The sequence below is a fragment of the Lepus europaeus genome, chromosome 18, assembly GCF_033115175.1.
Source record: "Lepus europaeus isolate LE1 chromosome 18, mLepTim1.pri, whole genome shotgun sequence".
Classification (NCBI taxonomy): Eukaryota; Metazoa; Chordata; class Mammalia; order Lagomorpha; family Leporidae; genus Lepus; species Lepus europaeus.
In genome coordinates this window covers 50608432-50823790 of record NC_084844.1, presented here as the reverse complement: position 1 = coordinate 50823790, position 215359 = coordinate 50608432, and the positions used below count along the sequence as shown (strand labels likewise).

Genomic DNA, 215359 nt, shown 5'->3' with positions numbered 1-215359 from the left:
CTTACCCACTTCTACGTATTTAGTTTTCAAAACAACTGCCATGAGTCCATTCTCACTGCTCCAACTGCAAGTTCACTATGTCCTCCCCAGCAGTCTCACTCCTAAAAGCCACTGTGGCAGGAGCCCTTCCAAAAACTCAACCCAGAGGCCGGGCCCCCTGGTTCAAGAACAGTCTCACCTGGGTGACTTGCATCCGTCCTCCAAATGAGTCACGTGCAAGGTCATGTTTAAAACTATATGGTAAACAAGCGTAAAAGCAAGTTTACTCTATGGGCCGGCACTGTGGCGTAACAGGTAAAGCCACTGCCTCCAGTGCCAGCATTCCACAGGGGCACCAGTTGGAGTCCCAGCTGCTCCACTTCCGATCCAGCTCTCCACTATGGCCTGGGAAAGCAGTAGAAGATGGCCCAAGTCCTTGGGTCCCTGCACCCACGTGGGAGATCTGGAAGAAGCTCCTGGCTTTGGATCAGCCTGGCTCCAACCATTGTGGTTAATTGAGGAGTGAACCAGTGGATGGAAGTCCTCCCTCTCTCTCTCAGACTTTCAAATAAAATAAATATTTTAAAAACATGTATTAAAAAAGAAAACATGTGACTAGCTCTTTATATTATTTTTTTCAGCTAATCAAACACATAAAAATAAGTTTATTCTGATACAAAACACTTTGACGTCCACCTGAGGGTCAGGCGATTGGCCTGGTGGTTAGGGTTAAGGTGCTCGGGTTCCAGCTCCAGCTCCAGCTCCCGGCTCCAGCTTCCTGCTAACGCAGACCCCGGGGAGCAGTGGTGATGGCTCAAGTACTGGATTCCCGCCACCCACCTGGGGGACCTGGACTGTGTTCTAGAACCACAGCTTCAGCCCCTAGGCGAGAACCGTTGTGGACATTCGGGGAGTGAACCAGCAGATGGGAGCTTGTTCTACCCACCTATTATGAAAATAATGTCTTATGAGTTCATGGAGTACACACACATTATATGCATGGATTTCATAATTATGCATGGATTTCAAAAATGTCTCACACCAAGATTTTTTTTTCTTCTTTTTTTTTTTTTTTTTTTTTTTTTGACAGGCAGAGTTAGATAGTGAGGGAGAGAGAGAGACAGAGAGAAAGGTCTTCCTTCCGTTGGTTCACCCCCCAAATGGCCGCTATGGCTGGCGCTGCACTGATCCGAAGCCAGGAACCAGGTGCTTCCTCCTGGTCTCCCATGCGGGTGCAGGGCCCAAGGACTTGGGCCATCCTCCACTGCCTTCCCGGACCACAGCAGAGAGCTGGACTGGAAGAGGAGCAACCGGGACAGAACCGGCGCCCCAGCTGGGACTAGAACCCGGGGTGCCGGCGCCACAGGCAGAGGATTAGCCCAGTGAGCCACGGCGCCGGCCACACCAAGATCTTTTAATTGCATTTTTCTATGGCTACGCTTCTCATCCCCGCCACACACATACCACGCACAACACAACAGTGGGCAGCACTATCTTCGCACCAACGGCCTGCACGCAGGAGAGCTTTTCGGGGTTGGGAGGAAGGAACGCAAGTCCTCACCCCTGGATCCCCAGCCCCACGAGTGCAGGCTGGGCCACGGTTCTGGCAGGGGTCACATTCAACAAGAGGGCCCTGACTGGGACTGCAGGTCGTGGGCGAAGGTCTCACTCAGACCCCTGACTCCCACAGGCCTCCACCTCGCTTCTCCCATGAGTCAGCTCATCAGAAATCCTTCTGCCGGGCTGGGGCAGGGGCAGGGGCTGGGGTGGGGCTGGGGCAGGGGCTGGGGCGGCCACCAGTGCCGCACTGGGTTAATCTTGTGCTCATGATGCCCGCATCCACTCGGAGCCCTGCTTCAAGTCCTAGCTGCTCTGTTTCCAGTCCAGTTCCCTGCTAATGTGCGCGGGTGGTGGGTGACGGCTCCAGTGCCTGGGTCCCTGCCATCCGCGTGGGGGACCTGGATGGAGTCTCTTCTCTCTGCACGCGCCTCTCTGACAGGGCTTCTCCCGGCACACAGCTGAGCCTGGAGGACCCTCACCTGGGGTCTTCCTGCCGTGCAGGCACAGGAACCCGGGGTTCCTCGGCCTTCTTTGTTTCTTAGATTTATTCGGAAGGCAGAATGACCAAGAGAGAAGGGGAGGCAGAGAGAGAGGTCTTCCACCGCTAGTTCACTCCCCAAATCCCCACCACAGCCAGGGCTGGGCCAGGCTGAAGCCAGGAGCCTGGAACTGCCTGCCGCTCTCCCACATGAGTGGTGGGGTCCCCAGCACCTGGGCCATCCTCCGCTGCTTCCCCAGGGAGCTGGATCGGAAGTCAACCAGCCGGACTCTAACTGGTGCCGATGGGGGATGCGGGCGCCACGCGCAGGCGGCAGCTTACCCCGCTGCGCCACACGGCCAGCCCTCGGCCCTCCTACTCGGGTCAGCAGGGACAGTCATTTGGCTAAGCAATCATCAGAGGCCCAAGCAGACGCTAATTTCTAGACTGCCTCCCTCAGTAGTACCAGACCTGGTCGTCAGACACCTCCCTTGCTGGCTCAGCGCCTACGAAATGCTTGCTAAACAAGTGACTAAGAGAATAAGGAAGGGGCGAGGGCTTTGTCTCCCCAAACTCTGCCTCCTTGAGAACCTGCCTTCTCCAAGCCCCTGACCCTCTAGGGTCTTCCGCTCCCCACCCCCCACCCCAGCCATGAGCCCAGGCAGGCCAGAATCCATCCCTCCCTGAGAATTTCATCAGACAGAACTCCGCAGAGGGGTGGGGGTGGGGGGAGGCAGTCTCTTGGGCAGCACCTGAGTTTTTAATTAAAAAAAAATTTTTTTAAAGAGACAGATCTCTCAGCCACTGGCCTCCCCCCCCCCCCGCCCCCCCGCAAAGCCCACAACAGCCAGAGCGGGGCCAGGCTGGGAACACGTCTCCCACACGCAAGGCAGGTTTCATCCTCTGCTGCCTCCCAGTGTGTGCGTTAGCAGGAGGCTGGAATTGGGGGCAGTCAGGACTTGAACCCGGGCAGTCTGACACGGGTTGTGAGCCAAACATGCGGCGTCTTAACCACCGCGCCAAGTGCCTGCCCCAAGACACGGATTTCAGACGCAGATAGCTGTGTTCATTATCATCTCTTCCATAGACGGCAGGGGACCAGCACACAGACAAGCAGAGACAAGAACAGCCTACAGCACTCCAGCTCCTGGAGCCAGACTGCCTCCTCCCACAGGCAGGCTGCCCGGCACTTCCGGTGGTTGAACAAGATGCCTCAGCAACTTTCCAATAAATCCCCCTTTTCTTGGCTTAAAGATATCAGCATTTAAAAAAAAAAAAAAAGATAGTGATAAGAAGGAGCCAGTGGTGCAGCGTAGCTGGTAGTTGCCACCTGCAGTGCCAGCCTCCCATACAGGCGCTAGTTCAAGTCCTGGCTGCTCTACTTCTGATCCAGCTCCTTGCCAATGGCCTGGGAAAGCAGTGGAAGGTGGCCCAAGTGCTTGGGATCCTGCACCCACGTGGGAGACCGGGAAGAAGTTCCTGGCTTCAGCCTGGACCAGCTTCCGTCACGGCAGCCATTTGGGGAGTGAACCGGCAGATGGAAGATCTAATCACTCTCTTTCTGCCTTTCAAGTAAAATAATCTGTAATAATAAAAAGACACAAAGGCTCTCCTCTTCCCACCTAGTCACTCCCTCCAAAACCGAGCAGCCTCTTGTAAATCCTCCTGCACCCACATCCAGCGCGCGCGCGCATGTGTGTGTGTGTGTGTCTGTGTGCGCGCACGTGCCCGTCAGACTGTTGACTCTTCTCCACCTTGCTGTCACAGTTCTCGTAGAGACCAGGCCCTACCGGTGCAGCACGGGCTCTCAGCCTGTAACGGGTGCACGGGTTCCCACGCAGCCAAGGACCACAGACACTCTCGCCGCTTCCCCGGGAACAGACGCAGAGGACGTAAGCCCCGCGGCGTGTGCAGTGCCCTGTGGGGCGGCCTGAGTGCCATTTGTCCCACTTGGGTATGTATATCTACAGGGTAAATGCCGGCAGCCAGCGGCTGGGGCACAGAGGTCATGCACTGCTGTGAAGCTGCTGATACCTTTGGCCTCACTGTTGCGCAAGAAACACGCCCTACTTTAGATCCACACCAGCCAGCTGTGAGGTTTGTCTGCTCATGCCTGCCCCCGACACCGCATTGTCAATACGTTTGCCAAAGGAGAGGTGACAACTGCTACTTTTTTTAACTGTTGAATCCATTTTTCTTTTAAAGATTTTTTAAAATCTAACCACAAAGGTTAACATTTGGTACAACGATTAAGACACCACTTGGGACACCCACATCCAACATCAGAGTGTCTGGGTTCAAGTCCCAGCTCCACTTCTGACTCCAGCTTCCTGCTAATACAGGGATAATCACCTAGGAGACAGCAGGTGCCTGTCACCCACGTGGGAGACCCACAGTGAGTTCTGGGCTCCTGGCTTTGGCCTGGCCTAGCCTTGGCTGCTGTGGGCTTTGGGGAGTAGGCCAGCGGATGGAAGATCTCTGTCTGTATATTGGACTTAAAATATAGTGGGGGCTGCGCTGTGGCCTAGCAGGTAAAGCTGAAGTGCCAGCGCCCTATATGGACACTGGCTCAAGATCCAGCTGTTTTAGCCTGGGAAAGCAAAAGAAGATGTGCCCACAGGGAAGACATGGAAGAAGCTCCTGGCTCCTGGCTTCAGATTGGCCCAGTTCCCACCATTGCGACCGTTTGTGAAGTGAACCAGCGGATGAAGGACCTCTCTCTGCCTAACTCCGCCTTTCAAATAAACATTAAAAATATATATATAATGGCCATTTACGTGCATTTATAATTTCTGAAAACTGTTCATATCAATAAAACAAAATATTTGTTCTAGTATATCAATGTTTGCTATTCAACGAAGATGAAATATTAATGCAGAAAGATTAAGTTTAAGGGGTGGGTGTCTGGGACAGTGGTTAAAATATGCTCCCTGGGATCGGTGCTGTGGCATAGTGGGTAAAGCCGCCACCTGCAGTGCCAGCATCCCTTATGGGCACCGTTTCGAGTCCTGGCTGTCCCACTTCCAATCCAGCTCTCTGCTATGGCCTGGGAAAGCAGTGGAGGATGGCCCAAGTGCTTGGGCTCCTGCACCCATGTGGGAGACCCAGAGGAGGCTCCTGGCTCCTGGGTTGGATGGGCTCAGCTCTGGCCACTGCAGCCAATTGGGGAGTGAACCAGCGGATGGAGGATCTCTCTTTTCCTTTCCCCCTCTCTTCCTCTCCCTCCCTCTCCCTCCTGTTCCTCCCCCCTTTCTGTGTAACTCTGACCTTCAAATAAATAAATCTTTTAAAAAAAAAAAAAAAGGCCAGCGCCGTGGCTTAACAGGCTAATCCTCCGCCTTGCGGCACCAGCACACCGGGTTCTAGTTCCGGTTGGGGCGCCGGATTCTATCCCGGTTGCCCCTCTTCCAGGCCAGCTCTCTGCTACGGCCCGGGAAGGCAGTGGAGGATGGCCCAAGTGCTTGGGCCCTGCACCCGCATGGGAGACCAGGAGAAGCACCTGGCTCCTGGCTTCGGATCAGCAAGATGCGCCGGCCGCAGCAGCCATTGGAGGGTGAACCAACGGCAAAAAGGAAGAGCTTCCTCTTTGACTCTCTCTCTCTCTATCCACTCTGCCTGTCAAAAAAAAAAAAAAAAAGACACACTGCCTGGGGGCGACGAGCAATGGCTCAGTAGTTGGGTCCCTCCCACCCACACAGGAGTTCCCACGTGGAGTTCCAGCTCCTGGCCGCAGCCTGGTCTAGCTGTGAGCGTTCGCAGAGTGAACCAGAGGATGGAAGAGAACACTGCCTTTCAAATAACTAAAAAAAAAAAAAAAAAAAAAAAAATTAATGTATGGAAAATTAATAAAGTCTTTAATAAAAAGATCTCAAGTCAGCTTCTTGGGTCAGAACAAGTAAGAACACAAGAAAACTAACCGGGCAGAGGAGCCTGCCAATCAGCAGGCACTCACCAACAGCTCTATGCCATGGGGCCTCGGCCTCAGCCAATGAGAAGTTGAAGCAACTGGAGACGACCCCGGAGGATTCAGCCCGTGCTTCAAGTCCAGGAGGAAGGCGGGGGTCACAGTCAGAAGCTGCTGGGAGCGGTCAGTTCCTACACGCTTGATGGGCATCCCCACGCACAGGACGCAAGCAGCAATCTAACTCTGTAAGAGCCCATCGCAGGGCACAATCTTCACGGCTCTCCCTGGCTTCAACGCTCACCAAGCCCATTGTTTTTAAGTACAGGAATTATAAAGTGATAACCATTTTGGAAAACCTGGTTACTGACAGGGTTAAACACGCATTTCCGCCATGACCCAGGAATTATTTAAAGTGTTTTCATGTACTTGAACGAACTGAATCCAAGTCTCCTGTGTGGGTGCCAGGAGCCCAGTTACTGGAGGCATCACCACTGCCTCCCAGGGTGAGCGTTAGCAGGAAGCTGGAGTTGGGAGCCTAAGTCACACAGGCTCTCCTAGGTGGGCTGTGGGCCCCACAACCAGTGCCTCAGCCTCCAGCTGACCACCTGCTCCACCTGTCTCCCACCCTTCCATTTCTCTTTGTAAGATTTTACCCCATACTGTGATGAGTTCAGGAGAAAGAACTCTTCCTTTAAGTGTTTCTTAAAGTGCAACTATTTATCACGAATATTTCTCCTGCCAATACCATTTTTCATGGTTCACTTATTTATTTGAAAGACAGAGTGACAGAAGGAGATCTTCCATCTGCTAGTTCATTCCCCAAATGCCAGCAACAGCCAAGACTGGGCAAGGCTGAAGCCAAGAGCCGGGAACTCAGCCCAAGTGGCAGGGATTCTGGTATTGGAGTCAGCATCCGGGGCCTCTCAGGTGTGACTTAGCAGAAGTCGGAATCAGGAGCGGAGCTGGGGCTGGAACCCGGGTGCTCCAGGCAGCGCCTTAACCACTTGGTCAAACACCCAGCCCCATAACATATCCTAAACAAATGATGACAAAGCGTCGAGGACTCAGTTAACTGTTACTAATTCTGATCTAGGGGGCTGACGTTGTGGTGCAGTGGGTGAAAGCCCTGGCCGTCAGCGCTGGCATCCCATATGGGTGTGGGTTCGAGTCCCGGCTATTTCACTGCTGATCCAGCTCCCTGCTGTGGCCTGGGTAAGCAGCAGAAGAGGAAGTGCTTGGGCCCCTGCACCCACGTGGGAGACCCAGAAGAAGCTCCTGGCTCCTGATCAGTTCAGCTCTGGCCTTTGTAGCCATTTGGGGAGTGAACCAGCAGATGGAAGACCTCTCTCTGTCTCTCCCCCTCTGTACCTCTTTCAAATAAAAATAAATCTTTCAAAAATCGTAATTCTGTTCTATTCTTTTGCATGCAACACCTGTTAAGGTTGAGAACACTCTCACACCTTGGGACAGTGGTCTATACAAGGGTACTTCAAAAAGCTCGTGAAAAAAATGGAATTAAAAGGTAGGTTCATTTGGTACAAGAAACAAATCCAGGCATTTTTTTTCCCATAATATTCATTTTCCATGAGCTTTGTGAAGGCCCCAGGAATGATGGGCGGCCCCACATTCCTCCTCCCCACAGAGTTCAGAGCAGCATGGGTCCACCCCAGGGGATGAGTCATGATTGGCCACAGCATCCCTTCCCGCCTGCCAAGCACTTGCAACGCCAGCCTGGCCTGCAGGCCGTGGATGCCGTTCCCGACCAGCGACCCTGGGCTAAGTCGGCCGGGCAGGGGGCTCCTGGGAAAGCCGACTCTGCTGATGGAAGCAGAATTCCTTCAGGTAAACGGCTCCTGAAGCTGCGTCTGAACGTGGCAGCCATCTTGCAACCATGAGGCCACCAGCATGAGGACAAAGAGCCAGTGTGCTGAGGGCGGCAAGCTAGCAGGCCAGGCTCCATGTGCCGGCTGACGCCAGTGAGCCACCAGACCCGCCCGTGGGACCTGGCTCCAGAGCTCTTGATAATCTCCACAATGCTCCTGCGACGTGCAACTGAGACATTTGTGCCCATTCAAATGGCTCTCATCAGCAAATCCACCAACAGTATTAGCTGTATTCGCGGACAACAGAAAAATCGAGATTGTATGATTAGAAGTAGAAGAAAAAAAAAAACCTCACAGAAAACAACGCCTAACTTTAACTTTTAAAATCTGAGAACCACAAATGGAAACAAACTCTTTAAAAGAACACGTATAAAAAACCTACCGTTGTGGGGGTTGGTGCTAAGCCTGTAGTGCCGCCATCCCATATGGGTGCTGGTTCTAGTCCCGGCTGCTCCTCTTCCAGGCCAGCTCTCTGCTGTGGCCTGGGAAAGCAGTAGAAGATGACCCAAGTTCTTGGGCCCCTGCACCTATGTGGGAGACCTGGAAGAAGCTCCTGGCTCCAGACTGGCTTAGCTCCAGCCCTTGTGGCCATCTGGGGAGTGAACCACCAGATGGAACACCTCTCTGTCTATAACTCTGCCTCTCAAATAAATAATAATCTTTAAAAAAACAAAAACAAAACCCCTACAGTTGGAGGAAGATGTTAAGCCTAGCATTTACAATGTCCATGACCCACATCAGAGCACCTGGGTTCAATCCATCACCTCCCAGCTAATGCAGACCCTGGGAGGCAGCAGTGTAGGCCCCGGTACTTGGTTCCTGTCACCCATGTGGGAGACCTGGGTTGTGTTCCTGGTTCCCAGCTTTGCTCCTGTCCCAGTCCCAGCCAGGATGGGAGTGAGCTGATGAATGGGAGCTTGTTCTCTCTCCCCTTCTCAAATTAGAAAGATAATAATAAATCTACAGTTAGCATCTTTAACAATGCTCTCCCTGTAAGGAGGGCGATAAGGCAGGATCGCCAGTACGGCAGTGCCTGGGGTCTCGGCCGATGGACTGAGACAATGCAATACACAGTCTGGTGACCGGAAGGCAAAGATAAACCTGTGTTATCTGCAGATCATATGACCACCTGCACGGAAAATCTGCAGCAACAGGCAAACTATCAGAACCACCCAACAGTCAGGAACTTTGCTGGTCGCCAGAAAAACAGATACTGATAACATCCCTTGCCCTGAAATAATCTAGAAACTATAGAAGATTAACTTTATAATAGTAACACATCTATAAAGTATTCAGAAGTTCAATTAACAAAGAAATGTCCTAAACTTTTACGGAGGAAAATTCGAAACGGTTCACATAGAAGTTCAGTATAAAGAGAGAGATTCTTTCAGATGAGTCAACTTATTATGTCGTTTCTTCCCGGAGTGATCATTACATTTTGAGGGACTTGATGAGCTTATTCTAAAATGCATAAAACAGGGGCTGGCCCTGTGGCTCACTGCTTGCAACACTAGCATCCCATATCAAAGTGCTGGTTCGAGTCCAGGCTGCTCTGCTTCTGATCCAGCTTGCTGTAAATGTACCTGAGAAGGTAGCAGGTGATGGCCCAAGAACTTGGGCGCCTACTACCCATGTTGTAGATTCAGATGGACTCTCTGGCTCCTGACTTCAGCCTGACCCAGCCCTGGCCATTGCAGCCATTTGAACCCGTGGATGGAGATCTCCCTTCCTCTCTTACTCCGCCTTTCAAATTAAGTAGATGATAAGATGTGTCTAACAGAGTAAGGGTCTGTGAAGAGCCATGTCAGCTCTGTAAAGCCAAAAGAGGGAAGAACCACACCTCCAGATCTTACAGTGACCAAAGCCAAACAACAAACAGCAGGCACAACAAGTGCCGTTTCGTAACTGACCAAACAAGGAACAGAGGAGGACACAGGAACAGCCACGTGTCCGTGGCAGCTTCATGTAGGATAAAGGTGGCAATGACATCAGTGGGAAAAGGTCAGCTCAGCAGGTGGAGTAATGCCTCACTGTGGGGAAAAGAAACAAAGCCTTGGCCAACGCGCTCTCGTGTCAGCACCACTCCCCAGATAGCCTCAATGCCTAAGGGCTGGTTCATGTCAAACCTGGGAGCTTCCTCTGGGTCTCCTATGTGGGTGCACAGGCCTAAGGACTTGGGCCGTCTTCCACTACCTTCCCAGGAGCATTAGCAGGGAGCTGGATTGGAAGTGGAGCAGCCAGGACTCAAACCAGTGTCCATATAGGATGCTGGCATTACTGGTAGCAGCTTAACCCATTACGCCACAACACCGGTCCAACAAATCAATATTAATAAGAGCAGGCATTCAACGGAGTGGTCAAATGTCAATCAGGCTGTCCAAATCGCACTTCAGAATTCCTGGGTTTGCTCCCAACTCTGGCTCCTGACTCCAGCTTCCTGCTGACGCAGGCCCTCTCTCTCCCTTGCCCTCCCCCTCCCCGTTCTCTGTTACTCTACCTTGCAAATAAATAAATCTTGGGGCCCACGCTGTGGCGCAGTGGGTTAAAGCCCCAGCCTGGAGGGCCGGCATCCCATATGGGCACCGGTTTGAGTCCTGGCTGCTCCACTTCCAATCCAGTTCTCTGCCATGGCCTGGGAAAGCAGTAGAAGATGGCCCAAGGCTTTGGGCCCCTGCACCCGCATGGGAGACCCAGAGGAAGCTCCTGGCTCCGGATCAGCTCAGCTCCAGCCATTGAAGCCATGGAGAGTAAACCATCGGAAGGAAGACCTCTCTCTCTCTCTCTCTCTCTCTCTCTCTCTGTGCCTCTCCTCTCTCTGGGTAACTCTTTCAAATAAATAAATCTTTAAAAAATGTAATCACAATTAGCATACAGAGCATACAACTTCCACTTAGGAAAAAAAAAAAAAGAAAAATATAATCAACTCAGTAAAAAGCAAAAGAGAAAAAAAAAAATCAGCTGACAGGAATAAACCAAAGACACCCAAGAAGGCGTCTCATGTTGGGCTGAATCCACGTGTTAAAGAGACACACACTCAGACTGCACCTCAAGATCGTCCCGCTATCTGCTATTTTAAGACATCAAGGCCGGCGCTGTGGCTCATGTGGCTAATCCTCCGCCTACGGTGCCGGCACCCCGGGTTCTAGTCCTAGTTGGGGCACCAGGTACTAGTCTCGGCTGTTCCTCTTCCAGTCCAGCTCTCTGCTGTGGCCCAGGAAGGCAGTGGAGGATGGCCCAAGTGCTTGGGCCCCTGCACCCCATGGGAGACCAGGAGGAAGCACCTGGCTCCTGGCTTCGGATTGGCACAGCACCAGACGTAGCAGCCATTAGGGGAGTGAACCAACAGAAGGAAGACCTTTCTCTCTGTCTCTCTCTCTCTCTCACTGTCTAACTCTGCCTGTCAAAAAATTTAAAAAATGAAAAATAAAAATAAAAATAAAGACACCAAAACCAATCTGGTAGAAATCTGGCAAACAGGAGACCACCATGACTGTGGCATCAAACTTTTAACATACAGCAACACGAATGCCAGACAAAATAGAATTCAACACTGAAATAATTAAAAGGCAGAGGAGAGACAGCTCATCATTATAAAGGTTATAATCCACCCAGAGGCTGTAATACTTGTAGTAGGCTGACGATGCCTCCCCAAAAGATACGTCCATATCCTAATCTCCGAAACTCGGGAACGCTATTTGGAAAAGCTGTCTCTGAGATGGGATTCAGTTAAGGATTTTTTTTTTTTTTTTAACAGGCAGAGTGGATAGTGAGAGAGACAGAGAGAAAGGTCTTCCTTTTTGCCGTTGGTTCAACCTCCAATGGCCGCTGCGGCCAGCGCATCTCGCTGATCCGAAGCCAGGAGCCAGGTGCTTCTCCTGGTCTCCCATGGGGTGCAGGGCCCAAGGACTTGGGCCATCCTCCACTGCCTTCCCGGGCCATAGCAGAGAGCTGGCCTGGAAGAGGGGCAACCGGGACAGAATCCGGCGCCCCGACCGGGACTAGAACCCGGTGTGCCGGTGCGGTGGCTTAATAGGCTAATCCTCTGCCTTGCTGCGCCGGCACACCAGGTTCTAGTCCCGGTTGGGGCACCAGATTCTATCCCAGTTGCCCCTCTTCCAGGCCAGCTCTCTGCTATGGCCCGGGAAGGCAGTGGAGGATGGCCCAAGTCCTTGGGCCCTGCACCCTCATGGGAGACCAGGAGAAGCACCTGGCTCCTGGCTTTGGATTAGCACGATGCGCCGGCCACAGCGGCCATTGGAGGGTGAACCAACGGCAAAAAGGAAGACCTTTCTCTCTGTCTCTCTCTCTCACTATCCACTCTGCCTGTCAAAAAAGAAAAAGAAAAAAAAAAAAGACAATATAAGATGTCCACAAGAAACTCATTTTAAATGCTTATATAAAAGTATAGACAGATTGAAAGTGAAATGATGGGGAAAAGGTATCAGGCAAACATGAACCAAAGGAAAGCAAACATTAACCAAAGAAAGAAACAGAGGGCCCATCCACTGGTTCACTCCCTAGATGCCCGCAACAGCCAGGACTGAGTCTGGCTAAATTGCTGAGAGAAAGAGAGACAAAGAGAAACACTCAGATGTAAACCTAGCAAAATACATACAAGGTCTGTACGCTGAAAACTACACAACACACATGAAAGAAGCCCAAGACCTAAATAGAGAAGGAAGTAGACCACGTTCAAGGATTATACACTTAACATATTGGCTGGTGCTGTGCCAATCCTGTGGTGCTGGCATCCCACATGGGCGCTGGTTTGAGTCCCGGCTACTCCTCTTCCAACCCAGCTCTCTGCTATGGCCTGGGAAAGCAGTAGAAGATGGCCCAAGTCCTTGGGCCCCTGCACTCACATGGGAGATCCAGAAGAAGCTCCTGGCTCCTGGCTTCTGATTGGCACAGCTCTGGCTGTTGCAGCCATCTGGGGAGTGAACCAGCAGATGGAAGACCTCTCTTTCTGTCTCTACCTCTCTCTGCAACTCTTTCAAATAAATAAAATAAATCCTTAAAAAAAAATAAAAAAAAAAACAGAAAAGGTGTCAACTCTCTCCAAACTGAGACATAGGCTTAACATAATTCTTATCAAAATCCTAATAAGATTGTTTTAAAACTTATATGAAAATGGGCCAGCACTGTGGTATAATAGGTTAAGCCTCCGCCTGCAGTGCTGGCATCCCATATGGGTGCTGGTTCATGTCTCAGCTGTTCCTCTTCTGATCCAGCTCTCTGCTTATGGCCTGGGAAAGTAACAGAAGAGGACCCAAGAGCCATGGGCCCCAACACCCATGTGGGAGACCTGGAGGAAGCTCCTGGCTTCGGATAGGACCAGATCCAGTCGTTGTGGCCATCTGAAGAGTAAACTAGTGGATGGAGGACTTCTGTCTATCAAATATTTTTAAAAATATTTTTTCCTTTGTTCAAAATGTTTATTAAATCATTGCTTCACTATGAATTATTTGATTCGCGTCAAAGGACAAATTCTTACTTCTTATTCACAGCTTATTCTTCCAATGGGTTCTTTTTACACTTAACTTAGTGCTTATCTGAATGGTTGTTTATAGTGTTTCCAAACCCAGGAGATCTCCTAAGTGATATTTACCCATGCCAATTATCATCACTTACAAATTAAATTGCCACTCACATGGGTCATAAATCTTGGGATTCTCCCCTGTGCAAGTCTACTAATGTGTGTAGATTTGTAAAAACTTTTTTTAAAAAGATTTTATTTGAAAGAATTACAGAGAGGTAGAGACAGAAGGAAGTCGTCCATCCGCTGGTTTACTCTCCAAATAGCTGCAACAGCCAGAGCTGGGCTGATCCAAAGCCAGGAGCCAGGAACTTCTTCCAGGTCTCCCACGTGGGTGCAGGGGCACAAGCACTTGAGCCATCCTCTACTGCTTTCCCAGGTGTGTTAGCAGACAGCTGGATCAGAAGAGGAGCAGCCGGGACTAGAACCAGTGCCCATATGGGATGCCGGATCTGCAGGCCAGGAGGTAACCCACTGCACCACAGCGCCAGCCCCCCAAAAAAAATTTATATGGAGAGACAGAAACTCTACAATAGACAATTTTCTAAAAGAATAGAGTGTGAGAAACCAATTTACTTGATTTCAACACTCACTATACAGCTAGGGCATTGAGATTGTGGTATTTGTGGAGGGACAGACACTTGGATCAATGAAACAGAATGGAGAACCCAGAAACAGAACCACACAGTTAGAGCCAACTGATTTTAATTTGCAAAAGCAATTTACTGGGGGCCAGGTCTGTGGTATAGTAGACTAAGCCTCACTGGCATCCTTTATGGGCACTGGTTCAAGTCCCAGCTGCTCTTCTTCCAATCCAGCTCTCAGCTTATGGCCTAGGAAGGCAGTGGAGGATGGCCCAAGCGCTTGGGCCCCTGCACCCACGTGCGAGACCCAGAAGAAGCTCCTGGCTTCAGATCAGCTCAGCTCTGGCCTTTCTCTCGCTGCCTCTCAAATAAATAAATAAATAAATGGAGGGAAGACAGACTTTACAAAAAGCAGTGCTAGAGCAAGTGAACTCTTCAAAAAAATAAAAAGATTTATTTATTTATTTGAGAGGCAGAGTTACAGAGAGAGAGAGAGAGAGATCGGTCTTCCGTTCACTGCTTCACCCCCCCATATGGCCGCAATGGTCAGGGCTGGGCGGATCCAAAGCCAGGAGCTTCTTCCTGGTCTCCTTTGTGGGTACAGAGGCCCCATACGAGATGCCAGCACCTCGGGCAGAAACTTAACCTACTAGGACACAGTGCTGGCCCCACAACTGAACATTTATAAGCAAAGAAAGAAAAAAGAAGGTTGGGGCAGGCATTTGGTGAGGTGGCTAAGTTGCCGGTCAGAACAATCACATCCTATATGGGAGGACCTAACTCCACTCCTAATTCCAGTTTCCTGCTAATGTCCATCCTGGGAAGCAGCTCAAGGGTTTGCCACCCATGCGGAAAACCTGGATTGAATTCCCACCTCCTGGGCTTCAGGTGCTCACCCTGTGTGTGTGGGAGGCCCCAGCCCAGAGGCCACCCCCAAGGCATAAAATTCTCCTTTATATTTGTACCTTCTTCCCTACAGAAGCTCCACCTCCTGCTAACACCCACTGGGCCCCGAGAGTTGAGTGGAATCAGTCCGGGTCTCCCACAGGAAACCTCTGCATCCCAGGGGCTGCATTAGCAGGAGGCTGGAGAGAGGGGTCAGAGCCAGGCGTGGGACCCGGAGACCCCTAAACGAGCCGCAGGCTTCCTAACTGACATCGTGGCATCAGGTTCAGTGCCTGCCCCTCATCATTTTTAGTCAAAGTAGCGCTGGAAATTCTAGTCAGTGCAATATGAGAAAAGGAAAACAAGAGCATACAGATTGGAAAGGAAAAAATAAAACCCTTCTTATTTACAAAAATCACGAGCCTCTCCACGGATAATCCCAAAGAATCTGCCAGAAAAACTAACAAAAAAAACTTCAGAATAAGTGAGTTCAGTTAGAATGCAAGGTACAAGGTTAAGCCACGGCTTGGGACCCCCACATCTGATACTAGAACGCCTGGATTCCGGTCCAATTCCAGCTTCCTGCTCACAGCCTGGGAGGGAGCAGCTGCTGGCTCCAGTTCCCGCCGCCCACACCAAAGACCCGGATTAATTTCCCAGCTCCTGGCTTCGGCCTGGCCCAATCCTGGCTATTGTAGGCTTTTGGGGAGTGAACCAACAGACAGTAGCTCTTTGTCTGTGCCTTCCTCTCTCCCTCTCCTTCTCTGTCTCTCCAATGAATTAACATTAAAAAAAGAAATTAAAATTGGACTTTTTCAAAATTAAAAACTTTTGCTCTTTCAAAAAACCCTTAAGAGGATGAAAAGGTAAGGCACAGAGTGGGAGACTCCACCTGCAAGCCACATATCTAATAAAGAAGTAGTGGCTAGAATACATAAGGAAATCCCCCAATTAACACAAAAAATAAACGCTCCTAATATAACATGGGCAACAGGCATGAAGAGACCCTTCATCATTGAAGAAGATACATAGAAGACAAACACATGAGGGGAGGGGAGGAGGGGGAGGAGAGGGGAGGAGAGGGGAGGAGAGGGGAGGAGAGGAGAGAGCTTCCATCTAGGGGTTCACTCCCCAGATGGCCACAACAGCTGGACCTGAGCCAGACTGAAGCCAGGAGCCAGGCGCTTCTTCCAGGTCTCCCATGTGGATGCAGGCTGCCCAAGCATATGGGCCATCTTCTACTCTTTCCCAGGCACATTAGCAAGGAGCTGGATCAGAAGTGGAGCAGCAACTGGGACTCGAACTGGCGCCCATATGAGATGCTGACGTTGCAGGTGGAGGCTTAACCCTCTGTGCCACAGTGCTGACCCTCCACCTGGCATCTTACCCCCTAGGTCACACATCTGCCCCAGTGCTGGGTCTTAGTCCACCCGTACAAGGATGGACTGGGTCCGAGGAAAGGTAAGTGCGCCGCTCGCCCGTTCCCCAGCCTCCCGATCCCGGAGACAATCAGACGCAGCGAGGAGCCAAGTCTAGCAAGGACTCATTTACTTCCTGAGAAACAGAACCTTTTATAGCACAAAACTGCAGAGTCATTGGGGCAGGGCTAAGGACCAACCAATCACTTAAAAATTCACCTTACGGGGGGGCTTTCTATAGGACTAGCCCTATGTCTATACACTTGTTACTAGTTTTGTTACCGCCCCTGATGTTGCGCAGCCAATCAGTTTTAGTGGTAAACAACTTTGGATTCCGCCCACCTTACTTCCCCTGGGCTCCATCATGTAACTAATTTCCCCACACCCCAGTTTGTCTATTTCTTAAATTAAATATGCAAGTACCAAACGACCCAGAACTATCGGCCAGCCAGGTGGAAGGGATTGGTGTTCAGCAGAATCTGATGGGGCTGCTCGGGGCCTGGCAGCACCTACAACCATGCTCCACCTGGGCGCAAAGCCCCTGGCCACCTTCTCCCCAGCGCCCCTCGCTCAGCTGTATCTGAGTGAGGTAACCGGTTGGCAGGTAGGAGGGGTGGGAGGTGTGCCTCAGCCAGAGAAGCTGGAGGGGAGGATGGGGAGCAGGGAGAAACAGAGTTGGGGAGAGGAATTTAACAAAAAATAATATTGGGGACTATAACTATACATGCGGAGTTTTTTTTTTTTTTTTTTTTTTTTTTTTTTTTTTTTTTTTGGACAGGCAGAGTGGATAGTGAGAGAGAGACAGAGAGAAAGGTCTTCCTTTTTGCCGTTGGTTCACCCTCCAATGGCCTCTGCGGCTGGCACATCTCGCTGATCCGAAGCCAGGAGCCAGGTGCTTCTCCTGGTCTCCCATGCGGGTGCAGGGCCCAAGCACTTGGGCCATCCTCCACTGCCTTCCCGGGCCATAGCAGAGAGCTGGCCTGGAAGAGGGGCAACCGGGACAGAATCTGGCACCCCAACCGGGACTAGAACCCAGTGTGCCGGCACTGCAAGGCGGAGGATTAGCCTGTTAAGCCACGGCACCGGCTGTGGAGCTTTCTTTTTAAGCTTTATATATTTATTTGAAAGGCAGAGTTACAGAGAACGAGGGAGGGACAGAAAGAAAGATCTTCCATTCAGTGGTTCACTCCCTTGTTGGCCACAACGGTGAGGTCAGAGCCAGGCCGAAACCACAGCCAGGAGCTCCACCCAGGTCTGCCATGTGGGTGGCAGGGGCCCACGCACTCAGGCCACCCCTGCTGCTGCTTTCCCAGGCACATCACTCGGATATACTACAAACAGCAGCTTAAAAGAAAATAAAAAATAAACCCAGTGGCTTAACCTGCTGCACTACAATGCTGCTCCCTTATAAGCAATGTATTTTTTCCTTAAGATTCTATTTATTTATTTGAGAGGTAGAGTTACAGATAGAGAGAGGGAGAGACAGCAAGAAAAGTCTTTCATCTGCTGGTTCACTCCCCAAATGGCCATAACAACCAGAGCTATGCTGATCTGAAACCAAGAACCAGGAGCTTCTTCCAGGTCTCCCACATGGGTGCAGGGGCCCAAGCACTTGGGCCATCTTCTACTGCTTTCTCGGGCCCTAATAAAGAGCTGGATCAGAAGAAGAGCAGCTGGGACTTGAACTGGCATCCATATGGGATGCCAGCGCCACAGGCAGAGGCTTAGCCTACTATGCCAGTGCTACAATGTTTTTTTTTTTTTTTTCAATTTGCATTATTCTTTTACTATCATTCTAGGTTGATGTGCTCAGTTCTATTAAGAACTTCTGCATCTGAACCAGAAAACAGGAGTGGGCTATGGAGTTGGGGGGTGTCTTTGTTTTCTTTGGTGATCAGTATGATGCCAGCCGTGTTCTCTGAGACAGAGGTCACAGTCATTGTCTGGCCCACGTTGGTTAATGGAATTCACCGGATGCCATTTGGGAGAGAACTCTTCAAATGCTTTTCTAATTGCTACATTGGAGGTTTCCACTTCTTGAGTCAGTGTCTATAATTTATTTTTTTCTAGTAAAATCATCTATTTCATGTAGAAGTCAAAATTTGTTATTAGAAGGTTATTTATATTTTTATCACTTGTTTAAAATCTCTGTGTCTCGGGCCAGTGTTGTGGCATAGCAGGTTAAGCTGCCAACTGCAACACCAGTGTCCCAGATGAGTGCCGATTCAAGTTCCAGCTGCTCCACTTCCAATCCAGCTCCCTGCTAATGCACCTGGAAAAGCAGTAGACAATGGCCTGAGTGTTTGGGCCTCTGCACCCACCTGGGAGACCTGGGTGGACTTCTGGGTTTCTGGCTTTCGCCTGGCCCGGCTCCAGCCATTGCTGTCATTTGAGGAGTGCACTTTTTCTGCCTTTCAAATAAATAAATCAATATTTAAAGAAAATTTTTAAAAGATTAATGCACAATGCCCACGGAGTGTTAATTCCAAGGACTCAAAGGTCTTCAGTTTGAAATGTGTTAACATAATTCAGAACATTAACATTTGAAGAGAGTAGGATCACTCAGTGGGTGCCGGGGGTGAGTCTCTCATCTGTGTGTGGAAAACTCTCCCTCAGGAATCTTTGGAGAGGCTGAACACACTTCCTGTTACAGAAACTGCAAATGCCAGACACTCACTTTCCCAGACTCCCTTGTGGCTTGGTCGTAGGCTCAGGACCGATGAGACTGACGCAGGGCCTTAGGAGCCGGCAGCACCAAGGGCTAGGGCTGGGCAGGATTCCCGCTCCGTGCACCGGAGGTGGTGGTGACTGGGCTGCTGGCTCTGCAGCTGGAGGCGGGCAAGCCTCAGTGAGCTGGCACGGCACAAGAACAGTGCTGCTACCAGACTGGTTCTGCAGCCTGGGTCCGGGCACTGCTCCTGGCTGCGCAGCTCATGTCTGCTTCTCTAGCCCCCAGCGAGAGGCCCGAGACGCAACCAATGTATTTTTATTTATTTATTTGAAAGGCAGAGTGACAAAGAAGGAGAGACAGAGACAGACAACGATCTTCCAGCTGCTGGCTCATTCTCTGGCTGAAGCTAGGAGCCAAAGACTTCATCCAGGTCTCCCATATGGGTTGTAGGGGCCCAAGGACTTGGGCCATCTTCTGCTGCTTTCCCTGGTTGATTAGCAGGGAGCTGGGTCAGAAGCAGAACAGTCAGGACTCGAACCAGCGCTCCATGCGTGCAGCATGGGAAGCAGAGACTTAACCCAAGGTGCCATAATGCCAGCCCCATTTTGTTTAAAAAAAAAGTATTTATTTCTTTATTTCAAAGGCAGAGTGACAGAGAGGGAGAGACAGAGAAAATGTATTTGTAATAAATTCCTCTTTAGCCTAAACTAGCCGGAACATTTTCTGTTGCTTACAAGTGGAAACTCTGGCAGCAATACAATAAAAACCAACCCTCGCTCAACAGTGTGGCTTCTCTCTATGCTGTCTCCCTGTCACTGCCACATTTTCTCCACGTCTTCCAATGCCCCTGGCAGCCGGCAACTTAAGTAAAAGGTGGGCCTGTGGGGCCGACGCCGCGGCTCACTAGGCTAATCCTCCGCCTGCAGCACTGGCACACCGGGTTCTAGTCCCGGTCAGGGCGCCGGATTCTGTCCCGGTTGCTCCTCTTCCAGGCCAGCTCTCTGCTGTGGCCAGGGAGTGCAGTGGAGGATGGCCCAAGTGCTTGGGCCCTGCACCTGCATGGGAGACCAGGAGAAGCACCTGGCTCCTGGCTTCAGATCAGCGCGGTGCGCCGGCCACAGCGCAGTGGCCATTTGGGGAGTGAACCAACGGAAGGAAGACCTTTCTCTCTGTCTCTCTCTCTCACTGTCCACTCTCCCTGCCAAAAGAAAAAAAAGGTGGGCCTATGGCTTCCCTGCCTCTGACTAGGGCGTCTGCCCCTTGCCGGTCGCAAGTGGGAAGGAGGCAGAGGTGGGCTCACGTGCTTGCGTGGTGCCCCTCCTGGAGAGCAGAGGGCGGTGTTTTCATCATTGGACGAGGCAGGGTGGCTGGCTCTCTGGAACAAGCACCTGGCCTGCTCTTTGGAAGTCATAAAAGGCTTTCCAGTGGGACAAACTCTGAGCTGCAACCTGCCAGGCACCCATGAGTTAGACAGAAACGGGCAAGGGCTGAAGAGAGAGTTCAGGCACAGGAGAGAAAATGACAACCTGGGGGCCAGCGCTGTGGCATGGTAGGTTAAGCCTCTGCCTGTGATGCCAGCATCCCATAAGGGTGCCGGTTCAAGACCCAGCTGCTCCTCTTCTGATCCAGTTCCTTGCTAATGTGCCTGGGAAAGCAGTGGAAGATGGCCCCAGTGCTTAGAACTCTGCACCCATGTGGGAGACCAGGAAGAAGCTCTGGGCTTCTGCCTTCAAATCAACCCAGGCCTAGTCATTGCAGCTAGCTGGGGCACGAACCAGCAGATGCAAGATCTGTCTCTCCCTCTCTGTTGTTATAACTCTGCCTTTCAAATAAATAAAAAAATAATCCTTAAAAAAATTTTTGACGGGGCTGGCATTGTGGCATAGATGGGTTAAGCATCTGCCTGCAGTGCCGGCATCCCATATGAGAACTGGTTCGAGTCCCAGCTGCTCCACTTCCGATCTAGCTGATGGCCTGGGAAAGCAGTGGAAGATGGCCCAAGTGTTTGGACCCCTGCACCAGCACAGGAGACCCAGAAGAAGCTCCTGGTTCCTGACTTCAGATTGGCCCAGCTCTGGCCGTGGCGGCCATTTGGGGAGTGAACCAGCAGATGGATGACCTCTGTCTCTCCTGTCTCTATCTCTAACTCTGATTTGCAAGTAAATAAATAAATCTTTTTTAAAAAAAAATAGACAAGCTGACCATGTCCCGTTTCAGAGTGCCTGGGGTCAGATCCTGGCTCTGGCTCTGACTCCAGCTTCCTGCTAATGCAGACCCTTGGAGGCAGTGGTGATGGCTCAAGCCCTTGGGTTCCCACCACCCGCATGTGAGACCTGGACTGAATTTCCAGCTGACAGCTCTGGCCCCAGCCAGGGACTATCACAGGCAATTGGAATGAACCACTGGTGAGTCTCGGGCAGTTCAAGGAGATAAGGAGGCCTGCAGCTCTGAAAGCTCTGTGGGGAACGGAGAGCAGAGGGCGGATGGGCAGGTCGGGCAGCGGCAGCACGCGGCTGCATGGAAGCGGTGGAGAGGACCGTGCTGCAGCTGGGGTCGGGTGGTGCTGGACGAGAGTCAGTGTGAGAGGCAGGGACGAGATCAGTGGCACTCGCAGACACGCTGGATGTGGGCATGACAGAGAGGAGCCAGGGCTGCCTGTCAGGTGGGTGCCCGATGGTGGGGACACAGGAGAGAGATGATGAGCCCGGTTTGAGACTTTTTAAAATATATTTATTTATTTGAAAGTCAGAGTTACACACACATACACACACACACACAGAGGGAGAGAGGTCTTTCATCTGCTGGTACACTCCCCAGATGGCCGCAATGGCCGGAGCTGCGCCGATCCGAAGCCAGGAGCCAGGAGCTTCTTCCAGGTCTCCCACGAGGGTGCAGGGGCCCAAGGGCTTGGGCCATCTTCTGCTGCTTTCCCAGGCCATAGCAGAGAGCTGGATTGGAAGTGGAGCAGCCGGGTCTTGAACCGGCGCCCATATGGGATGCTGGTGCTTCAGGCCAGGGCATTAACCCACTGTGCCACAGCACTGGCCCTGAGACATTTGTTTTAGTGCCTGTGGGACCTCCACATCGGCAGTTGGCCAAAAGGGTTCGAGTCTTGGAAGATAGATCTGGATTACAGATAAGGATTTGAGGGGCATGGTGCTGGCCAGTGAATGCTCAGGAAGCAAGGAAAAGGGGCCCAGACAGGTAAGAGGAAAACCTGGAAAATCACTGGCAGGTGGCACCTGGGCCGAAGGGACGCCCACAGCAGGGCGCGGCCATGCGTGTGCAGGTGCAGGGCCGCAGAGGAGGGGCGCGGGCAGCCCTAGCAAGAGTGAAGTCAGTGGGGTGGCACAGGGAAGGCAACAGCCCAGAGTGAGGCAAGAGGGTAGTGGGGGGATGAGGCGGGAGAATTCAATCAGGCAGCGTAGCTGGGGGAGGGGTGGCAAGTGGAGAGATGCGGTGTAACAGGTGGCCAGGGTGGGGTTGTAGGAGTCCACCCTGGGCTCCCTGGTGGGTGTGGAAGGAAGGCGGGGGGGGGGGTAGACGGAGAGGGGGGCTGGAGGAAAGTGGTGGAGGGAGGTGATAAGTGCCTGTGTCCGCTCTCCGGGACACAGGGGTCCCTATCGGGCTGGGGTTTCCTCCCAATCCCCACCCTCTTCCTGCCTCTGCCCAGCCTTCCCTGGAGATGCAAGAGAGAAGGACCAAGTCACACTGTGGGTCGCACCCTGGACGTCGCCCTGTGCCTGAGGAGGGCTCTCTGCTTGTCTGTAAGCTGGGGTTGGCTGGGGGAGCACTGGGCTCTGGGGGTGGGAGTGGGGTTGCTAAGGGTCTGGGCCGAAGAGTAGGCTTGGAGGGAAGCGGCCTGGGAGTCGTGGAAGGGACCCTGGGAGCTGCAGGAGCAGGGCTAGGGCCTGTAGGCTGGCGGCGCGGCCACTCAAGCCCCCTTGCCCACAGGTCCCCATGCTGCTCCTTCTCTTGCTGCTCCTGCTGCCCTGCCCCTCACACCCCCAGAACAACTGTGAGGTCTCCGAGGTGGCCAGCCAGGTGGAAGTGAACTGTGATCAGCGGAAGCTGAAGGCGCTGCCCCCAGGCCTGCCAGCAAACATGACCATCCTCCGGCTGGGGGAGAACCCCCTGGTCACCTTCTCCATGGACGCCCTGGTGTCCTTCTCTCGCCTCGTTCAGCTCCACCTGCATCAAAGCGAGCTGACCAGCTTGCAGGTGAAGGGGACGCTGCCCCTGCTGGACCAGCTGATTCTCTCCCACAATAAGCTCAAAACGCTGCCCCCGCTGGGGCCTGCGCTGCCTGTTCTCACCACGCTGGACGTCTCTTACAACCAGCTGGACTCGCTGTCTGCCGGAGCCCTGGACGGCCTGGGCCAACTCCAGGAGCTCTGCTTGCAAGGCAATAAGCTGAAAGCTCTGCCCCAAGGGCTCCTGGCGTCCACGCGCCAGCTGCAGAAGCTCAATCTGGCTGAGAACCAGCTGAAGGACCTGCCCCCCGGGCTCCTGGACGGGCTGGAGAGTCTCAGCACCCTCTACCTTTACCGGAACTGGCTGCACACCATACCCAACGGCTTCTTTGGGGACCTCCCTCTGCCTTATGTTTTCCTCCACGACAACCCCTGGATGTGTAACTGTGAAATCCTTTATTTGCGTCACTGGCTGGAGGAAAGTGGCAACGTCTACCTGTGGAAGGCGGGTGTGGGTGTCGAGGGCATGACCCGCGACCTGAACAGCGTGCGCTGTGGCAATCTGCACGACACACCGGTCTACGCCTACCCGGGCAAGGGCTGCACTCCTATCACCGTCGCAGACGACTATGATGATTTCTACCCAGAGGAAAAGAAATCTGCGGGTGACACGCTTCCTGCCATGAGAGTAGTGACCAAGTTCTCTACCGACACCACCGAAGCCCACACAGACCAGGGGGTCCTCCTCCACTCACAGTCTCCGGCTGCTATGTGGGGGCAAATGTCCGCCTTGCCGCCCACCCAAGCGTCCACCAAGAAACAGGTCACGTTCACAGTGAGGCGGATCTTCCACTCCACCACAGCCCCAGGCACTGAAGAACCCACCCCATTCTCCACAGTTCCAACATCCATGGCTGACCCCACCCGAGCCCTGACCATCCCTAAGCCCACATCAGCCCCAACCACCCCTGAGCCCACCACAGCTCCCAAAACCCCTGAGCCCACCTCAGCCCCGACCACCCCTGAGCCTACCACAGCCCCCAACACCCCTGAGCCCACCACAGCTCCCAAAACCCCTGAGCCCACCTCAGCCCCGACCACCCCTGAGCCCACCACAGCTCCCAAAACCCCTGAGCCTACCTCAGCCCCGACCACCCCTGAGCCCACCTTAGCCCCCAACACCCCTGAGCCCACTTCAGCCCCGACCACCCCTGAACCCACCACAGCTCCCAAAACCCCTGAGCCCACCTCAGCCCCCAACACCCCTGAGCCCACCTCACCCCCGACCACCCCTGAACCCACCACAGCTCCCAAAACCCCTGAGCCCACCTCAGCCTCGACCAGCCCAGGGCCCACCTCACCCCCAACCACCCCTGAGCCCACCTCAGCCTCGACCACCCCTGAGCCCACCACCTTGGAGCCCACCACAGTCCTGATGGCCTCGCTCCCTACTGGCTTAGAATTCTCAGCTTTCCCAGTGGTCCGTGAGGTGTCTGAAGGGAATTTCGAAAGCTCCAGAAGTGACCCTTTTCTCAACTCTGACTTCTGCTGTCTCCTATCCCTGGGCTTCTACATCTTGGGTCTCCTCTGGCTCCTGCTTGCCTCTCTGGTCCTTATCCTGCTGCTGACCTGGGTCTGGCACGGGAAACCACAGGCCCTGGACGCTGGCCAGGCTGCTGCTCCAGCCACAGCCACACAAGTCACTCATCTGGAGCTGCAGAGGGGAAGGCAAGTGACCGTGCCCCGAGCTTGGCTGCTCTTCCTTCAAGGCTCACTCCCCACTTTCCGTTCCAGCCTCTTCCTGTGGATACGGCCTAATGGCCGCGTGGGGCCCTTGGTAGCAGGCCGACGGCCCTCAGCCCGGAGTCAGGGGCGTGGTGAGGACCTGCTGGGCACGGTGGGCATCAGGTATGCTGGCCACAGTCTCTGAGGGTGGGTAGTTTGGGGACCTTGAGAGAAGCTCCAAGGGGCTTTCCTGTCGGGGTCTAGCTGGGGTGGGTGGGTAAGGAGCATACGTTCCGGGGAAGTCATATTTCATCCGAAGCCCCCTTTCCACACCCAGGCACACTCGGCCCCCAGGTATCAGAAGGGAATGTGGGATGGTGAGCTTGAGCCAGGGCACGGAACAAACACCCGATGCTTGGGGGTGGGGGGTAGACTAAGTGGTTATTCCCAACATGCCGGGGAAGTTCATAGACAAAAGCAAATAAACAGAGCATGGCTCCTACCTGCCTCTGTTCCTAATTCAGACAGCAATTTTATCACGATGTGGGCCCTGATTGTCTGAGTATTAGAAATAAGGGTGGTTTTCTCTTACTGTGTTTAGCATTTTCTAGTTTTAATACACAATGCCATCATTGTATATTATTTATAAAAGAAAAAATGATTTTAAAAAGAAAATTGGCTGAGTACCTGTCATGAGATGCTTCAAGGTCCCAACGGCCCCCCACTCTGGTCACAATGACTCAGAGCCAAAGCCTGCACTGCCCCAGGGTGACCATCCACCTGGCTGCCCCAAGCCAAGAACCCTAGCTCAAGAACCCCAAGTCTCTCTGGAGTCTGGTGAGGCTGCTGAGGCCCACCTGCCTGCAGCACTAGGGGCCGAGGTGTGTACCGGCTGCACCTGCACCTCTCCCCACTGCCCACAGAAGGGTGGGCCCAGGTATTATGGGGCCACGCTGGGGGTTTGAGTGAATTATTTGGGTTTCCCTGCCTTCCACCCAGGAGGTAGGCCCCCTTGGTTCCACATGCTCTGCTATTCCCTAAGCCACGAAGGTGAGGCTCGCTCTCCTGCTGTCTCCAGCCCAAGAGTACCGGACGTCAGGCGCTGCCTAGCCGGCTCCATGGTGCCTCCACCCCTAGACGGCTTTGGAAAGACCTTCCCAAACTGAAACTCTGCCTGCATCTCTCTCTTCTGTAAACCTCTATTTATGTTCATTTCTATCTGAAAGCCAAAGAGGGGAAGATGTTCCAACCCCTGGTTTACTCCCCAAATACCTACAAGCAGCTAGGGCTGGGTCATGCTGAAGCCAGGAGCCTGGGACCCAAGTCCTCGAACCATCAACTGCTACTTCCCAGGGTGTGGATTAGCAGGAAGCCAGAAACCAGAGGGGCCCCAAGCAGTGTCAACTATTGCAGCAAAGGCCCACCCCTCGTGCTTTGTATTCATCCCTAGGCCAGCCAGGGGAGCAAGTTCACACCAGCTTCCTCCCTCGTGACAGGTGCTTCGATCTGTGCTGCAGTGACCGTGAACATCCCATAGATCTGTCTCCCTGCTTCTCCTGCAGGCCGGAGTGCCGCACCCACTCCCCTTGCCAACAGTCCAACTTCTGCTGGGCACAGGTCCTTTCCTCCCAGGCTAAGCCAGGTGCCCCAAGCTCCCCTGCACGTCTATTGCTGCACCCCATCTCCCACTGCTCCTGGGTCATCCAAGTAGCTAAGACAGCCCAGGGTACCGTGTGCATGGAGGGGGAGTGAGGCAGCGGCAGGGGAGCGAGGATGCGGGGCTTTCCACAAGGCTCTGCCCAGGGCCCAGCTCTCACCTGCTGCCTGCCTGTCCCCTGCCTGGCACCCGGCCCTCAGGCCTTTGGCTGCTCAGCGCTCCTCCCGGTTTGACCTTCCCATATCCTTTTATGCCTAAGGAGGTTTTCAGGCTCCTTCAGAGCAGGGCCTGGGAACCACACAGCTCCTCAAGGGACAAGGCCATCACTCCCCCAGCCTGCTGCCAGGCCAGGTCTCTGGAACCCTCCACCCCTCACTGGCCCCAGCCCACAAAGGCCACACTCAAGAATTTCTTTAGTACCCCCACCACACCAGGCTGCAGAAGCAGTGACCCCAGAAGCTTTTCCTGGGGATTATGGGAGATGACTTGTGCACCTGGCACTTTGGGTCAGCAGCAGGGAAACATCCCTCAAAGCTTGGAAGCTTAGTGGCAGGAATGATTTACATAGTATTTGCATAAACCAGCAGGGGCTTTTTCTTTAATAATCTGTTAAAAACTCCAGTTCCTGTCCCCAGGGGCATCAGCCTCTTTGTCCAGTCTCCTCCCCCTCTTCCCCTCCACAGCTCTCTAGATTTGGGGGTGGTGAGATCAATCCAATTTATTAAGTCCTCAGAGGACCATGTCAGCCCAGCGCAGACCCTTGGCTATCTGGATGGCTTCTGCTGTCTCCTGATCCCCCCCAACTCTGCCTGGAAGGCCCCCCACTGGGAAGGGGCTCTTCCGCTGAAGCTAACACCCAAGAGGAGCCCAGAAATCGTCAGGGAGTTCCCCAGATCCTCTCGAGGAAAGGGGTGGGTCACACGGAGCAGGGCAAGCTGGAGCAGGGGACAGAGCAGCCCAAAGTCCTTTACCACAAAGGGGAAGACCACTCTGTGGAGGGGAAATAAATAGAGGGGCCCCGGGTGGCAGAGTCCAGGCCCTCCACCTCGCCGGGGCGCAGCCACTGCAGGGGCCGCCGGCTCCAGCCCCCGGCCACCTCAGCCACTAAGGAAGAGGCGCTTGTAGGCCTTGTTCATCTGCTCCAAGAAGATGAAGGTGAGGACCGTGTGGGGACCCAGGCGGGCGTAGTACGGCGTGAAGCCCTTCCACAGGCTGAAGAAGCCCTCGTAGCGCACGACCTTCACCAGCACGTCCTAGGGAGACAAGCAGGAGGGGCGCTGGGGCCAGGACCTGGCCTGTAGGGCCCTATGCCCCTTACCCACGGTCCTCCCGGGGCATCCGAACACCCCAGCCCAAGCCCCCAGTCCTGCTCCTCACCAGCCCATTTTTGTATTCTGGCTTCCCATCGATCATGCGCATGTTCTGGATCCTAAAAGAGAAGCGGCAGGGGCATGAGCCACAGAGAGGGGGTCCTCCAGCCCCTCACCAGGTCCAGGCCTGCACGCACCGGGTCTTGACAATGTCCACGGGCATGGAGGCGGCAGTGGTGACGAGGCCACTGATCATGCTGGCGCAGAAGTGGCACAGGATGTTGTCAGAGAAGTAGCCTGGAGGGAGAGAGCCGGGGGAGGGGGGTGACTGTCAGCCTGGACGTGGCTTGGGTCAGGCTGGCAGCCGAGGGTCCGGCTCTGGGTCTCACCTGAGTCCAGCAAAAACTGCTTGGATTGGGAGTAGGAGGCAAGCTGGGCAGCATTGACGACGACCGCCCGGGCCATGGTGGGGATACAGCCCTGGAGGTGGGGAGTGTGGACAGTCAGGAAGGCTGGAGGCCTGATCCCACATCTGCGAGCTCTCCAGCCCCTTCACTCACCCGCCACAGAGTGAGGACCCCCTCTTCCCGGACGATTCGAACCAAGGCATTAAACACATTTTTGTAGCCACGGCGCTGGTCAGCCGGAAGCCTGGTGGGAAGGCAAAGAGAGGCCAGGATCAGCAAGGCCCACCTGGCCCCGTGGGAGCACTGGACTGGGAGCCTGAACAGGTGAGCGCTCTGTTCCAGATCTGGGATTAAAAAGTGGTCATTTTGGGGCAGGTGTCAAGGCACAACAGGTTAAGCCACCACCTGCAACTCCTCTATCAGCGCCGGTTCAAGTCGCAGCTGCTCCACTTCTGATGCACCTAGGAAAAGCAGTGGAAGATGGCCCAAGCCCTGGGGCCCCTGCACCCACGTGGGATACCCGGTGAAGCTCCCGGCTCTGGCCTGGCCCAGCCCTGGCCATTGCAGCCATCCGGGGAGTGAACCAACAGATGGAAGATCTTGCTCTCCCTATCTTTCTGTCTCTCTCTGTAACTAACTCTGCCTTTCAAATAAATAAGTCTTAAAAAGAAAAAGAAAAGCGGTCATTTCATTCTAGATCCCAGGGATTGGGGCTGAGGTCAGGCTCCAACTTGGAACTCACCGGCCATCGGCAGTCATGCGGATCAGAGCCACCTCCGCTGGTGTTCCCACAAAAGCACCAGTTGCACCGGCGGTCATGCCAATCACGGCCTTCAGCAGAAAGCCAGGGGGTGTCCCATCAGCCCCAGTCAGGCGCTCAAACAGCACGGTATAGATGCCAAGACGAGTAGTGGTGTAGGTGGCCTGGCGCAGCAGGCCAGCTGACAGCCTGGAGAGCAGAGGGGTCAGTGCGTGGGGCCAAGGTTTGCATCTGCCAAACCCACACCCTCCCCCCAACCTTGGAGGCCCCAGTACCCGGTGTAAATGCCCCTTATCCCTTCTGCCCTCAGGATGCTGGTAAGGGCATGGAAGCTGGTTTTGTACTCTTTGGTCTTGGCGCCTTCCCCGCTCAGCTGCATCCGGTTCTTCACCAGGTCCAGGGGCTGTACAAAAACCGTAGCTCCCATCCTGGAGGAAGGTGGGAGCAGGGTCAGGGCCACGTGTGCCAGATCTCCCGCTGCCCACTGCAGCCTAGCACAAGGGGTTACTAAGGTCCGGGCCTGCCTCGGATTAGGGATTAAGGAGGGCTGGCAGGCATGTGTGTGACAGTCTCTGTGTGTACCAAGAGCAGCGGGTTCTGAAAAGTCCATTGTCCAGTAGGAGTCATGCAATGAAACTGCTCCCAGCAGACCCACGGGAGTCCATCAGTGCTGCCCGGTGGGCCGGGACCGCATGCAGTGCGACCCAGGGAGCCGGCCAAGGGCGTATCCACGACCTGGGGCACTAAGTAGTCCCCTAGAGTCACCGAACCCTAAACAGCCCTGCAGAGCCAAGCAACGGACTGGGGAGGTGCGGGGTGGGGGGGTCGTGCCAAGACCCTGCATGCAGTCAGGAGCAGCCCATCAGGAACCTCCCAACACGCTGGGGATCGCGCTGACCCTCAAGCAGGCTCAGTTCACTGAAACAGACCCAGAGATGAACCGGGCCCAGTCCGTCCCTTCCTCCTCCTTTCCCATCCCTGGGGCCTGAGCTTACCCGGCCAGGCCCCCAAACAGGAACTTGACGGACTTAGGGGAGGTACGGGGCTTCCCGTCCATCCCGCCGGCCCCGGGACTCGCCGTCGCCGCCATCGCCACTCAATGGCCCTGGCTCCGGGTCCCGTGAGCGCGCGGCCCCGCTCGCGCCCAAGGTGACACCGCGCGCGCAACAGGGCGAGGGCGCGCGCGCACGCCCCTCCAGCTCTCAGGTCCAGCACCAGCTGCAAGCCGGCGCCCGCGCAGGCGCAAAGCGCAAAGGCCGCCGGGAGTAAGGCGACCCTGAAGGAGGAGCTTCAAGGCTGCGTGCGGGAAGGGGCGTGGCTTGCTTGGAAACTGGCGTATAGGCGCAGTCTTCACCGAATTGGAATCGCGGGAAACTAGACAAGCTGTTCGAGGTCTCGCGAGATCTAGCCAGTCCGAATCCCAGAGTTGGGAGGGCTCTCGCGATATGTAGGGCAAGCTTTCGGCAGCCGTGGGGGCGGGGGAGTGGGCTGGTACGCCTTCTCGCGAGACTTGCAGGTGCGGCGGCAGCGGCGGCCACAGGGAGCGGAGAGGTTTGTAAACAGGGAAGCCCCAGGTTCCTGGGCGCTAAGGGGGAAATGATTAGATCTTTTCCTGGGGGGCAGCCGTGCGCCCTCCGTTTCCACAGACAATCCCTCCATCTCTAATTTTTCTCTTAACCGGCCTTTTAGGACCGGAAGTCCTTCATCTTGAGCGGCCAATGCTGGAAGCGGCCTGACTCTTTGTCGGAAACCTATTTCCCAGGGATAGGAAGACGGCCCACCTGGCCGGAAGTCCCACCTCCCGGGGCTCCCCCACCCTTCCCGAAGTTTTTCTGTCACCTGTGTTTCCTTCCGTCCCCTCGCCCCGTTTTGTCCCCAATCCAGAAGAGGGTCCACCTAGAGTCTCCGACCCAGCTCCGCTGAACGGGCTTGGGGCCTCGCTCCCCGGGCCGGGGTTCCTTCCCCGGCGCCCCCATGTAGCTGGGAAGCGGGACCTGGGGGTGGTTGGACCCCTGGGATCCTGAGGGAGGGGCGGGGAGGGCGCAGAGCCCCGCTTCTGCTTCTGCTCCCGGGCCGCGGCCTCCGCGGCCTCTCCCCGCCCGCTGCCATGCACCGTGCGGCCTTCCCGCTTCCTGTGGTTGTGGCCGCCGTGCTGTGGGGAGCAGCCCCCACCCGGGGCCTCATCCGAGCGGTGAGTCTGAGGGGCGGGTGGAGGAAGGGCGCCGGAGGGGGGCGTTGCGGGCCGGAGGGGAACGTGGCCGTTTTGTGCCCGCAGACCTCGGAGCACAATGCCAGCATGGACTTTGCAGACCTGCCAGCTCTGTTTGGGGCCTCCCTGAGCCAGGAGGGACTCCAGGTGATTTTTTTTTCCCCTCGCCTCTTTCTCCAAATCCTCCATCCTGGGCGGGGTTGAGGAGCCATGCCCCGGGTCAGGCTGGGGATAGTTAGAGTCAGGTTAGGATCTAAGTGTGTGAACATGCGTGGAATCCAGAATCTAGGGGGAGAAGACAGTGCCCGCTCTTAACTTGGACTTACCCGGGCCGGGAGGCTGCAAAGGGGATGACTGGCGCTCAGCAGTAGGGTCCCCAGCCAGCTATTGGTCGCATGACCTTGGACGTCGTCTCTCTGAGCCTTTGGGGTGATCATGGAAGTTACTTCAGAGTTACTGTGAGGATTCAATTAGATAAGCAACGTTGCAGGACTTTTATTACCAGGGCTGCCACATGGCTCTCGGTGGGCTGCAGATCTGGGTGTAGATGGAGAATTGGGAAATTGACTGAAGGGAGGGCAGTGTGGACTGGAGCTGAGAAAGTAAAACAATTTAGGAAAGCGTGGCTGCGTAGAGAATGGAATTACAATCGGTGGGGAAGCTGAACCTGCAGGACTGAATCAGCGTAGGTATGGCGTGCAGGCAGGCTCACCTGGACCGGGAGAGGGCAGCTGTTTGAGGTGGCTGCACTTTCAGGAGGCTGAGGGAGGAGACAGACTCTGGTTTGGGTGGGGTGCTGAGACCCAGGAGTGAGGAGGAAGTGAGGACAGAGGCTGTGTGGTATGTGGGGCCAGAACCTAGAGAGGAGAAGCCTAATTGTCCTCTGCCTCTGTCCCACAGGGGTTCCTTGTGGAGGCTCACCCAGACAATGCCTGCAGCCCCATTGCCCCGCCGCCCCCAGCCCCGGTCAATGGGTCAGTCTTTATTGCACTGCTTCGAAGATTCGACTGCAACTTTGACCTCAAGGTTGCTGAACACGGAGTGGGAGCTGGGAAGCTAAGGGTAAAACAGAGTGGACCAGAAATGAAGCAAGGCAAGGCCCATGATGGCTCCCTACCCCCTGCCTTGTCTCGCTAGGTCCTAAATGCACAGAAGGCCGGGTACGGGGCAGCCGTGGTGCACAACGTGAATTCCAACGAACTACTGAACATGGTGTGGAACAGTGGTAAGTGGGCGGCTCTGTGTGGCCGGGTTTGTCGGAGAGCTGACAGAGCTGGTGGGAGGGCTGACGGCTCAGGACACAGCAGCCAGTATTTTGGGTGGGAGGGGACAGACGCGTCAGCCGGCAGGGCTCCCCGAGGGCCTGAGTAGTGGAAGGGGAGCCCCCCAACAGCGTGCTCCTTGTAGAGGAAATCCAGCAGCAGATCTGGATCCCGTCGGTGTTCATCGGGGAGAGGAGCTCCGAGTACCTGCGCGCCCTCTTTGTCTATGAGAAGGGGTAGGACACGCGCCTCCCTCTCCTCCTCGCCCCCAGCACTCAGCCCAGGTCACTCCCGCCCCGCCCCGCGGCCACAGCCCCAGCACCAGTTACTCTGTCCTGTGTGCTTTGCCCTCTGGCCTTTCTTGCCCCTGTGACACTGCTGTCCCTTCCCTAGGGCTCGGGTGCTTCTGGTTCCAGACAACAGCTTCCCTCTGGGCTATTACCTCATCCCATTCACCGGGATTGTGGGACTGCTGGTTTTGGCCATGGGAGCAGTGATGGTGAGTAGCTCAGGGAACGTGATGGGAAGAGCTGGACTTAGGAACCCAGATTGGAACTGGAGGCAGAGTTCACACTTGTTCAGTTATCTTCTGAGTCTGATCCGTCCACCTCCCTTCCCCCAGATAGTTCGTTGTATCCAGCACCGGAAACGGCTCCAGCGAAATCGACTCACCAAAGAGCAACTGAGACAGATTCCAACACATGATTATCAGAAGGGTAAGGGCCAAGGGGAGAGGAGAGCCATTGTCAGAGCTTACCTGGTTCTGAGTTTGACCTGGGCAATGAGGAGTGAAAAGATGGCAGTGAGAGGGCCTCAACTGGAGGTGCCACCTTTCTCTTTACCCAGAAAATCAGTGAGGACAGGAGATGGGACGAAAAGGTGCTGGAGTGAGGTAGCTGGGGAGATAATGCAGGGATGGACTTTGCTTACAAGGGAGGAGGTGCAGAGGGCAGCAATATGGGAGTGGAGAAGATTGTCAGGGAAGGAAGAACCAGGTAAGGAGAGGCCGGGTCTCCTGGCCCTGGAGCCTCCAGTGCCCATATAAGGCCATAACAGAAGCCCGGCCCCATTTCCGCTCCTCCTACTCCTTCCCCCCACCCCACACCTCCTCCCCCCAAACCCACTTCCCTTACCTCTGCTTCTCTGTGCTTGTCCTAACCCCGACTGGCCTCCCCCTGCCTGAGCTGCCTGCTCTGGGCTCAGCTCTGCCAGACCTCCCAGACCTCCCAGCGTGTTCCTGTGAGCCATGGTTCAGAATCACTCAGTTAAGCACTTGGTGTCTCTCCCTCCAGGAGACCAGTATGATGTGTGTGCCATCTGTCTGGATGAATATGAGGACGGGGACAAGCTGCGGGTCCTCCCCTGTGCTCATGGTAAGGCCATCACTGCCCGCGTCCACACGGTCAGCCCATAGGCACCAGGCACCAGGCACTTCACCTCGTTTCCCCTCTACAGCCTATCACAGCCGCTGTGTGGACCCCTGGCTCACTCAGACGCGCAAGACGTGCCCCATCTGCAAGCAGCCTGTCCATCGGGGTCCTGGAGATGAAGAGCAGGAGGAAGAAACTCAAGGGCAAGAGGAGGGCGATGAGGAAGGGGAGCCAAGAGATCACCCTGCCTCAGAGCGGACCCCGCTCCTGGGCTCCAGCCCCACTCTGCCCACCTCCTTTGGTTCCCTAGCTCCAGCTCCCCTCATCTTTCCTGGGCCCTCAACAGAGGCCCCACCGTCTCCCTCCTCCTCTTCCTCCTTGCCCGGCATCCTGGTCTAGTCTTCTTTCCCCCTCCCAAACCTCTGGCGACCTATTTGCACAGGCCCTCTTCCCTCTGCTCTTCTAAATTGAGGGACAGAGGACATCTCCATTCCGGGTTTCTCCCTTACCCAGCCTCATCCTTTGAGGGGGTAGGGGCGAGGGGACTGGATCTTCACTTCTTGGGTTAATAAAATTGTTTTTGTGGACCAAGGACAGATTATTGTCAGAGGTGAGCTGTGAAGGGGGCAGGGAGCCTGGGAGGAGTAACCTGTAGTCACAGGGACAGCCCCAGCAGGCATCTGCTGTGACTCAGAGGGGGAGCCCCACCCACATGAGGATGACTCAACTGGCCCTGCCTCACCCGCAGGCTTGGACCCATTCTCTCTCGTCTGGACGGCTCTGTTCTGTCACCCACCAGTTCCACTAGTGTGTGAGAACCCAGGCCTGGAACGGCCACCATGGAAGGGCTAGGCAGGCAGGCCCGAGGCAGAGTCTCGTCCCAGGCCTGGGGTTCCGGTGCTTCACCCTCCTCCTGACACCCACGCTCAAAATCACACAGCACCTTGTTAGTAGAATCTTTTTTTATTCAGAAAAAAAAAAAAAAAAAACCCCAAAAAACAAAAATGTTTTCCAATCACACACAGGAGGGGTATGGGTAGGGGGAGGTATCTGTCCATCCAGCCCCGGCCCCCAGCCCATGTGGTTTTGGCAGCAATAAGGGATGTGGGATAATGGCCCAAAAAATAAAAATGGTGTATGTGTGTATTTGGGAAGGAGAGGGGTGCGAAAGCTGTGGGGAGCGGTGGAGGGGAGGGGCAGACGAGGTCAGTACTGGGAACGCCGCAGGTGGGAGGCCATTTCATAGCATTTCTTGTTGATCAAACCGCCATGGACACCTTCTTTGCCCATCAGTAGGACTAGCGCTGGAGAAGAGAGAGAGGAGGCTAGGACCCAGGTGTCAGCCCACCCTGCCAGCTGTTCAGCAGCTGTCCAGCCCCGGAGGCTGTAACCCAACCTCACCCTCCCAACCCCCCACACACAGGCAGGCTGTCAGTCACCCTGAAACAATAGGGCTTTTCAAAGGGGGGGGGTGTGCTTAAATGTTGGAGAGGAACAGACCCAAATTTAGGGGTCTGAGGCTCAGGCTGCAGGCTGTGTTCAAGCTACAAATGGCGTGCGTGAGCCTGCCACTTCATAAACTTTTTTAATGAAAGAACCCAAAAGATGAAAGCTAAGTGCTGGCTGAAGACGACCAACAATCTACACACTCTTACACGCGGTTCCAGTGTGAACAGCTCAAGAGAGGGAGGAACCTAAGAGGTACTGCAGTTCAACTTTGTATCAGAAGATGGGGAACGGGCGGGGACTAACCAGTGTCCCAGCACACTGGGAGAACCCCGGCCTGACCCTTTCACACAGGGGAACCACACAGAGAACCCACAGGACTAGCAGAAGGGGGGTACACTAAGGATCTCAGAGCTAAAAGAGGAGTAAGACTCCACTCACTCTTGGCAGTCATGGTGACGGTGACGTTGAAGGTGGGTGCTCCGCCGGTGCTCTTGGTGCGAAGATCCATGGTGAATTCCCCGTCCTGTAGCAGCGAGTCCCGGATCACAGAACATTTCTGGCCCCCAAGTGTCAGCCCGTTCACGAAAAAACTTGACCGGTCTTTGCCAACCAGGACACCAACCTCAGCCGGCTGGAAGGGGGAACCAAGCACCCATCAAGTCAGTGCACCAAGGTTCCCACCCTATTGTGAGAGCCCACCTGCCCTCGACCTCTCTGGGAGCTGGAACCCGCGCGGGGGAAAGGTTGATGTGTTCTGTGCTTCCATCCCATCAGGGAGACTCTCAGGAGCAACTCAAGCTGGTGCAGGCAGATGGCCCTCAGACCCCGTCACCGGGACCAGGAGGAAGGGATGCCACGGTCCCCTGGAGGCTCAGAGCGCATGGCTGAGTGCGGAGAGCAAACCCAGGAAATAAAAAGGGCCAGAAGGCGGCGAGCAGAGCGGGGAGCCTTTGGATGCTCAGAGCTCTCCGTCAGGAAAAGCAGAAGCGGAGAGGGGAAGGGAGGGGGCGGGCGAGGCAGGAGAGGCAACTTTGCCCTTATTTGGTCAAAGGTTCTGCAGGAGTTGTTAGGGGCCCGGACGCCAGGGTCTCCCAGGAACCTAGAGTTGAGGCCCGGGTATCTCTGCCCTGAGAGCCGGGAGCAGCCCCCGGGGGCTTCCTGGGGGAAAGTTGGGAAAGTTTTGAAGGGGGTTGGGGGCCAGACCCGCCAAGCGGCTCACGGTTCCACATACCCCAGGGAACCTTTCTCCCCCTCCCCCTTTACACCCCAAACCCCCATATCCGGTCCCCTCCCGCCCGGAAATCCCCTTCCCCCCCTTCCGAACTTCCGCTCCCCCTCCCCACTTCCGGGCAGTGTGGCCAGGGAGGTGGCGGCGGAGTGGCCATCCCTCCTTCCCTCACTTACACTGTCTGCGAAGTTCTCACAAAGTTCCCTCGCTCTAGGCCCAGCCGGATGGCGGGAAGGGCGGGCGAGGGGACTTCCGGGATTGGCCTCCCAGGAATGTGGAGCCCAGCGTGCCGAGCTGGGGGGGGGCGTGTGGCGGCCTCGCCCTCTCTAACGGAGTCGGGAGGGGCAGGGAGCCCACGGAGGACGGGCACGGGACCACGGCCACGCGCCGGGGGCTCCCTGCCGCAGGAGGGGGAACAATGGCGGGGGGGGCGCGAGCCGGCGGCCGGAAGGGGCCCGGGGGGGGGTCCCCGAGTCCCTCCTCAATACAATCCTGGGTGAAAACTGCAGCGCGTGCCCGCCCCGCCCTGGACGAGGCGGAAGTGGGCCGCCGCGCCCCTCCCCGCCCTGTGCCCCGGATGTAACGCCCCGTCGCGGAGAGCGGGGCGGCGGGCGCAATGGTCGCCGCCGCCCGGGGGGTAGGACTTGGGCGGCCACGGAGGGGCCGGCTCACGTGCAGCCGCCATTCGCGCCGGTCGCGGCCTCTCGCTGCCCTCCCTAGACCGCGCCCGCCCCCACCCAAGCCCCTGCCGCGGGATCCACGCCCGGCCGGTGCCCCGGATCGCGCAGGCCTCTCGGTACCGTGATGTTGACGAAGGTTTTCCCGGGGACGGCGGCCCAGACGGAGGGCGAGTCCTTGTAGCCTACGATGGCCGCGTCCTGACAGGTCCCGTCCGCCATGAGGTTGTCGATGTAGGCGTTCCACCCGGCCATGGCGCTGCTGCTGGGGCTGCTCTCGGCGCTGCTGCTGGGGCCGCGGGCTGGGCTCGGGCTGCCTCGGGCTGGCGGGCGGGGGGAGGCGGAGAGCTCGGGGCACGCGCTGCCGTCCGGACCGCGGCTCTGCTAGCTGTGCAGCAGCCCTCGCACCGCCACTTCCTGCTCCTCCCCCCCCTAGATTTTTATTTGCAAAGGGCGGTAGGGGCGGGGCCTGCTCCCCATTCCCTCCCAGCCCGCCCCCCCCTCCCCACGCCTGGCCTGCCCAGATACCGAACTTTGCAAATGCAATTTTAAAAATCCCTCCCCCTACTGCAAAATGTGCGGAGTTCGGTGGAAAGCTATGTAAAAGGATGGGGCGGGGGGGGGGGGGGGAGGGAGGCCGGTGTGTGATGGGGAGAGGCTAAGGTTAGGGCTCGCTCCGCGCTCGCGTTTGCTGGAAGCCAACACTTCGGTACCGGCCGAGGGAGGGAGGAGAAGAGAGGAGCGAGCGTCAGCAGGCCAGAAGCTGGGCGCAGCAAAGCGAGTGCGGGGAACCCGGGGTTAAACGGAACGACTCCTCCCTCCCCCACCTCCGCCGGAGGGAAGGGGCGGCGGCGGCGGCGGCGGCGGCGGGTGCGTCCGCGCCTGCGCCGGGCCGGGCGCGGGAGCGCGTGCGGCGGTTGGGGCCGGCGGCCGGCCTGCGCGGGCGCGCGCCCGGCCGCACAGCCTCGGACCCTTGCGGGGCGGCAGGCGCGCCGGGGCCGTGGTCCCCCGCCCCGCGGCGTGCGGGCGGCCGCCGCTCCCCTCCTGATTTTACTTTTTTTCAAGCAATTAAGGAGGCATTTTGATGAGACGTCCCGGTCGTGGTCAGCGCCGCGGGCACCCACCGGGGGGCACTTTTGTCCCCAGCGTCTTGGCCGGGCCGGGCCGCGCCCCGCCTTAGCGCGCCTCCCTCCCCCGGGCATCGTCGCTTCGCTGGGTCCGCCCCGGCCGGCCCAGGGCCTCACCCCGCGGCCTAGCCCCGGCCGGCCCCGCGCCAGCAGTGTGCCCCTGGTGCCGCTGTGGGGGCCCTCTCGGCGCGTTCCCCGCTCCCCCCATCACTTAGGTCGGCCAGCTCTGTCCGGGACGGGCCGCTGCTGACTTCAGCACCAGAGCAAACAGTTTCCGGACCAGGTTTAGCTTGGGTTGCTCTTGTGAAACGCGGCCGCGAGCCCGAGTTATCTGAACGCTCGCGTGCTGCGTGGACTGCCTTGTAACTTCTAACTTCCTGGTTTAAACATGTGCAAAAGCAAAGTAGAGCTGAAAATCGGGGCTCGACACGTGGGGCGGGAGTCCAGTCCGCATGCGTAATACCCTGTGTGCCTCTCCTCCCCCAAGTCCGAGTGCCGCTTGGTTTTTCCCGGTCTCCCGGCGGTCACATTTGGCGCGTTGGCCCTTTGAGCCATGGGCTCCGGGTCCAGACGCGGCCGCGGTGACCACAGCCGGCTGGGAGGCCAGGCGCCACCCCCTAGGCTTTGAGGGCGGAAGAGTCCGCCCTACGGCGGTGGCGAAGGTGGCCGCTGCCGCCCACGCGGGCTCACGGAGACCCGGGACATCAGAGCAGGTAAGAGTGCCCGGGGACTGAAGTCTGAGCGGCCGGCCCCTGCGGGCAGGCGGGGGACCCCCTTCCGCCCCGGGAAATCCTTTATTGGATTTCAGGCTAGGTCTGACCCTCCGAGGGAGGGAATGTTTTAGACTCTGCAAAAGGTGTGTGACCGTGCAGTGGCTCCTGCGTGCACTAGTGGTCTGAGTGTGTTTACCCCGGGGCAAGCCAGGGTCTCGAGTGGGCCTGAAACCGAGGTTCTGTGGTGCTCCTCGCGCGGCTCTAAGGCGCCGAGAGGGAGTTAAGGACGCAGAGGCCCCTAAATTCCTGTGAGGGAGGTGGCGGGACAGGTCTGAGTGGTCTGAGTGGTCTTCCGTTGGAGGCACCGCCCCTCATTTGTCCTGCAGCCCTGCTCCCAGGCAGGTCATAAGATGGGCGGGTCCTCTTCTAAGGCCACTGTGCTGGACGGCGTGCTTAAAAACGGATTATCCCTGTTTTTTAAGATTTATTTATTCACTTGAAAGGCAGAGTTACAGACAGAAATTTTCCATCTGCTGGCTCACTCCCCAAATGTCTCCAATAACCAAGGCTGGGTCAAGCCAAAGCCAGGAGCTTCTTCCAGGTCTCCCACCTGGGTGCAGGGGCCCAGGGACTTGGGCTGTCCTCTGCTGCCTTCCCAGGCACAACAGTAGGGAGGTGGATCGGAAGTGGAGCAGCTGGGACCTGAACTGGCACCCACATGGGGTGCTAGCACTGCTGGAGATGGCTTAACCTGCTGCACCACAGTGCCAGCCCCCTTCAAAACTTCAAAAAGGGGCCAGCAACCGCGGCTCACTAGGCTAATCCTCCACCTTGCGGCGCCGGCACACTGGGTTCTAGTCCCGGTCGGGGAACCGATCCTGTCCCAGTTGCCCCTCTTCCAGGCCAGCTCTCTGCTGTGGCCAGGGAGTGCAGTGGAGGATGGCCCAAGTGCTTGGGCCCTGCACCCGCATGGGAGACCAGGAGAAGCACCTGGCTCCTGGCTTCGGATCAGCGTGATGCGCCGGCCACAGCGGCCATTGGAGGGTGAACCAATGGCAAAAGGAAGACCTTTCTCTCTGTCTCTCTCTCACTGTCCACTCTGCCTGTAAAAAAAAAAAAAAAAACTTCAAAAAGGGTTTTAGCGAGGATGACGCTAACCCGTGGTAGACTAGACTCTGGACAGTTGAATGTCCTTCTTTTAATGTTGGCTGGTGAGGCCAATGCTGTGGTGTAGTGGGTTAAGCCTGTGGTGCGGGGGCATTCCATGTGGGCGCCAGTTTGAATCCTTGCTGTTCCTCTTCCAGTCCAGCTCCTAGCTGATGGCCTGATAAAGCAGTGGAAGATGGCCCAAGTGCTTGGACCCCTGCCACGTGGGAGACCCAGAAGAAGCTCCTGGCTTTGGGTCCGCCCAGCTCCAGCCATTACAGCCATTTGGGGAGTGAACCAGTGGATGAAAGATCTCTATCTCTTCCTCTGTCTGTAACTCTACCTCTCAATTAAATAAATAAATCTTTAAAAAAAAAAATCATGTTGGCTGGCCCCCCAAAGGATCAGCGGATGTTACCTTGATCCAGGCAGTTTGGCGGTCCATGACGGACACCACAGACACTGGAGCTGAACACTCGGTGGGAACTCACTGGGAGAGAAGACGGCCATTGTCGTGGGTGTCAGGAAGAGGGGCCCCAGCATGAAGCCCCCAGAGCAGGTTTACTCAGAACAAAGCCTGGGAGGGGAGCACAGCAGAGAGCAAGCCCCTCCCTCACAGACCAGTGGTTTACACAGTACAGAGTGGCAGGAAGGGGTTGGGGAGAGAGAGGAAGAGCTTGGGCTAGCGCTAAAGGTCCTTTGAGATGCTGAGCTGGGGGGAGAGCGCTCAGGCTGACAGCTGGACTCCTAGACAGAGGCAGAGCAGGGCTGGTCAGGGCAGGCTGGGGCTGGGTTAGCAGAGCAGAGAACTGGGGGCCTGCTTGTTGTGCAGGTGACAGGTCAACATGGATCTAAGACTTTTTGGTCCTTGCTTCATCCATGAGGGTGACCAGCGCCCAACCTGAGAAGCCATTCTTTTTTTTTTTTCTTGACAGGCAGAGTGGACAGTGAGAGAGATACAGAGAGAAAGGTCTTCCTTTTGCCGTTGGTTCACCCTCCAATGGCCGCCACGGTAGGCATGCTGCGGCCGGCGCACCGTGCTGATCCGATGGCAGGAGCCAGGTGCTTCTCCTGGTCTCCCATGGGGTGCAGAGCCCAAACACTTGGGCCATCCTCCACTGCACTCCCGGGCCACAGCAGAGAGCTGGCCTGGAAGAGGGGCAACCAGGACAGGATCGGTGCCCCGACCGGGACTAGAACCCGGTATGCCGGCGCCGCAAAGCGGAGGATTAGCCTAGTGAGCCGCGGCGCCGGCCGAGAAGCCATTCTTGAAAGCACGACATGTATCCTGGGTGGCCATCAAATAAATCATGAGTTCCTCCACATCCCCGGGTGCCCTAGGACATTCTCCAAGGACAGGATGTCTTCAGAAAACTCGGGGCCCAGGTCGCCTTCTGGCCCACGGGGCCAGACCCCCTGACTCTCCTGAGCAGCCTACCTGGAGACCCTGCCCTCCCTCTCATTCATGCCAGGAGGATGAATATAAGACCTGGGAGAAAAAAGGCCCTGAAGCCAATCCAGGGGCCTTCCAGAGGGAAAATCCCGGGTCTGGGCGAGGACAACCCGCCTGGTCTAACTAGAAACCATGCACTTCTCATGGCTGACCTTGAGCTGGGAGCAGCGCACACCCAGAGAGGCCAGGGTGGGATCAAAGAACACATCACCCGCCTGTGAGTCTTGATTGAGCGTGTGCCTCAATGGCACATTCCGTTGTCCCCAGTTGAGCAGCCAGGAGGTGCGGGGTACCAGGCAGCCCGGGACCTATGAGCCATAAACAGCCGTGGTCACGCCACACCGGCAGTTCCCAACCCGTACACCCTTTGGGGATTGGTTCCCTGGAAGGCCCCTTGGTTCACCTGCCTAGATTCAGAGGATGCTTTCTTCTCTACGAGTGGCCCCCGTCCACCAGCCACTGTTCGTTTTTGAATGGGAGGACGCTGCCATGGGCAGGAAAACAGCTCATCTGGACAGGGCGGCCACAGGGATTCAAAAATTCTCCCTCTCTGTGGAAGCCCTGGCGACAGACCTTGAGAAACTTCCTGCAGGCTCGCTGAGCTGCAGTTCCACAGTCTGCTGACGGCATTCGCTGGCCGCACAGGCCGCTTGCAACCAGGAAGCACGGGCCCTCCCAGCGCTGCGACAGGAGGCGGGCTCCAAAGTGTCCTGGAAAAAGGCCCAGGTAACTAGTCAAACTGTTCAATACTGGGATTTGAGAGCTCTCCAGGAACACGAGCCCCGGGCAGTGTGCAGCATCCCCAAGGCCAAAGGCTGCACACACGGCCTTGAGCCCCTCGGGACAGCAGGCGACGGCGGCATCTGGGTCCCTGGGTTGTCGCTGGTTGCAAGGCCTCTCTACCAGCTCCTCGTGGGACTGCAGTCTTCCCTTTCTGTCTTAACAGAGGAACATCGCCAGGCCTTCCTTCAACACCCGTAAGGCTGCCATGTAGACAGCCCCCACCCTCGGCCTCCCAGATGTGACCAGGACCTTCAACATTTCTGTACACGGGAAAGGTAAACAAGCACTAAGGGTTCTGACACAACACTGGGACCGTGGCAAAGACGGTGGCCTACCTGTCCAGGCAGAGCGACCCAGTCGCCAGCGGCTGGCCATCTTGCCTCCGGTCTCCGGCTGCCTCTGTCCTCCCTGTGCTAGACTCTGGGACAGAGTCCACCTACACATTCCCCGTGCGGTGATGACCACCCTGAACCGTAAGGGCTGAACTCTGGGCTCTAGTACAGGCCCTCCACTGAGCAAGGACAAGAGCCAGCATCCACACAGACTTTTCCACCTTACACGTCGGTGGGGTCATTTAAATAAAAAACAAAGAAGAAATTTTAAAGTTCCTTAAGGCCATGTGGGATCCCACGCAAGTAGCAGTTATGCACTGCTGGGGCCACCAAGCTGGGACTGACCACATTTCTAAGGGCAATGCTGTGGCTGACCAGGAAGCAAGACAAGCTGCCACGACCCCGTGTGGTTCTGCAGCCTTAGAGCTCCCTGTACATGCAAAAGATCTAGAACATTTGGGCACTCCAGAAGAAAAGTGGGCCTGGTCAGAAGGTGGCACAAAAGAACCCCATGGATGTTGGGGGCTGGCCGAGGCACGCTGGGTCATGCCCCAACATTGAGCCCAAGCTTTAGGGCAACCGTGTCACCAGTGAACACACCCGGGGAACACTGCACTCATGCCGCTCCGACCAAAGACTTCTTTGTGTGCTGCTTATCTGCCTTAGGTGCGGCTGTAAGCGGCCGATGCCACACTTGTGCCAAGTTCAGCCCTAAAAACTCTAGGACTCCGACCCCAGGAGTCCAGAGGACACGGACATCCCCTTCGAGGATGCAGGCATTGATTTCACAGAGATTAAGCCCTGTCAAGGGCTCAGGTATCTCCTGGGAATGGTCTGTGCCTTCTCTGGGTGGGTCAAGGCTTCCCCCACTCACACTGGACGAGCCTGTCCTACGTGATACCCTTCCCCGACATAGGCTTCTCCTGACAACCGGAAGCGACAACGGCCCTGCCTGCCTTGGCCACTGCAGTTGGAACCAAACAGAAACTTCCCATGGCCTGGAGACAGCAGAGCTCGAGAAAGGCCGAGAATGAACCAGACTCTCAAAGACATGTTAGGCAAATTATGTTTTGAAACCAATTTGTCCTGGGTCAGCCTGCTTCCATTAGCGTTGCTCAGGGTCAGGTGGACCCCAGGGCCTGCAGGGTACTCACCTTTTCAGATTATGGCTGGCCTCCACTCCTGCCCTGCCTCTGCAAGGCCTGGGTGATAGCCATCCAGAAAAATCCTGCAGTCCCTGGGGAGGATTGTCCCACACACTCGCAAAACCGTCTTAGAACGAGCCGCAGTCGCCCTAGGCAGCACACTCACCCATACCAACCAGGTCCCCTTGCTTTGGTCAAAGATTGGGAAAAGGAACCCCTTAAGCCCTTACGGCATGGACCATATTCTGTTGCGCTCGTTACTCCCACTGCTCTTAAAATTGCAGGTTTGACCCTACACGCCACCTCGACATCGAACCCCACCTGTCCAGGGACCCCGACAGCCAACCACAAAAGCCAGCCCCTCCAGAGGACCCGCCCACCGACACCCTGCTCTGTCCATACACCAGAGGCTGGTCAGTCTACACACATGGAAGCTTGAGGACTGCAGCCCTGCTCCAGGCGCAAACCCGAGGGCTGCTGGTCAACACCCGGCGGAAGCCTGGAGAACTCAACAAGGGACACCTGGGACCAGGGTCCCACTGTCGCCCTGCTCTGTTAGTACTAACAGTAGTATTGACCTTGCTGTTGTCCAGATTCGGCCAAGGCAGCCCCAGAGATGTGGGGCAGGCCACAAAGAGTTGCTGTAGCCATGTCCTGCGTGGGAACGCTGAGTCCATTAGGAGGCGTCTTTGGTTTCTTACAATAGAGTGCAGAGTCAGGTTACTCTCCAGGCACGTGGGCTTTGAGCTGTTCCCCTACAACGTGATAAACCCCATTGCCTCAGCCACCTGGTCTCAGGGTTAAGCATCCATTAGCCTCACTTTCAATGGGTGTGAACTAGACCTCGCCAAAGATAGCAGCCCCCACTGCTCCTACTGGGGGGGGGGGGGGCCTGATACCAGTTACCGCCTGGCTGACAGCTACCTCTGCGGTGGGCCCACCCCCGCTCAGGCCAATACATGCACCCCATATTGCACAGCCGGGTGGGGTTGCGAGTCCTGGGTTGTTAAGGCCCTCAGTACTCGTGGGTTCCTGCGTTGAACCCCAGAACCTCGGCCCGACACCCCTATTTCCTTGTGGTGGAATGGCGGGAGGCCAGCAGAACAAATGTGTCAATCTCACCCTCACTGTCCTCCGGCCCAGCCTGACCTGTGGGCCTCTGGAGTCACCCGCCAGTTGGGCCAGCACCACCCCAGGCCTAATAAGAACCCCGTGGTTCTTTTCAGAGTGAAATCGCGATTCCTCCTGCATGTTGTGGTCCAGGACATGAAGTTGCAGGCCACCCATGAGGGGCCCAGTAACCAGAGAGAGACCACGGCTCAGCTCAGACTCCCAAGTGGTTAACTTTACCCATGCCGCCCTAAACCAGCCCAAGCCAACCTGGGGTAGGGACTGCTGGGCCTGCATGGCCCCAGGACCCTCACGGTACCTCGGGTTAGCTGTCAGTTTATCCACAGCGGTCTCCTCGGGACAGGGCTCCACCGACAGGATCCTGACTGCCCAGGTCCCTATCTTTGGTAAGTCCCCTATTCTATCCAGGTCTACCAGGGTCATCCCCAGCCGCACTGCCCTGGCCTCCTTGCACAGTCTTTCCTGTGCCTTGCCAGCTAGTTAGGCTCCTGTCCGAGCTCTCTCTGACCCCAGGGTCTCAGGCCCCCTCCTATCCACATGGACCTAAATGCATTCCGGTTACTACAATTCCCCTGGTCTTGGGGCTTCCGGCCGCTGCCAAGGCTGCTGAGGGGGCTGCCAGCACGGGGCTGTCCCAGGCTCAACACTAGTCTCTGAGGGAACAGATCACCACCGACTCCGCCCCCACCCCCCACCCCCGGCCCCAAGACAGATTCCTTGGCCGCCGTGGTTCTGCAGACCCGCTGCCCACGGGGGCCTCTGCCTAAGAATGCCGTTTCCATTGCGGAGACTAGAACAACCTCAGGCCAGGCGGGAGGCTGTCCCCACCTTCCTGAGTTCCCCGGTAGACCGACTCCCCTGGACATCACCTTTCCCCGGAGTAGGGCTAGCTTAGGTTGCTCTTGCAAAACGCAGCTGCGCGCCTAAGAGTTCTGCAGGAACTGCCTTGTTAACTAACTTCCTGGTTTGAAATGTACAAATGCAAAGGAGACCGAAACGTCGGGGTCGACGCCCGTCAAGTCCGCATACGCAATAAACTGTGCCTTTCCTCTCGCCTCTGTCCCCGTCCGTCACCCCGTGTCCGCCGAGGGCGCCGGCCGCGCGAGCCGGGCCGAGCTACTTTTTCAGGGCGGAAGAACACCGAAGCTCCAAGGCTGGAAACTTTTCTCGGGTGGGTGGGTGGGGGGAGTCCCTTCCACTCGGGCCGGTGGAGGCTCTGAGCTTTTTTCAGCAGAAACCGAGGCGAAGCACAGCGGACGCCGGGCGGGCGCGCCGGCAGCCGGGGTCCGCGCGCGGGCGCGGGCCGGCGGGCGCCCCCAGGCCGCGTTCCTCGACAGCCGCGTGGCGGAGTCGCGGGCCCGCCCTGGGCACGTGGCGGCGCCGCTCGCCCGACCTCTGGCCCGCCGCACCCCCACCCCGGGCTGGAAAAATCCCGGAGGGAGCGGCCGGCGATAAGGGAGGCGGGCTCGCGCTGCCGGCCGCGATGAGTCACCCGGCGCCGGCGGCCGGGGCTGCGGCCGAGCCGACCCGGAGACCCCGTTCCCTCCCGAGCTGGAACGGGCCGCCCATCCATTCATGCGTTCGCCTGCGGACCCAGCACCGTTCATTGAGGCACCGCGGCCGCGCGGACCCGCGGCTTCCATGGGCGACGTGGGCCGGCCCGGCGCTGCTGGCCGGCGCCGCGCCAGCGCACGGGGCGCTGCTAAATTCGTCCTCGGTCCCCTCCCTCGCCGGTCGGGGGAGGGCGGGAGGAGGTGGTGGCGCGAGGGGCCGCTATGAGGATCCTGAGAGGTGAGACCCTCTCGCCCTCTGGGTGGATGGGGCTTCAGTGTTCGACCTCCCCCACCCAGGGCAGAGCCCGGCCGAGCGAGCGGAGCACGTGTGGATGTCAATCCCGCAGCCCCTCTTCCAGGCCCCCTCCTCAGCCCTGCAGGGCTCAGGTTTCCCCTGGCCTTTTCTAAAGGGCACTGGTTCCTCTTTAACCTTTGCAAAAGGGGAGCAGGATCCCGGAAAGGGGAAAGACCCCCCAATGTGAAGTCCCTCCCCGGCTCCTCCCAAAGGGGTGGAATTAAAAAGTAGGGAGTTTTATTGGGGGACAGAGAGAAAGGGGGTGTGTTAATCCCTGACCTTTGTGAGGGGGGCAGGTGCCCTGGGCCAAAAGGCTTCTGCTTTAGGCTATAGTGGGCACCTGGCTGCCAGCCTGGTGTGCAGGGGGGAGGATGGAGAGAGGGCGGGGCTGGCTTGGCCGGGGGCAGGATGGCCCGGGGATAAATGCCCAGGCTGAGAGGGGGGTCATCTGACACTGTCCCAGCTGCCACCTAGACTCAGAGCTCCATCCAAACTCCAGCGAAGACATCTCAGGTCTGGTGAACCTTGCAGCCCCCAGCCCGAGGGTGGTGCTGGCTTGGAGAGAGTGGGGGGAGATCTCAGCATGTTTTTTTTTCCCCCTTGGGGAGCTGGCGGGGCTGGAGAGTGTGCAGGGGACAGCAGGGATGGGTAGCCAAGGGGAGTTAGGTGCAGAGTCTGGAGCCCGCGGAGATGTGGGAGTAGGGGAATGAGAGCCAGAAAGTGTTTGAGGTCTAGAAAGCGGCTGGGGCGTGGATCAGCCACAAGTGGGGAGGAAGAAGGCACAAGGGCCGCTTAGGGGAAGGCCAGGGTGCGCGGAGTGGTGCAGTGGAATCCAAGAAGTTATAAAGGAGAGGTGCCTGGTTCCTTAAGGGCCCGAGGGTGGAACAGGAGCTGTCCTGAGTGGGGGAGGGGGCTGCGCCAGCCTCTTCATCTGTGACCTTTTTGAGGGGTATTTTTAGCTCCACCACCTGCCTTCTTGGGGTGGGTTAGACTCTTAAAGGGCAAGGGATTTCTGGTTCCTCGAGGGATCAACTGTCCACACTCGCACCTCTGGTCCTGCAGCCATGGCCATGCAGAAGATCTTTGCCCGGGAAATCCTGGACTCTAGGGGCAACCCCACGGTGGAGGTGGACCTGCACACAGCCAAGGGTAACATGGGCCCGTGAACCGGTGTGCCTCACAAGACCCCAACCCCACCTGGCCACCGCCCCCCCACTCCTGGGCCACATCCTCTCCTGTCTCTGCTCCCCCCACCCCCACAGACTTCCTCCAGCTTGGCTTGGGGGAGCTGGGAGAGGCCGAGTCCTCTCTGCATTGTCTCCTGTCCTTGGGCACGGAGAGCGGACTGCAGCCCTTTGCGGGTGGGTGGGACTCCCGTGACCTTCCAACGCCTCCTGCCCAGGCCGATTCCGAGCAGCTGTGCCCAGCGGAGCTTCCACGGGGATCTATGAAGCTCTGGAGCTGAGAGATGGAGACAAATCCCGCTACCTGGGGAAAGGTGAGGACAGAGCAGTACAGCAGGAGGCTGTGGGCATGGGCAGAGGCCTGGCACCCAAACTTGGGGAGAGCTACGGTCCTTGGCCTGAGGCCTGACTGGGCTGGGTTCTAGGTGTGCTGAAGGCTGTGGAACACATCAACAAGACCCTAGGCCCGGCTCTGCTGGAAAAGGCAAGTGGGGGAGCCTGGCCCTCCCGCACCCCCGGCGCCCCTGCTGCCTCCCTCCGGCAGCCCCTCTCTGCCTTCCCACACGTGCTCTGACCCCTGCCCCACCCCCTGCCAATCTGCCCTTCCAGAAACTAAGCGTCGTGGATCAAGAAAAAGTGGACAAGTTTATGATTGAGCTGGATGGGACCGAGAATAAGTGTGAGTGCAGGGCCGGAGGCCGGGAGGGGAGGCACTGGTATGGGGGGCGGGAGCCAGGCCTGGCCAGTGTGATTTCTGTGTCCCACTTTTCGGGGCACACCGTAGCTGGGTGGATTTGTATTCATCCCACAGGCATTTCCTGAGGCCTGCCTTCTGCCAGGCTTGCGTGGGGCTGTGGACGCAAATATGCAACAGACACAGTCCCCGGGGCGGGGGGCCCCTGCAGCCAGGTCTCCGGGGAGAGATCTGTTAGAGCTGGGGACTCTTCCCGGGGTGGCTGGAGATCACCCCAATCCCTGCCAGAGACGTGCTCACCCTTTCTTCCCCACTCGCCTCCTTCCAGCCAAGTTTGGGGCCAATGCCATCCTGGGCGTGTCCTTGGCCGTGTGTAAGGCCGGAGCGGCCGAGAAGGGGGTCCCGCTCTACCGACACATCGCAGACCTCGCTGGGAACCCTGACCTCGTGCTGCCAGTGCCTGTGAGTGCAGCTCCCCACTCCCAAGACCGAGCCCCCCCCCCCCCCCCCCCAGTGAGTGGTGCTTAGGCACCACCTTTCAGACTCAGCTCCAAAGAAGTGGTTTCCTGAAACCGAATCTCCTGCTGTGCCCCACCCCTCCCTCTTTCCCACAATCCAAACCTTCCCTTCCCTGGCCATGCAACCCGGTTCCTTCACATTCCAATCCCAGCCTTGCTAACTCTGACCTCATTCCACCCCTGCACCCCATCCCCCAAGTGAGTGCGCCAGCTTCTTTGACATGGATCTTGACATTTCTCTGTATCTCCTTTAAGAAGAAATTGTTTTTATTTATTTGAAAGGCAGAGTGTCAGAGAGAGAGAGTTTCCATTCACTTGTTCACTCCCCTAATGGCTGCAACAGCCAAGGCTGGGCCAGGCTGAAGCCATGAGCCAAGAACTCCATCCAGGTCTCCCATGCACAGGTCAGGGGCCCACACACTTGGGCCGTCTTCCGATGCCTTCCCAGGCCCATTAGCAGGGAACTGGATGGGAAGTGGAGCAGCCAGGACTCGAACCCACACCTTCCCATGTGTGTCTTGAGTCCTTATTAAACTAATGACCTTAGTGGGGACCCCTTGAACCTGGCTTACTAGGAGGACTGTACCAGAGCATGGATGCCAGAGACAGGCTGCCGGGTTCCAAGAGCCGTCTCAGGAAGGTTATGTAACTTCTCTCTGTCTCAGTTTCCTTGTGGGAAAATGGAGAGTAGGAACAGTACCCGGTTGAGTGACGTTTTGAGACGGAAATGAGCCAATGGATGTAAAGCACTTAAAACACTGCCATAAGGTGTTGGCTGTCTCACTCACCAGGCGCATGCTAGGAACTTCATATTCTGTTTCACTAATGCTATTATTTTACCATTTTTAAAAACATCTTTGTCACTTTTTTCCCACTAATTTTCAGCGAAAGATTCTGCAGGGAGGTTATTTACTTTCTCCTTTTTTCTAGAAGTGAGGGAAGAGGCTCTGGGGAGTAAAGTTACTCACGGTAGACCACTTAGCTGGCAAGCCGGAGGCTGCGATTCCACCTCCGCCCCTCCCCCAGCCCCGGCTCAGGCCTCCGCCCCTCCCCTCCTCAGGCCTTCAACGTGATCAACGGGGGCTCCCACGCAGGCAACAAGCTGGCCATGCAGGAGTTCATGATCCTGCCCGTGGGGGCCAGCTCCTTCAGGGAGGCCATGCGCATCGGCGCCGAGGTCTACCACCACCTCAAGGGGGTCATCAAGGCCAAGTACGGGAAGGACGCCACCAACGTGGGGGACGAGGGTGGCTTCGCGCCCAACATCCTGGAGAACAATGAGGGTCAGTGCCGAGCACCCTGGGCCAGACCTCTGGGTCCCCACGGGGAGGAGCCTGCAGTCTCAGGTGCTCTCGTGCCCCTCCCACAGCCCTGGAGCTGCTGAAGACCGCCATCCAGGCGGCCGGCTACCCAGACAAGGTGGTGATCGGCATGGACGTGGCGGCCTCCGAGTTCCACCGCAACGGAAAGTACGACCTGGACTTCAAGTCGCCGGATGATCCTGCGCGGCACATCACTGGGCAGAAGCTTGGGGAGCTGTACAAGAGCTTCATCAAGGACTACCCTGGTGAGGCTCCCAGGTGTTGCAGCATCACGCCCCCACCCTCTGCCAGTCCCGGCTGTGCCACCTCTTCCGGTCCTTCCCTTCCTCAGCCCCACGGCCATCCCCACCCGAACGCTTCTGACCTGACCCTGAGTCCGCTCCCAACCCCAACCAGTGGTCTCCATCGAGGACCCCTTTGACCAGGATGACTGGGCCACCTGGACTTCATTCCTTTCGGGGGTGGACATCCAGATCGTGGGGGATGATCTCACAGTCACCAACCCCAAGAGGATCGCCCAGGCCGTGGAGAAGAAGGCCTGCAACTGCCTGCTGCTGAAGGTCAACCAGATTGGCTCAGTGACGGAATCGATCCAGGCGTGAGTGCTGCTGCCCCGGGCCAGCTCCCCACGCCTCCCGACGCCCCAGGCCGGCTCCCCGCACCTCCAGCCACCCAGGGCCAGCTCCCCACACCTCCCAACGCCCTGGGCCGGCTCCCCGCACCTCCCAATGCCCCACCCACTGCAGCTCTGCCTCGCTCCTGGCACCTGACCTGGCTTTCACTAGTCCCTTGGCCGGACTCAGGCCGTCCAGAGCCCATGCCTTCTCTCTGCCATTCTTCCCACCAGCATCTCAGAGGCCCAAATTGAAGATAAAAAAGTCTCATCTCCCACTTCCCAAAGAACTGCCTTCCCTGAAAAGTACCCCCTTATCCAGAAGAGAAAGGAGAAGACCACCCAGCCCTTGGTTTGCCCACTAAGGAGGTCCCACAAAGCCTTATCAAACGTTCTCTCCCTAGCTGCAAACTGGCCCAGTCTAACGGCTGGGGGGTGATGGTGAGCCACCGCTCTGGGGAGACAGAGGACACCTTCATCGCCGACCTTGTGGTGGGGCTCTGCACGGGACAGGTACTGCGCCATTCCTCTCCTGGGGGGATGTCGGTTTGGGATCCCAGCGTTTGCCCCAAGTGGAATTTTAGTGACAGGCCGCCCCTGGGGCCAAGCCTAACCCTCCAAATCTCTTCCCTTCTTAGATCAAGACTGGCGCCCCCTGCCGCTCAGAGCGGCTGGCCAAGTACAACCAACTCATGAGGTACATGGGAGCAGGGGGACTTGGGTACTGGGGAGCTGAGTGCCCCGGGCTGGAAGACGGCAGCTCTGACTTCGTCCACGTTCTAGGATCGAGGAGGCTCTTGGGGACAAGGCTGTCTTTGCTGGACGCAAGTTCCGTAACCCGAAGGCCAAGTGAGAAGCAGGAGGCCCTGGGACTCCACTGGACACACCCTGGCCTTTGAGCCTTTTTCCCTGAATAAACACTGGTGCCAATCACGACAGTGGTGTGCTCCTTCGTGGGAGGGAGGGAAGAGATGCTGGTCTCTGGGCTGTGACAGACAGAAGGTGGCGAGGTGGGGGCAGGCACAGTCGGCAGAGAGCAGACATGTAACCTGCTGGGCTGAGGAAGCTGCGTGGGACCACAACAGAGGAGTTCACATTTCGGAAGGAGACTGGGGGAAGCAGGTGCCACATGTGAAATGAAGCTGAAGAGGTGCAGGGTGGGGGTCTGAGGGTCCCGTCATGACCAGAAGCTGGGGCACTGTGTGTGCTCAGGGCCAGTGCGTGCCGAGTGCTCTGCGAGTGATGAGGAGGGCAGTGACCCCTCCAGGGAGCTCGCGAGGGGCTGGAGCTGCTCTAAGTACCTGCCGTCCATGACCTGTGGAATCACACAGTTGCAGCTCTTTTCATTTTGCAGGCGAGGGAACTAAGGCATAGAAGGTGAAAAAATGTCTTACCCAAGGTAGCAGAGTTAGCAACTGGCAGAGCCAGGACCCAAAGCCAAGTCATTTGGCTCTAGCAACTGTGCTCTTAAAATACCTATCTGAGGCAGCTGCTTGGCCTGGCAGTGAGACGCTGCTCGGAACGCCTGCATCGCGCACTGGAGGGCCTGGGTTCCAGCCCAGCTTCCTGCTGAGGTGCACTCTGGGAGCCAGCAGGTGGTGGCTCAAGTCCTTGGGTCCCCGCCACACACACTGGAGACATGGATTGGGTTTCAGGCTCCTGGCTTCAGCCCTGGCTACCTTAGGCATTTTGGGAAATGAACCAGCAGATGGGAGATGTCTCTCTGCCTTTCAAATAAAATAAATGGAAAGAAATGTTTAAATGCTGTTTCTTATAAATCCCTATGATAAGGGCTAATAACTAGCCACCCCTGGCCTACTCTAACAATGTCACACTCTTCTACCTTAAAACGACTCCTTTTCCTTTCTGCCAGGAGCTCTAGGACCCACCTTTCTGAGCACAAAAAAATTAGGACGTTGGGTCAAACAGTGTTTATTGAATGTAAAGTAACCCCAGCCCCATGGGGTAGAAAATTCTAGGGAGAACAGAGAATAATACAGATTAAATACCCACCTGTGCATTCACTCACTCACTCACACACACACACACACACACACACCACAGACGTGCACACTCCAACAGTGACAGATTAAACACCTGCTCCCCCAAGTCCGAGCGGCAGCTGGTAGGGGGTGGTTCAGAGATGGGGCTCTAGGATGGATTCTAATAGCAGCAGCCTTGTCCTTCCCTGTCCCCCGTCCTCCCTGGGGGGTCAAAGGGAGCCGGGTGGGGTGCCTAGGAGGTGGGTGGCAACTCTTCCCCGCTCTGCCGCAGGCGCTTCTTGGCTCGGATCTCATTCATGGCCTCTTCGATGGAGCGCGTGTCCCTCTTGTTGGCCACGGGCACTGGGGGCAGAGGGAAGGGTGGGAGAGCCTAGGAGCCCTGTGCCTCAGCCCCCTCGCCGCCCCCCACACCGCAGCGCTTCTCCTCGCCCTCCCCAGCCCAGCCCAGCCCAGCCCAGCGGGGTCTCACCACAGCCGTAGGTCTTGTTGGCCTGTAGCATGTGCGCTGCATCCTTGGCTGCTCCCTTGCCAATGAGGTGGCTGTACTTGTCCTTGTAGTCACTGGCAGGGTTCACCACCACGGGTCCCCGCTGAGCTGCCTCCTCCTCCTCCCGCTGGGCCAGCTCCTAGGGGTGCAGAAGTGGAGCCCTGGTGCTCAGGGGCCGGAGCCCAGACCTGGGCAGGAGGCTGCAGGCCTCTGGTGACCCAGGCACGGCTCACCTTCAGCCTCCGCTTCTCCTCAGCTTTCTGGGGATCCCATTCCTCCCCGCGGCGGTAGGAGTCCAGCTCTTCATCCGAGGGTGCAAACTCCTGGGGAGGAACGGACAGAGGTCAGAGGTCACGAAAGCATTTCATCTCCTTGGCCTCCCAGGGTGCGGCGGGCTGCACCAGGAGACGGGAGCGAGGAACCCAGGCCTTTCACCTTTTTGAAGATCATGACATAGCGACAGTCATCATCCTCCCCAAAGGAGAAGGAGGTCAGGCCGGCCACTTCCACCACGTCGTGTCTGCGAGAGGGTGGCAGAGGGGCGAGCGTCTGTTGGGGCCGTGGCCTCCTTCCCAGGAGCCCCTGTGGCCCTCCCGTGCCCCCCAGAGACCCCACTTCCTGCCTCCCCACCCCAGTGACACTCACAGTATGCTCCTCTCTATCTTGTTCATTGGCTGAAACTTCTTCTTGATCTGCCCACTGTCCTGGATGAAATCTGATACCTCCTTCTCCATCTTGGGAGAGGGAAAGGGAAAGAGATATGAGACGACGGCCCTGCCCCAGGATCCCTGTCCCTTCCCCCGCCTCCAGGCCGCCCGCTTCCGGCCTTCATCTTCAGATGCGTTCAGGACAGTGGGCCCCAGCCCTCCCATCCTCACTCCCCTCCGGCTGTTCTCACCCTTCTGCGGAACTCCAGTTTCTGCTGTTTGTCTTGCTCCTGCAGTTTCTTCAGGCGGGCAGCCTGCTCTGGGGGTGAGAAATGGCAGTGTGAGGCCAGGCCTGGGAGCACGGGGGGCGGGGGGAGCAGACGCCTGATATCCTGCGGGAGGGGTCAGGCTGGGAAGGCAGGATCACCGTTGACTCGCCACGCACTTACTGATGGTTACTATGCACCAGGCGCTGCGCGAGGCCCAGGTGCACCAAGATGACTAAGACACAGCTTTGTCCTTCAAGAGCTCCCAGCTGGGGCCAGCTCATGGCGCGGTGGGTGAGCTGCCACTTGTGACGCCAGCATCCAGTATCGGAGTCATGGCTGCCCTGCTCCCAATTCGGCTCCCTACTAGTCTGCCTGGGAAGGCAGTGGAAGATGGCCCAAAGTACTAGGGCTCCTGCCATCCAAGTGGTAGAACGGGATGGAGCTCAGCCTGGCCCAGCCCTGACCACTGTGGCCATCTGAGGAATGAGCCAGCAGATGGAAGATCTCTCTCTTTCTCCCTCTCCCTCTGCCTTTCAAATAAGTAAATCTAAAAAATAAAAATAAGATCTCATAGTTTAGTGCGAGGGACAGATATTAGATTCATGCTTGACCTATTTCTGAACCCCACCAAAGAGCATCTAACACCTACAACATGGAAGGAACTCTGAGGCACGGAGACAGGGAAGGCAAACGGATGAAGCCCTGGCCTCAAAGACTTTCATCATCTCGCTGTGTACGTAAGAAAGGAGGAAATATTTAACTTCCTGTATTTTCCAACACCCACCCCCTACTTCTGCAGACAGGACAAAGACGAGATGGCTAAGGTGACACCCTTCTCCTGGGGGGGTGTAGGGAGCCTCCCCCCTTGGGCCTCTTAACTCTCCTCTCACCCTCCACAGGGGCCTTGGCCTCTGCGGGAGGGGGCACGTCCACCCCTCCCATCCTCCCCCAGGTGACTTCACTGCCTCCTGGGGCGTTGGCACAGGCCCCTTCCTCCTCCTCCTCGGCCCCTCGGGTCTTCCTCCACAGGATCTGACTGCACCTGGCTGCACTGACCCACTTCCTGTTTTCCCAGTCACCCCGTGCCTCCTCACTGCTTCCTCTGGGCACCAAGCACCTGCTAAGAACTAACTGGCACTTTATGTCTGTCTCCCTTGCCTGGAAGGCGGGGGCCCTGGTCATCTCCTGTCCCTTATCCTCTGTGCCCCAAGGCCTGCTGGCCTCTGACCTCGTGACTCCCAGAGCAGCCCATCCCAGCCAGCGACTGGTCTCTGACTAGTTTTCAAGTCTTTTGTGCATCTCGAGAGGTGGCAGATTATGGTTAAGAATGAAGATGTGGGCCGGCGCTGCGGCTCACTAGGCTAATCCTCCGCCTTGCGGCGCCGGCACACCGGGTTCTAGTCCCGGTCGGGGCGCCGGATTCTATCCCAGTTGCCCCTCTTCCAGACCAGCTCTCTGCTGTGGCCCGGGAAGGCAGTGGAGGATGGCCCAAGTCCCTGGGCCCTGCACCCACATGGGAGACCAGGAAATGCACCTGGCTCCTGGCTTCGGATCAGCGCGGTGCGCCGGCCGCAGTGGGCTGGCCGCGGGGGCCATTGGAGGGTGAACCAACGGCAAAGGAAGACCTTTCTCTCTGTCTCTCTCACTGTCCACTCTGCCTGTCAAAAATTTAAAAAAAAAAAAAAAGAACGAAGATGTGCCGGCCACACCTGGGCTTGAAACTCCGCCTCTTCCTAGCCATGTGACCTCTGGCAAGTGAGTGACTAAACTCTGACACGGGCACTGTCAGCTGCCTCCAGTCATCCCACCTGAAGGGTCACCTGAGCGCTCGTTTCGGCACGCCCCTCCCTCCTTCAGAGCTCCCGAACTCCTGTCTTCTCTGCCTGCAACACGGCCCCCCTGAATCGCCTATTCGGCTTTCGTCTCCCAGTAGACCAGATCAGGGCCCCCAAGGACGCCCCTAGTTCGCTTTCAGAGCACATACTAAGCTTCTGCGTGGTCACTTCATCGAGGAGCGTCTCGGCCCCGACTGTGGGCGCCCTGAGGGCACCCCTCGCCGCCTAGCAGGCGTTCGGCGAAGAAGGCAGGAGCCAGGGGTCCCTGTGAAGGCAGCCGGCCTGCCCTGGGCCCCCTTGGGGCTCGTGCACGGTCACGCCAAGGCAGTCGTTCCGCCAGGTTCATTAGCCCGCAGAGAGGCCTCCACCGCCCGCCGGGCCGGGGACACTGCGGCCAATCAGACCCGGCAGAGCAGTCCCACCCCCCAGTCGGCACCCAGTTCCGCCCGGGCAGCTAGGGAACCTAAAGCTACGGACGGGAGAGGCGCCGCAGGAGAGGGGTCCGGGGGGGAAGAAGGGACGGGGTTACAGCAAGCGGGAGGGGCGGGAAGGCAGGCGACCCAGCAGCCAATGGGAGGTGCTGAGGGCGGGCCCAAAAGGGGCAGAGTCTTGGGTCGAAAAAGCCAATAGAAGTAAAAGGATCGTGGTTGGGCGTATCCTACATCCAATCGGAATACAGATGGAGGTGGGCGGGACGGGGACGCCGCCGAGTACAACATTCTCCAATCCAAAGAAGGGACGAGAGGGCGAGGGGGGTTGGAGTCGCGCAACCAATCAGAGAACGCCATCAGCAGACAGGCGGGGCCATCTGCTAATTAGAAACAAGGACTGAAGAAGGCCTTCGCAGGGAGAAGAGGCGGGAGGCCGGAGCTAGATGTCAGACAGCCAATCATCGTCCGCTAAGGACAGTGGGCGGGTCGCAGCCCTTTTAGGGACTCTGAGGGTCTCCGAAGGGGCCTGTGAGGGGTCTTTTAAGGGTCAGCAAGCGGCGTTGTCTAAAGAGGGAAGAGTGCAGCCCTGCGAGCCGGGCGAAGAAAGGCGGTTGTGAATGTGGGGGCCTCACCTCTGGCCTTGCGCCGAGTCTCCTGGTCTCCGAGGCTGGGTGGCTTCTCCATGGAGCTCAGGATGGAGCCCAGTAGGTCCGCCATCTTGGGAGTGACTGAGAAGGGGCGGTGCGCCTTAAAGGGGAGGGCGCAATGCCTTTAAGGCCGGAAACGCGTCGGCGGCGGAAAACCCGGCGCCCGCCCCGCCCCCCGCAGACAGACGCCGGAGGCTGGCTGGTGCAGCGATGTTTAATGGCAATTCGTAGAAACCAAGCCCATGCACAAGTAGAAAGTGCTCGTGGAGCCGGCAGGAGGCCCCCACCGCGCAGCCCTCCCCGCGGCGCCTTAAATAGATTCTTCACTATACTCTGTATGTTACAGTATGTACAGGCCCCCTCCCCTCGGGGGCGGGGGCGGGACTCCGCCGCGCGTTCCTGGGTGCGCCCCCTCCCCTCCGGCCCCGGGCGGCCGGAGTCGGGGTGGTGGAGGGAGACGGGGGCCGCCGGGGGAGGGCACGGACGCAGACATGCGGAGTTGGGGTCGGGGTGGTCGGGATCGGGGCCGGGGCCGGAGTCGGGGTCAGGGTCGGGGCGCGCGCAGCCAGGGCGGAGGCGGGGGCCGAGGCGGATACATTCAGAGACGCGTCGAACAAATAAATAAGGCAAGTCGGGAGGGGGCCGAGTCGGGCGCAGGCAGGAGGGCGTGGAGGTCACAGCGGAGGATGCAGGCGTGTGGGGCGAGGTGGAGGCTGGGGGCCCACGGGGGCTCCGGGAGCCGGGGAGCGGGCGAGGTGGAGGCTGGGGGCCCACGGGGGCTCCGGGAGCCGGGGAGCGGGCGAGGTGGAGGCTGGGGGCCCACGGGGCTCCGGGAGCCGGGGAGCGGGCGAGGTGGAGGCTGGGGGCCCACGGGGGCTCCGGGAGCCGGGGAGCGGGCGAGGTGGAGGCTGGGGGCCCACGGGGCTCCGGGAGCCGGGGAGCGGGCGAGGTGGAGGCTGGGGGCCCACGGGGGCTCCGGGGCCGGTGGCGGGGAGAGCTGCCGACGGGGGGGAGGGGGCTGCCCCGCTCTGGGAAGCCTCGTCCCCGCGGGGTGGTCAGGTGGCCAGTCCCGGCTGCGGAAGCCCTTCCAGCTCCTGGTTCTGCTTCAGTTCCCGCATCCTGCGGAAACACAAGGAGTCAGAGGGGTGCAGCGGGCCCGGGGAGGCGCAGGGCCGAACCCAGCGGGGGGCGGAGGGGCACCTGTGTCGGCAGCGCCGCAGGAACCTCATAATCTTCCGGGCTGCCTGGTCCTGCTTCTTGGTGAGGAAAGAACCTCTGGGGGAGGGAGAGAAGAAAGAAAGATGGAGACACGCAGAGCACGCGGGCAGCCCGGGCCCCGGCCCCCCGGGAGCCCGGCCGTACTTGCTGCGGGCAGGCAGGGCGCCCGCGGGCCGGTGGCGGTAGGAGCGGTAGTGCTGTTGGATGAGCACAGCCGCCCGGCGGCTCTGCTGAAAGCGCTTCTGCTCGTAGTAGCTGCGGAACTTGCTCTGGATCAGGATGGCGGCCTGGGTCATCTTCTTATAGAGCGCGAACTGCAGGGGTGGGGAGGAGGAAGAGGGGCTGACAAGGAGGGAGGAGGCCGAGGACCACCCCCAGGTCAGGCTGATGCAAGTCTGGACAACCTCACACCCAGACCTCTGGCCTGATACCTTAAGTGCAATCCAGGTCAGCTTGTGGAGAGAGAAGGGGAGTTAGGGCCCGGCAGCCGTCGGGGTGCTCTGGGCCGGGATGGCGTGTGAGGGGTGGTTGCCCACCAGCCTTGCGAGAGAAGGGTCTCACCTGCTTGTACTTGCGGTAACAGCGCTGGATCACAGCCGCTGCCACCTCCTGCTGCTCCTTCAGCCGCCGGCCCTGCGGGGAGCGAGGGAAGCTCAGCACCTCGCCGTCCACCTGGTGGACATCTGATCTGTGCAGCCTTCCTCCCTGGGTGACTGACTGCTCTGTCCAAAGGCCCTGGAAGCCCACTTCTCCCCTCGCCCAAGGCTGTGTGAGTCACTGTAAGGACCCTGGCCCCGACCTTGTACTTCCGGAAGGCCGTCTGGATGACTCTGGCTGCCTCGTACAGTTCCCGCTGCTCGTGATCCGACAGCGTCAGCAGAGCAAAGTCACTTTCCATCTTGCCACTGGTAGATGCCGAGAGAAATTCTGCCCAGGAAGGTGCCGGAGGGACAGCCAGGCGCCCTCGCTCGAAGGGCAGGTCACTGCAGGGAGAGGGAGAGGGAGGTCAGGGGGCTTCCAGAGCCCCTCTTCTCCCACCCAGGATGGCCGTGAAGCAGCAGCCATCAGCCAGTCAGTTCCCTTCTCACAGGCCCTGGGCCTCAGCCAAAATGGAGCCTTGGCTGTGGGGAAGTCTGTTCCCTCCCCTTCCTCCTCCCTTTGTAGAAGACTCCAGGGGCTCCGTCTGAGCTGGTCACCTGGGAGGGGCTGAGCTGGGGAAGTGGTCCACGTTCTCCAGGTAGCTGGCCAGCCAGGACATGGTCTCGCTGAGCCCCACAGCCCCTGTCCGCTCCCGCATGGAGGCTCCCGCGTCAGGCAGCCCCACGAAGTCCTCGCGTTTAATCCGCTCTGGTGTGGCTTCAATGATCTGCTTGGCCAGTGAGATCATGTCCACCTGGATGAAGGGACAGGCTGGATGAGCCCTGAGGGTCACTCACTGCCAGATGTTCCTGTCCTGCCAAAGCTCTGAGTTCTGTTGGCTCCCCATCTGCCTGCTCCTCTCACCACCAGACGCTGAGGCCTCTGGGACTGTGCCTCTGTTGACCCTGTCCTTGGCCACTGTCCCAGACTCATTCATACATACTTACGGGGCTCCCACTTGGGGGTCCTGCCCTGAGAACCTAGGATAGGAAGGGCGTGTTCCAGATGGGGTTTCGGGAGCTGAGCAGGTGAAGAATTTGCTGCCCTTCCATGCCAGTCACCCAGTGCCCTACCTGGGCCTGCCCCTGGTCAGCTGACCAGCACCTCCTACGTCACAACCCCACCCCCTTCAGCTCTCCAAGAACCAGCCTAGTGCTTGCCAACCACATGACAGCCCAGTGACCGGCTCCTGCCAGGCCTTTGTTCCTGCAGCCTTGCTCCTGGAGTTCTTTCTGCTACCCAAATACCACTCCGTTAGCCTCTCAAAAGCAGGTGTGTCCCCAGATACTAGCAGAAAGGTACATGGCTACACGTGAGGGCTCGCTTTTTCTTAGCCTGTATCATATGCACACCTCTGCTGCCCAGGTCACTGCCAGACACTTCTAACCACCCCTGTCACTCCACACATCTCCAAGGGCCTTATCCCTCATGGACTGACCAGTGACCCCTATAACATCTCTCCCTGAAGATATTCCCAGAATTTGTATACTCTTTGCTCATGACTTTTGAGTCAGAGTAAAAGGAGCTAAAACATAGGGTTGCCTGGCCTGTCCAGAATGAGAGGAAATGGCTTGTTCTTCCCAAACCGAAGCCAGACTCTGATTCTGCTTCCTGGGACAGTCTGCCTCCCCCCACCCCACGTGCAGCTCCCAAATCCCACCACCACAAGCAGTACCGGGATCACGTCCACAGCCCGAGTGCTGTCGGCGTCCTCTGGAGCGGCCCCGTCGTCTGCAGCTGGCTGCAGGGCAGGAGGGGAGGCTGGAGGCCCTTTGGGGTTGGTGGCCTCGTAGTCCATGAGGAGCAGGGGGGCCTCTGGGCCTCCAGAGGAGAGCTGGCCTGGGACCATCTCCACCATTGCAGTCTCAGAGGCTGGCAGAGGACTGCCATCGGGGGCACTAGAATAGGCTGACGTGACGGAGAACGTGCCATCCGACAGCTCCGAGGGCGAGGACACGCTGCTCAGACCTGTGAGGGGAGGGAAGCAGGCGAGGCAGGAGAAGCTGGCAGCCATCCCTCATCTCCTACCCCCATCCGTCCTCACACTCTGTTCTCAGTTCCTGTTACCACCCCCCCATTCTGTCTCCCACTGTTGGACTTTGGCCTGCACTATCCTTGTACCCACATCCTCTCAGAAACACCAGGGGCGGCCCTCACCGGTGTCCGGGCTGGAGGAAGGTGGTGAGAGGGCGAGCGGGGGCTCAGCTGAGGCCTCCTGTCTCTGCAGTTCCTCAAGGCAGCGGGCCAGACGCACGTGACCACGGGAATGAGCCACGGCCAGCGGCAGACGGCCCAGAGAATCAGGAATGCTCAGTGCTTGTCGGTTCCACCGGAAAAGGAGCACAGCAGCTTCCAGGTGTCCCAGGGCGCAGGCCCACATCTGAGGAGCGAGGCAGGACGGGAGAAGGGGGCATTGAGGCTGACCAGGTCTTCAGACCCTGGCCCTCCCCTCACCTCCCTCAAAGGGTCTTCCCCTTGCAGCACTGTGCCCCTTGCCCACTGCCCCATAGGCGCCCAGCAACCTCACCAGAGGAGTGCAGGAGAAATGATCCACGTTGAGCGGGTCAACCTCTTGCTCTAAGTCCAAGCTTCCAGTCTCCACACTCCTAGGGGGTTTGGGAGGGGGGGCAGCAGAGCCCGGTCAGGGAGACAGAGTGGGAGCATTGAAAGAGAAGGGCCTGGGAGGCGAGTGTCTAGAAGCCTCGACACCATGGGACAAGGCAGTCAGAGACTCGGGAAGCCCAAGTGTTTGGTGGGTCAGGATATTAAAATTCCCCAAATCGCCAGTTCTCTCCCAGTCCCTCTCCCTCATGGCGATGACCCCAGCTCCCCTGTGGCAGGGCTGGGGGTGTCCTCCGTCCCAGTGGCTGTCCGGCCCCCTCCCTGCTGCCCTTGCTCACCGCCACTGGCTCAGGGTCTCGATGAGGCGGCCGTAGCCCTGGGCAGCAGCCAGGTGCAGAAGGCTCATGCCCCGGAAGGGGCTTCCATGGGCCAGGCGTTCTGGGCCCCTCCAAGTGGAGCGTGGGATCATGCTCTCCACCAAGACCACCACTCGTGCCTCGAACCCGGGCCCTTGGCCTTCATCCTGTGGTACACACACCCATAGGCATACACCTGGGCATCTGGTCTCCGGGCTTGGGATGGCCTTGGCCACCCTACATCTGTCCTCCCAGCTTCTTGTTCTTGTCACACTTGTCTAGGTTCCCACCACCCAGACCTCTGGCAGCCCACCAGTTGCCCCAGTTCCATTCCTGGGTGGCCTGTGTGTCCCCCTCTCCTCCAGCCGGCCTGGCAGCCAGGCCTCACACACTCTTGCCCACGGCTCAGATTACTGCCATGGCCATGTGTGGCTCGTCCCCCTCAGGAGCCAGCGTCTTCTCACAGCCTATCCCTACCTCTCTTCCTCCAGAGACTCAGAACCCATGCAGCTCTGAGCCTCAACTTTCCTGACCCCTTCCCCCACCCTCCCCTTTACCTCCACCCCTCTTCAGACCAGAAATAGTCTGAAGCCTGTCATGCCAAGAGGGTGCCCAGAATAGCCACTCTTGCCATGATGACATCAGGGAGAGGGAGGAGGCCCGGCTGGGGACGGCTGTGAGGAGAGTCGTCCGCTAGAGCTGTTGGGTGTAGGCGACCCTCCTGGGTCTCCCCCGACAGACCACCTCCCTCCCCATGGAATACCTGAATGGGAGGGGCCTCGGGACCCTGGCAAGGCACCTGCCCGGCTGCTGCGATCTCTGCCATCCGCTTCTCCATCTGCTCCAGCCGCTCCAGGATGGACATCCGGAACTGGTTGTCTGAGGGGGCAGGGCATGGGAGGCTGAGCAGGCGGGGCCTGGGTGATGCCCTGAACACCAAGACTGGACCTGGCCCAGGAGCTTGGAGGTGAGGATGCAGAATCATGTTCTGCCCTCCCTGCCCAAATGACTGCCCCTTTACTCGCTCACCTCAACTAAGCCCGCCAGGACTCATCCTTAAACCAGGCTGCTAATAGGACCCATGGACGTAGAGCCAGGACCCAGAACCAAAGCTGTTTCCTTCAAGACACAGATGGTAGGCATTCCCCCAAAGTCCACTCAGACCCCTACCACCCCAAATCACTTCCCTCATGCCTGCCCCCTGTGCCGGCCTTCTCCTGGGTGAAATGTTCCCACAGTTCTTGCCGTCGACGCTACCTTCATCACCCGTGCTGGGGCTGAAGGGCTCCAGGGTCCCTTCTCTTTGTGAACCACTGCCCGAAAGAGCTCAGGGATGGTGGTTTGAAAAGCACCACCCCCTCCTCCCGGCCCCCCGCAGCTGTCCACGAAGAGGATGGCAGGGGAGGGAAGGTGACAGAGATGGATAGCCATGTCCATTCCTCCTCCTCCTCCCCCCAACTCCAAACACACACACACACACACACACTGAGCTATATTCGGCCCCTCCCAAGATCAAACAGGGATAAGGAGGGGAGGCAGGAGGGCACCAGGGATGGGAAACAAGCACAGAGACACTGGATAGAAAAGGGTGAAGGTGCGGAGGTGACGGTAGGGGAGGGAGTTAAGAATGATGAGCAGAAACCAAGGTATGACAGGGAAAAGAGAGAGGACACCAAGATAAGGTGGAGACGGGCTAAAGGATGAAGGTGAGCCGGGGGAAATAACCCAACAGGCAAGGAGGGGCCGAGGTGAGACACTGGCTCATGAAGAGAGGAGGAAGGGGGAGGCCCACAGGAGAGACAGGAAATAAGGCACTGAACAGTCACAGAGCACACAAGAGTGGACGGAGATGCCTGGTGACACCCCAAGGTCAGCAGGCTGTAGTGGTCAGAGACCACAGGCAGCTCCAAGAGTGAAGCAAGGAGGGCCCAGAGCCCTTGGAGAGAAAGAGTAGGGATGGAAGGAGACAGAGGCCGACCAGGAGGGATGACAGCAGAACTGAGAAACCAGAGACACCTGGGAGGAAAAAGCGTGCAGCAAGGCCCAAGACAGCAGCAGGTGCAGACAGTTCTGCAAGTCACAGGAAGTGACTTGAGTCACCCAGACTCAAATGAATACACTACATTCACACACATCCATGTCCGTGTGTGCACCTGTGTAGCAGTGGACATCACAACATCACTTCATCAAAATGGCTACTGCTGAATAGTAACATGAAACTTTCCTTTTCTACTTGGTATTTCTCTAACTTCTAAAGTTTCTATGATGAACATCTGTATCATCAGGGAAAGAAACAACACATGTCAACGTGTATGTGTGTGTGTGCATATGTGGGAAGGCACAGTAGCTCTAGACCCTGTCCCTGCCCTGGCCTCCTGGCCTTCCTTGTCTAGATCCCATAGAACAGAGATAAAGAGGGATCTAAGATATACAAGGAAGAGAAGTGAGGGAGTTGAAAATGCAGTGGTGAAGTGGAGGCTATGCGGTGGCCATGTGCATACTCAAAGGTTGTGGGGCCTGACACTTTGGGTCAGAGGGCTAGATACTCACCATCCAGGGACAACCAGTCAAGCTGAGTACTGGGCAGAGACAGGAACCGGCGGGCGCGATATTCAAAGAGCACAGAAGCAGAAAGGGGTCCTTCCCGCCCTGCCACCTGCAAAGACACCAGCCCTACCTCATGGGCTGGGGAGGGCAGGATCAGCGAGAGGACCTCTCTTTCCCTGGCTCCTTCTCTGACCACCTGTGTCAGAAGCACAGTCATTCCATATCAGTCTCCCCCACTCCTCTGCTGTGGGCCGAGGCCGCTGGCTTCAGAGGTCTGGGCACTAACTGCAAAGGGGGTCCCTTCAGGAACTTCATGCCTTCTATGGGCCAGAGACCCCACTGGATTCTAGCCCTGTCAAGAATGTTACTCAGCAGGGCTGGCGCTGTGGCATAGCAGGTGGGGCTGCCGCCTGCAGTGCCGGCATCCATATGGGCACTGGTTCAAGACCCGGCTGTTCCACTTCCGATCCAGCTCTCTGCTATGGCCTGGGAAGGCAGTGGAGGATGGCCCAGGTCCTTGGGCCCCTGCACCTGCATGGGAGACCTAGAGGAGGCTCCTGGCTCCTGGCTCAGGATCAGCGCAGCTCTGGCCATTGCGGCCGATTGGGGTGTGAACCAGCAGGTGGAAGACCTCTTTCTGCCTCTCCTCTGTGTAACTCTTTCAAATAAATAAATAAATCTTAAAAAAAAAAAAAAAAAGAATGTTACTCAGCAACAAGGTTTGCAAGCTGAGGGTCAAGAGACACCTATGGGCTGGCACTGTGGCACAGCAGGTTAAAGCACGGGCCTGTAGCGCCAGCATTCCATATGGGGACCAGTTTGAGTCCTGCCTGCTCCACTTCTGATCCAGCTCCCTGCTAACATGATTGGGAAAGCAGCAGAGGATGGCTCAAGTGCTTGGGCCCCTGAACCCACGTGGGAGACCTGGAAGAAGCTCCTGGCTTGGCCTAGCCCAGGTCTTGTCATTGCAGCCATTTGGGGAGTAAACCAGCGGATGGAAGACCTCTCTTTCTGTCTCTACCTCTCTCTGTAACGCTGCCCTTCAAATAAATAAAAATAAGTCTTAGAGAGAGAGAGAGACCGACCTAAATGTATGGACAGTTCGATGGTGAATAAATTTTTTGATCAGAGTCCAGAGGTCATGACCCACTGCTAAGATGACAGTGGGGACCAGAACAGTGGTGTAGTGGGCTAAGCCTCCACCTGCGGTGCCAGAATCCCATATGGGTGCTGGTTCGAATCCCAGCTGGTCCTCTTCTGATCCAGCTCTCTGCTAGGATCTGAGAAAGCAGTAAAAGACGGCCCAAGTGCTTGGGCTCTCGCAACCACATAGGAGACCCGAAAGAAGCTCCCGGCTCCTGCCTTTGGATCAGCTCGGCTCTGGCTGTTGTGGCCATTTGGGGAATAAACCAGCAGATGAAGGACCTTTCTGTCTGTCTGTCTGTCTCTCTTTCTCTCCTTTTCTCTGTAACTCTGCCTTTCAAGTAAATAAATAAAATCTTAAAAAAAAAAAAAAAGACAAAAGGGGAGCTGGCTGTGCAGGGAGAGCTGTGTCCAAGGGTCTCAGTGTCTGTGGCTCTAAGGATGGAACCAGGCTCTGCTCCCACGACTAAGGGCTGAGACTTGTTGTCACACCCAGCTTTGCTCGTCTCCTTTCCTTCCATATATGGTTGGACGGGGCTGCCTTGTCTGGGGAAGAGTAGTAAAGACATCCACCTCTCTCTCCCGTGGTCCTTGGGGTCCCCACGGTAAGGCTGACTGTTGAAAGCAGGGTCAGGGGCAAGGTTGAAGGCAGAAGGGTGGAGATAGGTCTAGACCAATGCTGTCCAACAGAAGCTTACACAGTGACAGACCTGTCCTAGAACTGTACCATCCAACAGGCGGTGCTGGCCACATGTGCTTTTTGAGCACTTAAATGTGGTCAATATGACCTGGGAACTAGTTTTACATTTTACTTAACTTTGCACAAACAGGAACAATGTGGTTCCAGGCTACCATATTGGGCATCACAGGTCTAGGGGCAAATGTCCTTCAGAACCAAGACTGGTCAGAGGAGATCTACATCTCCCCCTTGTCATTCTCCCCGGACTGGAATAGCCACACAGCCTAGACAGACACTGGTCAAAGCCCTGACCTACAGGAGAGGTGGCTGAGGACCCAACAGAGGAGAATTATCTAAGGTCGCTGGTTCCGGGACCAGGGCCCAGATTTTCCGACATCCAAGCCCAGGCTCTGCTGGGGGATGCCAGCCTCAGGACTGGGAGAGGTCCTTGTGCTCTCAGAACAACCATTCAGCTCCCAGTGCTGCCTGGGAGCCTGGAAGCCCTGATCTGCCTTCACTGTCCACACACAGTCCCTTCCCCTGCCATTCCCAATCTCCATACCAGGACAGTAGCAGCGTAAGACACCAGGCTGGACAAGGGAGGCCGGCACGGCGATGTGGTCGAAGACACAGGAGTAATGCTCGGCGGCCTCTGTCCAAGGACCTGTGATGAGCACCTTGACCCCACCCTGCAGAGAGAAGGCAGAGAGCCACGTGACTGGGGTTGGGTGTGCTTCCACTCATCCATTCAGTCATCTGCTCAAACCCTAACAAAGCATCCATCTACTTACATGTCAGGCCCTGTGCTAGAGTCAGGAGGGCACAGGGATGGATCAAGACCCCGTGAGGTGATGCCAACTCATTTCCCTCCTCCCTGGCCTCCCAGCCCAGTGCTAACCTGGTCCTACCAGAATCTTCTGAATCTGCCAGAAATGGGGAACTCAGGGAGTCTCCCCCAAGACCATCAGGAGGAAGCCCTGCTCTTGGGCTGATTCACCCTCTCTGTACTTCCTCCTTCCCCTCTCAGAAGAGGCACACAACAGAGCTTTACTGCTGGTCACTGTCTCGGGGCTACCCTGCAAGGTCTGCCATCACATCCCTGCAGGGCTCTCTCTTCTCCAGGTTGAACAGCCCCAGGCCTCTCCCCCTGAAAACAGTCACCAAGGGAATGAGGCCCCCGGGGAGACACAGAACCACATTAACTAACTGAAGTTAGTTCCTGTGAGGACACAGGAACAGGGAAGCAGCTATGTTCTATGAAAAAACAGCCTGGGCCGGCGCCGCGGCTCACTAGGCTAATCCTCCGCCTTGTGGCGCTGGCACAGCGGGTTCTAGTCCCGGTCGGGGCCCCGATCCTGTCCCGGTTGCCCCTCTTCCAGGTCAGCTCTCTGCTGTGGCCCGGGAGTGCAGTGGAGGATGGCCCAAGTGCTTGGGCCCTGCACCCCATGGGAGACGAGGAGAAGCACCTGGCTCCTGCCATCGGATCAGCGCGGTGCGCCGGCCGCAGCGCGCCTACCGCGGCGGCCATTGGAGGGTGAACCAACGGCAAAGGAAGACCTTTCTCTCTGTCTCTCTCTCTCACTGTCCACTCTGCCTGTCAAAAAGAAAAAAAAGAAAAAACAGAGCCTGGTGGGGCCGGCACTGTGGGTAGTAGTTAAGCCTCCATGTGTGGTGCCTGTATCCCATATGGGTGCTGGTTCGTGTCCCAGCTGCTCCTCTTCCCATCCAGCTCTCTGCTATGGCCTGGGAAAGCAAAGGAAGATGGCCTAAGTGCTTGGTCCCCTGCACCCACATGGGAGACCCAGAAGAAGCTCCTGGCTCTGGATTGGCGCAGCTCCGGCTAGTACAGCCATTTGGGGAGTAAACCAGTGGATGGAAGACCCGTCTCTCTGTCTCTCACTCTGTCTGTAACTCTGCCTCTCGAATAAATAACTAAAATATTTTAAAAAATAAGTTTAAAAAAAGAAAAATAGAGCCTGGAAAGAGAACTAAGAAGCCAGGGAAACTAGGCCACAGTCTAAGAGCTGAGAGGTCACAGTTTGCTTTAGGGAGTCTGAAAACAAGGCAGAGGAACAAGAGAGGAGACAAGCCTGAGGCTCACCTCTGGGTAGGACCACTCTGGGGAGAAGTCCGTGATGGTGCTAAGTGCAGGAGAGAGCTGGGGGTTTGGGGCAGGGACGCTCGGAGCTTCGTCGCTGATGAGTTCTCCCATAAGGTCTGGGAATGACGAAAGACCGAATGGCTCCAGTTCGCTGGCTGTGCCAGGTCCTCCAAACAAGGCCTCCCCTCTTGCTCCCCTGCCTGCTGGCTCCAAGGGGGCAGGTGAGGGTGGGGATGAAGGAGGAGGTGAAGGTATAGGTGGGGCAGGCCCCTGGCCCTTGAGCTCTTCTCCACTGTCATCATCTTGGATGAAGAAACAGTTTCCTCTTCTTCCACCTGCTCCTGAGTGTGGAGGGGGACCCCGAGCAGCCGCCTGGGGCTCCAGGGCAGCAGCAGGCTCTAAGGCAGGACAAGGGGTATGGGCGGCCTCTGCTTCTGGGAAGTCTGGGCTCACTCCTTGCCCCCCTCCATATGTCTGGCCCCTCTGGGGGCTGTTTAGAAAACGATCAGGGTCAAAGGCAGGGCTGGGAGGAGCCGGTGGGGCAGAAGGCTCAGAGCCCACGACCACAGCCAAGCTCATGGGAGGCCTAGGATCAGCCTGGGGAGCCAAGTGCCTGGTAGGCGTCAAGCCCCCAGCACGCTGCTCCAGTCCCGTCAGGAGGAGGATGGCAGTGCCTCCTCTCGATGAACCCCCTCGAGAGGTGGGAGGGCTGGGTCTGACTTCTAGGGTTTCAGCAAAGCCTGAAGAGGAAGAGGAGGTGGAAGAGGAGGAGGAGGAGGATGGGGAGGTGTGTGCCTTGGGGAGCTCTGGGGGAAGTGGAGCTATCAGGGGAGGAGGCTCAGGAGGGTGAGGGTGGGGGATAGAGGTCAGGGTTAAAGCTCGGGGCTCCACTTTGGGAGAGATGATGCGGTGTTTCGTGCTGCTGCATTTGTGGGTAAGGCTCCCAGAACCTGGAGTGGAGAGAGATGGAGAGGAGAGAAGGGGTAAGAACTGTGCTTCTCCGGACTTCCTTTCCCAGAAGCCTTTACAAAGTTATTTCTTGGGACTTTCCTGTAGGCCAGAGGTGTAGTACTTATTGTGGCCACTGGGAGGCATCAGAAATGCCTTCCACCAACCACCCTACTTCCCCTCAAAACAGGACTGGAGGACAGGACTGAAGGAACAGTGCAGGGGAGGGCTGGCGGGAGGCGCTGAGAGCAATAGGCAAATGCACAGAAAAAGGATAAAGGAACAGAACCAAGAGGGTACCAACAGAACAGACTACGGCTGCTTTTAATTGATGGTGCAGGGACAGGAATGGTTAAAGGTCAGAAAGCACAGATGTAGAGTGACGGGAGCTGGGGCCAGTGTGTGCCCAAATGGGAAGGCCTCTGTTCATCTGGCCTTTCTGGGTCATGCAAAGGACTTGAAAATCAGCATGCAAATTCCAGCCAGGCAGATCAAGACAGATATCCCCTGGTTGGAGAAAGCGCAGTGTATCTAGACAGGAAGCGGGCTCCAGGGTCAGGGGGTAACTCACCAAGGCCCCCACTGCAGAGACAGGCATGGGTTCGGGGTGCAGGCTTGGCTGGGTGGGTATCCAAGATCTGCTGCACCAGCTGTTCCACAGAGAACTCATCTGTTCCATTCCCACAGCTCCACTTGATGCCATGGACTGGAGGAGAGTCAGAGGGAGTTGCTGTGGGACTCCCACAAAACAGCCCCCAAAACCTTGAAGGCTCCTCCAACCACCTAACTTGCTCCAAGACCTTTGGTAAGGCAAACAGGCCAGCAGCCTCAAGACTGCTCAGATGGGGCCAGTGTTGTGGCACAGCGGGTTAAGAGGAACCTCTGACACCAGTATCCCATATGAGCTCCAATTCGAGTCCCAGCTGCTCCACTTTCAATCTAACTCTCTGCTAATGCTCCTGGGAAGGCAGCAGAAGATGGCACAAGTACTTGGACCCCTGCCACCCACATGGGAGACCTGAATGAAGTTCCAGGCCCCTGGCTTCAGCCTGGTCCAGTCCCAGTTGTTGCAGCCATTTGGGGAGTGAACCGGAGGATGGAAGATCTCTCTTTGTCTCTCCCTCTCTCTCTGTAACTCTGCCTTTCTAATAAATAAATAAATAAATCTTAAAAAAAAAAAAAGACTGCTCAAACACTTTCCCCTTGGAGCTCTATCCTGGCCTTGCCGCCTTACACATGGGCTTCAGCTGTCCCAAAAGCTCCTCCCGGGACCACTTCAGCCACTCTCGCCGGTCGCTGCTGATGGAACAAAAGATGGGGCTGCAGCCCTTTCCACAATCCTCCAGGGCTGGGACGTTCAGGTAGTGCACAAGGACGATGTCGGGGTTCTGGGAGGGCAAGGGAGCACACAGCCATGGGGTTCTGGAGGCCACAGGCTCAGCTTCCTGGACCTTACTTTCTTCCTGGGTACCCCCGGCCTGCCGCCCCCAATTTCAGGCTCTCTCCATCCCTCTCCCCAGAGCCTTTCCCTGCTGGGAACCTAATCATCCTTCCACTTCCCCCTTTCAGACCCCATGTCTCTGAGAGTCAGGCAGAGTCCTTACCTGGAGCAGCCAGTAGCAGCGCCGATGGAATGTGGGGACGATGGAAGAGTGAACGTAGCAGCCATAGAGACACTGCCAGGAGACAGGCTGGGGTGGGGGGAGGGCTAGTCTGCTCCCCAACTCTTCCTCTGTTCAGTCCCTTCGCAGGAATCCCAATCGTTCCACCAGTTCCTCTTCAACCTCCTCCCCACCCCCATGGAATCCCACCCCTTTCAGATCCCAGCTGCCAGAGTTACAGATGAGGGACAGAGAATGGGGAACAGTGGGGCCGGGCCCACCGTTTGGGTCCGGGATTTGAGAAATGGGACTATCTAGAAGCCGGAGGGCAGAGAAGAATGCATCTGAGATGAGAAGCAATGATTTGGGATGGAGAAACCCATGCTTAGAGCATTATTGCTTGGACCCTAAAGGAAATGCAAGAGAAGCGAGGGGGTTGGGCCTCCAAGACCAGGGCAGCAGAGAATGGGCTGAGTGAGTGAGAAGGGAAGAGTGAGTGGGAGGCAGCGAGGCAGGGCCAGGTCCAGCCGAGGGTGGAGGGGCGCGAAGGGCGAGGGGCTGGATGCCCGGCTCTTACCTCCATGCCCTGGACCTTGAGCTTCATGTGGTCCTCGCGTGTGGTCTTGCCGTCCTTCCGCTTCTTCCACAGGTAACCATCCTTCCGGTACTTCACCTTCTTGCGGTTGTACAGGATGATGGAGCCGTTCTGAGGCCTGGGGAGGGCAGGGGGGGCTCTGGTTCTGTGAACAGAGACCAGGGCCCCGCCCCTCCTCACCTTGGGGCGCTGCCTCACCTTGTCTTTGGAGCACAGGACAGCCACTCATCGTGCTTCTCAAAGGTGATCAGGTAGGATGCAATCTCCTGCAGGAGAGGAGGCACTGAGGTGCGCAGCCCTTCTCCCGGTCACCCCTCAGGGCCTTACTCTGCTGAGCTGCCGGAGGCTGTGTCCTGAAAGTCCTGAACCCGGCGAGGCCGCTGCTTCCCTAGGAATCCCAGGTCCCACCTCAGACAAAATTGAACCTTCTCTCCGACGCTTCTCTTGAGTGGAGCCTCTCTCTTGGGGCCAGGTCCACGTTGCTCTTCGTCTCCTCCCCAGCCCCCATTTTACACACTGTGTATTATTTTACTCTCCCCCAATCCCAATTTTGTGCCCCTTCAATGGTTTCACACTGCTAGGAATTCAAGATTTTTTTTCTCAAAAAGGGATCAAACCATCTTTCTGTTTATCCATATTGCATGTAGCATTCTTGCCAGGTGGGGGCTGCTGGCTGCTCCCCTCACAGTCACTTCTGGCCTGTTTGTGGCCTACAAGCCTTTAGGGCCACAGGCATACCTCCTGTGTCTGGAAATCCTGGCCCTGTAAGCCACACCCCTTCCCAGATGCTCCAGAGTCCCGAGGACCACCCTGGCCCCTCTGCTGGAGGCTCTACGGCACTTAGCAGTCTCATCCACACACACCCTCTTTTACAGCTAGTTCTAACAGAAGTCAATGATTATCGACCACCGACTACATCCAAAGCACTGAATAACTGAACACAAGGACTGTGCTCCAGAAACAGCCAGTAAAAAGCAAGGGCTCTGGAGCGTTAGATAAACTTCAGCACATGAGGGCAATCCGTTTCCTCACCAACAACGTGAGAGGAGTAACAGTGCCTGCTCTGTAGCATCTGCAAAGAACTAAAGGAGATCCACGCAGGTCAAGCGCTTACTTGGCACAGTGCCTGGTATGGAAGAAAGACTGTCTAGGCCGTAGCTGTGGTTTTTGCCCACATTGGACACGGCAAGGAGAAGTGGGCTCCCACAGGTTCCCTGCCTTTGGAGCTCTCCCATGTCTCCAGAGAGCCTAGAACAGTGCTCTGCAGCCGGGAAGACCCCCACTCGCCCTCCTCCCGCCCCCCAGGCCTTGCTGGACCCGCCTTCCCCAGGCTCCCGAGAAAACCTCGTTTGTATTCCACCGTAGCCGCTCTGGAGGCAGCAGCGGGCAGCGAGGAAGACACTCCAGCAGCTTCTTGGGGAGAAAGATCTTCAGGTGGCGGCTGTTCTCTGAGGGAGTTGGAAGGGAGGGCTTTGTGAGCCAGCCCGGCGTCCCTGTGAGGGTCAGCCCAGAGTGTGGGGGAAACAGAAACCACCACAAGGAGAGCAGGGATCCCCAGTGCAGGGACAACAGGGGGCTGTGAACTCACCGGCAACCTCAGTGGTGTCCTTGGTATTCATGGTGAGGGCTCCAGGGGGCAAGGTCACCCCCGGCCTGAGGGGCCGGGGGGAGGGGGAGTCTGTGCTGCGAAGGGAGAGAACAGGTCATGGCAGAAGCCTCTACATCATTAATCCAGGGTGAAGAGCATGAGGCAGGGTGGGGTGGGGTGCAGAACTAGGTCGTGATGCTGGGGAAAGAGGAGGGAGAGAGAGGAAGGGTCGTGACTATGTGACAGCCATACGTGTGCGGGGGACGGAGGTGAACCAATGTGAGTAGGAGACAGGACAGAATGGCCTGACCAGGAAAAACTGGGGAGGGTGGGGGAAGGGAGAAGGCTGCCGGGGCTGGGGTCTCAGAGGCCCTACAGCTAGGGCTCTTGCAGCCACTGGGGCTGCTGTGGGATCAGGCCTTGGGAGGAGGGACTCCGGGCATCAGGTCCTTGGAGGATGGTTTGGCCAGAGAGCCTGGATGCTGGGGGAAGGGCAGGGGATTGGAGACCGGGTGGAGAGCTAGGCCTTAGAAGACACGCCCTGAGTTCCTTCTCTATTTGATTTTTCCAAGGGGAAGGGCAGATCTGATAACTGATCCCAAGCTACTCTCCCTCCCCCAGATTGGTTAGGCCCTGGTAGGATCTGGGTTAGACACCCATGGCTTAGCTTCCGTCCCTCAGGATGACCGCCTGCCCCGAGGCTGACAGTCCTCTCCACACTCCCCCTACCCAAGACCCCTTTTCCCCAAACGCCTCTGCCTCCCCGGGGCCTCCGGGCCTACTCCTACCCCATCTACGCTCTGGCTCCAGCCTGAACCCCCGCCCTCCTCGGGGAACAGATGGGAGCCGGAGGAGGCTCTCGGCGCGGGCTCGCCAGGTGTCCGGGATGCAGAGGGGGAGGAGGGCCGGCCGAGCTCGGCTGTGTGCAGCGAAGCTAGGGTTGGGGCAAGGACTCCGCCCCGGGGCGCAGGTGCGCAGTCCCGACTAGGCAGCCTGCCAGGGTGCGGAGCCGGAGCGGGTCCTGGGTGCGGGTCCGCGGGCAGCGCTGGACCCTGACACCCGGAGCAATGGGCGGCCCCCCACGGTGGGGTGGAGGTCTCCGGAGAACCTCAGAGGTGAGAGGGTCTCCCCGCATAGAGGATGTTCAGGGGAAGCCGCGGAACAGAATCCGCGGGCGCGCTGGGAGTCGGGTGCGGGGTCCCCGGGACGGTCCCCGGCACGCGCAGGTCCGCCGTGGGGCCCTGCGGCGAGCGGCGCCCCCTGGCGCGGGGGAGGAGGACGGAAGCGGGGAGCGGGGGTGAGCCGGGAGGAGGGACGGTGGTCCCCGGCGCGGCGCTGCACGTCGGGAACGGGTGGAGCTGCGCCCCCTGGCGCGGGGGCGGAGAGGCGGGCGAGAAGCCCTGGCTCTTACCTCCCGGGGTCCCGCGGGTGACGGCGGCAGCGGCCATTCTACCCCTCACCGACCCCCCCCCCAGCGCCGGCTGACAGCGGCGTCCGACGTCACTGCGCACGGGGCGGAGCCTCCCAATTAAGGGGATGGGGGTCGGGAAGGGAACCTGGGGTCAGCACACGTGGGGTTCTGGGTGGGGCGCTGGGCGGAGGGACCCGGCTTCCCGGGCCCGGAGCCAGGCCGAGGGGACAGATCGCTGGGAAGTCCCTGCAGGGACAGGCGCGCTGAGGGGACGGGCTCCGGGGTCCCGGAGGCGGAAGCTCGGCCGACGGACGTGACTCCGGTCCCAGAGAATGGGGCGGGGGCGGCGGTGCAGTGCTGGAACCCGAGGGGCTGGCGAGGGACGGAGGACGGACCCAGGCCGAGCTCCTGGGAGCTGGCCCTGGAGAAGCGAAGGAGCGCCCCAGCCCTCAGTCCCCGCGTCAGTGCACAGAGAGGACGACGACGCTGGCTCCATTTGCTTGCTCTTTAATAACGCAACAGAGAGAACGTGGGGCTCGGGGCGTTTCCGTGGGCAGGGCAGGGGGCCGTGGGCGTGAATGGCTCAGAGGACGGGACAGGGCTCCGTGCTGGCCGCGGAGGCGATCGCGGTGACCTGGGCCTGGGCCGCAGGCAGCACCAGCATCCTGGGCACAGGTGCTTTCGGCTTACTCCTCAGACTCCAGCTCCATCCCCCAGGGGCGGCTAAAGGGGTCCCTCCTGGCTGTGGCAGCGCTGAAGGGGGCCAGAGAGCTCCACTGCCTGGAGGAGCAGGACACCTCCTGGCCCAGGGGGCTCCAGGGAGACCAAAGCAGCTGTAGACGACAGAAATTGACAGGGGAAAGGATGGGAAAGGAGGCTCAGCGGATTTGCTGGTCCCCAAGCCCGGTACCCCGTCTCCAGCTCTCACCAAGTTTGTTTTTCTTCTTAAATTAGCACTCCCACCTGGCTCTTGGCTTCTGCTGTCTCCACGCAAGACCGAGGACTCACACCAGCCTCCCCCGCCCCCCAGTCATACCTGGGCACTGTCAGGAGCGAGGCCGTGGTCCTCTTCCAGTTCAGAGTATCCCGCGGTGCTGGGGAATCCACAGTCCTCTTCTTCCAGCACCAGGGGCTCGGATGCAGCCCCAGAGCTGCCCCACTGGCCCTTCTTCAGCCTGTGGAGACGGCATTTAGGAGATGGCCAGGCTTCTGGTGTCTAATCTTCACCTACTGTTCTGAAACACTGACCGCTGGGACCCGAGGCACTGCCTTTGACTTCAGCTCTGCACCCGCAGCTCTGCTCATCTAGGACTGCAGTGTGCTCACTCCAGGGACCCAGCAGTGACCCCAGAGCTTCCCACACCCGCCAGTTCTATGGTGTATTTTCCTGTCTGGTGATCCCGTTTCCACCCCTTCCACCTCCTAGGGCTCAGCCTCCATCCCTCAGTTCCCTCTGTCTTTCCGCATTACAAAAATCCATCCCATTTGGGGCCAGAGTTTTGGCTTAGCAGGTTAAGCCACTACCTACAATACCAGCATCTCATATGAGTGCCACTTGGAGTCCCTACTGCTCCACTTCCAATCCAGCTCCCTGCTAATGTGCCCACCACCCACGTGGGAGACCTGTGGATGGAGTTCCAGGCTCCAGGCTTCAGCCTAGCCCAACTCTGGAAGATCTGTCTCTCCCTGTTTGTAACTCTGCCTTTCAGATAAATATATATATAAAACACAAACATTTTAATTGCACCAAACCCACAGTTCCTTCCCAATTTCATTCCTTGAAAGCTCTCAACCCCTTCCTTAGCTCAACACAGCCTGCACCCAAACCCTACTTGGTTCCCAGAGCCCACTGTCTGGCCTCCTTACTCATTGATGGTTCTCTGACGCTTCCTTATGTCCTCCAGATGATAAGTGACAGCCCTGACCCGGGCAGGGATGCTCCCAGGTCCGTGCTGCATTCGCTCCAATTGTGGCCTCTTTCTCTTTCTTCTGCAGAGCACCTCAGGGGGTAGAAGTCCTTCCGGGGGGTACAGGCCAGGCTGAGAGCAACCAGTGGCTCTCTGTGCCAGACAATGGAAAAGGAAATAAAGGAGAGAACTGGGTCTTGGGAGAGCTTGAACTGAATTAGGGAGTCAAGGATCTTGGGAAGTCTAGCTTTGATCTGGAGGACCCTCTTGCATCCCAGCAGGAGGTATTTCAGAGCAGACAGGAGAACAGTGACAAGAAACCTGGTGTCTAGGCCCTCTCTCCTAAGTCTAAAGTCTCCACAGAGTGAAGAGAGGAAGGCCTGGTCAGCGCCCTTGTTGGTGAACACCAGAGGGAAAGGTCATTAGGAGCTGAAGACAGGTGGGAGAGGGTGCACAGTTAACAGAGAAGTGCTGAAGGGCAGACTTTGTCATACCAGCGTGGGCGGAATGTACTTTTCCTCCATCCAGGTGGGACTGTGAACACAAAAAGGGGGCTAGGGTCAGAGGAGACATGCTCCATACATATTCCTCTCTGATGAGTTCTTCCAACCACCTTTCTGGCACTAGGGGCTAAAATGTCTGTCAGCCAGTAGGAAATTCTGCCCAGGCCTGATTGGTCTAAGAATTTATGGTAGTTAAAAATTATACAGTCTGGGATGGCCATTTGGCTTAGTGGTTAAGATGTCGCTTGGAGGGGCCAGCGCTATGGTACAGTAGGTTAAGCCTCTGCCTGTGGTGCCAACATCCCATATGGGCACTGGTTCGAGTCCCAGCTGCTCCACTTCTGATTCAGCTCCCTGCTAATATGCCTGGGAAAGCAGTGGAAGATGGCCCAAATGCCTGGGCCCCTGCACCCACATGGAAGATCTGGAAGAAGCTCCTGGTTCCTGGCTTCAGATAGGCTCAGCTCCAGTTGTTGCAGCCATTTGGGGGAGTGAACCAGTGGACGGAAGATCTCTCTCTCTCTGTCTCTCCTTCTCTATGTTTGTAACTCCACCTCTCAAAAAAATAAATAAATCTTCAACAAATATATGTTGCTTGGAATGTTCACATCAGTGGGCTTGGGTTAGAATCCTGGCTCCACATCTCTCTCTCTCTCTCTCTTAATAAAGATTTGTTTTCTTATCTATTTATTTAAAAGGCAGAGTGACAGAGATTGAAAGAGAGAAAAAGAGAGAGAGAGAGAGAATCTTCCATTGCTGGTTCACTTGCTTAATATTTGCAACAGGCAGGGCTGGGCCGGGCCAAAGCCAGGAGCCAGGAGTCAGGAACTCTATCCTGATCTCCCAGGATGGGCAGGGACTTAAGTATTTGGGCCATTTTCTGCAGGTTTCCCAGGTACATGAGCAGCCAAGACAGGAACCAACGCTCTGATACAGAGTGCTGGCACTGCAAGTGGTAGCTTAACCTACTGAGCCACAGTGCTGGCCCCTGGCTCCACTTTTTTTTTTTTTTTTTTTTAACAATTTATTTATTTGAAAGGCAGAGTTACAGAGAGGGAAAAATAGGGAGGGAGAGAGGGAGAGAGAGAGAGAGATCTTCCTTCTGCTGATTTACTCTCCAAATGGCTCCAGGAGCTTTATCTTGGTCTTCCATGTGAGTGCAGGCGACTTGGGCCATCTTCTGATGCTTTCCCAGGTGAATTAGCAGGCAGATAGATTGGAAGTGGAGCACCCAGGACTCACACCCGCACTCATGTGGGATACCAGCATTACAGGTGACGGCTTAATCTGCTGTGCTATAGTGCCTGCCCTGACTCCACTTCTGATCCCAACTTTCTGTCAGCAGGTGATGGCTTAAAAACCTGGGTCCCAGGGCCACTTTGTGGCAAAGCAGTTAAAGCTGCTGCCTGCAGTGCCCACATTCCATATGGATGCCAGTTCAAGTCCTGGCTGCTCCACTTCTGATCTTGCTCCCTGCTAACATGCCTGGGAAAGCAGAGGAAGCTGGTCCAAGTCCCTAGGCACCTGCATCTATGTAGGAGACCCAGAAGAAGCTCCTGGCTCTTGGTTTTGGATCAGCCCAGCTCTGGCCATTGTGCTCACTCTCTCTCTCTCCCTCTCCTTCTGCTTCTTTGTAACTCTGACTTTCAAATAAATAAATCTTGAAGAAAAAAAAAGCCACTTGGGTCCCTGCAACCCATGTGGGAGATCCGATTGCATTCAGGGCTCCTGGCTTCAACCTGGCTCAGTCCCAGCTGTTTCTGGTATTTGGAGAGTGAACCAGTAGATAGAAGCTGTCTCTGTCTCTCTGCCTTTCAAATAAAATGAAAATAAATAAATAAAAATTTTAAAATTGTACAATCTTACCTTCCCACCCCAAGTTAGTCCCCACCTTATCCTTCTGTACTCACCTGGGCCTTTGACTAAGGTTCTCCCAGAAGACATCTCCGTAACGCTGGGACATCTCCAGAACCCTGGGTACAAGGCTCTGGGAAGGTAAGCTGGGCGATGGAGATCGGCTGACCACCCTGGAACACCTGAGGTAAGGACAAAGTAGGCTTGGGCCTGGTTCTTCCCTTACCCAAGCATTCCAGGTGTTCATCCTTTCCATGGGACCATGCAGGTTCCCTCAGGCCATGTCCTCTATCTGCATTTTAGCTGAGAAAGGTGGTGAGGACTTCAGTATGAAAGATTAGAACTAAGGTGGGGATGGAGATTAACTATTGTTTGAGCCTCAGATCTCACTGAAGCTCAACTTCTATACCTTATAGCCTTATTAGCAAGCATGGTTGTCAAAGAAGAGGGTCCTGGCCACACAGGGTGATGTGACAATGTTCCTTTAGGTCTATGCAAGGATCCACAAGAGAGAACTCTTTACTCCTACTTTGTGTCCCCATCTCATAAGTACTAACATTCTGGTAGATAGGGAGGGGTATACAGAGCTTTTTGAGAACAGTGCTCACCACTTCCAAAGTCCCCAGCTGAGTGATGTCTGCCCTCCCGACCTCTAGGAAGTAGAGTGTTCTAGGGCTTAGACCTGGAGCCCTTTATCTGCTCTGTCTCTCCTTAGATGACCTCACCCAGTCCCATGACTTTAAACGCCTCCAATGTGCTGATGACTTCTAAATCTCAGTTTCCAGCCCTGGTTTCTCCCTCAGCATCTGCTCCCCAGGCTTCCCAACCCCAAAACCCACTTGCTTGAGCTCCAAAACCTACTATATATTTACAGTCCCTCATCTCCCATAGTCAGTTTACCAGCAAGTTCACTTGGTTATATATGTATAATATGCCCAAATTTGACCACTGCTCACCATTTCCATTCCCACCACCACATCCCAGGTCATTTTGCCCTTCCTGTACTGTTCAATGGCTTCTTTCTCCTCTCCCTGCTTCCACTGTCATCCATGCACAATCTGTTCTGTGCAGAGAAGTGAGAGTAACCTTTTAAAACCATTTGACATGATATAAGTTTTGAGACATACTTCAAAATAATCTGGGGTGGAAGGGGCTGGACAGGTGCAGAGATGATTATCTGTATAATGATAATTACTGAAGTTGACTGAGAAGGGTCCATCTGGTTCAGGAAACGAATTTTTCCATTTATATATTTGTTTGAAATTTTCCATAATAAAACAGTTGAAGAAAAAAAAATCTGTTTAAGTTGCTTCCTACTTAAACATTTGACAGATTTCTATTAGATTTTATTTTAGGACAAAATTCTATTTTCTTTGGAATAAAATTCAGTCTTTTCAATGGCCTAGAAGGTCCTGTATGACCTGGCCTCTGCCTAACTCTGGCTTTTCTCTCTGCTTTTCCCTTGATCACTAAGTCTCAGTACATTGGCCAGCTTCCTGTTCCTACAACACACCAAACTTGTTTCCTTCTTGGGGCTGTTTTGTTTTCTTTTTTTTTTTTTTTTCTTTTTGAAAGGCAGAGAGACAGAGACAGAGATAGATCTTCCATCCCCTGGTTTGTTCCCCCAAATGCCTGCAATAGTCAGGGCCCCAGCCAGACCAAAGCCAGAAGCCTCAGAGCCAATCTAGCTTTCCCATATGGATGGCAGGGACTCAAGCATTTGAGTCATCACTGCTGCCTCCCAGGGTGCACATTAGCAGGAAGCTGGAACTAGAGGTGGAGCCAGACTTAAGCTCAGGTGCTCTAATGTGGGATGTGGGCTTTCCAAGTGTTCTCTTAACCACTGTTCAAAATGCCTGCCATCTAGGCCGGCACCGTGGCTCACTTGGCTAATCCTCTACCTGCGGCACCGGCATCCTGAGTTCTAGTCCTGGTTGGGGCACCAGATTCTGTCCCGGTTGCTCCTCTTCCAGTCCAGCTCTCTGCTGTGGCTCGGGAATGCACTGGAAGATGGCCCAAGTGCTTGGGTCCTGCACCCCATGGGAGACCAGGAGGAAGCACCTGGCTCCTGGCTTTGGATTGGCGCAGCGCAACAGTCATAGCGGCCATTTGGGGAGTGAACCAACAGAAGGAAGACCCTTTTCTCTGTCTCTCTCTCTCTCTCACTGTCTAACTCTGCCTGTCCAAAAAAAAAAAAAAAAAAAAGCCTGCCACTTACCACCCTCCCCCCCCCTTTTTTTTTTAAGATTTTATTTATTTATTTGACAGGTAGAGTTACAGACAGTGAGAGAGACAGAAAGAGAGGTATTCTTTCTGTTGGTTCATCCCCCAAATGGCTGCTACGGCCGGTGCTGTGTCGATCCGAAGCCAGGAGCCAGGTGCTTCCTCCTGGTCTCCCATGCAGGTGCAGGGGCCCAAGCACTTGGGCCATCCTCCACTGCCTTCCCGGGCCACAGCAGAGAGCTGGACTGGAAGAGGAGCAACCGGGACTAGAACCCGGCTCCCATATGGGATGCCGGCACCGCAGGTGGAAGATTAACCAAGTGAGCCACAGCGCCGCCGGGCCCCACCCTCCCCTTTTAAAATTTGTATTTATTTGAGGGGCAGAGAGACAAAGAGAGGAAGACAGCTCCTATCTTCTGATGTACTCCCCAAATGCCTGCAGCAGCCCCCAACTGTGGCCAAAGCCAGGAGTCAAGAACTCAGTCCAGGGTAGCAGGAATTCCTTCAGCCATCATCACTGTCTCCCAGAGTCTACAGCATCAGGAAGCTGGATACTGAACCTGGACACTTAGATTTAGGATGTGGGCATCTAAACTGCTATGTCAAACACCTGCTTGTTGAGGTTTTTTTTTTTTTTTTGACAGGCAGAGTGGACAGTGAGAGAGAGAGAGACAGAGAGAAAGGTCTTCCTTTTGCCGTTGGTTCACCCTCCAATGGCCGCCGCGGTAGCGCGCTGCGGCCGGCGCACCGCGCTGTTCCGATGGCAGGAGCCAGGTGCTTCTCCTGGTCTCCCATGGGGTGCAGGACCCAAGGACTTGGGCCATCCTCCACTGCACTCCCTAGCCACAGCAGAGAGCTGGCCTGGAAGAGGGGCAACCGGGACAGGATCGGTGCCCCAACCGGGACTAGAACCCGGTGTGCCGGCGCCGCAAGGCGGAGGATTAGCTTTGTTGAGCCACGGCGCCGGCCTGTTGAGGTTTTTTAATCTAATACTTCTCCCCCTTGATTCTAATCTAGACTAGCTCCCTCTTATTTGAAGATCTCAATTTGGGGCCGGCGTTGTGGTATAGTAGGTTAAGCCTCTACCTGCAGCACCAGCATTCCATATGGGTGTTAGTTCTAGTCCTGGCTGCTCCTCCTCCCATCCAGCTCTCTGCTATGGCCTGGGAAAGCAGCAGAGGATGGCCCAAGTGCTTGGGCCCCGGCACCCGCATGGGAGACCTGGGGGAAGCTCCTGGCTCCTGATTCAGAGCAGCCCAGCTCCAGCCACTGCAGCCATTTGGGGAGTGAACCAGTAAATGGAAAACCTCTCTCTCTGTCTCTCCCTCTATCTGTAACTCTACCTCTCAAATAAATAATCTTTTAAAAAAATCTCAATTCAAATTCTCCTCTCTAGAATAGTCTTCCATAGTCATTTTAAGTAACCCTGTATCTTCTAAGAAATATACTATATTATAGTATACTCCTGTGTGTTTTTTGTAAGATTTATTTTATTTATATGAAAGTTTGAGTTACAGAGAGAAAGAGAAGGAGAGACAGAGAGCTATCTTCCATCCACTAGTTCACTCCTCAAATGGCCACAATGGCTAGAGCTGGGCTGATCCAATGCCAAGAGCCCGGAGTTTCTTCTGGGTCTCCCACATGTGTGCAGGGGCCCAAGGATTTGGACAATCCTCTGCTGCTTTCCCAGGCACATTAGCAGGGAGGTAGACTGAAGGTGGAGCAGCCGGGGCTCGAACTGGCACTCGAATGGGATGCCAGCATCACAGGTGGTGGCTTTACTCACTAAGCCACAATGCCAGCCCCTATACCTCTGTTTTCTTAAAAGATTTGTTCATCTGGGAGCCAGTGTTGTGGCACAATATATTAAGCTGCCTACAATGCCAGCATCCCATATAAGCACCAGGTTCAAGTCCTACCCACTCCACTTCCAATCCAATTTCCTGCTAATGTGCCCAAGAAAGAAGCAGATGATGGTCCAGATGCCTGGGCTCCTGCCACCCATTAGGGAGACCCAGATGGAGTTCTGGGCTTCTGGCTTTGGCCCGGCCCAGCCCTGGCCATTGCAGCCGTTTGTGTATTGAACCACTGAATGGAAGCTCACCAAATGGAAGCTTTCTCTCCCTCTTTGTTGTTCCGCCTTCCAAATAAATAAATCATTTATTTATTTATTTATTTGGAAGGCAGAGAGTGAGAGTGAGAGACAGTAAGAAAACAACAGAGAGTAAGATCTTCCATCTGTTGGTTCAGTCTCCAGATGGCCATGGCTGGTCCACCCAAAGCCACATTCCCAAAACTTCATCTGGGTCTCCCAAGTGGGTACAGGGATCCAAGCAGTTGGTCTATCTTCCACTGCTTTCCCAGGCACATTATCAGGAAGCTGGGTCGGAAGACGAGCAACCAAGTCTCAAACTGGCACTCTGATATGGGATGCCAGTGTCACCAAGTGTTGGCTTAACCTGCTGTGCCACAATGCTGGCCTCTCTTGTTATTTTTTTCTTCATGGTAATCATCACTAGCTGAAATTGTATTTATTTTATTTTTTATTAAAAAATCTCTGGGGCCGGCGCTGTGGTGGAATGGGTTAATCCTCCGTCTGCGGTGCTGGCATCCCATATGGGCACCGGTTCGAGTCTTGGCTGCTCCTCTTCCAATCCAGCTCTCTGCTGTAGCCTAGGAAAGCAGTAGAAGATGGCCCAAGTGCTTTGGCCCCTGCACCTGAATGAGAGACCTGGAAGAAGCTCTGTCTCTTGGCTTCAGATAAGCATAGCTCTGGTCATTGCGGCCATTTGGGGAGTGAACCAGTGGAAGGAAGTCCTTTTTCTCTGTCTCTCCATCTCACTGTCTGTAACACTATCTCTCCAATAAATAAATAAATAATCTTAAAAAATTAAAAAAAATGTAGGGGCTGGCACCTGTGACATAGTAGGTTAAGCCTCTGCCTGTGGTGCCGGCATCCTATGTGGTACCAGTTCATGTTCTGGCTGCTCCTCTTCATATCCAGCTCTTTGCTAACGGCCTGAGAAAGCAGTGGAAGAAAGGCCCAAATGCTTGAGCTTCTGCACCCATATGGGAGACCTGGAAGAAGCTCCTGGCTCCTGATTGGCCCAGCTCTGGCCATTGTGGCCATTTAAGGAGTAAACTAGCAGATGGAAGACCTCTCCCTCTTTCTGTCTGTAACTGCCTCTCAAATAAATAAATAAATAAATCTTAAATTATTTTTTAACTTGAAATCCATTGAGATAGAAGGACGGAGAAACAAAGATCTTCTATCTGCTGGCTTACTCCTCAAATGTCTGCAATAGTCAGATTGGGCCAGGCTGAAGCCAGGAGTCTGGAACTTAATTCAGGTCTCCCATGTGGGTGGAAGGAACTCAAGTACTTGGGATATCGCCTGCTGCCTCCCAGGTGGGACATTAGCAGGAAGCTAAAGTCAGAAGCAGCACCATGAATCAAACAATGGCACCTGGATAATGGGAGGTGGGTGTCCCAAGCAGTGTTTTAACCACTGGGCCAAATGCCCACCCCCATTCTTTATAATATTATATAACTATATCTTCATATAATTTTATGTTACACATTGTCTTCTACTTCTGTAGAAAATAGGCTCTATCAGAGTAGGACCCCTGTCTTGCTAGCTACTGAATCCCCAGTGCCTAATACAATGGGTAGAAGATTATAGTGAAAAACTGTTACACAGAGTGATAAATCCCCTGAGATGAGGCCCTGAGTTTCCTGTTCTTTATTTCCTACTCCGGAGGAGCCAGCCATGCAATCTTGCCTCCATCCTGTCCCCATCCTCCCCACCCAGTAGGGGGGACTCACTTGGCAAAGGGGATGAGGTTGTCTCCATATTCCTGTACTTGCATGACTGGACTGGGCTAGGTAGTCAACTGAGTCTCCTCCTTGCTGCTGGGAGAAAAATGGAAAACAAATCACTCACTATGCAACGGCTGTAGGGATGAGACCAATTTAGAGCCTGGAAAGCAGATGTGTGCATCCTGAAAAAGCAAAAAAGAGTTTAAAAGGTATTTCTAATACTCAACTGTTAGCTGAACCTACAGGAGGAAGATGGTAAGCATGGGGAAAGTGGATTGTGGTAAGACATAAAGGAGGAAGTACATTTTCTAAAGCTACATATATGCAGCAAGTAAAATCTGCAGATGGCTTTCAAGTGACTTAAAAGGTCATAAGAAAGGATGAAATGAAAAAAATGACAGGTGGAGACTGAATGCAGCAGAGGCATTTGGGAGCAGCTGGCATAGACTTGGTGGTTGGGGGCAGTTAGAGAAGTGGTGGAATTGAGAGATGGTAAAAGAATCAGGTACGAGTAGCTGGTGGACGTTTGGTTGGAGAGAGTAGTCAGTTGGCAAATGGGAAGGAGAAGCATGGGGAATATCTATAGGAAAGGTGAGCAGAGAGGGGGCCAGTGTTGTGGTGCAGCACCCTGTACTGGGACACAAGCTGGAGTCCTAGCTGCTCTGATTCAGATCCATCTCCCTGCTACTGTGCCTGGGAAGGCAGCAGAGGACGGCCCAAGTGCTGGAGTCCCTGCCATCCACATGCTGGAATGGAGCTCTGGGCTCCTGGTTTCTGAATGGCCCAGACCTGGCTGTTACAGCAATTTGGAGAGTGAACCAGTGGATGGAAGATTTCTCTCCCTCTGTCACTCTGCTTGTCAAATAAATCTTGAGTGTGTGTGTGTGTGTGTGTGTGTGAGAGAGAGAGAGAGAGAGAGAGAGAGAGAAAGAGAGAGAGAGAGAGAGAGGTGTCAGTTGTACAGAGCCAGAATTAGGGGCAGTGAAAGACATCCACAGTCAGTCAGGGTGGGCAGGAAAGGCACGTAAGATAGGACAGTGCATATAGGCTGCACAAGGGACAGAAAAAGCTAACTGGAAACTGTTGGAGGCAAACAGCTATTTATCCAAAGGCAGCTGGGGATGGGCTAACAAAAAGTGTCAGAGTTGGACAGAAAGGGCAAGAGCAGTCCAAGCAGGGAATCCTGGGCCAGGAGGAGCTCAGCAGAACACAGGGGGCCACTTGGGGGAACATTATGACTTTGGAGACTTGGGCCTAAGTGGATGCCTTCAATCTAAGGAGAGGAGCCAGCGCTGTGGCGTAGCAGGTGAATCTGCCGCCTGCAGAGCCAGCATCCTATATGGGCACAGGTTCGAGTGCCAGCTGCTCCACTTCCGAGCCAACTCCCTGCTACCGCCTAGGAAAGCAGTAAAAGATGGGCCAAGTGCTTGGGAGACCCAGAAGCAGCTCCTGGCTCCTGGCTTCAGATCGGCCCAGCTCCAGCCGTTGCTGCCATTTGGGTAGTAAACGAGCAGATGGAAGATTTTTTTAAAAACTATTTTTATGTTTTTTTAGATTTATTTTATTTATTTGAAAGAGTTACAGAGAGGAGCAGAGATAGAGAGGGAGATCTTCCATCTGCTGGTTCACTCCTTGAATGGCCACAATGGCTGCAGCTGAGTCAGTCCAAAGCCAGGAGCCAGAGCTTCTTCCAGGTTTCCCATATGTGTACAGGTGCCTAAGGACTTGGGCCATTCTTTGCTGCTTTTTTTTTTAAGATTTATTTATTTATTTATTTGAAAGTCAGAGTTACACAGAGAGAGGAGAGGCAGAGAGAGAGAGAGAGAGAGAGAGAGAGAGAGAGAGAGGTCTTCCATCCGATGGTTCACTCCCCAATTGGCCACAACGGCCGGAGCTGCGCAGATCAGAAGCCAGGAGCCAGGAGCTTCTTTCTGGTCTCCCACGCGGGTGCAGGGGCCAAGGACTTGGGCCATCTTCTACTGCTTTCCCAGGCCGTAGCAGAGAGCTGGATCGGAAGAGGCGCAGCTGGGACTGGAACCCGGCCCATATGGGATGCCGTCACTACAGGCGGCGGATTCACCCGCTACGCCACAGCATCGGCCCCTCTGCTGCTTTTCCAGGCGCATTAGCAGGGAGCGAAATTGGAAGTGGAGCAGCCAGGACTCGAACCGAAGTCTATATGGGATGACGACGCTTCAGGCAGTGACTTTAACCCACTGCGCCACCGCGCGGGCCCCATGGAAGACTTCTCCCTCCCTCTCCCCCTCCCCCACCTCCACGTCTGTAATTCTTGTCTTTCAAAATAATAAATCTTTTTTTTTTTTTTTTTTGACAGGCAGAGCGGACAGTGAGAGAGAGACAGAGAGAAAGGTCTTCCTTTGCCGTTGGTTCACCTTCCAATGGCCGCCGCGGTAGGCGCGCTGCGGCCAGCGCACCGCGCTGATCCGATGGCAGGAGCCAGGTGCTTCTCCTGGTCTCCCATGGGGTGCAGGGCCCAAGCACTTGGGCCATCCTCCACTGCACTCCCGGGCCACAGCAGAGAGCTGGCCTGGAAGAGGGGCAACCGGGACAGAACCGGCGCCCCGACCGGGACTAGAACCCGGTGTGCCGGCGCCGCAAGGCGGAGGATTAGCCTGTTGAGCCGCGGGGCCGGCCAAAATAATAAATCTTTAAAAAAAAGTTTTTTAAAAAATCTAAGGGGCAGGATGGGCCTTCAGGAAACCTGACGCAGGGCAACAGGAGGGCCACGCAAGCCTAGGAGGGCAGATGAGGACCCGAGGGGCCGGGCTGGGGCTGAGTCTGGGTGCCCCGATGGGGAGGGGGCGAGGCCTGCCTGGGGGGCGGGCCAGGCCTGGGAGCACAGCTTGGGCCTGAAGGGGTCAGCGGGACCCTTGACAAGCGGACGAGGGCTGCCCGGTCCTCCGGAACAGCCAGGCCTGAGGGCGTAATCGGGTGTGAGAAGCCCAGCTCCTGAGGTGGCGGCCCCGCACCTGAGGCGGCCACGCTCGGTCGGAAGGGGCAGCCTGGGCCCGCGAGGGCGACTCCGGCCTGAGGCGGCACTCCCGGCCTGAGAGGGCGGCTCCGGCCTGAGGCGGCGGCCAGGGCTGCCGGGGCTGCCTAACTTGAGGGCCCGGCAGGGACAGACAACCCCCGTGGCTGCGCCGCCGCCGCCGCCCGCACTTGGCCCCAGCACCTGAGGCAGCTGCGCGGTGAATTCTAGAACGATGAGTCCGGCGGGGAGGAGAGAGGCGGTCACCGGAGTCGAGGGAGGCGCCGGCCGGTGCCGCGCGCTAGGGGCGGGGCCTGGACCAAGCCGCCTCGGGGGCGGGGCCGGCCAGAGGCTCCGCCCCCCTCGGGCGCGCCTCCGACGGCGGGCGGGCGTGCGCGGGTCCCGGGCTGGGGGGGGGAGTGGCCCCGGGGTCCGCCCCCGCCGCGCCCGGCTTCTCAGGCCTCCCTAGGCTTCCCGACTCTCGGCCTCCTGCCCACCCTTCTGCCTCCTCCCCTCGGCTGCCAGGTCCCGGTTCGGTGGGCCCCACAGCCCGGGAGCGTTGCCGCTTTAACAACAGTAGCCCCGGCCGCTCCCGGCCCCTGCTCGGGACAGCGCGCGTCCGCGTCCGCGCGCCCGCGCGCGCCCGCCCGTCCCCCGCCCCTCGCTCCCCGCCCCAGCTCGCGCTGCCCGGGCGGGCGCCGGCCGCTGGCGCCGCTACTGCTGCCGCCCCCGGGGGCGCGAGTCCGCTGCCCACCGCCCCGGGACCCGGCGAGGGGCGGGGGCAGCCCCAACCCGGCCTCGGATCGCCCCCCGCTCCCGTCTCGCGCTTCCCGGAAAGTTTGTCCCTGAGCACTCAGCCGAGCTGCGCCGGGAGCCCCGCCGAGACGAGGTGAGAGCTGGGGGGGAAGGGAGGGGACGCCCGCGGAGGAATGCGCCGGGCTGGGGGGCGGGGAGCCGGGGTCCCGATTGCACCGCCCGGCGGGGCCCGGGCCGGCGCGGGAGCCGGGATCATGTGCTGTTTGTCCCGGAGGCGCAGAGAGGTGCCAGGCCCGAGCGGCCGTCGGTGGGCTGGCCAGGAGGACGGGGTCCGCGTGGCCGCCCCGGGGCAGCCAGGCGGCGGCCTGGTTGAGAACTGCCGCGACGGCAAGGTGCCGGTGGCCCAAGCGCCCCTTTCGTGTCGGTCGGCTTCTCCCCAGCCGCGGGCTCTTTGCTGCTGTACAGCTGCCCCTGTTCCTTTGCGCCGCTGTCCCCCAGCCCAGCCTCCCCGTTCTCTGTCCCTTTAGGGGTAACCGTGTCGCTATCATCGCAGGTCCCCGCCGGTGTCCTTCCCCCCGGGGAGGTGGGGTCTGGTCTGTTCTTCCTGAGCTGGCCTTAGTGATTTCTGCTACTCCCTTCCTGTCCTGGGACAGACTGACCCCCCTCAGCGCTCCCATGTTCTGCCCCGGAGGAAGGTGGTGAGATGAGGCTTGGCATGACAGGGGTTTGGGGTCTTTGGGAGCCACAGGTGGGTGTCTGGCATCCCTGATCCCTCTGTAGAGCCCTCCACCCTGCTGTCCGTGGGTGTGGACTGCTCAGCCTCTACTCTCAGGGTGTGGGCACCCGATCACCCACATTCCTGGGCTCCCTCCTGGCACTCTCCCTAGGGCATCGGGCGCCATAGCACTAGCCCCAGGCTGAGGCTGGGACCAACCTGCTTCCTTTCCCTCCTTTCCCCTTTCATGGGGGGCCCCCAGAACCCCCAGGTATTCTGGTCTCCCAGTAGTGGAGCCCTGGGGCTTGTGTGATGGATACAGGATGACCCCACCCTCCCCTGCCCATTGTCCGGGATCCTGAGGAGGAAATGCTGGGGGCTGGGCAAGGGGTTTGGGGCCCACACGGCAGGTCTTCTGGATCCCAGCCTGCACTATACCTTCGGCAGTCTCTGCTTCCCTTGGGGAGGTGGTGGGCCATCAAGGGAACGGGCTCCTCCCTTGCTGAGCTTGGGGGAGAACTTCAGGGCAGGTTTCGTGTGGTGGGTTTTGTGTTGGGTGCTCTCCCTGTCAGTCCTCTGGCCCAGAGCTGCCTCCTTGCTGGCTGCATAGCTCTGTTTGGTATCCTCTGCGTCTCTCCTTCCTCTCCCCTCCCATCCTCTGCTTCCCAGCGTGACCTCGACCTCGCCTTCCGTCTTATTTCTCTCCTTTCCTTGGTGTCTGTGACTTTCTGTCCCGCTCTCCCTGTCCTGCCTCCCTCCGTCTCTGCCCATGTGTCTCTCTCTCTCTGAATCGCCCTCTGTGCAGCTTCTCTTTCTCTCACTCTCTCCTCTATCAGAACGTTCAGTGCACTTGCGAGTGACGAGGAATAAAAATATCACTGTCCCTGTCCTTGGATTCACATTGCATTCGGCCGCTGCAGAGGGGCAGCTTACCCTTCCTCACATCCCTCCATCCCTTGCCTGCTCACCGCACAACCCCAGACAGACCTCTGGAGCTGCAGGTGCCTCCTAACCACTCTTCCCCCAACCAGGGTTTCCCCCACAGCCCCAGCTGGTGTGGCCAGGCCCCAAGTGTAGGATGGGGTTCCCCCTACGAGGGCCGGTGGCAGCCAGAACTGATACAGCTACCCTGCTCTGGGGCCAGGACGCCAGGTAATTCGGGGGGATGGCCCAGATCCCTACAAACGGGGATTGGGCTGGGGAGAGAGGCTGGAATACCTTCAGGCGCCCCTCAAGACCGGGGAGGAAGTCCAGGGGGATTAGGACCTGGGGCCTTGAGGGGTAGGGCAAGGGTGGGAGGGAGATTGGTTCCAAGGAGAAGCTGGGAGGCAATGTGTGGGTCCCCCCACCCCACCCCGCTGTGGTTCTGACCACCTCTTCTTTCTCCGTCCTCCAGCTGAGGAGGGTGGGAGTGTCTGGAGCCATGGCTGGTGCCTCGGTGAAAGTGGCAGTGAGGGTCCGGCCCTTCAGTGCCCGGGAGACCAGCCAGGATGCCAAGTGTGTGGTCAGCATGCAGGGAAACACCACCTGTGAGTGAGTCCCAGGGGCCTGTGTGGGCACAGGCAGGCATGGCTGGGCCCACCACGAAGGCCAGTCCTGCTGGGCCGAACCAGGAGGAGGGCTGTGCCGGGCACAGAGCAGGTGCTGATTGTAAGGGCGGGGGCTGGGGCAGGCTGGCCTTTCCATGTTCCTGTCCCTGGGAGGGGGAATGTTGGCCTGATGCCCTCCATTGCCCAATCCAGGGAGGCAGCTCCGTGGGGGCGGGTCCTAGGAAGCCAAAATTAGCTTTGGTGGCTGGAGGGGGTGGGGAGTATTAAAGGGGAGAGATGAGCTAGGACAGAGATGGGAAGTGAGATGCCTGGGTTCAGGGTCGAGGGGGAGTGGGCAGAGATTGGGAGTACCTGACATGGGCGTTCTGTCCTTTGTCTTCTCCTGCCTCCTCAGCCATCATCAATCCCAAACAAGGCAAAGATGCCACCAAAAGTTTCACCTTCGACTACTCCTACTGGTCACACACTTCGGTGAGGTTGCTGGGCTGGGGGAAGAGCTTAGCTGTGAGGGCAGGAGTTCAGGTCTTGGTGAGGGGGTGTTGCTGGGAAATAGGCCTTCTAGGAGGTTTGTGTAAGACCAGACTGGGAGGACTGAGTCCCTGGGATCAGGGCTGGGTGGGACCTGCAGGTTGGGAAGGGGGCTAAGTTTGGGGAGGGGAAGCCCCCTGGGGTATTTAGGGCCCTCAGGAACTAGCTAGGGCCTCCAGTGGCAGTGATGGTGGGGGGCAAGCAGGACTTTTGGGCAGTCGTCAGGGATAGGGTCAGAACTGCAGGGATGGGGACACTCGGGACCAGGTCATCCAGCGCTCCTGTTGTCTCTCTCTGCCCCACTCTCACTTAGTCCGAGGACCCACAGTTTGCGTCTCAGCAGCAGGTGTATCGGGACATTGGAGAAGAAATGCTGCTTCACGCCTTTGAAGGCTACAATGTGTGCATCTTTGCCTACGGACAGACTGGAGCTGGGAAATCCTACACCATGATGGGGCGGCAGGAGCCAGGGCAGCAGGGCATCGTGCCCCAGGTACACACCTGTGACCCGGCCCTGCAGCCAGGGCAGGGGCGTCTGCTGGAGGTATCGAGGAAAGGGGTCTAAGGCTGATGGAGCAGAGACCTGGCTCTGTGAGGCTGTTAGTGATGGGAGATTTGCTAGGTATAGGGCTTGGCTGCAACCTGGACACCCAGGGCCCAGAGGGGGTCTTTGCTCCTGGCAGAGGCAGCAAGGCTCAGTGAGACAAGCCAAGGCTCTGGCATCAGAGAGCCTTGGCTGTGAGCCCTGGTTTTCCCATGTACTACTGTTTACTGTGTCTCATAATGACTCATGAGTGTGGGTCCTCTCCAGGCTGTGTGTACCAATGGCAGAAACAGCCAGTTGTGTATAACTGGGAATTGGCCATAATTCTCCCTGGCTGTGCAGTGTGGTGCGCACTGGCTGGGGGTGGGGGGTACTGTCAGGACCCCTGGGTTCATGTCCACTCTTGGCAAATACTCACCTGTGGCCCTGGGCGAGTATGAGCCTCTCTGTTTTCCCATCTGTGAAGTGGGAATCACCCCTTTCTCAGGGATGTGGTGTCAAATGGGGTCCCTTGGGACAGAGCCTGGCCCAGGGCTGAGCACCGTAGGTGTGTGGTGCACAGGAGCTTCTCTGTGTCCCCCTGCAGCTCTGTGAAGACCTCTTCTCTCGTGTCAGTGAGAAGCAGAGTGCTCAGCTGTCCTATTCTGTGGAGGTAAGCCCAGGTCTTGGCAGGGGCTGGGAGGCGGGAGAGCGCAGTGATCTGGAGTCACACAGCCAGGATCTAGTCCTGGTTCTGCTGCTTACGGTGACTCTGGGTGGGGAGTCCACCCCTCAGCTCCTCAGTCTGTTCACCTGGGATATGCTCATGATTGGATCCACCTCCTGGGGTTGGGGGGAGGGCCAGTGAGCCAGTGTGTGTGGAATGCCCAGTGCCAGGCCTGCTTCACATTGGCTCTGTCTGTCCTGTGCTATTGCTGCTGCTTTGTTCCTTTTTCTTTTTTTTTTTTTTTTTTAAATTTACTATGTTGGCCTTGGGGCTGTGGTGTAGCGGGTGAAGCTGCCGCCTTCAGTGCCGACATCCCATACAGGTGCTGGTTCAAGTCCTGACTGCTCCACTTCCGATCCAGCTCTCTGCTATGGCCTGGGAAAGCAGTAGAAGATGGCCCAAGTGTTTGAGCCCCTGCAATCCCATGGGAGACCTGAAAGAAGCTCCTTGCTCCTGGCTTTGGATCAGCTCAGCTCTGGCTGTTGTAGCCATTTGGGGAGTAAAACAACAGATGGAAGACCCTTCTCTTGGTCTTTCCCTCTCTTTGTCTGTAACTCTGCCTCTCCAATAAAAAAAAAAATCTTTTTTAGAAAAGAAGGGTTACTTTATTTAAGAGATAGAGTTACAGAGAGGGGAAGAGAGATATCTATTTTTCTATCTGCCGGTTTACTCTCCAAATAGTCGTAATGGCTTGGTCTGATCCAGGCCGAACTCCATCCAGGTCTCACACATGGGTGACAGGGATCCAAGCGCTTGGGCCATCTTTCACTGCTTTCCCAGGTGCATTAGCAGGGAGCTGGATTGGAAGTGGAGCAGCTGAGACTCCAGTTGGTACCCATGTGGGATGCTGGCTTTGCAGGTGGTAGCTTCACCCATTGCCAAGCGCCAGCCCCAACTTTGTAACTGCTTACTTGCTTCTCCCCCAGGTGAGCTACATGGAGATCTATTGTGAGCGAGTTCGAGATCTCTTGAACCCCAAGAGTCGGGGCTCTCTACGGGTCCGGGAGCACCCCATCCTGGGCCCCTATGTGCAGGACCTGTCCAAGTTGGCTGTGACATCCTACGCGGACATTGCCGACCTCATGGACTGTGGAAATAAGGCGCGGTGAGGCAGGCGCGTGGAGCGCAGGGAAGGAGCCGGGGCTGGGAAATTGAGGGGCAGCGCCTAGGAAGTGCTCCCTTCCCCCGCCAGGACTGTGGCCGCCACCAATATGAATGAGACCAGCAGCCGTTCCCATGCCGTGTTCACCATCGTCTTCACACAGCGCAGCCACGACCAGCTCACCGGACTGGACTCAGAGAAGGTGGGACCCCCTCACCCCCATCCCCTGTCCCCGGGGGAAGGCCCATCAGGTAGTGTCTGCAGTCTCTGGCTTCCTTATGAGACTTCTCAGGGCAGGGCTTGGAGCCCTCTGTGCGTCCCTTGTCTGGCCCAGGATGGGCCTGGAAATCCATGTACACGAGGAATAAGTGCACAAGGGGGTCTTATTACTGTTAGAGGTTCTGTCTCCTCCTGTCCTTTCCCTTGGCTCCTCCTCCTGGGTGCCCCCCTGGCTTGCCTGCCTGCCCTCTCCGACCCCGTCACCTCCTGCCTGTTCCCTCTCACCCAGGTCAGTAAGATCAGTTTGGTGGACCTTGCGGGGAGCGAGCGTGCCGACTCCTCAGGGGCCCGTGGCATGCGCCTGAAGGTGAGGACCTTTTGCTCTCGTGAGCGGGGGGAAGTGTTGAGGGCTGCGTGTGGCGTCTCTGGTCAAGGCCCGGGATTCTCACTGGGGAGAGGAGGAGGGGGAAGTGGGTCCGACTGGAAAAAGAGGGTCTCATCCCCTGTTCATCTTCCCTTCTCAGGAAGGCGCCAACATCAATAAGTCCCTGACGACTCTAGGGAAGGTGATCTCAGCCCTCGCGGATATGGTGAGACCGGGGGGCTGGGGAGAGAAGGGGTGCAGGAGAGGGGGCACGGCTGGCCCACCCTAAGCCCCCTCCCCCTTCCACCCTCCAGCAATCAAAGAAGCGGAAGTCGGATTTCATTCCTTACAGGGACTCTGTGCTCACTTGGTTGCTCAAAGAGAATTTGGGTGAGGGGAGCCTCCTTCTCTCTCTTTGTTCACCCTGCCTTCATCCCACTCACCTCCCTTGGTTCATCTGACCAATACCCTGGCCACCCCTCGAATCCCAAGTCCCCATTGTCCTGCTGACTCTGCTCCGGAGCCGGGAACATCCTTTGAAGATTCCCTAATGCCAAGATCAAGGCCACACCTTCCCTGCCAAGCTGAGGGCCTTGCTGACCCGGCCATCGCCGGCCCCTCCCTGGCCCACGTCCCTCGGCTCATCTGTGATTGCCCTGCAGGTCACACATGTCTGCTGCCCTCGCCCCTCCAGCCACTGGAGTTCAGAGTTGGCTCCTCAGCTCTTAGCTTCACCTGACCCCTCACAGTGGCCCTGGCAGACCTTTGTGTGGGCACTGAGGCACCCTGACCCGCAGTCCCGTCTGGTTTTCCTTAGGACCCAGCTCAGCCAAAGCTTTTCCCTCCTCTGCCTTCACAGGTGGGAACTCCCGTACGGCGATGATTGCAGCCCTGAGCCCCGCTGACATCAACTATGAGGAGACGCTCAGCACTCTCAGGTGGGGCTTCTGGCAGGGGCGGGGCAGTGCAGGAAAAGAACCAGGGCTGGTTCCTCCGGACCCTGCCCCGCCACACTGTCCCGAGACCCGAGAGGGAGAGAGGGAGGCAGGCGGCAGACCGGGGGCCCCTGTGGCCTCGCCAGTCATGAGCCTCCCTTCTTGCTCAGGTACGCCGACCGCACCAAACAAATCCGCTGCAATGCTGTCATCAACGAGGACCCCAATGCCCGCCTCATCCGGGAGCTACAGGAGGAGGTGGCCCGGCTGCGGGAACTGCTCATGGCTCAGGGGCTCTCGGCCTCTGCCCTCGGAGGAGGTAGAGGCTCCAGGACAGCTGGGGATGCCCCTTGGCCCACCCCATCCCTCCTCATTGGCCTTTGCCCAGCCTGGGGCCAGGCAAGGACCGCCCTCCATGAAGCCCTTTGTGTCTCAGTGTCCTGGACACAGAGATGGAGGGGGACTTAGCGTCTTTGCCATGTCACAGAGCTGGAAGGCACTCATCCCGGGGAGAAGCAGGGCTCGAGGACCTTCACAGGCTCCTGGAGCTGATAAATGCCAGGAGCAGGCATAACTGGCAAGGCCTGCACTTACTGTCCAAACAGTAAATTGTGAAGAAGCCGCCGGGGTGCTTTCTTGATGGCAGCTCCTGTGAAATGTTGGGGTTTCAGTGGACTTCATCCTAACAGTTAACAACAAATGGCCCCTAGAGCAAAGTGCTCAGCCTCACTGCTGTGAAACCACATATGTGGAGAGGGTGTTGATGGGGCAGACGTGGGCCCCACGTGCAGTCTTGGGGTTCATCACACCATAGATAGTTAGGGTGCTAAGGGGCACAGTGGGAGGAGGAGGGGTATTTCTTTTTAAAGATTTATTTATGTATTTGAAAGGCAGAGTTACAGAGAGAGCAAGATTGTCTGTCCACCGATTTACTCCCCCAAATGGCCACAATGCTGGGGCTAGGTCAGGCAGGAGCCTGGAACTCCATCCAGGTCTCCTATGTGGGTGGCAGAGGCCCAAGCACTTGGATCATCTTCCGATGCTTTCCCAGGCACATTAGCAGGGAGCTGGATCGGAAGTGGAGCAGGCTGCCGCCATGGCTCACTAGGCTAATCCTCCACCTGTGGCACTGGCATACCGGGTTCTAGTCCTGGTTGGGGCGCCGGATTCTGTCCCGGTTGCTCCTCTTTCAGTCCAGCTCTCTGCTGTGGCCCGGGAGTGCAGTGGAGGATGGCCCTAGTGCTTGGGCCTTGTACCCCCATGGGAGACCAGGAGAAGCACCTGGCTCCTGGCTTCAGATCGGTGCAGCGCGCCAGCTGCAGCAGCCATTGGGGGCTGAACCAGCAGAAAAAGGAAGACCTTTCTCTCTATCTCTCTCACTGTCCACTCTGCCTGACAAAAAAAAAAAAAAAAAAAAAAAAAGTGGAGCAGCCGGGACTTGAACCGTCGCACATGTGGGATGCTGGTATTGCAGTGATAGCTTAACCTGCTGCACCACAACAACCTGCACTGGCCCCAGTAACCGAATTCTTGGGAAGAGGAGAAAGATAAGGCGGATGGGACGTTCACATTCCAGGGTTAGAAGGGTTACCATGCAGAATAGTCTCGTGTCCCAGAGAGCAGAACTGGAAACTGGACACACGTGATGTGGGGCTGATTTCATGTCAGCTCAGCAGTGGAAAGAGCTGCTGCCCCATTCAGTAAGGTGCTCTCCTTCCCTGGGGTGCAGGTCAGGATGGGTGCCTGTTTCCCAAGTCTGCTTAGGAGGGCCTCTTGCCTGAGGTTGACCAGATGGATGGCTTTGGAAGCCCCCTATGAAGCTCTGGCCTTAAGCCCCCTATGAAGCTCTGGCCTTGATTGTGGTTCTGATCAGTCCCGTTTTTCCTTAGCTTTGTTCCTATATCGTCCTCCCTCCCAGGCCTGAAGGCGGAAGAGGGGAGTCCTGGAGGTGCTCTGGCAGCTGTATCATCTCCCACTGCCCCAGCTTCACCCTCCTCTCCCCCCACACATAACGGGGAGCTGGAGCCATCTTTCTCGCCCACCGCTGAACCCCAGATTGGGCCTGAGGAGGCCATGGAGAGGCTGCAGGTGGGAAGCTGGAGTTGGCAAGGGGAGAGGGTCTGGGGACTGCTGGGCGTTTACTTCTACAAAGCCCTGATTGAAGAAGGAGGAGGACTCCCAGGAGCAGTGTGATCCCCGCGTTAGGTGCTTCTCCCAGTCCTCATCCCTGCCCGTCCCTGTGCCCCCAGGAGACAGAGAAGATCATAGCCGAGCTGAACGAGACCTGGGAGGAGAAGCTGCGGAAGACAGAAGCCCTGAGGATGGAGAGGTGCGAGGGCCTGGGCTGACAGCCCACACCTGGGGAGGGGGCTGGGCCCTGCGCGGTGGGCGGTTGTGGGAGTGGTCACCAGCAGACCCACATTGCCTCTCCTTTGCCCCCAGAGAAGCGTTGCTGGCTGAGATGGGGGTCGCTGTCCGCGAGGATGGGGGAACTGTGGGCGTCTTCTCTCCGAAGAAGGTGAGGAGGCGTGGGCAGCTTTCTGGATGCTTAGAGAAGGCGGTTGGAGTGGGCAGGGTAGAACTTCCAGTCCTGACGTCTCCCTCTGGGCTCCCTGACTCGTTCCTCCCCTGCCGCTTCTTCCCTGTCCCTCTCCTTCCGTCAGTCAACCAACGTGTCCTTATTAAATGCTGGTGGCCAAGGACACCAGGGGCCACAGAAAGATGACGGCATTCCTGTCTTTGGGGGCATTGCAAAGAGCTGCTCAGAATCTAGGTCTCTATAAATATAAACTCACTCATGTGCATGTGAGTTCATGCACAGAATTCATTCGGGATTCATAGGAAACTGATCATAGTGATAGCTCAGGAGACAGAAACAGATTAGGAAATTGGAGATTGGTTGGGATAGAGACTTAATCACAGCCTTTGTATCATTTGAATTTTGGATCCTGAGTCACAACTTCTGTATCATTTGAATTTTGTACCCTAATTCTGTGTTGCCTACTCAAAAAAAAATTAACTTAAAATATTCAGTCCGTAAAAGGCTAACTTGAGAAGGCAGGTCTGTAGGGAATAGAGGGAGGGTAGGTGAGGCTGGAGAGCAGTGCCTGCAGGTGCAGCCAGGGGCTGCGTGTCCGTGAGGCCTGGGGCTGTCACTGCCACCTTCCCGGAGAAGGTGGTTTGGAAAATGGAGTCTGAAAGATGGATGGAGTAGAGAGGACTGGGGCCAACGCAAGACCAGGCAGGCTCGGGCTATGTGTCGGGCAGCAGGTGTTCAGCAACTCTTTGTTGAGAGGAAGGAAGGAAATGGAGCAGGAATGTCCAGGCTCAGCTGAAGGTTGCAATGATATTCAAAATATTTAACAGCCAGCACCGCATAGGGACTGACCAGAGAGAATGGGCACAGCCAGCCAGCTCAGCTGTACCGTGCACACGAAGGGTGATGTGGCGCGAGTTCGAGCAGAGCAGGAACTTCCAGTCCCGCCGGGGAAGCAGCCAAGCCTGTCTGGTCCATGGTGTGAAGCAGACTACGGTCAGGGCATACATCAGATAAACTGTGCTTTAGGCCAGACAGAGTTCCTGGGGGCTGCCTGGAAGTGGGGTGTGTTACTGGAAGGGGGGGGTCTCTGAGTCAATCCATCAGGATCAAAAAAAAAGAAGACTTTGTCTCGCCTGGCCCAGGCCGCAGCGAGGGAGTGAGAGAGCTGTGGGTGGATGATTCAGGGCAGTGAGCCAGGCTGAGGGGCCTGGGCCAGGGCCAGGGCTGGGTATCGAGGGCTTTGGGGTTCCTTCTGAAGGAACCAGACCCTCCTGGGACCCAGCCATGTCTGCAGGGCAGGGGGTACAGAAGGCCCTCAGTGTGGCCTCCAGCCACCTTTGGGTGTACCGGGGTGCTTCCACCAGCATTGCAGGACTGGATGACAGGCAGAAGGGAGCAGGGAGACTGACGGGGTGGGTGTCCCTCCCCTGGAGGGCTTGGCACCACAGGCAGATGCCACCCCCTGTAGCTGGGAGACCCAGTGGAGAGGGCTCTTCTTTTGCTTTTAATTGTTCCCATAAAGATAGTACGTGCCAGCGAGGGCGTTCAGATAGCTCGGCAAGGCGTGTGTGGGGGAAAGTCCAGCTGCTTCTCCGGGGGGCCACCTTCATGTTCAGTTCCTGGTGTGTTCAGAGACAGTCTGTGCGTGTACGGGCGTGTCCTAGATGTGTAATTACACACAGCCACACACATGGCCTCTCTCTAGTAGTAGCGGCTGCAGCCTTTATTTTTCGAGGATGCCTTTTCCCCAGCATCAGAGTATCCCATCGCGTGGGTATAGGGTAGTTTATTTCACCAGCTTCCCACTGATGGACATTTAAGTTGTTTGTTCTTCTTTATCCTACAAGCAATGCTACAACACATAGTCTTCTATGTCGGTGTGTTGCCTGTAGAACAGAATCTCCAACAGTGCAAATTCAAGGTCAGGTGGAAGCCATGTGAAAATGTGATCTCTTGCCAAAGTGCCCTCCAAAGATTAGAGCCCTGTTGTTTACACCCGCAAGAGCAACCCACACGAGGCCATGTTTCCCCTCACCTTTTTCAGCATCCTGGGTTAATCAGACTTTTTACCCTATGCCAATATGATGGGGCAAAAGAGATATTCCAGTCATTTGCTTTTGCATTTTTCTCAAGGTGATGAGAGTGAGTGTATTTGCATGTGTTTAACAGGTGTACGCACTGCAGGAGGGAGGGCTGTTAGAAACGGGGAAATGGATATGTGGGCGTGGCTGGATCTGGGCACGGTCGGGTAGAAATGCTAGGGGAAAAGATAGAGTTTTGTCTCCGAGCGAGCCAGGACCTTTAGAGATGGCCCATTCTTGTGGGACCCCTACATTCCAGGCCTGAGGACTTCCTAAATCTGTGATTTTCAAACCTGACTCTGAGCTTCCTTCTCAGGGCCAGGGCAGCGTCCAGGTCCCCCACCCCCACCCTGAGCCTGGGTAGCTCCTTCCTTATCTGTTTGACGTACTGGACTTCTAGATAAGGTTTCATTTGAACAAAGAGTTCCGGGGCCAAAGAAAGATTGAAAAGCACTGCCCCAAATCGTGTCCCCTCTCCCCAGGGATGGATTGCTTTCTGCTTCCAGAGCCCATCAGTGTCTGCTGTTGTCCCAGGGAGGGGTGGGAATGTCTCTTGGAAATGGAGCAGCGGCAGCCAGGGTGCCTGGGTGGAAGGGCGGGCACAGATTTACACAGGTTACACTGTGGATGCAACCTGGGCTCCCACCCCCGCATGGTGGGTCCTAGAGAAGCCCACTACCAGCCTCTACTGTAGCCGTTTGCCCGCCTCCATGCTTCTCTCCAGTCTCTGGAACATTTTCCTTCTGCATGCCTTCGGCCTCCTCACCCCACGGACACCAGCTCCTGCAGCGCCTTTCCCGTGGAGCCCCCCACCCCCGCCCCAAGCTCCCTGACTGCCCTTGTCCTTCCCTTTGTCCCTCTGCACGTGAGTCCCTCCCAGAACATGGGGCACTCAACTCCCTGGGATTAAATGAATGAGCCGGGTGAGGGCGTGAAACGATCAGAAACTGCCGCTTGTGGCCACTCTGATTCCCTGCGGTGTCCAGGTTTGACTCGCCTCTGTCCCACCAGGCTCCTCGCGGGGTGGGGGTGGGAGAGAGTAAATCCGTGAGCGGAGGCAGTGAGTCTTGTGCTGGGTTGGGAGACTTCGGAAAGCTTCATGGAGGAAGCGGCATACTGAGGGACCTAATGGACGTGAATGATTTTGACAGGAGTGGGGGGCGGACCTAGGAGAGGGAACGTGGCGGGGTATGCCATGGTGTTGCCGTGAGTGAGCAGCTGGTGCAGGCTGCTCCGCCTCCTGGAGCCCATACCCAGCAGCTCCCTGGGCAGGAGCACAGAGGAGGTGGAGGGGCCCTGGAAAGGGGCCAGGACAGGTGGGCTGGGGCCCTGATGTGGAGAAGGCTCAGGGAGGCCAGGGCAAAAAGCAGGGCTCAAATCAGGTGGGCATGGGGTGCCAACCAGAGAGGTCTTGGTGGAGAAGCAAGGACATGGCCTCTGTGGGGTGTGGGCAGGAAGCTGGGAGGCCTGTGGAGAGGGCAGGGCATTGGATAGCCAGGGTGGAGCATGGAGAAGACAGGTGTGGGCCAAGGCAGCAGATGGTAGGGAGAGACGTTCTCCGGGTGTGGCAGCCAGCGGCATGAGCCGGTGCTCAGGAAACAGGGCTTGCATGATACCCAGGGTTACATACCTGGGGAGGGCGGAGGTGTCCTCACAGAAACAAGTCAGGAAAAGGTGCTTGGGGCAGGGGGGTAGTGCAGGCTGGGCTTTCAGTGCGGAGCAGCATAATCAGCCAGGTATGCAGGATGGAACTGGGCAGGTGGTGGGGTGGGGGTGTGCTCGGGCAGAGGGTTCTGGGGCAGGGACAGCAGCAGGCAGTGACCCTGGGCTAAGGAGAGTCAGGCCCCAAGGAGAGGCAGTGGCCAGGGAAGTCTGGGAGTCCACTGTGTGAGTGGGTTTGCAGAAATGGGTTTGTGTATCTTGTTTGCTTTTTGTTTTATGAGATTTATTTATTTATTTATTTGAAAGGCATAGTTACAGAGAGAAAGAGAGAGGGAGGTCTTCCATCTGCTGGTTCACTTCCCAAATGGCTGCAATGGCTGGGTCTAGGCCAGGCTGAAGCCAGGAGCCTGGAACTCCATCTGGGTCTCCCACATGAGTGGCAGGGACCCAAGCACTTGGGCCACCATCTGCTGCTTTGCCCCGCATATTAGCAGGGAGCTAGATTGGAAGTCGAGCAGCTGGGAACAAACCCAGTGCTCATATGACTCACTACCGGCCCCATGTTGGATGTTAAATAGGAGTGACACTCAGGACAGGGAGCCCGGTGGGGCGAGATACCTCTGAAGAGACGCAGCCTCAAAGGAACGCATGGGTCAGGCCGTCCTGAAGGTGGTCGGTGTGGGAGGTGGGGAACCTAAAGACCAACAGTACTCCTGGGCAGAGGGATGATGGTCGGGTGGGGGGCAGAGGCTCACCCCGAAGGAGGACAGGCACGCAGCACACTGGAGGGATGTCCGCTCGTGCTCCTCCCCCTTGTCAGCTCTGGGGCCCGCCTGGCCAAGTCTTATAGGAGCCTTCCTCTGACCGGCCTCCTCTCCCTCTCAGACTCCCCACCTGGTGAACCTGAATGAAGACCCCCTGATGTCTGAATGTCTGCTCTACCACATCAAAGATGGCATCACCAGGTAGCCTGTACCCGGCGGCCTGGGGGAGGTGGCCGCAGAGGGGGTGGTCCCTGGAGGCGCCCCAGGTCTCTGGACAGCTGCCCCGGTAGCCCTGCCTGCTCTCCTGGCATCTCTGGCGAGCTGCTGAGCCTGCCTGCTTGGCGGTCATCCTGCTCTAACCCAACAGCTTGGTTGGGGCAGGAGGCCTCCTGGGACCAAACTAGGCCGACACTGGCACGGATGGTCTGACTTACTGGGGCGGAAGAATTGCCGGGAACTTGGAGCACGGCATCCCCAGTCCCTGACACCACTATCTTGACCTTCCTTGGTGGGACCCTGTGTGGAGGAGGGAAGAGGGTACAGGGCCAGCCCTATGTGGTTGAGCGGCAGTGTCCTGGTGGCTGAGGGCAGGTGGTAATGAAGTCCTGGAGCTTGAGGTCTCCTGAAGTTAGTGGGGTTCTGTCCCACCATGGGCTATCCTGGGTGACCCTCATGGGCAGGGAGTGAGCCATCAGGGTGATCGAGTGGGGCGAGTGGGGTCCTTGCTGGGGCTCCTTTTGCCCTTTGCTGTAGAACAGGATGACTAAGAGCATGGACTCTGGAGGCAGGCACACCTGGGCTCAAATCCCAGCTTCACCATGGCCAGGCTGCATGACCGTGGGCGAGTTGCTGCACCTCCCTCGGCCTCAGCTTCCTCATCTGTGTAATGGGAATAATTACGCTTGGCTCATTGGGTTGGATGATCTCATGTTTAAGGGAGGCTGGGTGAGTGCCTGGGACATTCTCAGAAGACGCTGGCCATTGCTTCCCCAGGGTTGGGCAGGTAGATGTGGACATCAAGCTGACTGGACAGTTCATCCGGGAGCAACACTGTGTGTTCCGGAGCATCCCCCAGGCTGATGGAGAAGGTAATGGCTGGTGGGCGAGAGTACAGTGGCCAGGCAGGGAGAGGGGCGGGTCCTGTGTCCCCCACACAGTGGCCTGGGTCAAGCGGAGAAACGGGGGCTCATTCTCATCTTCGCCCTCACCCTTAGAGGGGCTTGCAGTCGGGGGGAGGAGTAAGCGGTGAGGGTGTCCCGAGGGCCCGATTCTGTGTCCACAGTGAGACTGCAGACAACTGCAGGACCTGGGCGTGGCAAGGGTCTCCAGGCAGAATCGGCGTTCTGGTGTTCCAAGAGCGTGCGATTTTGGTAAAGAGGAAATCCTGACCCCTCCCACCTCTCTGATGTTTTTATTTTTAGTCTAAAATAGTACCCTGGTCAGGTTTAAAAATTAACTTATTTGAAGGGCAAAGTGACCGAGAGAGAGAAGAGAGAGAGATCTTCCATTTGCTCATTCACTCCCCAGATGGCTGCAATGGCTGGAGCTAGGCCAGGCCAAAGCAAGGAGCCAGGGGCTTCATCTGGGTCTCCCGCACAGTTGGCAGGGGCCCGACTTCTTGGGTCATTCCCTCTGCCTTCCCGGGTTCCGTTAGCAGGGAGCTGGATGGGAAGCAGAGCTGTGCCACAACAGCAGCCCCTGCTTTTTTTCTTTAAATGAAAACACATATTTGTTTCAATGATACCTGAGTTTATCTCTATGGAAAACCTGCTTCGATGCGGTTATGACTGCAAAGGTTTCTGGAAATAAATGGAAACATGTATTTCTCTGGTCCCAAAACTGTCAAAGGCTTCCTCCCTTGTAAGGCCAGAGCAGCATTCTCAGGCTCTGGGAATGGAGGCAGTAGCCTGTGTGACATGTTAACCAAACAGTCCTCGGCCAGTCAGCGCGTATCTTTGAGGTCACTACTTCGTTCTGGTTTAGTTACCTCAAAAAAAATGGAATGGTTTGGGTTCAGATAGGCCCAAATGTGAGCTCTGTGAAAATAGGGTGATGGTGGTGGTGCGGAGACAAGGAGCTGAGGGGAAGGGCATGGTGTGTGTGAGCTCACTCTCAACTCAGACCTGTGCACTGTGTGTGCCTTTGAGGGGACAGGGGTGTGCTGGTCAGCACTTCAAAAAAAATATGTATTTGAGAGACAAGGAGACAGAGCTGCCATCGGCTGGTTCACTCCCCAGATGCCCACAACGGCCGAGGGCTGAAGCCAGGAGCTGGGAACCTCAGTTCAGGTCTCCCATGTGGATGGCAGGAACCCAGCTACTTGAGCCATCACCGCTGCCTCCCAGGGTCTGCATGGGTGGGAACTGGGGTCAGGAGCCAGAGCTGGAGCTGGAGCTGAACCCAAACACTCTGGTGTGGGACACGGGTGTCTTAACTGCTAGGCTAAACACCTGCTCCAGTATTTTTATTTTTAATTGACACAGAGTGATTGCATATTTATGGGATAGGGTGTGACATTTCAGTAACGGTATGTCATCATCAGATCAAGGTCACGGGCATATCCCTCACCGCAGACATACACCATTGCTTTGTGTGGGAAACATTCAAAGTCCTGTCTACTAACGATTTTGAAATATTGTTAATTGTTGTCAATCATAGCAATCCTACAGTGCTGTAGAACATTCGAAGTTATTCCTCCCACCCAGCTGCACCCCGGAGCCCTGGGGAAATACCTTTGTGCAGCTCACCGCCCAGGTTTAAGACATGCCGGTCCCATTCTCAGTTTGCTGCATGGTCAGCAGATTAATGCAGTTGTTCTGGTCTGGTTCAAGTCCCCATGGGCAGGAAACACTTCTGACATTTGAGGCTGAAACCTGCTGAATCCATTCAGTTCAGTGAGTTGATTACCAAGTTCTGCTCCGTGGTTATGCCAAGCCAGACGCTGGGGGAGGTATCAAAGCCGTAGGAGGCTGGCAGGGAGTGCCCACCCTCAAGGTGCTCGCTGTGCGTTTTGGGAGATGATATGCGTGAGCAAAGTGGTTGCGTAAGTCCCAGTGAAAGCAGCTGCTGCTCCTGGACCCCCAGGGCAGGGGCTATAAAAGCTTAGTCTGTCTCAGCCCCTGTTCTGTTCTTTTAAAAGATTCATTTATTTGAAAGGCAGAGCTAAAGAAAGAAAGAGAAAGATATCTTCCATCCACTGGTTCACTCCTCAAATGACCACAGCAGTTAGAGTTGGGCCAGGCTGAAGCCAGAAGCCTGAACTTCATCTTGGATCCCACATGGATGGCAGGGACCCAAGCACTTGGGCCATTTTCTGCTGCTTTCCCCGGGCTCATTAGCAGGGAGCTAGATTGGAAGTGGAGCAGCTGGGACTTGAACCAGTCCTCCTATAGGATGTTGGTGCAGGCAGAGGCTTAACCTGCTGTGCCACAGTGCTGGCCCCTGAGCTCATGTTTTTTTTTTTTTTTTAATTTATTTATTTATTTGAAAGTCAGAATTACACAGAGAGAAGGAGAGGCAGAGAGAGAGAGAGAGGTCTTCCATCTGCTAATTCACTCCCCAGTTGGCCATAACGGTCAGAGCTGTGCTGATCCGTAGCCAGGAGCCTCTTTCGGGTCTCCCACACCGGTGCAGGGGCTCAAGGACCTGGACCATCCTCTACTGCTTTCCCAGGCCATAGCGGAGAGCTGGATTGGAAGTGGAGCAGCTGGGTCTTGAACTCCTTTCTCTCTGTCTCTCTCTCTCTCACTGTCTAACTCTGTCAAAAAAAAAAAAAAAAAAAGGAAGTGGAGCAGCTGGGTCTTGAACTCCTTTCTCTCTGTCTCTCTCTCTCTCTCTCTCACTGTCTAACTCTGTCAAAAAAAAAAAAAAAAAAGGAAGTGGAGCAGCTGGGTCTTGAACCAGCGCCCATAAGGGATGCCAGCATTGCAGGCAGCGGCTTAACCTGCTACGCCTCCGAGCCCCTGTTCTTAACGTCAGACTTTAGACTTGGTCAGCAACAGGCAGAGAGCACTGGGACACAGAAAAATAGTTCCTGCTCACTGACTTGATGCCTTTGCATTTTCCTGCATAACTCACAGGTGATGGCACTGAGGCCCTTGGGTAAGGTGATTTGCCCAAGGCCACAGAGCTAGGAAATGGCAGGACTGAATTTGAACACAGCATGGCAGGCCCTGGGGGCTGTGCTGTGAGCTCTGCCCTGGGCTGTGGGACTGTTGTGTGTTCAAGGGCAGGGAGAAGGCCGGTCCTCTCCGCAGCTGACTCCGTTTTCCCTCTGTGACATCTGTGCCCTCCTTTAGCGGGACTTCAGCTGTGTTTAAAACTATCAGCATTAAATTAAATTAAATCTTGTTGATTGTTTTTCTTACCAGCTAGAGATAAGCTCTGCGAGAGCAAAGATTTTGGGGCTTTTATTTCCTTGTGAGGTTCTAAAACCAAATAAAGCAGTACCTGGCCTATAGTAGGGGTGCAGTATTTTTGTGCAATCAGTGAATGCATTTTAGGGCCTGGTGGAGATAAAGAAGTAAGGCAGGATAGGCCAGTACCCGTCCTAGCCTCTGGCATCTGGCCCTTGCCCCCACTGCTGTTCCTGGGCACACAGTGATGTCCTCAGCTGGCTCTCTGCCAGTCCTCTTCTCCATCAGTCCTCCCCAGTGAGGTTCACTCTCTCTTTTTATGGATGTATTTATTTGAAAGGAAGAGCAACAGAGAGAGAGAGGGAGCAAGTGCTTGCATCCACTAGTTCACTCCCCAAATGTCTGCAACAGCTGAGGCTGGGCCAGGCTGAAGCCAGGAGCCAGGAACTCCACCCTGGTCTCCCACATGGGTGGCAGGGGCCCCAACACTTGGGCTGTCAATCACTGCCTTTCCAGGGGCAGAAGCTGGATAGGAAGCAGAGGAGCCGGGACTGGACTGGTGCTCTGACAGGCGATGCTGGTGTCCCGTGCAGCAGCTAAGACCGCTGCACCAACGACACCTGCTCCTCGAGTCTCTCTGAGTGTTCCTTTGAAGTTGTCATGTTCACATCATCCTTTCCAGTCCTCTGTCCCTCAGCTAAGTTCTTCTGGGCTATCCTTGGCCTCCTACAGGGTCAGCAGTCCCCCCCCCCCATCTCTGCCTCATGTTCCATTCATTTTGGTTTCTGAGTCTATATTATTTTTATATAATAAATAATATTTATGCAAATAAATAATGGTGAAAATTCATGTTTGTCGATTATTTTGTGGTTTAGGATCGAGCCCTTCAACCACTCTGTAGAGAAAGACATCATTATCCCACTGTTATGGAAGATCATGGAAGTTATGTGACTTGCTTGGTGTCCCTGGCGCAGGAGCCAGAGCTTGGTCTTTGGGACCCAAGGAGTCCCTCCATGATACCACTGCTTGCTCCGCTCCTTTACACACACAAACACACACACACACACACACCCCGCCTTGTGCGGCTTCACACACACACACACACACACACCCCGCCTTGTGCGGCTTCACACACACACACACACACCCCACCTTGTGCGGCTTCACACACACACGCGTGCACACACACACACACGCACACCCTGCCCCAGCAAGCAGCATGCCCAGTGATTTGTAGTGGGGAGCGCATTGGCAGGCATTTCCGCTGCATTGACTTGACATGTCGTATGTTGGCTGAGACTCAATGTTAGTCAGGGCTAGTTTCTAAGATGCATCAGGCAGAGAGGTGGGCTAGGAGCCTGCTGGAAGGATCTGGATCCAGCCAGGGAGGAAAAGGCAGGCCTGAGCATCTGGAAGGCAGCACTGAGCCCCTGTCCAGTGGAATGGGAGGAATGAAGCCTTCTGGGACTTGACTTGTTTTCCAAGCTGCTGCTGGGGCTGGTGGTGGTGGGTGAGTTGGGAGCCCCTGCAGAGGCTTCTGGCGATTGTAGGTGGGGCTCTAACCCTCCTTCTGCTCTTCCTTTCCCGTGCTGCTTGCCACCAGAGGGGCCGTGGCACCCCCACAGGTACTGGGGGTGAACTGGTGGTGCATGTGTGGCTTTGGGAGGTTCAGGTGGGAGTCTGACCATAGCTCAGCTTCCTCTAGAGTCAGGTCTTCTCCCTTCCTCTCTCCTGCTCAGTGGTGGTCACGCTGGAGCCGTGTGAAGGCGCCGAGACGTACGTCAACGGGAAGCTTGTGACGGAGCCGCTGGTGCTGAAGTCAGGTAGAAGACGGGCAGCAGAATGAGGGTTCTGGGACAGGATCCGGGCGCATGCTAGGGTCGCACCCTGAAATAGATAAATAGCATGAGACTGTGGAGGAGGAGTGGGAAGTGAAGTTGGAGGATTCCTGTCGGGCTTTCTCTTGCTGCCCTTGGGAAATAGGAAGAGGTTGCTGAGCTGCTCTGCTCTCTGTGGCTGATGGGGCCGGGGTGGTTCCTGGGATCAACCAGGCACCTCTTGGCTCTGGCCAAGAGTGGCCTTGCAGTGACGGGACAGAGGGTGTGAGGGCCCTGGGTCTCTGTGGCAAGGTCCTGCAGACCTTGGGTGTGGGGATTTGGGGCTACGGGCCAAGACTCTACTTTTCCCCTCCTCCCATCTCTAGGGAATCGGATCGTGATGGGCAAGAACCACGTTTTCCGCTTCAATCACCCAGAGCAGGCGCGGCTAGAACGGGAACGAGGGGTGCCCCCGCCGCCGGGGCCCCCGTCCGAGCCTGTGGACTGGAACTTTGCCCAGAAGGAACTGCTGGAGCAGCAGGGCATTGACATCAAGCTGGAGATGGAGAAGAGGTGTGAGATGGGTGCCCAGAGGTCCCTCCCCAGCCCTGGGTCCCACGCCCGGCATCTTCTTGGTGTCCCACAGTACCCTCCCCACTCCGTGCCCTGAGGCGGCCCCACAAGGCTCTCCCTTCCCTCCCTGCCCGATCCCAGGCTGCAGGATCTGGAGAATCAGTACCGGAAAGAGAAGGAAGAAGCGGATCTTCTGCTAGAGCAGCAGCGACTGGTGAGGCTGGGGTGGAGGTTCCGGGCAGGGGCTGGGGGACGGATGAGCAGTGGGGCTGCGTCTCGGGACGACTGATTCAGAGTGTGTTGTCTGAGCCAGCATGGGCAGTGAAGGGCGGGGAGGCTTCCAGGAAGAGAGTTAGGAGGGAGACGTCATCAGGATGGGAGATCCCCTACCCCAGCTGATCCAGGCTTGATCCCACACTGTCTCCATGCCTGTCTGCCCCTCCAAGTACTACCTGTTCAGTCACTTCCTGAAGCTGTTCTTTCAAAGTGCTTTTAAATCCTTTTTTTTTTTTTTTTTAAGATGTGTTTGTTTATTTGAAATGTAGGGTTACAGAAAGATGGGGAAAGACAGAGAGAGAGAATTTTCCATCCACTTGTTCACTCCCCAAATGGCCATGCGGCCAGGGCTGGGCCAAGCCGAAGCTAGGAAACTGGAACTACCTCCATCTTACTCTCCAAAATGGGTGGCAGGCACTCAAGTACTTGGGCCATCTGCTGCTGCTTTCCCAGGCACGTTAGCAGGAAGCTGGATTGAAAGTGGAGCAGCCAGGATTCAAAGCAGTGTTCAGATAGGATACAGATGTTGCAGGTCACAGGTTAACCTGCGGTGCTACTATGCAGGCCCTGAGATCCCTTTTTCTTAATTTGATAGATTTATATATTCATTTGAAAGGCAGAGTGACAGAGCAAGAGGAGAGACAGAGCGAGCTCTTTGGTCTGCTGGTTTGCTACCCAAATGTCCACAACAACTGGGTCCTGGCCAGGCCAAAACCAGGAGCCAGGAGCTCCATCCTAGTCTCCCTCACATTAGCAGGGAGCTGGATCAAAGCAGAGTAGCTGAGACTTAATCTGGCACTCTGATATGGGATGCCAGTGTCACAAGCAGTGGCTTAACCCATTGTACCCAGTACTGCCCCCAGTCCCTTAAGATTCTGTGGCCTAGCCATCAGTTTGCACAGGTACACTCTGATATTATAAGATGCCTGTCTCAGAGCATATTCTCATTAATTTTTTAAAAGATTTTTTTTTTATTTTATTTATTTGAGAGGTAGAGTTACAGACAGTGAGAGGGAAAACAGAGAGAGAGGTCTTCCTTCCATTGGTTTACTCCCCAAATGGCTGCTATGGCCGGCACTATGCCGATCTGAAGCCAGGAGCCAGATGCTTCTTCCTGGTCTCCCATGCAGGTGCTAGGGCCCAAGCACCTGGGCCATCCTCCACTGCCTTCCCGGGCCACGGCAGAGAGCTGGATTGGAAGAGGAGCAGCCGGGACCAGAACCAACACCCATATGGGATGCTGGCGCCGCAGGCAGAGGATTAACTTACTGAGCCACAGTGCTGGCCCCATCATATTCTCATTATTAAGCAACACACGAGTGTATATGCACAGAATCCCAGACTTGATTAGCTCTGGTAATAGAGGACTGCTTTATCTGTGCCAGCCACTCTTCTAAATGCTTAATCCTCAGGACGTATCTATTAGATAGATGCTGTCATTACCCCCATTGTCTGAACAAGCAGAGGGTGAGCAGGCTCCCCAACGGCACACAGGAAGTAAGGGGTGGAGCAGGACTTGGGACCACAGCACCTGATGGGGTCATCTGCCATGCCTCTGGGACCCTGGGCTCTGGCATGTGCTTAGCCCCGACCCCACCTCTCTTTCTCTCTGGCAGTACGCAGACTCTGACAGCGGGGACGACTCTGACAAGCGATCCTGCGAAGAGAGCTGGCGGCTGATCTCCTCCTTGCGAGAGCAGCTGCCCCCCACCACGGTCCAGACCATCGTCAAGCGCTGCGGCCTGCCCAGCAGCGGCAAACGCAGGGCCCCTCGCAGGGTTTACCAGATCCCCCAACGGCGGCGGCTGCAGGGCAAAGACCCCCGCTGGGCCACCATGGCTGACCTGAAGATGCAGGCAGTCAAGGAGATCTGCTATGAGGTGGCCCTGGCCGACTTCCGCCACGGGCGGGCTGAGATCGAGGCCCTGGCTGCCCTCAAGATGCGTGAGCTGTGTCGCACCTACGGCAAGCCGGAGGGGCCCGGGGATGCCTGGAGGGCCGTGGCCCGGGATGTGTGGGACACGGTGGGCGAGGAGGAAGGAGGTGGAGGCGGCGGTGGCGGTGGCGACGAGGGCGCCCGCGGCGCGGAGGTGGAGGACCTGCGGGCTCACATCGACAAGCTGACGGGGATTCTGCAGGAGGTGAAGCTGCAGAACAGCAGCAAGGACCGCGAGCTGCAGGCCCTGCGGGACCGCATGCTGCGCATGGAGAGGGTCATCCCGCTGACCCAGGTAGGCAGGCCCGCTGCTCCCGGCTGCCCCTGCCCCCGCCTCCGGCGCCTGCCTGTGGGAACCTGACCGCAGCTTCCAGCCCAACTCCTTCCCTCTGTCTCAGAAAAGCTCCTTGATCTCTAACACAGTGGTGCTCAGTAGAGTCTGTGAATCACATGCCTGGTTGCTAATTAAAATGCAGATTCCTGGGCCCCCACCCAAATCCGCTTTTCTTTTCTTTCTTTTTTTTTTTTTAATTTATATGAAAGGCAGAGTGATGAGAGAGAGAGAGCACTTCTATGTGCTGGTTCATTCCCCAAATGGCCACAATAATCAGAGCTGGGCCGATTAAAGCCAGGAGCCAGGAGTTTTCTCTGGGTCTCCCACATGGGTGCAGGGGCCCAAGGACTTGGGCCATCTTCCACTGCTTTCCCAGGCCACTAACAGGGAGCTAGATCGAAAGTAGAGCAGTTGGGACTCGAACCTTTGCCCATGTGGGATGCCAGCACTGCAGGCAGCACCCTTATCCTCTATGCCATAGCACCGGCCCCCTTAACCAGTGTCTTAACCCCTAGTCAAAACATTCATTCCTATGGACACTTATAGTCTCTCTAACCCTGTGGTTAACCACGTATGCCATGGTAAACACAATGCTTAGCACCTTTTTTTTTTTTTATATATATCTCCTTTGATCTTCACAGTAGCTCTGGAGTGGTAGGGTTGCCACCTACCTCTGTTTTATAAGTAGTCACTCAACAGTAAACATGTGAGTGTCTAGTGTGTGGCAGACACTGTGTTAGCTACTGGGGTTCCTGAAGCCACACACGGATTTCGGCTGTGTCCCATCTCGCCCTTTCCGGGGCAGTAGCTCAGAGCAGGTTGAAAGGCTCCGCTCCCGGGACACAGCTGCTGCTCCACGCCCCTTTGCTCACTCCACTGCAGCCCCATTGGCTGCCTTACTGGTTTTTTGAACTTGCTGGGCCCACACAATCCAGCCTCAAGGCCTTTGAACCTGCTGTTCCCTCCGCTTGGGACACTTTCCCCCAGACAGCCAGATGGCTTACTCCTCACTTCTTCAGGCCTTTACTGAAACGATGACCTCAGTGAATCCCTTCTTGTCCACTTGTAGCCACCCCCACACTGGCTTCCTGTCCTTTCCCTGCTCTGTTCGTCTCCAACTGAAATCCAAAGGGCTTTTGAAAAATTTGTAGAAAATGGAACAGAGTCTGTTCATTATGCACATTTTTCATGAATTCTTTTTTTTTTCTTGAGAGGTAGGGAGATAGCTCTCAGTACTCTTTCACTTCCCAAAGGCCTGTGATGGCTTGGGCTAAGCCAAGGCCAAAGCTTGCACCCAGGATTTCAATTCAGGTCTCTCACACGGTTACCAGGGACCCGACTACTTGGCCATCACCTGCTGCCTTAAGGGTGAACTGGACTGGAACTTAGGGACTCTGATTTGGAACGCAGGCTGCTTAACTGCTGGGCCGAATGTCTACCGCTCGAGGACTGTTTATAAGACCCCTCAGGTGCATAGATTTCAACACATTTTGTACCAAAGTAAACTTACTTTCTTAAAAAAAAATTATTAATTAATTAATTTATTTGAAAGACAGAATTAGAGAGTGGCAGAGGTAGAGAGAGGGGTCCTCCATCCGATGGTCCACTCCCCAATTGGCCACAACAGCTGGAGCTGTGCCAGGAGCCAGGGGCTTCTTCCGGGTCTCCCACACAGGTGCAGGTGCCCAAGGGCTTGGGCCATCTTCCACTGCTTTCCCAGGCCACAGCAGAAAGCTGGATCAGAAATGGAGCAGCCAGGTCTCGAACAGGTGCCCACATGGGATGCCAGTGCATCCCAGGCCAGGGCGTTAACCTGCTGCACCACAGCGCCGGCCCATAAACTTACTTTTAAATTTCATTTTCTACATGTTTTTGAAGTCCCCTCATAGGGACTTTCTAATTCTTGTTAACAGCCCTATTTAATGATGCCATTGGACAGATGAGGATCCTGAGGGTCAGGGGGTGCCACCAGAGAGCCCCACTGCACAGCTGGAGAGTGGCCGGCCTAGGGTTGGCACAGACCTCTTGCTCTGCAACCATGGCTCTCCCAGCTCCCCTCGCCCAGCGCTTTCCAGAGCCCTCCTGAAGCCACCCATCCCCTCAGGATACAGCTCTTACTCCCTTTTCCTTTTCTCTGCCTCCCAGGACCATGAGGATGAGAATGAAGAAGCCGGTGAGGTCCCCTGGGCCACAGAGGGCTCCGAGCCGTCGGAGGAGGCAGCGTCCAGTGACCCCGTGCCCTCGGCCCGGCCTGCCTCGCCGCCCCTGTCCAGCTGGGAGCGGGTGTCACGGCTGATGGAGGAGGACCCCGCGTTCCGTCGTGGCCGCCTTCGCTGGCTCAAGCAGGAGCAGCTGCGGCTGCAGGGACTGCAGGGCTCAGGGGGCCGGGGCGGGGGGCTACGCAGGCCCCCAGCCCGCTTCGTCCCCCCACACGACTGCAAGCTGCGCTTCCCCTTCAAGAGCAACCCCCAGCACCGGGAGTCTTGGCCCGCGGCCGTGGGGAGCGGCGAGGCCCCAGCTGCACCCCAGCCGCCTGCGGAGGTCTCTCCCGCCCCTGCCGCCCCTGCTCGCAGGCCTCCAAGTCCCCGCAGGTCCCACCGTCCCCGCAGGAACTCCCTGGACGGAGGGAACCGATCCCGGGGTGCGGGTCCCACGCAGCCGGAGCCCCAGCACTTCCAGCCCAAAAAGCACAACTATTATCCCCAGCAGCCCCAGCCGTACCCGGCGCAGCGGCCCCAGGGCCCCCGCTACCCGCCGTACACCACTCCTCCGCGGATGAGACGGCAGCGCTCGGCGCCGGACCTCAAGCAGAGCGGGGCGGCCGTGTGAGTCCCGCGGCCCGGCAGGGAGGGCCTTGCTGGGAGACACGCCGCCGCTACTGCCCCGGGAGCCCCGGGGTCAGGGAAGGCCGCAGAGGAGAGAGAAGGTTCGAGTAGGTGATAGGTGACTGGGGGTGGCTGGGCCGGAGGCTGAGCGAAGGCAGAGGGCACGGAGTTGCCGGGAGCAAACCAAAGCGCAGGATGAGGGAGGGAGGCCGCCTCGGGGCCGGGCCTTGCAGAGGCCCTGGGTCCCACCGACGCTGCTATGGGTGGGTGGGCGGGGCTGGGTGCCGCGAAGCCGGGTGTTTGGCTTTCTTTTGGAGTGGGTCCGTCTGTCTGTCTGTCTGTCTGTGGTGGGTTTCTGTTTCCAGGGAGGTGTGGTGAGATTGCCAGTGGCTCCCCTCCCCTTGGGGCCTCCTTGCTGTATTGGTGGGGGGACCTGTCTGGCTTGGCTGGAGTTCCATGAGGATGTAGGACCCGTTTAATAAAGGATAGCACACAGGGAGCTGGCGGCTCGTGTTGTCTGGCGGGACTCCAGGGCGCTGGAGGTTAGGGAAGTGGACGGCAGGGATGGAGATGCGGGTTTGAACTTCACCTCCTCTCTTCCTCAGGGTGTGTAGCCCATTCTTTCCCGCCCTTCCATCATTTGTGCTTACCCAGTGTCTCCATCTCTGCTCCCAAACTCTAATCTCATTGCAGACAGGGAGGGAGGGCAGAGGGACCGCCAGTGGGTGATGCCCACCTGGCGGTTGCTACCAGGTCCTTCCCAGATAGAAGGATTCAGAGTGGGCATGGCTTTGCTTCCTTAAATCCTGTAACTTGTTAGGAAGGTCTCCCAAGGAGCCAGTTTCCAGGGTAACGGATGCGTTGTTTGGTCTTAATGCACCTCCCCTCCCCGATGTACTGTCACCCTGGTTGTTGCGGTCCCTGCCCTTCAGCAAGGCGTGATTCAGTATTTCAAGTCGTAGTTTATTTGCCTTAGGCATTGAGGTGCTTTGGGCACTGGGTTGGTGTTCTGGCTTGGAGCAACCAGCCCAGGGCAGAGCCCCGTCAGCGAGGTTTTGCAGGCTGGGTCGTACGCCTGCTCTGCCTTCAGCTCGCCCGGCTCTGAAGTCCTGTGTTTTCATGCTGTCCTCAGGAAAACACTTTTCCCCACTTTGAACATTTGAGCTACTTCTCGACAACTTCCTGAGGTCAGCCAGTCTTGACGTGCAAGCTGCCAAAACCAGAGATCTCTGTCTCCAGCGCAGCCAAGGGTAGGATTAAGTTAACTGCTAGATTCATACTCTGCTGCTGGCTACCTTTCTTTTGACACCTTGGTCCACCAGGTCTTCAGGGACCTGTCGACAGTGACCCGAGGTCTGGACTATAATGGCTAGTTGGGCGACAGTGTTTACTTGAAGTTTATAATCTGGCCAGGAAGACTACTTGTTAGCAAGAAAATGATAGAATACAAAGCTGCCTGCAGATGAGCAAGCTGTGTGGCACGGGGAGTGCCGTGGGAGTCCTTTGAGGCTGCAAGGGTGGCTTGCTGGTTTAAAACACACTTGGATTGTTTTCCCCTCGAGACGCTGCCTTATATAAATAGGTCATTTCTACAGTTTTTAAAATCCACTTTTCCAGCCTTTTAAGTCAACCTTTAGTAATGTGGACAAACTGTTTAGGCTTTATTCAGAGAAGCACCCACTAACCCCTTACCTGTGCTACACGGGCCAGCATTCCCTGTGCTTTTCAGTTAGTCCTTAAATAGCCCTGCAGGGGCAGGCGCTGTGGCTCAGCGGGTGAAGCTGCTGTTTGAGATGCCTGCATTCCATATGGGTTCAGCTGCTCTGCTTCTGATCCAGCTCTCTGCTAATGTGCCTGGGAGGCAGCAGATGATGGCTCCAGTGCTTGAGCTCCTGCCCCCTATATGGGAGATCCAGATTGAATTCCAGGCTCCTGGCTTCAACCTGGCAGATCCCTGGCTGTTGTGGGCATTTGGGGAGTGAACCAGTGAATGGAAAATATGTGTTTCTTTGTCACTCTACCATCTTGAAGTAGATGAAAAGAAATAAACATTAAAAGAAAAAAAAAAACCTGTAAAGTAGGTGTTTTGTCTCCATTTTTCGAACAGGAAAACTGAGGTTTGATTGGATTAACATCACCCATGTTCATGCAGTGACAAACTTAGGACTCTAACCCATGTCAACCTATTACTCAAGTTCATTCTAGTACATTCTAGAACATCTGTCATATTCTAGAATCCACACTGCCTTCTCCCCTTAGTTCTCAAGTATTTCATGAGCCTTTCTCTAGGTTCTGGTGTCTCCCAAAGTGTCCTACAAAGAGTTGAGAGCCACTCACTAGTCTGTGGGCTTCCTCTAGAGTCTAGAGAAGTCAGCAAAGCAATCTGCCGCTTTTCTGCCTTGCTCGATTTTGACATTTCTACAGTTCCACCCTTGGTTTCCTTGAAATTTTCAGTTTGCTTTTCTTCATTTCTCAGTAGAGATTTCTTTCCCTTCAGTTATTCATTTAGACTTCTGTGATCTGAAATTTTTGTACTTGGCATACTTTTGGGGATCTCCATACTTTTTTTTTTTACCCTAATCTTTAAAAAAAAATACCTTTATATATTCATCACTTCTAATTTGGTTTGGTTTTAAATTGTTCTTTTTCCTTTGAAAGACTTAGTGTCAGCACCCCCCGGATGCCGTTTTGCTTCGGGCGGACCCCGGATGGGCTCCACTTGCTGTTCTCAAAGACCCACCACTCCTGGCGAATCATAGGCTCAGCCTGCACCACCATCTTATTCCTCCAGAGAAGTCTTTGCAACCCTGGGTGCCCCTGGGGTCCTGCTGCTTGTCCTAGCAGAATTTTAGAAGCCTTCACCGAGGCAGGCTGGCTTTGCTTACTGTGGCTCAGAGGCTCCCTCTGTGTCCCTAGTACTCCGTGGTGGCTCATGAACGTCCCCAGCTGTCCAGCGGAGGCTGGCTTACCGTTCATCCCTCCAGGTCAGAGGACAGCAGCCTCCGCTTCACCCAGGTCCTCACTCTGCCACGCCGCCTTTGTGTCTCTGGGAAGGCAGGGGGAGACCCGACAGTGTCTTTCATCTGAAGGTCTGGTCACCAGATGTGAGTTGTATCAATTGTTTCTCTTCTCTCATCCCTAAACAATTCCACAGAGCTGACATTAACCTGCAGTGTCCCTGATGGCCTCGTCTGTGACCATGTCCCCCTCCACTCCTCCACCATCTCCCCCTTTATGCCTGGAGAAAGATGTTTTCAGGTGCCTGAGAAAGACTTGCCCTGAGCTCCTCTACTTCCTGGGCTGTAGCTGTAGGTGTTTGCCTGATACCCCAGACACGTGGACTGGTCGGACAAGTTCTTCGGTGTGACGAGCAACGTGGTTAGGGAGTGACCCTGAACAACCCATTACAGCTTCTTTACAGCTGACCAAGGAAGAACCTGCTCAGCGGCGGCGAAGGGCTCCCAGCTTCTTAGATGCGGGATGGGGTGCGGGGTGGGGGTGGGGGAGCTTAGGCTGCAGTCAGAAGTTCTGCACCACAGGGACCTGGGTGGCAGCCCCCTCACTCGTAAGCGTGTTGCTCTGGGTAAGCCATCTTCTCCGGGCCTCGGGGTTTTTCTTCTCTATGAAACAGGACTAATAACAGCTCAGTGACGCTGCGGGGAAGGCTTAACGAGATAATATGTTTCATGGGCGTAGCACGCACTAAGAGCTCCAGATTGCCGCCTTCCCTTTTTCTTTGCTCTAAGTTGGAAGTGAAGCCCTGAGGAAGAAGGGAGATTCCGCAAAAACGAGATCACGTCCCAGAAGACAGCAGTTCCTCCCCCCTCCGCCATGCTGGGCACCCCACAACCCCCGAAACTTCTCCTCAGGTCCTGTTGTTCCACTATTGGCCGCCAGGGGGGTAAAGGGCGCAGGTTCCCGCGCAGGCCCCTCCGCCTGCGCGTTCACAGAGCCGGGAGAGAGCGCGGCCGTGCGCGTCCCCAGGGGCGGGGCCGAGGGCGCAGGCGCAGAAAGCTGCGTGAGTCGCGACGCCGGCTTCCCGCGTTTCACTTCCGCGTGGCCGCCAGCGGCTGTGGCGGTTTGTTCTAGGACCTTGGCGGCAGGGAGTGAGGCTGGGGTAAGGAGCCTGGCGAGGGTCTCTTCAGGACCAGCTTTCATTCTCATTTTCCAGAAGGGACACCCCCACCCCCACCCCGGGTCCCCTTCAGAGTTAGCACCTCAGCCCCTTCGAGGGACGTGAAGGGCTTGGGGGTTGCTTTGTATGAAATTAGAGAAAAGTACAGGGATGGGCACATTCGGGCCGCCCTCCGCGGCTCCTCCGACGCGAACCAGCGCCCGCATGGGAAGCGGGCGTCCCAGGCAGCGGCTTAACCCCCTGCTCCACAGCTCCTGCCCTCCAACTTGGACTTTTAAGGACTGCAAGGAACTTCAGAGAACATTCCCTCCATTGCCTCATTGTATTTATTTATTTATTTTTGACAGGCAGAGTGGATAGAGAGAGAGAAAGGTCTTCCTTTTCCATTGGTTCACCCTCCAATGGCCGCTGCGGCCGGCGCACCGCGCTGATCCGAAGCCAGGAGCCAGGTGCTTCTCCTGGTCTCCCATGCGGGTGCAGGACCCAAGCACTTGGGCCATCCTCCACTGCACTCCCTGGCCACAGCAGAGAGCTGGCCTGGAAGAGGGGCAACCGGGACAGAATCCGGCGCCCCAACTGGGACTAGAACCTGGTGTGCCGGTGCCGCAGGCGGAGGATTAGCCTATTGAGCCGCATCGCCAGCCTTCATTGTATTTTTTTTTTTTTTGACAGGCAGAGTGGACAGTGAGAGAGAGAGAGACAGAGAGAAAGGTCTTCCTTTTTGCCGTTGGTTCACCCTCCAATGGCCGCCGCGGTAGCGCGCTGCGGCCGGCACACCGCGCTGTTCCGATGGCAGGAGCCAGTTGCTTCTCCTGGTCTCCCATGGGGTGCAGAGCCCAAACACTTGGGCCATCCTCCACTGCACGCCCTGGCCACAGCAGAGAGCTGGCCTGGAAGAGGGGCAACCGGGACAGGATCGGTGCCCCAACCGGGACTAGAACCCGGTGTGCCGGCGCCGCAAGGCGGAGGATTAGCCTGTTGAGCCACGGCGCCGGCCAGCCTTCATTGTATTTTAAGAAAGGGTTCGCTCCTGGCTTCGGAGCGCGCTGGCTGTAGCAGCCATTTGGGGGGTGAACCAACGGAAGGAAGACCTTTCTCTCTGTCTCTCACCAACTCTGCCTGTCAAAAAAAAAAAAAAAAAAAAAAAACCACGAAAGTGTTCGTGGAGGTCCCACCGCATCAGAAGCATTCTGTGCATTTTTGGATGGCACACGAAAACGCGCAGAAAACCCCGCTGAGCCGGGACTTGCCCTGCCTCTCCCATCCCTTTGCCTGAATTCTCTGCCTCCCACCAAGTGACACAGTGCCCTACCTTTGTGCCTTTCCTTTTCCTGGAAGGTTTTCTAGAAGTCTTAGGGCCCATTGACTGCTCCTACTCACAGCGGTGGATCTTAGCTGAGCTGCGGATGGTCCCTGTGTCTGGGTTCGACGCCCTCTTATGTTCAAGCCCACCCAGGGCCCATCCCACCTTGCTGCTCTTGGCCTGTGACAGTGCAGTGAGTGCTGTGCTTGATGCTGGAGCCCTTGAGGTTAAGGGGTGAACTTTATGTCACCCTTTGAACCAGACTCAGTTTTTCCTCTGATAGAGGTTGTAGTCCAAGAGGAGAGAAGACCCCATGGGGCTTGTGAAATGATCCCATCAAGGTGGGTGGGACGCTACCAGCAGAGGAGTAAATGGGGAAACGGAGGCCCTGACTTGCCTGAAATCAGCCTTGGCTTCCGGTCAGAGATGGAAGTCCACCCCTGGCTGAAGCAAGTAGCCTGGGAAGCAGTTGGAAACCAGCCAGGCTGTAGCCTTAGAGCCCAAGTCAGGAGCAGGTGAAGGTTGTGGTCGACAAGGTCGGGAAGAGCGCGAGACTGGACCTTGGGACACCTGGGTCCCAGCTTTGTTCCACCTGCCTCTTGCTTCGGCTACATCTCAGCACATCGGCTGTTGGCTGCGTGGCCTCTTCAGCAGGTGGACTCTCCCTGGGCGTGGAACGACCCCTGTTTGTCACTGAGTGTCTCCTGGTCGATGCACTGCTCTTTAGGACCCAGCTCAGCCCCTGCCTCCTGAGTGAGGCCGCCTTCACCTTCCTCACCAGGTGTGGGGTAGGAGGTTCTCTTCCGTCTTCTGAATTCCCATCAAAATTTGCATGCCTCTCTTAGGAAGCAGAGTCAACGTTCTGCTTTGCTGTTTATCATACGTTTACCTTATTTCTCCTGCTAATTTACCCCCATGACATTTCTCCCTTCCTGAGGGCAAAGACCACAGTTGCTTGTGTGGCTCCCTTATTACCCAGCCTTCTGCAGATGCTCAAATATTTGCTCACTGTGAGAACAACTCCCTTTTATCAGGGAAGAGCAGTGGCCAAGGGCACGGGCTGTGGCTCACTCACTGGCAGTGTGGCTATGTGCACGTTCCACACTCCACCGGTTTGTCCAGCAGTAAAGGAGGCTGGTCCTAGGGCCCTCGCGAGGAGTGGTGATGTGAGCACCAGCACCCCATGCACGCCTCCTGCAGAACGTGGCAGATTAGGAACCGCCGGCTTCAGGGCTGAGACCTGGCAGGTAACGAGATGTCGCCCTCCCTGACACAGGGGCTTTCTCCTCACCTGCAGATCTCTGCCCAGACCACCGAGGGGGTCATGAAACCCTCCGTGAGAGCTTTTGTTGTCTTTGATGTTTATGTGGATTACTTGGCCTGGGTCTGCAGTTCAAGGGTGAGTTCAGATTTACTTATTGATTTGTGTGTGTTGCCGGAAGGAACACCTCTAACTGGGTTCCTGATTCTCATCCTCCTAAGTAGCCACAACGCTGCGGCGAAGCCAGGCTGAAGCCAGGAGACTGGAACTCTGTCCCTATCTCCCACATGGGTGCAGGGGCCCAAGCACCTGGGCCATCTTCCACTGCCTTCCCACGTGCATTAGCAGGGAACTGGATTGGGCCTTGAACCTGTGCTGCAGTCGAGGGTGCCAGTATCTCAGGCTGTACCCTCTACTTGGTTTTTGTTGCTGTTGCTTCGGCAACAGCTGCAAAGGGGAAGCACCATCGGTCACGTTTTTAGTATCATGGAGGTGTCTTGCTTTTCCCCACAAATCAGATGATTTTCAGTGACAAACAGAAACCTTAGCCCTAGGCCAAAAGAAATCTCTAAAGGAGGCGTCCTGTGATAGAACCATAGGCTCACCGTAGGTCTGAGGTTGAATCCAGAGTAAGGGTTAGAGGAAGAAGAAAAGGGAAGACAGGCCTCCAGGAGCAAGGGAGAGTCAGATCTGGGGGCCTTGTGACCCTCCGTCCCAGCCTGTTGCTGTGCCGCGTAGGTGGATTTCAGCTCATGGGAAAGCAGCATGACCACTCTTGACTTTGTAGGTGTTATTTCTCCTCTCTGTCACCCCAAGCGTTCCCCAACACACCCTGCCCACTGCGCTGGCCCACGTGACGTCTGCCCTGGCCCCCAGTGAAATGCTCACATCCATGGCCTGTGCATGCATGCATGGGCTGAGGTTGTCTCTCTGCGATTGTTAAAAATGTTAATTTATTTGAAAGGCAAGAAGACAGAGATCTTGGATCTGCTGGGTCACTCCCCAGATGCATGCAGGGGCCAGGGTTGTGTCAAGCTGAAGTCAGGAGCCTGGAACTTAACCTGGTTTCCTGCGTGGGTGGAAGGGACCTGAGTACTTAAGCCAAGACCAACCTCCTCCCAGAATGTGCCTGAGCAGGAAACGGGAATCAGAAGTGAACCCTGGCACTGACATGCAAAGAGGGCGTCCCACGCAGTGTCTTAACTGTGGCACCTAATGCCTGCCCCTCCTTCATTCTTTTTTTTTTTTTTTAGATGTATTTATTTACATGAAAGGCAGAGTTAGAGAGGAGATACATAAATAGAGATATTCACCTGCTGGTTCAGTCACCAGATGGCCACAATCACCAGGGCCAAGCCAGACCAAAGCTAGGAGCCAGGAGCTTCATCCAGGTCTCCCATGTGGGTGGCAGGGGTCCAGACACTTGGGCCATCTTTCATTGCTTTCCCAGGCCATCTTTCATTGCTTTCATTAGCAGGGGGCTGGATCAGAAGTGGAGCTGCTGGGACAGGAACTGTTGTCCAAATGGGATGCCGGTTTCCTAGTTGGCATCTCTGCCCTCTCCGCCACAATGCCTGGCCCTCTCCTTCATTTTTTTTTTTTAAAGATTTATTTATTTTATTTGAAAGGAAGAGTTGCAGAGAGAGAGAGAGAGAGAGGTCTTCCATCTGCTGGTTCACTCCCCAAATGGCTGCACAGCTGGAGCTGCACTGATCCAAAGCCAGGAGCCAGGAGCTTCCTCCAGGTCTTCCACACAGGTGCAGAGACCCAAGCACATGGGCCATCCTCCACTGCTTGCTTGCTTTCTTTCTTTCTTTTTTTTTTTTTCTGACAGGCAGAGTGGATAGTGAGAGAAACAGAGAGAAAGGTCTTCCTTTTTTCCATTGGTTCACCCTCCAATGGCCACTGCGGCTGGCGCATCTCGCTGATCTGAAGCCAGGAGCCAGGTGCTTCTCCTGGTCTCCCATGCGGGAGCAGGGCCCAAGCACTTGGGCCACCCTCCATTGCCTTCCTGGGCCATAGCAGAGAGCTGGTCTGGAAGAGGGGCAACCGGGATAGAATCCGGCGCCCCAACCGGGACTAGAACCCAGTGTGCCGGCGCCGCAAGGCGGAGGATTAGCCTGTTAAGCCACGGCGCCGGCCTATCCACTGCTTTCTCAGACCATCAACAGGGCGCTGGATCAGAAGTGGAGCAGCCAGGACTCAAACTGGTGCCCATATGGGATGCCAGCACTGCAGCTGGATGCTTAACCCACTATGCCACAGCACAGGCTCCTCTCTCTCTCTCTCTTTTTTTTTTTTTCTTAAAAAATGGTGCTGATAGGAATTTTTTCCTCAATGCCTTTATTGACCAAATTAAAAGACAATTAATATTTATATTGGGTAAATTAAAAAATAAAGTCTCGGACTTCAAGATTTGGACTTTGTGGGTAGTAAAATTAAGAACAGATGGATATTGGCTGGCGCCGTGGCTCAATAGGGCACACCAGGTTCTAGTCCTGGTTGGGGTGCCGGATTCTGTCCCGGTTGCCCCTCTTCCAGGCCAGCTCTCTGCTATGGCCCAGGAAGGCAGTGGAGGATGGCCCAGGTCCTTGGGCCCTGCACCCGCATGGGAGACCAGGGGAAGCACCTGGCTCCTGGCTTCGGATCAGCGAGATGCACCGGCCACAGCGGCCATTGGATGATGAACCAACGGTGAAGAAGACCTTTCTCCCTGTCTCTCTCTCTCACTGTCCACTCTGCCTGTCAAAAAAAAAAAAAAAAAAAAAAAAGAACAGATGGGTATCACATAGTGGGCTTCCTTTGTCAACACAACCTGGCCACACAGTTTCTACCACCTGCATCAGCTGCTTTCCCCCGTTCCTGTGCTTTCAGATCTCACCTGTCCAGGGTCAGCTCAGAATGCTGCTCCAGGAAGCTTGGACAAGTTAAGGAGAGCAAGGTGTAGCTCAGAGACATGCCCTAGTAGTGTGAAAATGACAAAGGCCACATTATAAAGCAGTGAGTGTGTGTGTGTGTGTGTGCATGGGTTGTGTATTATTTAGTAAATAGGCATGGGAAGTGCAGGTGGGCAGTAAATGTATGGAAGAAGAGTTCTCCCTGACTGTATGCCAAAAAAGGCCAAATTCAAACGTCAGTGGCAGGTGGGTGTTTAGCCAGGCAGTTAAAATGCTGGCTAAGACACACATGTCTCACATTGGAGTTCCTGGGTTTGATACCCAGCTCAGGTTCCTCATCCAGCTTGCTGCTGTGCAGACCCTGGGAGGCAGCAGTGATGGCTCAAGTAGTTGGTGCTTGCCACCCAACAACGGAGACCTGATGTGAGTTCTTAACCAGTGTTAGCCCAGACAAGCCCCAGCTGTTCCAGGCATTTAGGGAGTGAATGGGAATGCTTTCTCTCTCTCTTCTTAAATAATAACTTAAAAAAAATCAATGGGAGGAGCCAGCGCTGTGGCGTGGCAGGTAAAGTGGCCACCTGCAGTGCCAACATCCCATATGGGTGCCAGTTTGAGTACCAGCTGCTCCACTTCCAATCCAGCGCTCTGCTGTGGCCTGGGAAAGCAGTAGAAGATGGCCCAAGTCCTTGGGCCCCTGCACCTGCATTGGAGACCTGTAAGAAGCTCCTAGCTCCTGGCTTTGGATCAGCCCAGCTCTGGCCATTGTAGCCAGTTGGGGAGTGAACCAGTGGATGGAAGACCTTTCTCTCTCTCTGCATCTCCTTCTCTCTATGTATAATTCTGACTTTCAAACAAGTCTTTTTAAAAAATCAATGAAATACCATTTGTCAACTGTGAAAAGGAAAAGATATTTTTGGCTAGTTAGAAATCTGTGAGAGCCTCCAACCCTGCAGGTATAAATTGGTGAATGAAAGGGATTCAGGTACCAGGCGAGGAACAGAAGCACTGGATTGGTAAAAACCAGGGCACATTACAAAGGTGTTCTTATGTTTGTCTTTTTTTTTTCCTGGATAAATTCCCAGGAATATGGTGAAAGGGCATGGACATGGTCAGGGCCCCCGAGGTAGGCTGCCGAAATCCTTTCCCAAACAGTGGCCCTGTTAGACCTTCCCCTGGAGTCTTGGAGAGTGCCTGGGCCAAAATTCAAAAATGAGAGCTGAAAATTGGAGATAAAATAGCTGCCTATGAGCCAACTGAAAAACATACAACAGGACTTTGGATATTTAATTTTTTAAAAAAGATTTATTTATTTAAAAGAGTTACAGAAAGAGGGAGAGACAGACATCTTCCATTTGCTGGTTCGCTTCTCAAATGGCTGCAATAGGCAGTGTTGGGTCAGGCTGAAGCCAGGAGCTAGGAGCTTCATCCAGATCTACATATGTGGCAGGGCCCCAAACACTTGGGCCGTTTTCTGTTGGATTGGAAGTGGAGCAGCTGGGACTCAAACCAGTGCCCTTATGGGATGCTGGCATTGCTGGTGGTGGTATAACCTGCTGTGCCACAGTGCTGACCCCTGGATGTTTAATTTTTAAAGCTTATTTATATGAAAGGGAGAGTCACAGAGAAAGAGGGAAGAGAGAGGTCTGGGCCGGTGCCGCGGCTCACTAGGCTAATCCTCCGCCTGCGGCGCCAGCACCCTGGGTTCTAGTCCCGGTCAGAGCACCAGATTCTGTCCTGGTTGCTCCTCTTCCAGTCCAGCTCTCTGCTGTGGCCTGGGAGTACAGTGGAGGATGGCCCAGGTCCTTGGGCCCTGCACCCACATGGGAGACCAGGAAGAAGCACCTGGCTCCTGGCTTCAAATGGGTGCAGCGCGCCAGCCGTGGCAGCCATTTGGGGGGTGAACCAATGGAAGGAAGACCTTTCTCTCTGTCTAACTCTCCTGTCAAAAAAAAAAAAGAAAGAAAGAAAGAAAAAGAAAAAAAAGACAGCATGGATTTGGCCAGTGCCGTGGCTTAACACGCTAATCCTCAGCCTTGTGGTGCCGGCACACAAGGTTCTAGTCCCGGTCGGGGCTCCGGATTCTATCCCGGTTGCCCCTCTTCCAGGCCAGCTCTCTGCTATGGCCCGGGAGTGCAGTGGAGGATGGCCCAAGTGCTTGGGCCCTGCACTTGCATGGGAAACCAGGAGAAGCACCTGGCTCCTGGCTTCGGATCAGCGAGATGCGCCGGCTGCAGCGGCCATTGGAGGGTGAACCAATGGCAAAAAGGAAGACCTTTCTCAATGTCTCTCTCTCTCACTATCCACTCTGCCTGTCAAAAAAAAAAAAAAAAAAAAAAAAAAAGAGAGAGAGAGAGGTCTTCTATTCACTAGTTCACTCCCTGAATAGCCTGGGCTGGGCCAGGCTGAAGCCAGAGGCCAGAACTCCATCTAGGTCTCCCATATGGGTGGGTAGGGATCCAAATACTTGAGCCATCATCAGGAGTTAATCCAGGACCCAAACCCAGGCACTCTGATAGGCAATGCAAGTGCCCAACTGGTGTTTTAACCACTGCCTCCAATGTCTACCCCTTAGATTATTTGTTTTTTAAGGTCTCTGGTGGCGTTTCCATTTTATAACTCTGTAATCACAGCTTCTGTACACTTTTCAATGTTTAGAGTTTGTCATAGCTGGCATTTATTTGTTGCTAAGGCAAGGCCAAGCTGGCACCCAGCGGGGGGAGCCCTGAGCTGGGACAGTCGCAGAGAATAGCTGGTGTTTGCTGATGACCAGACTCGCTCCCTGGGACGTGTAAGACAGCCTCTGGGGACTCGCACAAATACTGGGGGAGGCCTTGCCCTGAATTGGCAGATTGCCATTGGCAGGTGTGTGTGGGGGTGAGAGCCAGGGACACGTGGCTGTGTCAGCATGCCCCAGATCTAACCCCCTCATCCACCCAGCTCCTCACCTGCCAGTGTATCACAGACCCGTCAGTCACCCTGGCTCACAGCTCAGTGTCTTTTTTTTTTTTTTTTTTGTAAGATTCATTTTATTTATTTGAAAGACAGAGTTACAGAGTGAAAGGGAGAGAGATCTTCCATCTGTGGTTCTCTCCCCAGATGGCTGCAATGACTGGGGCTGAGCCAGGAGCCAGGAGTTTCTTCCGGGTCCCCCACATGGGTGCAGGGGCCTAAGCACTTGGGCCATCCTCCCCTGCTTTCCCAGGAGCATTAGCAGGGAGCTGGATCGGAAGTGGAGCAGCCAGGGCTCGAGTTGGCACTGGTATGGGATGCCAGTGCTATGCTCCACCACAACACCGGCCCCCTCAGTGTCTTTTGACTCCTTGCTTCTTTTATCAAGTTACAGCTCCAGCCAGCACTAGCGGCTTGTTCTTCAGTAGATACTGAGTTTGCTCAGCCCTGGCTGACTTCTTCCCTCTCACAGCTGTCAGTTCCAGCACCCTCAGCGTGGCCTCGCAATGGCACCGTTCCTTTGAGGAGGGTGCTCCTAAGTGTCTTGACTCCACTGGTCTGCAGCTCCTTCTGGGTAAGGGCATCAGCTATACCTCTTCCCCAGGACCCACTTCACAGTCCTGTGGTCCCCCTAGGCCCTCACCCTCTGGATTTGTGTGCACCTAGATATTGTGGTTCTAGCTTCTGGGGTTAGAGCAATGAGGGGAAAAAAATAAGTTATCCCTGTCCTCATGGATCTTACGTTCTAGGAGGGAAAACAGTAATTAAGTGTGTGTGTATACATATACATATATATGTATGTATATATTTAATGATAGAGGATGATAATTATTAAAAATGAAACAGGGAAAGGAGATAGAGGTAAGGTGTTGAAATTGGAGGGCTGAGGCTGGTGCTGTGGTATAGTGGATAAAGCTGCCGCCTGCAGTGCTGGCATCCCATATGGACACTGGTTCAAGTCCCGGCTGCTCTCTTCTGATCCAGCTCTCTGCTATGGCCTGGGAAAGCAGTACAAGATGGCCCAAGTCCTTGGGCCACTGCACCCACGTGGGAAGCTCCTGGCTCCTGCCTTACGATCATCCTGACTGTGGCTGTTGTAGCCATTTGGGGAGTGAACCAGCGGATGGAAGACCTTTCTCTGTGTCTCCTTATCTCTGTAACTCTGCCTCTTAAGTAGATAAATAAATCTTTTTTTTTTTTAAATGAGTAACTGAGGGATTAGTGCCATGGCATGATAGGTTAAGCCTCTACTCATGGCACCCGCATCCTATATGGGCACTGGTTCAAGTCCCAGCTGCTTGTGTTCCAATCCAGCCCCCTGCTAATGGCCTGGGAAGGCAGTAGAGGATGGCCCAAGTGCTTGGGCTCCTGCACCTGCATGGGAGACCCGGAAGAAGCTCCTGGCTCCTGGCTTTGGGTCAGCCCAGCTCTGGCCATTGCAGCCACTTGGGGAGTGAAGCAGCAGATGAGAGCCCTCTCTTTCTTCCTCTCCTTCTCTCTGTCTGTAACTCTGCCCCTCAAATAGATAAATAAGTACATTTTTTTAAAGGAGGGGCCAGCGCTGTGGTATAGTGGGTAAAGCTGCTGCCTGTAGTGCTAGCATCCCGTATAGGTGCCGATTTCAGTACCGGCTACTCCACTTCCAATCTAGCTATCTGCTATGGCCTGGGAAAGCAATAGAAGATGGCCCAAGTCCTTGGGCCCCCACATGGGAGACCAGGAAGAAGCTCCTGGCTCCTGACTTCAGATCAGTGCAGCTCCGACCATTGTGGCCATCTGGGGAGTGAACTAGCAGATGGAAGACCTCTCTCTTTCTGCCTCTGCCTGTCTGTAACTCTGTCTTTCCAATAAAATAAATAAATCTTTAAGAAAAAAAAAAGTAACTGAGTTTGAGGCCTCGGGAATGCCTCACTGTGACTTGGGCTTATCTTGGACAGCCACTGTCCCATCCTATGTGGTCTCCAATCTCTCACCAATCTTGTAGCATTGAGCTGGAAGCCTAGAACAGGGCAGATCCATCCCAACTGACAGGTCCCCTCCATGTGCCTAGAGTGGCCGCAAGGAAAAAGGTGCCTGACTGGTGCTCCAGCGTGCGTGCCCGGGGTGGGGGGGTTTGTGCCACCCCACCCTCTGGCTCTACACTGAGGGTTTTGAGCTCCTGGCCACACCACCCTCAGGCTCTGCCTCTGAGCACTTACAGGTTCTTCCCTTCCGCTTTGAAAGGCACCATTTGATTTTTCGTTAGTTTTTGCTCAGTTTTTTTTTTTTTTTTGTCTGTGTTTCTTTTACTGTTGTCAGTTTCCTATTCAGGTTCACAAATTTGTTCCCTATATATGTATATATATATATATATTTTTAAAAGATTTATTTATTTGAAAGAGTTACACACAGAGAGAGAAGGAAAGGCAGAGAGAGAGAGGGGTCTTCCATCTACTGGTTCACTCCCCAGTTGGCTGCAACAGCCGGAGCTGCGCCAATCTGAAGCCAGGAGCCAGGAACTTCCTCTAGTCTCACATGTGGGTGCAGGGGCTCAAGGACTTGGGCCATCTTGTACTGCTTTCCCAGGCCATAGCAGAGAGCTGGATCAGAGGTAGAGCAGCCGGGACTCAAACCAGCGCCCATATGGGATGCCGGCACTGTAGGTGGTGGCTTTACCTGCTACGCTACAGCTCCAGCCCTCCTATATATTTTTTTTTAAAGAATTATTCTATTTATTTGAAAGGCAGAATTAGAGAGAGAGGGAGAGATATCGTCCATCCACTGATTCTAATGGACTGGAGCCTGAAACTCCATTTGGGTCTCCCTTGTGGGTGCAGGGTCACAAGCACTCATGTCATCTTTCTCTTCTTTCCCAGGCACATTAGCAGGGAGCTGGATCAGAAATAGAGCAGCCTGAACTCAAACCGGTGCCCATATAGGATGCTGGTGTTGCAGGAGGTGGCTTAACCTGCCGTGCCACAAGATGGGTCCCTGTTTCCTATAATTTTTAAAATTTTATTTGAAAGTCAGAGAGTCAGATCTTCCATTTATCTGCCAGTTCACTCCCCAAATGCCCACAATAGCTGAGGCTGGACCTCCACCCAGCTCTCTCACATGGGTTGCAGGGGCCCAAGTACTTGGTTAGCATCTGCTGCCTCCCAGGTTCATCATTAGCAGGGAGCTAGCTTAGAAGCAGAAGCAGGACTATGTCCCAGGCACTGATACGGGACGTAGGCATCCCAAGAGGCAGCCTACTCACTATGCCACAGTGCTGGCCCTCCTGTACTGTTCTTTTTTAAATCTCTTATAACTAGAATGTGTTGTTGTATGTCCTTAGATTTTTTTTCTTGGCAGCAAGATAAGCCTGCTGTCGCCCTTAGTGTTCAATGCAGTTTTCTGAAGTTATGGCAAAACATTAAGACTAGAAACAAAAATTGCAGAACTATTGAAATGGAGACAAAATTATTTTTTGTAGATCTTCTAAGTTATACATCAACACTGAAAATAAGCTAAAACAATATTTACATATAACAGAGCAGAACCAGATAACAAATGGAAAAAAACATTCACGACAACAACAAAAAAACCCATAAAATATGAGAGTCTTAAGAAACTTCCTGGGAAAATTGAATCTAAAAGTAAGCTGATTTTGGTGGTTTTTTTTTTTTTTTTCGTAATGCACATTTTCCATAAACCTTCTGAAGGCCCCCTAGTGCCCTTGGGGATGGGCATTTGGCCTAGTAGTTAAGATGGCGGTTAAGGTAGCCAGGCCTACCTTGGAGTACCTTGGTTGGACACCAGGCTCAGGCTCCTGACCCTAGCTTCCTGCTAATGCAGACCCTGGGAAGCAGTGATAGTGGCTCAAGTCCTTGAGTCCCTGCCACCCACAGGGGAGACCCAGATGGAGTTTTTGTCTCCTGACTTTGTAGATCTTCTTTTTCCTAGACCAGCCCCAGGTCTTGTGGGCATTTGGGGAATGAACCAGCAGATGGAAGATCTCTCTCCTTTTCTCTGTCACTCTACCTTTCAAATAAAAATAAACAAACAAAACTGCCAATAAAAAATTACATCTGTACTGAACGGTACAGACTATTTTTCTTGTCATTATTCCCTAAACAATAAAATGTAACATCTATTTACATAGCATTTACGTTATAGTTCATATTATAAGGGACTTAAAGATGATCTAAAGAATTGGGGAGGATTCAACAGGTTATATACAAATACTGTGCCACTTTATGTAGGGGACTTGAGCATCCACAGATTTTGGGGTCTTGGAACTTATTCTCCATGGACACTAAGGGACACTAAGGGACAACTGTATCCCTTCCTGAAGCATGAGTTTCTGAGCTTGTTTTGCCTGTTGGTCCTCACTTTGGAAGCCACAGTCTTCCTGGGATGTACATTTTTTACTTTATTTTTTAAAAAGATTTTGAAAGGCAGAGAGAGAGATCGAGATCGTCATCCTCTGGTTCACTCCCTAGTTGGCAGCAATGGCCAGGGCTGGGCCAGACTGAAGCCAGGAGCCAAGAATTTCTTCCAGGCCTTCCATGTGGGTACAGGGGCCCAAGCACTTGGGCCATCCTCCACTGCTTTCCCAGGCTATCAGCAAGGAGCTGGATCGGAAGTGGAGCAGTTGAGACTTGAACTGGAGTTAATATGGGATTCTGGCATTGCAGGTTTAAATCACTGTGCCACAAGGTTGACCCCAGGAATGTGCACTTTATTTAAAAAAGGATTTATTTATTTATTTGAAAGTGTTAAAGGAGAGGCAGAGAGAGAGAGAGAGAGAGATTGGTCTTCCATCCTATGGTTCACTCCCCAATTGGCTACAATGGCCGGCTACAAATGGCTGCGCCGATCCGAAGCCAGGAGCCAGGAGCTTCTTCAGGATCTCCCACGCGGGTGCAGGGGCCCAGGCCATAGTAAGCTGGATAGGACTCGAACTGGCACCCATATGGGGTGCCGGTATGTTAGGCCAGGGCGTTAACCTGCTGCACTACAGCACTGGCCCCAGGAATGTACACTTTTATGAGTGGGCACCACAAGAGGAATGCTGCTGAGACTCGCCTGAGAGCGGACTGTTCAAGTTAGTATCATAGGGTGGCTGGGTTCAGGTTCTTGTCTTCGACACAAGGAATTTGGGGATGAGATGTAGGTAAAGATCAACAGAGAAGCAAAGTTTATTTGCATGCAAAGCAAAAATCTACACTCAAGAAGGAGTGCAGACATGCTCAAGAGAGAGCCGTACTCTAAGGGATTTGGGTCTGTCCCTTTCCGGTCTGGAGGCACAGGGAGTGGTGTCTGGGCTGGGACTTATCCAGATATTCATACGGGGTGGAGTTGGGGGGGGGGGGCTTGAGTACTGCCCATTTTCTTGCTCTTTTTTGGAACTCTGAGAAGTGTCATGGCATGAAGTGTGTAACAGAAGTAAGAGTGACATCATAGTAATTTTATTTTTAATTTTTTAAAGATTTATTTATTTTATTTGAAAGGCAGAATTAGAGAGAGAGAGAGAGAGAGAGAGAGAGAGAGAGAGAGAGAGAGAGAGAGAAAGGTCTTCCAACCACTGGTGGTCATCCCCAAATGGCTGCAATAGTCAGGGCTGGGCCAGGCCAAAGGCAGGAGCCAGGAGCTTCATCTGAGTGTCCCATGTGGGTGACAGGGGCCCAAGTGCTTGAACCATCTTTCTCTGCCTTCCTAGGCATGTCAGCAGGGGGCTGGATCAGAAGTGGAGCAGCCAGGACTCGAACTGGTGCCCCTATGGGATGCTGGCACTGCAGGCAAAGGCTTAACCTTCTTGGCCACAATGCTGGCCTCATTAGTAATTTAATTTAATTTAATTTTATTTTATTTTTAAAGATTTTTTTTTTTTTTTTGACAGGCAGAGTGGATAGTGAGAGAGAGAGACAGAGAGAAAGATCTTCCTTTGCCGTTGGTTCACCCTCCAATGGCCGCTGCGGCCGGTGCATCTCGCTGATCCGAAGCCAGGAGCCAGGTGCTTCTGCTGGTCTCCTATGCGGGTGCAGGGCCCAAGGACTTGAACCATTCTCCACTGCCTTCCCAGGCCACAGCAGAGAGCTGGTCTGGAAGAGGGGCAACCGGGACAGAATCCGGCGCCCCGACCGGGACTAGAACCCGGTGTGCCGGCGCCGCAAGGTGGAGGATTAGCCTGTTAAGCAGTAATTTTATTTTAATGATGTCACAAAGAGCCAAGTGTCATTGCTGGGATGCAGCTGGCAGCCAGGTTTGATTTTTCAGCTGGTGCTGGTTCTGTGTGGTGGTTTCATGGAAGCTGCAGTTTTCTGCTGTGAGGAGAAGGGAGGGAAAGTTTGGGCAGTGCAGGTGGGGCTGCAGGGAGGGGCTGGTGACCTTAGCTCCTCCTTGCTAGCTACCTTCTCACTGATCCCAATAGGGTGGCTGCGAATAGGTGAAAAACTGAAGTCTACACAAGCAGAGACAAGCTTATCAACTGAGTACATCCTAACTTCAGACGACGGCTTTATGAGCACTTGTTCTGTGCCAAGCACTGTTCTTAGCTCCGAGGTAATGGCAGTGGGGGCCGGTGTTGTGGCACAGCAGGTTCAGCTACCCCCCGGGACCCTGGCATCCCGTATCAGAGCTCCAGTTGGAGTCCCAGCTGCTCTGCTTCCAATCCAGCTTCCTGCTGATGCATCTGGGAAGAGCAGCAGAGGATGGCCCAAGTACTTGGACCCTGGGCAGCATGTGTGGGAGACCCAGATTCCTGGCTTTGGCCTGAACCAGCCTGGCCATTGGCAGTCACTGGGGAAGCGGACCAGTGGATGGAAGATTTTGCTCTGTCTCTCCCACTCTGTAACTTTGCCTTTTAAATAAGTAAATATGGATTTTTAAAAAGAATAAAAGTCAACATTAATTTTACAGTGTATTAAAGCAAAAAGGATATAGCAGGGAGAGGGAGGGAAAAAACGGGGCTCAGAGTTGTGGAGTCATGGGTTAAGTCATGGCCTGCGATGCCAGCATCCCATATGAGTGTTGGTTCAAACCCCAGCTGCCCTGCTTCTGATCCTGTGCCTAGGAAAGCAGCAGGTGATGGCCCAAGTACTTGAGCCCCTGACACCAATGTGGGAGACCCGGATGGAGCTCCCAGCTCCTGGCTTTGGTTTGGCCCAGACCCAGCTGTCGTGGCCACTTGGGGCGGTGTGTGTGTGGGGGAATGAAATAGCAAATGAAAGATGGAGCTTATTCAAAATCATCCTTAGTTCTGGGCATTTGCCCTTTTTCTCTTTCTCTGTCTCCCTCACTCTAACTCTGCTTTTCAAATAAATACTTTTTTTAAAGTAAAATTGAGCATTAATTGTACAGTATATTGAAAAAATGGATATAACTGTGGGAGCAAAAAAAAAAAAAAAGTAAACAAAATCCTTTCCCTCAATGAACAATCTAAAGGAGGGGAAAATGCAATAGATAAGTAGACTAGCTAGTATGGTGGGTGGCCATGCAGTGATGCGTTCTCTGGGCTTCCTTGCTGTATTGTAGCCATCTTGCCTGTCTGAATTCACATCTTCACCTATCTCCTTCCCAGATTCCAGGATTTTTTTAATTTAATTTTTAAAATAATGTAGAAGTTTTCAAAAAGTTCATGGAAATACATATTGTGAAAAAGCTATGTGTAGATAAAGTGGGTTTTTTTTGCACCAAAATAAATTTATTTTTTGATTAATTCCATTTTCCATGAACTTTTTGAAATGGTCTTGTGCTCTTTTACAGTATAGAACTTAGAACAAAGGGTGTCAGCACCCAGTCTTCCTCCCCAGAGGAAGGAGCCGGAGTGTGTGCAGGTCCCTGAACATTCCAGTAACTAGGTAAGGTTTTCCTTCCTCTTTTTTAAATTTTGTCTTTAAATTTTGGATTGATATTGAAGACCCTCCCTCTGTTTTTGTTTGTTTGTTTGCTTGTTTTCCTTCTTTTTTTATTTTTTAACACAATTAGTGCCTTCATTAAGCATTATTCTGAACCTTTTATTTTTTATTTATTTATTTATTTTTGACAAGCAGAGTGGATAGTTAGAGAGAAAGACAGAGAGAAAGATCTTCCTTTTTGCCGTTGGTTCACCCTCCAATGGCCGCTGCAGCCGGTGCATCTCGCTGATCCGAAGCCAGGAGCCAGGTGCTTCTCCTGGTCTCCCATGCGGGTGCAGGGCCCATCCTCCACTGCCTTCCCGGGCCATAGCAGAGAGCTGGTCTGGAAGAGGGGCAACCAGGATAGAATCCGGCGCCCCAACCGGGACTAGAACCCAGTGTGCCGGCGCCGCAAGGCGGAGGATTAGCCTGTTAAGCCATGGCGCCGGCCCGAACCTTTTATTTTTAAGATAGTTCCATGTTGGTATAGAAAGAGCTTATTCGAAATCATCCTTAATTCTGGGCAGACATTTGTCCTAGAGGTGAAGGCAGTGATCGAGGCCCCTGCATGGCGTGTTGGAATTCCTGGGTTTTATCCCTAGTTCTGGCTCAGTCTAGCTTCCTGCTAAGGCGCACCCAGGAGCCAGCGCTGACAGCCCAAGTGATTGGTTTTCTGCCACCCGCAGCAGAGACCTAGATTGAGTTCTGAACTCCTGGCTCCTGGCTTTGGCCTGGCCCAGTCCCAGCTGTTGTGGGCATTCGGGGAGTGAGTCAGCAAGTGGGAGCTCTATCTGTCTCTCACATAGAGAAATAAAAATTTTAAAGAAGTAAATACCTCTTAATCTATTTTGTGAATGCATTGTGATTTGTTTAGCCACTTCCTTGTGGATACCTTTAGACTATTTCAAACCATTTGGTGTTATGAAAAATGTTGCCCTCGCTCACCTTGTCCACATGTAATTCTTTTACACACAAGAGTCCATGTATGGAATGCACGCTCAGAGGCAGACTTGCTCATTCAAAGGGTCCACACATTCTTCATTTGGAAAGATATGCTCTCCCCAGAATTTATATGAATTTTCTCCCCCTCCCTCACCAACTAAGTTTCATCAAACGTGTTCTCTTTACCAGCGAGCTAGGTGAGGACGTGGGGTGGCTGCCTCAGAATTTACAGCTTGTGCTGTAATTGGTGCGTTCAGGCTGCTATAACAAAACACCACACACTGGGTGCTTAAACCCCGCCCGTTTGTGTTCTCACAGCTCTGGAGGCTGGAGGTCCAGCATCCAGGTTCCCGCTGATTCAGTTTTTGGCAAGGGCTCTCTGTCTGGCTCACAGCTGGCTGCCTTCTGGCTGTGTCCTCACATGGCCTTTCCTGGATGCGGTGAGCTGAGGGAGAGGGAGAGGGAGCGCTCCGGTGTCTCCTCTTTATAAAGACACTAACCCTAGTTCAGGCCCCCCCACCCCGGTCTCTATAACATCATTCAACCTTAGTTGCTTCCAATTCGTTACTCCAGATCCGGTGACACACGGGGGTAGGGTTTTGCCATGGCGATTCTCAGGGGACACGCACATTCATTCCGTGACACGGAACTTAGAGAATTGCTGTTGGAGAAGGCTCACGGACTGACGGTCCCTGACTGAAGATGTTCGTCTTCCAGCCCCTTGCCCTGAAGATGATGTGAAAGGGGCACACGTTCGCTGGAAATGCGCCTGGAGGATGGACTTTGGAACTTCTCCTGGCCAGCACCGTGCAGTCCCATCCTGTCTGGCAACGTGGGGCTGCAGCACCTGGCACAGTGCTCCCAGCAGCCCCTGCAGTCAGGGAGACCCCACCCCAGCTCACTGGGCTGAAATGTGTGGCAGGTTAGGTGTATTCAAAACCTAAGGATCGTTGTAACTGAGGGCGGGTTTATCAGCATTTAAGTTGAGGAGCACCTGTCAGCATGGTAAAGGAATTTAGAGCACGTTCGGTATTGTTTAATTCGTGGTGGGGAGAAAGCTCCTGAATGTAAGGAATGTGGGAGAACGTTCCAGGTGGCGTCTGGACTTGTTCCACATCAGAGAATTCGCAGTGGAAAAGCCGTAGGAATGCGATGAGCAGCGTGGGAAAACTTCCTGGAGGGGCTCAGACATTGTTCAGCCTCAGAGCACACACCAGGGAGCCACTCCTGTGAACACACTGAGTGTGGAGGAGCCCTCAGCCACAGCATAGGTCTTCCTGAACACCAGAAAATTCACACTGGGGAAATGAAGCCTGTGATGTCAGGAGTGCAGGAAATATCTAGACCCCAGAGTCTTCCTGTTTCTCTTCTCAGTAGGCATTGTGGCACATTAAGATTTGTCCTTTTGTGACTGGCTTATTTTACTTCACATAATGTTTTCAAGGTTTATCTGCATTGTAGCATGTGTCAGAATATCTTTGAATGCTTATATATTTCTTCTGTGAATAACTGATCAAGTGATAAACTTGGAGATAAGTTTGTTTGGGGCCAACACTGTGGCATAGAAGATTAAGCCTCCGCCTGCAGTGCCAGCATCCCATATGGGTGCCAGTTCGAGTCTTGGCTGCTCCACTTCCAATCCAGCTCCCTGCTAATGTGCCTGGAAAAGCAGTGGAGGATGGGCGAAATGTCTGGGCCCCTGCCACTCCTGTGGGAGACCCAGAAGAAGCTCCTGGCTCCTGGCTTCGGCCTGGCCCAGCCCCGGCCATTTGGGGAATGAACCAGCAGATGAAAGATCTCTCTTTCTCTCTCCCTCTCTCTCTGTATCTCTGCCTTGCAAATAAATAAGTAAATCATTAAAAAAAAAAAAAAAAAAGTGCCACGCCAGATGGAAGAGCATGGAGTGCGATTCTTGGAAATTAACAGGAGCCTCCCTGCTTCTCTTTGTTGCAGGCAGGTTAAAACCTCTGCCCAAAAGGGTCAAGATCCTGGGTTCTCATACGGTCATTTTCCACTCGGGGGAGTGCAAGGGAGCTCTGAAATACTTCTGATTCCATTGAGGGTTCTGATAAGCTTTCTACCACTAATGTAGAGTTGATAAACGCAAAAAAGAATCCCAGGATACTGTGCTAAAGGAGTTCTGATACATCTGAAGGGTGATGGGGTCAGGCATAAGTGAAGGAAGTTGGCGCTGACCTTGGGGGCCCATGTTATTTGTTTTCTGAACAGCCCTTTAGGACGGCCCGTGTTAAAGAGGAGGCTAGCAAGTCACAGGGTTACTCACCTGAGTTAAAGCTCAACCCTGCCCCAGCACCAGGCCCCCTGTGCTGCTTCTCATACCTCCTCATTCTCTCTCAACACAAACTCAACCAAGGCATATGGATCCCTGGCCAGAAACTTTGTCAGAACAAAAGTGCAGGGGGCCGGCGCTGTGGCTCACTTGGTTAATCCTCCGCCTGCGGTGCCGGCATCCCATATGGGTGCCGGGTTCTAGTCCCGGTTGTTCCTCTTCCAGTCCAGCTCTCTGCTGTGGCCTGGGAGGGCAGTGGAGGATGGCCCAAGTGCTTAGGCCCGTGCACCCACATGGGAGACCCGGAAGAAGCTCTTGGCTCCTGGCTTCAGATCGGCGCAGCTCTGGTCGTTGCGGATATTTGGGGAGTGAACCAACGGAAGGAAGACCTTTCTCTCTGTCTCTTTCTCTCATTGTCTGTAATGGTACCTCTCAAATAAATAAAATCTTTTTTTAAAAAATAAAAGTCTGACAGTTGTCCTTGCATTGTGGCCACCACCTTCTCTATTTAATTTTTCGTTCTTTCCATCCATCTGTTCTCCAGAGTATTCTTTAGAAACGAAACTTGGGGAGCGGGGCAGACAGTGGATGTTTGCACAACAGTGAGTTGCTCCTAGGGATGCCTGCATGCCATATCACAGTGCCTGGTATGAGTCCCAGCTCCTCCACTCTCCACCCAGCTTCCTGCTACTGTGCATCTGGGGTGTTTAGTATGCTGCATCAGTTGGACTGGGTTTGGCAATGAGTAGCAAAGACCCAAGCTGTTGGCTTACACATGGCTTCAGTTCATCTTTCTCTGTGGCCGGCACTGTGGTGTAGCAGGTTAAGCTGCTGCCTGCAGTGCCAGCATCCCATATGGGCACCGGTTTGAGTCCCAGCTGCTCCACTTCTGATCCAGCTCTCTGCTATGGCCTGGGAAAGCAGTGGAAGATAGCCCAAGTATTTGGCATGAGAGACCTGGAAGAAGCTCCTGGCTCCTGGTTTTGGATCGGCCCAGCTCCGCTGCGGCCATTTGAGGGTGAACCAGTGAATGGAAGACCCATTACTCCCTCTCTCTCTGTAACTCTTCCTCTCAAATAAATAAATACATCCTTTAAAAAAAGTTTATTTTTCTCCTACATGAAAGGCTAGGGGTGGGAAATTTAAGGTCTGTGCGGAGCTCCTATGGTCACCTGGAATCCACCTGTTTATAGCCTTCCCCGGTGATATCCCTGGGGCGCTGCCCTGGCCTTCAGGTAGAAGATGGAGCTCCTGTCATGGCAACCACATTCCAGGAAGGGCATGGAGGAAGGCACTTGCCCTCTGCCCTCCAGGAATTCCCCACAAGCTGCCACCTCCGCTCATGCCCCAGAGGTCAAGGCTTAGCTACATGGCCACCTGCAGCTCAAGGAAGGCTGGGGATTGTACTCCCTGCTCCAGCAGCTGTATACCCCGCCAAACCTCGGGGATGCCCAGAGGGCTGGCAGATTTCAGGGCCAGGCAGCCAGCCATCTCTGCCTCCGTTGTCTTCACATTTTCCTCTTTCCTGCCTCTGCCGGGGCCCACAGGTCACTGTTGTGTGTGCTGACGGCTTGTCTGGTTTGGGGTGTCGGTTATAACTTTACTTACTGTAAACAACTTACTTATGTCCTGTTCTAACACACTATGCTTTCACAAGTCCCTCCCAAGAAAAATAATTAGGGGGATAAAAAGCTAGGGGAGGATTAATCCATATATTGAATTTTACAGGTCTGTGAAATCTGTGCACCTGACTGAAGACACCCACTGTATACACAGTGGCAGCTGGTCGTGCTGACAAGGGCCCCCAGATCCAGTTTTTTCCTTCCTTCTCATCCACTTTCTTGGTTGCACTCGGATTCTCTTTTTTATGCTGCTCGCGCCCCCTGATGGACATTTTGGGAACTGCCACCAAAATCTGAAGATTTTTGTTGTTGTTGTTCATTCCCACAGATTATCTTTCTCAAGCAAACATCCTTTGTTGCTACTCCTCCAAGTCTTGCCTGCTGTCTCCTGCTTATGGCAGCAGCAGCTGCAGCCAGGACTGCATTACCTACACCAGGTGCCTGACCACTGCTCGTCCCCAGGAATCTCATTCAGTTCTTGCAGGAACCCAACGCACTAGTTTTATATTATTTATGTGCTAGGACACTGAGGCTTGGTGCTCAGGTGGCTTTCTCAGGTACACACAGCTAAGTGCTAGTAAGTGGCAGAAGTCCCAGGCAAGAGCCAGGCTGTCTCCTAAGCCCAGGATTTGCTGCTGCTGCTTTTTTTTTTTTAAAGATTTATTTTTATTTATTTGAAAGGCAGAGTTTTACACACACACACATACACAGATTGACTGATTGATTTCTGATCCATTGGTTTACTCCTCAAATGGCCACAACGGCCGGGGCTGGGCCAGGCCAAAGTCAGGAACCTGGAGCTCCCTCCTGATCTCCCACATGGATGCAAGGCCCAAGCACCTGGGCCATCTTCATTGCTTTCCCAGACACATTAGCAGGGAGCTGGATTGGAAGTGGAGCAGCTGGACTGTATGAAATGGCGCCAGTATGAAATGCCAGCATCACAGTCGCTGGCTGTACTGCTATGGCACAGCGCCGGCCCTTGCTGGTGCTTCTTAACTTGGAAGCTTGTCCTACCCTATACATTTCAACTGATCTGGGATAAGGCATGGTGTTAGGTACTGAATTGTGTCCTCTTAAAATTTATGTTGACGCCCTATCCCCCCAGTGTGACTATGTTTGCAGACAGGGTCCTAACAGAGGTAGTGAAATTTAAATGAGGCCATAAGGGTGGAGCCCAGTCCTAAATGAGACTCCTGGTAAGGAGAGGAAGAGACACCAAGACAGCCACACAGGAGGGAAGGACCCTGTGAAGACACAGAGAGAAGGCGTAGCAGGGAGGCCTCGGAGAGACCAAACCTGCTAATACCTTGGTATCAGGCTGAGGCGTCTTGCTTTCAGAATCATGAGAAGTTAATGTCTCTTAAGAACCCCTCACTGTGAGAGCTCTGGCAGGCTAAAGATAGACAGCAATTATTTTTCTTTTTATTTATTTTTTTAGCTCCCTAGGCAACTCTAAGGTGCTTCTAAGGTCAAATCTAAGCTGCACTATTAAATTTGGTGACAGAGGCCAGCGTTGTGGTGCAGAAGGTAAAGCCGCTGCTTGCAATGCCAGTGTCCTGTATCAGAGCACTGATTTGAGTCCTCGTTGCTCTGCTTCTGACCCAGCTTCCTGCTGTTGTGCTTGGGAAAGCAGAGGAAGATGCCCCGAGTCCTTGGGCCCCTGCCACCCGCACCAGAGACCCAAATGGAGTTCCTGGCTCCTTGCTTTGACCTGGACCAGCCCTGGCTGTTGCGGGGAGTGAACCAGCGGATGGAAGATCACTCTCTTTCTGTCTTTCCCTCTCTCTCTATGTCACCTCTGTCTTTCAAGTAAATAAATAAATCTTTTTAAAAATAAAAACAAAGTTTGGTGCTGAGTCAAAGAACTAACCCTGAGAGAAAGGCAGGCTTTGGCCTCGGGTGAACAAGGGCTGGGACCCTGTAGAAGTCTTGGAAGTTTGCAGGAGCATTTTCCCATAACTCCATCTTCCCTACTTTATTTTATTCTCATTCAGTTTCTCAGCATCAATACTCAAGATAAATAAAATGAGTATTTCATGATCATTTTCATACTCATGAAATGAGTATTTCATACTCATTTTCCCTTTTTTGAGAAAAGCAAGACATTTATTTATAATTTTATTTAAATTATACAAGTTTCATGTATTTCATATATACAGATTTAGGAACGTAGTGATACTTCCCATCCTACCCTCCCTGTTTTGATTACTTACCAGTTTTTCAAGCATTGCTATGTACTGCTTATTGCAAGAACACACTCTTCCACTTTTTTTTTTTTTTTTTTTTGACAGAGTGGACTGTGAAAGAGACAGAGAGAAAGGTCTTCCTTTGCTGTTGGTTCACCCTCCAATGGCCGTCGTGGCTGGCGTGCTGCAGCTGGCGCACCGCACTGATCCGAAGCCAGGAGCCAGGTGCTTCCCCTGGTCTCCCATGCGGGTGCAGGGCCCAAGCACTTGGGCCATCCTCCACTGCCTTCCTGGGCCACAGCAGAGAGCTGGACTGGAAGAGGGGCAACCGGGACAGAATCCGGCGCCCCGACCAGGACTAGAACCCGGTGTGCCGGCGCCACAGGCGGAGGATTAGCCTATTGAGCCATGGCGCCGGCCCTTCCACTTGTTTTACTGGGTAATACATTTTTTTGGGGGTTGTTAGAATTTACCCAACAATCAATGATGTTTCAAGCGAAATAAATGCATTTTAAGTTTCAAACAATCAACTTATAAGTGGGATTTGGGAGCAGTTTAAGGACATCTGTAAACTTTTTTATTTTGGCATATGTTACTGAAGTATTCATTATTAATTCTCTTTACTGTGAATTTTGCTATCCACACTGCTTGTGTTACTAGGATACTGAATTTAAATTTATAACCTTGTTCCTCATGGTTGTCGTAACTTTTATTTTTAAAAATTAATTTATTTATGTGAAAGGTTTACAGAGAAAGAGAGGCGGAAACAGAGAGAGAAAGAGAGAGGGGTATCTTCCATCCATGGTTCACTTCACAGATGGCTACAAAGTCCAGGGCAGGGGCTGGGTGGAAGCCAGGAGCTTCATCTGGGTCTCCCACGTGCGTGCAGGTGCCCAAGGACTTGGGTCATCTGCTGCTGCTTTCCCAGGTGCATTAGCGGTGTGGTGGATCAGAAATGGAGCAGCCAGGACTCGAACTGGCACCCGTATGGGATGCTGGCGCTGTAGGCAGCAGCTTTACCCACTACGCCACAGTGCCACCGCCGGATCCTAATTTCTGACTCCAGCTCCCTGCCAAGGCAGACTCTAGGTGTCAGTGCTGATGGCTCAAGGGACTGGGTTCCTGCCGCCCACGTGGGAGACATAGCTTGCACATCAGGCTCCCTGCTTTGGTTCTCTGGGAGTGAACCAGTGGATGGGAGCTCTGTCTGCTTGCCTGCCTGTCTCTCTCTCTCTTTCTCTCTCTGAAATACATTTTTTAAAATGTAAACTGAAATAAAGGTGGTCCCACCAAGTTAAAACAAAACCTCCAGAGTCACGGCTGGAGAGCTTGCGGAGTAAACCGGCCCGTTTATGGCGGGTGTGCATTGTTCTGCCCTGCATCTGAGTCCCCTGTGGTGATGCTGCAGGCTGTGCTGTCATCTAAAATGCACTGTTTTTTTGTTTTGTTTTGTTTTGTTTTGACAGGCAGAGTGGATAGTGAGAGAGAGAGAGACAGAGAGAAAGGTATTCCTTTTTGCCGTTGGTTCACCCTCCAATGGCCGCTGCAGCCGGCGCATCTCGCTGATCCGAAGCCAGGAGCCAGGTGCTTCTCCTGGTCTCCCATGCGGGTGCAGGGCCCAAGGACTTGGGCCATCCTCCACTGCCTTCCCGGGCCACAGCAGAGAGCTGGCCTGGAAGAGGGGCAACCGGGACAGAATCTGGTGCCCTGGCCAGGACTAGAACCCGGTGTGCCGGCGCCGCAGGCAGAGGATTAGCCTAGTGAGCCACGGCGCTGGCCTAAAATGCACTGTTATGTCCTAGCCAAGAGGCTGTGTGCAGAGCCATGATTACTCCATGCAATGTGGTGTTCTGGATGGGATCCCGGAACAGAAAAAGGAATTAGATTAATAACCAAGGACACTGGCAAAAGGGGTGTGCTATAGGTTCAGAGGCACCATATTCTTATAAGGTACGGGGGGTGGTATGTACAACTGTGTATTGCCTGTGCAATTAAAAAATTTTTTTTATTTGAGAAGTAGAGTTACAGACAGAAGTCTTCCATCGCTGGTTTACTCCCCAAATAGCCACAATGACCAGAGCTGAGCTAATCCAAGGCCAGGAGCTAGGAGCTTTCTCCAGGTCTCCCACATGGGTGCAGAGGCCCAAGTACTTGGGCTGTCTTCCACTGCTTTCCCAGGCCAGAAGCAGAGAGGTGGATTGGAATAGGAGCAGCATAGATATGAACTGGCTGATCCAACCAAGGAGCTAGGAACTTCTTCCAGGTCTCCCAGTGCTGGGACCCAAGCGCTTGAACCATCTGTCACTGCTTTCCCAGGTGCATTAGTGGGGAGCTGGATCAGCAGAGGAGCAGCTGAGTCTCAGACCATCGCCCGTACGGGATGCTGTGGCAGCAGGTGGGGGCTTAGCCTACTATGCCACAGCGCCAGCCTGTACATTCCCCATTTCTTGCATAATGCTGACTGCTCTGCACCTGCACACAGCAGGCTTGTCCTGGACAGGTATGTCACACCCCAGGGTCACATTTTCAGATTGGAGGGTAAGTAACTTCATTAAGCTCCTAGAAATAATAGATGACAGAGGCAGGACCAGAACCCAAGTCTTATGGTGCTTAATCTGAGCCTCTTCCCACCAGGCTGCAACGGCAGCCCTGCTGTAACACTGGCGCTGGTCCTTAACCCTTAAAGAACATGCCAGCCCCTCCCTCCCTTCTTGTGATTAGGATTCCACTTCTGCTCTGGTGTACACACCTTGTCTGGAGTACTGGAAGTAGCTGGAGTATGTGAATTCCATCTCAGCCCCAGCTCCGGGTGGCTCCTCAGGAGTTTAACCTGAGACTCTCAACCTGGTAGCACATCGGAATAACCTGGTTTTACCTCCAGAATTCCTAAACTATTTGGTCTAGAAAGCAGCCATGGGAATTTTTTCACCCTAAAACTTTGCCATTTTGTTCTATTTTGCTGCCAAAGAATGGAAGAGACCCTGCCCATTCAACCCACCTTCCATGAAATGGTGGAGTTTTGAGTGGATAGAATCTCTCCTGATTGGCTCTGGAGATGTCAGGACATGTCCTATTTATTTATTTATTTTTAAAGAGTTATTTATTTGAAAGGCAGAGTTACAGAGAGGCAGAGGCAGAGAGAGAGAGAAAGGTCTTCCATTTGCTGGTTCACTTCCCAGATGGCCGCAACAGCCGGAGCTGTGCTGATCAAAAGCCAGGAGCCAAGAGTGTCTTCTTGGTTTCCCATGTGGGTTCAGGAGCCCAAGGACTTGGGCCATCTTTTACTGCTTTTCCAGGCCATAGCAGAGAGCTGGAGTGGAAGTGGAGCAGCCGGGACTCGAACTGGCACCCATATGGGATGCCAGCACTGCAGGCGGCGGCTTTACCTGCTATTCCATAGCGGTGGCCCCTCGGACATGTCCCCTTTAAAAGCAAATGCTTGGCTTTGGACAGAACCCTTTGGGTCTCCTTGCCAAGTAGATAAAAGTTCTAGATCCTCCCCCAAGTTAAAGTTCTTGATCTTAGGATATGAAGAAGAATTCAGGATTTTAGGGCAGATGGCTGGCCATACAAGCTGAGTGCTAACATAAACAAGTGTTATCTGAGTGTGGCATGCAGTTCTGAATAGAGACTACAAGGGCAGATCAGTTCTTTGTTCTCTGAGGGACCTGAAATGTCCACTGCATTGCACACTTTAGCACCTAGGCTTGTAGAGATGAGAGAAGGGAGCTTCCTCGATTTTGACAGATCCTAATGTAATTTTTATGCCCCTCTCCACACTGCCCAGTCTCCTCTGTCTTCTGTCACTCTAATAACCCACGTCCCATAGGAAGCAGTAGGGTGGGAGGTACAGCTTTGCCCCTGATGGGCTCTGGTGACTTTTAACAAATGGCCAGATGGTTCCAAATTACTCTAACATCTGGGGACCAAAGACACTGCCTAGAACACTGTGTCCTCCATTGGCTCCAGAACCAATAGGTGAAATTATACACACTATCACAAGTGGGGAGGGGTCTAGTTTTGAGCATCTGGATGTATAGCTTTAAAAATTAATTGCTGTTGATCCAGGGGTGACCCTATGAAAAAATATGGAAATACTAGATAAAGCTAAAAGGTTTGTCCAGTAGGACAAGAAAGAGAGGAGGGGGAACAGAAATAAAGATGAATTTAAAATATCTGCAAACATCAGCTCCTTACACTGCTAACATACTTTACCTCAATTCTGTTTGAGGACCCCCCCCCCATAAAAAGCTTTCCAATATGCCACATCATTAAGATCAACCATTTCACGAGCCAGCCATCTGGTTGTTACCTTTTGGTTTATTGACCTGCAAGTGTTATGTAAAAAATGTGGACTCCAGTGTTAGCCAATGGCCCTCATCCATCCTACAAAAGGGTTGGGTTCAGGTAAGTACTCAGTTGTAGGGCACTGAGAAGTCAGCTGGCAACATTGGCAGTTTTCATCACCTTCATCCTGTGCCTAAAATTCCTCCCATGAGTTTCAGACTTCTGTGTTAAGATACTGTTTCTTGACGGCCACTGTAAAAAAAAATCAAGGTAATCTTAGAAGATTTGCCACCTAAGCATGTGTCAGCCAACGTGTATAAACCATCTGTGGTCACAGCCGCGCTGCAGGTGCAGTCCCAGAGGGCAGGGCAGGTGAGGAGATGGACACCAATCAAAAGAACACAAGCGGCCGGCGCTGCGGCTCAATAGGCTAATCCTCCCCCTTATGGCGCCGGCACCCCGGGGTTCTAGTCCCGATCGGGGCGCCGGATTCTGTCCCTGTTGCCCCTCTTCCAGGCCAGCTCTCTGCTGTGGCCAGGGAGTGCAGTGGAGGATGGCCCAAGTCCTTGGGCCCTGCACCCCATGGGAGACCAGGATAAGCACCTGGCTCCTGCCTTTGGATCAGCGCGGTGTGCCGGCCGCAGCGCGCTGGCCGCGGCGGCCATTGGAGGGTGAACCAACAGCAAAAGGAAGACCTTTCTCTCTGTCTCTCTCTCTCACTGTCCACTCTGCATGTCAAAAAAAAAAAAAAATTTGACACAAGCTACCACAGGCCAACTGAACTCATCAGGAAATACAGACAGAGGGGGAAGGATCAGAGTGAGAAAAGCAGGGAAAGCTCCGTGTATGTGCTTGTTCTGAATAAGGTCTGAAAGTAACCCATGTGTAGAAACCACATGAATAACTCAAACTGCACCACCGTACGGGTTTTATCTTGGTAGGAGACACTCATGCACGTGTAAGACAAATGTGGATTTTCTGAATGCTAGATTTGAAATGTCCTGTCTTGACCATTAGCTGACTAAGGGTTTTGTCATAGAGAGGGATATTTAGCTCCCTGCTGGTGTGCCTGGAAAAGCAGTAGAAATGACCTATGTGCTCGGGCCCCTGCCGCCCACGGGGGTGAAGTTCCTGGCTCCTGGCTTTAAGCCCGGCCATGGCTGTTGTGGCCATTTAGGGAATGAACCATTGGATGGAGGATTTCCTTCTGTGTCTCCCTCTCTGTAACTCTGCCTTTAAATCAATCTTTTTGGGAAAAAAAAAAAAAAGAGAAAGGGGCAGGCCCTGTAAAGCTGCCACCTGTAGTGCCGGCATCCCAATGAGTGTCAGTTCAAGACCCAGCTGCTCCACTTCCGATCCAGCTCTCTGCTATGGCCTGGGAAAGCAGTAGAAGATGGCCCAAGTCCTTGGGTCCCTGTACCCACATGGGAGACCTAGGGAAAGCTCCTAGCTCCTAGCTTCAGATTGGCCCAGCCCTGGCTGTTGTGGCTATCTAGGGAGTGAATCAGTGGAGGGAAGATCTCTCTCTCTCTCTGCTTCTACCTCTCTGTAGCTCTGCCTTTCAAATAAATAAATAAATAAATAAATCTTAAAAGAAAGAAAATATAAAAATAAAAAAGAGAGAAGGGATCCTTTTGGAGGAATGAATTGTTCATCAGAGATTTTTTTTGATGAACCACATCTTGAGGTGGGAAAATAACACCATGAATATAGAGTTAGATCTACACATTTACAGTCAGTTGATTCCCAACAAAGATGCCATGAACACACAATGAGAAAAGGACAGGTTTTCAACACATGGCGCTGGGGAAACTGGGTAGCCACATGCAGAAGAATGAAATTAGACCCTTATTCACACCACATACAGAATGGATTAGAATCCATCAGCATGGATTAAAGACGACTTCAGCATGGGTCTGAAGCCATACAACTACTAGAAGGAAACATGGGGGAGAACTCCTTGACGTTGGACGGGGCAACGGTTTTTATTGAATATGATTCCTAAAGCACAGAGAACAAAAATAAAATTAGACATTTGGGAACATTGTGGGCTGACTGGGCCCACATACTCTTATCTGTCGCAGGAAGTAATTCAAGAAAGAGATATAAGGTCAGCAAAGAAGCAAGACTTATTTATATCCAAAGTGGAAGCCCACATTCAAGAATGAATGCAGGAGACTGGCGCTGTGGTGCAGCAGGTTAATGCCCTGGCCTGAAGCGCCAGCATCCCATATGGGCGCTGGTTCGAGACCCGGCTGCTCCACTTCCAATCCAGCTCTCTGCTATGACCTGGGGAAGCAGTAGAAGATGGCCCAAGTCCTTGGGCCCCTGTACCCACATGGGAGACCCAGAAGAAGCTCCTAGCTCCTGGCTTTGGATCTGTGCAGCTCCAGCCATTGCAGCCAACTGGGAAGTGAGCCATAAGATGGAAGACCCCCCCCCACCTCTCTCTGCCTCTCCTTCTCTTTCTGTTTAACTCTTACTTTCAAATAAATCAATAAATCTTTTTTTTTTTTTAAAAAAAGAATGAATGCAGAAGAGCTTCACTCAACAATGTTCGAGACTGTGTATGTGACCTGGAGGCATAGGGCTGGCATCTGGGGTGGGGCTTAGTTGAATATTCAAAGGTGCAGAGTTTGGGGTGGGGCTTGCATATCACCCATTTTCTTGCCCTTTTTAGGAAATCTTGGGGGTGTCATGGCTTAGGTGCATGACGGGAGTGGGAGTATTGGCCATGGTAATTTTATTAGAATGACATTATTATGACCTTTACATCCTCATGGAACCATATTGTATATTTTTTTTCTTTTTAATATTTATTTATTTGAAAGGTGGAGTGACAAAGACAGTGAGACAGAGATTTTCCATCTGAAGATTCACTCCCCAAAATGGCCGTAACAGCTGGGCTGGGCCTGACCAAAGCCAAAAGCCTGGAACTCCATCCGGATCTCCCACATGGATGGCAGAGGCCCTCTTCTGCTGCTTTCCCAGGCGCATTAGCAGGGAGCTGGATTGGAAGCAGAGCAGCCAGGAATGGAACGATGCTCTGACATGGGATGTTATGTCTGCAGGAGGCAGCTCAACCCACTGTGCCAAAATGTAGGCCCGGGATGTTGCTGTATTTTACCTCTTATGAAAAGGTAGGTGGTTTCACCAAAGAGAAATGTGGACTTTATAGCTTAGGCTTAGGAAGCTTGTCCAAGATGGATCTGCCATTGACACAGAATAAAAAATTGTGACCTTACTGGTTTAGGCTTTGAATTGTCGCTCTGGCTTCCTTGGTACAATTGTTCGCTCTCAATAGGAAGTTGCCTCCCTTGTTCTATTTCCTTGCATCTTCATAGCTGCAGGTGTGAGGAGGAGCGCTGAGGATTTGAGCCTTAATTCAGCTTTAGCCAGTTGCGTTGGTGCACGGAGGTAAGATGTGAGTGTTTTAGTTCAGCAAGTCTCCACTGGACAGGGCCCTCTGGAGGCACACAATGCAGTCCTGGCCCTCAAGGGGAGCTGTCTGTCCTCAGGAAGTGGTTAAGTCACATGTGGCAAGATGCATCTGTGTCACATGGAGTGAAAACTCTGAGTGTGTGGAATGTTCTGTGAAAGAAGGCGGCGCCATGGCATAGTAGGCTAAGCCTCCGCCTGCAGCACTGGCATCTCATATGGGCACTGGTTCCTGTCCTAGCTACTCCTCTTCTGATTCAGCTCTCTGCTATAGCCTGAGAAAGCAGTGGAAGATGGCCCAAGTGCTTGGGCCCCTGAACCTACCTAGGAAACCTGGAAGAAGCTCCTGGCTCCTGGCTTCGGATCAGCTCAGCTCCAGCCATTACAGCCATTTGGGGAGTAAACCAGTGGATGGAAGACCTCTCTCTCTCTCTCTCTGTAACTCTGCTTCTTAAATAGATAAATAAATATTTTTTTTTTAAGAAGGTAGGCAGGAGAGGGAAAGAGGTAATGCTAGTAAGTGAGTGGATGTGGGGAGAAAGTGGTAAACAGCAGGAGAAAGCTATCCAAGCCAGTGTTAGATTATTATTCAAGTCCATGTGTTAGACTGGCCCAGTCCCAAGTTATATGCCTGTTGGAGAAGGATCTCGGAGAGACCTGAAGCTTCATGAGGTGGGTGCAAACCTCTTAGTCCTTCCTTCAAGAATCCTAACCATGGCTTATGCTTAACAATACTTGTGAATTCTGAGGACACTGATTGTAGATATTCACAGCCCAATAATACTTAGAATGTGGGCCACAGACAACTGAAAATACAATTACGAACAGCAACTAGGCAGGCCCAAATCAGAGTCATCAACTAATTTGAGAGACAATGTAGTGGTTTTTTGTTTTTTGACAGGCAGAGTGGAAAGTGAGAGAGAGAGAGACAGAGAGAAAGGTCTTCCTTTACTGTTGGTTCACCCTCCAACGGCCACTGTGGCTGGCACACCGCGCTGATCCGAAGCCAGGAGCCATGAGCTTCTCCTGGTCTCCCATGCAGGTGCACGGCCCAAGCACTTGGGCCATCCTCCACTGCACTCCCGGGCCACAGCAGAGAGCTGGACTGGAAGAGGGGCAACTGGGACAGAATCCAGCACCCTGACCGGGACTAGAACCCGGTGTGCTGGCGCCGCAGGCTGAGGATTAGCCTATTGAGCCGCGACGCCAGCCAAGACAATGTAGTTTTAAAGTACAAGAAGGGAGTTCAGAGGTGGGTGTTTAGAGGTTAAGATGCCCGTATCCCATATCAGAGTGCCTGGATTCAAGTCCTAGTTCTGGATCCTGGCTCCAGTTTCTTACTAATGTGTACCTTGGGAGGTAGTGGTGATAGGTCACAGTTGGGTTTGCATTACCCATGTGAGAGACCCAGACTGAGTTCCTCCTTTTCCCCCACAGTTTTAGGCAATGAATCAGCAGATGGAAGCTCTCTCTGTCTAATAACTATTTTTTTAAAAAAGAGTGCAACCAGTACTTGGAGCCCTCCTTCCCACACCTTCCAGAAATAGAAAGGACAAGGATGAACAAGAGCACTATGTCTTTTATTGTCCTGTGTGAATTCCGGAGGTGGTCCAGGTTCCCACCTACCAGTTTTTCTAGAGGAACAAAACTGCTCATACTTAGCTACAAACTCCGTTCTCTGGCTGTCTCAAGCCTATTCATTGGTCCTGCAACTTCAGCCCATGCTCAGACACACACATTCTCTTATACGTTAGAAATGGGAGTAGCATTTGCGGAACATATGGCTTGAGCTCTGTCCCATTGCACCAGATGGCTCCTGGATTGGTTAGTGCAATAACACAGATGGTTGGCAAGGCAACAGCTGGGAGGAGACATCCCGAAGTCAAGGGATGATCAAATGAAGCACCGTCAGTGCCCAGGCCAGTGACTCCCAAACTTCAGTGTGCATCGGAACCCAGTTTGCTGAGCTCTAACTGGATTTGCGAGATCTGTGGGTGGGGCCCGCGACTTTGCATTTCGAACAAGTTCCCAGGTGATGCTAACACTACTGTTTCCGAGAACGTGCTTGAAGAACACTGACCCATGCTATTGCTTTTCAACTTTGGCTGAATGTTAGAATGACCTGCAGAGTTAAAGACAAAATAAAATAAAACAGCATGGCCAGATCATATCTCAGAGCAAATTCAACAGAACCTATCTGGGTGGCATCAGACGTTAGTATTTTCAAAGATTTTCTGGTGAATCCAACGTGCAGGCAAGGTTGAGAATCACTGATCTGGGCAAATAGTGCAAGTGTGCTAGATAAAGTCAACATAGAGGGGCCAGTGTTGTAGTGCAGCAGGTAAAGCCGCTGCTTGCAGTGCCAGCATTCCATGTGGGCACTGCTTTGAGTCCCAGACCCTTCACTTCTGATCCAGCTCTCTGCTATAGCTTGGGAAAGCAATAGAGAATGGCCCAAGTTATACTTGGGCCCCTGCACCCACATGGGAGACCTGGAAGAAGCTCCTGGCTTCAGATTGACCCAGCTCTGGCCCTTGAGGCCATCTGGGGAGTGAACCAGTGGATGGAAGACCTCTCTTTTCTCTTTGCCTCTGCCTCTCTGTAATTCTGTCTTGCAAATAAATAAATAAATATTTTTTAAAGACCTTTTTCTATGTCTCTCCCTCTGTAAATCTGTCTCTCAAATAAGTAAATCTTTTTTTTTTTTTTTTTTTTTTTTTTTTTTTTTTTTTTACGTTTTGACAGGCAGAATGGCTAGTGAGAGAGAGAGGGGCAGAGAGAAAGGTCTTCCTTTGCCATTGGTTCACCCTCCAATGGCTGCCGTGGCTGGCAAGCTGCGGCCGGCACACCGCGCTGTTCCGAAGGCAGGAGCCAGTTGCTTATCCTGGTCTCCCATGGGGTGCAGGGCCCAAGGACTTGGGCCATCCTCCACTGTACTCCCGGGCCACAGCAGAGAGCTGGCCTGGAAGAGTGGCAACCAGGACAGAATCCGGCGCCCCAACCGGGACTAGAACCCGGTGTGCCGGCGCCACTAGGTGGACAAATAAGTAAATCTTAAAAAAAAGAGTCCGTATAGAGGCTGGTGTTGTGGTGTAGTGGGTTAAGCCACTGCATGCAACACCAGCATTCCATAATCCCATATCAGAGTCAGATCGAGTCCTCACTGTTCCACTTCCAATCCAGCTCTCCACTAATGTTCCTAGGAAAGCAGAGTGCTTGGGTCCTTGCCATCCGTGTGGCAGACCTGGATGGAGTTCCAGGCTCCTGGCTTCAGCCTGGCTCAGCCTTGGCCATTCTGACAATTTGGGGAGTCAACCAGCAATTGAAGATCTCTTTCTCTGTCTCCCCTTCTCTCTGTCACTCTGCCTTTCATATAAATACATTAAAAACAAAGAAAAAGAAGAATCAAATGTTTTCCACACTTGGTCCTGGGGCAGAAAGCTTTTGTGGTCTAGGTGTCTTTCCTTGGAGTGAACTTAGCTGGCACTGATTGGACAGTAACTGATTCCTCTTGGATCACGGGTTAGAGAAAAGTTTGAACAGAGCGACGAAAACTGAAATAGCAACCACGGAAAACAACAGACAAGAGACAGAAAAATAAGAAAATGATTTCCGAGCACAAGTCGGAGACCTGTGAAAAGCAGAGACCATAACACTGTCTTAGGCCTCTTCTGCAAAACATGTAATTTTTTTTTTTCCCACTCACCTTTAGCCTGGCCAAGGAAAACAGACATTATGGCTGCGTCAGGGTTAACACCTCCCAGGCAAGGTCGTTCGGGATATCGGTGTGGAGAGTGGCCGAAGCCCTGGGCACTGGAGTCCAGCGCCTAACTCCAATGATGAACTCAAGTGAGAGTTCTCCGTTCGGCCAGCTTCTGTCCTGGATGTATACACAATACCCGCGTTTTAAGGGCCGGCACTCTCTTCCTTGTTGCACAGGATTATGACCGGTGGTCAGGCAAACACAGAAGCCCGCCCTCAGCATGACTTGGCAGGCAGAAGGCCCCGGCTGAGCAAAACCCACCACCCGCTTCCCGACATTGAGGACGGGTGCTAGGCTCGAGGCTACACCCTCCTCGGCACAGCGGGGCTGGCCGTGCACAGCTATGGAGGAAGTTTAACAAGTGACAGGGGTTCTGCGGAGAGAACGCACCACGCTCGTTCAATGGGGGATAAAGCGATGGGCGGAGCGCGCTCTCCCCTCGTTCTTAACCCAGCGAAGCCCCGCTCAACCCTCGGACTGCAGCCCAAGCATCGCTCCCTTAAGACAGGCCCCCACCCGCTCCTAGCAGGTGATTGGCCTGTGCCTCAGCATCCCACGGGACTCAGGAGAAGAGGGAGGGGATCGGAGCTTTGCAGGCTGCGCGCGTCAAAGAGAAGGCGAGCACGGTCCCAAGGCGTCCCCACCCGCGCAGCCCGGAGACAGGCGTGGGGAGCGACACCAGCGCGCAGAGCGGCCGCTCGCGGGGCGGAAGTGCATCCCGGGAGCCGTTCTAGGAAAGCGGGAGGACCCGGCTCGTCAGTGATCCCAGGGCCGAGGTGGGCGTCGCCTGGTGCACGGGGTCCGTCTTGGGAGCTCGCTCGGGAGGCGGCGGCGAGGTGGGGCTTGGGTCGGGGCGAGCACCGGCGAAAGGCAAAGCTGGCAGAGGGACGGGCGGCGGCGGCGCGCTGACCACCTGTTCCTCCGGCCGCGGGCGGCGCGCGCTGATTGGCTGGCGTGCCGTCCGGGTACCGGAAGTGGCCGATGCCCGTCGCCCGTGACACCGAGACAACAGCTGCGGGATCCACACGAGCGGCCGAGCGGCCCCGGGAGCCCGAGCCGGGTGAGCGTGGGGGCGGTAGCGGCCTGCGGTGAGCTCTCATTCCGTCACGGCGGGGGAGGGGGGGAGGAAGGCTCGGGGCTCGCGACTCCCCCAGCCCGCGAGCCGGGCCTGAACCGCACCTCCAAGGCCCGTTCCTGACCCCGGTTCGCTGTGTGACCTTGGAGTTTAGGGTCCCCCAGGGCCTCCGTTTCCCCACTGCCAGGAACGGTGCCCGGCGCTGGCGCCTGTCAGCCTCAGGGAAGGGAGAGGAGGGGACACCTGCCTTGGTCCCGACCTCCAGGCCGATGGCTATGGTGGTTTTCTCCGACATCGACTGCCAAGTTAACCTGTGGGAAGACATGGCGGGCAGCGTCAAGAACGCGAGGCCCCCGGGGCAGAGTGTGCCCTGTGCTTACAGGCAGGCTCTCGGCTGATGAGAGTTAGTTATGAAGAAGAGGAGGGTTTGAGTGTAGAGTTCGTATTGCCCACTTGGCTGCGGGAGCCGAGACAGGACAGAAGAGAGGAGTCTAGCAGCGCCTTAAATTAAATAGCATGCACAGAGGGTATTGGAACCAGCTGCATGTCAGTGTGCTGAGCTCTCTAGACACAGAGGTGAAGGAAATACGCAGTTAGCCTTTAAGAGTATTGCAGATTTGTTCTATGGATGGGACACTTAGACCGAGTCACTGAACATTCACAGGTGTGGCAAATGCACTTAGTCGCCCGGAAAGCCAAGATGAGTAGACGGTCGCTTAGCTCATGGGCTGCAGGTGGAAAGGGTTATCCAGGCTTGAGCCCAGTCTTGAAGGTGTTTAAGGGCGAGGCTGGTCAGCGATACTTCAGGGAGTGGGAATAACTTCACTTGTTCTCAAAGAAACTTTTTTTTGACAGGTAGAGTTATAGACAGTGAGAGACAGAGAGAAAGAAAGGTCTTCCTTCCGTTGGTTCACCCCCCCTCCCCCAAGTGGCCGCTACAGCCGGTGCTGCACCGATTTGAAGCCAGGAGCCAGGTGCTTCTTCCTGGTCTCCCATATGGGTGCAGGGGCCCAAGCACTTGGGCCATCCTCCACTGCCCTCCTGGGTCTCAGCAGAGAGCTGGGCTGGAAGAGGAGCAACCAGGACTAGAACCCGGCACCCATATGGGATGCTGGCACCACCGGCGGAAGATTAACCAAGTGAGCCATGGCACTGGCCCCCTCAAAGAAACTTTAAGGAATAGAATGTGTTTGAACTGCAGCCTCCAGCAGCGAATGGAGAGCTGGGACAGGAAATGGGGAAGGGAACGGGCACGGATGACCGGCTCGTGAGGGCGTCACGAGCCATGTGGAGAAGTCTGTCTTCTGTAGGCCTTGGGGAGCAATACGCAGGAAGTGAAGTAATAACTATGGTATCGAGAGAGGTGGGGAAAGCCCAGGAAAGTGCTGGTTCCCAGGACCAAGAGAACCGTCTTTCTGCAGTGTTAGTGCAGACTGTGGAGGAGGGGTGGGACCTGGCCTTTCAGAAGGGGAAGCGTTTGTTTCAGTTAGGATGCTTTTGTCGGCCTCAGAATTCTACACAAGCTGGCTTAAAAATCTGCGTGTCTGTGAACTGTCCTAATTGGAAGTCCAGAGGTGTAGGTTTCAGGACTGACTTGGTCCCACGGCGCCGGGTCCTGTTCCCCTTGATTTTCTTAAGTCTGCCTGCCTTGTTCCATCATCTGGTGGTGAGATAGTGTGCATCGTCTGTTCCTGTGGCACCCTGGGAGTGGAAGGAAACCGTTCCCAGAAGCTCCCTGCAAACCAGCAGGGCCTGGCCCAGATGAAGGCCTGTGTGCGTTCCTGAACCCATGCTGCCTCAGCCAGTCACTTGCGAGGAAGATGGAGTTCTGACCAGGTTAACTCGGGACGCCCCCTGGGAGCTCTTGGGGGAGGTCAGCTTTCCTGAAAAGAGAGCAGAGGCACTGCAAACATTTTTGTACAAATACCCCGTGAAATAATTTTGGAAAGCATTATATACCCTTATGTATTTATAAATGAACATCCAAAACTGTTTCTGTTTCTCATCATAATTTTAACAGTTGCAAATGATATGATTTTTTAGTGTATTGTAAATTTTGATGTTTCACCGTCAAGCTTACCCCCAATTTCTGGAATGCCTTCCCCTGGTCTTCACCCTCTGTGCCTCCCATCTCAGTCAAGCGTCTGTGGCTGTAGCAAAATGCCTGCGACTGGGTAATGTGTATCGCAGAGAAGTTCATTTTGGCTGGTGGTTCTGCAGGCTGGGATGTTCAAGCGCATGGCACTGTTAGGGCTTCGTGCTGCTTCAGTTTCTGGTGGGAAACTCTAGGGGCAGGTGAGCAAGTGCAGGGGAAGGGACAAAAGGGACCGATCCACTTTGTAGCAACTTGCGCTTTCAAGACCAGCCCATTCCCACAGAGCTAACCCACCCTCACCATGCCTTTGTGAGGGCAGAGCCCTGTGACCCAAACGCTTCTCAAAGGCCCCACCCCCTCTCGATACTGTTGTGCTAGCAGTTTAATTTCAACATGAGTTTTGGCAGGGACAAACCAAATTCAACCATAGCGCCTCCCTCTGTTCGCTTCCATTCCGGTTCGCCCCACCCAGCCCCCTTCATTTGCCGCCCTATCTCACTCCTTCATTCAGCTCTCGTTATGTCCTGGCTCACAGTTCCAACCACACGGGTCTCCCCAGATTCCTGGCTTGCTCCAGTGCTGTCAGAGCACGCTGGACAAAGTCAGGAGGGCTTGCTGACGGCTGCTTGCATGCATGTTCTCTGGCCACATGTTCCGTGAGGAGCACGTGAGCGTTCAAGGAGATGCCTGTAGAGTGCTTAGCACGCATGAACACTCGTCGTTACTCACCACGCCAAAACGCCAGTGCGTCTTTGTTTACCTCCTCCTTCCACATCCTAACCTGGCACGTGCTACACCGGACCCAAAGTGAAGAGTCTCTCCCTTGTCCTGCTCCTCTTGTACCTCTGACCGCTGAGACTTTGCTCACCTGTTTTCTGCCCAGAATGCTGCAGGCCTCAGGTGGGAGTATGGGGAGGGGGTATACAAATAGACTTTCTGTAATGTATGTGTTTGGGAACACAAATGGAAATCAGTTTCTAGATCCTTGACTTCAGTTGTATGCTTGCCTACGACTGATCTGCTTGAGAATGGGCCTGTGGCCTAAAGGTTTCTCTTTTCATACCCTGTTTTTCACAACTGCCCTTTTCCTCTATAATAGACATACCTCTCTCCCATCTTCTTAAGTTTACTAAGACACACCTTTGGGGGTGGAATAAAACCTCTGGAGTATCACACAAAGGGACACTCTGTTAAAGTAGTGAATGCTCTTAGATCTTCTGTAGTGCAAGTCCCAATATTTGCTTTCACAATTTTTTTAAGTAATTAAGAAATATATTTGAAACACACAGAGAGAAATCTTCCATCCGCTGAAACAGAGAGAAAGAAATCTTCCATCCTCTGGTTCACTCCCTAAATGCCCACAACCCCTGGGGCTGTGCCAGTCCAAAGCCAGGAGGCCAGAACTTACTCCAGGTCACCCAGGTGGGTGGCAGGGACTCAAGTACTTGAGCCATTATCTGCTGCCTCCCAGGGTGACATTAGCAGGAAGCTGGATTATAGAAGTGGAGCCAGAACTCAAACCCTGGGACTCTGATTTGGCATGCAGGCATCTCAAGTTGTGTCTTAACCACTATGCTAAATGCCTGCCCCTGCTTTTGCAAAAATTTAAAGGGACCTGATGAGGCTATTAGGTAGTAGACCATTTATTTATTTATTTGTTTTTAAAGATTTATTTTATTTATTTATTTGAAGGCAGAGTTATATATAGAGAGAAGGAGACACACAGAGATTTTCCGTCTGCTGGTTCACTCCCCAGATGGCTGTAGCAGCCAGGGCTGAGCCAGGCCAGGCTGAAGCCAGGAACCAGGAGCTTCTTCTGGATCTTACACATGGGTGCAGGGCCCAGGATTTGGGCCATCTTCCACTGCTTTCCCAGGTACAGTAGCAGGGAGTTGGATCAGAAGTGGAGTAGTCAAGACTGGAACCAGTGACCATATGGGATTCTGGCAATATAGGCTGCAGCTTACCCCATTGTGCCAAAGTGGTCTGGTTCCAGGCCAGGCACCATTATTTAAGAATCGTTGATCTTACAGGATCTTCCTGCTATGACTGCAGGCCTCCTGAACAAATTGCAGGTTGTTGTGCGACTTCGCATGTAAATTGCCAGCTAGGCAGTGTGATCCTTTACACGGCCCATTTCTCATGGTTAATTACGAGGTGGAAGTCTGGTTTATGCATCAGTATCTTTTGAATGGAGCTGCTGAGCCTGCTCTCCTGTGGTGCATTGGAAGGACAAACCCAGGTCTGTGAGCTGAGAACCCTGTTCTGAACTGCGGAGACCCACCGGAGATCTGCCTGCTTTGCCCCTAACAGAGCCCCAGGCGTGGTCAACCTTTGCCCTTCAGGTGGTATCTTTGGCTCCCTCCAGAAACCACTAATCCTGCATTAACAAAAGTGAAGATGTGAGGGCCCAAAATGTAGGAAATTGTGCTTAGGGAACTGGGTTTAGGCCATGCAAAGTGGAGCGTTCCCATGTGAGGAGGTCTGACGTATGGCTGTGCCTCAGAAAATCAACCAAGTGGAGATTGGCTTGATTTGTATTTGAGAAGATACATGCCATTAATGTGTGTCACTGACAGAATACAAAGTAAAAAAGTGCTCAGAGGGGGGTGAGGTTAAATTGGGGAAGATATTCTGAATTTGAATTTTGAACCATGTCGTGAAGTTGGGGATGATACATACCTCATTTCTGTTGTATCTTATTTTACTATGAACAAATAATTCTCCATCAACTTGCATCTGTGGTGCAGATGTTAAGTTTTAATGTTGACTTGTAAAGAACCAAATGATGGGAAGGGCTGGTATTATGACACAGTGGAATGCTAATTCCAGTCCTAGCTGTTCACTTCCAAACCAGCTGCCTGCTAATGTGTTGGCAGGTAGCAGGTATGGCTCGAATGCTTAGGCCCCTGCCACCCAAATGAGAGGTCTGCATGGAGTTCTGGGTTCTGGCTTCAGCCTCACCCAGCACTCACTGTTGGCAGCCATCTGGGGAGTAAACAGTGGATGGAAGAAATCTCTTTCTGTTTCTCCCTCTTTCTATATTCACTCTGCCTTTTAAATAAATAAATATATAATTTTTTAAGAAAATCAACAAAGAAAAATCAATATTTATATTTAAAAAAAAGAGACATGAAGATGAAAAGGAAGGCCAGAAAGGGAGTTGGAAGTGTATGGGATGTGACATGTCACCTGTGGAACTTGTTCTTGGCTGAGTATTAGCAAGAAGTTTATGTAAGACCATACTTCCTGTTTCAGATGGTACCATGGACAGAGAAGATAGCTAAATTCTTTGTAATAGAATCCTACAGCTATACAGCTACAGATTATTTATAATTTTCAAAGATTTTAACAAAAGAAAAATCCAGTTTTGGGGTATCCTGATTACTCCTTGAAAAACTGGGCGAAGATACTGAGGGGGGGAGCTGAAGAAGTTCCCAGCTCATCTTGAGGAGTCGCAGAAAGAGCTTCCAAGACTTCAGGATTCCAGTAGGAGGTTGCGCTCCATCTGGGTGTGAGGGCCTAGGTGTTACCGGGGTTGGACTGGTGGGTGAGTAGAGAGGCCCCAGGCTCACATCAACATGGTGTGGATGACTGGATGTTGGCAGAGAACAAGGGGCATAAAAGATCACCCAGAAAATGCCACTTTCCCTTCTTCCCTCCTCTCACCCGTTGGCTCCAGTCTCTTCTGCTTCTCAGGCCTTCGTTTGTTCAGTTGATCATCTTTTCTCACCTTTTAACTCTGCTTTCTCTGTTGACACCATACCTTCCAATGTAAACATGTTCACTTTCTCCCAGCAGAGAAAATCTTTGATCCAGCAGCACACTCTTGCACTCTCATTATCTCATTACTGACCAAACTGGTCTTCTCTTTTCATCCAGTTTTTTTTTTTTTTTTGAAAGAAGAAGCAAATTTATTATTTAGTTTGTGGCTACTCTGCTCTGCTTCTGCCGTGCCATTGGATTTGTTCTCACCTAATTGTCCCAGTAGGCATTTTGAGTTCTTACCCTATTGCATTTCTCAACTGCGTTTGACACTTTTAAATTCCCTCTGCCATTGTCTTCTGTGACACTGTTTCTTGGTTTTCCTCTCGCTTCATTAGCTGTTATTTCTCTTCTTAGCAGACTTCTCTTCCTCTGCTCACCTCTATTATCAGGGTCTGAACAGGAAACAGCTCACTTAAGATAATTTGAGGAGGGTATATATGCAGAGAGGTTAATTGTATTTTTTAACTTTAAAAATTGTTTTTTAAAAAACAACTCATTTGGTTGAAAGACAAACTGACAGAGAGAGAAATTATCTAGCCACTGGTTCACTCCCCAAATGGCTGCAACAGCTGGGACTGTGCCAGGAGCCAAGAACTCCATCTGGGCCTCCCCATGAGTAGCAGGGACTAAGTACTTAAGCCATCATCTTCTACTTCCTAGGTGCATTAGCAGGGAGTTGGGTTGGAAGTAGAGTAGCCAGGACTCAAATTGGCACTGCAGTATGGGATGTATGCACTGCAAGTGGTGGCTTAACCTACTGCATCACAGTGGCCGAGATGAATGATAAATGATACATAGGTATGGCAGGGCATCAAGGAACCTGGGGCTCTCACAGTGGAGTGATCACCAGCTCTGGGCCTAAAAGGACAAGTGGTAGTGGAGGTTCCTGGAAGCCAGATGGATAGACTCCTCAAGAGGAGTGATAACCTTCAGTTGAGGGGTTCCACATGCCCAGGGGGACCTCACAAGAAGGAATCAGGAGATTAAATACCCTGGCTACCCTCTTCTCTCCATTTACAGTCTCCTGTTGGTGCTCCTCATTGGTACAGCACCTGGAGGCCAGAGAGCCTGTTGATGTCAGACGCCATACAGGTTAGCCCCCTGAGGTTGACAGCAGGAAGATCTCGAGGTGAAGTGGAAGATAAATGAATACTTTTGATTGTTAGCTTAGTCCCTGACAATTCTTGCACTGTATCTAGGCCATCTCTCTAACTCCTTAAAGCTTTAAATCAATATATTTCTTTCTTTTATTTTTTAAGATTTATTTTATTTATTTTAAAGAGTTACAGAGAGGTAGAGATAGACAGGTCTTCCATCTGCTGGTTCACTCTCCAAATGGCTGCAATGGCAAGAGCTGTGCTGATCTGAAGCCAGGACCCAGGAGCTTCTTCTAGGTCTCCCACTCAGGTGCAGGGGCCCAAGGACTTGGGCCATCCTCTGCTGCTTTCCCAGGCCATAACAGAGAACTGGATCAGAAGTGGAGTAGCCAGGACATGAACTGGCACCCATATGGGATGCCAGCACTGCACCACAATGCTGGCCCCAAGTCAATATATTTTAACAGATTCTTTGGTACCTCTGTATGGATACTTTGAAACTCATCTTGTCTAAAACGTAGCTCTTCTATTATCTTCCCTCCTAAACTAGTTCCTCCTCTGTTACTCCCAGTAGTGATTCTACCATTCATCTAACTTCTATCCCTCAAATTAAGAGAGATCTGGCACCATTTTTTTTTAAAGTTTTATTTATTTATTTGAAAGTCAGAGGAGAGGCAGAGAGAAAGGTCTTCCATCCACTGGTTCGCTCCCCAGTTGGCTGCAACAGCTGGAGTTGCGCAGATCCAAAACTAGGAGCCAGGGGCTTCTTCTAGGTCTCCTACGCGGGTGCAGGGGCCCAAGGACTTGGGCCATCTTCCACTGCTTTCCCAGGCCCATAGCACAGAGCTGGATTGGAAGAGGAGCAGCTGGGTCTTGAACCAGTGCCCATATGGGATGCCAATGCTTCAGGCCAGGGCTTTAACCTGCTGCGCCACAGTGCCGGCCCCTGGCACCATTGTGACTCCTCCCTCTTCCTTATACCTGTCCCAGTCACATATCAGTGCTTGCAGAATTTAAGCTCTTGCATATTTCTCTAGCATGTATCCTGCTTATCCTGCTGCTACTGCTGTCCTAGTTAGATCTCATCATCTTTCACCTCAGTGAAAGATCTGCCCATCATCGATATCCGTACATCCAAGACTACAGCTTTTTTTTTTTTTAAAGATTTATTTATTTATTGGAAAACACAGTTAGAGAGAGGAGGAGGAGGAGGAGGAGGAGGAGAGAGAGAGAGAGAGAGAGAGAGAGAGAAAGAAAGAGAGATCTTCCATCCACTGGTTCAGTCTCCAAATGGCCAGAGTGACTGGGGCTGGCCAGGCAGAAGCCAGGAGTCAGGAGGTCTCCCACATGGGTGTAAGGGCCCAAGGAATTGGGCCATCCTGTGTTGCTTTTCCAGGCACATTAGCAGGGAGCTGGATTGGAAGGGGCAGCTGGGACATCCTATATGGGGCAGCACCCATATAGGATGCCAGTGCTGTAGGCTGTGACTTAACCTGTTCTGCCGCAGTGCTGGCCCCAGGCCTACAAGCTTTTTTTTTTTTTTTTTTTTTTTTTAATTTTTTTTTATAAGGGCTGGCATTGTGACTCCTGGTTTCAGCCTGGCCCAGCCCTAGCTGTTGTGGCAGTCTGGGGAGTAAACCAGCAGATGGAAGATCTCTGTCTCTCTATGTCTCCCCACTCTTCTCTGTAACTCTAGCTTTCAAATAAATAAAATAACTCTTTAAAAAAGTTAAAAATTTATTTCTTTGAAAGGCAGAGTTACAGAGAAAGAGAGAGGCTGCAAATGAGTCTACTGAGGGGGCCAGTGCTGTGGCACTGTGGGTAAAGCTGCTGCCTGCAGTGCTGGCATCCCATATGGGCGCCAGTTCGAGTCCCAGCTGCTTTACTTCTGATCCAGCTCTCTGCTATGGCCTGGGAAAGCAATAGAAGATGGCCCAAGTGCTTGGGCCCCTGCACCCGCATGGGAGACCCAGAAGAAGCTCCTGGCTCCTGGCTTCGGATTGGTGCAGCTCTGACTGTTGGGGCCAATTGGAGAGTGAACCAGCAGATGGAAGACCTCTCTCTCTCTTTCTCTCTTTCTCTCTGCCTCTCCTTCTCTCTCTGTGTAACTCTAACTTTCAAAAAATAAATACATACTTTAAAAAAAGAAAGTCTCCTGGGAACTTTTCTTAAAGTTGAGGGGATTCTCTTCTCTTCTCTTCTCTTCTCTTCTCTTCTCTTCTCTTCTCTTCTCTTCTCTTCTCTTCCACTGTTCTTTGTGCATGATGTCATGGTTAGGGCACCATTTTGGACCATGAGTACAGCAGCACAATTGGCCTGAATTTACCAACTGCAAAAGAAACAGGGAATGAAACTACAGTGGTGGGCACTGGGTACAGCAGTTAAGATGCCATTTGGTATAACCACACTCCATATTTGAGTACCTGGGTTTGAGTCCCAGCCTTGCTCCCCATTCCAGCTTCCTTCAAATGGTCACTCTGGGAGATAGCAAGTGATGGCTTAAGTACTTCAGTCCCTGCCACCCATGTAGGATGCCCAGATGGAGTTCCTGCCTCTTTGGTTCAGCCTGGACAAGCACTGGTTGTTGTGAGCATTTGAGGAACGGACTAGTGGATGAGAGATCTACCTGTTTCTCTGCCTCTCTCCTCCTGCCTTTCAAATAAATTACTTAATAAAATAACTTTAAATGAAAAAAGTACAACAGGTTGAATTGTTTGGTATTGGAGAGGAAATAGATAAATAGAACTGAATGGAATCCAGAAATTGACTCAAATATATATGGATATTTAAACTATGGCACAGGTGGTTTTCTAAACATTAGGGAAAGAAATCATTGAGTTCCTGGCTCTTGGCTTTGTTCTTGCCCATCCCTGGCCATTGTGGGTATTTGGAAAGTGAGCCAGTAAGTAGAAGATTCTCTTTCTGCCTTTCAAATAAACCTAAAAAAATTGATGTTAATTCAGTTACCTATTCAGTAGAGGGTATTGATATAATTCAGTATTCATCTGGAGATTAAAGCTAGAAATTTTATTCCACCAAATTGTAGGGAGCCAAGGAGAGTTACTTTGGTAGCTAATGTGTAAGCTCTCTATATTATCCCCTGCTCTGCAGAGCTGCTGGGAACGCAGAACTGGACCAAGAACAGTTCCTCTGGCCACTCATTTTGTGCTGACTTCTTCTGTAAACCTGACAGTTCTTTTTATTAACTTATCACCTTTGTCCTTCTCCTAACCTTTCTATATATCCTCCATCTATTTTTTAAAATTTATTTGACAGATAGACAGTGAGAGAGAGACAGAGAGAAAGGTCTTCCTTCCGTTGGCTCACCCCCCAAATGGCTGCTACAGCCAGAACACCACACTGATCTGAAGCCAGGAGCCAGGTGCTTCTCCTGGTCTCCCATGTGGGTGCAGGGCCCAAGCACTTGGGCCATCCTCCACTGCACTCCCGGGCCACACCAGAGAGCTGGACAGGAAGAGGAGCAACTGGAACAGAATCCGGTGTCCCAACCGGGACTAGAACCTCGGGTGCCGGCGCCGCAGGCGGAGGATTAGCCAAGTGAGCCGCGGCGCCGGCCCTTCCTCCATTTATTAATATGACTGCCCTTTTCCTGAATTTTTTTAAACCAACCTCAGATTCCACCTCAACTTGCTGTTAAGTTTACGGGACTTCCTTCAGGATCTCTTTATCATTTGTTTCCCATTCCTCCCCTGAAGTGTCTTCCTCTGATCATTTCTGCCGCTCTTTGTTGTCGGCCTGTGGTCTCTAGAGTGACCTCCATAGCCGTGGTCCTCCGTCCCTGGCTGATCCTCAGCAGCATCCTGTCATGTCACCGGCCGCCATGGCTACATTTGAGTGCTGTCAGAGAGAGCTGTGTCAACCCCGCGTCCTTCCAGCATCGGCTTCACCGAAGTGTGCCACAGCCACTTTACATACTTACCTCTCTCATTTCAGATGGTGAGATGGGGCCTGAGAACAAGGCGGCGATTCCCAAGGAGGAAGTCTCTGAGGAATCCGAGCCACATGGGTCAGTTCTAGAAAAACTTCCCTCAGTGGTTTACCGAGGCCACCAGTTTGTAGCTGCGTGTGAAGGGGATGTACTGGAGGAACATTCAAGACAGTCCACAGAAGAGGTTGTGGAGCGGATGTCTCCTCAGAGGGGAGACTTTGCATCAGGGTTGATTGTCTTTAAGAAGTCACCCTCCAGTGAGAATGACAGTGAAGGAGGCTGCAGTCCCAGCCTAGCCCTGGTGACACATCAGGGAGACACGACAGCAGACGGAGTCGGTACATTTGCTCCCTCTGGCCAAAACTTCATAGACAATTTAGAATCCAACAAGACACCGAGAAGTTCTGTGGGAGAAAAGCCTCACACGTGCAAGGAATGTGGGAAGGCCTTTAATCAGAACTCACATCTCATCCAGCACACGAGAGTTCACAGTGGAGAAAAACCCTTTGAATGCAAGGAATGTGGAAAGACCTTTGGGACGAACTCAAGCCTTCGCAGGCACTTGCGAATTCATGCTGGAGAGAAGCCGTTTGCTTGTAACGAATGCGGGAAGGCCTTCATTCAGAGCTCCCATCTCATCCACCACCACAGAATTCACACTGGCGAGAGACCCTATAAATGTGAAGAATGTGGTAAAGCGTTCAGTCAGAACTCAGCCCTGATCCTACACCAGCGAATCCACACTGGAGAGAAACCTTATGAGTGTAATGAATGTGGGAAGACCTTTCGGGTTAGCTCCCAGCTTATTCAGCACCAGAGGATCCACACTGAAGAAAGGTATCATGAGTGCAACGAGTGTGGCAAAGCCTTCAAGCATAGCTCAGGCCTTATTCGACACCAGAAAATCCACACTGGAGAGAAACCGTATCTGTGCAATGACTGTGGGAAAGGCTTCGGCCAGAGTTCTGAGCTTATTCGGCATCAGAGGATTCACACGGGGGACAAACCCTATGAATGTAACGAGTGTGGGAAGACTTTCGGCCAGAACTCGGAGATTATTAGACATATTAGGATTCATACTGGTGAGAAACCCTACGTGTGTAAGGAATGCGGGAAGGCCTTCAGGGGGAACTCAGAACTTCTGCGACACGAGAGAATTCACACTGGAGAGAAACCCTACGAGTGCTTTGAGTGTGGAAAGGCTTTCCGGCGGACCTCTCACCTTATTGTCCACCAGAGAATTCACACTGGAGAGAAACCCCATCAATGTAGCGAGTGTGCAAGAACCTTTTGGGACAACTCGGAGCTGCTTCTCCACCAGAAAATTCATATTGGAGAGAAACCTTATGAATGTAGTGAGTGTGAGAAAACATTCAGTCAGCATTCCCAGCTCGTCATCCACCAGCGAATCCACACTGGCGAGAAGCCTTACGAGTGTCAAGAATGTCAGAAGACCTTTAGTCGGAGCTCTCACCTGCTCCGACATCAAAGTGTTCACTGTCTGGAGTGATCCGCACGTAGGAAAGCTGTGTGTGGAAGTGCTGAAGTCAGACTTAGCTCATTTGCTCATAATCAGATGAGTGGACAGAACTTCCTCTGCCCTTCCACTGACTTTTTTTTTTTTTTTTTAATTTAAACTGTTGGTTGCAAAGGATGAGGCACTTTATCAACCATTCATTGCAAAGTTTCAGTGTACTGAGCTAATTCATAAAAGCGGTTTCAGGCCTTAAATCTTCTCTGCCCCTCTTTCCTTCCCTTCCTGCTCCCACAGCAGCTCATGTAACGTTAGGAGCCTGTCCCGGCCATCTAGCCTCAACTCCTGCTCAGGGGTGGTGTGGGCAGTGGGGGAACAGGATTCCACCCCTCCTAAGAAACACAGAGTGACTCATTGAATATGATCCCCTAAAGTGTCAGGAAGTCCTCACCTAGAAAACACACCTCGTTCTGTCCCATTTAGCATTGGAGTCATTCAGTAAGCTTTTATTGTAGCCTCAGAGTCTGCCAGCCGTGTTCTCCAGCCCCTTAGAAGAGGAATGCACGCATAAAGAAGCAGGAAGCTTGGACCATTTCACATGTGCAGAGGGTACCAGGAAGGAGGAATCGGACAGACAATTTACAGGATTGTCAATGAAAGCCTTAGAGTGCAGAGGGGCTGGCTAGGCAAGGCCAGGGGATGAAACAATTGGGGCCAAACCACTCAGCATGGGCAGAAGTGGCTCATTAGCAGCTATCCCCACAGACTGCTCCCAAGAATCCTGCCACATTCACTTTGGGCTCTAGCTCGTGCTGCTGCTGCCAGGTCCCTGTGTCAGGAGGTAGCAGAGTGGACTGCGCCATCACCTCCACCAGACCTTGGGGTCAGTGATCAGCCACTTTGTTTGACCAGGGACCTGGCCTTGCCAAAGCACTTAAGGGACCATGACCCACAACCCCTGCTGCAGGGGCCCCTGGCTGATGGGCTGGGATGTGACTGTTTCTTCTTGGTTTGTGCTCGAGGTCTTAGAATTCTTTTTGTTGAACATTTCCACATGTGTTCTCTGTGTTCTCTTGTATGTTATGTCTTTAGGGAAGCATTCTCCATGTGTCCTTGTTTGAGAGGTGGTGGGTGGCAGTGGGAATTCCACTAATGGGCTCCAACAGCCCGGGGACTGGTCTTGAACTAGACCTTGGTAGAAGCACTGTACTTGCCAGTCTCTAATTTTATCATCTGTAAAATGAGGGGAGTTGAATCAAGTGCTCTAGGGTTACAACAAGCCCAATATGCCCTTGATTCCTTTTTTAAAATCTAAGTTTATATACCTTCATTATTCTAGTTTTTATTCTCTTCTCTATTAAACTAATGCTAATCATCAATGTTTTTTTAAATGTTTACTATGTGCCAGGCACAGTGCCAATTTACATTTTTATTTTCACACACGTCTATGATGTGGATACCTTTACAAAAAGAGTTTTACTACAGCTTCATTTGCATACCATAAAATTCACCTGTTTTAAGTGTTCAGTCAAGTGATTTTTAGTTAATTTACAGAGTTGCACAACTGTCAGTGATGTGGATTTTTTTTTTAATTAATTTATTTGAAAGGCATAGTTATAGAGAGGCAGAGGCAGAGAGAGAGAAAGTCCTTCATCCGCTGGATCACTCCCCAAATGGCTGCAATGGCTGGAGTTGCACCCCAAAGCCAGGAGCCAGGAGCTTCTTCCAGGTCTCCCACACGGGTGCAGGGGCCCAAGGACTTGGGCCTTCTACTGCTTTCCCAGGCCATAGCAGAGAGCTGGATCCAAAGTGGAGCAGTCAGGACTTGAACAAATGTTCACATGGAACACCAGTGCAGTGTGGTAGGTGGCAGCTTAACCCGCTATGCCACAATGCCAGCCCCTTAAACATTTTGAAAAAGGAACAGGCATCACAATTTCAAAGTCCTACCTAAGTACCCAAAAATAACCTTTAGACTTCTTGAAGTTATGACCATGTACCCATGTATATTTTCTTCTTTGTCTAATCAAACTTAATTTTAATTGGTGTACTAACACCTTAGGTAAATAAAATATATCTATAGTTTTACCGACATGATGCCTTTCTAATGTGTATTCCAAACTGCATTGTTTCATTATGATCTTAATGTGGCTTTGTGTCCCAGTTTCATCCCCACCCTGTAAGCCTTTACCCAGGTATCCCAGCACTGTTGCTGGCTTCTGGTTTTGCATCTGCTGCTCGCTCCTTGTCCTTGACCTGTGCTTCGCTTCCTGAGATCTTTCATCTTTCCTAACAGGCCAAGTGCTACCTATTTGTGTACATTTTTATACACTATTAACCTAATGTAAGATATTCTGAGTCAAACGGTCCAGGTTTTATTTTATGTGAAAGATAGATCTCCCATCTGCTGGTTCATTCCTCAAATGCCACCAACAGCCAGGCCTGGGCTAGGCCAAAGCTGGGAGCCGGGAACTGTGTCTGGGTCCCCGACCTGGGCGGCAGGGCCCCAGCTGCTTGAGCCACTCCTGCTGCCTCCCAGGAAGTGGAGTGGGGAACGCCAAGCCAGGCACTCTGATGTGGGACGCTGGTGTTCGAGCAACGTAACTGTCATGCCAAACACCATCAGTGTTTTTAAAAAGCCACCTGTTACTCAGAGTTCAGGGCATCCTGCCTACGATTCGGTTTTTACCAGTGTTCTGAGTGACTCCCGGTCTAAGACTACGGCTGTTAAATCAAGAATCTTCCTTAAGAATCACGAAAGCTCTGGCCAGAAAAACACGATTCAGGGAACGCAGGAGCTTCCTGAAGCCCAACCTTGGATCCTCGCAGTCCTTCACACGTTCCTAAGAGCAAACTTTTACCTTTAAAAAAAAAAAAAATGAGTAACTTCATAATAAACTTCCTCACCGCAACCCCCTGCTCTGTCAAAACGACCCGCCGAGGGAAGCCCTGGGAGTGGACGCAGCTGCAGCCTCGGCCGGAGCCCCGTGGGAAGCGGCGGGGACGACTGTGGCGACAGCTCGAGGAGGGGCCTCCGGCCGGTGGGTGCACGGTCACCAACCACGGCCGACCGGCCGAGTCGCCTCTCTGGGAGGCCAGGAGAACCCCTCGTTTACTTGTGATCGCCGCCGGCCCCGGGGGCGGGGCTGGAAGGCGCGGGGCGGAGCGCGCGTGCTGATTAGTCGAGACGGGTGTCCTTTTCACCCTTGACCAATGGAGGCGGTGTTCTAAGGCCCGCCCCTATTTATAGCTCCGCCTCAAGGAACTGCAGCCTGGGAGGGTGAGCGTGTCCGCCGGCCTCTTGGGATTTGGAATTGGGGACCCCAAGGGTGGGGATTGGTCAGCCATCCCACAGATACTTACTGTAAGGGAAAGTGCAGATTGGTGCCTCCTCACACGAGGCACCAAACGTAAGGAAAAGAGAAGACGAACTCCCGGCCAGACCGAATTTATGCCGAGAAAATAAACTTGCTGAGGTTGACCAGCTGCCAGCGTGCACGTAGACCGAACATGTGGCAGAGGACCCAGACTTACCCCCAAGCAGGCTGCGCCTTTTTATATCTTAGGTGGGCTTGGGGGTCCGTAGGCAGAGGTGAACTTCCCCATACTGGTTTTTTCAGGTTTGGTTCGACTTCCAAACCTGGGGAAGAATGCAGGGGCGAGGGGTGGGGAACCGTACAGGATGTGAGACTGAACTGGTCTCTTGAAAGAAGGCAGGGGCAACAAGAACTTAAAATGGCCGAGGCTTATGTCCTTGTTCCATCACTTAGGGGGTCCTCACAGTGGCCCAGGCCTTTTTCGACTTCCGGCCAGGCCCATTTAGATTCTTAATGGCTAGTTATTAAAATACAGTTGCTGCGGAAAACCTCAAGGTATGGAAGGAAGGCAGAGTTGACATAAAGAAGGCACTGCCTTCTGAGGCTGCCTGAGGGCCTAAGATGTGGCCGTCAGGAGGCGCTGGGACCAAGGGGCTGGAGATGTGAGGCTTCGTGTTAAGCGGGAGGGTGGCTCTGTGTTGGGAGCCGGCGGAGGTCCTGGGCAGCTCCTGGGCAGAGGACGCAGAGAATCCAGCCAGGAGCAGCGTGCTTGTGTGCCGTTGGTGCACTGGCTTTGTCAGGCATTCCTTAAGCCCAGTGGGGGTGAAGAGGAACCCTAGTCGGGGCAGGCACTGTAATCCACGCCCCACTCTGCTGACTGAAGTCGGGGGAGTCCCAGGGGCGCAGTGGATGTGGGAAAGACCTGGGAAAGGACTGTGTCTTTCATTGTGATTCCCCAGTACCTGGTACCAGGCACTAGGGGTTTTCTGAGTGGACACGAAACTCGATGAATACATCCGTGCATGACAGACCAGTAAGCAGGAGGACAGGTCAGCATCTGTGGCTTTCTATATAAATCAGAGACTTAAGGGTCCAGGGAATTTTCACTTCAACTCTGGTTCACATCTCTTTATTTATTATGCTTATTTGCCATTTCCTCACTGAAAAACAGCTGGAAATGGAGTGTGTGCAAGATGTGTATTGGGGAACGCTATTGGGAACTCCTGAGAGACAGAGAGAGAGAGAGGGAGGGAGGCAGGCAGGTGCCCCACAGCATGGGCAGGGAGATGTTAAATGTCAGTGCCACAGCAACAGAAGCCTCCACCAACCCCGTGAGAACAGACTCGGAAGAGCTTTCTGAGATGGTTCCGGTGGAAGCAAGGTGGCCAGGCCTTGAGCTCCTCCCCCTTCCTCACTCCCCTACCCCTACTCCCATGGATTGGAGGTGGAGAGAAGGCAGGTAGACTTGCCTGGGGCAGCTCCCTTTAGCCTAGGGCATTTCTTGGGGAAGGGGGCAGGTGTCAGCAGGGAGCACACCTGGCAGCTGGGGGAACCCTGGCAGCACCTGCTACACTGGTTAGGACTTCTCTTCTGTGGGACAGCAGGTGGGAGACGGGAACGTCAAGGACTTGGCACATGCTAAGGGCTTATTGAGTATTTCCCTCCCCCACGTGACCTGTGCCCTGGGCAGATTTTAGTCTCTGGAATCTTCAGACCCACTGGGGACACTGCTGCCTTTCAGCAATCTCAGTAATATAAGCTAATGTCTATTGAGCACTGACCTGCTCTGTCCTTGGACTAGGAGGGCATTCAGTCCCCATAACTACCTATGCATGGGTGCTATTAGTTCTCCCCTTTTAAAGTGGAGGAAGTGGAGCCTCATGAGAGATTCAGTTATTTAGCCAAGGTTGAATTTTCCCCACACTGTAAAATTCGAGTTGAAGTCCTAACCCCCTGTACGTCAGAATGTGTTTATTTGGAGACAGGGCCTTTAAAGACGTAACAAAGCTAAAGTGAAGACACCGGGGTGGACATAAACCAGTGTGGCTGGAAGATGAATCTAGGATAGAGACGTGCAGCAAGGGAAGACCATGTGAAATCGTGATGCCACGAGCATCTGCAGGCCAAGGGAGAGGCCTCAGAAGAAACCCACCCTGCTAACTCCTTGATCTTGCAATTCGAGCCTGTAGAATTGTGAAAAAAAAAAAAAATCCTGTTATTTAAGCCACACAGTCTGTGGAGCTTCATTATGGCAGCCCTAGCAAACTAACATACAAGATCATCACAGTGGTGAGTGCTGGATAGGGATCTTACTGGCTGCCTACCTGTCTCAAGAAGCCACCCATGGGGCCGGTGTTCCGGCGCAGTGGGTTAAAGTCCTGCCCTGAGGTGCCGGCATCCTATACAGGCGCCGGTTCTAGTCCCGGCTGCTCTTCTGATCCAGCTCTCTGCTGTGGCCTGGGAAAGCAGTAGAAGATGGCCCAAGTCCTTGGGCCCCTGCACCCACATGGGAGATCCGGAAGAAGCTCCTGGCTTTGGATCAGCACAGCTCTCACCATTGTGGCCAATTGGGGAGTGAACCAGCAGATAGAACACCCCTCTCTGTGTCTCTACCTCTCTCTGTAACTCTTTCAAATAAATAAAATAAATCTTAAAAAAAAAAAAAAGAAGCCACCTACTACTGGTCACGTGATTACTGCTGCTAAGATGGGTCCTATCTACAGTGTGCTCATGAGGTGGAAAACTGCACGATGCAAAGACTGGTGCTCACCAAAGACTGGCAGAACAGAAGCGAACAACAGAACATGCTCCGAGCCCATTCAGATTTGCCAGGGAAGAACTATGGAGCTCTCTCTACGCCACCCAATCCCCCAGTCAGTCTGTCTCCACGCCATTTCTGAAGGAGCTGCCCTAATCGGTGGCCACACCCCAGGAAACCAAGGTGCAAGAGAAATCTGGCAGCAGAGAGGTGGCATGGGGGCAGGCTCCTACCATATCAAATGCCTAATCTCCCTGGTGCCATCTGCAGGTCCCTTTGATGTGGGTAAGGAGGGTGTTAATTTCACTCCAGGCTCTTGCTATGCACAAAGATAAGCATGCTAAGTGCTGACATGTATTAGGTGCATAGTGATAACACTTATTCCAAAGGTGAGAAAGTCAACACACACACACAGCAGGGGTTACACACATAGAAATACCCATCATGAGTGAGGGAAGGGAGGAGAAAGAAACATGGCAGCCCCTCTAGCCCTGTCTCTGCTCTCAGGTCAAAGAGAGGGTCCCTCCCAGTTGTTAGTCTATTTTATGAGGTAGGGGGTGGTGCCTCTCCAGGGGTGAGGGCACCTACGCATTATATGGCACCTCCACAAGTTCCATGTGGACCTTAATGTTCACGGCATCCCCTTGAGCTCCCAGATGAAGCAGATATGTCCCAGGAAAGGGCGCATTTTGGTTGACAAACAGACTAGAATCAAATGGGGGCTCGTAACTTCCAGCTCAGCTCAGCTCAAGTTCTAACTAGCTGCCTGCCTTCACCAGCAGCTTCCCTGCAGAGCTCACGCTATTCCAAGCAGGGCTGTCTTGCTTCTTGCCCATCCCTACTTCTTTTTTTTTTTTGACAGGCAGAGTGGACAGTGAGAGAGAGAGAGAGAGAGAGAAAGGTCTTCCTTTTGCCGTTGGTTCACCCTCCAATGGCTGCCACTGCCAGCGCACTGCGGCCAGTGCACCTCACTGATCTGAAGCCAGGAGCCAGGTGCTTCTCCTGGTCTCCCATGTGGGTGCAGGGCCCAAGCACTTGGGCCATCCTCCACTGCACTCCCGGGCCATAGCAGAGAGCTGGCCTGGAAGAGGGGCAACCGGGACAGAATCCGGCGCCCCGACCGGGACTAGAACCCGGGGTACCAGCGCCGCAAAAGGAGGATTAGCCTATTGAGCTGGGGCGCTGGCTCCCATCCCTACTTCTGAGATTTCCCTAGCAGAGCCCTCAAAGTTATGGAAAAGTACTAACCTGAAACTCTTACGGTCTTGTAAAGGAAGTTGTCCTAACTGTGCTTATTTCATGACTTTGGTTTTGTGGAAGAGGGGTCTAGAAATTGACGGAAATTTGCATAAACAGCATTTTCCTCTTCTTGTGGATATGAAAGTGCCTAGCTCACGTGTGTGTTTTGCATTTCCTTTAGTGAGAGGCTCCCCCAGACACGCAGCTGAATTTGCAAGGAGCTCGGTATCTGTAAGACAGGGGATGGTCCCTATTCTTACCAATCCCAGTGGTCTCAGCCTTCAAAGCAGCCGTTATCCACTCCCAGCAGACCAGGTCCCTGGTATCCATTACAGTGTATTTGTTGTGAAACCTCTGTTTAGGGTGTTTATGTGGGATTCCTAAGCCGCCTATCAACTCCCTGAGACCAGAACAGTTTGTTTCTCTTTGTCTCCTACTGCGGACAAAAGACCACAATCTTGTTAGCAGACTCAAGTTCTTTTGCTTATTCAGCTGCACGGCTGGGAATGTCCTGCTATGAGTCAATTCTAAGATGCACATGTGAGCAAGTCACTGGACATGTCCAATAGGAACAAGTTACTATACAACTGTGGCAACCCAGGACTCCCTCAAGGGTAAGGACGATCAAACTAAGTACACGGAACATCTGTTGTGGGAATAGCTTCTCTTGCATAACAGAGATGGTTTCAGGTTAATATTTTGCTTACAAAATATTTTTCTACTTTCAGCTGTCTGCAGAATGCTGAATGCAAGGCATTGCAGACAGAATGATCTATTTCTGGACTATCACGGCCAGCCCTCTAACCCATACCCTTGACTTCTTGCCCCTGCCCTTGGCATCCCAGAATCCTGCTTTGCTCTTTCTGGCGCTAGAAATATTCTTCCCTTGTCAGCCAGCAGCACTGGCTGAAGTGGGGAGATGTTTTGTGGGGTGGAAGACTGATTAGTCTTCCCAAGTTTATTCTTGATGGCACAGTCATAGTGTTGTTTTCTGAATGATTAAAGAGGCAGACACAGAGCGCTCCCATCTGCTGATTCATTCCCCAAATGCTCACAACAGCCAGCACTGGGTCAGTTGAAGGTGAGAACCCAGTGCAGGTCTCCCACTGGATGGGAGGGACCCAACTACTTGAGCCAAATTGGGAGTCACAGCTCGGAATCAAACGCAAGCACTCTGATATGGACACAGTCATCCTAACTGCTAGGCCAAATGCATACCTCCACGGAAAGTTTTATTTAAGATTTAACTTATTTGAAAAGGAGACAGATTGATCCACCATCCCCTAGTTCCCTCTCCAAAATGGCTACAACTGCCCAGGGTAGTCCAGGCTGAAGCCGGGAGCCTGGAACTCCATCTGGGTCTCCACGTGGGTGTCAGGGACCCAAGGATTTGGGCCATCTTCCGTTGCTTTCCCAGGCCCATTAGCAGGGAGCTGGATCAAAAGTGGAGCAGCTGGGACCTGAACCGGCACACTGGTATGGGATAGCGGCATTGCAGGCGGTGGTTTAACCTGCTGCGCCACAGTGCTGGCCCCAGTAATAGTTTCAGTTAGGCAAAGGGCCATCCTGTTAGAAGTCTTCTAGCCTCCTGAGTATAAATGTAGCACGTCTTCTACTTCTCAAAGGACTGAGGACGCTCCTATGGCCTCGCTGGAAGAGAAATCGCTTGTCCTTGTGACTGTTACTTTGACTCTCCAGTGACCCGGAGTATAGGTGTGGTATGGTCATGGTCCTACTTGACCCACACAGGAAAGACACCCTAATGGCCCAAGTACTTAGTTCTCTGCCACCCACGTGGGAGACCCAGATGGAATTCCTGGCTCCTGGCTTCAGCCTGGACCAGCCCTGGCTGTTGCAGGCATTTGGGGAGTAAACCAGTAAATGGAAATTCTTCTTTCAAGGTAAAAAAAATGTGAAAATAACTTTTTTTTTTTTTGGCAGGTAGAGTGGATAGTGAGAGAGAGAGACAGAGAGAAAGGTCTTCCTTTTTGCCGTTGGTTCACCCTCCAATGGCCGCTGCAGCCGGCGCATCGCGCTGATCCGAAGGCAGGAGCCAGGTGCTTCTCCTGGTCTCCCATGCGGGTGCAGGGCCCAAGCACTTGGGCCATCCTCCACTGCCTTCCCGGGCCATGGCAGAGAGCTGGTCTGGAAGAGGGGCAACCGGGATAGAATCCAGCACCCCAACCGGGACTAGAACCCCGTGTGCCAGTGCCGCAAGGCGGAGGATTAGCCTGTTAAGCCACGGCGCCGGCCGAAAATAACTATTTTTAAAAAAAGATAAAAGAGGGGCTGGTGCTGTGGTAAAGCCACCACCTACAGCCCTGGCATCACATATGGACACCAGTTTGAGTCCTGGCTGCTCCTCTTCCAATCCAGCTCTCTGCTATGGCCTGGGAAAGCAGTGGAAGATGGCCCAAGTCCTTGGGCCCTTGCACCAGTGTGGGAGACCCAGAAAAAGCTCCTGGCTCCTGATCTGCGCAGCTCCGGCCATCGTGGCCATCTGGGGAATGAACTAGCAGATGGAAGACCTCTCTTTCTCTCTGTAACTCTGCCTTTCAAATAAATAAATAAATCTTAAAAAAAAAAAAAAGATGAAAGGGGGGCCAGCCTGTGGTGTAGTGGGTTAAGCTACTGCCCGCAGTGCTGGCACTTCATATGGGTGCCAGTTCGGAGTCCCCGCTGCTCCATTTCTGATCAACTCCCTGCTAATGCACCTGGGACAGCAGGAGAAGAGATGGCCTAAATCCTTGGGCCCCTGTATACACATGGAGACCTGGAAGAAGCTCCTGGCTCCTGCCTTCGGCTTGGCCCAACCCAGGCCATTGTGGCCATCTGGCAGGTCAATCAGTGGATGGAAGATCTCTCCCTCCGTCTCTCCCTAATTCTTTCAAATAAATAAACCCTAAAAAAAAAGGTACTGAGGTTCCCGAGGTATCCACTGAGCTCCCCCTAGACCAGGGCTTAGTAAACCTTTTCTGTGAAGGGCTTTGCAGACCACACACAACCTGTTGCGTCACATACTCTTTTCCAACGCTTCCAAGATGCAGAAACCATCCTTAGCTTGCGGGTCGCCCACAAAACAGGCCTGGAGCTGCATTTGGATTTGGTGCATGGCCTGCAGTTTACCTCGGCACATTTATGAGAGAGAGAAACTTGCATGCTAGTCAGGGAAGGTTTCTTCAAGGAGGTGACATTTAAATACAGACCTACGTCAACCGGTGGCTGATCTAACTCCGAGGGGAAAGCAGTGGGAAACAAGGAGACGGTCCTAGGTGGAAATGAGCTTGAAAATGGGCCAGGTATCTACTTACTGCCTCCTAGCTCCAAATCCAGCAGTCTCGGTCTTGGACAAAGAGCTGTACTGGAGCTGGACCTGTAAGCATTTCTGTTACACCTGGCCAGTAAAAACCCTGCAGCAACAAAGGAAACAGGAAGGGGCTTCTCCTTTTACTTCTGGACTTTCCCCTCTTGCTTTTGCAGTGTAACTGCCTGTGCTAAGCAGGGGACTCCATGGCACCTACCAACGAGTGTCTTGCTGGCACCTCAACTAATAACCTCTTGCTTGTCAGCCTGGGCCCACGGCACTTCAGTGAGCTTCATCATCCAGTGTTGTATTTATTTACTTAGCTCAAAAACAAAACAGGCCGGCGCCGTGGCTCAACAGGCTAATCCTCCGCCTTGCGGCGCCGGCACACCGGGTTCTAGTCCCGGTTGGGGCACTGATCCTGTCCCGGCTGCCCCTCTTCCAGGCCAGCTCTCTGCTGTGGCCAGGGAGTGCAGTGGAGGATGGCCCAAGTGCTTGGGCCCTGCACCCCATGGGAGACCAGGATAAGCACCTGGCTCCTGCCATCGGAACAGCGCGGTGTGCCGGCCGCAGCACGCTACCGCGGCGGCCATTAGAGGGTGAACCAACGGCAAAGGAAGACCTTTCTCTCTGTCTCTCTCTCTCTCACTGTCCACTCTGCCTGTCAAAAATTAAAAAAAAAAACAAAAAAAAACTGATTTGTTGTGTGCGGATTTCCATGTGAATATTCTCAGTATAGCTCATTTCAACACAGGTTTGCAAGCCCACACACTAGGTCTGGCACAGCGCTGGGAGACAGATGCTGTCCAGGGAGGTCTGAACAGGAGTCCTGGTGTGGTGGGGGGCCCTTCTGAGTATCCTCCACAGCCCTAGGGGTAGCAGCTGTTCCCTGCTCTGCTATTCCTGTGTTCTTCAGAGATCGCTTTACCTCCTTTAGCAAATAACCCCCTTTCACTTCTATTCTTCCCGTTCCAAATACTAGTGTGGTTTCTGTCTCCCACCTGGACACTGCAGAAGTGACCCTGTTCAAGGAGACAGATCAATTTGGGTCTAAGAAAGTCCCATTCACAGTAGACACTAATACTGACTCCCAGCTCCTCTTTGCCAGGCTCAGAACTTAATTAGGTAGGCACTGCTCTCCCTGTTCTCATTGGTGTGCACACCAGGCAGGTCAGAGTCTCGCCTAAGGTCATGCCAAAAAGGAGAGGCAGCACATTGTAGCCACTACTTGAGCCAAAGGCATCCTTACTGACACATTCATGGTAACCAGAGGATACAGCAGTGACGATCTGCAGGTGGGATAGGTAAAGTTTTTCCTAAATCAAGACAGACACAAGAAAAAACACTTTTAACTTTTATGGAATCCAATCCTAAAGATTAGACAAAAGTCTTTCTGGAGGCTCGCTCACCCTGCACAGACTGGGCAGGCTCTGGGCCAGCATGAACTCTCTGGTGTCTGATAAGCTCTGAGCTCCACCTATAGGCCTTCCCGCATCTTTGACAAACAAACGGCTTCTCTCCACTGTGAATCCGCAGATGCTGACTTAGATAGGAGCTCTGGCTGAAGGCCCTCCCACACTTCTTACACTCATAGGGCTTCTCTCCGGAGTGGATCCTCCGGTGCTGAACAAGATGAGCACCCCACCTGAAGGCCTTCCCGCACTCGTGACATTCGTAGGGCTTCTCCCCTGTGTGAATCCTCTGGTGCTGAATGAGGTTTGAGCTCTGGTTGAAAGTTTTCCCACAGTCACTGCATTTGTAGGGCTTCTCTCCAGAATGGATCCGCTGGTGGATTACAAGGTGTGAGTTATAAATGAAGGCTTTACCGCATTCATTACATTCATGGTCTTTCTTCCCTGAGGGAGTTTTCTTGTGGGTGACGACCATCTGCCTCAAACTTGCTCCCTGGGCAGGGGACTGCCTCGGTCTCCCCGCTTTGGGATTTCTCTGCTGCTGTTCTAAGGTGCCTTCAACTTGAGAGGTAGCTTCGAGTGTGGAGGTGAAGGAGGCGGTGGCTAGTGTTTCTGAGGACGCCTGTGGTTCCGCTTCAGTACTGGGTGGCTCTGGCAATGCACCTTTGTCCTTGGGCTCTGCACCGTCTTCTATAACAACTGGTGGAAAATGTAAATATTCCTGTGCTGGATGTGTAGGGAAACGACATTTAGATTAGTATTCAGACTTTCCATTTCTAAAAATAAAAACTTAAAAAAAAAGATATTCACTATACGTATAACAACTGGGACATGAGTTAGAGATTACCAGTGGCTACTTCTTGGTGATGGGATCGTATAGGGAAGGGGATTTTATCTTTTCTCTGTGCCTGTTTGTTTTTCTTTCCTGATTTTTTACATAATGGAACACTAAAGTGATATCATTTTAAAAATAAGTTTCTGGGCTGGCGCTCTGGTGCAGCAGGTTAAAGCCCTGGCCTGCAGCACTGGCATGCAATGTGGGCACCAGTTCGAGTTCTGGCTGCTCAACTTATGATTCCAGCTCCCTGCTGATGTGCCTGGGAGAGGATGGCTCTTTCAAATAAATATTTAAAAAAAAGGTTTCAAAGTGGGCTCTTTTTAGGATCTATTCTAAAAAGTGGGAGTAAAAGAAGTATTTACAAGGAATAGGAGAATGGTAAATGGATGTTGTGAGGAAGGGGGCAACAGAAGAATCATTAGGGTTCGGCAGAGGTGGTGTTCCAGAAGGTGGAAGACCGTCCCGCCTGGCTGTAGAACCTGCACCTCATCCCAGGGATCTCCCACAAGCCCAGGCATTGAGGGGATCCTCATGCAGCTGCCTCCTGTACTGGAGGAGGGACTTCTAGCTCCCTGCCTCCTACATGCTTTTTTTTTTTTTTTAAAAGAAGTAAAGAATGGTTTGCCTTTTTGTTTTTAAATGTCTGTAACACATTTTATGGTTTATTTGTCTGTAGCATCCTTATATCTAAGGAGAAAACAAACTGCTTTGAGGTAACCCAAGATTGATTTAAAAAGTAGATTCACCCAGGTTAAATGTTAAGATTACTGTGAAATATGCTTACTGTGCAAAAATAGTTGCTACCTTCAATTTTATTTATTTTTCATTTATTTTCATTTTATTTGAAAAGCAGAGACAGAGGAAGTTGGAGACAGGCAGAGAGAAATTTTCTGTCTGTTGGTAAACTTCCCAAATGTCTGCAATGGCTGGGGCCGAGTCAAGTGAAAGCCAGGAGCCCAGAATTCCATCCGGATCTCCAATGTTGGTTGCAGGGACCCAAGTTCTTGAGCCATCACCCGCTGCCTCCCAGCACGCACATCAGCAGGAAGCTGGAATCAGAAGTAGAACTGGGGGCCGGTGCTGTGGCACAGTAGGCTATGCCTCCACCTGCAGCACTGGCTTCACATATGGGTGCCGGTTCGTGCCTTGGCTGCTCCTCTTCCAATCCAGCTCTCTGCTTATGGCCTGAGAAAGCAGTGGAAAATGGCCCGTATACTTGGACTCCTGCACCCACATGGGAGACCCTGAAGAAGCTTCTGGCTTTGGACTGGCCCAGTACTGGGTGTTGTGACCATTTGAGGAGTAAACAGAAGACCTCTCTCTCTGTCTCTCCCTTTCTTTGTGACTCTCCCTCTCAAATAAATAATTAACAAAAAGCAGAACTGGTACTCTGAGATGCAAGCATCCCAAGAATCACCTAAATCACTGTGCCAAATGCCTGCCAAGCTACTTTTTATTTATTTATTTGAAAGGCAGAGTTAGAGAGAGAGAGAGAGAGAGAGAGAGAGAGAGAGAGAGAAAGGTCTTCCATCCACTGGTTCACTCTCCAAATGGCCACAACTACTGGAGCTGTGCTGATCCAAAGCCAGAGATTCTTCCCTGCTCCCATGTGGGTACAGGGGCCCAAGAACTTGGGCCATCTTCCACTGCTTTCCCAGGCCATAAGCAGAGAAGTGGATCAGAAGTGGAGCAGCTGGGACTCAAACTGGTGCCCATATGGGATGCCGGCACTGCAGGCAATGGTGTTACCTGCTACGCCACAGTGCCAACCTCTAGGTACTTAAAAAAAAAAAAATTATTTATTTGAAAGGCAGAGTTATAGAGAGGCAAAGGCAGAGAGAGAGAGAGAGAGGTCTTCCATCCACTGGTTCACTCCCCAAATGGTTACAACAACTGGAACTGGGCTGATCCAAAGCCAGGAGCCAGGGTACAGGGGCCAGAGCACTTGGGCCATTTTCCACTGCTTTCCTAGGCCATAGCAGAGAGCTAGATAGGACGTGGAACAGCCAGGACTCAAACCAGCACTGATAATGGGATGCTGGCACTGCAGGCGGCAGTTTTACCCGCTACACCACAGCACAAGACCTGCTCCCTTCTTCTTTTTTTAAAAAAGAATTTTTTTTTTTTGACATGCAGAGTGGACAGTGAGAGAGAGAGACAGAGAGAAAGGTCTTCCTTTGCCGTTGGTTCACCCTCCAATGGCCGCCGTGGCTAGCGCACCATGCTGATCCAAAGGCAGGAGCCAGGTGCTTCCCCTGGTCTCCCATGGGGTGCAGGGCCCAAGCACTTGAGCCATCCTCCACTGCACTCCTGGGCCACAGCAGAGAGCTGGCCTGGAAGAGGGGCAACAGGGACAGAATCTGGTGTCCTGACCGGGACTAGAACCCGGTGTGCCGGCGCCACTAGGCGGAGGATTAGCCTAGTGAGCCGCGGCGCCGGCACACCATTCCCTTCTTTTTAAAAGGATCATGTTGATAAACAGAGGCAGTAAAGGCAATAAGAAGGGTCTGGACAAAAGGCAAAGAAAGAATCCCCATTTCTAGTTTTTCCCATTTGGTTGCTAACAAGAATTTAACTTTTCAAATGCTTTGGTTCGGTTTGGTAGAGGCAGTATAAAACAAACTATTAAACAGAAACTCCACATTATAGTGGTAGACGTTTGGTGCAGTGGTTAAGTTAACCACTTTGTTTTTGTTTTAAAGATTTATTTATTTTGAAAGGCAGTGTTACAGAGGGAGAGATGGAGGGAGATGTTCCAGGTCCACTCCCCAAATGGCCACCACAGCTGGGCTGGGCCAGGCTGAAACCCAGAGCCAGGAGCTTCATCTGGGCCTCCCATGTGGGTGCAGGGGTCCAGGCTCTTAGGTCATCTTCCATTGCTTTCCCAGGCACACCAGCAGAGAGCCAGATTGGAAGTGGTGCAGCTGGGTCTTAAACTGGTGCCCCAATGGGATGCCGGCATTGCAGGTGGTAGCCCAACCGCCACACCACAATGCTGGCCCCTAAGTCACCATTTTGAAGTCCCCACTCTGAACACCTGTGCCCCATACTGGAATGTCTGGGTTCCATCCCTGGCTCCACTCCAATGCCAGCTTCCTGCCAAGGTTGACCCTGGGAGGCAGCAGTGATGACTGAAGTAGATGGGTGCCTGTCGCCCATGTGGGAGACCTGGATTGAGTTCCCGGCTCCTGGCCTTGATCCCAGGTCCTGCCCTGGTGGTTGTAGGCATCTGGGGAGTGATGTAGTAGATGACTGCTCTCCCCCTTTCTGTCTCTCAAATAAATATACATTTCTAAAACGTGCTTTAGGAAGCTTGGGGAAATTAAAAGGATCTCAAGGCTGGCCTTAGCTCAAGGCAGAGTTACTATGAACTAGGAGTCAAGAGAAGGGGAGATGAGGCAGGAGTGAAAGCAGCATTTCCTGGGCCTGCTTTAGGACTGTACAGCTAGGAGGCTTGGCTAGGTTTTGTTTGTTTGTTTATTTTCATCTACTTGAAAGGCAGAGCAAGAGAAAGAGAGAGAGAGAGAGATCTTCCATCTGCTGGTTCATTCCCCAAATGCCTACAATAGCCAGGGCTGGGCCAGACCAAAGCCAAGAGCCAAGAACTCCATCTGGGTCTCCCATGTGGGTAGCAGGGGCCCAGGTACTTAAGTCATCATCTGTTGCCTCTAGGATACATTAGCGGGAAGCTAGACTGGAAGTGCAGGTGGCACTTGATCCCAGACACTCAGATTTGGGATGCAGGTGTCCCAAGAGTTGGCTTAACCTGCCGCGCCACAAAGCCTGCCTCTAGCCAGGTTCTACTTCATATAAATTTAATTTAATCATCACAGCCACCTTAGGTGGCCATTCTTGTTCTCAATTTTATGGGTGATGCACATGCCAAGTCTCACCTAAGAGCAGGAATAGGAAAGCTATGATGGTAATAGCCAACATCTGAGCACCTACTGTGTGCCCTTTATACTCCCTCTCCTCCCTCCCTCCCAGCAGAATCCTGCTCCTCACCACTCGGTGGGAAAGGCTGGGGGTCCCGAGATTCACACTTGAGCTGGGTCTCCTTAGGCTGCAGCGGAATGTTCCGTGTCTCCTGAGTTGCTCCCAGAGGTGGCTTCTTCTCCCATGGCTCTTCCTGCGCATGTCCACGTGCAGGGCCTGGGACCTGGAGGTGATCAGGCACCACTCGGTTTATGTGGGACCGACGTTCCCGAGGAGACTGTAGAGAGCCTCCTGAGAGTCAGCACAGGGGAAGGAAGAGGAGCTAGAGTCTCTCCCATTCAGAGCTTGAGGGCAGAGGAGACAGACACACACACACTAACTGCTCTACCTGGCCGGGTTGGAACTTGGCAACTCCCCCTACTGCTGTCCCTCTGTCCAGCCTGCAGGTCACTGACGTGGCTCCCACAACAGATCCAATCCCCCTTCCCACCTGCGGTTCTGGTTCAAGTCCTTTCTCTAAATCCTCCAGCACAGTCACAGCCTCCTCTCCGCTCTTGGGGTGATGTCCCCGCACCCAGGCCTGCAGCTCCTCAGGCAGGATGGTCAGGAACTGCTCCAGCACCAGCAGCTCCAGGATCTGCTCCTTGGTGTGTGTCTCTGGCCTCAGCCACTCGCAGCAGAGCACTCGTAGCTGGCTCAGGGCCTCCCGGGGACCAGGAGTCTCCTGGTAGCAGAGCTGCCTGAAGCGCTGGCGGAAGACCTCTTGGCTGGCAGAGTGGTTCCCAGGCGGCCTGCTCTCGCAATCCCAAGGCTGCTCCTCTTCCTTTGGCTCCAACATGGTAATCTTCTCTTGTCCCTGGGTACCCTGAACAGCCAGAGTTTCAGCTGCTGTTAGTCGAACAGCCATCCTAGCCTGGACTAGCTTGGTAAAAGGCCCATACCCTGTAACAAGAAGAAGAAAGCGTTCTTTTCTCCGTCATTTATTAAACACCTATCAGTAGCTACAGAGCACCAAACCTGGAGCAACACTCTGTCCCCCTTGTTCCTTCACCTGTCCCTGTATCCTGCTCCATTAAGCCACTGCCTTTAAGAACTTGCAGTCTGAGGCCGGCGCCGCGGCTCACTAGGCTAATCCTCCGCCTGCGGCGCCAGCACCCCGAGTTCTAGTCCCGGTCAGGGCGCCGAATTCTGTCCTGGTTGCTTCTCTTCCAGTCCAGCTCTCTGCTGTGGCCCGGGAAGGCAGTGGAGGATGGCCCAAGTGCTTGGGCCCTGTACCCGCATGGGAGACCAGGAGGAAGCTCCTGGCTCCTGGCTTCGGATCAGCACAGCGTGCCGGCCTCAGCGGCCATTGGAGAGTGAACCAACGGAAGGAAAACCTTTCTGTCTCTCTCATTGTTTAACTCTGTAAAATAATAATAATAATAATAATAATAATAATAATAATAATAATTTGCAGTCTGGTAGAGACAAACCTAGAAAGCGGTTTTCTAAAATAAACTAGATAAATGTCCCAACAGGGAAAAATGACAGAAAGAGGTGTTCTGGGGACTCATGGGGAGAAAAAAGTTTGAAGCAAAACCCACAGCCGCTCTGGGTCGTGAGGTGCCTGATGAAAAGGCTGCCTTCTCCCAGCCAAAAGGAAAATGTCTCTCCCTTCTCTAAGGGGCTGGATCGGATTCAAACGCCCAGGAGCTGCAGCAGGGCCCTGTTAGGGCGCTGCTCTGAGCAACACCTGGTGTGGGGTTCCGTGCCCAGTGCCAGAGACATCTAACAGGGAAGGGGGTGGGAGGCGCTCAGAGGCCGTTACAGGAGCGCACAGGGCTGCGGGTCGTGGACAAAGGCGGCGCGCGGGCAGAGCCCTGGTCGCTGGGGGTGATGCCCCGGCGGCGCCAGCTCCCGCTCAGCCTCGAGCTCGGCCTTCGGCAGACGCCCACCCGAAAGCCCCGCAGACGGCTGGCGCTGCGGGCCGGCCTGGACCCCGCCCTCGCCTGGGATCTCGAGAAAAGAGAAAAGGGGCCATCGAGACCCCCGCCCCCATGGCACTGGACACGACGCCGGGAGCCGAGCGCGGGAAACCCCCGTCTCCAAACTCGCGACGCTGCCTTCGAGGCCCGCTCGCGGCACAGCCGCCGCTGCCTGGCCTGATCCGCGCGGTCAGCCGGGCCGCGAGGCAGAGCCCCCGGAGGCCCTCGCCGCCAGGACTCACCTCTCCGGTGCGGGAGGCTCCTCCGGCTCCGGCCGTGCCCGCCCCCGGCCCCCGCGGCAGGCTCGCGCCTGCGCACCCCGGCCCCACCTCCCAGAAGCCACCGCGCCGGCTCCCGGCCGGATGTGCTGGGGCTGCCGGGAAGCCGCGCTGCGGGGAGGCCCGGCCGGTTCCCTGGGAGCCTGTGGGTCTCGCAGGGCTCGCGCAGGTTGGGGCGGGCGGCGCCGCGCTGGGTACGGACACGGGTGGGCGTCCCGGCCTCGCTGCGCTGACGTCGCGGCGCCTGCTCCCCTTCCTCCGTGTTCCGGTTCCTTCTCCTCAGACCTGAGCCGGTGGCGGCAGCTGAGGAGGCTCCTCTGCGGAGAACACTCCCCAGCCGCCGCCTCACCTGGCCGCGCCGGCGCCGCAGAGCCGTGTCCGAACGCGCAGGTTGTCACCGGGCTGGGGGAACTGGGACTCACGGGCAGGGGAGATTGTGCTGTCTCGTTTTCCAGCAGTAGCGATGCGGACTGCGAGTTCTACGAAAGGTCAAAGGACAGTGGAACGGACAAACTGACAACAAAAGCCAGAGTGCACCAGAGTGGGGGCAAACCAGCAGAAATTAAAAAATCACCCACTTGGATCAAAAGGGAAATTATACATGATCTAGAAGACAACGAAAAGAACCTCTAATGCCAAAACCTGACACTTAGCCGTAGACGTATTTGAAAACGTATAGGCTTCATTGCCTCCTTTATTAACAGATACATACATTTCAAATTCATTTTAGGAAACTTGTATTCATGAAGCCAAAAGAAACAAGAAGAGTGAATTAGTACAAATTAAAAAAAAAAAAAAGAATTACTGAAATAGAAACATAGTAGAAGGGATAAACTCAAACGCCAATTACTTTGAAAAAGCTTTAAAATAGATGATCTTGGTGGTGGGCATTTGGCCTAGCAGTTAGGACACGAGTGTCCCATGCACAAGTGGCGGTTTAATTTCTGCCTCTGGCTACTGATCCCAACTTTGTGCCACTGCAGACCCTGGGAGGCAGCGGGTGATGGCTCAAGTAGTTTAGGCAGTGCCACATGCAAGTGGGACCTGGATTGAGTTCCTGGCACTTGGTTCTGGCTGTGGACATTTGGGGAGTGAACCAGTGGTTGGGAGCTCTGCCTCTTGAGTAAATAAAAAAATTTTTAAAAATGTCTTTTATAAACTTGCTTAGAGCCTGTTAAGGAAAATAGAAATAAAAACAAGAATAGGCATGAGAAAACAGAACCAGGAGAGATTAGAAGATAGTGCTTTTAAAAAAGGTAGAGAGTGAGTGAGCGAACTTCCACCTGTTGGTTCACTCCCCAAACAGCCAGGGCTGTGCCAGGCCAAAACCAGAAACCTGGAACCCCAACTGGGTCTCCCACGTGGGTGGCAGGGATCCAAGTACTTGAACTATCTTCTGCTGCCTCCTGGGATGCATCAGCAGGGAGCTGGATTGGAAGTAGAGCAGCTGAGACTTGAACCTGCATTCCAGCATGGGATGAGAGAGTCCCACGTGGCAGCTTAACCGTTGTACCACAACACCCACCCCAAGAATTAGGGACTATTAAATTCAACTTTAGGGTAGCATATTTGAAAGCCTATGTAGCAAAACATAAATGACCAAAATTGTGTGTACCAGCTAAATGTTTATAAAATAACCCTGACTCGGAGGTCCCAAGAAAAGTGCTACAAAGGAAGTACAGTTAGATGTAACTTCTGGGAAAACGTAACACTTCTAAATAGGAATCAAAATATTTAACAAGAAACTAGATGCCAATTTAATTAGAAATAAATGGATACTTCTCCCAGTCAGAATATAGTTTAACCTGAGATCTCCCTACAATGTATAGTTTGTTTATATCTGGAGGGAAAAGAAAAGCAAGTGACACTGTCCTCTTGCCATGAGTGCAATTTGCAATAAACCTGGCAATTAGATTCACCCATGCATTGAGCAGGAGTATGTATGTAAACTTGAGTCTGGGTTAGGGGTGACCGGATACAAAGGCTTAGTTTCCTGCTTCCAAGAAGCTGAAAGTTTGGGTGGTGGGAATGTGAAGGAAATAATAGTCCATGGAAGATTGACAGTGTCATAATGGCTTCTTACAAGCTATGGGGTTGGAGGAACAAAGGCTTGTTCATTCAAACAAACCACACTTTAATATTTGCATTTTTCTTAATAATGAACAATTTTTTTAAAAAGTGCTAAGGCTTTTCACTTTAATGAGCTGAGGATGTACCCAGCTGAGGATGTACCCAACAGAACCTGGCAGATCTGTTACCTGCATTGAAAGAAAAAGCAGCTTAAGTGATGGGGCCTCTGACAGCTACAGGGATCAGAGGCCTGGGACCCTGAGCCTGTAAGGAGTTAGCACAACGCAGTGGCTGCTTAGGGGCCGTAGTTAGACTTCCAGCTGCAGAGTTTCCTGAAACGAGAGACAGATTCTTACAGGGCCAGAGAGGAGAGTGTTAAATGCTAAGCGAAGACTTTTTACTTCAGGTAATGGGCAGCCATTGGCTCCTACTCTGACTGTGAGTTTACATACGCCTATGAGAGATGATGACAGAGTGTTAGGAAAATCAACTACGGGTGTATATATGAAGGGTTAGGAAGGTGAACAGTCTCAGAAGCCCTACTGCGCCCTCACTGGCAGAATGAAAAGCTTCTTGCAGGTCTGACTGAGATTCTCTGTGGGAGCGTTCTTGACCACAATCACAAAAATGGCCGGTGGATACCTTTCAGAGGTGAGCAGGAGGAGCCATTTTCCCCAAGGTTATGCTCAAGCTCCAGACGCAGAGCAAACAGCCCTTCCACTCAGGCTCGGGAAAGGAGGACAGTGAGGACTGCCCGCGGTAGGTTTCTGCCATGCCTGGGTCCATGTGACTGAAGGACAGTGAGGTGAATTAGGCGAAATGTTCGTGCGAGAGTGGTTGAAGTGTTGGACAGTGATTTCTGATGGGGAAGGAGAGAAACCGGAAGGGGTGATGGGCAGGATAAAGTGGAAAGGTTCCTGGACTGGATATGAGTTATAGGAATGTGCAGCCTGAACCATACAGCTGTGCCTAGGCTCCTTTAGATTCAGATGGTTCCAGGAACCTTTCTGGATGCACTAAAACATACCTTCTGAAATGAAAATGCTAAGGCTTCCTCATTCTCTCTGGTTATTACCTTCTCAAAATCAACTAAGGCACTTAGAGCAATAAAAGTTCTCTTATGATCAAATTTTCGGGTATTTATTGAACTGATCTTTTCAATATGTTGATAAATAAAGTAGCTTAATCCTGGTCTCTGCATAAAAATGTAGTTTTTAAAAAAATATTTCTTTGGGCGGGGGTGGGGGTGCTGGCGCCATGGCACACTAGGTTAATCCTCCACCTGCGGCGCTGGCATCCCATATGGGCGCCGGTTCTAGTCCCGGTTGCTCCTCTTCCAGTCCAGCTCTCTGCTGTGGCCTGGGATATCAGTGGAGGATGGCCCAAGTGCTTGGGCCCCTGCACCTGCGTGGGAGACCAGGAGGAAGCACCTGGCTCCTGGCTTCGGATCGGCATAGCTCTGGCTGTTGCTGCCATTTGGAGAGTGAACCAGCAGAAGGAAGACCTTTGTCTCTCTCTCTCTCACTGTCTGTAACTCTGCCTGTCAAATAAATAAATAAAATCTTAAAAGAAATATTTCTTTGGGAAGTAGAGATAGACGGACAGCTCTCCTTTGCTGGTTCATGTCACAAATGCCTATGTGGCCAGGGCTCGGTCCAGCCAAAACTGGGTGCTGGTATTGCAATCCAGGTCTTCCACGTGGAGGATCCCAATTACTTAAGCCACCACTGCTGTGTCTGAGAGTCTGCATTAACAAGAATCTGGAGTTAGGAGCCAGAGCCAGACACTCGGATGTGAGACGGGGGCATCTTAATCAGCCTGTTAACCAACAGGCTCAACTCCCACCCCTCCAAGAGACATCTTGAATCAGCTCTGTAGTACTATAGGTCCAGTTCTTAGAGTAACTGTCACATTTGTCTCCTCAAGATAGAGCACCCTTGAGAATTTGTCCACCCACCCCATTGCCAACCCTGGCCATTTACCTGGACTAGGCTAAGCCCCTTCTGACTCCACATAGGGTCAGAAAATGCAGACAGTTGTAGTCTAAGGCTTCACGGGTGGGGGGTGGGTGGACATAGTAGTCACTTCTTCACAGTGCCTTTGATCATCACTGCACAGGAATTACTGATAAAAACAGCTATCATTTGTTGACAGAATTGTCTCATTTAATCTTCATGGTAATTCCACAAAGGAGGCATCAGTATCTTGATTTTGTGGAGAAGAAAATAAAAACTTAGAAACACTAAGCCTAAGGTTCTGCAGATAAAAAGTTGACAGAGCCTGGGTTTCATGTCATTACAAAATGCTGTTACATTTTAAAATCCTACAGCAAGATTTAATCACAACTTCTGCCTTTACATGAATGACAGCTGGTCCTTTGATTATCCATTTCATTTTCCCAATTAAATTAGCTGCTTCGTATTCTGCTATGAATGGAGGAACAAGCTCAGACTCCCTACTTTATATACTGACATTTATTCTACTGTGAAAACCTCAGGTCCATTTGCAGCAGCTTAACCCACTGTATCACAATGCCCACCCCTAGTTCTGTCATTTAAAGCAAGAACCCTTTTGGGAGCTGAAAAGCATTTGCAAAATATCAGCTATCAATTAGAGAAACTCATTGACCAGGAATGAGAAGACCAGTCTAGCAAAATGTGCCTATATATTAATTTTTTTTAAAGATTTATTTGAAAGGCAGAGTTACAGAGAGGCAAGTGCAGAGAGAGAGATTGATCTTCATCTTCTGGTTTATTCCCCAGATGGCTGCAATGGCCAGAACTATGCTGATCTGAAGCCAGAAGCCAGGAATTTCTTTGGGTCTCCCATGCAGGTGCAGGGGCCCAAGGACTTGGACCACCTTCTACTGCTTTCCCAGGCCATAGCAGAGGCCTATACATTCATTTAAAAAATATATTTATTTATTTATTTGAAAGAGTTACACAGAGAGAGAAGAAGAGGCTGAGAGAGAAGGAGGGAGGGAGGGAGGGAGGAAGTGAGAGAGGGAAGGAGGGAAGGAGGGAGAGGTCTTCCATCCACTGGTTCACTCCCCAATTGTCCGCAATGGCCGGAGCTGTGCTGATCCGAAGCCAGGAGCCAGGAGCTTCTTCCAGGTCTCCCACGCAGGTGCTGGGGCCCAGGGACTAGGGCCATCTTCTACTGCTTTCCCAGGGCATAGCAGAGAGCTGGATCGGAAGTGGAACAGCCAGGACTTGAACCAGCACCTATATGGGATGTTGTCACTGCAGGCAGAGGCTTTAACCACTATGTCACAGTGCCAGCCTCGGCCTATACATTCTTTTTTTTTTTTTTTTTTTTTTTTTTTTACAGGCAGAGTGGATAGTGAGAGAGAGACAGGGAGAAAGGTCTTCCTTTGCCATTGGTTCACCCTCCAATGGCTGCCGCGGCCGGCGCACTGTGGCTGGCGCACCGCGCTGATCCGAAGGCAGGAGCCAGGTGCTTCTCCTGGTCTCCCATGGGGTGCAGGGCCCAAGCACTTGGCCCGTCCTCCGCTGCACTCCCAGGCCACAGCAGCGAGCTGGCCTGGAAGAGGGGCAACCGGGACAGAATCCGGTGCCCCGACCAGGACTAGTCACCGGCGCCATAGGCGGAGGATTAGCCTGTTGAGCCGCAGCGCCGGCGGCCTATACATTCTTAATGTTGTGTGTTACCCTCTGAGCCCATACTTACATAAATTTTTTTTTGGAAAATAAAATTTGTAAAATAGTGTATTCACGTTTAGCCATCATAACTACATGGAACATTCTCTGCGACCTAAGAGCAGTTTTCATCTGATTTGGTTTAGAGGTCATGTGCAGATACATCTATTAAAATGCTTTCCACAGGGTAAATCAGAGACCATGATGGACAAGCCTTTAGTTACCCTTTACCCCTTATTTTATCAGCAGAGATTCGCACCACAGGAAACTCTTGCAAGTGGAGGAACTTGCATAAAGAACCTACATCATCACAGGATGGTGTCCTTAGGTATCCTATTTAGCAGCATCAGGAATCCAGTGCCTTCTCCCATGTCTTTTTATCCGTAATATGAACTGCACCTGGGACAGTAAGATGGATAAGATACCCTGAACTCACAGGTGGGTGGCCCTTCCTGCGACAGAGTCTAATACAAAAGTGTTCAGATGGACTCTTGTTCTCACTCAGCCACCACTGGAATCTAAGTTCCATCTGCTGTGCCCCCTGGCACACAGTAGGTAGGCAGGCAGTATTTATTGAATCCAACTTTTATTTCAGCATTCACAGCTGAAAACATTTCCATGCCATAACAAAAATTTCTCCCTGCTTCCAAAAGTCTAATACCCTCAGTTATTTCAAGTTCCATCAGGCATGAAATGGTTAATTTTCAATCTGAGTCTTTGAGAAATAGTTAATATTTCAAAAAGTCCAAGGCAAATTATTTATGAAGGTACTTCACAAAGTTTTATGGAAAAATGGAATTAAAAGATCAATTTTGCTGTAAAAAAATTTGAAGTCTATGCAGTTTTTCCTAATATGCATTTCCATTAACTTTTTGAAGACCTCTTATATACATGGATCTCAAAAATTTCTGCACCAAAATAAACCTATCTTTTAATCCCACTTTCCACAAAGTTTTTGAAGTACCTTTGTATTTGCCCACAAAAGGGAAAAAAAGACTAATGAAATGTTACGTTTTGACTGGAATTTTAGGACCTAGCTCTGGTTATATCATGCCAACAAAAGCATGATTGGCTGTTATAAAGGCATTTGAATAGCATAATAGAAAGAGATAATTATTCTTTAATAAATGCAGCTTGGTAAACATAATCTTTTAAAACAGGCCACTGGGGAGAGAGCGGACCTAAGGATGGGCATTTTTTTTTTTTTTTTTTTTGACAGGCAGAGTGGACAGTGAGAGAGAGACAGAGACAGAAAGGTCTTCCTTTGTGTTGGTTCACCCTCCAATGGCCGCCTCGGCCGGCGCACCACGCTGATCCAAAGGCAGGAGCCAGGTGCTTATCCTGGTCTCCCATGGGGTGCAAGGCCCAAGCACTTGGACCATCCTCCACTGCACTCCCTGGCCACAGCAGAGAGCTGGCCTGGAAGAGGGGCAACCAGGACAGAATCTGGCGCCCCGACCGGGACTAGAACCCGGTGTGTCAGCGCCGCAAGGCAGAGGATTAGCCTGTTGAGCCACAGCGCCGGCCAGGATGGGCATTTAATTTAGTGGTTGAGACGTCCCATTTCAGAGTGCCAGACTCCTGACTGTGCTCCTGTTTCCTGCTAATGCAGACCCTGGGAGACAATGGTGATGGCTTCAGTAACTGGGTTCCTGCCACCCACGTGGGAAACCTGCATCGAGTTCCTGGCTCCTGGCTTCAGCTGGGCTCATCCTGATTGTTGCGGTATTTGGGGAGTGAACCGTGCATGGAAGTTTTCTTTCTTGAATAAATAAAAAAAATTTGAAAAAAGACCTTGATGTGTAGAAAGTTGGAAATCACTTCATTAAATTACCTTCAATGCCCTTTCAGTATCCTGCTTATCCTTATAAATATTAGTTCTCAATGTACAGCACTATAAAGGCAAGTAAAACAGTGGGATACAGGCTTTTTGGAATAAACTTCCTTTCTTTATAAACTGAGAATGCTAAAATGTTCTAGCCAACTAAAGCTTTTGATTAGAACGTGGGATAACTTAAGCTCTTTAAATATCATTTGTTTTTCCTTTTTTAAAGATTTATTTATTTGAAAGTCAGAGTTTCACAGAGAGAGGAGAAGCAGAGAAAGAGAGGTCTTCTATCCATTGGTTCACTCCCCAATTGGCCACAATGGCTGGAGCTGCGCCGATCTGAAGCTGGGAGCCAGGAGCTCCTTCCGGGTTTCCCACATGGGTGCAACTCCTTGGGCCATCTTCTACTGCTTTCCCAGGCCATAGCAGAGAGCTGGATCCTAAGTGGAGCAGCCAGGACTTGAACAGGTACCCATATGGGATGCCGGCACTGCAGGCAGCGACTTTACCTGCTATGCCACGGTGCTGGCCCCTGGCAGTCACTTTTGTTATGTAGCTAACCAACAATTTCAGAGGAGAAACAAGGTGAAAAAAGAACAGTGTAACTTGTTAAATTTCATCAAGGTAAACCTGTGTCACATTGATCACTTGGAAATCAAAAGCTAAAGGGAAATAGGTCTCTAGATGTGATAAGAGGGTGTTTGTGTTAGTCTGTATGAAGGCTTTGAAATGCCCTGGCTTCATTTCCTCTGCCTCTTCCCATTGTACTCTGATAGAGAGCCTGGTTCATTCTTTGTTGAATAGTAACTGTCAAACTAAATTAGTGTGAGGTATGCTTGAAAACAAAATTTTAACAAGAGATTTATATTTTTTTGAAAGGCAGAGCAACAGAGAGAGAGAAAGACATCTTTTAACTGCTGGTTCATTTCCAAATGACCACAACAGCCAGAACTGGGCCAGGCTGAAGCCAGGAGCCCAAAGCTCCATCCCAGTCTCCCACAAAAGGTGGAAGGGGCCCAAGTACTTGGGGCATCCTTAGCTGCCTTTCCAGGCACATTGGCAGAGAACTGGATTGGAAGTGGAGAAGCTGGGTCTCAAACCAACACTCTGATATGGGATGCTGGCACTGCAAGCAGAGGCTTAGCTCCCACCATAACATCAGCTCCTGTGTTTGTTTGTTTATTTGTTTTTAAAGGAAGAAAGGAACATGAATAACATTAGAAGCTTACCTCTACAAGGAACACCAAAGGAATTAACAAAACATTCAGCAGAGGGTTCTCCATTATCTCAAAGAAATCGTAGACAAACTGGGGACAGCACTGTGGCATAGCAGGTTGGGCTGTAGCTTGCAATGTTCTTGTCTTGGCAGCTACGCTTCTGATCCAGCTCCCTGCTAAGGCACCTGGGAAAGCAGCAGAGGATGGCCCAGGTGTCTGGTCCTCTGCTCCCACATGGGAGACGTGGAAGAAGCTCCTTGCTCCTGACTTCATCCTGACCTAGCCCTGGCCTGACTATTTGGGGAGTGAACCAGCAGATAGAAGATCAATGTCTCCCTCTCTCTCTCCCCCTCTCTGTAACTCTGCCAAATAAATAAATAAATAGATAAATTTGGAGCCAGCCGTTGTGAGGCAGCGGGTTAAGCTGCAGGTGCATCAGCGGGGATTTTCTGGGAAAAGGTCTCAGGGTTTCATTTGTTCACCTAACAAATATTAACTGATGTGTCCCAGGCTTCATACTAGATACTGAGAACAGACATGAATGTAAGATACCCAGTCCTCCAGGAATTAACACTTGGAGGGGAGATCCATGTATAAACGCATAAGGTTAGCACTGTCTGCTATGGGAGAACCTAGAGTCAACAGAACATGGGAACTGCATGTGGGGAAAGAGAGGCATGGAGAAGGACTCAGCGTTCTGGCGTGGGCAGTGGGTAGGGAATGATGCTGTCAAGACAGAAGTCAGCGGAGAAAGGGTAGATTTCAAGGATTGGAGGGTCTGAAAGTTTGAGCATTAATTCAGTTTTGGTTGTACTCAGTTTCTACAGGACTAGAAAGATGGAGACAGTGTAAGCTCAGGGAGAGTCAAGGAGGACTCAGTTCCAATTCACAGATTGAACTAAAAATATATTTCAAGCAATCGGCACTGTAGTGCAGTAGGTTAATCCTCTGCCTGTGGCGCCAGCATCCCGTATGGGTGCTGGTTCAAGTCCTGGCTGCTCCACTTCCGATCCAGCTCCCTGCTGATGGCTGGGAAAGCAGTGGAAGATGGCCCAAGTGCTTGGGCCCCTGCACCCACATGGGAGATCTGGAAGAAGCTCCTGGCTTCAGATTGACTCAGCTCTGGCTGCTACGACCATTTGGGGAGTAAAACAGCAGATGGAAGACCCCTCTCTCTGTCTCTCCCTCTCTCTGTCTGTAACTCTGCCTCTCAGGTAAATAAATAAATCACTAAAACAAACAAACAAACAAACAAAAAACTTCTCATGCTTTGGTTTTTCACCCAAACTCAGAGGATTCAAAGTGTATGTACTCTAAGTTAGGGAACAGAGCCCTTACCCAGGAGAGCAGCTCCGCCTCCTCCTCTAGCATCTCCTCATTGTAGAGATCCCACCGAGTACAGACCTGGCACCCCACATCCTTTCGTGATTCACTCACAGCCACGTCCTGCACCTCTTGAATCCCTGGAACAGAAGTTCTGCTCAGTAACTACCCAACATAGAATCATCAGCAGGCCGGCGCCGTGGCTTAACAGGCTAATCCTCAGCCTTGCGGCGCCGGCACACCGGGTTCTAGTCCCGGTTGGGGCGCCGGATTCTGTCCCGGTTGCCCCTCTTCCAGGCCAGCTCTCTGCTATGGCCCGGGAGTGCAGTGGAGGATGGCCCAAGTGCTTGGGCCCTGCACCCGCATGGGAGACCAGGAGAAGCACCTGGCTCCTGGCTTCGGATCAGCACAATGCGCTGGCCGCAGCTGCCATTGGAGCGTGAACCAATGGCAAAAAGGAAGACCTTTCTCTCTGTCTCTCTCTCTCACTGTCCACTCTGCCTGTCCAAAAAAAAAAAAAAAATCAGCAGCAGATATTCATACCTTCTCTTAAGCCTCTGCTACTTCTCCTGTTGTTGTGGGCTAAATTAGGCCAAGATTTAATATTTTGGGTTCTTGCCATTTACCTAAAGAAGAATTCTAAGCACCGGCTCAAACAAGACATTTAACGTGATAAGGTTTAGTTTTTTTAGAAAGTGAGACTACACAGGAATATGAGGGCTTTATAAGGAAGAGTGGGCCAGAAAGGGTCAACGGAGAATTCCACAGCAGTCATTCCCAAGAGCAGGCCAGAGATTGCAAGCAAGAGGGCGTGTAGGCGAGAGAGTGGGGCAGGCAAGAGGGCAGACGAGGGAGAGAGTGGGCCCAGTGCTCTTCCGGCCTCTTATTCACTCCCAGAAGGGGCGTGGCTACATAGTCCGATTGACAGGTGGGTGGATACAGGTGAGATTACATGGGGACAAGGGGGTGTGTGGCCACTGGATCCTGAGTCTAGTCTATCTCCCTGATCAGTCCAATATCAATGTTATCCTTGGTCTCAGTAGATAATCTTTCCTCTAGTTTAAAAACTTGAGAAACCGTGTGGCAAAAATCACCTCACATTACCCAATCTGTGCAGTGGCTCTTTGTCTTTTTATGCTGTTTTTTCTTTCATTCTTTAGTATTTAATCTGTTTTTTAATTGAGTGCCTACTATGAGCCAGCACTACCCTGGGTGGTTAGAATATAATGATGAGGCCGGCGCCTCAGCTCAATAGGCTAATACTCCACCTTGCAGCGCTGGCACCCCGGGTTCTAGTCCCGGTTGGGGCGCCAGATTCTGTCCCGGTTGCTCCTCTTCCAGTCCAGCTCTCTGTTGTGGCCCGGGAGTGCAGTGGAGGATGGCCCAAGTGCTTGGGCCCTGCACCCCATGGGAGACCAGGAGAAGCACCTGGCTCCTGGCTTCGGGTCGGCGCAGTGAGCCGGCCGCAGCTGCCATTGGAGGGTGAACCAATGGTAAAGGAAGACCTTTCTCTCTGTCTCTCTCTCTCACTGTCCACTCTGCCTGTCAAAAAAAAAAAAAAAAAAAAGGCCGGCGCCGCGGCTCAGTAGGCTAATCCTCCGCCTTGCGGCGCCGGCACACCGGGTTCTAGTCCCGGTCGGGGCACCGATCCTGTCCCGGTTGCCCCATCTTCCAGGCCAGCTCTCTGCTGTGGCCAGGGAGTGCAGTGGAGGATGGCCCAAGTGCTTGGGCCCTGCACCCCATGGGAGACCAGGATAAGCACCTGGCTCCTGCCATCGGAACAGCGCGGTGCGCCGGCCGCAGCGCGCCTACCGCGGCGGCCATTGGAGGGTGAACCAACGGCAAAAGGAGGACCTTTCTCTCTGTCTCTCTCTCACTGTCCACTCTGCCTGTCAAAAAATAAAAAAAAAAAAAAAAAAAAAGGAATACAATGATGATGTCCTTTAGGAGCTGTGATGACTGTTACAGTGTCAGTTACCTGGGTTAAGTGCTCATTAAGGGTAAGCAGAATGCTATAGGACCTTCCAGCAAGGGAGCAGAATGGGTGAGGAAATGTCCTGAAAGAGGTAGCTTCTAACCTGAGGCCTGAAAGGTAACTGGAGATAACTAGAGTAAAGGAAAGAGGGGGTTTCCTGCAATGTGGAAGAGCAGGTTAAACCACCGCCTGCAACACTGGCATCCCCTATGGGCACTGGTTTGAGTCCCAGCTGCTCCACTTCTGATCCACCTCCCTGCTAACGCGCCTGGGGAAGCAGCAGAAGATGGCTCAAGTATTTGGGCCCCTGCCCCCATGTGGGAGACCTGAGTGGCGTTCTGGGCTCCTGGCTTTGGCCTGGAACAACCCCAGCTGTGGCAGCCAGTTGGGGAGTGAGCCAGTGGCTGGAAGATCCTCCCTCTCTCTAACTCTGCCTTTCAAATAAATAAATAAATCTTTAAGAAAAAAAAAAGGGGAGGAAGAAAAAGGAAGCATTTTTGAGATTGATGCTATGGCATCTACAAAACCCAGGATGCTGATGGCTCATGGATGTGCCACATGACTGAAGTCCAGAGAACAAGACAGTAAAAGATGAAGCTGGGGCAGTACAAGTACCATGGGAGCTTTATAAAACCAGGTTAAGAAGTTTCAGGGTGGGCATTTGGCTACTTCGGACACTCATATCCATTTTTTTTTTTTAAAGATTTATTTACTTACTTGAAAATTAGTTACAGAGGGAGTGGAAGAAAGAGAGCGTCCATCCACTGGTGCACTCCCCAAGAGGCCACAATGGCCAGGGCTGAGCCAGGCTGAAGCTAGGAGCCAGGAGCTTCATCTGGGCCTCCCACATGGGTGCAGGGACCCACACACTTGGGCCATCTCCTGCTGCTTCTTCCAGGCCATTAGCAGGGAGCTGGATTGTAAGTGGAGCAGCTGGGACTCGAACAGGCTTGTATATGGGATGCTGGCATCGCAGGCAGTGGCTTTACCTGCCTATGCCACAGTGCCAGCCCCTGCTGCCTAACTTTGAAGCCTGCTCCTTTGGCTCTTCCCAACCCCATCTTAATACAGAACCATTTCACCGCAGGCCTGCATTGCTATACAATCTTTCAATATGTTTTTTGGCTCCAGTTGGTGCTGGCGGCACTGCCAGATGAAACAATTTTAAAAACACCAACTTCACTAATGAAATAAATTTTCTATCACCTACTAAAGGAAATTATAGCTTCTTTTTGACTTACAGAGCTGTATTCATTTCCTAAGGCTGCCACAACAAAGGACCACAAACTGGGTGGCTTAAAACAACAGATGTTTATTCTCTTATTTCTGGAGGCTAGAAACTTGAAATCAAGATTTTTGGCAGGTTTGCTTCCTTTTTTCAGTATTTATTTTATTTATTTGAAAGGCAAAATTACAGAGAGGGCGAGACAGGGAGAGGTCTTCCATCCACTGGTTCACTCCCCAGATGGCTGCAAAAGCCAGGACTGGGCCAGGCCAAAGCCAGGAGTCAGGGAGCCAGGAGCTTCTTCCAGGTCTCCCACATGGTGGTAGGGATCCAAGCACTTAGATACCCTCTGCTGCTTTCCCAGTCGCGTTAGCAGGGAGCTGGATCAGTAGTGGAGCAGCCAGGACTGGAACTGGTGCCCATATGGGATGCCACCACGCTGGCCCCAAGGTTGCAAGCTGAGAAGGAGAACCTGTTCCGTGTTCCTCTTAGCTACGAATGACAGCTGGAGATCCTTGCAATTCCTGGATTTGCAGAATCACCACTCCAGTCTCTGCCTCCTCCGTGTTCACTCATGTGGTATTCTTCCTGCATCTCCTTTTACATCAGGACGGCCTACAATATCATTAGGTCTGGTTCTGCCAAGGCAAACACAGGCAGGACTTGAAATTCGGTGAATCTATAGCAGGCTAGTTTTTAAGTCGATACTTTTGTATGGTCCAGGAAAGGTGTTACACACAGCCAAATGGTCCTTGGCAGAAAAAGCTCCCCCACCCCTACTTTACACGGTCATTCCTTAGAATGCCATCAGGCATTCTGAACTGGGGTTCCAGTGTACTCCAGCATGGCTTCACTTCAACTAATCACATCTGGAACAGCTCTTTGACTCTAGGCCATCAAGCTCTGTGGTACAGGGGGTTAGAGTTCCAACACCTTTCCGGGGAGACATAATTCAACCAAAACAATATCCCTCCTCTATGTACTAGTCACCTAAGATCAAAGCTGCACGCTAGGACCACTGGCAACTTTCCCATATACTCTGCCTCTTCCCATTTACCCATGCCTCCGCTACTGGCAATGCCCTTCCCACTCTGTCACCTACCCCTAGACTCAAGAACTCAAACGGCTTCAAGAGGCTAAGCAATTCATCAGACTGAGTGAAGCGAGCCCCGTGATGAGTTGCAATCAGTACTTCATGTTGGTGTGTCAGGAAGACAATGAAGACTGAAGGGACTGGGGACCTAATTTATTCTGAGTCCGAGGGAGGGAACTGCTACCCAGTTGCCACATCCAAGTATGTGAGCACTGATTCACCAAGACTTCTGCTTTTTCAAAGAGCTGCTGGAAACAGGTTTTATGTCTGAGAAACTTCCTGATTTTAAAATGTTGGCCACTGAGGCAGGCCTGCGGCACACCAGTTAAGTAGCAGCTTGGGATGCCCACAGCCCTATCAGAGTGCCTGGGCTAAGTCCTGGCTACCCCACTTCTGAGCCAGCTTCCTGTTAAGCACTCCCTGGGAGGCAGCAGGTGATGGCTAAAGTGCTTGGGTCCTTGCCATCCACATGGGAGTCCCAGATGGAGTTACAGGCTCCTGCCTTCAGCCTGGCCCAGCCTAAGCTGTTAACAGGTATTTGGGGGAGTGAACCAGCACATGGAAGATCTATCTCCTTGCCTTTTAAATAAAAAAGGGGAAAAAAATGTTGGCCACAAATTCAAATAAAAACGAATAGCATGAGCCAAGAAAGTGTGTCTTCCAATCACATCTCACCAGGGACCATCATTGCTCAGCTTACGAAATACTTCCCCGCTGTTTCAGGCCCAGCTCAGTCACTACCTTCTAACCAAGTCTTTCAAATTCACGTTCATGCGCATGCGTTAGGTGATGCTAAACAGACTAGAAGAACACACACACACACACACAACGAAATTACGAATGCAATTCGCAATTGATATGCAGAGCCCTGCGTCCCTCCCTCGCCTGAAATCCAACAGCACAGATATTCTAGCTAAGTAGCAGAACAGCCCTGAACCCTACAGGTCCTCCCCCTTTTAGTCTTCGCTCACACCTGAGACATAGATACCAGACCTTGGCTCACTGCAAACCCGACTGGCACAGCGTGGCGCCAGGAATACAATCAACTTAGACATGGCGGCTGATGCTGAACCTGGGGGAAACTGGGACAGACAGGCGGGGCAGGGCCACAGGCGGGGCACGCCGAGAGCCAGCAGGTGCCCTCCAGGAGGCCCGGCCGCACCCTACCCTGAGGAAGCAGGCGGCCGGGGGCACCTGCCGCGGGAAATCTGTCCCCATCCGCTTCCCGGAGGGACGCCGGCGCCAGGGCCGCCAGCTCTCTCACCTCCAGGCCACCCCCAGTCTCCCGCTCCATTGGGGGACCCCCACCCCCACCGTCACGGCCGCCATCTCGCGGCCGAGGCTTCTCGCTCGAGCTCCGCGCACCACCTCAGCCGGCAGGTCAAGGGCCCTGCGCGCTCCCGCCCGCTCCCGGCGCGCTCCCGGCGCGCTCCCGTCCGCTCCCGGCGCGCCCCGCCGGGTGGCCGCGGCCTCGCCGGCCAGTCCGCGCGCGCGCCCCGGACCCAGGTGCCCGCGCTGCGCAGACTCCGCCGAGGCCACCGCCGGCCGCGCCCGGGTGACGGGGACGCCGAGAGGAGCCCACGCGGCGACGCAGGTGGGAACGCTTGGTGGCGCCAGGCCCGCGTGAGCGAGGGTGCGCCCGAGACGCCGAGTCCTCCGATGGTCCCAGACACGCGCAGGGCTGGGCTTTGGCCCTCTCCGGTCAGGGGTAGGAGCCCCGTCCAAGTCATTTGACGTGTTCGTTCTGCCCTTTTTAAACTTCTTCCCCTCCCCAGAACCCTCTGCGGTCTCCGTCATGGAGACCCCCACTGTGTGCACTGTTCTGTCAGGGGCTTGACGAGACGAGAGACAGCGTCCCGTTTCGAGCTGTGCAGGCCTGAGGTGTGAGAGTCGGAATCCGTGGGCTGTGTGACGGGGCCGGCTACTTAACCCGCCGTCTGTAAGATGAGGTGACGAAGCGCGCGTGCCCCAGGGACATGTGTGTGTCACATGTGCACTTGGTGTTGGCGCGCGTCGTTGCTGTTGGTACACAGCTCACAAGATCATCGTGAGGGCTACACAGAACGCGTGTGAAGGTGTAAGAGGGCCAGTGTGCCGGTCACTTTGGCTTCTGGGACCTCTCCGTCCCCAACTTCCCGCCGCACAAATTATGCACGGTTCACTCTGAGTCTGCACGTGCATCTGCTATCAACTGTCCCGTCATTCACGCAATTACATCTGAGATAATATTTTTTTCTGAGACAATATTTTCACAATCTGTTAAATTATTGAAATAATGGTATTCAGTTTTACTTTAATAGTTCCTCTTAATTCTCGTAATAAGAGTGCACTATGAAGTTTTTTTTTTTTTTTTTTTTTTTTTTTGACAGGCAGAGTGGATAGTGAGAGAGAGAGAGAGAGAGAGACAGAGAGAAAGATCTTCCTTTTTGCCGTTGGTTCACCCTCCAATGGCCGCTGCGGCCGGCGCATCACACTGATCCGATGGCAGGAGCCAGGTGCTTCTCCTGGTCTCCCATGGGGTGCAGGGCCCAAGGACTTGGGCCATCCTCCACTGCCTTCCTGGGCCATAGCAGAGAGCTGGCCTGGAAGAGGGGCAACCGGGATAGAATCCGGTGTCCTAACTGGGACTAGAACCTGGTGTGCCGGCGCCTCAAGGCGGAGGATTAGCCTGTTAAGCCACGGCGCTGGCCTTGTTTTTTTTTTTTTTTTTTTTTTTTTTAAAGATTTATTTTATTTATTTGAAAGAGTGAACCGGGAGAAGCAGAGATGTATAGAGAGAGGTCTTGCATCTGCTGGTTCATTCCCCAAATGGCCACAATGGCCAGAGCTGAGCTGATCCAAAGCCAAGAGCCAGGAGCTTTTTCCAGGTCTCTCACGTGGGTGCAGGGCCTAAGGATTTGGGCCGTCCTCTGCTGCTTTCTCAGGCACACTAGCAGGGAGCTGGATCAGAAGTGGAGCAGTCGGAACTTGAACCGGTATCCATATGGGATGCTGGTGCTGCAGGCTGGGGCTTTAACCCACTGCACCACAGAGCTGGCCCGAGAAGTTATTTTTTTTTTTTAATTTGAAAATACATTTCATAAAATTGTATAGGTCATGAGAAATTAAAGGGAAGTATTTATAACACATATGACAGGAAACAGGATAATGTCCATGATACAGAGAACTCCTAACAATAAGAAAAAGGCAAGGAACCCAAGAGGAAAATCAGCAAAGGATATAAAAGAACAGACGGTATACAAAAGAAGAAATGAAGAAATGTAAACAGTCAAGAAATCCATGCAAAAGTGCTCAGTGTCGCCCACCAGACTGGCAGCATTGGCAGCGCCCAGCACAGTGGGCTGTAGTTGTAATTTTCTTCCCAACATAATTCCATGATTCTTCATCCCTTTCTGGTGACACGTTTTTGTTATATGTTGTGTCAGCCAGAGGCCTACCTCATTTCCATTCATGAGTCCTGGTGCAGTGACAATCATGGTGCAACTTTTCCCAGCCACAGGGTCGAGGTACATGGCACAGCCTGGTCAATGACCTGAACATCCCCTATTCTTTGCCAGAGCATTTGGTTCAGGGAGAGGCATGTGACCCAAGCAGATTGTCCTCAGGAACCAGGGGAGCTGGTGGGGAAGATAGTCTCTCTCCTGGGGTTGCTAAACTGTGAGGATGTGAATCCAGGGCTGCAGATTGGAACAGTGTGCCCACGCGTGGAGAGGGTCTGTCTGAAGAATGAGGTCAGGCAGGTACCAAAAGAACTGTGAACTGACATCTGGCTACTCTCCATAAGCCAGACTCCAAACCACGTTTCCCTCCGGCTACAGTGACCGAAGAGATGTACTGTTGAAGTCCTGCCCCCTGACATCAGGACTGCCCTTCGTGGGTGCTATAATGCTCCAGGTGTCTTCTGGCTGCTTCCTCCTCACACGAGCAATCACAGGGAACTTCCTGTGTGGCCATACGTGTGGGGCAGCAGGACAGCAGGACTGGCATCCTGAGATAGTGACCCTGCCTGCACCTGGTCCTGTATGGACCATTTGCACTTGATGATGGAGCTCTACTGTCCGCTTCTCATTCTGTGTCTGGGAATGTTAGCAATGGATAGCTGAGGCTACTCAGTAAACAGCTGTCCCTTGGTCTGGTGCTTAGTGTCCTCCAGACCCTTATCAAGCCAAGAGCTGTTTTTCAAAAAGAGTAATAGTTGCCTTGCCTCCAGAATTCAAACTACTGGGGGGAAGAGCTCTTGATTCCTGAGTTTGTGGAGGGGGAAAGTTTGGCTTCTTTTGTTTTGTCTGACTTCCAGGAAGCTACCACATAGCCGGGGCTTCTCTGAGAGGGAGATCATGCATGGTGCCACTAAGAAGGGGGGAGCATGGTACTGGAAGGCCAAATAAGTCCCAAACCTCTTAATGTTATTCAGTTTTTAAAACCTTTTTCTCATTTATTTCACATTTCCTTATTTTTATTTCTTATTACCCAGTGATACCAGTGTATGCCCATATTACATTATTCTTTTTTTTTTTTGAAAGATTTATTTATTTTATTTGGAAGACATTACAGAAAGGCAGAGGCAGAGAGAGAAAGGCCTTCCAACTGCTGCTTCACTCCCCAAATGGCTGCAGTGGCTGCAGCTATGCTGAGCCAAAGCCAGAAGTTTCTTCCAGGTCTCCCTCGTGGGTTCAGGGTCCCAAGCACTTGGGCCATCCTCCACTGCTTTCCCAGGCCATAGCAGAGAGCTAGATCAGAAGTGGAGCAGCCGGGACTTGAACCAGCGCCCATATGGGATGCCGGCACTACAGGTGGTGGATTTACCCTCTATGCCACAGCGCCAGCCCAATATTACATTATTCTTGAGCTTTATTTGAATGCAGTCATACAGAGTGCACTCTTGTGACAGCTCCCTTAATATAACAGGCTTTTGCTGTGTGTTCACACTGCATGTCAAGTTCATTCCTTGTTACTGCTCACTAGTATTACATTTTATGGACATAATACAATTTATTAATCTCTGCTCTTGTTGATGGACCTAGTTCTTTTCTAATTACAAACACAGCTGTGAACATTGTCTTCTATTTTTTCTTATGTGTGTGTGCATAAAAACCTAGAAGGAGGATTGCTGAGTCTAGAGTAAATGTACACTTGAAATGAAACGGATCTACTGAATGGTTTTTCAGAGTGGTTGGTAACACTTTGCACTCTTCAAGCCATGTATGAGACTTCTGGTTGCTCTCTCTATTTTTTTTTTTAAGATTTATTTTATTTATTTGAAAGAGTTACAGATAGAGGTCTTCTATCCGCTGGTTCACTCCCCAGATGACCGCAACGGCCAGAGCTGAGCCAATCTGAAGCCAGGATCCAGGGGCTTCTTTTGGGTCTCCCAAGTGCGTGCAGGGGCCCAAGGACTTGGGCCATCTTCTACTGCTTTCCCAGGCCACAGCAGAGAGCTGGATCGGAAGTGGAGCAGCCTGGTCTCAAACAGGCGCCCATATGGGATGTGGTGCTTCAGGCCAGGGTGTTAACCTGCTACGCCACACCACCGGCCCCTGCTCTATATTCTTGCTAGTATTTGATGGTTCCTCTTATTTTTTATTTTTGTCATCCTAGAGAGTTTAATTGAGCATATTTTTGCATGATTTGACTGTCCCTTTGTATGTTTCTTTTGGTGGTCTGTTAATGTCTTTTTAAAAAAATTGTGTTGCTTTTATTATTGAGTTATAGTAATTCTTTATGTATCCCTTGTCAAATAGATGTATTGCGAATATGTTCTAGTTGGTTGTTTGTGTTCTCATTTTCTTAATATCCTCTGATGAAAGTTTTAGTTTGAGTATCAATTTTTCTTTTTTGTTTAGTGTTTTTTGTGTTATTGACCTACCCAAGATCTTGAAGATGTTCTCCTGTTTTCATTTAGAAGTTTTATAGTTTTAATAATTATATTTAGTTCTGTAATTCCTTTCTTTTTTTCATTTTATTTATTTTGCTTGAAAGTCAGAGAGAGTTACACAGAGAGAGGAGAAGAAGTGAGAGAGAGAGAGAGAGAGAGAGAGAGAGAGAGAGAGAAAGAGAGAAAGAGGTCTTCCATCCGCTGGTTCACTCCCCAGATGGCTACAACGGCCAGAGCTGCGCCGATCTGAAGCCAGGAGCCAGGAACTTCTTCCAGGTCTCTCACGCAGGTGCAGGGGCCCAAGGACTTGGGCCATCTTCTACTGCTTTCCCAGGCCATAGCAGAGAGCTAAATCGGAAGTGGAGCTTCCAGGTCTTGAACCGGTGCCCACATGGGATGCCAGCACCGCAGGTGGCAGCTTTACCTGCTACACGACAGTGCCAGCTGCTATAATTCCTTTCAAATTAAGATTTGTGTACAGTGTGAGATAGGAGTCAAGGTTTTGGGGTACTATTTTTTTATGTGGACAGCCAGTTCTTCCTGCAACATTTTTTATAGATTTGCCTTTCCCACTGAATTCATTTGGTGCTTTTGCAAATTATCTTGTAAATGTGGATCCCATTTATTGTCTCTTTCCCTTTTCCCTTAATTTAAAATGCTTCCTTTCACCATAAACTAAGTTTCCACATGTTTCTGGTTATGTGTTTTGGATACATTTCTGTTCACCAAACCATTTGTTGCTTTCTTCTTTGATCATAAACGTTCTAATTATTTTGAGTTTTTAATTATATTTTAAAATCTACTAGGGCTAGTCTATTCACTCTTCCTTTGTCAGAAAAAAATTTGACTTTATATGAGTGTTTTACTTTATTAACAATAAAATCCTCTTTTCCTCCCTCCCTTTCTCTCTCCCTTCCTCCCTCCCTCTCCCCCTCCCTCCCTTCCTTCCTTTTTCTGCTTTAAGAACCAAGATCTGCTTAAGTCAGAAGAATGAAAATGGGGGAGACGGGGATCTGGGGAAGGACAGTGGTTACATTTTTGTTTGGAAATATGAAATCATGCTAGAAATGGTTTGTTTTAGATTTTTATTCATTGCAGGGAAAAAAAAAAAAAACAACACCAGCAACTCTTTTCTGGGCTTAACATGCGGCCCCTGTGAGCAGAGTGGATTCGTCACACAGTTCTTTCATTCTGCAGACACGTGCGCTGTGTCGCTGTCTCTGCCAGGCAGAGTGCGTTGAGCAAAACCCAAGGACCCTCATGGGGCTTAAAGTCATGTGGAAGGGACTTTGAAATGATTCCGTGAATGAATATGGGGTGATAACTGCCATGGGCCTCATACTGGGGAGTACTTATGGAGAAAGATTTGACCCACGCAGGTCTGTGAAGGCTTTCCGGAAGTAGGCTTTCCCGAGAGTCAGGTGGCTGAAGGGCAATGGAGTAACAGACATCCACCTCTACCTTGATCTGAACTTGGCTCCTGTACCAGGAAAGTCTTCAGGGAAGGCTGGAGCTCAGGGGTTTCCACAACACCATCAGGATTCCTTTCTTTCTCTCCATCTCGCGGTTCTGCTTCTCTGTGTTGACTTCATAGATTTTTTTTTTCCACGTAGAGATATACATGCTAAGATTACAGAAGGTGGGGCAGATGTTGTGGTATACAGGATAAAGCCACCATCTGTGATGCTGGCATCCCATATGGGCACTGGTTTGAGTCCTGGCTGTTCCACTTCCCATCCAGCTCCCTGCTAATGTGCCAGGAAAACAGCAGAGGATGGGCCAGCTGCTTGGGTCCCCTGCACCCGCGTGGGAAACCTGAGAAGCTCCTGGCCACTGGCTTCAGCCTGGCCCAGCCCAGACCATTGCAGCCACTTGAGGAGTGACCCAGCAGGTGGGAGATCTTTCTCTCTCCAGCCCCCTACACTTTGTAACTGTGTCCTCTAAATAAATAAAAATAAATCTTAAAAAAAAAAAAAGATTACAGAAGGAAAATCGCTGCAACAGTTGCAGAAAAAAGACTCTGAATGGTTCTGCTTGGATCACGTATTCTAACTCTGAACCAATCACTGTATCTAGTGAATGAGGTCCTTTGATTGATCGGCTTGAATTACATATTGGGATAAAAGAGGTGAGAGAGGGGTAGCTCTTCGAAGGAGAATGGTGTTTTGGTTGTTATTATTTTTGTTTTTACCAGAACAGTGAGTCAGTTATTTGGACAGATATAGGAATATTTTCTGACACAAGTTACATGGTTATTCAGCACAACACTTCTGATACAATGTGTGGGTTTCCCCCTACATACCACACAGTCAGTTTTGTCGTGGACACCAGTGAGATATCCTTTAATTCAGTTAAATTCTGGCACTGTCTACCTGGTGACAACATCAGATCCCACAGTTTCAGGTCCCAAGATTGCACCTACCCCCTTTTTAAAATATTTATTTGGAAGGCAGAGTTATAGAGAGGCAGAGGCAGGCAGAGAGAGAGAGAGAGAGAGAGAGAGAGAGAGAGAAAGAGAGAGAGGTCTTCCATCTGCTGGTTCACTCCTCAGTTGGCTGCAACAGCTGGAGCTGTGCCGATCCGAAGCCAGGAGCCAGGAGCTTCTTCCAGGTCTCCCACATGGGTGCAGGAGTCCAAGGACTTGGGCCATCTTCTACTGCTTTCCCAGGCCATAAGCAGGAAGCTGGATCAGAAGTGAAGCAGCCAGGGCTCAAACCTGCACCCATATGGGATGCCAATGCTGCAGGCTGGCACTTTTACCTCGTAAAAGTACTTTTACCTGTAAAAGTGGTACTTTTACAGCGCCGGCCCCCGCCCCTCCCCTTTTAGATGTCAGGTGCAAGTCCCAGGTTACTTTAACTGTGCTGCTGACAAGCTGGCTATGACTCAGGGTTGCCGTGACCCCCTCTTTAATTAATTTGCTGGAGTGGCTTGCAGAGCTCAGGGAAACACTTTACTTCCGTTTATCCATTTATTGTAAAGGACATTACAGAGGATACAGATGAACACCTCAATGGATGAGCCGCACAGGACAAGTTACAGGGGGAAGGGACACGAAGCTCCCCTGCCCTCTCCAGGTATGCTGCCTGCCAGGAGCCTCCGTGTGTCCCAACCCTGTAATCCTGCCTTGGTCTTTCTAGGGACCAGACCTCACCCTGAAGCCACGCACCAGTCATCTCACTAATAGGTAAAAGACACTCTCCCTACTCCAGAGGGTCCAAGAGTTTCAGGAGCTGAGTGCCAGGAAACAAGACAGAGACACTGTATCACAAGGAAGTGGCAGGTGTCTGCAGGAGGCTGAAGAGGAAGAGCAGCACAAGCTGTGGGAACTACAGGGACAAGGTCCTGTAGCAAACAACTGACAGCATGTCTGAGAAGCCCAGGATCCCGCAGAGGAGCGCAAGATGAACTTGAGACGACTGGGTCACACCACAGAGCGTCTGGAAAGCCATGTGTAGACGTTGTGGCTTTATCCTGCGGGTGAGACTATATGGGTGTGTGGGGGCATCATGTGACTGCAACTACAGGGAAGTCCCAAGCCCTAGCTGCCCAGCCCCTTTCCAGTTCCTGACCATGAAACTGTGAGAGATGATAGTTGTTTTTTTTTTAAAGTCAGTAACTTTCACAGTGATTTGTTACACAGCTTAGATAACCAGCAGATCAAGTGGCTACCATGTAATCATTTGTAATCAATTCTCTCCAGATTAACTTTGCCATATTCTCATTTGCCAATAGCTTTGACTCAGCAACTTCCCTCACATAGTGAGGAAGATTGGTAATTTTACTTTGTGATAACATTTTCCCTGCACAATTTTTATGTTTTCTTACACGTGTTTTACATCACTTGAGAGACAAAGATGTTAACTATATAGGTAGGGATAGATGTGAACATAAATTGGGGAGCGATGTTGGCAAGGGGACTAATTTTGTAAGCAGAAGTAAATATTTTCATGTTTTGATGACTTTTGCCTACCTAGACTCTTTTTTTAAATTATTTTTTGACAGGCAGAGTGGACAGTGAGAGAGACAGAGAGAAAGGTCTTCCTTTGCCGTTGGTACACCCCACAATGGCTGCCACGGCCGGTGCACTGAGGCCAGTGCACCGCGGCCAGCGCACCGCGCTGATCCGATGGCAGGAGCCAGGTGCTTCTCCTGGTCTCCCATGCGGGTGCAGGGCCCAAGCACTTGGGCCATCCTCCACTGCACTCCCGGGCCACAGCAGAGAGCTGGCCTGGAAGAGGGGCAACCGGGACAGAATCCGGTGCCCCAACCGGGACTAGAACCTGGTGTGCCGGCACCACAAGGTGGAGGATTAGCCTAGTGAGCTGCGGCGCCGACCGCCTACCCAGACTCTTAACTATGGAGACTTATGTATGACTATTTGAAAAATGAGGACCTCCACCTCCTGCAGTCTTCAGAGTACAGCTGTTCCGATGGTGACATATGGCGCTTCCCTTTGGTTTCATTTGCTTTCATTGTCAGTGCACTGATTTTAGGTATTCTTTGTTTGAAAGTCTTTTTTAAAAAAGCATGATTTAGGGCCGGCGTCGTGGTTCAACAGGCTAATCCTCTGCCTTGCGGCGCCGGCACCCCGGGTTCTAGTCCCGGTCAGGGCACCGGATTCTGTCCCGGTTGCCCCTCTTTCAGGCCAGCTCTCTGCTGTGGCCCGGGAGTGCAGTGGAGGATGGCCCAAGTGCTTGGGCCCTGCACCCCATGGGAGACCAGGAGAAGCACCTGGCTCCTGCCATCGGATCAGCGCGGTGTGCCGGCCGCAGTGCGCCGGCCGCGGTGGCCATTGGAGGGTGAACCAACGGCAAAGGAAGACCTTTCTCTCTGTCTCTCTCTGTCCACTCTGCCTGTCAAAAAAAAAAAAATTAAAAAGCATGATTTATTTACTTGAAAGGCAGAATTACTGAAAGATAAATAGAAGGGCCAGCGCTGTGGCGTAGTGGGTAAAGCTGCCATCTGCAGTGCTGGCATCCCATATGGGTGCTGGTTTGAGTCCCGGCTGCTCCACTTTCGATCCAGCTCTCTGCTATGGCCTGGGAAAGCAGTGGAAGATGGCCCAAGTCCTTGGGCCCCTGCACCCGTGTGGGAGACCTGGAAGAAGCTCCTGGCTCCTGGCTTTGGCTTGGTGCAGCTCCAGTCATTGCAGCCATCTGGGGAGTGAACCAGCAGATGAAAGACCTCTGTCTCTGCCTCTGACTCTGACTCTCTCTCTCTGCCTTTCAAATAAATAAATAAATCTTTAAAAAAGAAAAGAAAGATAACTAGAGAGATATTTTCGATCTACTGGGTCACTCCTTAAATGGCCACAATGGTCAAGGTTAGGCCAGTCTGAAGCCAGGTGCTTCATCTGGGTGTCCCACATAGGTGCAAGTGTCCAAGAAGTTGCCCAATCCTCCACCGCTTTCCAAAGCACATTAGCAAGGGGCTGATTCTGAAATGGAACAGCTGGGCCTCGATCCAGTGCTCACAGGGGATGCTGGCGTCACAGGTGGAGGCTTAACCTGCTACACCACAACACCAGCCCCTGTGGTGGTCTTAATTTACCATAGCTTCTTTGTCATGGTTAGTAATGTTCTAGAATCATGGGGATGACAGAAGATCGTAGCTTTCTGCCTTGTTTTCTGTGCATAATCAATTTTCCTTCTTTCCTTTCCTTCTTCCCTCCCCTTCTTCCTCCCACAGTATTTATTTGGCACAAAAGTGAGCAAAGCTGGGTAGGTGTTTGGCGCAGTGATTAAGATGCCACATATCGGAGAGCCTGTATTTGAGTACTGGCTCCACTCCTGCTTCCAGCTTCCTGCTAATGTGCACTGTGGAAGGCAGCAGGTGATGGCTCAGCTACTCGGATTCCTGCCCCCCACATGTGAGACCTACATGGAATATCCAGCGCCTGCCTTCGGCCTGGTCCATCCTGGTACTGCAGGCATTTGGGGTGTGAACCAGCAGATGGAAGAGCTATCTTTCTGTCTATCTCCATCCTTCTGTCTTTCTGTGTGTCTCTTTGCCTTTCAACTAATTAAAAATAAATTAAATTTTTAAAGTGAGCAAAATCAGATATTTAACAAAAAATTTCCATGGCTGGTTTTTCCTCATGAGCAACAAATTTTTTAAAAATTATTTATTTATTTATTTGAAAGTCAGAGTTACACAGAGAAAGAAAGAGAGGAAGAGAGAGATAGAGAGATTTTCCATCCGCTGGTTCGCTCCCCAGTTGGCCACTATGGCCAGAGTTGCGCCAATCCAAAGCCAGGAGCCAGGAGCTTCTTCCGGGTCTTCCACGTGGGTGCAAGGGCCCAAGAACTTAGGCCGTTTTCTACTGCTTTCTCAGGCCATAGCAGAGAGCTGGATTGGAAGTGGAGCAGCCGGGACTCGAACCGATGCCCATATGGGATGCCAGCACTGCAGGCAGTGGCTTTACCTGCTACACCACAGTGCCAGCCCTGCAGCAAACATTTATTGAGCAGTTGTTTTTCTTCTGCATGCAATTTGCAAAGATCTCTCATTGTATAAATGAATCTTCACGTCTTCAGAGAAAACTGAAGGGCAGGATAGTTAGACTGCAAGAAAGAAACCAGGGAGAGAGGAAAGAAATAAAAATATCTTTATTTTTTAAAAAAGTTAACAGATTGATTTATTGATTTGAGATGCAGAGTTATGTAGAGAGGGAGAGGCAGAGAAAGCTTCCATCTGCTGATTCATTCCCCAGACGAAAACCAGGAGCCCCCTTGGGTCTCCCACGTGGGTGCAGGAGCACAAGCACCTGGGCCATCCTCCACCGCCTGACCAGGCCCTCAGCAGGGAGCTGGATTGGAAACGGAGCAGCCAGGACTCAAACTGGCACTCACAAGGGATGCCAGCACCACAGGCAGAAGCCTTACCTATCAAGCCACAGTGCTGGCCCCAATAAAACAATCTTTGAATGAAAAAAAAACTTATTAGCTTGTTTTAACCATTGATGTTGCTCCGTGGTCTGAGAAATGTTAACAGTTTTACCTAAATTACCTTAAGAACATCCTCCATTGTCGCATATTTCAGTGATAACAAAGAGGTCTACGCTGGTTATCCAGAGAGAAAGGTCTTCCTTTTTGCCGTTGGTTCACCCTCCAATGGCTGCCGTGGCCGGCGCATCTCACTGATCCGAAGCCAGGAGCCAGGTGCTTCTCCTGGTCTCCCATGCGGGTGCAGGGCCCAAGCACTTGGGCCATCCTCCACTGCCTTCCCGGGCCACAGCAGAGAGCTGGCCTGGAAGAGGGGCAACCGGGACAGAATCCGGCGCCCCAACCGGGACTAGAACCCGGTGTGCCGGCGCCGCAGCGCTGGCCTGGTTATCCAGTTTCTAGAAAGGCTCAGTTTTCTGTCTGAATTACCAAACACCCTCAAACAAAATAGGGACAGATATTCAGGCTTATTTTTTTCTTACGGCAAAGACACTTTTGCCCATATGTAGACTTTCTTTTCTAATCTGTGAGACAGAGAGACACAGAGAGATGAAAGACATTCAGACAGATGGAGCTCCCATCTACTGGCTCACTTCCCAAATGCCACAAGGGCCAGAGCTGAGTAAGGCTGAAACAGGAGACTGGACTCAATCCAGGTCTCCTACTTGGGTGTCAGAAACCCAAGTTCTTGAGCCTCCCAGGATCTGCATTAACAGGAATCAGGAGTGGGTGCCAGGACTGGAACCCAGACACTCTGATACAGGACCAGGGTGTCCTAACCAGTGGCATAACTGTTAAGCCAAATGGGCTTTTTTTTTTTTTTTTTGACAGGCAGAGTGGACAGTGAGAGAGAGAGAGACAGAGAGAAAGGTCTTCCTTTGCCGTTGGTTCACCCTCCAATGGCCACAGCGGCCGGTGTGCTGTGGCTGGCGCACTGCACTGATCCGATGGCAGGAGCCAGGTGCTTCTCCTGGTCTCCCATGGGGTGTAGGGCCCAAGCACTTGGGCCATCCTCCACTGCACTCCCTGGCCGCAGCAGAGAGCTGGCCTGGAAGGGGGCAACCGGGACAGAATCCGGTGCCCCGACCGGCAGTGGTTTGCACCCTGTGGTTGTATTTAACAGTAGGTGTAGATCAATACATCTTAAATCCAACTTTATTGTTAGACAATAGAAAAGTAATATTCTTAGTTGTGTGAGAATCACTTGGCCTTTGTCTATTCCTATCCTGTGAACTAAAGTCCACATCTCTGAAAAGATACCCATGAAATAGTTAAATCAAAATAGCAGATTGCAGAACAAATATTTGTACCTCCTTTCTTTCTCCCTTGCTGCCTCTATCCCTTCTTTCCCTCCTTTCATAAAAACTTCTTGAGTACCTGTCATGTGCCACCATGTGCTGCTACTGTAAACACATCAGTGAGCAAAGCAGCAGTGGTGTGACCCTCGTAGATCTTCCAGTCCTTATCGACAGATAGAAACGTTGGTTCCACTTTCTTAAGATGTGCTTGAGTTTCTCTAGGGCAGTGGTTTTCCAAGTGTGATCTGGGCCACCAGACCAAAACCATTTTCATAATAATGTGAAAGTGTTCTGTGCCCCTTTTCCTGCTCACCCCTCATGAATGTACAGTGGAGCTTTCCAGAAGCTACGTGGACTATGATATTGTAACTGATTGACTGCAGAAGCAGGTGTGAGAATCTCTATGTTCTCCAGTAAGCCAAACATGAAAGATATTCACAAAAATGTAACATTCACAATGATACTCCTCATTTCTTTCTGTTTGGGAAAACATAGTCATTTTAATTAGAGTGTTATTTGTATTAGTATGCAATGGATTTAATGTTGTTTTAAGTGAATTATATGCATTTACACTTGATCAGTTTTAATTTCTAAGATGGTAAATATCCATTAATATGTTCTGCTTGTACAAAATCTCATTGGTGCCCTCAAGTAACAGAGACCTGGTATCTGA

General features: G+C 53.3%; 11 protein-coding genes and 3 long non-coding RNA genes across 29 annotated transcripts; 7 read left to right on the top strand and 7 right to left on the bottom strand.

Annotated features, from left to right (window-relative positions):
* The first annotated feature begins 22858 nt into the window (after positions 1 to 22858).
* On the top strand, positions 22859 to 25021 carry GP1BA (glycoprotein Ib platelet subunit alpha). The gene has a single exon (XM_062216735.1). It carries the CDS (start codon positions 22859 to 22861, stop codon positions 25019 to 25021), a length of 2163 nt encoding a protein of 720 aa, XP_062072719.1.
* A 2022-nt stretch (positions 25022 to 27043) lies between these two features.
* On the bottom strand, positions 27044 to 30155 carry SLC25A11 (solute carrier family 25 member 11). Its single transcript, XM_062216912.1, has 8 exons — positions 29946 to 30155; positions 29226 to 29378; positions 28933 to 29139; positions 28344 to 28434; positions 28173 to 28263; positions 27981 to 28080; positions 27851 to 27902; positions 27044 to 27726 (listed from the first exon to the last, which is right to left on the bottom strand). Exons 1-8 carry the CDS (start codon positions 30038 to 30040, stop codon positions 27571 to 27573), a joined length of 945 nt encoding a protein of 314 aa, XP_062072896.1. The 5' UTR covers positions 30041 to 30155; the 3' UTR covers positions 27044 to 27570.
* A 249-nt stretch (positions 30156 to 30404) lies between these two features.
* Positions 30405 to 34387, top strand: RNF167 (ring finger protein 167). 2 transcript variants are annotated; one of them, XM_062215925.1, is made up of 10 exons: positions 30405 to 30501; positions 30640 to 31141; positions 31226 to 31306; positions 32060 to 32185; positions 32297 to 32384; positions 32567 to 32657; positions 32815 to 32920; positions 33044 to 33137; positions 33714 to 33794; positions 33877 to 34387. In XM_062215925.1, the coding sequence occupies exons 2-10, from the start codon at positions 31058 to 31060 to the stop codon at positions 34188 to 34190; spliced, it is 1065 nt and encodes a 354-aa protein (XP_062071909.1). In that variant the 5' UTR covers positions 30405 to 30501; positions 30640 to 31057; the 3' UTR covers positions 34191 to 34387. The 2 variants fall into 2 exon arrangements, with proteins under 2 accessions (XP_062071909.1, XP_062071910.1); XM_062215926.1 differs by lacking the exon at positions 32060 to 32185.
* Positions 34388 to 34937: 550 nt separating this feature from the next.
* Positions 34938 to 37525, bottom strand: PFN1 (profilin 1). The gene is made up of 3 exons (XM_062215927.1): positions 37269 to 37525; positions 35679 to 35871; positions 34938 to 35095 (listed from the first exon to the last, which is right to left on the bottom strand). The coding sequence occupies exons 1-3, from the start codon at positions 37398 to 37400 to the stop codon at positions 34998 to 35000; spliced, it is 423 nt and encodes a 140-aa protein (XP_062071911.1). The 5' UTR covers positions 37401 to 37525; the 3' UTR covers positions 34938 to 34997.
* Positions 37526 to 38160: 635 nt separating this feature from the next.
* Positions 38161 to 46028, top strand: LOC133777078 (uncharacterized). Its single transcript, XR_009868478.1, has 3 exons — positions 38161 to 38985; positions 42531 to 42642; positions 44129 to 46028. It is a non-coding gene; the product is annotated as an uncharacterized LOC133777078 (long non-coding RNA).
* A 1202-nt stretch (positions 46029 to 47230) lies between these two features.
* Positions 47231 to 52087, top strand: ENO3 (enolase 3). Its single transcript, XM_062216716.1, has 12 exons — positions 47231 to 47336; positions 47886 to 47972; positions 48226 to 48321; positions 48433 to 48491; positions 48617 to 48686; positions 49030 to 49163; positions 50280 to 50502; positions 50589 to 50786; positions 50938 to 51139; positions 51559 to 51667; positions 51793 to 51851; positions 51938 to 52087. Exons 2-12 carry the CDS (start codon positions 47888 to 47890, stop codon positions 52005 to 52007), a joined length of 1305 nt encoding a protein of 434 aa, XP_062072700.1. The 5' UTR covers positions 47231 to 47336; positions 47886 to 47887; the 3' UTR covers positions 52008 to 52087.
* A 983-nt stretch (positions 52088 to 53070) lies between these two features.
* SPAG7 (sperm associated antigen 7) lies at positions 53071 to 57572 on the bottom strand. Its single transcript, XM_062174838.1, has 7 exons — positions 57459 to 57572; positions 54543 to 54610; positions 54290 to 54378; positions 54080 to 54164; positions 53878 to 53967; positions 53627 to 53783; positions 53071 to 53499 (listed from the first exon to the last, which is right to left on the bottom strand). Exons 1-7 carry the CDS (start codon positions 57541 to 57543, stop codon positions 53390 to 53392), a joined length of 684 nt encoding a protein of 227 aa, XP_062030822.1. The 5' UTR covers positions 57544 to 57572; the 3' UTR covers positions 53071 to 53389.
* Positions 57573 to 57670: 98 nt separating this feature from the next.
* CAMTA2 (calmodulin binding transcription activator 2) lies at positions 57671 to 74941 on the bottom strand. Of its 6 annotated transcripts, none has more exons than XM_062174828.1 (22): positions 74862 to 74941; positions 73451 to 73545; positions 73207 to 73355; positions 72061 to 72128; positions 71845 to 71980; positions 71271 to 71357; positions 70901 to 71054; positions 70238 to 70372; positions 68719 to 69668; positions 67180 to 67306; positions 64799 to 64933; positions 63012 to 63127; positions 62231 to 62415; positions 61858 to 61936; positions 61488 to 61710; positions 61006 to 61298; positions 59888 to 60084; positions 59491 to 59674; positions 59253 to 59324; positions 58836 to 59005; positions 58674 to 58748; positions 57671 to 58592 (listed from the first exon to the last, which is right to left on the bottom strand). In XM_062174828.1, exons 2-22 carry the CDS (start codon positions 73479 to 73481, stop codon positions 58529 to 58531), a joined length of 3630 nt encoding a protein of 1209 aa, XP_062030812.1. In that variant the 5' UTR covers positions 73482 to 73545; positions 74862 to 74941; the 3' UTR covers positions 57671 to 58528. The 6 variants fall into 6 exon arrangements, with proteins under 6 accessions (XP_062030812.1, XP_062030813.1, XP_062030814.1 ...); XM_062174829.1 differs by having other exon boundaries at positions 71271 to 71342; XM_062174830.1 differs by having other exon boundaries at positions 73207 to 73310.
* Positions 74942 to 75358: 417 nt separating this feature from the next.
* INCA1 (inhibitor of CDK, cyclin A1 interacting protein 1) lies at positions 75359 to 88460 on the bottom strand. 4 transcript variants are annotated; one of them, XM_062174835.1, is made up of 7 exons: positions 88361 to 88460; positions 85174 to 85260; positions 79182 to 79307; positions 77263 to 77302; positions 76728 to 76921; positions 75898 to 76036; positions 75359 to 75694 (listed from the first exon to the last, which is right to left on the bottom strand). In XM_062174835.1, the coding sequence occupies exons 2-7, from the start codon at positions 85215 to 85217 to the stop codon at positions 75548 to 75550; spliced, it is 690 nt and encodes a 229-aa protein (XP_062030819.1). In that variant the 5' UTR covers positions 85218 to 85260; positions 88361 to 88460; the 3' UTR covers positions 75359 to 75547. The 4 variants fall into 4 exon arrangements, with proteins under 4 accessions (XP_062030819.1, XP_062030818.1, XP_062030820.1 ...); XM_062174834.1 differs by having other exon boundaries at positions 85174 to 85257; XM_062174836.1 differs by lacking the exon at positions 88361 to 88460 and adding an exon at positions 88158 to 88241 and having other exon boundaries at positions 85174 to 85257.
* A 426-nt stretch (positions 88461 to 88886) lies between these two features.
* Positions 88887 to 116830, top strand: KIF1C (kinesin family member 1C). The gene is made up of 23 exons (XM_062175291.1): positions 88887 to 89045; positions 90659 to 90779; positions 91024 to 91156; positions 91572 to 91648; positions 92019 to 92198; positions 92836 to 92901; positions 93882 to 94060; positions 94148 to 94259; positions 94566 to 94643; positions 94801 to 94866; positions 94955 to 95030; positions 95500 to 95578; positions 95746 to 95894; positions 97494 to 97663; positions 97825 to 97904; positions 98018 to 98093; positions 102743 to 102822; positions 103615 to 103709; positions 108716 to 108799; positions 109180 to 109366; positions 109508 to 109580; positions 111259 to 111873; positions 114058 to 116830. Exons 3-23 carry the CDS (start codon positions 91051 to 91053, stop codon positions 114739 to 114741), a joined length of 3312 nt encoding a protein of 1103 aa, XP_062031275.1. The 5' UTR covers positions 88887 to 89045; positions 90659 to 90779; positions 91024 to 91050; the 3' UTR covers positions 114742 to 116830.
* Positions 116831 to 121272: 4442 nt separating this feature from the next.
* On the top strand, positions 121273 to 141739 carry LOC133777146 (uncharacterized). Of its 3 annotated transcripts, none has more exons than XR_009868501.1 (3): positions 121273 to 121422; positions 135011 to 135105; positions 141604 to 141739. It is a non-coding gene; the product is annotated as an uncharacterized LOC133777146 (long non-coding RNA). The 3 variants fall into 3 exon arrangements; XR_009868499.1 differs by lacking the exon at positions 141604 to 141739 and adding an exon at positions 138599 to 138733; XR_009868500.1 differs by lacking the exons at positions 121273 to 121422; positions 141604 to 141739 and adding exons at positions 121457 to 121574; positions 138599 to 138733.
* Positions 141740 to 146410: 4671 nt separating this feature from the next.
* On the bottom strand, positions 146411 to 154519 carry LOC133747066 (uncharacterized). Of its 2 annotated transcripts, none has more exons than XR_009864264.1 (3): positions 154317 to 154519; positions 153616 to 153789; positions 146411 to 146723 (listed from the first exon to the last, which is right to left on the bottom strand). It is a non-coding gene; the product is annotated as an uncharacterized LOC133747066 (long non-coding RNA). The 2 variants fall into 2 exon arrangements; XR_009864263.1 differs by lacking the exon at positions 154317 to 154519 and adding an exon at positions 154189 to 154308.
* Positions 154420 to 170297, top strand: ZFP3 (ZFP3 zinc finger protein). 3 transcript variants are annotated; one of them, XM_062175196.1, is made up of 2 exons: positions 154420 to 154448; positions 165662 to 170297. In XM_062175196.1, exon 2 carries the CDS (start codon positions 165670 to 165672, stop codon positions 167164 to 167166), a length of 1497 nt encoding a protein of 498 aa, XP_062031180.1. In that variant the 5' UTR covers positions 154420 to 154448; positions 165662 to 165669; the 3' UTR covers positions 167167 to 170297. The 3 variants fall into 3 exon arrangements, with proteins under 3 accessions (XP_062031180.1, XP_062031178.1, XP_062031179.1); XM_062175194.1 differs by lacking the exon at positions 154420 to 154448 and adding an exon at positions 154665 to 154732; XM_062175195.1 differs by lacking the exon at positions 154420 to 154448 and adding an exon at positions 154679 to 154760.
* Positions 170298 to 179093: 8796 nt separating this feature from the next.
* On the bottom strand, positions 179094 to 186201 carry ZNF232 (zinc finger protein 232). Of its 2 annotated transcripts, none has more exons than XM_062216870.1 (4): positions 186141 to 186201; positions 184323 to 184876; positions 184004 to 184157; positions 179094 to 179886 (listed from the first exon to the last, which is right to left on the bottom strand). In XM_062216870.1, exons 2-4 carry the CDS (start codon positions 184839 to 184841, stop codon positions 179126 to 179128), a joined length of 1434 nt encoding a protein of 477 aa, XP_062072854.1. In that variant the 5' UTR covers positions 184842 to 184876; positions 186141 to 186201; the 3' UTR covers positions 179094 to 179125. The 2 variants fall into 2 exon arrangements, with proteins under 2 accessions (XP_062072854.1, XP_062072853.1); XM_062216869.1 differs by lacking the exon at positions 186141 to 186201 and adding an exon at positions 185518 to 185577.
* Positions 186202 to 215359: the final 29158 nt, after the last annotated feature.

Coding starts and splice junctions, on each gene's coding strand:
- GP1BA (XM_062216735.1), top strand. CDS start 22,859: ATGCTGCTCCTTCTCTTGCTGCTCCTGCTGCCCTGCCCCTCACACCCC.
- SLC25A11 (XM_062216912.1), bottom strand. CDS start 30,040: ATGGCGGCGACGGCGAGTCCCGGGGCCGGCGGGATGGACGGGAAGCCC. Junction 29,379..29,945: donor CTGTTTGGGGGCCTGGCCGG/GTAAGCTCAGGC, acceptor ACCTTCCTCCAG/GATGGGAGCTACGGTTTTTG. Junction 27,903..27,980: donor GTGGACATTGTCAAGACCCG/GTGCGTGCAGGC, acceptor CTTCTCTTTTAG/GATCCAGAACATGCGCATGA.
- RNF167 (XM_062215925.1), top strand. CDS start 31,058: ATGCACCGTGCGGCCTTCCCGCTTCCTGTGGTTGTGGCCGCCGTGCTG. Junction 32,186..32,296: donor ACTGCAACTTTGACCTCAAG/GTTGCTGAACAC, acceptor TTGTCTCGCTAG/GTCCTAAATGCACAGAAGGC. Junction 33,138..33,713: donor AACACATGATTATCAGAAGG/GTAAGGGCCAAG, acceptor CTCTCCCTCCAG/GAGACCAGTATGATGTGTGT.
- PFN1 (XM_062215927.1), bottom strand. CDS start 37,400: ATGGCCGGGTGGAACGCCTACATCGACAACCTCATGGCGGACGGGACC. Junction 35,872..37,268: donor AAACCTTCGTCAACATCACG/GTACCGAGAGGC, acceptor TCCCCCTTCCAG/CCGGCTGAGGTTGGTGTCCT. Junction 35,096..35,678: donor CGTCACCATGACTGCCAAGA/GTGAGTGGAGTC, acceptor TCTCTTCTCCAG/CGCTAGTCCTACTGATGGGC.
- ENO3 (XM_062216716.1), top strand. CDS start 47,888: ATGGCCATGCAGAAGATCTTTGCCCGGGAAATCCTGGACTCTAGGGGC. Junction 48,687..49,029: donor GGATGGGACCGAGAATAAGT/GTGAGTGCAGGG, acceptor GCCTCCTTCCAG/CCAAGTTTGGGGCCAATGCC. Junction 51,140..51,558: donor GTGACGGAATCGATCCAGGC/GTGAGTGCTGCT, acceptor TTCTCTCCCTAG/CTGCAAACTGGCCCAGTCTA.
- SPAG7 (XM_062174838.1), bottom strand. CDS start 57,543: ATGGCGGACCTACTGGGCTCCATCCTGAGCTCCATGGAGAAGCCACCC. Junction 54,611..57,458: donor GACTCGGCGCAAGGCCAGAG/GTGAGGCCCCCA, acceptor TCTCACCCCCAG/AGCAGGCTGCCCGCCTGAAG. Junction 53,784..53,877: donor AGGAGAAGCGGAGGCTGAAG/GTGAGCCGTGCC, acceptor CTGCACCCCTAG/GAGCTGGCCCAGCGGGAGGA.
- CAMTA2 (XM_062174828.1), bottom strand. CDS start 73,481: ATGAATACCAAGGACACCACTGAGGTTGCCG. Junction 72,129..73,206: donor TACGGTGGAATACAAACGAG/GTTTTCTCGGGA, acceptor CCTCTCCTGCAG/GAGATTGCATCCTACCTGAT. Junction 71,358..71,844: donor TCAAGGTCCAGGGCATGGAG/GTAAGAGCCGGG, acceptor CCCCCACCCCAG/CCTGTCTCCTGGCAGTGTCT.
- INCA1 (XM_062174835.1), bottom strand. CDS start 85,217: ATGCAAGTACAGGAATATGGAGACAACCTCATCCCCTTTGCCAA. Junction 77,303..79,181: donor AACCTTAGTCAAAGGCCCAG/GTGAGTACAGAA, acceptor TTGTGTTCACAG/TCCCACCTGGATGGAGGAAA. Junction 75,695..75,897: donor TCGCTCCTGACAGTGCCCAG/GTATGACTGGGG, acceptor TGTCGTCTACAG/CTGCTTTGGTCTCCCTGGAG.
- KIF1C (XM_062175291.1), top strand. CDS start 91,051: ATGGCTGGTGCCTCGGTGAAAGTGGCAGTGAGGGTCCGGCCCTTCAGT. Junction 91,649..92,018: donor CCTACTGGTCACACACTTCG/GTGAGGTTGCTG, acceptor ACTCTCACTTAG/TCCGAGGACCCACAGTTTGC. Junction 97,905..98,017: donor GAAGCCCTGAGGATGGAGAG/GTGCGAGGGCCT, acceptor CTTTGCCCCCAG/AGAAGCGTTGCTGGCTGAGA.
- ZFP3 (XM_062175196.1), top strand. CDS start 165,670: ATGGGGCCTGAGAACAAGGCGGCGATTCCCAAGGAGGAAGTCTCTGAG.
- ZNF232 (XM_062216870.1), bottom strand. CDS start 184,841: ATGGCTGTTCGACTAACAGCAGCTGAAACTCTGGCTGTTCAGGGTACC. Junction 184,158..184,322: donor CCAAGTTCCAACCCGGCCAG/GTAGAGCAGTTA, acceptor GATCACCTCCAG/GTCCCAGGCCCTGCACGTGG. Junction 179,887..184,003: donor CCAGCCTTTCCCACCGAGTG/GTGAGGAGCAGG, acceptor CTACACATCCAG/CACAGGAATATTTACATTTT.